This window comes from Miniopterus natalensis, chromosome 12 (genome assembly GCF_054644295.1).
Source record: "Miniopterus natalensis isolate mMinNat1 chromosome 12, mMinNat1.hap1, whole genome shotgun sequence".
Lineage (NCBI taxonomy): Eukaryota > Metazoa > Chordata > Mammalia > Chiroptera > Miniopteridae > Miniopterus > Miniopterus natalensis.
In genome coordinates, this window is record NC_142092.1 from 50,744,179 (window position 1) to 51,032,536 (window position 288,358).

Sequence of the window (288,358 nt, forward strand, 5' to 3'; positions counted from 1 at the left end):
CTCTCCATTTATTTTGGTCTTGTTTAATTTCTCTCTGCAATGTTTTATAGTTTTCAATAGAGGTCTTTCATATCTTTTGCCAGATTTATACCTAAGCATGCCATATTTTTTATGCTATTGTAAATGGCATTGTTTTAAAATTTCTAAGTTTTTGTTGCTAGTGTAAAGAAAGAAAACTGATTTTTGTATATTGATCTGTTATCCTACAACCTTGCTAAACTCACTTACCAGTTCTGGTAGCTTATGCGGTAGATCCCATTTGTTTTCTCCACAGACAATCACGTTATTGGAGCATAAAGTCAGTTTTGCTTCTTCTCCCCAGTCTAGATGCCTTTTATTTCTTCTTCTTGCCTTAATGAACTAACTAGAACCTCTGGTACAGCACAGAGTAGCAGTGAGAGTGGACATTCCTATCCAATCTTTTACCATTAGCAAAATGTTAGCAGCGGCTGCCCTTTGACAGACAGAGGAAGGCCCCTTCTAGTCTCTTTCTATTCTTAGTATGCTGAGGCTTTTAATCAGAAATGGATGTTGGATTGTGTTAAATGCTTTTTTGGTATCTACTGATACAGAAAATACATTGGTCATGGAGGAAAGAGCTCAAACTCAAGAGCGGCCTCTGCTTCCTCTCAGAAAAAAGGAAAAGGGAGTCAAAAGTGCTCTCTGTCCAGTAAAGGAGCCTGTCTTGGGGAGGCGGGTTTGCCCTGCCTCTGCTCTGTGCCTCTCTCCTTGTCTGGCATTCCTAGAGCTCAGATCCTGGCAGGTGCCCTCTAAAGCCAGTGCTCTTTCCTCTATACCAAACCATCTGAAGGCTTTGACTTCAGACTTTTGCCTGGGTAAGGCCCCAAAGATGGATGAAATCTCAGCTCCCTCAATAATACAAAATAGCAGCAGCCATTTATTGAGCACTTTGGGAATATCTAGAACCAGGGCCGGGACTAGGGTGAAGTGAGTGAACCATCTATGGATGCAGAATTTAGCGAGGTACCCGCTGGACTCTAGGCACCTCACTTGTCTTAACCTCATCTTAGCCCTGCAAAGAACAGTGCTAAATACTCTCTTAATCCTCCAACAACCCTGGAGTGGCAAGTACTGTGATCATTCTTATTTTAAAGATGAGAAAACAGGATCAGAAAGGTAAAGTGACTTACTCAAGGAATAGTGGCAGAGCTAGCGTTTGAAACAAAGTCTGTTCATGTCTGGCCTGTGCTCTTAATCAGTGGTTCTCAACTCTAGTGGGTCAGAATCTCCTGGAATGTTGTTTAAAACACCCATGGTTGGGCCCCACCCCAGAATTTCTGATTCTGTAGGTCTGCTGTGTGGGCAGGAGAATTTGCATTTCTAACACCTTTCCAGGTGACGCTGATGCTGCTGGTTCGAGGACCACACTTTGAGAACCACTGCACTATGTCATACTTCCTCCTCTGTACCGCTTGCTCGTCACATCTCAGAGACACGGAGAGTCCAAGAGTAAAAGAGAGAAGTTTGAGAAAACACTGCCAGATTCCCCTGACTTGTGAAAGGAAAGAATCAACTTTCCAAGACTGGGCTGAGAGTTTCCATGTCATCCCTGCGTGTGTTGGAGCCCAAGGCCATTCCAGAGCGCCTCATGCAAAATCCATGAGCAGTTATGAGTCGAACGGGGGGGTGAACTGACTAGTTGTGATGGGACCTCTATGGGGACTTATTCATCTGAAAAGAATGCTTGACATTTATTCTGAAAGGCATCTTTCTATAGACCCTCAATCCTTGTAGTACAAAATCGCATTTTTTTCTAAATATATTTCAATGTATTTCAAATGTTTTCTAATTTATTCTTAGACATCTGTATCAGAGGGACACGGTGCATCAAATTTTTTAAGCCTTTGGGAGGAGAAACAAGATGGTGGCGTAGGTAACAGCTGCACCCGCCGCCTCCCGCAACCACATCAAAATTACAACTGAAATGCAGAACCACCATCGCTCAGAGCCTCCTGAAATCTGGCTGAACAGAAGCCCTACAACCAGGGAACTGAGGAAGCACCGAGACTGGGAGGCGGGGCTCAGACGAGGGCGGATCGGGGCTGAATCGAGGAGACGCGGCCACGGGCCCACACCCGGTGCCGAGGTTGAAACCCCGGAGGGAATCTCGGTGGTGGGGGTTTCCCAGAGGAGTGAGGGGTCCCAGCCCCACAGCAGGCCCCCAGCCCAGGGCTCCAGGCCGGGGAGAGACGTCCCCACAACTCCGGGCTGTGAAATCAGCAGGGACTGTCCCTGAGGGTCACAGAGGCTGCGGGGGCCCCAGCAGCTCCTCTAAAGGGCCCGGCACGGACTCACTCGGACGCTCCCTCTGAGCCCAGTGCCGGGCAGCAGCTTGAAAGGACCTGGGACACTTGGGGAGGAACTAACCTGCCTGAAATCCGGGCGAGAGCTGGAGGGGCGGCTTCCTCCCAGGCAGAAGAGCGGGCAGAGGCCATGGCTCCTGTGGCCAGTCATCCCCGCTCACAGCCGGCAGGCAGGCGCCATATTTGAATCCCCAGCACCTGACTCGCACCTTTGGCCCCGCCCCGTGATTCCCAGAGGCCCCGCCCCTCCCCACCTGCAGGCTCATCCAGGCCATTTCCAGTGGCTTTTCTGTGCAAGTGGCCTCTCCAGCTTCATGCTCAGGACTTTCCTAAAATGTCTCAAACAAGCAGCGCATGCCCCATATGGCTTGATAAGTGGTCCCAGGCTTGGCACTAGCGGCAGCCTGCATTGGCTCATAGCTTGGCCTCTCCTGGACATCTCCAAGCCCAGCACAAGTAGCAGCAGCCAACTACGGTTTGCTGTGTAGCTCATGCTGGGTGGCCCTGGACAAGGCACTGGCACAGGCTGACTTTGCACCTCCTGGGAGGCCCTAGAGATAGTGGACTTTGTGGTCAGACTCAACCACGCTGGATTACAACCCTACCACATCCACGAGTGACACACTCAAGGGGCACACTTGGTGAACACCAAAGCTCCACTGAAGTAAATCCTGATCCATAGGGTGTCTTCAGTACAGCAGCTCTTTGGCTGTAGTTGCAGTTGGTCCTCACAGCTGATTGATCTGGGGGTCAATTCCTCCCAGTGATGCCAACAGCAACCAAGGCTCAACTACAACAGGACAGTGCACACAGCCCACACAAGGGAGCACCTAGAAGGCCCAGCTCAGGTGACTGGGGAGGCTGAGCCACTGGACCCTACATGACACCTACTACACAAAGCCACTTTACAAATTCCAGGAGACATAGCAGCTCTACCTAATATATAGAAACAAACATCAGGAAGCAGCCAAAATGCGGAGGCAAAGAAACATGTCATAAAGGAAAGAACAGAAGAAATCTCTAGAAAAGGAACTAAATGAAATAGAGCCAAGCAAGCTAACAGATACAGAGTTCAGAATAATGTTTATAAGGATGCTGAAGGATATTAGTAAGAGTATGACAAAAATAATTGAGAAAATCGATGACAAAATAAAGTACCAATTTGAAATGAAGGCTACATGAACTGAAATGAAGAATAATTTACATGGAATCAACAGTAGAGTAGAGGAGGCTGAGAATCAAATCAGCAATTTGGAACATGAAGGAACAAAAAACACCCAACCAGAAGAGCAAAAAGAAAAAAGATTCCAGAAATATGAAGATAGTATAAGGAGCCTCTGGGAAAACTTCAAGAAGCCCATCATTCATATTATTGGGGTGCCAGAAGGAGAAGAAAGAGAGCAAGAAATTGAAAACCTATTTGAAAAAATAATTACAGAAAACTTCCCCTACCTGGGGAAAGAAATAGACTTACAAGTCCAGGAAGCACAGAGCATCCCAAACAAGAGGAACCCAAAGAGGCCCACAGCAAGACACATCATAATTAAAATGCCAAAGAGAGAATCTTAAAAGCAGCAAGAGAAAAGTAGTTAAGGGAGCATCCATACGACTGTCAGCTGATTTCTCAACAGAAACTTTGCAGGTCAGAAGGGAGTGGCAAGAAATATTCAAAGTGATGAAAAACATGGAACTACAACCAAGATTACTCTACCCAGCAAAGCTATCATTTAGAATTGAAGGTCAGATAAGGAACTTTTCAGACAAGGAAGAGCTAAAGGAGTTCATCACCACCAAACCAGCACTACAGGAAATGTTGAAGGGTCTTCTTTAAGAAGAAGCTAATGAACAAAAGAATCTGATGAACTAAATAGATCCAGAGACATTGACACATGTAACAGACGGTCATATTTCAGAGGGAAGAGGGAATGGGGGTGGAGGGTGGGAAGAGAGTAACCAAAGAAGTTGTATGCATATATGCATAACCCATGGACACAGACAACCACAGGGTGAAGGCCTGGGGAGGGGGTGGGAGCGAGGTGGAGGGTGTCAATTGGGGGGGAAAAATGGGACACCTGTATTACTTACAACAATAAAGATAAATTTTTAAAAATTCTTTTTTCAAGCCTTTGAACAAAGGTCATTGCAAAATAACAGAAGGGGGTAAAGAAACCCAACACAGAGCTATTTACCATGTTATTAAAAAAAAGCAAACTATTTTCTAATGTTGTCTACAATTGACTTATTAATTATAGCTATTGCTAATTTTCTGTCTCTTCTCCCCTACTAGAGTGCAAACTCTGTGAAGATAGGAACTTTTTATGTCCTTTTTACTAATGTATTTCATGCACTATGCCTGGGATATTATAGGTACATCATAGATATTTGTTGAATGAATGAATGAATGAATTTGAAATTCTCACCATTAATTTAATAAAATATTCTCACAAAACAAAACAACAAAGCAAACTTAAATTAGGCTTGGCAATTTCTCCAAGCTCTGAACATGTGACAACATTCCAGAATTGACTAGTGTCTGAAGGGTTCAATGTTTTTTAATCTCCAAATCTGTGGACCCTAAAACACCCCTCCACCCCATCCAGCTGCACTTGTGCTAGAGTGCAATAAGGACAAAGCTGATTTTACTTGATCTTTATTGGGAGTCTCATAAGCCTCGTGGCAGAAATTCTCAGCCCTCGTTGCATGTTGCAGTTACTGGGAAGCTTTTAAAAATCCCTTTGCCTCTGGCAACACCCAAGCACATCAGAATCTCTTGGGCTGGGATCAGGCATGAGCGTTTTTGAAAGACCCCAGGTGATGTCAGTGGCAGGCAGGACTGAGAAACCCCAGCTTTAGGGAGAGTGAATTCTGGGTGTATGTCCACTGCCTCCTCCTAACCACCCCCCAATAATGATGTTTCTGAATCCTGATTATCTACTTTGGAATGAGACCTTTTCTTAGAATATAGAGACGGCTGCAGCCTGAGGTTCTCATTGGAGGGGGGCTAAATGGTCTCTACCCTCAGCGCCAAAGCAGGGATTACCCAACTGCTTTTGTTGCTTTTCTAGGCCTGAAGCTGAAATACAACTGAAATTTAAATGTTATCTTTAGGGAGGAAAGGTCAGGGGGTCTAAACTGCATGACCACTTATAGGTCAAGGGAGAAAAGGCCACCCCAGAGGCGAAGTCTGGGCCAGTTTTGCCCATTGCTAGGCACGGGGCTTTCCACCCTGGTGACCTTCCGTATCTAGCTGTAAATTGCTCTGTCAGTTTGTTCAGCTCTCTGTCTCAGTTTCCCCATTCCTCTTGCCAAAGAATTTTCCTAGCTTCTTACTATCCTACCTTGTAGCCTTCTTGGAACCTGGGATTGAACTTTTTAAAAAAAGTAGAAATATAGAGATATAGAACCTGCCCGGTAGCTTAGTTGGTTAGAGTGTTGTCCCGATTCACCAAGGTTGCAGGTTTGATCCCCGGTGAGGGCACACACAAGAAACAACCAACAAATGCATAAATAAGTGGAACAATAAATCAGTGTTTCTCCCCACCACCCCTCTCAAATAGATCAATAAATTTAAAAAGTAGAAATATAATATTAGAGAAATTTGAAAACAAGGTAAAAATCCATAAGCCTGCCACTTTGACAATGTGACGACTATATTTTTATGTTCCTTTCCTGTTTTTACAAATTGTGTTTGTGCAAATATTTTTCCAGACTTTTTTCACCCAATACTTTATCACAACTATCTTCTGTGCTCCTACATAAACTTCATACCCATCATTTTAAATGGTTATAGCATATTTCTGTAAGGCTCATACTTTAATTTATCTTACCATCCTCCCTCCCCTTTTGGAATATTTGGGCTGTGTCCAGTTTTTCACTGAGAAACTCTTTGATGACTATTTTTCTACATATGGCTTTTTCCATATTTCAGGGTATTTGCTTAGGCTAGCTTCCCAGAAGCGGATTATTAAGTCAAAGTGTATGAACACTTTTATGGCCTCAAAGTATCTTTTGAAGAAGGTAGGTGTTCCATTTCATGAGGTTCACAAACATAAAAGGAAATTTGGCTTCAATAAAATCCCTTGTAACACATGTATGTAACAATTTGGGCAAAGAGCTGTTCTGATAATTTTCAGTCATTAAAGCTTGACCTTTTGAATTAAAAAAAATAAAGTTACTTTTTATTTGATTTTGATGAGAGTCTTTTCTGAGATCCTTTACACCTCTGAGCTTTTCTAAAGAGAATCCAGAAAGCACAATTTAGGCTTGTCTCGGTGGCTCATGCAATCAGTATAGCCATCAGTCATTTCCCTGGGCTTAATACTTGCCTGTTTCGGGAATTTCTGACATGGAGAGGATACCTGCTCCTTCACAGAACAGCCACAGGCCAGGAGCTCTTATGGAGGCCTACGCTGCCTCTAGTTTCAGGTCTCTTTGTCCGAGTTGCTGGCTACTTCTAGAATGCTGCTCCTTCTTGGGCACAGCCTTGTCTGCCAATGCCAGGTCTTCCTTCTTTATTCACGGACCACAGGCAGCTATTGGAATTGGGGGTTTGAACGGCTGCCCCAACCAAACAGCAAGGCACCCACATCAACAATAGTCCTTCTTGGCAAATATTATTTGTGAATTACAAATGTTGAGGTAGTGAAACAAGCTTGTTAGGATTTCCCTGGACTCACCTTAAACTTGCACCTCCCACAGAAGTCCCATAATATTCCTGTGGCTTCTCATGTGAAGGTGAAAACTCTTGGGTGTTATTTCATGTATCACCTGGATATCGAGGCAGGTGGGAAAGTCCTGAACGCCGCCGGGGGGCCTTACAGAGGTGGTGGACCGAAGCGGAATGTGAGTGGAATATGACTGTGAGAGCGGAAGACCCGGGTGCAAGTTCCAGCTCTGCCCTTTATTAACCTATTGCCCTTGAGAAAGTTAGCTGCTTGACCCCTCTGAGTTTCAGTTTTCTCATCTCTGAAATATGGATAATAAGACGTGTCCTAAAACCTCTAAGATTGCCCTGATGATCCTGTGAGACAAGTGGTGAGGAAACCATGTTTGGGTTGTCACAGTATTGTTTACATTGGATGAGCATAGACCCTCTCAGAGGCCAGTGCAGGTCAACATTTTATTTTGTCAGTTTTTTGGTGGGGAAACATCTGAAATCTCATGGGAGCCCTGACCTGGCTGGAGTGGTTCAGTTGGTTAAGCATTGTCTTGTGCACTGAAAGGTTGCCAGTTCGATTTCAGGTCAGGGCACATACCCAGGTTGCAGGTTCAATCCCCAGTCAACCGGTCAACCAACTGGAGGCAACCAATCAATGTTTCTCTCTCACATTGATGTTCCTCTCTCTCTCCTTCCTCTCTCTATAATCATTTTTTAAAAAAGAGAGCCCTGGCCAAGCTGGAGTGTTCGGGGGGGGGGGGTGTCTGTATCATGGTGGCCCTGAGGTCCGGCAGAGGGAGTGTGTGGTGCTTTCCTCGAGGGCTCTGCCTGTGAGATCACTGAGTCACAAAACCCAGGAAGCGGGAAAAGCATAAAGCAAGATAGGGAGGCACTGTCCATGGTGGGGCAGGAGTAGGTCACATTTTCTGAAAGTGATGTCTTTTCAACCATTTAAAGTAATATGTTGACGTGATGATTGTTAAAAGTCTACTAGAAATCTTAGAGGAAGAAGGGGTCAGATCACTCAGTTTGTGACTGACTTTAGTGGTCAGGAGGTGGTCAAAGCATGGCTGGTTGTCCCACCAACCAGTGTCACTGATCCCTCCCCTCAAACCTGGCCCTGCCCTTGGACTCCTGGGTGTCATCTATTATTGTACTTCTGCCACATTAGAACCTGGCCTGCTCACACACGGTGGCAGGGAAGTTTGCCTCCATTTGGAGAACCAAGCTGCCCATCTGACATAGGTGCCAGGCTGTTTCAGAGAAGGAGAAATGTTTGCTTAAGGCCTTTTGGCTTAATTCAAAGTCCTCAGCCCACCCACACCCCACTCCCAGTGTGGCTAGTTCCATTGTCCACTGTGATGTAAGAGCCTTTAAATGGATCACATCTATCCGTTCCCACTGTGGAGAAACACAAAGCACATGACCAGCCTGCCCCAGAGCAGGACCCTGTAAAAACTATGGGCTTCAGCAATGGAAAATTGTTTGTCTCTCTCTGAGAATCTGGTTTTGGAAGACAGAGAAAGGCTAGTGTAGCTCATCAGAGTCACTGGGGCTTTCACTTTAGCTCTGAGATCTTTTAAGTCAAGTAGTGTGGGTGAGAGCAGACAAGTGATTCTTACAGTGAGATTCACTCCATAGTCCCACCCACTGGTGCCGATTAAGAGTTTTTAAATTATCACACCCTAATATAGGTTGTAGCCCATTTGTAGGTAATGAAATCTATTTAATAGATTTTGACCAGCCTGTCCTTTTTAAAAAATCCAATTAAACAAAACAGAATAGAGTAGAAAATAGCTGAGTTCATTGCATATAAGAAGGACGAATATTGAACACATGAAACTTTTGTTTTAGTAGTGTGTGTTTATGGAATTGTGAGACCAAGATTCTTAGTCCATAAAGGTTGAAAGCCACAATCTGCTAGCATTTCTCAGTGGGGCACACTCACATTTTTGCTGAGATATCTCTTTGTTGCGCAGACTGCCTCTTGCATTGCAGAAGTTAGCATCCGTGGCCTTTGCCTGCCAAATGCCAGGAGCATCTCCATTCATTAGCACAAAAGAAACTTTCCTACCTAGATACTTCCATACACCTCCTGGGGGTCCCATTGACCATATTGATGAATTAAGCATTCTACAGGCTTCTAAATGGTGGTACTGGAAAAGGCACTTGGTCAAGGAAGGCAAACTCATATCCAGATAGGTACTGATGCTGGTGAGGAAGAATTAAATTGCTCAGGAAGGGTTCTGGAGAAATCAAATTGTCCCCAAGTGGCTGGCTGGTCTCTACAAGAAATGGTGCCATATCGAGGGCTCAGTGTCAGTCTCCGCAGCTGGCAGGTTGGATATGGCAAATGTCAGCTAGATCTGCTTTAGAGGGATGGGCCCATGCTGCTGGCCTTTCCTTACCATTTACCCCTGCCATCACTGCCACTCTCTTTAAGGCTCCACCATGTCAGCTCTGGGGTAGCCAAGGAGAGAGGCTGGCTGATCCTCACAGGTTGAATCACTCTATCCACCTGGTTATTGAATGTCTCCTCTGTGATGGACGGTCTCTGGTGAGTATTATGAGCTACAAAGACCAACACCTTTTGTGCTTATTCTCGTAGGTCAATAAGCATAACACTTCCCTAGGTCTCCTGTCCTCCATCATCCATCCTTGTCTTTCAGGTCCCTGGCCAGCATCCAAGACAAATAACTGGAAACTTCCCAGGAGGCATCTAAAGCTTGAATCCTCATCTTATTTCAAGAGCAGGGAAAGCAGGACAGACTTAACCAGCTGCACTAAACAGGTTCAGAAAGACGTGCACCATATGCCTGGTAACTTGTTCCCCAACCAAAATTTGGAATGCTTCTCACTGATTTCTGTGCTCCTTCCAGCTCCTTGAAACAGTCTGGAGAATGCTTTTGGAGACTGAGTTTTCTGGGACACTGGATGGGTTATAGGAAATGGAACAGACCATTAATTTAGCTGAATTCTGGAACAGGACAGAAGATCCGCATGTCTCCAAACGTGCCCATCTCACAAACTGTACTGAAGCCACAGTAAACAATTTAGACTGGCTCGGGTATGACATGAAGCTTCCTCTTGGCTATTTCTACAGCTTCATATTGAATGGAAGGAAATCGCTTAAACTGTCAAAACATGTCTGGTTGAAGGCAAAATGCCTGGTTTGGCATCTTGCCCCCATCCCTCCCACACCTGCGCTGGGCCACTTGGATACCCTCCAGCTTACAGGCGGGACGCCCTCCCTGGCCTCCATCAGTCTGAGGTCACAGTTGCCACCTCCAGGCCCAACTCCAAAATGAGACCCCTATTTCCTGTGTACATGGCCTTACTGCCGCGGTGAAGTAGGTACAAAATTAACAATATTAATGTGCATCTATTTCCAGTTATTTGTAGGGGAGAAATGTACTTTGGGGATTTTCATCTTTAGATCTCAGTGAATTGGATATTATTGGATACTTACAGAGAACCAACAAAATATGAAATGTGCACATAGGATCTCCCTGCCGAAGTAGTAAAGGAACCTGCTGCCTTATGCATATGTATCTTGGTCTAATGAACTAGACCACAATTAAGCCCACCAATCATAATAAAGCTACGCTTTCATCCTTCAGGTAACGTATATAACTAGGGGGGCCAGGCTTGTTGCATAATGGCAAGTGAGTTTCATTTTTTTCAAGATAGATATGCGTTATTTGTATATTCAACATGTAGAGATATGTTCTACTCTTTTTTTAAAAAAAAAATATCTTTACTGATTTCAGAGAGAGGAAGGGAGAGGGAGAGGGAGAGAGAAAGATAGAAACATCAATGATGAGAGAGTCATTGATCGGCTGCCTAGCCCACAACCCGGGCATGTGCCCTGACCAGGAATCGAACCCCGATCGCCTGGATCCTAGGTCGACGCTTAACCGCTGAGCCACGCCCGGCTGGGCTACTCTTTCTTGAAACATGGCTCGCCCGCTCATCCATCTATCTATCATCTATCTATCTATCATCTATCTATCTATCATCTATCTATCTATCTATCTATCTATCTATCTATCTATCTATCTATCATCTATCTATCTATCTATCTATCTATCTATCTATCTATCTATCTATCATCTATCTATCATCTATCTATCTATCATCATCTGTCTATCATCTATCATCTATCTATCTATCATCTATCATCTATCATCTATCATCTATCTATATATCTCTATCTATCTATTATCTATCTTTTTACCCATTTTTAACAGAGACATGAGCACTCAACCTATCCCACTTTTCTCTTCTTTTGTAAAAGAAGGCAGAATGCATGTGTGATGATAGATGACAAATGCTTCTTAGTCTTGGTGTTGGGGAACAATAAGGAGTGGTGGGGATAATGGCAAATTGGAGACCATTGCCTTAACTGAAGGCAGCAGCCCCTTTTCAATGCCAATCAATTGTTGTGGCAGGGAATATAGGTCCCATGTTGTCAGGTTTTCCAAAAATTTAAAAAGAATCCAGAAATCTAAATTTTATCAAATATTGCTAACTAATTTAGTTTAGAGGCTGTTACCAGGCAAGCTGAACAAAACATATCTGCAGGCCAAAGTGAACCCCTGGCTACCAGTTCACAATCTCTGGTTTTAACTGTCAAACACGATTATAGAACTATTATATAATTGTGGTGGATATGGCTCTTTTTAAGCAATATAGAAATATAGTTCTAAGAAGTCAATTATATTCCCAGTTGATAAGGTACTTTATAAGCAACAGGTAAATATAGAACTAAGAACGTAAATTCCCTATGGTTAGTAATTTATAATAAAATTAGGTATGTCCAGCACAGAATGGCTGCAAGTGGGAGAGAATTCATATTCATAGAGAGTATGAACAGATTAACAAACACACCTGAAGAGGCCAATTTTGTTAGAATGTCTTTTGCCTGTGTGTTAGTTCCACACGAGGCCATCCCAGCTCTATGGCTGCTTTGGCTGCTGGTGCCTCAATCCCCCTGCAGGGCTGGGGCTGGGGTCTTGACTCCCTCTTGCCAGTCACATTCCCTAATAGAATATCACCACTGCCAATAACAAAAGCGAACATCCATTGAGCGTTGTCTTGTACCAGACACTCTGATAAATGCTTTATATCTCAGTAACACCTTGCTTCCTCCCAACAACTTGGGAAGAAGGAACCATTGTCGCCCTCATTTTACAGATTTTCCTACATTTTATATAGCTCATAAGGATTCACCAGGCAGTGTGACCCCAGAGCCCACACTCATAATTCCTACCTTCTCTACAACCTCTTGTTTGTTAAAGGGCCTGTCTCTGCAATGATAAGGAATTCATCACCTTGAGGATCTTCTGACTATATGAACTCTACAACACCTGAAGACCTTGCCCATTCCCTCCTTCTCTTGCTTGTCTCCCTCTGGAATTTGTCAATCTGTCACTCACTGGGTAGGTGACTTGGTAAAATGTTCCCTCTGGGTCTGTTTTTTTATCAATAAAATGGGGACAGAAGAGAGATGGCTGGATCAGGTTTCTTGGGGCTTCAGGACTTTGTCCACAGTAAATGCTCTGGGATTCCAAAATGCTCAGGGAACACCAGTGATTCCACATGGACTTCATGGCCTCATGCATGCTCATCAATCAGCCTGCCTTTCAAGGGCTTAGCACTCCAGCGCCGCCCTGCCCACTGGTCCCCTCTCCAGCCCAAGGAGTTCTTTTCCACTTACTATTTGCATGTGTGTTACTCTGAGTAGTGCCTTCCCCTTCCCCTCTTTGCCCCCAAACTCTCGGCAGACCCCAGAACCTGGATTAACTTCACTCCCATCTCGAAGCCTATTCTGCCTTCTCCAAGCCACACCAATTTCTTCCTTTTCCAAACACTGCTTGCATTAATCCCAGTCCCGATCCTCGGTCTGCACAAAGGTTTATGGGGACAGAGCACAGTGACATGCAAGTTACTTCACAGAGACTCACAACCACCGGCCAGGTCAGGATGCAGATGAAGAAAGAAAAGTCTAGACAAGGGCAGCATTTGCCCAACTTCTCTCTACAGCCAGGGCCAGAACTGAACTGGAATGCAGACCCCTGACCCCTAGGCCAGAGCTCCCTTCCAGTCCTCACTGCCTGGGTTGGTGTTAACCATTTCATGCCTGAGCGTTCTTCGTCTCCAGTGCAATTTTGTCCTTGGTGGTAGGGAGTGGGTCTAATCTTTTGTTCATGGACAGGTAGTATGAGTGGCAAAGAGCATGTGTGTTGACACCTGTTGTGCACTAGCCTGAGCACATTTTAAACCTCAGCTTCCTCATCTGTAAAATGAAGATCACTACAGTACCAGCTTTCCAGGGCTGTTGGGATTAAATGAGATAACACAGGCAAAGCATCTTGCACTTGCGTAGGACACAATCAGCGCTCAATACATGTTATGCCCATCCCATCTCCTCTGTGGGGCTAATTCAAATTATCTTTCACTTGGCAGGTAGTGACTCTCCCTCCAGGATGGGGTACCAAATGAAAGCCAGGAACTGACCACAGAGCCCTCCATGGCTACTTGGTGCATTCAGGAAGAAAGGCCCCTGGGGCTTGCCTGACTTCAGAACTGTCCAGGTCTCAGCCGACTTCTGTGGTGCTTCCTCTCCGCGGAAGATCTTACACTACTGTGCCTGGTGGTAATCACCACAATAAAAGCTACCATTTGAGGGGTTCACCAGTGCCAGGCCTTGAGCTAAGCTTTGTACAAGTGGGATAGTCTGCCCTGTGCCCTCCCTCCTGGCCACACACCATGGAGGGCTTTGGGAGGTTGAGACTGGTTCATTTCTTCATCTCATCACAGAGCCTGGAGTGATGTCTTACCTAAGACTGTGTCTCTTTGTTTACCCAATGTATTGGCATCTTCTACTATCAGGGACTATTTAGGCAGAGAAGAAAACAAATATAAACCCTTGCCCTCCTGTGAGGTTATACTTGCGGGTGTGGGTACAGGCAAGGTCCAGAGAGGGAAATCCTGGAATATTAGACACATTTACAACTTTTATTAGGATTAGCTTCGCTGCGTGTAGTTATGCGTATCCATTATACCGCCCACCCTGGGTCACTCCGGGGCCTTCAGGTAGGTCCCCGGGTCCCGCGAGCAGGGCGGGGGCACAGCAGCCAAGAGCTCGGTCCAGCTGTGTGATCTTGGGACATCGGCGCCACCTCTCTGAGCCTGTTTCCTTGGCCAAAATTACAGTGGTTCGCGAGGATTCCACTGACTGGCGAACGGAGAGCGCTTTGTCGGTGGTGCAGCCGGGACGCGGACAGACGGGAGGCGCGGGAGGGAGGCCGTCCGCTTTTCCGGGCGAGCGCGGGCTCGGGGCTTTTCTGGAAGGTTACTTAAGGCCGCTCGGGGTGGAAGCGGAGGCTGGGGAGCGCGAGTCGGTCGGGGGAAAGGGGCGTGGGGAGCTCCCGGGGTGGGAGCGTGCCGCCGCTGCCCGAGGTGGGCGCGGCGGAGTCGGGTTTCAGGGCGCGGTGACTCAGGCGCGGCCCAGCCGGCCGCTGCCAGCCGCCTTTGTTCCCGCAGGCGGGCGCGGGCGCGGCGCTCGGCGGCTCGGCGCTCGGGCTCGGCGGACCCTCGAGATGGCGCCCAGGTAAGGCTCGCGTCGCGGTGCCCGGCTCTCCGGCCCCTCGCGCCCCCTCGCCTCCTCTCACCGGCCGCGTCTTGCAGGGGCAGCGGGCGGCGCTGGTGCCTGCTGCGGCTGCTGAGGCTCTCCGCGCTGCTCTCCGCCGTGCTCCGGACCCGCGCCGGGACAGGTGAGCCACGCGGCCCGGGGGCGCTGCTGCTCCGCCCGGGGGCTGGGGCGGGCGGCGGGCGCGGCTGCAGCGCGGGCCTCATTCCTGGACATAAAAGGGAGTCGCGGGCGCTCCGCGCGCGGGGCCGTGCCGGGGGTGCCGGGGGTTCCCGGGGCGGGCGGGCGGAGCGCTCTCTGGACACCAGGGCATCTAAGCTAGGCGGGGGCCCTCCCGTCTGCGCAGAGAGGGGCTTTGGCAGCACCGCCACGGCCCCGGGGTCTCCAGGGGGCGGTGAGCGGCACGCAGCGCCCGCGCCCAGCTCGCGCCCGCGGCCCGGCGCGTGGGGAGCGCAGGTGCGGGGCCCTCCCGGTGCACAGGTGCGGAGGCGCTGCCGCCGGCAGAGGCGCCTGGCGCCTTTCCCGGGAAAGAAGTAACGGGACCGAATTGCCCTGACGCCTAACTTAGCGCTGAGTTACCCGGGAGTCGCATCCTTGGGGCAGCGGCTCCTGAGTGACGGGAAAGAGCTAAGGGCTGGGTGCCGGGGGATCTGGTCCCTTCTGTTCCTCAAGGCTCTCTCTCCCCACCTGGACCCAGGGGCGGTGGGATGAACAGTGGGGTATTAGTTAAAATAGATCTGTTAAGTTGTTTCAGGCAGCTTGGGTTTGAATTGTGCCCGGGTTGGGTGACCTTGGGCAATGGATTTCACCTCTCTGGGCCTCAGTTTCTTCATTCGAAAAAGGGGACTAATTAAACCATCTTATCTCCTACGGACGCTGTGAAGATTAAGAGATGTTAGAAACAGCATGCTTTCCACACGCTGGCGCGTACTAGGCAGAAAAGCGATAGGAACTGTGGCTTGAGCTTTGCAATAGCCGTGTTAGAGAGCCGTCGGGCGCTTTCACAGAAGAGGACGCCGGGGGTGAGAGAGGCTTAGGAAGTGGCCAGTCCGAAGGCAGACTCGAGCCCAGATCTGCAGGCTCCGGTCCCTCGGTGCCCCACCCTTCCTCCCTGCAGCTTGGTGAGAGAGCTGTGCGCTCCAACAGCAGCCTTCGGCCCCTTTTGGATTTAGGAGACTAGTACACAGCCTCAGTAGAGGTGTGGGGGGTGGGACAGGTCTCCATGTAGGAAACTGGGGACTGAATGGGTGGCCTTGGTTAACTCTCTGCGTGCCGGAGGAAGCCTGGGACAGCCCAGACCATTGTCTCCTTGGGAGGGAGGCCCAAACGTGATGACAGCTTTTCCTGCCAGAGTGTCCAGCCTGGCATTTCTTGCAGATCAAAGGGCAGCTGCAGCACAGTTTTGGCCTCTCGGCACCATGGCCCATGCTGGAACGTTGCAGTTTTGCCTGTGATATAGGTTACCGCCAACGCAGCAGCAGGGGCAGCTTCAGGTTCTGTGGTCTTTGGTGAACTTTGCTGCTACCCTCGCCCCCAAAAGGAAGAAGGTTCTAGGGAGAGACACTGGTGTTCTCTTCCCTCCTCCTGCGCTTGTAGGCTGGATCCCTGGAAGTCAGGTCAGGGCCGTGGTTTCTAACACAGAGGTAAGTCCTGGTCTCATCCATAATGTAAAAAGGGAGTGCCAGGAAACCTCAGGAGCGGAAAGCGCCTGGGTAGGGCCGTTTGCAATGATGGATATTCAGTGTCCCTTTGGGACTCTGAAGAGAATCTTCCTAGAAACGTGAAATATCCTCCTGCAAAACAAATTTTGCGTGCAGTTCCATTCAGCTCACACTTATAACCGTGAACACATCCTTACTTCATTCATCCAGTCCTCACGATTACTCCAGGAGGTGGGGTCAGGGACTGTTACTGTCTCTGTTCCTCAGATAAGGAAAGTGAGCCCCTAAGTCCCAAGGCTTCTCAGCCCCTCAGGGTTTCCTGGGCCACCCTGTTTAAAGAGACCCTTGTCAAAGGGGCCTTTGCCCTCTCGCATTCATCCTTGTGTCCCTAAGGGGATCCTGGCTGAAAGTAAAGTCACAGTGTCATTGGAATACGTGCTAATTTAGAAGATGAGGTTGTTGTGGGGACAGGGACTATAGTGTCACAAGTAATTTGTTCCAGAAAATAAAATGCTGATATATGCAAATTATATACTTTCCTTTAAAGTATTTGATTGTGAACTATAATATCCATTCAGAAAAGTACACACAAAAAGTACAGTCTGCTCTGGCTGGGTGACTCGGTTGGAACATTGGCCTGTACACCAAAAGGTTGTGGATTCGATTCCTGGTCAGGGCCCATACCTAGGCTGTGGATTTGATCCCTGGTCAAGGTGCGAACAGGAGGCAACCCATCGATGTTTCTCTTTCACATCGGTGCTTCTCTCTCTCTCCCCCTTCTCCTCTCTCTAAAATCATTACACATATCCTTGGGTGAGGATTTAAAAAAAGTACAGCCCAATGGTTTCTCACAGTATAAACATCCACATAACCCCAGTGAAGAAATAGCATAGCCTCCAGAAGCTCCTTTGTGCCCTTTGACTGTGATTCCCTCCTCACCTCAGAGGCAACCATCGCTTTGATTTCATACTGAGCACTTCCTTACTTTTTAAAAAGAACTTTAGTACCCAAGTATGTATCCCCCAAATTCTAAAGTTCCATTTTACTTGATTTTGAATTTTATACATGTAAGATATCTTCCTTGGTGTCTGGCTTTTTTCACTGAATATTAAGTTTTTAAGATTCATTTTTGCCGTTGCATGTGGCTGTAGTTAATCCATCGTCATTGCTGTATAATATTCCACTGTATTAATATCATGTGTATTGCTTATCCATTTTTTTCAACAATATTTTTTTCCATTTTGGGCTGATATAGTAGTGTGTCTGTGAACATTCTTGTACATGTCTCTTGGTGCACATGCACACACATTTCTGTTGGTTCTATGTCTAAGAGTAAAGTGCTGGCTAACAGGGTATGCAAATCCTCCAACCAAACAGACAATGCACGAATGAACAGCATGTCTTCCACTGTGGTTGCTCAAAGGTACACAGCCACCAACTTGGTATGAGAGTCCCCATTTTTCAGCATCCTCCCCAGCACTTGGTCTTGTCACTGGGCTTAATTTCAGCCTTTGTAATGAGCACCTAATAGAATCTTACTGTTGTCTGAATTAATATTTTCCTGATTATTAAGTTGATTAACTTTTCATATGTTCATTGGACATTTGGATACCCTGATTTACTTTTTTGAGGTAAAATTCACATAACATAGAACTAGCCATCTTCATGTGTGCAATTCAATGGCATTTAGTACATTTACAATCTTTTGCAGCCATTGCTTTTATCTACTTCTCAAACATTTTCGTCACTCTAAAAGAAAACCTTAATTCCATTAAGCAGTCACTCCCAATTCCCCCCATTCGTACCTCACCCACCCCTGGCAACCACTAAATTGCTTTCTGTCTCTATGGATTTGCCTATTCTGGAAATTTCACATACATGGATTTATACCTTGTGTCTGGCTTCTTTTACTTAGCATGAGGTTCATCATGTTGTAGCATGTGTCAGTACTTCATTCTTTTTTATGGTTGAATAATATTCCTTTGTATGGATATACCACATTGTTGTGTTCATTCTAACACTCATGGGGATATTTGGGTTGTTTTTACCCTTTGGCTCTTATGAATAGTGTTATTACAAATACCTGTATGCAAGGATTTGAATACTTGTTTTTAATTATTTTGCGTATGTAGCTAGAAGGGGAATTGCTGAGTCATAAGGTAATGCCATGCTTAACTTTTTGAGGAATTCCCAAACTATTTTCCACAGTAGCTGCACCACTTTACAGTCTTACCAGCAGTGTACAAGGGTTCTGATTTTTCCATATTCTTGCCAACACTTGTAATTTTTCATTTTTTAAATTACAGCAATCTTAGTGGGTGTGAAATGGTATCTCGTGGTTTGGATTTGCATTTCCCTAACTACTAATAACATTGAGCATCATTTCATGTGCTTGTCGGTCATCTGTAGATCTTCTTTGGAGAAATTCTGAAAACACATCAGAGCAGGTTCAGGTTTTCCCTCTAAATATCTCACTCTTGCTCACTGGCAGTCTTATGTGCTTTCCTGAGTAAGAAAGAAGTAAGAGTCACACCTGAGATTTTGCAGCATTGGCCCCCTACCTTGCCTATACCCAGGCCTATAATGAGTTACTGTTGCTCACATACCATTAGAAGTTGTGATGAATATAAATGATTACAGTGTTTTAATTACTGGCTGAATTTTTTGGTTTAGTCTGAAGTTGGGGATTCCTGTGGTAGCCTTAGGCCCCACTTGTGTGTTTTACAGCAGAGTGAAGGCTGAAAATCCCTGATGCACTGAACCACTCCCAGCTCCTCATGTATAGCTGGAATTTTGCGGTCTCCTTGACTTTGCACAGATGTGAACTAATCTCCTTGTCTAGAGTGCACTTTCTCACATTCCCTTTCTCCTTAAGGTCTAATCCTACCTACAAGCTTAAATGGCACCTCTTCCAGGATGCCTTCCTTGGATCTCTCCAGTGGAGCTTTCTCATCACTGCACACCTACAGCCCTTCATCTCTCTCTTCAGTTCCCAGCCACTGTTCCGCTCTATACTATCAATATGCTTATTCATCTTTATTTCCCATGGGAGCACCTTGAGGGTGTAGGTCATGCCTCATTTGTCTAGAGTTGGTCACTTGGACTTCGGCCATTTTGTTATTATGATAAACCACACTGTTGGGAACATCTTCAGATAAATGGCCTTTGTTTTCTTTTTGGTTATAACCAAAATAACCTCTTGGTTATTTCCTTTGACTAGATTCTCCCAAACAGACTCGCCCATCACAAACAGAACTAAGTGGGTAATTCTTGTGTATTTAGATGGATTTTTCTTAGAAACACATTTAATTGTACCACTAGTTTAATTGCTCTTGTTGTGTTCTCACTGTATCTAGGATGGAGTCATGCTCCTTACCCCAGCAGGCCCTTTGTGGTCTGGCCTCTCTCTGCCTGACTCCTGGTCTCCACTCACACGGAGCACCTCTTGACTCGAGCTCACACTGAACCACTGGTAGATTTCTGAATGAGGTATGCCATGCCCCACCCCTGTGTCTTTGCACAGGCTGGTCCCTTTAGGAGAATGCCTTTCCCCTTGTCCACCTGGCAAACCCTATTCATCCTTTAAGGTTCCTTTCTGGGAAGCCCTCCTGGTCTGCCAAGCATGTTGGGTCTCTCCTCTGGGCTCATCTCTTAGTCACAGGGCTTTGCAGACTAGACTGTGACCTTTGATTACTTGTCTGTCTCCCCTACTACATGGGAAGTTCTATGAGGCAGGGACTGGGTCTTGTCCAACTCTGAATCCCAGGACCTAGCACAGGGCCTGGCAGAGTGGGTGCCCAACAAACTCTCAGTGAATCAAAGGAGTGAATGGGCAGGTCTAGCCTGTGGTCTAGAGAGAGTCATCAACTTACCACGTCCTCTGTGGCATGTAAGTAATCCTGATTCTTCTACAGCTCTGCCAGCTGTGGGTGACCATGACTGAACAATCAAGTACATTACTGAGTTTTTAGTATATCTTTTCTTCAATAACCTTCATAACTAGTTAGGTTCAAGTTTGCACTGCTGTTATTTTACTCTTTTTTTCCCATTCCATCTAATTATATAAACAATTTTTCTAGCTTATCTCCACTTATTACTGATAGCCTCTGTTTTGCCAAAGTTGTATATTTATTTATTTATTTTATTTATTTATTTTTTAAACATATCTTTATTGATTTCAGAGAGAGGAAAGGAGGGGGAGAGAGAGAGGTAGAAACATCAACGATGAGAGAGTCATTGATTGGCTGCCTAGCCCATAACCCAGGCATGTGCCCTGACCGGGAATCAAACTGCAATCTCCTGGATCCTAGGTCGATGCTGAACCGCTGAGCTATGCTCGGTCAGGCCCAAAGTTGTGTATTTATATTTTCTCTGCTAGCTAAATGGATGAGCTTGTTTTCCCATTTTCTTTTAATGCCTGCAGCTTGACCCATTTAGAATGGACCATAGATGAGGGTGTAGTTTGAAGGCAGCTCTTTTCCAAAGCAGCACACTGGATTCCCCCAAATACTAATTAAAGTGTGAGACGTTTCTCCATCTTTTTTTTTTTTTCTGGTTATCATGTAAATTTTTTTTCTTTTAATGATAGATTTTTTTTTTTTCCTGGAAACTATGCTACTGTCCGCTTTCTCGTGCATATGCATGTGTTGTGTTTTTTAAATCCACATGGTCTGACCATTGTTGCTTTGTAATGCTTTAAGATCTGGCAAGGAAATTCAACCCTGCCTTCTTCATTAAGCTATAAATTCTTCATTATAGATTGATTTATCGCCTAATCGCCTCCTGATATGCTTGGATACTGGGAGTGTCGTCGCAGTGGTAGTGGGCAGGTGAAGGTTATAAAATGGGAGGCAATCTTACAATAAGATTCAGTCAAAGACATTAATGTGCAGTGAAGAGAGCAAGTGAGCAACTAAGGCTTCAAAGTCAGAGCAGCAGGTTTGGGTGTCTGAGCTATTGCTGTACACACAGAGCAGCTGAGATGAGTCAGAGGTGTTGGGAGGAGGCAGGTTTGCCTGTGCTCCACTCCAGCTTGAGACAGAAAAGGTGTTGGGTTAGAGCAGAACCTGGGAGAAGGTCCAGACCTCTTCCCGGGCAAGATCTAATGAGGGAGACATGAGACTTGGGTCACCTAGCCAGTGCAACCCTATCCTTATCCTCAACAGAATTCAACTCAACTCAACCCAAACTAACCCAATTTAATCCAATCCATATCATTTCACACTTGTTGCATGCCATGAGTAACTTAAAGGACTGGACAGGGCAGAAAACTGTTCTGAGGGTCCTTGTCACTTGAGAGAGACATCAGGACCCTTGACTTCAGGTACTGGGGGAGTCCCTTCCAGGGTTTGGGGAGCTTGGCTCGAGTCTGGCTTGCAGGGAGGAGCCCTGTCTTAGGTCTCTCCAGGAGTCACTCATCCCATAACCGAGAGACTCAAGTGGGTCCCAGCTCAAAAGCCCCTTCCACCACTAGGAGGTCTTATGCAACTAGATTCCTCCCAAAGTGAACATCTGCTGAAATCTTCAAAACTGTCTGCCATGTGTGTTTTGGCTACTGTTATAGATTTTTGTCTTCTTCCTGTATTTCCCAGCTGCCTACACTCTCTGAGGCCCCCTGGGATGGGTGGTAGAGTGGCTTAAGGGCTGCATTGGACACAGTGCCCATCCTGGAGACACTCAGCACCAGTAGCCAAGACCAGTGTGTGGCAGCTGGCTTGAATGCTAAGGAGCTTATCTTGAGTGTCCTAATACAGGTGCAGGCAAGCCTCTGCACTACCAAAGTAGGGATGCCCATTTCCACTGGCAGATGGGCGTAGCAGAGGGAAGTAAGCAAACTTTGAAAGAGATTTATTTTTTCAACAATATTAATAATAGTCATTGTAAAAACCTGGGGGGGGGGGTGGATATGGAGTTTATAAAGATCACATGTTATCTCAAGACTCAGAGATAAACTCTGCTTACATTTGGTGGGCTATCTTTCAAGTTTCTTTTCCATGCCTAAATATGCATGTATATTATGATATGAATAGGTCATTCTGTACATTGTATTTTGTGGCTTGACTTTTCCCCTTTTAACAACCATCTAGGCACTTCCCCTGGAACATTAAACAGTCTTCCCTAAGATCTTTTGTACTTGAAATAGTATTTCATTATGTGGACATCGCATAATTAAACTAGTTCCCTTTTAGGCCTTTAGGGTGTTTCCAGTTGTAGACTATTATAAAAACACTACTGTGATGATCCTTTTCTTGTAGCTCTGTATTTGACCACTTCTGTGATTATTTCCTAGCCCAAATTCCTAAAACAAATTGTTGGGTCTCATTCATGCCCAGGTTGAAGGCTTTTGCTGCATTCTTTGGAAAGGCGGTGGTAAGTCACACTCCCCGCAACAGCACATGAGAGTGTGCCTCGCTCACCTGGTCTCTGTCCACTGTTGCCATGTCTCTAATTTGAAAGGAGGAAATAACAGCTGGAGAGATGTGCCAACAATACTGCTCCTTAGTGAGTGGAGCTGGGGTTTCCTTCCTCCCTTCTCTCCCCCGACCCCAATTTATTCATCCATTTTGCATGTGCCTTGTGGTAAGGGCAATGAGAGGAGAAGGTTTCTCAGGAAATTAGAAGGTAAAGCTCAGGTCACGAGGACCTCGGTGGTTCTCAACCCTGTCTGCACTGTAGAGTCACCTTGGGTTCAAAAGGATCCTGATGCTCAGTCGTCCCTCACTTCCAGGATTCTTAATCAATCCACCTGGGGTGACGACAGGCTTTTAAAGCTCCTACTGTGCTTCTCAAGGCGCAGCCATGGTTGCGGGCAACTGATGCAGGCCAATAGCTTCCTTTCAAAGGTAGCAGTCCTGGATCCCAAAGAGAAAAGTCCCTGCTCATGGCTGCCACACAGGTGCGTGGCAGAGCTAGCACTGGACCCAAGGGAGCTTCAGGGGGCATAGCTCATGCGCATGAGCTCTGGGATCCCAGGTCTCCTGGGTCCAAATCTCAGCTCTGCTCCTTCCTGTTGAGTGACCTGGGGCCATTACCTCTCCTTCCCTATCTCCCTTATCTGTAGCAAGGCATAACCATTCCTCCCGTGAGGAGTAATGGGATAAGCATCAGGCCTGTACTCGGTGACCAGTTCAATAGCTCCTTCCTCCCCTGCTCCCACATCACTGTGGGTTCCTTGTGGGCAGGAACCCTATTATATTTATCCATGCTCCCTTAACATCTGACATGGCATTACACGGACACAATGAGCATTTGAATACATTAATGAATGAATCATTCAAAGCTGGAGACTGTGGAGATCTTAGTGAAAACCCAGCATTATGAACCCTTGACCACAGCAAAGTCTGTGTGCCTCCAGCCCTGCTGGAAGACCACCCGCAGCCATCACTGCACGGGCTGGTGGAGAGGTCAGAGCGGGGCTGGATGTAACATATACGTTGGGGATAGAGTACGTGTCATGGAAGAACAACGGACATATGCTTTCCCGGTGTTGGAAAGTTATATCCATTCCAATCCATAGAACAGAGGCGCGGAGAGGTCAAAAGTTGGACAAACGGAACCTAAATTACTGTGGTTTCAACAGTGTCACACACAGAACTCCATCTGAAGTTGGATCAGCCAGCTGCTTCTCCCCTTCCAGCCACACAGTCTTAATGGCAGCGAGTTGTGTCTTTATTTTCAGCACACAGGTTGGTCTGTCTCCCGGACTCCATTCTCACCACCCTATACCCCATCCCCCACATTGCAGCCATGGTAATCATCTATATTCTTGCCACTCAAATGTGGTCCACCAACCAGCAGCATCAGCACCATCTGGCAACTTAGTAGAAATGCAGAATCTCTAGTCCCACCCACAGACCCAATACATTAGAATCTGCATTTTAACAAGATCCCTGGTGGTTCACGTGCACATTAAAGTTTGAACAGCACTGCAAAACCAACCCTGATGATGTCATTCCTTCTTAGAGCTCTGTCATCTTCCCACACTTACCACCTATAGTAAGCAGAGCAGTAGACCTCCAAAGGTGTCTACAGCTTAATCCCCAGAACCTGTGACTATGTTAGCTTACATGGCAAAAGGGAATTAGGGCTGCAGATAGAATTAATATTGATAATCTGCTCAAGTTAAAAGAGGGTGAAGATCCCAGATTACCCAGGTAGGCCCAGTGTAATCACAAAAATCCTTAACAGTGGAAGAGGGAAATAGGAGAGGAAGCCAGCGTGATGCAGCGTGAGAGCACTTGAGCATCCTTCTTTGCTGGTGTTGAAGATGGAGGAAGGGACCCTAAGCCAAGGAATGTGGGTGGCCTCTAGAAGCTGGAAAAAGCAAGCTTTAAGGGAAGCTTTCCCTTAAAGCTTCCAGGAAGGAGCACAATAAGACCTGTGCTGGACCTCTAACCTGCAGAACCATAAGGTAATAAATTTATGTTGATAGCAGCCATACAAAAGGATTATAATACTCCTTAGCATGACATTCGGGACCCTCTGAAGACCACCAATGTGCTATGCTGGCCTCATCTCCCAGAATATCCTTCCTCACAGCCTGATCTCAAACCACTCAGCTCAGAGTGGCTGGAATGCGTGGAGGGCCTCCTCCGCCAAGAATCCAGAGTGGGGTTGTTTTTCCATGTATCCCCAGCACCTAGCACCGTGCCTGGCCCTGGCAGGTACTCTAGCAATGCTTGTTGAATGAATAATCCAGTGGAGGCGCAGCTTTGACATTCCTCTGTTCTTCTTTTGTCTTGGGCAAATCTCTGTCTTTCTTTGGTCCTCAGTTTCCTCATCTGAGAAATGAAGAGGTTGGACAGGTAAACTCTAAAAGCACTGTCAGCATGAACATTCTAAGACACCTGAGTTCAGTTTGGCCAAACTTGGTGGCAGTTGGGAGAAGCGATTCAGTTTAGCAGTGTTCAGCCCTGTTCAGATCCTGCACTGACATCCCATTGCACCGGTCAGGATTCAAAACTGTGTCCAACAACTGTGTGTATTTGGTACAAAACAGAGACCACAGATGCTCTCTCCCTCTGTCTAGTTAAAATGCCAAATTGTTCATTCTCCCACAGAAATAAAAAGGGGGGGGGGACCCATTTCTCACTGCAGAGTTTTTCCATGTGACACATTTTCTAATTTTACTTCAGGCTAAACTGTCTGGAGTAGATGGCTCCTTTTTAGGGGCTACCCCTCCTCTTTTAGGATATGAGCTTCTAGTTTAAGAAATAGAATGGTTTTGCTTGCTTAGTATTTGCAGGTGTGGGCTGATATCAGATTACAGCTGATGTCTTTATTTTCTCTTCTGGGGGGTGTTCTCTAAAATGCACAGCACTAACCTACGTCACTATACCGTAGATAGGATTCCTCGGTTGTGGGCTCGGCCATGGGAGCTTGACAAAGTCACTTCCACTCTTGGACTCACATACTTAATCCCCAAAGAGGAAATGCGGGCTCACCATGGAGACTGGCTGGACTGGGAGAAGTGGTGGGTGGACCCCCTTTCTAAGAGTCCATAATTCTATTTGAGCTGTCACTGGAATTGTATGCACCCAAGTTTCTCTGCCATTAGCTTTTGTAATCTCTGCGCTGTTGCTCTACTGCATGAGTGGCTGGGAAATGTTTAGCACCTGGAAAGCGAACTGTAGCTGTTACAAAGGCATCGATTCTGCTGCTGCTGTGTCTTTGGCGTCCTGTCTGTCCCTCCCATCCTTTTGCCCAGCCCTGTGTCATGCTCACTAATGGATTGTCACAGCAACTCCCTTGGGATAGGGCTTCCCCTCTCTCTGACTGTAGCATATCTTCTCCCTGCAGGACACTCATCAAAACGCAGGTCCCAACATGTTACGTCTTCTCTTAAAACCCGCTTACGTGTCTCTTTATAGCGGACAAACCCCGCCCTGGGCTGGAGCTCGAGGCCCCTTCTCCCCTCACACTGCTCCCTGTGCTCTGGCTCTAGCCAGGCTGACTCCTTGCTGGTCTCCGACTTTAACAAGCACGTTCTCTCCCCCAGCCTTTGCTAGTGCCGCCCCACAGTCTGGAATACTCTCCCTGCGCTCTTGAAGTCCTCTTTCACCTTTTCTCCTTTAGAGACTTGCTGCTTAAAGTGTGGTCCCCGCACCAGCAGCACCTGTGTCACCCAGGAGCTTGTTAGAAGCGCAGGTCCCAGGTCCTGCCCAGAACTGCTGCGGCAGAATCTGCATGTTGCCCAGGTCCCCGAGGACACACGTGCATGCCGAACAGGGAAACACATGCAGGCTTTGTGGCATGGTGGCGAAGGGTCAGGGCTTTGGGTCAGACAGAGCTGGTTCAGTTCCAGGCTTTGCACCTATTAGCTGGTGACCTTGAACGATTTACTAATCCATCTCAGAGTTCTTGTGATGAGTACTTGAAATCATGCCCCCAGAGCACATGGGGAACCCTCAGTAAAGGTTAATGGCCATGGTAACCTCAGCGCTAACAGATGTGGTCCCTGAACCCTCCTATGGCCCCCCTCAGCATTGCTGTACCTGGTTCACTCCATCAGGGCTCAGAATTCATTTGCAAGTCCACCTTGCCGCGGACAGGCAGGGCGGCACATGCCATTCGTTTGCAGAGTTTAGAATCATTGCCCTTTCAGTCAGTAACTGCTATGGATCTGCTTCATCAGAATCTGAACCTTACCCAGCCCCCGGGGCTGTGTGTACATGTGGAAGCAAGAAATGCAGGCACGTGGCTAAGTGCTGGGGCCATCGGGTCAGACAGAGCTGGAGGGAGATAGGAGGCTTATAGTCTGATGTGGGAAAAGTGAAATATGGCTAAGCGAGGATTTTGCAAGTGTGGGTGGGTAGGACAAGATTAATCCCAAAGTTTCTGGCTTGCAAACGTGGCCATCCTGCCTGTCATGGTCTGGTACATTTTTCATGTGTCTATTTGTTCACTCGCTTTCACTTAAATGTTTATTTAATTCCTACTGTGTACATGGCAATTTGGTATGTGCTGGGCATAAAGTGATGAATGGATGGGCATGGTTCCCACCCTTGTGGAGCCTACAGTCTAATGGGGACATAGCCACTCAATAAAGGATTGTACAGAAACTTTAAAATTTATAAATGGTAGAAAAAGTGTTATGCAGAAGTACAAGGAGCTAGGAAAGCACATATCTGGTCACCTTGTGTTGAGGTGTCAGGAAAGTCTCCCTGAGAAGTGACATTTAAGATGAGATGTGGAGGGTGAACAGATTTAGCCAGGAAAGGGGGTGGGGCTGGTGGGTTGGAAGGGGAGTGGAATGTCCCAGATAGAGGGAGCAGAATGAGAGGGTGGAAGCAACAGCCTGTGTATGGGCTGAGCATGGTGAGGGAAGGGGGCTGGGGAGCTGGGGTCTCCAGGATGGAAGTGAACCTTTGTTCAGTAGCTGCTTTCCTGATCCTGGCCCTGGGCGAGCATCTTGGCTTCCACTGTCCCTTGGGTCCAGTGCTGTGCTCATAGCTCTGGCTAAGGGCCTGTGGGTCTTGCTTCCTGCCTTGTTCCTGCCTCTACTTATCTGAGAGTAAACTGCTTCAGAGTGGGGCACAGGGTCTCCAGCTTTGTGTTTCACAGAGAGGTGTATTTCAGAGACTTGCAGCAAAATGTTAGGGAAGCAGACTGGAATGAGAGCCCTGAGCCAACACAGTTTCTGGTCCTACCTCGGCCACCCAGAGCCTCCCAGGCCATCACAGCTGCCTGGCTGGGAAGTCATGAAGGCCACATGGGGAAAGGATTCTAAGAATTGCCCTCTGCAGTTAGACTACAGTTAGCCTTGGCTTTGAAAAGCTTCTTCCTGTCTGTGCGGCGAAGAGGTTGGACCAGCTCTAAGGCTTGTCCAGATCTGATGTTATCTCTTTAGATATTTGTCTCTCTGTGTCTCTGTATTCCAGGGAGCATGTATATCCATAAACACTGCAAAATTCTCTCACCAAGGGACAGGAATGAGGTCTTGGGAGGAATAACTCAGCTGGGAAGTTTTTAGATGTCTTTACATAAGGGAGCAATTCCTTAGAAATGGTGGGGTATGCGTGTTGCATCACCCCTGTACTCGATGAGGCATGCAAAGCCACGTTGTTTATTTCATGTATCCATTTTAACTTGGGGTTGGGACATGGGGAGTCCAGTAACAACTGGGGAATAATTTAGAACATTTTTATATTAAAAAAAAACACCCATATATTATAGTGCGGAGTCCATGACTTAAGTGCTTTTAAAGATAAAGCAGGAGGCTTTAATTACATTTCCAAGCTTTGGGGGCTCTTTGGCTAGATTCAGACCCTCAGGTATAGGGCACTCTCTCTCAGATGGTAGGATGCTTTAGTGGAGGTGATGTAATATATAAATTTGAGGTCCCTAACTTGTAGGGGAGGCTCAGAATTATTGCAACTGTTGCCAGAACCCATTTTTTTTTTAATCCTCATGAGGATATTTTTTCCATTGCTTTTCAGAGAGAATAGAAGGGTGAGAGAGAAACATTGATGTGAGAGAGACACATCGATTGGTTGCCTCCCACACGCACCCTGACAGGGGCTGGGGATGGAGCCTGCAACCAAAGTATGTGCCCTTTGCCCAAATTGAACCCAAGACCCTTCAGTCCGAGGGCCAACACTCCAACCACTAAGCTAAACTGGCTAGGTCCAGAACCCGTTCTTGTATAAGCATTTTCTCTGTCTACAGATACCTAGTGCACTTGTGTGTGAAAGGGGCTATTAATGTTTGTTGTTGTTTTGTTTTTGCCTTTGAAAGATGAAGATTGCTCTCCAAAGCTCTTGTACTAGAACTGTCCACTTCATGAGGGAAAAAACTCATCTGTCACTGCGGGGTCCCTAGCACCTAGAACAGTGCCTTCCATACAGCAGGTGCTCAATAAATGCCGGTTGAATGAACAAATGTGTGTGTGCTCATGACTATAAGAAGCTTTCCTTTCTCAGTCTGCATTTACCTTTTCAGGAATAAGTGTGTGGCTGCATTAGCATAGGAAGGTTGGGTGGAATGTGAAAAATGCTGCTCATGCATATGCATGTGGGAGACTGGCTGTTCCCAGTCAAGTTCAAGATTTCTAAGAATCGCCCTTTGGAGGCAGCCTCCTACCCAGTGTGGTCCCAGCTGCATAGTGGCTCCTTGTGGGAGAAGGCACAGTTCACCATTCATGCACCTTGAACAGCTAGGGCTTAGGGCTCTCTTGTGACAAGGCCCAGAGGTCCCCAAACACCTCAGTTGCATCAAAGCCCCTGGAAACCTTGAGGACCCAGAAAATGCTGGACTTTCAGGAGCATCTATTCTATCTCTCTTAAATGACAGATGGGAAGATTGAGGCTCAGAGAGAACAGAGACATGATAAGAGTCACACAGCTAAAATATAGAAGAACTGGGTCTAGAACTGCGTCTTCCAATGTCCAGGTGGGTGGCATCGCACCACCTTGAAGTTCCCGAGTGCTGCTTGACCATAGACTTGTTGCCAGTCTTTTCCATCCTCTGGGATGTGGGAGGAAGGACAGGGGAAGAAATTCACCTATGCTGAAGGTTTCTTATATGTAGCTTTAGAGCTGAGCTTTGGAAACATTAGATGGACTTCAAATTCCAATTCTGTTTATTGGCTATGTATCTTGGGAAAATTGCCCTAAAAGAGCAATTTGGTCTTCTCTTCTGGATGGGGGTAGTAGAGGTCCTCCTTCCTGGGCTGGGTGAGGCATTTAGCAGGTAATGCTGGAGGAGTGCTTAGAGCGGAATGGAGACAGCAGGCATTCAGGGTCTGAGAGTTCTCCCCTAGACCACGAGCCCCACCCTGCTGCACAGCAGCATCACTGGGAGCTTTTAAAACATGCTGGGGCCTGGGCCTCATGCTCAGAGACTCTGATTGGGCTGGCATCAGTGAGGCATCAGTATTGAAAAGTCCTCAGGTGATTCTTCAGCTCAGCCAGGGACCAGGAGCTCAGCATTAGACCATACATGCCATGAAGGCAGGGGACACATCTGTCCTGTTCTCCCATGAATCTCCAACACTAACAGTGCCAAGCACGTGGTGGTTGGTGCTCGATAATATTTGTGAATGAATTACGAACAAGATGCCCATGGCACCTGACATTACCCTGCACCACCAGCCTGAGAGCTAGGTATTGTAATCTCTGTGTCCAGATAAGGAAACTAAGGCTCAGAGAAGTTAAAGAACTGGCCCAGGGTCACTAGCTAGTAAGTGGTGGAGCAATGACTTGCATGCAGGCCTCTCTGACACTGAATCTTGCATCCTTCCCCTGCACCTTCTGGGCAAGGCTTGTCCTCCTCAGGTCCCCCCAAAGTCACCCCCAGTTTCAGGTCTCCAGTTAGGGGTGTCTTCTGGTATTCATTATGGAAGGCCTGACTCCCCCTCCATAACTCCAGAGGTGCATGGACTCTTCCTCCAACAAACATTTGGAGACCATCAAGTACTTTCATCTAGATTAAACAAGAGTTAGTCTGTTTCAAAATATGACTTCAGGGTCACCATCTGTCCTGGCTGTTCCTTAAACTCAAATCCCATTTCAAAGCCAAATGGGGCTCCAGCATCCTGCAGAGAGCAGGTCTCTGCACATTTGAGTAGGAAACTTGGTAGAAAGCAGCAGTGTGTTTGGTAACAGCTGTGGGACACATTTTTTATGCCATCTGTTCCCCCTGCTCCTCAGCATTCAAGTCATTATACAGTTGTGAGTACGTGAAATACAGAGTTTTTCTTATGTTATTACTTATTAATTATTGTATTATTTTCCATATGACAACTGGAAACCTACTTTTGCCCAGCCTATATGTGTGGAACACAGGCCCCCACTAAAGACTCAAATGCATTCATTTCCATGTTGGGGACCTGCTGGTACCAAGCACTTTCCCACACCTCAGATTCTGTAGGGTAATGGGTGAGAGTGGTCTGGATAGCAGATAGCTGTGGGAACATGACATAATGTAGGCACTTGAGAGAGTCACATCGTCAGACTGGGCCTCAGTTTTCTCATCTTGGGGACATTGGACTGGGTACTGAGGTCCTTTCTCCAGGCGTCCATCAGCCTTGGCCAGTGTAGGTGAGATTTCACGGTGCCTGCTGAAGCCATGAGCTCATTCTGTCCCTTGGCTGCTTCTCTGCCCTGACTGAAGTCACAGGAGCTCATCTGTTGGGACGCCCCAGGCTGTTCCCAGGGCAGCTTGATTCTGCTCAGGGCATAACATGCCAAGTGCTGAGAAGGCTGCAGGAAAGTACGTCTCCCACTGTTGCCAGACTGCTGCCTGCGCTTCACATTCCAGATCGCCCAGTGCCACCCTCTCCTTGGCAAGGGAAGGGAGGGGCCCAACTGGCAGGGGCAGCAGCTTGAGGTGAAGTGGTGATGCCTCCTAAAATGGTCCGCTGTAGCCTTCCTCAGAAACCTGCCGGGGCGCCTGTTGTCTGTTGGATAAATTTTAGTTTCCTTGGCTTAACATTTGAGGCTCTCCACAACCTGACTCCAGTCTCTTAAGTGAAAAAGTGATTAAGAGTAGAAAGAGCTGGGCAGGACCTCAAATGACCCACATGTGAGTCCCAACCATCCCAGTTACCAGCCCTGTGGCCTTGATCTCCTTCAGCATTAGTCTACTCACTTGCAAAAAGGGATAGCAATAGTCTCCACCTTAGCAAGTTGAGATTAAATGAGCTAATGCCTGTTGGTTTAACATTTTTAAATCTGTATTTGTCTAGATTCATACTTCTTTCTGCTCCAATTCTGGAGGTTATCTAAGGTTCCCATCCCTGGAACCACTCACCTCCCCTCAGTTTTCCTACCTCCTCTCCTACAGCCCTGTGAGTTTGCTTGTGCTCTGCCGGCTCCATGTTCACCTGTGCAAAGCCTTCCAGGCCCATCTTAAGTTGAGGCCACTTGTATCAGGGCTCTATGTGTTGGTGTCCTATCCCATCTACTACTCTGAGAGCTACTCAGGGACCAGAGTCTGAGTCCTCTTGACCTTCCAGAGTCCATCACAGGGCCAAGTCCAGACAAGTTTGGCCACCGGACTCTGGTTGTTGGCAAGGCCAGATCCTTCGCTGGAACCAGGATAGAGTGAAAGACGGAGAGGCCCACCCTGCCTCTCCTTCAGGGATTCTCTCTCCGAGCCCTTGTGGCTGCATTCTCTTGGGCTGGGATAATGTAAATTATGAGTGAATTGAGGCGTGTGGTTAGCAACTCTTTAAGAGATTTTATTGACCATGTGTGGTTGTCAACCATGCCAAAGAATTCAAGAAACACCCAAGGACATGCCTCACTTAGAGAGACTTAAAAATTACCAGAATTACTCTTCCATGCTCCTTCTACCATGATGGCCCTCCCACCCTATGGGGCTGGGGTGAGGATGCATCAGGAGCAGGATTTTTTTTTTTTACTTTAAAAAAAAAATCTATGTTTAATTGATTTTTTAAGAGAGAGAGAGGGAATAGAAACATTGATGAGAGAGAAACATCATCGATCGGCTTCCTCCTGCATGCTCTCTACTGGGAATTAAGTCAGCAACCCTGGCATGTGCCCTGACCTCTTGGTCATTGGTCAATACTCAACCACTGAGACACACTGGCCAGGCAAGAGCAGGAATTTTATTGTTCTGCTTCTGGAACCTCAAAGACTGGCCTGTCCCATCCTATCCTATCTTGCCCAGTGGCCTCAGCTCAACTCTAACACCAAGATAGGTTATGAGCAGCCTCCCCAGGGCTTCCAGCCAAATCTCAAGAACCCTAACAGTAGATAATCGAGAAGAGGAAGCATATGTTGTTCACATTCCCCACCCAGATCCTTGTTTCAGGGAGGGGGAAGGTGGACACAGCTGGAATTTAGTCTGAAGTCGAAGAGGCCCATGTGTTTACGAGCAGCACTCCTAACACAGTCAGTGGGTGAGAGCCAAGGCCAGGCATTTTGCAGAAAGCTGATCATTCAAAGCCCTTCTGCTTAAGGGTCAGCCAGAAGGATGGAGAAAGATCTCAGCCTCAGGAAAGTTATCATCGAGTGTCTGTGAGGTTGTAAATACAGGTTTCCCCTGCTGTCTGAAGCTAGAGCATTCCTATGAAACCTTTCAGAAGCCAAAATGGTGTAAAGTGAAGAAGCAATTACTTAGGACACATCTTTTAAAAAAATTTTTTTAAATATGTCTTTATTGATTTTTAGAGAGAGAGGAAGGGAGACTGGGGCGTGTGCCCTGACCAGGAATCTCACTGTGACCTCCTGGTTCCTGGGTTGACACTCCAACACTGAGCCACACCAGCCAGGCCTTAGGACACGTTTTGCTAACAGGTGCACAGGATAAATTGAGATAATGCACAAATGCTCACAGACGCAGTTCAAAGCCATGGAGGCTTGATGCTGAGATGCTGAGTATAGGTGCTGGGGGAAGGAGCTTGGTGATGCCACTCTTGTGCTTGGGTACACACCGTTCCTATAACGCTTGCTGCAAAACAAATGTTGGGTGCTATTTTCGCTTTTGCCTGTTTTGGTAAAAGCAAATCCTTTTTGAATTTCTTTCAGTTAGTGTAAGCTGGTGCTAATATATGTCTTTCATAGCAGCGAAGTGGTGTAAAGCAAACTTTCAAAAAGCAGGGGATAACTGTCTCCTGTTATACCTTAATGAGAGCAAGGCTATTAAGTGCATATTGAGCTAAATGGTGCTGGTGGGATTACTATGACAATAGCTGGCATTCATTAGAATTCTTTGTGATTGATGATAATAAATACTATATACTAAGACAAGCATATGACCACTCTTGTCCAGAATCCATTAAGCTCATTCATTCATTCACATGTGCATTATTCATTCATTCATTCATCCATCCATCAATGCTCAATTTTTGTTCACCCCAGCAAGGCCTTGTGCTAGATGGTGATGCTAGAAGTTGGGAGAAATAGAGATGAAATAGAAGATGATGCATCCTCACCTGGAGGGCTCACAGGCCGGTGGGAGACAAGCAAGTAAACAGATAACAGAGTAGGAGGAATTGGAACTTCCTGGGAAACTTAGCCAGGGAGGGTTCCTTGGGCAAGTGACTCATTTGTAGGCAACTAGAAGGAGTTTCCCTGAGGCCCAGCTTGCCAGTGTGGCTGAAATGGACTTCCCTGGAAGTCTTCAGGCACCTTAAGCCCAGTACAGGGCAGGGGAGCTGGGGAGATAAGGGCAGTCGCTGTCATCATCCTCCTGGAAGGTGTGGGCTCCTCCTGGTTAGGACAGGTTTTCCCTGGGGGCCAGCTCTCTTGAGACCACAAGCTTCCTCTGGCTTCAGAACCCTTGCCCAACACTCCCAGACTGTGGGCTGGAGCTCCTAAGCCTCTCTGCATCGTCCAGCCTGGGGTTACTTGGCTGCCTCACCCCAGACCCTATGGCCCTCCTGTTGTCAGCCAGTGGAATCCACTAACTAGGGGATTCAGCCTCCCATCAGCCTGGCTGGAATGCCACTCATTTGCTGTGCTATGACCAGAAGGAAGCCCCATTTCCACTGGGACCCTGCCTAGGTCTGTCCCCTGGCAGAGGCATCTGGAGTCCTACCAGTCCTGCGCCAGAGTCTCGGCCCTGCTGTTCTCTGCCTGTTTGTGTCTCCTGCTCCATGATTCCCCATAGCTGGCCTCCATTTCAGCTGGCCACCTTACCCTCAGCAGCACGATATAAGGCAGTCACCTGGAGGGTTGGTTAAAGCACAGGGTGCTGGGCCTCAAAGCATAGTTTCTGTCTCAGTAGGTCTGGAGTAAAGCCCATGAATTTGTATCTCTACTCACTTCCCGGGTGATACTGATGCTGCTGGTCCAGGAACCATACTTGGAGAACCATTGGTGTCCTGGTTAAACAGATGGGGTATGGAGTTTGAACCCAGGCTGTCTGGGTCCAAATCTTGAGTCTGTCACTTACTAGCTGTGTGACCTAATCTCTCTGCAGCTCAATCTCTTTGTTTGTAAAACAGAGATAAGAGCACCTTCCTCATTGGGTGATTGTGAGTGTCAAATGACCCAATCTAGGTCACACTTGGCAGATAATAAACATTCAGTGAATGTATTAGATTTTTGGCTGCTGTAACAAATTACCACAAACTAAAACAGCAGAAATGTATTCCTATAAAGTTCTGGAGGCCAGAAGTCCAAAGTCAAGGTGTCGGCAGATTCAAGGGGAGAATCCTCTTTGCCTTGTCCAGGTCCTGGGAGCTGTCGGCATTCCTTGACTCAGAGCTGTCTTACTCCATTCTCTGCCTCCATGGTCACAGGATCTCCTCCTCCTCTGTCAAATCTCTGCGTGTCTCTCACAAGGACACTTGCCATTGGATTACCCACCTGGATAATCCAGGATGATCTCTTCTCCACAAGATCCTTAATTTAATTATATCAGCAGAAGATTCCTCTTCCAAACAAGTCACATTAACAGGTTCCAAGGATTAGGACATGGACATATTTTTTGGAAGGTCATCATTCAACCCACTGTAGTCATCATGGACCATTGTTATTGTTTAGCTGTTGTTTCTTCCAGCAGCTGCAGTTAATGGATGGAGTTCTCCAGGTTTTAGCTCCTCTGGATTGGCCCCATTTTACTAAAGCCATTGCCAGGCTGGGGCAGGAAATTCCGCTTATAAAGTTATTTTGGCCACATTATAGGACTTCAGTCTGTTCAAATTTCACTAATGTGAGAATAGAAGCACTCTCAGCCCCCCAGACACCTATTTGGAGCCCTCTGCCCATGTTGTTTCTTACACCTGAGCAGACTACACTTGAAGAAGCATTTTCACACGAAGAACAACATTTGACCTTCACTGCAACCTAGTGAAGGAGGTTGTATCACCCCATTTTGCAGGTGAAAAGACAGACCCAGAGGGAAAATTGCCCAAAGCTACCTTTCATGGAAATTATAGATAAAACTTTAAGGCAAAGAAAAGAAATTTTATGTCTTTGATAATCAAAATAAACAATCAGTATGCATTATTAAATGTCTGCTTTGGCTAGGCCCTCTGCTCAGTATTTTATGTCCACTGTCTCAGGTCATTTTCAAAACTCTCTCCTGAAGTAGGTGGCATTATTCCTATGTTACTAATGCAGAAACTGAGACTCAGAGAGGTGAAGTGTCTTGTCCAAAGTTGCACAGCTTTTCAATGCTGAGCTGGAATTTGAAACCAGAGCTGGCTGAGTCTTTCTCCCCAACACCATGCTATTTGGAGATCCTTTTCCCAGCTCTAAAAATATGTCAGGACGTCCAAAATGAGAGCAGTGGCTGCCTGGTGACCAGCACAACCAGAGCCTCCAGCCCTGCTCAGACCTGCTCATGAGAGACTATCTCTTGCTTCCAGGAACAGTAGAGCCCTGTTCCTGAGAGCTAAAGAGCGCTGCTGAGTGTTGGTGCTCAGAGCGATGGGGAGGGGTGGTAAAGGCAATGGGAAGAGAGGCAGATATGCCCAAGGTCATTGAGGGCTGGGACAATCAGGATGTGTTCCCTGGAGAGGGTCAGCCTTGGGTTGAAGTGACATTCTTAGAGAGGAGCAGAGGACGACTCAACTTTTTGCATGGGACAGATGAGAGTTTGAATCACTTCTGGAACCCAATAGCTGTGTTCCTATGGGCAAGCTATTCAACTGTGCCTCTGTTCCCTCATCTGTAGATTGGGACAGTAAGGTTAGGTTTGTCATAAAGAACCCGGCTGTGAATTAGCATCACCTAGGAACTGTGCAAACTTGCCATACCCAGGCCTCCCTTGGACCAGCTGAATCAGCATCTCTCAGGGTGGAGGTGGGCATTGGAATGTTTAAAAATCTCCTGGTTCTGTTGAGAACCACTGCTCTGCAGGTAAAGTACTTGGTGCCCCAGACACAGTGAGGTCTTAATACACAGGAACTATTGTTATGTGTTCACTCGCACATTCATAAAACTAACATTTATTGGACCCCTACTTGTGCCAGCCTCTGTGCCAAGCTCCAGGCATCACCTGTGCAGGCCAGCTGTTCATATTTATTGACCAGCCATTTCTAGGATTGCTTCCAAGAAAATGAGTGAATTGGATTCAACACTTGGTGAAGACATGACCCAAATTTGATATTCTGAGAAGGTTTCACTGACAAGGGGAAAATATAGAAAATGTGCCCACATCAGAGAGACCGAAACCCTGTGTGTAGGAAGTGCAATCGAAGCTCCCCAGGCCATTAAAGAGGTAGCTGGGGAAGAAGGGGTGGGCTGCAGACTCCCCATGGGCCTGGGCAAGTATCTTCCCCGTAAGGCCTCAGGTTCAGCAGCAGTTTCGTGGAGGGGTTTCAATGGCCGCGCTTTTGTTGGTTGGTTTGTCTTAACTGCAGGTTTGCTTCTTTACATGAGGCTGTAATTGGAACCCAACATAATAAACGAGTTAAGTCTGAGTCGTTTGGTGTGAGTGTGTATATGAGGGTAGGTAAGTGTGTGTGAACATGCGAGAGCATGAGAAAGTATCCGTGAAGCAATGTGCGTGTGTGTGTGAGCGTGTGGCGGTGTCGGTGTGCATGAGTGTGGGATGAGTGTGAGTGAATGTGTGGGTGTGACTACATGTATCAGTGGGTGTGAGTGTGCAAGGGGGTGTGCTGTGAACGGGCGAATGTATGGTATGAGTGTGAAGCTGTGTGTGAGTGTACATGTGTGTTGGGGCTGAGGGGCAGCCCTTCTCCTCAGCCTCCCCTCCTCTTGCCTGTGGTCCCCTCTCTGCCTGCCTCCCGGGCCTAAGGAATGCATTTCAAAACCCTCTGGGCCAGCGTCTACACTGACCCTGCCTGCCCCCCAGCTGTTGGTTCCCTGTCCCCTGCCAGTGCCGAGCCTGGCAGTTTTCAGGAGCTGGGGGTTGTCGGGTGCTCCTTCCAGCAGGTCGTCAAATGTTCCTGATTGGTGCCCCTCATGTGCCCCCGACAGGCCCGTTTGCCATGCATTTTCCTTGCTGAGCCCTGGTGAGTCCTCCAGAGCTGCCTGCCGGGATGATGACTCATTCCAACTGATGTCATCCTCAGGATTCAAGGCCCTAGTCACACTCAAAGAGTCTTTGTTTCCAGATGGAAAAGGAAGGTCCATAAACCCAGAGCAGTTGACTACAAAGTTCTTCCCAGACACTCGAGGCTGCTCATGCCTGCCACACCTGCTGGCTTTAACCATGCCACATGGTGCATGTGGCCCTGGGTTCCCAGAACAGAGATTTGGGCTGGGGGCAAAGGAGGGCTCTGAAGACCCTCACCACAGCAGGACAGCAAGACCCACCTGTGCTTCCTGAGGCTCGTGTGACTTGCACTGGAGCCAAGGGTTAATATATGTGTGTGTGTGTGTGTGTGTGTGTGTGTGTCTGTGTGTGTGTGTGTAGAGGTGGTGGTGAGCAGACCTGGGTCTCAGAATAAGGGGGTCACACTCTCTCCAGGTCAAACTCTTCAGTTCCCTAGTCACTGGAACTCCTTATCCAATGATATTATTACTTCTTTCAAGGCTAGGAGTTGGAGGGTGACTGTGAGGGGAACTGACAAGAGTGTGCGAGTGCCTGGCCCAGAGCCAGCCTGGTCCAGTTAGCCGGGGTTCACACTGGGTCCTGAGTGTCCACGATGCACAGGGCCCCGTGTTGACGCAGCCCTCGCTGTGTTGTCCATTCTCACAATGATACTGTGAGTCCACTGTACAGAGCAATGATGTGTCCAAGGTCACACACCAGTTAATGACACACCTAAGACACAAGCCCAAGGTCTTAGGCCTGACACCAAAGCCCAAGGGGTTAAACCTTACCTGTCGTTGCCAACTGGGAGAGGGGATCAGACTCACGCAGGCCAGGCCCTGGAAGACTCTGAGTCCATAGGGCCAGGCGGGAGGGGCAGACCTCTGTCTTTTTAGAAGTTCCCTGGGTGACTGATGTGTGGCCAAGGCTGGAATGTTCACATCATGCTATATCACCTATTGAGATTTGAATGCTGACTCCAGTTGCTTATCCTCATGGCCTTGGAATAGTAATTAATTTCTCCAAGCCTCAATTTTCTAACGTGTGAAATGGGGATAATAAAATTATCTACCCCATAGAGAATCAGTAGTGAAGAAGAAATGATTGGCAGAAAGCCCTTTGAATGGTGCCTGTCACACCGCAAGCCCACAGTAAATCTTAGCTGCTAATGTTATTATTTCTTGTCATTCACTATAGGTTACCCTTGGCTGGGGACTGAGAGATGAGTCTGCAAGGTCCATGCCCAGGAGCCTGTATCTAATCATATCAGACAAGAAAGGAAACTAACCACCAGAATGAAGTGAGGGTGTTTGGGTGGAGGGATGGACAGAGCCTGTGGGGACCCAGAAATGTGCAGCCTCTTCCCTCCCTGGTCACAAGGGAAGCCTGGGAGGCAGTGGGCTGTAGCAGGCAGAGCTCAGTGTTGGGTCTTCATGTTGGCTCCTGCCCTGGAGCCTCGAGTGAGTTATTTTTCCTCTCTGGGGCTTGATTCTGTCCTCTGCGAAATAAGAAAGTGATCCCTGCCTTGCCTTCCTCCTAGAGGAGGAACAGGTGAAAGGATGCTTTGGAACCAGAGAGGGTGCTGGGTGGGTGCCTTCCTGCTGGGGCTCTCAGCTGGGTTCAGCTCCTTCCAGCTGCTGAGCAGGGCAGCCAAGCTGCAGGGCCCACACCTTGCCAGTCTCTGCCCACCTACAGCTCCCTTCAAAACCATCCTTACTCAATTTAGGCCAGAGGCCTAAGAGAGTGAGAGAGACAGGGGGCGGGGAGGGGAGCTCACACAGTACGTTCATTGAGCAGGAAAATTCCTATGCTATATATGAAAACCGGAAAAGGGAAGGAGGCGGTCTAAGTTTACATGTAGAAAAATGCTCCTCTGTAGTTCAGAAAAATGAGGTCTTTCATTGTTGGCAAGCCCAGGTCTCCCTTCTAGGTTGATCCAGGATTTTTTCCCTGGCAGGGAAATAGTCCTTTTTCTAAGAAATGCATTGGTGGTAGGTTTTTCTAAGAACCTCATGCAGCTTTGCTGGATGCAGACGGATCCCATGCAGCATGAATTCTGTTTCGTTCATTTTCTTCGGGAAGGGAGTCAGGTAGAGCCCAGAGCCTCTGGGGACTCCAGCCTGGGTGGGGTGATGTTTCCTCCTAGGCAGAGCTGTGACATTTTCCTGGGCACATTACTCCCTGCCTCTGGCCAGGCTGCTGTGTCCAAAGACGAGTGGGAGGCCTGGGTTTGTCCTGATCCTGTTGGAGTCATTCCTTCCAGGCCTGAGGCTGTGGGCTGAAGGAACCACAGTTAAGGGTGGTTAGAGAAATTGGAAAACAGAAGGGAGCTGAGGAAGATGCAGAATTGGAGACTCTTAGACCTGGCAAGGGCCTTTGGAAACCATCTAGTCTAAGCCTCTCGTTTCACAGATGAGGAACCTGAGGCTCAGAGAGGAGAGGGACTACTCAAGATCATACACTCAGCTGGTGTCAGAGTGTGCCTCCAGGCCTGGCCCTTCCCACCTCTCTGTGCAATGTCTGAGCGACCATGATGTGGAAGTTGAGGCCGACTTGTGTACGGCCCCAGAGGGCAGGGCTAGGTCCAGCCAGTTACGTGGGAGCTACAGGGAGATATGTCTGAGCTCACCAGGAGAAAGCTCCAAAGACTTAGAAAAGTCCATCAGTGGTCAGGGTTGCTGTGGTAGAGATGTGCAAGCATAAACCAGATGGCCTTTTGGTGGGTATGTGGCAAAGGAAACTCCTTTTCCAGATGCTGAACTGCTCTTTGTGTATAGAGTCTGTGGTCTGCTCAACTCCCAGCTTCCTGTCTCTCCAGGGAGGTGGGAGGAAGGGAAGACACAGGCCAGGAGGTTTGATTTTGGTACACCCAGAATTTCAGGGGCCACCTCCCTAAAGGGGCATCCAAAGGGAAGGAAAAGAACAGTCCTGAAAAGATGCAGCAGTGTCCCTCTCCCAGGCAGGACAGCCTGAAGGGGAGCAAAGAGGAAGGACTCTTGGGTTTTCTGAGGCTCCCTAGCTCATGCTGCAGGCAGAAAAGGAGATTGTGGGGACCTCCTCTCTCCCCAGGGGCTGACTGCAGGGAAACCCAGGCCAGAGGGGCCATGCTGGGGTCCCCAGGGCAGCCACCCCAACTTTACGTGTAAACCCTTGGCCTGCTGGCTCCAACCCCTGCCATAGCAGCATGGGGCCCCCTGGACCTCCTGAGCCCTGCCCCCCGTGGAATACAGCAGCCAGTTTGAAGCAGTCAACACGTCCCAGTTAAAGCTGACTGAAGTATCCTGCAGGTCTTCACAGCCACAGGTGGGAAGGAGAGATGTGGGGAGGGGCACCTTTTCTTTTCCCGGGAGCTGGTATAGGAAAAAGACAGAGGCCTGACTTGGCACAGCTCCCTGAACGACCTCAGGCCTGCACTCCTGGGTCCCTTCCAGACCTATGTCTCTGATCCTGTGCTAGGGAGCCCTGTCTCCCAGTTCCCCAGCCACAGGCAGTGTCCCTCCCTGGCAGCTGCAACCAGAAAAGTCTTCCTTGGGTTTCGTGGAGGTGCAGTTCTCCGTTTGGCCGCCAGGGGCCACTGCCGCGCGCAGTCCTGGGTGTCCTCAGCCTCACTGGCTCTGCCTGGCTGGCCTCTCCTTGCTGGCCCAGAGCCAGAGGGATGCTTCTTAGCCCCGTCTGGCCTTAAATGCTAACAAGCAGGAGCAATGGGCTTAGGTCCAAGATGTCGTCTGTGAGGTGGAGCTTTGCAAAGCCAGATACAGTTCCCTAGGGAGGGAAGCCTCCAAAGCCCAGGCTGGCCCCTGTACTCCTCAGGATCCCGCAGATGGAAGGGCTGAACCCGCCCATCACACAGAAGGAGAAACTGATGCTCAGCTGGAGCCCATAGCTGAGAGGAGGGAACGAGGGAGGTGCTCCCACCAGCTGTTCACCTCCTCTGGTCAGGTTGCCATCATCTCTGTGGAAGGAAAACCTGAACCCTGCCTTGTTTGCTTCTTTATTGCTAGGATTCTGTCCTAGTTTCTATGGAAACTGGCTTTGGACCCCTGGGAGGAAAGTCGCACCCTGCGGTGACTGCTCATATTTTCCCTTTCCCGGTCCATCTCTGAAGCAGTCTGATTCTTTCCCTGTGCCCTTGGGAGGGGCCGCCCCAGAGATGTGCTCTGGAACCAAAGAGTTTAGGGGAGTGAAGCCCAGTGGCATCTGCCTGTCCCCATTCCTTAGGCCGCATTGCTGAGTGCCTGCTCTGTGCCAAGCCCTGATGGGGGTGATGGGGAGACTCTGTGTGTGGGGCAAGGGTGGGGCTCTGGTGTCTTGGGGTACAGCTGAGTGAGCTTGGAAAGAACCAGCTGTGAGAATACGGGGAAGGCCCTTCCTAACAGAAGACCAGGGAAAGGGGGAGGAGGAGACGGAGCGGAGGGTGTCCTGAGGGGATTCCGACTTCCTCCACGAAGGCTTTGGAACTTGTGAGTAGCGTGAACAGATGACTGCTGGCTGAGACGCCTGGCTCGCGAGCTTCCTCAGAACCTGCGTCCTAGGTTCCGCTCCATACCCCAGCACCACACAAGGCATGATGCGAGGGCTTCATAAATGTTGTCAAATTCGTGAATTGGAAAAGTGTGTTGAAGAACTCCACTGTAAACGAAGTTGTCCCTATGCATTAATGGCATGAGAGATTGAGACTGAAGTCAGAGCCAGCCCCAGGGAGTGTTTTGAAGGCAGTGAAGACACACAGACTATGTCAGATGGATAAAGCTCTGAGGGTCTGTCTTGTCTAATTCCTTGGTACACAGATGGGGAAACTAAGGCCAGGGAGGGGTTTGCCCAAGAGCACAGATAGAGTCAGTGGGCCTCCCTTGAAGAGCCCTGCCTCCTCTGCCCGGGCCCCCTTGCTGCCCCATGGCTGTGTGCATGGGCTGTGGGCCCAATGGACCCAGCATCCTGGAGATGGCAGGGAGCCTGGATCTCTAGGTGATGGATGAGCATGCAGTGAGGTCCTGTTGGATGTGGGACCTTGAGCCTGACCTCACTAACCTTTATCAGGGCTTCAGTCTCTGTGCCTGGCACTTCCTGTGTGCTATGCATTTTAGAAATACTATTTTCTCAAGTTATACAGTTCCTGTGAGGTAGGTACTATTATCTGGGGAGAAGTGTGGTGCCCTCCCATGCAGGGCATGAGGTCCTGAGGCCAGGGTTCCATGATCAGCCCCCCTCAGCATGCCCCCTCCAGTATGCCCCTCCAGAATAGTAGGAGTCTTCCCATCAACTGTGATCTTCACCCCCCACCCCTTCCAGCCCAGCACGGAGCCATTCCAGGACAAGCCTATGAACGAAATTGCCAGGCCTGTTTGTCTTGGCTCCAGCTTTTCGCCCCTCCCCTCCCTGGTGGCCGCCTGAGCAGGTGGCCCTCCTGCCAGAGGCCAAGGGTAAATGAGCCAGCAGGCCCAGGTGCGGCCCTGAGCATGGGTCGCTCCAGGCCAGGGGTCCCTCGCTCCCCACCAAGCTACACCCTGCGATGGGACAATGTGTGTGGAGGGCAGTGGGGACTGTTGAGAGCAGGGCTGGGCTGATTCGGGCTTCCTCTAGATTTGTGGCTTGGCTGCCTTTGTGGCCGACCCAGCGGAAACCAGGCCTTGCAGCTGGTGTCTGCACACTTGTCCTCCCTTGCATGTCTGAGGCCGGGGCAGCAGAGGCTGTGGGAAGGGGCACCAGCTGGGGAGACCTGTGATTCCAAGTCCCCCCGGGGCAGAATCTCACCTCCCTCTGTTCATTCTTGTTTAGATGCTCCATCTGCTGCTTCCTGGCTATGTGTCCTGGTGATGCAACTCTCTTCCTGACCATTCATCTCCCTGTCTATTAAACAAGGGTAGATTTGTGATTTTTTTTTTTTTTTTTAAGCAGAATCTGTCTGGGACTAAGAATTCCCAGAATTGCCACATGGAAGCCTGGGCTGTACTGCTTAAGCAGGCGTCCCGGTGGGAATGTTTCAGCCCCTGCCCCCAGATCCCCTGAACCCCCACCTGTCCTGGGAACCCCCTGAACACCACGTGGAAACAAGTCACTGGATGAGAGGCTCTGGCCTATTTACTCCCTGAGGAATCACACCTCCTCCAAGTCGGGAGCATCCACTGCAAAGGGGCTCCCCCCCTGTTCTCAGTAGGAGAGAGAGGAACTGGAGGAAAAGCTTTCACTGGATTAAAGCAACAAAAAAGCCCGGCTGTCAGCAGGGTGCTCACAGTTCTGTTTTGTTTTTATCTTTAAACTGTGGAGAGGAGAAAAGAAATCTCAGTGGGGTGTTTGCTTTTATTCTATTTCTTTTCACTTTTTTTTTCTTATACAAAGATGTGGGCTATATCTGAGTGAGGAAAAGCAAGAAGAAATGGTGTTGTAATGTCTAAAGGGAGGTGGAAGGAGTGAATGTCTTGAATAATATGTCAGTGTCTTTACTTTTCACACCATGTACTTGGGGTAAAATTTAAAAAGTAGGAAAGAGTGTCCAGTGAAAAGAAAGTCTCTTGTTGTCTCCCCTCCCTGGAGACAGTCTCTGCTCCCAGTTTCTTGTGTCTTCTAAAGGTATGCTAACCTATATTTAAAAATACCTTGTATGTATTTATGTTATTAATATGTGTTAATATATGTATTTCCAACTAATAATGATTCTATTCTGTACCTTTTTAAATTACCTAATACATCTTGTGGATTGTTGCATTTTACTAACTAAGAAATCACACCTTTTTTTCAAATGCTCATCTGGGGATATGTTTCTTGATTTTAGAGAGAGAGGAAGGGAGAGAGAGAGAGAAACATCGATGTGAGGGAGAAACATCAGTTAAGTCCCTACCCTCCGTAACCGGGAGTCGAACCTGCATCCTGTCAGTGTATGGAACGACACTCCAACCAACTGAGCCACCCCGCCAGGGCTGGAATAACATCTTTTTAAAGGCTGCCTTGTATTTAACTGTACAGAGAAATCAAAAATGTATTATTTACGTAATCATTCCCAAAGGCGGGCGTCTGGATGCAGGTAAACCATGCCTGCGTGAACATTCCCGAGCAGGCTTTGCCTTTCGCATCGCGGAGGTGCGGCTCCCGGGTGGGAGAGCACCTGCCCGCGTGCGGGTGGGGTAAATGGCCACGTGCCTCCGCAGATGCTACACCAGTTTCGCTGCCCTGCCCCGGCGCGCATGAGGTGGCCTGTTTCCTCAAACCCTCGCCAGCACCGCATATTATCCAATATCCTGACCCCTACCAAGCCGACAGGGAAATGATATACCTTTGTAGTCTTAACTCCTATTTGTCTTATTCCGGGTGAGACTGTCTTTTCCTGTGTTTAAGAACCATTTTTATTTCTTTTGCTGTGGAAAGAATTTCCTATTCTTTGCCCATTTTTTTCTCGTGGGTTGTTGCCCTCCTGCTTACGCATTGGCGTTGTGTATCTGGATAATTACTTTGTGGTTTGTAATATATGAAGCAAACATTTTGGCCCAGTTTGGGGATTTTATTTGACACTGTGGGGATTTTTATTTTGCTATTCAGAACTTTCAGAATTTCCATGTGGTTAAATTTAACCAGATTCATCAATCATTTTATTTATGCATTCTGGTGTCTGTCAAACTTAAATTAATTTCTGTTTTAATACATGTTGCAAACTGGAGAAAAAGCATTAGGTTGAGAATCAGATCCAAGTTCATGGCCAGCAGACCTTCCTTCTTCGAACCTCACCCATGCCTTCCGTGAAATGAGCGGGTTGGACTTCGCTCTCTAAGTCGTCAGCACCGGGCTGGGTGCTGGGGACACAGAGGATGAACGGCGCGGCCCTTGTTTTCATGGCCAAGTGGGGAGAGACACGTCACCCAGGAGTGAGGGGCAGTGGCTGGGGGCTACGGTGGAGGACCCGGTGTGTATTGAGGGGCCACCTAATGCAGCCTCGGGAAGGGGAAGAGGAGGGTGGGTGCCGGAGGTGAAACAAGGGATTTCAAGGAAGGTGAGACGCGGGCACAGTTTTGATGAAAAGGAGTTATTCTGGCAATACCTGGGTGGCATGGGGTCGGGCAGAGTGGGTGACAGAGGGGAAAGCTTTCAAGGTAGAGGGGAGGACCTGCAACAGCATGAGGCACCGGAGGGGCTGTGTTGGGCATGTAGGGGGTGGGAATAAGAAATAAATATTACGGCTGTCGTCGGACCTCTCCCCAGTCACGCCTCTCTGCCTCCCCTGAATGTTGGCAAGAACACACTGCTGCTGGGTATGTCAGATGGCGCAGTTGGTCTTAAATGTTCTCGCCACAAAAAGGGAATGACGATCCCCTGACCTGATGCAGGTGTCAGCGAAAGCTGAGGTGGGAATCATATTGCACTGTGTGACTATCAAAGCAGCACGTTGTATACCTTAAAGATGCACGATGTTACATGTCCATTACGTCTCAGTTAAAAAAATGGCACAGTTGCTTCGGGGAACATGTTAGCAACATTCAGTGAAGCTTTGGTGTATATCCCCATATCATCCAGTAATTCTACCCCCAGGTGGTGGAATTACCTGCACAGGTAACCACGAGGAGGTACGTATGAGAAAGTCCATGGCGGCAGTGTTTGTAATATGATGGAAACTTCACTTTCCATCAACAGAAAGGTGAACCAATCTGTTATAGCTATTTGCACCGTAGAGTACTGTCATGAAAACGTAAGTCACAGAGCCACGTGCATAACAAAGATAAATCTCAAAAATACAGTGTCACCCTAGCCAGCTTGACTCAGTGGTTAGTGTGTCGGCCTGTGGACCGAAGGGTCCTAGGTTCAATTCCGGCCAAGGGCCAAGGGCAGGTACCTTGGTTGCGGGCTTGATCCCTGGCTGGTCAGAGCACGTGCAGGAGGCAACCAATTGATGTGTCTCTCTCGATCAGTGTTTCTCTCTCTCTCCCTTCTACTCCCTCTGAAAAGCAATGGAAAAAAATATCCTAGGGAGAGTTGAAAAACAATACCCGAAGAATACATGCGGCTTGCCCACATTTATCTGGGGTTCAGAGACATGCACACTAGGCCCACATTGTGTTAGAGACACATCCCCACGCAGTAAACACACAGAGACAGGCATGGGAGTGGTGCACGCCACACCCCCTGTGGCTGCCCTGGGGCGTGGGCAGGGAAATGCACCTCAGCTGACTTGGTATTTTCCTTCTTAAGCAGAGTGGGGGCGTGGGGCACATGCTTGTTTCTCAAAATATTCTTTTAAAAAATTTTAATAATGTATCTGCTTTACCCAATATTTTCCCAAATTATCATTTCAGCATGTAATCAATGTAAAAATTATTAATGACCTATTTCACATTCCTTTTCCCAAACTAAGTACTGTATTGGACATTTGTAATTTACACTTAGACACATCTCAGTGGGGACAACCACATTTCACGAGCTCACTAGCCACACTTGGCTAATGGCTACTGGACTGTACAGCGCAGGTTGACACATCTCAAGCAGAGGCTGAATCAGGTGACCTCTGAGATTTCCTTTCTCATTTCCAAGCAGAGTAGAACATATGTGTGAAATGTGGCCTCTCTCTCTCTCTCTCTCTCTGTCCCTGCAGAACCGGCTTCCCAGGGCCACCTGGACCTCATGGAGATCATTGGTCTCCCTCTGTCCCCCTCCGTGTCCTTCGTCACAGGCTATGGTGGCGTCCCAGCCTACAACTTCGGGCCTGGCGCCAACGTGGGCCGCCCGGCCAGTGTTCTCATCCCGCCCACCTTCTTCCGGGACTTTGCCATCAGTGTCATCGCGAAGCCCAGCAGTGACCAGGGTGGCGTGCTCTTCGCCATCACAGATACCTACCAGACGGTCATCCACCTGGGCCTGCAGCTCTCGGGCGTGGAGGATGGGCACCAGCGGATCACCCTCTACTACACGGAGCCCGGCTCCTCCGTGTCCCATGAGGCTGCTGCCTTCTTGGTGCCTGTGATGACCCACAGGTGGAACCGTTTCTCTGTGACCGTCGAGGGCGAGGAAGTGACCCTCCTGGTGGACTGTGAGGAGCACAGCCGCGTCCCCTTCCAGCGGTCCTCCCGGGCCTTGGTTTTCGAGCCCAGAGCAGGGCTCTTCGTGGGTAGTGCAGGAGCCAGGAAGCTGCAGAAATTCATCGTGAGTCTAAGCCCTGCAGACTGGGGAGGCCACTGGACACCGTGTAGCAAACATGAGTGACTACGCTTGCTATTAGTTTATCCTTATGTCCTCGAAGAGGCATGCACACATGGTGGGAAAAACACTGGGCTGGAACCCAATACCTAGGTCCCAGCCCTGAGTTTTCAGCATAGCCTGATGGATCAGAGTACCTGGGTCCTCTGATCCTCTCTGTATTTTCTTATCTGGTAGAGAGGAAAAGAAAACCTGCTCCATGGGGTTGCAGAGTCAGTGAGAGAGCCTGTGTGAAGGCACTTTGTTCGTTTATAAAGAGGAGGGTTTGCTAGATCCTTCAGTGACTTTTGTCTTTGGAGAGGGGTGCAGATGCAGTCGTTTCTGCAGAGGAGCAATAAGCTAGAATGCCCGAGGGAGAGAGTTTCTCTCTCTCCTTTTGGACAGTGTGTCCTGAAAAAATATCAGAAAACTGATTTTACCATCAGAATGGGCTTTTACAAACAAGCCATTATAAAGAAAACCCCTACGTTATTGTGGTTATTAGTTTAGGCAGCACATGTACTGACTTTGGGCTCCCTGATTCGAGACAGTACTGTGGGGCGGAGTTTAGGTTTATTTGTAGTATGACTGGAAGACTGAGAATTTTAAGAAGTTAAAATCTAATGAACAATTTTTAAACACCACTCTGGGTGGGTGTGGAGAATGAGTTGTCAGGTGTGAGAAGAGGAGGAAAGAATGGAGGGAGGGAGGCTGGCTGGCAGCTCTTCATGGGACAAGGCCTTGCAGCCGAGAAGCTTTCAGCTACAGGGGACAGACACGTTCTGGGAGTGGGGAGACGTGCACTTTAGGGCCTGCCCTTGACAAGCTGGAGGCCTGGGGAGCAGTTAGGAGGCTGCCATGTTAGTCTGTGCTTTGAACACTACTCCCTGAGGGGCTCTCCAGATAGTGGGGCTCAAGTTACATTGGCTCAAGCAGAGTCCCCACTACATGAGAGAAGGCCAAGAGGTAGTTTGGTTTACTTGTCATAGCCAGCACCACCCTGCCACTGGTTCTGCTCCATTATAAAAACAGTCATGTTTCCACTGGTAGGTGTGCTGTATATGTGCAAGCAGTGGCTTCTGACCCCTCTGCTTTTCCCCAGGGCTCCATACAGCAGCTCACCATCCACTCGGACCCCAGGGCCCCTGAGAAGCAATGCGAAGCCGAAGAATCCTCGGTGAGTCTCCTTGTCCCCATCCCAGCCCCTGCCCCCACATTGGGCCCTGTAGCCCGGACTGCCAGTCTGCAAGGGAAGGGCTGGGTGCCCAGCAATTCTTCATCCCCAACGTCACGGCGCCTCTAAAGTCTCTCATCTTGGCAAGTGCCGCCTCAAGTCCTATTTTGGGCTTTTGGGCTTTATTTTATTATTTTTAAGAGTTTCAGCCATCAATTTGGTGTGTGTGGGAGGGGAGGGAGGGAGAGGTGCTTGTTCTAAGGTGTTAGGTTTTTCCGCAGCTGGGGCAGTCAATGGCCTGGTTTCCAGACCTCCTGCCAAGCAAGGGTGCCAGGGTTCTAAAATCGAAGCTAAAACTCTAAGACACCCTGGGTGTAAATTCCTATAAAAAGGAACCTAAATTTAGCTCTTATGATTGGCAAATGAATCAGTTCCTGAGTTGGAAGTGGGGTGGTGGGCCAGGGAAAAAAGGATAGGTCCTTTCCCCCTCCCTCCCTCTGTCCCTTCTTCCTGCCTTCGGTTTTCCAAGCCCCCGCCAGGTGACAGACCTGGGGAGAAGCTAGAGGTAAGGGGATAAACTGGGACTGTGTCCACCCTCTGGCTGCTCAGGCCACACCTGCACACGCAACTCCAGTGACAGCGCCGAGAGTGCTGGCCCAGGGCAGGAGGCGGGAGAGGAGGCCCCAGAGCAGGTCAAGGGGAGTCAGTGCCTGAGCAGCGATGCTCAGCTGGGGGGAAAGGAAAGGCCTTCGGGGCGCAGGGCATCAGAGGCAGGCGGAGCATGGCATAGCCTAGAACGTCTGTTCCTCTTTGGATGCTGTCAACCCCCAAAATTAAGCCCATTTCACTCATTTAGTAAAGACTGGGGCCGCCTTAGCCGGAGAGCCTCTCCGGGTGGGACTCGGCTCTGTGAATGTTTGCGCTTCTCGAGGCCGTGGTCCAGGCCTGGCACGCATGTGGGGCGGAGAGGAGGGACACCGTGCGTGTTCGGGTTCCTTCATCTCTGCGTTGCTGTGAACATTGAAAAGCAGACGCTACCCAGGAGCCCACGAATAAGGGGTTGTTTAGAAAAGCACAGGCCACAGGCTCCTGATTGCCATTAGATGGCTAGTTATGAAGATTAGGCAGCAATGAGATGACAAGCTTCCAACGTAACTGTTCCCAACGTAAAATTCTGGTGACAGCCACGCAGATATTGTGAGGGCCTTTTGACGGAGATGAAAGGGAACCTGGACGAAATGCAAGTAAGTAGGTCAGAGAGACTGTAAGTTGACTGTAGTGTTGTTGCTTCTATTTTGAGCAATAAACATGGAAGGAAACAAAAAATAACTAAGTGTGTGCGCCGTACAGTGCTCCCCTCAGTTTCACTCTGTCTCTGTCCATCTGTCTCCTACACACACACGTTCCTCCATCAGAGGCCGTTTCCCTGACTCCCCAGCTGTGAACTGCTCCCCCTCAACTTGGCGCCATTTGCCTCCACACAGGCATCAGGAGAGACCAGCGGGCTTCAGGAGACAGACGGAATGGCTGAGATCTTAGATGCCGACACCTACACTCAAGCCCCGGTGAGTTCCGGGGTGCCACGGCAGGTCATCTCGGTCAGCTTTTAGGGGCCTGAGAGTTCCTGGAGACTGCCCAGAGCCCAGGTCTCACATCTCTGTTCTCTGATCTGTGACTTCCATCATCAGCTCATCTGGGGAGGGCAGGAAAGTACTGGCCAAAAGGCATTTTGCAAAATCCTCAGTGCACGGGAACACCAGTTACCGGAGTGCCACCCTGTGCTGTACCTATGAGAAGACTGTCCAGAGGTAAACATTGTGCTCTGTTGCCTCTCTGCTCTGTGGCCTTGAGTAACTTGCTCAGCCTCTCTGAGCCTCAGTTCCTCGTCTATAAAACAATAATCAGAGTCCTATCTCGTGCGGTTGTTGAGAGGGTTAGATGAGACAGCGCAGAGCCAAGTCTCAGCCTTGTGCTTGGGATGAAGGATGTGTCCCTCAACGGTGGCTATTGTAACATTTGTTCAGGACTCTGGCTATGAGAAGGAAGTCAGGGCCCCTACTCCTGCAAGTTGGTAAGTACTCCCAGGAGTTCCTTTCTGACCCCTTGGGAAAGTCGGCCATCCTCCCAATGGCCCAGGCCTCCTCCCTCCTGGGAATGGGCCCCTGTGTCCCAGACAAGGAAGTGGTGTCAAAAGCACTGAGTCAGACTGGAGACACCAAGAAGCACATTTTAATGAGGACAGCCAGCAGTGTCTGACTCACTGAACACAGAGGCCCCAGCAATCTCCTCAACTGGCCTGGCTCACTATACAAACACATCTCTGATAGAAGAGCAGAGAGATGGAAACATGGCAGAGGCTGTAAATTATAGACCTCTGGTGACTGAGATGTGGATGGGGAAGGACAGGACCATAATCTGTTAGTGCTTTTCTGTGCAAAGGTGTGCAAAGGTGCCCTTTCTACAGATGGGCAAACTGAGGCCCAGTGAGGGGAAGAAACTTGCTCTAAGGAACATGGGAAGAGCTGGGGCTAGAGCACAGGTCCCCTGATGTCCCATCTGGGGTTCAGGCCATGACTCTGAGCTGCTGGCCTGGGTGGTGCTGTAGAAGCCCATCCCCAGGCCTACAGCCAGTTCTTAGGCAACTTACATATAAGAAGTCAAGGGTTCCAAGTGGCTGCCTTGGCAGTGACTGCTCTGAGCAGTGTTGCAATCCTGTGTGCCCATCAACCCTTGGCCACTCCATCAACATGTCCAGGGCACAGAGTGGTAGCCACTTGGGCCTTCTAGCCTGACGTTGCCCCCCGCTGCGCCAGTTCACAACTACAAGTGAGGTCGACTCAGGCAGAGATTCCAGTAACCCACAGTGGCCCTGGGAGAGGGCAGTGGGATTTGAGAGCATGAGATGATCACGGGCGTGGAGCTGGTCATGGAGGGCTTTCTGATGGAGGGGGCATTGCAGATGGGCAGCTTTGGACAGAAGTAGAGAAATGGTAGGGAAAGGAAGAGAACCGGCTTTTTTCGACACCCATTGTGTAGCTGGTGCTTTGTATGTATGACTTAATTTAATTCTTGCAACAACCCTGCAAGGGAGATGGATGCTCAGGACAGAGTGGCTTTGCCAGGGTCACATGTGTGTTAGTGGAGTCAGGATAGTAGCTGGGCCTCCTCTCCTGGGCCAGAGTATGCAGGGCAGAGCCGATGGGAATGAGCATGGAATAAATCCCCTAAGTGTCTGGAGAGGTGAAAAAGATATTTGATGAACTCGGTGGCCTCTGGGACACCCCAAATACTTTCCTTCCTAGATTCCCCAACCCCACTGTCCTCAGTGGTTTTAAGACAACTGGTGTAGCGCAGAGTCCCGCCAAGTATGAGTTCTGCTCTGCCACTTACTGGTTGTTGACTTGGAGCCAGTAACTTCACCTCCTGGAGTGTCAGTTTCCTCTTCAGTTAGATGGAGCAGACCAGTGTCAGTGGGAGAGTAGGATGCATTGACCCCTGGGAAACTCATGGGCTGGTCTATTGTGAGGATTGAGGTGATGCGTTACAGTGTCCGTTCCTCCTGGGAAACTCTTGTGGCTGCCCTTAGTCCTTAAGAGCCCCCCCCCCCCCCCGCATCTCATCCCCAGGGCTGTGGCTCTGGCCTGGAGGTCCTGGAGCTGCGGGTCCTGAGGCTGCAGAGCGCTCACTCTCTCTAGCCTCCTTTGCAGGGCTGTGTTTTTCCCTTCATTCCCCAGAGGGTGCACTGAGGCAAAGAGGCGTCTGAGGCTGTCAGCGAGGAGGGAGCAGGGCCAGGTCCCCCAGGGAGGGACCAGAGTGGCCCTAGTCATGTCACCCAGAGCTGGGACTTCCCCTTTCACCATCTCCTGCAGGGTCTCCATGGCTGCCCTTCCTGGCCACCCCTCCAAGTGGAGGGAATTTCCCTCTTACTCTCAGACATTCCCCTCCCTCTCTGTCTGGCTTCTCTCTTGGAATGAATATTACTTCCCTGCCCTCACCCTTTCCAACTGCCACCCTTCAAGACAAAAGCCATGACCTGCAAACTGAATCATGGACTTAAGAGCCAGCCCCTCCTCACCTCCTTCCCCATTTAGGGTAAGAGTCCCTTCTCCCCCACTCTGCCCCCTACTAAGTCAGCTTCTGCTGACACGCCTTTCCATTTCTGGAAAGTTCTATCTTATGCTGTGTTAGAATTCATATCCCTATACTTCTCAGCCTGGCTGTGCATCAGATTTGGGGGGGGGCGGACAGTGAGAACGGGGAGGTCTTTTAAAAAAGGCTCTTGCCTGGGCTGATATTCAGACTCAGTAGATCTAGAGCAAGGTTCAAGAATCTGTACTTACAAAAAAAAGCTTTGCAGGTGATTCTGACCCATAGCCAGGATCTCTCTTCCAGCCACACCCAAATTCTCACAGATCCCCAGACACACCCAGCACTTTCCCCACTAGTGGAAACCTTCGTTCCTGGGTTCTGTTTGCAAAAAGGGCCCTTTCTGCCCCCCTCTCTGCCTGGCCAATTCCTATTTATCCTTCAGGATCCCGTCCCAGCCCCTAGCTGGAGGCCATTGCCAACTTCCCTCCTTGCACTTGGCTCTCACTTCTCCTATTCCATGTGTCACAGAAATCACAGTTAGTTGTGTCTGGGTCTGGGTCTGAGTCTCCCCATAGTTCAACAGTTTGAGGACAGCCACTCTGTCTTATTTATTCATTTCCTTATCCCCAGGGATTAGCCAAATTCCTGACACACAGTAGGGCTTCAGGAAATATGTGTTGAATATGAGTGAGGACTCAGCAAATCACCATACTTTTAATAAAAAAGTCTTAAGACTCAACATTCCTATTTTTGTCACAGGCCACACTGGTTCTCCATCCACATTAACCCCTGAAAACCAGCAGCTGCTTGTTGGGGGCAGGACCCCTGACCCTGACCACCAAGGGTCAGCTCACCAGATTCACCCTCTGCCCTTGAACAAGGACTTGTGGCTGCCTTGTTTTTTGGTTGATAGACTGGAATCAGTGATTTCATGTAATTCAATCATTGCCACCTTGAGTTACAGAGCTCAGCCCATCCTCACCTTGCTGTCCTGCATCTCAAAGCCCAAGTCCCTTGTAAAGCAACTTCACTTCCATCCACCAGCAGCTTTGCTCCAGGCTAGAGATGGGATTTCTTGAGACCATCAGGGGGCCCTGGCAGGAAGAGGAGAGGAACTGCCTACGATCCACCCTTCAGAACTTATTCCCCTATTAGGTGGCCAAACAGCTGGGGAGAAATGGGGAATCCTAATGGTTTTCACATCTTCTCCTGGGCTGGTCCCTGCTCTCTGCTCCCTCAATACCACTCTGGTTCCTGCCTCACTGGCTTCTTCAGTGCAGTCTCCTGGTCTCTTGGCTTAACCTCAACTCCCTGAACCCATGCTCTCATTGGCACTAGGGTGAACTCCCCAAAGTATATACCTGCCCAGGCCACCCCCAGCCTAACACCCCACAGATGCCCCAGGTCCAAGGCCAGACTTCTCACCAAAGAACTGGCCCCACTCCCTCTCTCTGCCTCCTGGCTCTGTCCCCCACTTTTATTATTTAAAAAGCTACCACTGCAGATAAGTAAAGGGATTAAAAAAACAATTATCTTTGATACCAGAGAAAATCACTATCGAGGTGTTGTTCTTTCTCAAACTTTAGAATTCTAGTGATGTTGACGACAGCTGCCATTGGTGAGCTCATACCATGGCCTGTGCTGAGCACCTCCATGCTCTTTATACCCTGTAAGTAGTTATTATTGGCCCCATTTTACAGAGGAAGCTAAGGCTTAGTGAGGTTATATGACTTGCCCAACATAACAACACTAATAAGTAGAGAGCTGGGATTTGATCCAAGATTGATTGTAAGAACTGAACCATTAAATCCTAAGTTATGAGGCCCATAAGAACCCTCCTTGTTCTGATGGACCAGAGATTCATTGTTTATACACTAGTTTCTGACATTAAGGAAATAATTTTCTACTATTAGTCAAGATAGGTAAGTGATGGCTATAGTCACAAATTAACCCGGAAATCTTTTTCTTTTTAAAATATGTTTTTACTGATTTGATTTTATTATTATTATTTTTTAAATATATCTTTATTGATTTCAGAGAGAGAAAAAGAGAGGGAGAGAGAGATAGAAACACCAATGATGAGAAAGTCATTGGGGATCGAGCCCTCAACCTGGGTATGTGCCCCGACTGGGAACTGAACCTTGATCTCCTGGATCCTAGGTCGATGCTCAACCGCTGAGCCATGCCCGGCCAGGCCTTTTTACTGATTTTAGAGAGAGGGAGAGAGAGAGACAAACATCCATGTGATAGTAAAACAGCGATTGGCTGCCTCCCGCATACACCCCGACAAGGGATGGAACCCACAACCTGGGCATGTGCCCTGACTGGGAGTCGAACCAGCAACTCCTTGGTGCATGGGAAGGTGCTTAACCAACTGAGCCACAGCGGCCAGGGCCAACCCTGAAATCTTAATGTCGTAGTTGTTTCTCGTTCACATCACAGGTCCAATACTGGTCAGCAGGGTCCTTTCATTCACCCTCTAGCCCCTTGAGCTCAGAAAGGGATAACACTGAACGCTGGGTCTCCGGAGCTGCCACCTGAGCCTGGGCCTGGGGGTGATGTCATGACCTTTGCTGCGCCCACTGCCTCCCCTACCCCCACCCCAGCCAATCAAGATTTCTACCTAGATCTCTGAACTGCTCTGTGTTTCCCACTGTTAGGGGGGTTCGTTTGTTTCCTCTTTCCTAGTTGGTAAAGTCGGTTGAGATATTGACTGACTTTGGAAAAACTACGCAGAAGCTGAAGTGTCCTAGAAAGGGAACCACACCCATCTTTTAATTTCAGAGGCATTCCTGACCAGCACGCATCTGGGATTGGATTTACACAGTGTTCACTGAGTGCAGCCTGCTTCATTCATTCCCTAATCTAGCAGATCTTTGTGGAGCAGCTCCTCCATCCTGGCCTGGGACATGGACTCGTGGTCTCTGTGCTCAGAGGGCGTCAGGCAGGTTTAGCAGAGTTTTGCTATAAATGGAATAGAACTAAATGACCCCTCCATGTACCTTTTACGGGCCCTGGCGGGTTCAGTGATGGCCCAGGGGCACCATAGCTTTCTTCTCGGTTTATTCAGCACTTTAGGGGTATGTTCTTTTCTCCAGTGATATTCACTGCCATTGTTTTCTGCTTTCCTGTTAAGTAAATCCTTTGAATCTCATTTTTTCTCCCCTCAGCCTAAAGAAACAAAAGTTGAACCCATAAACACGCCTCCAACTACATCCCCTCCCTCTGAGGATGAGGAGCTTTCTGGTGAGCCTATACCTGAGGGGACCCCGGAAACCGCCAACCTGAGCGCCATCCTGTACAGCAGCACTGAGCAAGGCAAGTCCTGGGTGTGCCTTCCCACACCGTGGTTTTTTATCAGGTGATGACTGTGTGCCCAAAGTCACCCAGCCGAAGCTCTATGGCTTGTAAACGGCAGAGCTGGCTTTTCATCTTGGATAGCTGAACTTTCAATCCCCAGGCTCCAGCCCCCCAGAAGGACCTGAGGTTTAACAGAAAAGCTTGTAATAATTGTTGCTGCTTATTAAATGCCTACTGTGTGCCAAGTGTTTACATCATCCCCAAGCCCAACCACACATCTCCTAGTTGCTGTTATTAGCCAGTATTATACAGATGGAAAAAACAATGTTTGGAGAGGTAAGTGATGTGCCCACAGTCACACAGCTAGTGAGTGGTGGGACAGGGCCAGTGCCCAGGCCTGACTCCAGAATCCCCACCCTTCCCACCCTGGGCCACAAACTCCCCGATTCTCAGGGGATCAGGCCATCTAAACTCCTGTGTGGCACATGTGGAAAAACTAATTAATAGCCAGAAAGGGGCAGGCACCCAGGAAGTCAGTAGCAGGCCCTGGGGCAGTCTGGCCTCTTGGCTCCCTATCCAGGGCTCTGGTCCCTGCCCAGCTATACAGAGGAGCACTGGCAAAAACCCAAGATCTGACGTGATCCCCCAGGCAGCAGCTTGACATGTGCCTCAGGCCTGAGATCTGCCTGCATTTTCTGCTCTTTATCAGAGGGATAACTGTTTCAGACCAAAGTTATAGCCAATGCCAGAGCAGCGAGATTTAGGTACAAGGTCTAAAAACAACCCAAATGCCCACAGTAGGGACTGGTTAAACAAATTGTATTTCATTCATATATACAGCCCTGAAATTGGTGTTGCAGAAGACTGAATGGCCCAAGGACATGCTCAGAGTATACTCCATGAAAAAGCACCTTTCAAAACTATATGTGTGCTATGACCCTAATTTTGAATGTTATTTATATTTATATCTAGCCACATAGAACAATGTGAGTGTATGTGCCTTTGTGTGTGCTAGGATAATATACAACAAAATGCCATGAGTAATATTCTGTGGGCGGTAGGATTGTGGGTGGTTTTAATTTTCTTTTTATGTAGTTCTGTAGTTTACATGCCTTTTTATAATCCTACATATCATTGTTCTTTATACTTCTGCCATCAGTAAATGAAAGTTATTTTAGTAATGAAACTAAGGAAGTCTGTGGGTGAGAGAAGGTATGCAGCACTGAGTAGAAAAAAATTGTATGATAATTTCATAGAGTCACAGCACAGCCAAGGAGTCAGGGTGTTGCTGTGGAAAGACTGTGGGGCTGGCCGGGAGCAGACAGCTTGGCCGGAGGCCCAGCTCAGCCACCTATTGCCTGTCGGGGCTGGGGCAAGCTGCTTAACTTTTCCAAGCTTCAGATTTTTAACTGTCCAACGTGCGCGCTCACAGTCCCCATGGATGAGAGGATGTGGAGGTAGTTTATGAACTGCAGTGCGCTTCTCCTGGGCCGAACTGGGATTTCTGAGGAGGGGAAGGACGGGCCAGAGGCCGCGGGGTCAGGATGAGGGCTTCTCCTAAACTGAGGGGTGAGTTCAGAGGAGGAGGGAGCCAAATGCAGACTGGGACCCAGATCCAAGCACAACTTGCCTGTTCCCTGGGATCGGCCAGATTCCTTCTCTGGCAAACAAAAGGCCAAACGAAAACAACAAAACCAGCTGAAATGTTCCTGTTCTTCTTGTTGGGTAGAATGTCCAGATGGTGAGGGAAATGGGCCCGAGAGCCCCACCTACAGTTTTATTCCAGTGTCCCTGACACCTTCTTGCCCCAGGGCATGGGCTGCTCTCTCCTCCAGCCTCCAAGGGGTGGGGACTCAGAGGCCCAGAGTTGGGCCAGCTGCTTGCACAGCACCCCCTGGTGGTAACAACTGGGAAGATGCAAGAGAGTGATGGGGATGCCGGTGTGCAATGGATCCTGTGAATAATAGAGCACCCCCCCTCACCCACCAACACACACACTGTTCATACCATGGGACATGCATAAAGACAGCATGTGTACAAATGTCTGGGCATGGGGACAGACTGACCTGGCTTCAAGGGCCTCTCTCAGCCACTTGCTCTCTGTGGGGCCTGTTTCTTCTCTTGGGAATGGGGTTAATAAATAATAAGGTATTGATGTGCAGATCAGAACAAGACACACACTGCATGCAGCGATAGCGGGGAGACTGAGAATGCAGGGTTCTGTCCTGGCTCTGCCCACGAGCTGCAAGGTGGTAGGAAGGTCCTTGTAGGCAGGTCAGATGGGTTAGCGGGAAGGTTGAGAGAAGGCATGAGTCACGCTTAACCTGGAGTCCAGCCTGTAACAGACATGTATTCTTGTTAGTATAATTTCTTTTCCTTTGCTTTAGGACTCCATGTGTTTTTTAAATTGCAGAAGAAGTAGGTCTTTGTGGTAACAGTTTAATCAACGCAGAGTTATATGAACTAAAAAAATAGTAGTTTCCTCCCCTATCCTCAGGTCAGGAGGAAACCAATATTAAGTATTGTGGTTTAGCCAATGTGTATTGTATATCAGCACACACACACATATCCATATATATCCATATATTATGTGTTACATAATAACTATATTAATTATATAATGTTGATAAAACATGTATACTCATAGTTTTTTTCCCTTTACAAATATAGAACCACACTGACAATGAACATTTATTGATGTCTAACTCTATGCCAGGGGCTGTCCTTGATGCTTTCCTTGTATTAATTTATTTAATCCTTGTAGTACATAATACTCAAAACAACTGGGGAATTATCCCCAGTTCACAGGTGAGGAACCTGAGACACAGTTAAATGACTTGCCAAAGCGGGGTTCCAGCCTTGCAGTTGGTAGCAGAAACTGATTGAAACCATATGTATATTGCCTTCAGTTTGCTCAGCCAGCCCCTACTGTGAGCATCTGGGCCGTTTTTTGTTTGTTTGTTTGTTTGTTTTTGTTTTTTAAATCTCATCGGTCCTATTTATTTATTTATTTTAAATATGTCTTTATTGATTTCAGAGAGAGGAAAGGAGAAGAAGAGAGAGAGATAGAAACACCAATGATGAGAGAGACATTGATCGGCTGCCTCCTGCACGCCCCAGACTGGGGATCGAGCCCACAACCGGGGCATGTGCCCTGACCGGGAATCGAACCTCGATCACCTAGATCCCAGGTCGATGCTCAACCGCTGAGCCACGCCCGGCCGCGCTGCGCTGTTTTTTGACCTTGTACCTAAATCTCAGTGCTCTGGCATTGGCTGTAACTTCAGTCCGAAATGGTTATCCTTCTGCAAAAGAGCAGAAAATGCAGGCCTTGGGCACATGCAATACTGCCTTGTTGTTTTGTGTTTTCTTTTAATCTTGTATTCTGGGCATCTTTTCAAGTCAGTTGGTGAAGATGTACCTCTCCCTTTTCAAGATGCAAAATGCAGTTATTAATTGCAGAATGCCTGCCTCCTTAGGGTCTGGTGAGAGCCTGAATGACACGCTGGAGGGGGTTCCTACTGTGAACAGTGCCTCCGTTACAGACTCTGGCTCAGGGGATGGGGCCTTCCTTCATGTCACTGAAGAGGTGAGTGAATGGTAAATGTCATTTGGTTTGTCAGTGGTAAATTTGTTTGCTTATTTCAGACTTGATGGCAACTTGTATTGGGCACCATAGAGGACAACAAGGGTTTTAGTTAAACGTGGTGGAGACTGCCTCCCTCCTGCTGAGACGGAGGCAGCAGGAGTCCCAGGGCTCCAGAGGCTCTCCAGGGATGCACCAGGACAGGGGGAGGAGATGCAGCTGGTCCTCACACCTGCCCCAGGACGAATGCTGGGTCCTCACCATGCTACTCGCCTCCCTCCCACTCAATTGTGAAGATGCACAGCCTCTTCCGCTCTTTGAGCTCCTTCAAGACAGAATGAGATTAACTGCAGGAGTGTCCACTGTGTGGTTGCATAATTGGTTTTTGTACCTGCAAAGTCAATTTTTAAAATGCCGGACACATTTGGGTACCAAAGTAAAACAAATGTATTTTTCTCACAATGGCCTCTGCTAACCCCCACAGGGTCAGGTCATTCTTTCCACCATCCTGAGATGAAATTCAGGTATTCTCATACTCTCCCAGTCCCTATCTGATAACAGCCTATTTGTACAGGTATTTTCAAAGTCCAGTCCAGCATAACATAAAAAATTCAGTCCCTTTGTCTCCCAAATTCCAAGGAATACATATCCAGCTCACCAAATGGTTTATAGGGAACAGAAGGGAGGGGAGAGCCATGGAAACTTAACATTCTCTCTAAAGGGATTCTTACTCTCCCCAGAAGAGTTCTGTTCTCTTTCCTGCATGGCCTGGAGGCAGGGCATTATCTCTCAGCACACCCCACATAAGTGGCTTGGTTCCTCCTTTTAGCACGTGGAAGTTACCTGATGACAGTGGAATTGTACTTACCTTGTACAATTAATTAGTTAATTATAATTAGAAAACCTTTTTGGGACTTTAGCTGAAGTTACATCAGAAAGAGTTTCATTTTAAATTCTGTGACATTATCTTCTCCCTGGTTGTTTAGGACAATAATTCTGCAAGGATTTAATATGTTATATGAAAAAAAAGTTCTGTTGTCAAATAAATTTAGGAAATACACCACTTATATCTTCCTTATAGGCTCTGAAAAGTCCTTCAGCAAGGAAACCTGTCTGACTTTGCTCAGCTTTCAGTATCGAAAGAACTGTTTTTTTGCAAACCAAACCAAAACAACCCCAAATTTACACACACACACACACACACACACACACACACACACACAAACCCCTTGGGAAACTGAGATAAAACATAGTCACTGGGGGGACACCAGCAGCCAAGGCTGCTCTGTTTCCACTTCCTGCATCTGGAAGGTAAGTCAGAGAGAAAGGGAGGAAGCAGGTGTCTAGCCTAAGGCTGAGCAGGACGGAGCTGCTGCCTGCATGTCTCAAGCATCGTCATGGGCAGAGACCTTCCACTTGTTCTTATGGCTTCTGGATGGGTACATAAGGGAAGTCACAGGAAGCAGACACCTCTAGGCAGAGGTGTTGGAGCTGGAATGGGCTGACTCGGGGCAGTGAACTCTCAGCACTGGCGCATGCAAACAGGTGCCATGCAGTCTCTCCTGTTCCTGGGATGCTGTGATTCTGGGACCGTCGTGGGGCTGGGGTGAAGTCCAGATAAGAAGGCACTTCAAGGGAAAGAAGCTACAGAAATGCATGTTGAAGGAGGGGTACCGACAGTCTGTTCTCTCCAGCGACAGGCATGTTGATCAGGACTATGGGCCCAGTGACGTGGTCCCTTGCAATGCCTTTGTTTCAGGGCCCACGTACTGAAGAAGGTTTGGCAGCAACAGCAGCAGCTGGAGGCACTGAGATAACCACCAGCACTGCAGGCGAAGCAGAGGCCGGCAGTGTGCCTACCGGGGGGCCAGCTCTCTCCATGTCCACCCAGGATCCTGGGGAAGGGGCCACTGAAGTAAGTAGCTTGGAGTGCATGCTCTGCTTCACCTCTTTCTGGGGGATGGTGAGCATCTCAGGTGGGAGCAGTCACTGGCCTTCTTCATCTGTCTGCAAAATGCAGAATTACAGCCTTGTGGGGCCAAGTTCAAGGAGGGAGTGAGCTGTCTGTTGACTCACTCAGCAGACGTTGGGGTGCTGCTGTGCTGGGCACCAGGTAAACAGGGTAGACTGCTTCCTGGGGACAGAGAGTAAGAGGTGCAATAGGAGAAGCACACGGGGCTCTGGCAGCACCAAAATGGGAGCCAGAACCCAGACTTGTGGGCACAGGAAGCCCTCCTGGGAAAGGATGTTGAAGGTGAGACCAAGGAGATGTATAGAAGTGGCCTAGCAGATAGGAGACAGGTGTTCCAGGAGGTGGAGCAGTAGGAGCGAGGGCCTGGAGGCATCACCATGAGCACACCAAGACCTAAGGAGGTATGGTCTGCCAGCATTCGGGGTCAAGAGTGAGCGAGAGGAGGCAGGGAGATGTGGTTGAAGGGGGCCTCGGAGTCCAAGGAAGCCAGGAGAAGGAACCTGAGAGTGCTCAGCAGAAATGGGGAGTTGCTAAGGGTATTAGAGAAGGAAGTCATGTAGTCAGAGTAGGTTTTAGAAAGATCGCCTGGCCCTTAGTCGAGAAAGGATGGAGGAAACAAGCCTGGAGGTGGGCTATGGTTCAGAGGCTGTGTCTTATTCCAGGCGAGGGTGGTGGTGGCTTGTTCTGGGTTTGGGTAACAATGTCAGATCCTGCCAGGATTCCCACTGAGTAAAAGCTTGAAGAGCAGGGCATGAGTTGCATCTGTCACAGTGATAATTGGTGACCTTGGGGAGGGCAGTGAGGGGTGTGAAGGATGGAAGGCAGAGGGCACTGAGCTAAGAGAGAAAGGCGAGGAGGTGGTCAGTGAGGGTATCCAACCGCTCCCCCTAGAAAGTTGTGCATCCAAGACCTGGGTTTGGTCCCAGCACCACGATTTGGGCCCTCAGTAGAAGCTTCACTCTCAGGAACAGTGGCAGGTAGATGGCAGGAACTGGTGAGCATCAGCCACTGAGTTGGCAGGGAGGAGTGGGATGAACACACAGGCACCGTGCTGGCCAGGGTGCTCACACCTCGGGCGGTGGGTACTGTCAGGGTTTCTATGTGGGTGCCGCAGCCAGGGCAGTGGTGTAAGGTGAGGTCTTGGATGCGCAAATGCTTTGAAGAGGAAGCAACAGACTCAGGTGTGGGCTGGCTGCTCTCTCCAGCCACAGGGCCGTGGATCACTGACGTGGTCCCCATGATGTCTTCCTGTTCAGGGTCCAGATACTGAAGAAGGCTCTGCTGAGATACCATCCAGGGAGGCCGAGATGCCCACCAGCACTGATGGGGAAGCAGAGGCCGGCACTGTGCTCAGCAGGGGACTGGCCCTCTTCATGTCCACTCAGGGGCCTGGGGAAGGGGTCACTCTGGTAAGGTGCTGGAAGGTTAAAGTCATGGCTGGGAGCAGACCCTGCCTTCTGTTCAGCAAATCCAGAGGAGCCTCAATGGGTTGGGGGCACCTCCTTGACAGATGCTCCCTTTTGAGGGAGGGTGTGGTGAAGCCCCTGCAGGTCCATGGGGAGCCAGCTAAGGGGTGGGTGAGTCAGGGAGGTGGGGGTGAGTCCCAGGGCTGGTGTAAAGACCACCACCTCCTCGAGCAGAGGTCAGGTCCAGGGAGAGGGTGTGCTGGGCTGTTGAGTAGGAGAAGTGACGAGGGCTGAGCCATGGCATGTTTCTGAGCATGAGCACAGGCTGTCAGAGGTCCCCCACAGGTCAAAGAGCACAGCCAGGACTTCTCAGCCTTCTCCTTAGGGGTCCTGGAGACACTGTTCCCAGCTCCAGGACACTTGGCAAGTCTGTCCCTGTAATGTCACTGTAATGGGTATCCTGCAAGTTTTTCAAGCTCAGCAGATTTAAACCTAGACTCCTCATCTTTGCTCCTCCTGCGTTCTCACCTCAAATGAATGTGCCCATCATATCCAATCCTAATTCAGGATTCTCTTCCCTCTTCCTTTCTCCCCATATCCTATCAACCACCAAGTCTTATTGATTTTTCTACCTAAACATATGGTGGACCCACCCCCTTCTACCCTTCTCCACTGCCAGCACCTTGCCCTGGGCTGAGCCGTCCGTCCCCAGCCCAGGCGATGGTTGAGGCTCCTGCCTGGCCGACTTCGTGATCCCCCCAACTTCTCTTGGTGGGGACACCCATCCTGCAGGCCCTGCTGCCCCACCTGGCCTACAAGGCTTGCAGGGTCTGGCCTGGCCAGGCCTTGGGCCCCTCTCTCCCAGCGCCCAACCTTTCAGCCTCCCTGACCTTGCAGTTTTCCAGCGTGCCTCTTCCTGCGTCAGAATCTTCCCACACCACCTCCTCCCTGCCCAGAACCTTTCCTCCCTCCTCCCCTCCTTAGTTCCTGCTTATCCGTCAGAGTTCAGCTCAAACACCACTGTGTCCAGGAGACGCCAGCCCAGATTGTGCAGTCTCCCCACAGACACACTCAGGTGCCCGCGCCTCCCCTGGGAAGGTCGCATCGTCACTGTCATGAACAGTAAACGTGGTGAACAGTTCAGCTCCGGCTCCCTCCCAGACGGCACACTCTGCGAGACGGGGATTATTTACATCTTGGTCATCGACCTTCCTTCATCCCTGCATGTGGTGGGGCCTCCCTGAGAACTTGCTGAGTGAACAGCTGGAGGGAGGTGTCAGGCCATCGCACACCAACAGCTCTGGCCTTTGAAGTAACTCCACACAGTTGCTCCCAGCCTTCGCCTGTGGCCTGACGTCAACCCAGTGAAACTCGGGGGAGGGTCTGCCCTCCTCAGCAGGCGGCTCTCCAGGCCTCTGGGCTTAATGAACCCAAGGGTCACCACCTCCTTCTTTGCCTTCTTCTCCTTTATCTCTCATCCCTCACCCCTCATTTCCCTCGGCCCCCCACTTCTTTAAAGGAAAAGCCCTTGTCATAGGGTGAGAAAACTAGGCACCAGGTCCCTCCTCTGCCAAGTCTTGACTCAGTAGAAACTAGAACTTAACCAGCAGAGCTGTCTGGAAACAGGAAGGCCCCCTGTGGAGGGGGGTGGCTGTCCTGTTAGTGGGGCTGTGCACACTCACTTGTGCTGGAGGGGACCCTGGGAGATGGAAGGGACAATTTGAGAGGTCTTAGATGAGCAAAGGAAGGGGCGCTAGGGCCACGCCAGTTATCTGATGGCCCCTCACGCCCATTTTGTTTCAGGGTCCAGTCAGTGAAGGGGGTCCGACAACAGCAGAAATGTCTCTCAGCACTTGCGACGATGAGGATGAGGAGCCCAGCAAGGTTCCCACGGGCAGCCCGCCTCCTGTGACACCCACAGGGGCCCCTGAGCAAGTGGTCACTTTTGTAAGTGCTTCCCAGCCTTCTCCTTGGCTCCCAGGAGGCAGAGAGGTCAGCATCCCGAGAAAGGAGCAGATGCACCTTCTCAGAGGGCTCTTAGAGCCCTTGTTTGGGACGGAGGGGGTGGGGCACTAACTGTAGGAAGGCAGGAGACAATGACAGGGGGTCAGGGAAGCAGATATTTGTCCCGACCCTGCCACCTCCTAGCTTTGTCCAGGAAGAACTTTCTCAGAGAGCACGGCCTATGTAGGAAGGGTTGCTGGGAGGAGGGGCAGTGAACGCCCCGTCACTGGGCACGGGGGCTTAGAGGAGATGCGTATTTCAGAAGGGGGTCACGAGTCTGAGCTTCTGTGAATGTGTTGGGGGTACTGACAGTGGTAGGTAAGAAAGTGTTTTGAAATTGGGCCAGTGCCATAGAAATGACAGTCACCAAAACTCCCAGGCAGGCTGCAATGTGCACATTATGTCTCGGGTTAGGTGACATGACTCATCCTGTGGGTTTTGCTCTAGGGTCCTGGTGATGATGAAGACTTAGCAGCAGCCACAACGGAGGAGCCCCTTTCCTGGGCTGACCCAGAGGAGTCAGGGTCGGGCAGTGCTCCCCCTGAGGGGCCCTTACTCCCTGTACCCCCAGTGACTCCTGAAGCTATAATCCCTCCAGTCACTTCGGTAAGTGGTGTAGAGGCATGAAGACTTGACTTGGCCAGTTTTGCAGAGGAGAGAAGGAAAGGCTGAAATCCTGGGAGGAGCCTGTGTCTGGCTTTCTCACAGGTGGGTTTTCCTTTTGGTTTGCAAACTGCTCAGTTTGGGCTCCCTAGGGGCCCCCAGCTTGGGACACACAAGGAAGCTGAAGTCTGTAGAGGCAAAAGCAAGAGGTAAAAATCTAGGGCACCTGCTCTGTGTCCCATGTGGCCCTCACATTGAACTGAGAACTTTTGGACAGGCAGAGCTCCCCAAAGATGCAAAGGCCCATCTCAAATGTCAGGAGATTCCCATCCTGGAAGTGGGGAGCCTGAGAGGTGGGCGGGACTGCAGAGGGAATGGAAGCATCAAAGGCGTGCACGTGGGAGGCGATCAAGCTCCTCCCAACAGGAGCTTCGGTGACCCTGCTGCACCTGTGCAACTTCACGCACATCCTTTCTTTCCTTTGGGCCTCATTTGCTGTCTGTAAAAGAGGGTGGCTGGGAGGTCAAGTCATCATTCCAATTGTGCTTCATATGTTCCACCTCCTACCACCATCTTTTTGGATAAAACAAATCCCAAACATGGTATCATTTAACTCATAAATACTTTATTGTTAACTCATAAATACTGTATTGTTAATAGGTTGATCTGGACCTTTTTGGTTTTCCTTACCCACAATGTCATTATCCATCTAACAAAATTAACAATGGCTTTTTCCTATTGTTTAATACTGGAGTTTAAAAAATCTTTTTACTAATGTTTGTTTGAATCTGGATCCATACAAGGTCTACATGTGACATTTGGTTGATGTGTCTTTTAAGTCTCTTTTAGTCTATGGTTGTCTCCCACTTTTTTCTCTTAGCCATTGATTTGTTGAAGAAGCTGGATCAGTTGTCCTTAGGTCCTTCTTGTTTTCTGCTTTGAAAAGTTGGGGCTTGTTGAGGGTGTAGGGAGATCAGCTATGCTGGTGGGAGTACTGATGATTTATTACTTCTGGAAAGTTGTTTGTCAGCATATATTAACAGCCATAAAACTGCATAGTGTTGACCCAGAAACTTCTGTTCTAAGAATCCATCATGAAGAAGAGTCTGATGTGTAAAAAGGCTTGGTGTACAAGGATTTTAATCTGTGTTGTCCATAGTAGAAAAAAATCGGACATGGTTTAACTAGCCAACAGGGGTTAGTTGAATTCAAGTATAATCAAATAATGGAACATATGCAGTTTAAAATTATGCTTATTCAGAGTATTTTGTGATGGGGGGAAAAATACCATACAATGTTAAGTGAAAAAAGCTGTTTATAAATTTGAGCATATTGTGTGGTCTTAACTATTTAAAAATAGACACATGCAAAAACCCTGGAAGGAAGTACCTTCCCTAAGAATGTTAGCAGTTGTTGCCTCAAAGTGGTAGAACTGTGAGGGTGGTTAGGTTCCTAACACATTTTGATGTTTCTACCATCCCCTTATGACTTTTTATAGTGGGATTTTTTTTTAAAGCTCTAAGAAGAGAAGAATGGGGGCGGGGGGAGTTAGGTGGTTGTGAAGGTGAGAGAGAAAGGAGAAAAGGAGACACAAGCACCCAGTACTTTATCCTGGCACATTACTAATGAAGATAGGTTACTGTTGAGTGTCAGAGATCTGTGATGAATGGAAATGGACGCCCTGACTCCTGAGGAAATGGTTTAAAAGCACAATAAGGACAGTCAAGAGAGCATCCACTCTGGAAAGTCTTTAGGATCATTTTAATTCTCAGAGTTACCCACGGTAGTGGGTGAGAGGGGCATCCAAGCCTGGCTGTGCAACATATCTGGCTTCATGAAGGAGGTGACCATGGGCCTTGAAGGATGAGTAGGGATTTGCAAAACAGGAAAGGAGGCTGAGGCGAAGATGTGAAAGCATGTATTGTGTCTGAGGACAGCTGAGTGTCAGCTGCACAGCTGGGAGGTAGTGAGGAAGGAGAGTAGCTGTAGAGCGGGAGAAAGGGCCAGAAGGAAAGGTGGCAGCAGAAGTTAACAGAGCTACAGAATGTGGGAAAACTTTCAGTGATGTGGCTGTCCTTGGGGAGAGACTGGCAATTGAAACCAAGTTATGAGAATTTTTTTCTCTGCAGGTAGGAGCGGAGGTTGAGGGCTCCGGCCTGGTGTGGGGCTCAGACATCGGCTCTGGCTCTGATGACCTGGGGCACAGTGAGGAGCTGCTAAGGGTGAGTGTGAGGGATGACATGGCCTGGTGTCTGGGTGGCCTTCACAGTGATGCGGGAGGGAGGGACTAGAGGGCGGACACCAGATGAAACCAGATTGGCCGCCATCACTAATTGTGGAGGCAGATGGTGGGCCCCTGGGAGTTCCTTTTATTTTTCCCTCTGTGTTTATCTGTGTATGTATTTCTCCATGTCAGTAGTTTTGCTTTGTTTTAGCTGAGTATGAGCCTAAGTTTATATTCAGAACCTCCACTTTGCCACTCTCCTCCTCTCCCTGGCAGCAGGTGTGTCCATGACCTTCACCTCTACAGACTGCCTCTGTCCCCACCCCTCACCCATCCCAGAGACCTACTGGCCTTTTCTCTAGGCCGAATTTCACACTTCAGCTTCCAGACTCTTCTTGCCGTGACCCCATACCTTGAGGTGACCCCTGCCTTACTCTCCACACCACTGCTCCCTCTGATGTTCCTTGCTTCTCTGGCTTCCTGCCCAAGGATAAGCCCCCACTAGTATGTCTCTAAGTTGCCCCTCAGGGAGCACCTCCCTTCTCCAGCCACAGCTAGCACCACTGCCCCCGGCCACCAACTTCACCTCCATTTCGTCCTCTGAGCCCCTGTTCTGAGTCTCCACATAGATGGTGCTACTGAGTTGCCCTCTGCCCACTCATCATGGCAGGGTTGGAAGGGTTTAGGATTCACTGCATGGGTCTTCCAGGCTGGTGGGATCCGCAGACCCAGACAGAGGCTGAAGAAGCCGTTTTTGACTGACCTGTCAATCAGAAAAGAAACTAACCAGAGCATCTCTGAGGATTCCAGTGAAATGGATTTTTATTGTGTACATACAACTAAGGAGAAAACATGATCTAATGGGCCCAGAAAGACCTGGATTCAAATCCCAGCTCTTCCATGAATTAGCTGTGTGTGTGTGACCCCTTTAGCAAGTTATATCATCTCACTGAGCCTCAGTTTCCCTATCTGCTAAGTGGGAGCACCAGTATCTACTCGTAGGGTTGCTGTAAACAATGGAGAGAGTGGATAGAACATATATGCTCGGGATATATTTATCCCCTCCCCTGCTGTTTCTTAACAGACTGTTTATTTTTTAGGGTCCTCCAGGCCCCCCAGGCCCACCTGGCTTACCTGGGATTCCAGGAAAACCAGGAACTGATGTTTTCATGGGACCCACTGGATCTCCTGGACAGGATGGAGCTGCTGGTGAACCTGGGCCCCCGGTGAGCCACTGAGGTCATCTCTCCTCTCTATGGCCACAGGTTTTCCTTTAGCCAGGGAGTGGGATGCAGACTGCAGGCCCCAGCACTGTCTAAGCTCACCACAAGGAGCGAGCAGCTAGCTAATGTTTGTAAACAAAAATCCTCAGCCAAGTCATTGCTGAGACTCATAAGAAGCAGCAGGCAAGAAAAACATCATCTTACATGTCGTTTTGCTGCTTTATCTTAGGATAGGAAACGCAGACTCCCGTGGAATCTTGGAGTCATAAGACGTCAGTACTGGGCCTGGGGTGGGAGCCCCTCAGAGACCATCTAGTCCACCCTGCCCCTGATCCCCCCACGGAAGAGAAAACTCCACCCTCGCCCACTGGTGCCCAGCCTCTGCTGGCCCAGGACAAGCATTCCACCGCGGACCTGGCACAGGGCCCTGGGCCCACCAGCCTCGCCTGCTGGGTCCTCCTGGCCCTGGCCTCCTTTTCCAGGAAGGGTTTGTATTTGAATCTTATCAAGGATGTTGTGGGCTGATTGTCATTGATGTTCCCCAGGGCCCCAAGGGACAGCCTGGACTTGATGGAGCCTCCGGCCTTCCTGGGATGAAAGGGGAGAAGGTACGAGGAAAGTGGGAGGGCTCTAACACATGTGAGCCACCAGGCCCACACAGAGAGGGCTCTGACCTCTAAGGCTGACCTTGTCTCTTCTGTGAGTGACCCTCTCTAATCCCATCTTGGTCCTCTGCTGATGTCTCCATCCGAGGCTCTTTATGCCACACCTGAACTCAGCATCTTCCCTGCCCACTCCTGCATGTCCCCAGCTTCAGGGAAGGGTGCTACCATCTACCTGGACTCAGACAGTCTACTCTAACTTCTCGCTCCTCTCCCTTTCCTGCCATGATCTGTCCGCTGCCAGGACTGGCCAGTGTGACGTCCACACTTCTCACCTCTCCGTCCATCCTGGGCTGACATTCATCTCTCCTAACACACACTGTGGCATCAGGCTCCTCACCGGTGCCCCTCACTCCCACCCACAATCCAGCCTCCACCCACCTGCCCAGGCCACTTCCTACAGCAGGTTCTCATCAGTCACTGCCCTCTCCGGACTTCTGTCTACCCTACCTGGATGAAATGGTGGAAAATTCCCAGATACCACCCTTCTCACTGACCTGAATTTCCAGTTGCTGTCAGCTTTCAAGTGTGTTTATTTTTATTGAACCAGTAACTGGATTTTCGTGGAAAGCTCATTTCTCAGAAAAAGAAGAAACAATTGCCAAGCTTTATAGAACTCATTTCACATGTACCAACTATTTCATAAGAAATTAAATTTTGCAGGAAACATCACAGACCTACACTCATCTTCCCTGTTCTTACCAGCTTCCCCCCACCCGCCCCCACACACTCGTCTGGCACTTAAAAATACCCACACCTATATCCGCACACACACACCCGCACGGGCGTGCTCTGCAGCTGCTCAGAGAAGCAGCCATGCCCAGAGCGGCAGGCTTGCCCAGGATAATTGTTGAAGACAAATCACATGTTTCCCCCTGAAGTTTGCTGAGTCCTAATTTGTTGCACTATTTATGTATATGATGCTTTCTGGTGAAGTAGAAGCAGAAGCAAACTCTAGAAGAACTTGGAAATTTGCATCTGGAGAGCTCAAGGGGAACCTTGCACATGACATATACCTAAAACACACACACACACACACACACACACAATAAAACAAAAGGTAAACCATGGAGCATGGTCTAGATGTAAAAGAATAAAATAATGCTAAAGAAAAGGAACAATCTGCCCTGGCCGGTTTGGCTCAGTGGTTACAGCATCAGCCTGGGGACTGAAGGGTCCCAGTTCGATTTCAGCCAAGGACATGTACCTCGGTTATAGGCTCAATCCCCGCCCTGGTCCGGGCTCATGCAGGAGGCAAACAATTGATGTGTCTCTCTCACATCGATGTTCCCCTCTCTCTCTCTCCCGCCTTCCACCCTCTCTGACAAGCAATGGAAAAAATATCCTCAGGTGAGGATTAAAAAAAAAAAATGACAATCTCAGGGATACAACACAACAAAAGATCCAATGATAGGTTTGATCCTTAACTCCCCTTCACAATATCTGTTCTTCAGCTTGCATACCTCCAGTGACAAGGGACTCACTTCCTGCTCTGGCAGTGCCTTCCATGGACATGTGTAGGGAGGCCTTTTCTCATTCTGTGAGGAAATAACCTTGTGTTGTCACTTGTAGGGCAAGTTGTCTGAAATAGGGTTTTCCCCCAAAGAATAAGATCCAATTTATTGGGCTGGAAGAAAATATTATATATAATCATTATTTTCAGATGTAGGCTTGTCATTAAAATGTGAATGGTTATTAAGAATTTATCAGCTAGGTAATTCTATGTTGAGTTCCATGATAGGGGTATTCCTTAATTCATTTTCCCCAAATTAAGATGAGCAACTAAATCTGAGATCTTTAGCCCCTGAAGGAAGAGGTGAGGAACAGCCTGCTTTCTCAGATACAGATGCTTCTGGAAAGAATGCTGAAGAGCTTACTGGAGATGGGCTCCTGGAAAATCCCTCTCTGCTTTTTGCACTGCTGATTCTGCTGTCCGGGTCTTCAGCATTTACCTACAATTAACAGTGTCATTCTTTTCCTTCTTTCATAATCTGAATCATTCATTGTCTTCTTCAGTCTCAAAAGGTACCCGGACATCCATATAGAAAAAAGTTTGTACTTTGAAACTTTTTTCATTGCCCAGAATTGCTGAGGAGCGTTAAGCTCTTTGTAACTGGCTTTGAATAATCTCACTGAGCTGTTGAAGTGTCATTGTTTGCATTGTAAAGTTATTCTGTCTTTCCATGATATGTAAGAGAAATGCAAATAAATCATCATTACTGTCCCTTTCTCCATCTAATCCCAACTTGGGTCTGAGCAGTTCTCTCAGTCTTGTGTAATAAAGAGCAGGGTGCGGAACCTGAGCAGCCCACTGCTAGGGTCGTCATGGGGTTAGAGTTTGTAACAACGTATTTCAATTAAACATTCTAACTTTGGCCTGATTTCCCATTTTATATCTTATTTCATCATCAGATATGTTTGGTACAAAATCGGGATTATAGGCCTCCATAAAATTAAATAAACTGCAGTCCTTTGTAACTGTAACATGTTGAAGTCATCAGTATAACAAACACCATGAACAAAACCAACAGGCAGCCGCAGGCAACAAGCTGTGCTGTCTCAGAAACCACAACAGGGGGGGAAATCCATGTATTTATTAGGGTTTTTTTGATGTTCCTATATGAGGAAGTCTAATAATGACCTTAGCAAATCCAGTTACTGTAACGCGCTGAAATGCCTAATGAACTCTAAACCAGGACTTTGCAGCAAGCAGCACTCCTTCCCGCTCCCGGACAGTGTTTCTGTTGTGTAACGGTCTCTCCGCACTTCATCGTCACCACCGGACTTGCAGCTGTGCGGCCGGATTCCAAGACAGTGCTTAGCCTCGCCGCACAGCTCTCTCGGGGAGGGACGGAGTACGGCTCTCCCCTCGCCATTTGGGGAGAGGGGGGCTCTTTGCTGACGCTTTTCATTGGGGCTCCCACTTTTCACTCTGCCTGTTCATGTAAATTCCAGTAAGAAGAGCTCATCCACCCCCAAACTGATCTGCTCATATTCCAAAGTGGTGGCCACCGAATCTGTGAGCCAGTGAAATGGGCCCAAACACTGTCTCTTACACACAGGGCCTCTCTAACCCGGTTCTTTCTGAGTTCTCTCTTCAGGTGTGTCTCTTCTGTCATTCAGCCCTTCTGTTGAGGTCTTTCTTCCAACACTTATGTATTTTTATTTCTAAGATCTCTACTTGATTCTCTCCCGTAACCACTGTTCTTATTTCATAGTAGTTTGTTTCACGATTGTAAAGTCCTCCCTTTTCTCACTGAGAATATCTATTGTGTTCTCGACGCACTGATTGGATTGTGTTCTTAACTCTGTTCCCTTGGGCATGTGTTCCGTTGTTGACGTTGTGTCCTGTCTTTCACGGTGTTGCCTGCCCTCAGGTGTGTGGTGCTTCTTGCTTGTGCATTTGCTTTCAAAATTGGACTCCCAGAGCTCACAACTGGCTCCTTTCTGTGGGCTCCACATCTAACCCCCCAGGAAACCTGTACTGTGGCCCCCACTGGGAGTAGACATGCAGCCTGTTTAGTGCAGCACCTCACCCGCATCTAAAGACCAAAACATGGCCACTCCAGCCAGCTTTTGGTCTTTAGATTTTTTTTTTCCAGAGAAAGCCAGTCATCCTTCTATCTCCAAAAGTTTAATGAATGCATATCAAGTTCTTGAAGCCCCTTCATTCGACGTTGAGTAGGGGAAGTGCCCCTTTACCTCTGTCCTGGGAGGGGTGGGGAAAGGGACTGGCAGCTCTCCAAGGGAATTCCTCTACGATCTCGCCCTGGTTAACCTTCGACTCCTTTTTACTCCTGAGGTAGGTGATGAGCTAATCGTTGAAAAACGGGTCTCACAAGCCTTCAGCATGACTTGCCTGCCAACTGCCAACCCTCGCGATGCACTCAGCTTTGAGGCATCAGCCGAAACCGAGGCAGGAAGAGTCCCATTTTGATATCCTGTTGCTTAAGAGTTCATGCTTCTAGATTTTCTTCTGAACATGCCCAATGAGAGATATATAAACTGACCCACTGACCCCTTTTTGTTTGTTTTCCAGGGAGCAAGAGGGCCTAATGGCTCAGCTGGTGAAAAGGTAAAGAGAAGAGCTTTTCCCTCCTTCTCTTTCTCTGGGTTTACTATAATCGGACTGGCGGGCGGAGTATTGAAGGTGTCAGTGCGTGGAGCAGGGAGAAACGCATCTCAAAGGAACTGCTATGGGGGGGCGGGCAGAACAGCTGGAGAGGGAGGGAGCGAATGGCCTGCCAAGTGTTCTCCTTGCTCACCCTTCCACACACGCACTCCAATGCGTGCTGCAGCCTATCAGGTGCCACGTCAATTAGCCGGACAGCTGTTTCTGTACCACTAAGCAGGAAGGATCAGAGAACTCATCGATCTAATGAAGCTCAAAGAATGGTTTTCTGACAGGGTGTATGTCATTCCTTCCGTGAGTGAACCCAGGGTAGTCAGCCTGTCCTTTCCCCCCTACAGGGTGACCCCGGCAGCAGAGGCTCACCAGGACCCCGAGGGAAAGATGGACAAGTTGGCACTCCTGGGGTCATGGGACCCCCAGGGCCTCCCGGGCCCCCTGGGCGCCCAGGCCCTGACTGTGGGATGGGACTTGAATTTGAGGTACTTTCACCCTTTCTGTGGTTGAAGAGCAACGTGCCCTAAGGGTTCCTGGGAAAACTGGGAGATTGAATGCCGGTCTGAGGGCAGGAGCTGTGCTGGAACCCACTAAGCTCCAGCTCCCAAAACCACACCTGGCGCTAGTACGAGCTCAGGAATTGGATCTGAAATTCTCGTTCTTCTTCCTTCCCTAGGATACAGAAGGCTCTGGGAGCATCAGGGTACAGCATGAACCCAGAATCTCTGGACCAAAGACTTCAAATGTAGGTTGGCTTTTGAAACCTTTATTTTGAGGAGTGTGGCGCTGTCAGGCTGGAGTGAGGAGACTGGGGCGCCGTCCTGGCTCTGCTACTTTCAGTAACTCACCCTCTCTGTGCCTCCAGCTCCCGGCTGTGCAGTGAGAGCCTAGGCGCTCTTTGCAGAGTGTTTCTTTGAGGAGTGGTACAGATATTTTGCACAAAACATCCTGTGGGAAAACCTGAAGATCATCCATCTTTCTCTTTCTGCAGTCCCTTGCCATCCAGCATCTCTGCTCCATTCCCTCCTTCTTGCTGTCCATTCAATACACTTTGACCATTTCAGAGCCCATGCTCCTGACAGGTGCCCCTCCTGCTGCATCTACCCCAGGGAGGTCAGAGGTGTCCATCGTCTGCTTCTGATACCTGCTGTTTAGAGGGCCAAGCCCTGGGAGCTTATTATCTTTGTCATGTGCGACCCAGAGCTGAGCACTCAGTCCGGGAGGAGCCTCACCTTGCAGAAGGGAGCACCCCCCATGGTTGGACAGGAAGACCTTCCCTATCCTCCAGATGCAGAGGGCTCTGGGACTCAGGGTCAAGAGGACACTCTCCCTGTGCCGGGAGAGGAGCTCTGGTCTCCTCGCTGTCTGCAGGGTGTTCCTTCTGACTCTGGGAGGGCAATTTGCCCCCTCACCTGGGACAAAATCCATGCTAGAGTGTATGGAAAGATGGCAAGATACAAGGATAGGTAGATAAGAGAGTGAGTGAAGTGAATAGAAAAAACTGAAGATATTTGTGTCTTTGTTTGCCAGGGTCTCAAAGGAGAAAAAGGAGACCCGGGACTCAAGGTGAGGTCACGGGTCTGAGGTGGGGCGAAGACTGTCCAGCCTGGTTTTGGGAGCGTTATCCACGTACAATGAACTGTTTCTCTGCTCTCATTGTCGTATCCAGGGTGAAAGAGGGATGGATGGAACCAGCATTGTGGGACCCCCTGGCCCCAGGGGACCACCGGGGCGCATCGAGGTCTTGCCTAGCGTGAGTATCGTCCAGGTCAAAACATGGATATTTATTTTCTACCTTTGCTAGAGGGGAAAAAAGATTATTCACAACTTTAGGGCTGCTGGTTATGCAGGGGGCACATAGCCAGCATCTGACCCTGGAGTTTCCACCTGCGGGCATGTCCCACCTGCCTGTTTCTACCCTGGTACCAGTCGTCTCTCACATGGTGCTTCCAGAACACTCTCTTCTGGTTGGCAGAAGGATGTCACAGAGAAGCAAAGGAACATAAGTGGGGACACGAGGAAGGAAAGATGGTTTGGGATATGAGTTATCAAGGAAGACTTTCTAGAGGAAGTGTCTTTGAGCAGGGATTTAAAAGCTAAGAATGATTTTACTACATAAGCATGGAGAATGGGACTTCCAGAATTCAGGTGGCAGGTGCACTCTGAGGCAAAACACAGAACAGGAAAACGTGTGTATGTCCAAGGCACAGGGAGCTAATGGGCATGGGGATGGGTAGAGAGTGACAGAAATTTGTAGAGAAGACTGGGCTGTGGGCTGGGACCAGATCATGGCCCACTTAATATTAGGACATCACATTTGTGAAAAATTGTGGCCCTTCAGAGAGAAATGATGTTATATGGTAGACAACAGAAAGTCAAAACATCCCAATAATTAGAAAAAAGATGACTAGAGTTAACAAATATTATATATATATGATTTAACTATTTAAATATCAAGTGTGGGCAAGGGTGTGGTGAAATAGATAATCTCACATGCTTTGGTGGAAATATAAATTGTATGACCCCTTTAGACAGCTCTTTGGCAATCTGTTAAAACTAAGAATGTCTATACCCCCAAATTCTACATGGAAGGAAAGATTCCTATGCTATAGGGTTGAGTGAAAAAAGCAAGATGAAGAATAATACATGCAGCCTGATGCCATTTATATAAAATAACTACGTGGCAGTACAGCATAGGTAACACAGACAATAATATTGTAATAACATGTCTGGTGTCAGATGGGTACTTGACTTATTGGGATGATCACTTTGTAAGTTACATAAATGTCTAATCATTATGTTGTACACCTGAAACTAATATAATATTGTATATCAACTATAATTGAAAAATAAAAAATAAAAATAAAATAACTACATGGACACACACGTGTCTGCACACACACCCCAACAACACTACAAGCTTTCTGTGAACATTTACATATATATATATATATATATATATTTATTTTATTTTTTTTTAATTTTAAAAGAGAGAAGGCATTCATGTATTGTGCAATTTTATGATTGAAAGAGGAAAGTGATAAGGCAGCTCCCAGTTGTTTTGTAAGCAGTGGGAGGGATGGGTGTGTTGGCAGTGGGTTTAGGGCTCCATCAGTCTGCCCAGGTTCTGCCATGGTGGCAGACTTTAGTTAAAGCCTCATTACCAGGAGCATGGTGGAACATGTGCCACCCTCTGTCTCATTGTTTGGTTTTTCTCTTTTTAGTCTTTGATCAACATCACCCATGGATCCATGAATCTCTCGGACATTCCTGAGCTCATTGGGCCTCCGGTATGTACCCACAGCGGCCCTGAAGGGAGGTTCCTACCCAGATGTCCCTGTTGAAGTTAGGTTGGGTTGGTTTGCAATCCTTTTAGCTGCTGAAGCGTAGAGCTAGACTATATCAAAGTAAAGTGAGTGGAAAGAGAACTTTGCATTTCTGAAAAGTTGCTATCGCATTAATTTGATTATGCAGGGAGTTTTGTCCAGTTCTATGCATCAGAAACGTGTGCAATGGAAATCAGAGGATTGTAGGTAATGAACCAGTTGACGTCTATGCGGTGCTTTTGGCCTGCTTTTATTTACACCACCTCATTTCACAGAATGGGAAGAGCCTAGAAAGGCCTATTCTTGTGCTAATGGGCAAACTGGCACGTGAGGAGGGAACGTGACTTGCCTCAGTCTTTCTAGCCCCATTTTAGACATCAGGAACACACAAAGAAGCTACACTATTTCTGCAAGTCTACAGAGTCGTCCATGGCACAATAGGACCCCAGGGGAAGGAAGTTTCCTCCCGCAGCTTGTGCAGTGAATCCCAGTGCAGCTTCCAGCATCTGCCCATGACCGCTGGAAAGAGAGGGAGAAGCTCTAGCCATAGGAGCCTTGGGGTTCCAGTCCCATCTCTGCTACACACTACTCCGAGCCTCTGAGCCTTTCTCTGATAACACCTCACCAGTTTAGGGGGCAGTTTATAAGAGGCTGTGGGCATGAACTGTGGCAAAGCTGACATGGAGATTGAGGCTTATACTTCCACAGCTGCGCAGCCCAGATGTCTGCTGGGCCACCCAGTCCTGTAGTCCCCATTGAGGTTGGCCTGAACCCCCACCATTCGGTGCCCTCCCCGGGGCTTCTGCAAACATCTGGGAGGTTCCTCTGCAGCTGGTTTCTCCTGCTCCCGAGTGACCTCCTTTGGCAGGTCATTGCACTGTCTCCTCTGTACTATATCCAATGGGGTCCCCTCTCCTTGATTTCTGCTAAAATCATCCAAAACACCCCAATAATCAAACCCTAAAGCAAACCAGCTAACAAGCAACAGTCAGTTCACAGAGGGTCTTGGTTTTCCCCAGACTATTGGAGGTTTAGGGTGTTAGTGGGTTGGTACTAAAGCAAAACACAGCCTAAAGTTGAATATTCAGCATCTCCATTCGAAGAGGCCCTGGGCCTTGCCTGCCTGCATTGCCACGCCCCCGCCCCTAGAACCTTCCTTCCTCCCGAACCCCTGTCCTCTTCAGCAAATCCTGGCCCTCAGGGGGTCCCTTCATTCCTAATGCAGGGTCAGGATTTTCCTACCCAGAGGCAGTTCCCTCCCTGGGAGGACTCATCTCCCAGCCATCGCCCTCATGCTTTTCTACCTGCTGTGTATACAGTATATTGATAAACTTTGTTGCCATCCGGTTATCTCTCTGTGCATATATATATCCTGCCAAACTCATATGCCTTTAATAGCTATGTGGGTATCTGGGCTGGCAGGAAGAAGAGTCCTGGCACCATGTGGAGCGCACCTCAAGCTCACTGTGTCCCAGGGCCTTTAAAATGACTGGTCCTTTAAAATTTTCACCCCTACCTAGGGAAAAAACCTGAGTCTCACCCACATGCTCCTACTTCCACCTCCAAACGTCCCAGAACACCCTTTGGCTCCTCAGAGTTTAGGAACCTGTTTTCTGCAAGTACTTGTGGAAGTCAAGTGAGATTTCGGATGCTGAGTGATTTCTCAAAGGAGGAGGCAGCCACTTACAGGGCGGGGCCTCTGGGCTCCTGGGTGCAGTTCCTGGCTTTGCCACTGACCAGCTGCATGACTCTGCCCGGTCCCGGGCCTCAGCATCCTTCTGCAAAATGGACCATGAGCCCCACTGTGCGGGAACTTGCTTAAGCCTTTGGAAGGTGCTGGGCCCCGGAGGTGCAGTGCTCCTGCTGGTTCTGGAAATGCTGCCCCTAAACCACCTGCTTTGTCTTTGTCATGTCACAGGGCCCGGACGGTGTGCCTGGGCCGCCAGGGTTTCCAGTAAGTACCACAGTAGCATCTTCCTTCCCCCTGTGCCCCAGAGCTCTGCTCTTCTTTTCCTTCCACCTAGAATGCTCTTCTCCATCTGCATGACCAAGCTCTAAAGCCACCTTGTTCATGTAACCTTTCCTCATTGCCCACCCCCCCGGAGTGAGCCTTCCCTCCGTTCAGTCCCATAGAGCTTCACTTTCACTTCTGCTGTTGTCCTTTCTTGCCCCGAGTAACAGTTATTTGTGTTCTTGTCTTTTTTCCTCAACTGCACTGTGGCCATCTTATGGAGGGTTAGGTCTTGCTCGTCTCTCTCTACCCAAGGGCCAGCCAGTGGTTGGCTTCCTGTGAATGTGAGTGGAGAAGTCAAGCATTTCAAATAGATACAGTAGATAAAGTTCCTACAGAGAGAGGGTGGTGGCAGTGAGGCTGGGGGAGGGGAAGCATAGACCAGGCATCCAATAATTAATAGTCTGTGTGCCCCACCCTCTGGGGTTTCCACCACAGAAGGTGAAAGTGCATTTCTGTGTAGAAAGTGCTCTAATGGGTGTCGCACCCTTTAACACAGAAGACAAGACAGGAACTTGTGAGAAGCCAAATAGCAATAGTGTTTGTCTGGCTATGTGAGTCATTGTCACAGACAGTAAGCATCTGATGGCGTTGAGAAAAAGTTACCTTTGATGGGGTGTGCAGAGTGTGCCCTGCAAAGGGGTAGGTGGGCATTCATGCAGGAGGAATGGCGTGGGCAGAAGTGCAAAGGCAGCGGGGAGAGCAGGGAGGGTAAGGGGTGAGGCTCGCTCCCAGGGGTTGGTGGGGAGTGGGAGCCAGGTGACGAGGCTGGCTGGGATGTCTGGATACCGTCCCACAGGTGATGGGGGCCAAAGCAGGGGTGGCAGTCATGGAAAGTGAACAGTGGGGAGAGGCAGGCTACAGGAGGACCCAGGGAGAGGCAGAGGCGGCAGGACCAGGCTGTTCCCAGAGTGCCCACTGGAGGAAACCAAAGTTCAAAGAGACATGGGGCCCCTAGGCCTCCTGACATCCAGCGCTGCCTTCTTTCCACCAGACCGCAGTTTCTAAACCACTTAAAATCAGGAAAATATGATTCTTCGTGACTTCTACCTTCCACTCTCTATTCTTCTAATTTTTGAAAAAAAATACTTCTGTTTAGGTAAGGCACCTAAATCTTAACAAACAACAAAATACCCTTTAATGATTCCTTCTAGGGCCCGAGAGGACCAAAAGGTGACACTGGTGTGCCTGGATTTCCAGGACTCAAAGGGGAACAGGTAAGAGGGGCCCAGATGTCTGGGTGGGGTCATGCTCCAGAATTTACTAAACATTTCAAATTGGTTGAAAGTAGCTGTTAACTTTTTTAAAATTTGAGGTATAATTCACATGCCATAAAATCCACCCCTTTACATTGTAAAATTCATTGATTTTTTTTTAGTATATTCATATGGTTGTGCAGCCATCGCCACTCCCTACTTTGAGAACATTTTCATCTTGCCTAAAAGAAACTCCATATCTATTAGCAATCACTCTTCAGCTGTCAACTTTCATAATCTCAAGGTTTCCCCAGGGTGAAGGTGGGTTGTGGGTGGAGAAATTGATTTTCATCAGAGTTTGCAAAAGAACTCAACCAACACTCCCTTGAACGCTGTTACCACATGAGCTCTGCTTTGTCTAACTGCCCGTTGGGCACCCCCATGAGAGTGTGCATTCCCTAAGGGGAGAACTCAGCCAGTTCCTTTTCTGTAGCTCCAGTACTTAGCACAGAGCCCGGTACACAAATGGCACTCAAAAGATTTTTTTGGATCAAAGAATGTATAATTAATGGCGGTCTTGGTACAGAATCTTTGGGATAAATATTTGGCATGCAGAGCGTGTCCTGGGAACTTTCAGAGCACTGAACTGACCTCTGAACCCTGCACATGTGCCTCAGAGGATTAACTTCCCAGTTGGTGTTTATAGATAAGGGGAGAAGTGACATCCATAAACAGACTACAAAGACTCTGGAGTGGATGCATTTATTCATCCATCCATTTATGGACTCATCCATCTTCTATCCATTCCCTAAGGTGTGCCAGTCAGATTCCTGTGCTGGGAACGAGGGATATAGAAATAAGATAAAAGGACTAGACATGCAAAAAGCAAACAGAAAAAGTGGCCATTGCAGTAATGGAAATCTGTGCAAAGCCAGTGAGAGCAACCCCTGAGCCTGCCTTGGGGAGTCAAGGAGGGTGGGGTGTCTCTAAGAGGAGGGATGGTTAGGAACTGTCAGGTTTCTCTTTCCTCCTTCCCCCTACCATTCCACACCAGCCCCAAGGAGGAGCCTCCAGTGTCTGTTGGACACAATCCCAAGAGGTGGAGGGTTCAGTGTGCAGAGCAAAGGGGCCTAAGTTTGGCACCACAAGGGGTGATGTGTTGGGATATTTTTGCTGCCAGGGACCTATGGAGGTGGGATGGATCCAGGGCAGCTCTGGCTTGGGAAGGGGCCTGGTCAAGCAAGAGCGGCTCTTGCTTCAAACACTCTGTTACCTATGTGATGAGGTCAGAAGGATATAGAGGGACCTTCATGGCATCCCTCCCATCCCCAACCCCCCGCCACTTTGAAAACTGGGTTGGGCACCCAGGCAGCTCTGCTCCAGTCCTAACAGAAAACTCACTTTCTCCTGCTCTGCCTCTAATGCTTTTGTACTTGCTTTCCTGCTGCTGGCGTGCTCAGGACTGCCTTTCCTCACCAGCGGAGTGGTAAGATCCTAATATCAGGTGTGGGCTTAGGGGGACAGAGAGAAGAGGCTGCTCTGCTTGCTTTGGCTGCTTCTGGCCCCACTGAAGGGAGACTTGAACATGGTCCTACTCAGCTCCCCAGGAGCCAGCATGGAAATCTGGGGCCAAAACCTCAGAGTGATATAGAACGTTCCTCTATCTGGCCTTTTCTTGGGACACGTATCTTCTTGGAAGCCTTTGGTTTAGTCGATGGCTCTGCTGAGGACAAGATCCTGTGTCCCTGTGACCCATCGGCCCATCTCCCCTGTTTCCCAACAACTGAGAAGCTTTGCCTGGTCCAGTTTGCATAGGAGCCTGGAGTTTGGAGGCAAAGTTCCAGATGGAGACACAGGGGCCTTTGCTGAGAGAGGCCTCTAGTGTTTATACCTTCATCTCTCTCCCAATTTCAGACTTTTAACAAGAATAAAGATTCTTGGTGGGAACAGATCTCAAGTCGAGTTGTTAGGAAAGCAAGCCACAAAATACATTAGGAACCAGAGGTTCCCGGGGGATGCTGTGCAGCAAGAGGTGGGAAGGACCTTGTGGGGCTGATTCCTAGAGAGTGAGGATGCCGATCTGTCAGCAGTGGGAGCCCTGGAGCGGCTGGCAGTACCCCGGCCTGTCACAGTGCAGGGAGGGAAGAGCTCAGAGAATGGAATACCCTTAGGAGGGTATTGCAGTACTGTAGCAAAAGTCATGTCTGAGCCAAGCAGTGGGGTTGGAGGGGTGGGATGAAGGCAACAGGAATCATGGCAGTGGGACTGAGAGTCTTGGTGAGCCTCTGGCGGCGAGGAGGAGCCCAGCTTCATTGAAAGGTTCTCTGAATTGCAGGGCGAGAAGGGAGAGCCGGGCGCCATCCTGACGGGGGACATTCCTCTGGAAAGGCTGAGGGGGGAGAAGGTAATTATGTCACCAGACCCTGAAGGCACACACCCTCTTTGGTATCTCATCCCTGTTTCTGCCACAAACTGTGTTCTTCTGAGTGACCAGTCCGTATCTCCCTGTTTTAGGGTGAACCTGGAATGCACGGAGCCCCAGGACCGATGGTAAGCCAGAGCATCTCTCAGCTGGGCCTGGACTGGGGCTTGAAGCATTTCTCATACTTTAGCTCAATTAGACCGAGTTGGCCCAGTTGTGAAAGTAAGAAGGACATGGCAAAATGTGCGTGTTAGAGTAGACTAACTGCAATTAAATAAAAATCTCAGTTGCTTCACACAACAGCAGCTTGGTGCTCACTCATAAAGTCCACTGTAGTTGTTCCTAGTTGGGCGTGTTCCCTCCAAGAAGTGACTCAGGGATCCAGGATGCTTACAACCTGTGGCTCTGCCATCTTGTGGATTCAGGGCCACGCTGGCATCTTCTAGCTGGTAGGCCAACGTTGAGGAGAGGGAATAGATCATGGAAGATAATGAACATCACTTCTAGCACATTCTTCTGGCCAGAACTCAGATGCCTAGGGGTGGGTGGGGCTTAGCTGTGTGACCAGAAAGGAGAGGAGAACTGGATAGTGGTGAACACTCATGGTTATATCACAGGTCTTGCCAGCTAAAGATTGTCACTGCCCAGGGAACCCCTCAAAGGAACCCCAGAAGATAGCTTTTGGGCTTTGTGGATTCTGGGTGTAAATCTGCTGCTCATTTGCTGTGAGGCCTAGTCCTATTCTCTGTCTGGGCTTCTGTTTTCCCGTCTGTAAGTGAGGGTGTGCGTTAGTACCAGATGACATGGTAGTGCCCTTATTGCTTTACTTCTCTAGGAATCTATAACCCATTTAGGCTGCTGAACAGTTTTTAAGCTACGAGTTCTCCCCAGGATGAACCCTAAACTTCCCTTTTTTCTCTCCCCAAAGAACAAAGAAAGTTCAGGTGCAGAACATTCCCTATGTGTCAGGCTCTGTACTGATACTTCACACAGCTCATTCATTGCATCCTCACCACCCTCAGAGAGGAATATCAGAACCCCCATTTTATAGACCAGGAAACTGAGGTCAAAGAGATTAGGTAACTTGCCCATTGTCACTCAGCTTATAAGTGGCACAGCAGGGATTTAAACCCAGCCTGTCAGACTGATTGTCCAGATTTTTCCCATCACACCCCACTGCCTCCAATAAGCACCTTCATTCCTCTGCAACCTTTTAGGCTGGAGAATTGCACATAGGGTTTGTTTGGTCAAAGCTGGATCTCAGGCCTGGGGAGAAAGAAACTCACATTGTTCTAACAGGCATGTGTCCTTGATGAATGGCCCATAACATCCATGGTGAATTTTTTTATAGGACCTTCTGAGGCCTTTCGTCCCTTACATCAGGCAGAATGGATGCCCTGGAGAGGAGTAGCTGAGAGCTAAGGCACACTGGGAGAGTCTTGTGTTACTGGTTAACCACTTAACTAAACATCCAATACCATGGGAAACACCAGTAGTTAGCAGGGCTGGCCACAGTCTGCTGCAGATGACCATGGAAGTTGTTGCCACCACAGCCCAGCTTGTGCACAGCTTGCCAAGCAAGGCAGTTCAGGGGGCACTTTCTAATTTGCATAAAGGTGCCATGTGGGCCAGCTGTGGCCCTGATGACTAGTGTAGCTTATACTTCCCTTACAAACTCACTAGAGCCCTGTTACTCATGCCCATGAATCAGCAGCACCAGCACCAGCTGGGAGCTTGTTAGAAATGCAGAGCTTCTAATAAGGCCCCACCCAGGACCTACAGGATCTGTGTTTGACAAGATCCCAGGTGACACCAATGCACACTGATGATTGAGGAACTCTGCACTAGAACATGCCACCTGGTATCCTGTGTCCTGTTAATTCCTTCTGTCCTTGCTTTTCTTTCCCTAAGAGTAACATGGGCTCGGTCCTTTACACACAGGGCCTGTTTCAACTGAGTCTTTAATTGCCATTTTCCAGGGCATGACTATCTATGTTAATGGCAGAAGGAAGAAGGGCCCCAGATGTAAGCCAGTCATTCCCCTGGGAGACAGGGCAGACTGCAGGAGTGGGAAAATATGGCCTGGAGGTAGAGCTTGTTCTGGAAAGAGGTGGTGCATTGCATGCATCCTGGATGCCAGGAGGCAAGAGGGTTCCTGCAGGAGGTTGTTGGAACAGGGCAGTGGACATAGAAAGCCAGCCCTTGAATAAAAAGGGCCCAGGAGAACTGGGGTACCAAGACTCTGTTTCTTGGGGACAGGTAGGGACATGGCAGACACCAGATCCTGGAACAGGTTATCGGGACGGGCTAGCATGAGGGGTGAGGCAGGGTTGCATTATTCCAGTGGGGGCTATGGAGAGCCCTGGGACATAAGACCCCGGGCAAATGTCCACGTTCTAAGCATCTGGCTACCTGGGTTCCTTCATTAGCCTGACTGTCTGCGAGGGTTGGGTACAAAGTCTGGGATGGTGTAGAGCTTACAGGAGGTGGTGGGGGTGGGTGTGGGTTGAGCAAATGGTTCCACCAGACCACAGAGAGGCCAGGAGGCAAGGAGCCAGGCAGGTGGATACTTCATACTTGCTCCTTGCCCTCCTTCCTCCGGTTGGTGGTTCACCACAATGGCAGGGGGTGCTCCCCCATCTCCTTGGCCCTTGAGTTTCTGTTCTTTTCTGATCTGGTTGATATTTGTTTTGCTTCTAGGGGCCCAAAGGACCGCCAGGACACAAAGGAGAATTTGGCCTCCCTGGACGACCTGTAGGTGTCGGTGTTCCTTGGACTGGAAGTGAGAGAGGACACGTGGGCCAGGCTGGCCTGTGGGCAGTGGGTTTACTAAGGCGTCTTCTGTGGGTTTCAGGGTCGCCCAGGACTGAATGGCTTCAAGGGCGCCAAAGGAGATAGAGGGATCATGATGTCGGTGAGTGCCACAGCCCCTGCCCCACACCACCCTGGGGACAGAGCCCCCAGGCCAGTGTCCAGAGGATGGGTGAGAGAGTGCTGGGTCCAGTGAGCAAGGCTTATGGACAGGGTATTCAGGAATGTTTTCCTTCTTCCCCCATTGCCACTTCCAAATGTCCTCCAGCCCAACTCTGCCCTCCAGCTCACTCTCAGGAGGGTTTCTGCCACCAAAGCACTTGAGTGGAATAGAGCATAAGCTTCCTTGTCTGGACCCCAGAGAGAGGGTGGGAGACTGCCAGGTGCGCATACTCTGGACACCTGGTTTCAAATCCCAGGTCTTCTGACTTGGGTGATACCCGGTCTTCCCTCCATTACACAGTCTTGGGGATTTTGCGGGTCACTGGGGGCTCAGTAAATCCTTGTGAGTGATTAGCAAAGGTAGATCAGCTACTTAAGTGGGGCCTCACAGGATGGCAAATACTGGGGGCATCAGCAGGGTCCAGGGTCTAGAATAAGGAAGCCAATGTTATTGAGCACCTGCTATATGTCAAGCACTGTACAAAGTGCTTTTAAGGACAATAGTCTTGATAATAACTACCCTGAGAGATATTCAGTGAGGTCCTTGTTTTGTACACAAGGAAACTCTGGCCTAGATGAGTTAAGGGACTCACTGAAAGTCACTGAGCTAAGAGGCAAATGCAGCTCTAAGTCCATTGCTGCTTCTATTTGCACCACACTGCCTCTGCTCCGTATGTCCAGAAACCCAGAAAAGCCGTTTTACTGAAGCATTGGGGAACTAACTCACCGTCATCAGGTCTGCTGGAGCTACTAGGAGAAGCAGACACTGATGCCTTCCCTTAGGATATCAGTGTAACTTCAGGATGGGCTGGGCTCCTCATGCCTGCGGCCAGAGCCACACCCTCCTGCTGCAACATCCTGCTTGGGATCCAGGCTTAGAGGAGAAAACATTGCATGGTATTAAGGCCAGGCTGACCTGGCTTTGAAAATGACTCTGCTACCTAGCAAGAGTTTTGCCTTGAGTTTTGCATTTATGAGCCACTCTCCGAGGTACCATGTAGCATGAAGGACCCCCCACCTCATGTGTCGCTCCATACTAGAGATGTGCTAATAGAAAAGTGGTGGACTCACCATCAGCCGAGCACTGCTCTTGGAGTCAGAATCTGGGTTCCAATCTCAGTTCTGCCATAAGTTGCTTGAGCAGGTCTCTTCCCCTCTCTGGCCTCATTATCTCCATTTGTAAACCAGAGACAGTACTTGTTGCTCTGCTATCTTCCCCATGGGTAGTTGTGAAGATGCAATGAGGTCACATATGTAGATGTGCTCTGTAGAAGGGACTGGCTAACTCATGGGAGGAATTAGTCAGCTTTAGAGGACACTCCTTTCCTCGTTGTGTCCCTAAAACTTGGGGACAGGATCCTGAACTCAGGAATGGCCTTTCTTCCTTCAGGGCCCACCTGGCTTACCTGGTCCTCCAGGCCCCCCTGGCCCACCTGGAGCTGTGATTAACATCAAAGGAGTAAGTGCAGGGAGAAACCTTCATTGGGGAGCGGGCACCAAACTGACGTAAGCCTGAGTCAGATGTCCTGATGGCCTCACTTGTCTGTTCTCAATTTCCACAGGCTGTCTTCCCCATACCGCCCCGGCCACACTGCAAGACACCGGTAAGTAGCATATGGTCACTGCCATAAAGAGCAGGTTTCGGCATAGAAAGCAACTCAGAGAAGATGATCAGTCTTTGTCTTGAGCCTTTTCTATCCATCAGTGTCCTCTTTGATGTCTTGTATCACTTACATATAGACCCTTAAGTGACTAGAAGCTTCTAGATAACAGACTGTGACAATGAAACAGCTGGATCTTCTAAGGGTGCAAACACAATCAAAAAGCAGTGTCTTTTATTATCGTAACTATATTAGATTCATGCTTGGAGCAGTATAATAAGGGAAAATAGACATCTTAAAAATAGAGATGGGGAAAAATATCAATTCCAGCAGTGATTTTTGCATTGGCAACTTTGGGCTAAAATCTCTAACTGACCATGTGCTGTCCTTTTCAGTTATATTACCGCACAGCACACAGTCTGAGAGGCAGGGTTCTCTCTCCTTATAACGAGGCAGCAAACTGTGACTCAGACAAGCTCACTGACTTTTCCAAGGTCATGGAACTGACAGTACTGGGACTATTACTTAGGTCCCCTGACCACCAGGCAGCAGGAACAGGCATTGTGACCTTGAGGGGTCAGGCACATGACTGGTCACCCAGCTAGTCAGTGGCACCGTCCCTGAGGTCTCAGCAGCGTTAGGAGAATCCTGTTTCTGTGGGGAAACCCAGGAAGGTGGGCCTCTCCCTGTGCACAAGCATTAGTCATGGGACTGTGCATAATCATTCTCTTATTCATTCAACAATATTAACTGAGTACTTACCGAATGCCAAGTACTCCACTAGGCCCTGGGGACACAGAGTGAACTAGACAGGGGTTGCCTCTGTTCTCAGGAGCTTACAAATTACAATTTAGAAGGATTCTTTTAAAAATAAATTCATTAATTTTTTAAAAGATTCCTTGAAGTGGGTTCATAATTGATTCCTGTTGGGATGGGGTTGAGGCTTGGGTCAGAGGCTCTAAAATGATGTAGTTTGGCTGTGTGTTTGCCTAGACACTGTCCATATCTAATCCATGAGGCACCCAAGTCTGCAGCCCAGGACTTGGGAACTCTGGCCTAGAAGGCGGAGGACAGGACCTCCCTGTATAAGGTGACCAGGGGGCCTGCTGGCTCCCAGATCTACGTGAGGAAAAGAGCAACCCAGGTCATGTTTATGTCGATGACCTGAAGGGAAACATAAAATATCACTCTGGACCCCCCCAGAGTGATGGCTGCATCCCACCTGCCGTGGTACAGAAAGGGAGACTGCGGCCCAGAGAGGCAAAGGCCTACTCCAGGTCCCGCCGTGAGTTAGTGCCGAGGGGGCCTCCTAGATAACATGATTCCAGGCTTCTAATGGACCGATCATGGGATAGTACTCGACACACTTGAGAGTACTATAAAAAATGCAACTGCAGTGACCATGACCTGGACTAGGACCCTTTGCAGTAACCATGGTCTTTGGTTACTTAACAGAAGCCAAAGATGAGAGCTGAGCACGTTTGCTGAGTTTTTTATTTCATGCTGCTGGACACCATGGGGGCTGGGCCATCGACATTTCTTGACCAGCTCTCAAAATGGACACTTGAAAAAGAAATGCTTCCTTTCACTTCGAGCATTTCAGAAGCCCTTTCGAAATGCAGCCCCTTTCCAACCATCATGATTTACAGCTCACTCCTGGAGTAGAGGGACTTTGTCAGCAGAGCTGCAAGGTATCAGCTTGGTGCTGCTGCCTTCAGCCTCAACCCAGAAACATTTTTCCCGGAAGATTCCCCTCCCCTCCCCTATCTTCTGTCAGCGACCCCTGAGCAGCCTGTGACCCTCCACCCAAAAGTGTAGGGGAATCCTGGCTCCAGAGGGATCTTTCTGACGCCACATATCAACTGGGGAAAGGATGAAGGTGGATTATTAAAAGGCATGGTTGCAGGTGGCTCTGTTTCAATAGGTAAAGAAATGCAGGAATCTGGGAGCAAACTGGGAGAGGACATGATCTAGGATAGCTTGGATTCCAGACCTCAGGCACTTAATATGGAGTCCAGAATAGCCCTCCCAACATAATGACTACCCTCCCCTTGTTAATTACCACTACCCTCCGTCAAACTAATGGCAGCCCAGCTTTGCAGCTGGGCACATCACTAGCTTGAATACTTGACCTCTCACGTGAATGAAGACCCTGGACACAGACAATGGACAGGCGGGGGCCTGGGGAGGGGTGGGAGATGGGTGGAAGGGGGTAAGAAGGGAAATGGGGGACATCTGTAATAGTTCAACAATAAAAAAGAAAGCAAAAAATAACTAATTAAATAAAAGAAAGGTCAAGAATACTCATGGTTGGCCAAACCAACACTGCCACCATTTATTATCTTAAAGCTTTGTGCTTCCCCTTTGCAGAGTTTGGCCAGGAGGCCTGACTCCATGACATTGCTCCTCCTGCCCCCCACAGCCACCCCTGGGACAGGGGACAGTGGCTACCTGTGCATGCAAACATGGGGACAGGGTTTACAGTGTATGACTTGCCTTTTTCTCTCTCCAGGTTGGTACCGCTCATCCTGGGAATTCAGAACTCATCACCTTTCACGGTACACACTGCCTTCTTCACCCTACGTTTCTCTGGGATATTCCCAGACCCTCGTGTCTCTGTTGGGGAGGTTTGTTTGCCCACGGGCTTAGACTAGGTAGTCAGGAAGACCTGGCTGCATGTGTTAGGAGGGGGGCTCACAGCTGAGCAAAGGCTGTGGGACTGGGCATTTCTGTTTGGTTTTGTCACCCACCTATCTGTTCTACACATCTTGGCTGAGACTCCCAGTTAGCAGGAAGCACTCCGTTTCTCCATTTGTTTGTTAGTTTGTTCATAAAGCATGCACTGATACTTTGTCCTTGCTTGGTGCTGTCCCGCACACTGGGCTGAGGCAGGTGAATCCTCCACCGTTCCTGCCACCCAGGCCCTTAGGCTCTGTTATGTGAAAGTATTTTCAAAATCACTATAATGCAGTATACTAAGAGCTAGTACAGGGCAGGGTCATGGGAGCTCAGAAGATCTTTGCTGCAAAGTGTTCTTGGACCAGCAGCCTCTTCACCCCCTAGAAGCTTGTTAGAAATGCAGAACCCTGGGCCTCACCGCATACCTGCTGAATCCGAGCTGCATTTAACAAGCTCCCTGCTGAGCTGCATGCACAGTAGAGAATGAGAAGCCCTGGCTCTGAGCATTTGATTAGCAAATGCCCACACATCAGAGAGTGGGATCGGCCAGGAAACTGGGCATGCAGGTGAGCACTCAGTCTGGTCCTCTGTCCCCACACACCCTGTTGTCCCCCTTCTGATTGAGAAGTCTGAACACTTGCAGTTTAAACAAGGGAAGGCTTTTTTTCTCTCTTTCCAATACTGACCTCTGGCTGGGATCTGTCACCCCGGCCTACCAGGTGGTGGTCTCCCTGGTGATATCTGGCCCCATGATTTTTCTGTCACTTTGGTTACAAAGTCCAGGCTGTTTTCAAACTCCATGCTCAGACCCAGTTGAAGGCTTTCCCTTCCTCCTGCTGCAAGGTGGGCCTTGGGGAGAAGGGGTGGATGTGGATTTGCTTTCTCAGATCCCCAGTGGTTCCCTTCCTCATGGGGTTCCTCTGGGAAGAGGGGGAAGGAACAGACCTTTCTGGATGCAGGCCCTAGTGAGCTGGTTGTCCTCCTATTTACTTGTGGGTCTACTCCAGCTCCCTCGGATGAGCAGCCACGTGGGCAGTCGTGAGCTCGCTGTCCTCTTCTCGGGCAGTGCCGCTGTCTGTGGTCTCACTGTGGGCGGGTAGAGGCCCCAAGAGGCACAGTCTCCAGATCCTGGCTCCAGCAGCTCCCCCAGTCAGTGAGGCCTCGCCAGGTGTGATTGCCTCTCCCACTGACCCCAAGCTGGCAGCATCATGCCTCTGACACAGTCCTTCCCCTGCTCTGGGAAGCTGAGCCCCAAACTTCATCTACACTGTGTGCCCCATCTCTAGGCTCGAGAGCATTGGTCAGTTGATCTCTCGTACCTCTTGGGAAGCAGAAATTCAAAGATCTAGTGTCCACCACTCATGGAGGTGGAGGGAGGGATCACTTCTCTTCCTAAATGCTGGACTCCCAGAAGGAGCTCATGCCTCTCTTCCTTATAAAGAGTTGCGGGCAAGGGATTGCCTGTGGTGCTGCTTCTGCAGAAAGGGTGCTTCTCACAAGCCCTGTGGGGAGCGGGGCGTCACACAGCCGGCATTCTCCCAACTTTGTCAGTGGAATGCTTAGCACCCGTCATTTCCTCTGCGGGCACTCCTGGGAGATCCTCTCCTCCCCTGACACCGCCCTGCTGAACAGGGACTGCAAGCCTGACTTGGTGTGGAGCCGCAGGCACGTGCGTGAAGCCGTGGGAGTTGACTGCAGCTTCTGCCGAGCTCCCACGACGCACTGCTGTTATCTTTGCGATCTGCTTGTCCCATCCTCCTCCCATTACCCTTCACTGTGTCTGTCTCCCGGAGACCCAGCCATTCAAGGTCGGGAATGTGTCTGCTGTGCCTACCGCTCTCTCTTCTGTCCCCATCAGTTAGCAAAGGACTTTCCACCCTCAGTGGGCAGTTGTTTGTCGAGTGCATTTTGCTAAAGGAGCTCAGTTTGAGAAACTTACTCAAAAATGTTTTGTATGAGATGCAAGTGATTTTCCACTGCTTTTTTTTTAATGCATGTGTATTTGGTGGCAGGTGTTAAAGGTGAAAAGGGAACCTGGGGTCTTCCCGGCTCAAAGGGAGAAAAAGGCGACCAGGGGGCCCAGGGACCACCAGGTATGTCAGCCCTTGGGCCAGATCTTGCCTTAGATAGTTGTCCCTGAGAAATCCAGCTGAGCCAGAAAGTGAGACTAATTATATAACGACCCCGACCGAAAGCTCCACAGGGACCTAGTCGTGGGTGACGTGTGTCCAATATGGGACATTGTCAAGAGACAACGGAAGTTCCAGTTACTCAGGCTTCCTATGAAAAACAGCCCCAAAGGGGGTCATGGATGTGCCAGGACCCCAGTGTCCAAGTGGACGTTCGGACCAGGACTGGTCTCTGCCTCCAAGCCCAGTGCCCACTCTGTTAGTTAAACCAACGCAGAGTCTCTTCCATGAGGAAGCCATCATGGTTGCGGAGGTGGAGACTTTTATGTTTAAATTTCTGAGACTGTGATTGTGAATTTTATAAAGCATTTCTTCTCCAGGCCCTCCAGTGGACCCAGCTTACCTGAGACATTTTCTGAACAGCTTGAAGGTGAGTGCTTCCCCTCGAAACTTGGGCCTGCATTGCCAAGTTCCTGAGCTTATGCCAGAGGCCACTTCATCCTTCTGACTAAATGTTCTTCGAATGCCCTCTGCTTCCAGGGGGAGCACGGAGACGGAGGAGGCCGTCCAGGCGAGCTCTCTGTGTCGGGGCCTCCAGGCCGACCGGGAAGCCCAGGCCTGGTTGTGAGTAGTGACCCCTCCCTGTCACCTTCCTTTTGAACCCCCACTTTCCTGAAACCCCCCATGTGACTGGGCAGTTGGGGAGCTGAGGGTCAATCCTTAGCCACAACTTGAGACTGGACCTAGGAGTCGGCCTCCTGTTGACTGAAGAGGGGCTTGGCTGAGGTCCATAGAGGAAAGGGGGCTGGCTAAGGCCAAATGCATTCAGGTAATTTTCAGGTCACTAACTGTGCTGCCTTGTTCATGTTAATGGTGGAAAATCGCTGAACATGAAGAGTTATTAATAGCGAATAAATACATCAGACAAGGGAGGCAGAATGGAAGGGGAGGGAGATATATTCAGAGGAGCTATTTGGTTCTTTTGATATTTCATCAAAGAGGGAGCTCTTAGATAGGCTTGGTCTTCTTAGGCTGACAAGTTCCTCCAGGCCACAAAAGAGAAAATCAAGTTATGCCTCTAATAAGAGTATGACGAGTCTGACCACAGGCAAACCCTGGTCCCAGAGCTTGCCGTGAGGGCAGACCCAGCAAAGCCAGGAGATGAGGGTTCCACTTCCAGCTCCGCTGGTAACTTGCTTTGAGGCCTTGGTCAAGTCCTGTCCTCAATCTAGGTCTCAGCTGCTTTATCTGTGAACTGCAAAGGCTAGACTAGATGATCTCTAGGGGCTCATCTGATTTTGGGGCTCTCTGGGGTTCTCTGGAGTGTCATTCAACATAAGGACTGGCATCCATCACTTGAGTTGTGCCCAAGATTGAGGATAATGATGACAATAGCTGGTATTTATTGACTTCTTACAAATGTTCTCTTAAAAAGAATAGGTGGGACTTCTAGTGACAATGGTGCTTTCTCTCTTCTGTTCCTGTGCCCTTGTCTTGACAGGGTCAGAAAGGGGATACTGTCGTTGGGCCCCAGGGACCCCCTGGTGTTCCTGGCCTGCCTGGGCCACCTGGCTTTGGAAGACCTGGTTCTCCTGGGCCACCAGGACCTCCAGGGCCACCGGGACCTCCGGCTATCCTGGGAGCAGGTTAGTACTGTGAGTGGTGCCCTCATTTATGGTGCTGCTGTGCTCAGGGTCACCCTATCCGGTGGCATGTAAGCCACACTGACAAAGGGCTGTTTCCTGGGTAGAGCTTGCCTACCTGCCTGCCTGACTGCCTTCCTTCCTTCCTCCCTCCCTCCCTTTTTGTAAAATTGAGATAATTCACATGCCATAAAATTCACCCATTTAAAGTGTACAATTTAGTGGTTTTTAATATATTCACAAGGTTGTGCAGCCATCACCACTCTAATTCCAGAATTTTTCGTTACCTCAAAAAGAAACCCTGTACCAATTAGCAGACACTCCTCTTTTCCTCCTCCCCTCAGACCCTGGCCACCAATAATCTACTTTCTACATCTACAGATTTGCCTATTCTGGACATTTCATATGAATGGAAGCATACGTTATGTGGCCTTTTGTGTTTGGCTTCTTTCACTTAGCACCGTGTTTTCAAGGGCCATTATATAGTGTGTATCAGAACTTTATTCCTTTTTATGGCTGCTTAATATTCCATTGTTACGTTTGTTTATCCATTCATCAGTTGATGGACATTTGAGTTATTTATACTCTTTGGCTATTATGAATAATAATGCTATGAACATTCATGTACAAGTTTTTATGTGGATGTGTGTTTTCAGTTTCCTAGGGTATATACCTAGGAGCAGAATTGCTGCGTCATACATGTTTAACTTCTTGAGGAACCTTATCAAACTGTTTTCCAAAAAGACTGCAACATTTTGCATTCCCACTAGCAGTGTACAAAAGTTTCAGTTTCAGCCCTGGCCAGTGGCTCAGTTAATTGGAGTATTGTCCCTTACACCAAAATGTTGCGAGTTTGATTCTGGTTAGGGCACATACCTGGGTTGTGAGTTTGATCTCTGGTCAGGGTTCGTATAGGAGGCAACTGATTTGTGTTTTTCACATCTTTCTCTCCCTCCCTTCCTTCCACTCTCTCTAAAATCAATAAACCTATCCTCAGGTTAGGATTAAAAAAAAGTTTCAATTTCTCCTCATCTTCATTAACGCTTGTTATTATTATATCTTTTCTAGTCATCCTAGTGTGTGTAAAGTGATATCTCATTGTGGTTTTGATTTGCATTTCCCTAAAAACTAATGATGTGGACTATCTTTTCATGTGTGGATGGAAACTTCTTGACCGCTTTGCCTATGCCTGGGACTTAAGAAACTTGAGGACCAGCATTGATTTTAACTCTCTATGCAAAAATTCTTTCACCCATTGGTACCTCACTTCCTCAAATGAGGGAAGCAGAGGAAAATCTCCATTTACCAAGTGTCAGGAACTCAGCTGGTCATTCTACTTCATTATTCTATTGCAATCTCACAAAGCCCTTCAAGGAAAGTATTAACATCCCCATTTTGCAGATGAGGAAAGTAAGATCCAAAGACAAGGAACCTTTCCAAGATCACACAGCTAATAAGTGACACCAACAGGTTTAGGACCCAGGTCAGTGTAGCTCTGAAGCTTGCGTTCTTCCCACTGTGCCCATGGTGGAAAATAACACTAGCAGCAATAATAGAACGATGACATCCTTTTTTGTTGCTTGGGGTGGCATGAGCCAGGTGTGGTGGAAGCACACCTGGAAAGATATCTGCAATGCCTGGAGAACTTTACACAGCCCCTTTGGGCCTGGGGCTTTGACTCAGTCTTGGATTTTTTGGCTGCAAGGTGACAGAAATGTTACTCAGACTAGATCAAGCAAAGGGAAACGTATTGGACATGAAGGAAGGGGTGAGCAATCAGTTTATGAAAGGAGCAGACATGCAGCAGGACCTCAGTTACAGCCAGAACCAGAGATTCAGCCCCTGTGAAGGATCTCTGGCCGACTCTTGTCTCAGCTTCTCTCTGTACACTAGCTTCATGTCTCTTCACCACAGACCACATCCTCTGCGTGGTCTGAAAGAAGGTTACTGACAACTTACAGCTTCTGTTGTCAGCTTGAAATCTTGGCCTTTCTTCTCAGTTTTAGTCTGAAAAGTCTTGGGATGGGGCAAGTCTTGGGAAAGGACTTTGATTGGCCTGACTTGGGCCAGGTACCCAGCCTTGAACCAGTCACCTATTGCCAGGAGGTGAGAACCAAATAGTTGTAGAGGTGAAGGGATAAATCCCAAGAGAAGGTGAAGATACTGGTCTACAAAGAAAGAAGGTGCTGGGTGGATAAAACCATAGGTGTGCACTCAACCTTGAGGGTTGAACAGGAAATACAGGGGGGGGGGGGGCATTACAGGGAGAGCACAGGGTGCAGAGAAGCTGCTGTCCATAGTAGCCCTCCACTAGGGGTCCCCAAGACTCTTTGCTCAATAGAACGAGGATTACCCTCACATAGTGTACGGCAGTTCACAACTTACAAAACACTCTCATATTTGTTATCCCATTTAATCTTCACAGCAACCTTGGGAGGGAAATGAAACAGAAACTACTGTAAAACTCATTTCATGCATGAACACACTGAAGCTCAGAGAAGGTGAGACTTGTTCAAGGTCACAAATACTAATAAGAGGCATGGCTGGGTTCCAAATTTGAGTCCTCTGACCTGCTCCCCATTGGACATTCACCACCTATGTGTGGATTGTCAAGTCCTATGTCAAAAATGCAGACTTACTTGCAATGACCTGAAAAATCTGATGCAGCAATTTTACCAGGACTTGTAAAAACATTCTTAACTCTGCAAGAGCCTTGCAGATTTGGGAGGTACAGGGGATTAGAGAGGTAGAAGGAGAGGGAAAGAATAGCTGTAATAATATTTCTTTATGCTTGCCTAAAGTCAGAGCTTTTTGTTGGGGAGCTATAAACTCCTTGAGAATTCAAAGATTGCCCTGGGGAGCTACCACCCCACTAACATTTTATGTAGAATTGTGTGCGTGCTAATGCATTTTCTAGGAAAGAGGGCAGTAGCCTTGATCTGAGTATTAGGGCACTGTGACTCTTCAAAAGCTAAGAACCTCTGGCTGAATGCTGTACAGTTTGCAAAGCACATGCCTATTTTGTATTTTTCTCAGTTCTCACCACAGCCGTGAAGAAGAAATGCCTGTTTACATTTCACAGATGAGGAAACTAGGGTTCAGAGAGCTTGCTGATTCCCTGAGGTCACACAGCTGAGAAGTGACAAATCGGGGACCTGAGGCCATGTCTCCTGGCCCCAAGGATAGGGCTCCTGTCATTTCACTGCTTTGCCCTCCTTCTGCAGCCTGGCACCTTCCTTCCTCTTTCTGAGCCTGCTTCCTCTGTTCAGTAGTTATCTGCTTGTCTCCTGGATGGACTAAGTTGTAGGAGTCAGGATGTTTTTGGATGTGAGGGACAGAAAACTCAACTTACACTGACTTATACAAACAACAGCAACAAGGGGAATATATTCACTTATAAAACAGAAAAGTCCTGGGCAGGGCTTCATCCAGTGCTGTAATCAAGAAGCCCAGCTCTTCCCTGAACCAGTCCACATGGCTGAGTCTTATGTTGGATCCAGAGTGCCCAAGATTCAGACCCAAGCATCCACGTTTTGCAGCACTGCTAGTGGGGTTGCACATGCTCCCCTCAGTGACCAGTGGACACCCAAGTCGTTGTCTAGAGAGTGTGACTTTTTCTAACTTCTTTTTTCTGCTTTGTCGTAGCTGTGGCCCTACCAGGCCCGCCCGGCCCTCCAGGACAGCCAGGGCTCCCCGGATCCAGAAACCTGGTCAGTATAGTGGCCAGTGTGTATTCATCTTCTGCTTTAGAAGGGTTTACTTAGCACTTCGGCTACAGTGTTTAGGGGCTGGGACACCTTTCTGCTGGAATTAGGCCTCCATGACAATCGCATTGGTGCAGTCCCACAAACAGAGGGTATTTATTATCTCTTTGGATGATTTCTTAAGGAAAAAGATACAGAATACAAAATCATTTAGGATTTCAGTTGTATCCTTTAATCCTTAATTCACTAAACTGTAACTAGAACCAATCATATGACATCAAAGATCAGAAGCACGAGTGTAAACAGTTTCACAACAGGCCCCTTGCTGGTAATTCAGCCAAAGGATGTTCTGCGAAAGGCTATCTCCTGTACGCTCATTACCCTGCAGGTCACTGGAGCAGGTAGAGAGCTCAGAGTTTATTGTGACACATCAGCAGAGGGACAAATACCTCACGGGGATGTCAGGAGACCTAGGAACACTCTGTGGTCTCCACAGCTTGTAGTGGGAAAATGAGCCTGCCAAACAAAAGAACCGTCCAGTGGATAATGGAATTTTGATATTTGGTGGCCTGGGGGCATTTCTGAGCCATTTGGATGCCCAGTCATTGTCTTCAAGGCTAGGTGAAAATTAACGTTTTATAATCTTTCTCAGTTGAAACAAAACATAAAAGCTCTCTTGGCTGATATTTCTTTGAGACCTGGTGCTCTTCGATGGACTTTTGCAGCTTTTCTGTCTGCTCCTGGATATGCCGAGATGACTGCCTAACCTTTGGCAGCTTTCTAGACAGAGGAATGACAGAGCCTCATTTCCTACCGCACATTTAATGTTGTAACTACCCAGCGAGGCAAGAAAGATTCAGGGCCTAGGGAGAATTGTTCGCTTGCTTTATTTCTTATTCCAAATGAAAACACATTTGAAGCTCTTCAAGGAGCAGCATGCGATAGCACATTTATCCATGTCAGTGCCACTGAGCAGCTCCCAGAAATGGAAGTGGCAGAACTTGCCCATCACTCTGCTGATAGCAGCACCCAACAAAGACCACTCTGTCTACAGTTTTTAAACATCTTTATACTCACAGAATATTGTCTTCCTGTTTTAACATCTCTATTATAACTTAGAGTTGTGTTCCAAAGTAATTCATGCTTTTGTTTTATCAAAAAGATTGTCCTTTGGTTACTGATGAAGTTATATATCGCTCTATGGCACATTAAGCCTTTTCATGGACTAAGGGGGCGGGCTTATATTGGACTTTACAAGGAAGCCAGTTTCTTGAGTGTGCCACTGCAGTGTTTGAATTTTAAATGACTGACAGGTGACAGCCCTGAGAAGCATGGACGACATGCTGCAGAATGCGCATTTGGTGATAGAAGGGACGTTCATCTACTTGCGGGACAGCACTGAGTTTTTCATTCGTGTCAGAGATGGCTGGAAAAAATTACAGGTAATCCTTCAACTTTCTTGTACAAACTGCCTCCAGTTACCCTTGAGAAGTAACATCTACTCCTGTAAATGCAATTTTTCTGTTTTGAAAATAGGTGGACATTTTCTAGTTGTTTCATTTTCAATGTGCTCTTTTTTCTTAAAGCTGGGAGAACTGATCCCCATTCCCGCCGACAGTCCTCCACCCCCTGCGCTTTCCAGCAGCAATGTGAGTAGCTTTCCTGTCTTGCATCTTACTTTTTCTTGCATCAGCAGTGACTGAGTGCCCCTGGGTACCCGACAGCAAGCTCTCCAAACTCTGGACAGCCAGCTTTGCATGGTTCGGTATCTGGCAGAAGGCCTGCCTGGAGTGACCAGTTGCCGACAGAATGTTCTCACTATGTAGTGGAGTTCATCTGGACCCCGAGGCTGGAGAGCTGTTCCCATGTCGTAGCTGACTCCTCCTGGGCAACGGGCTTTCCCTCTCTTGGCCTCAGTTTATTCATCTGTGGCATCATGGTTGGTGTAAGGGATCTAAAAGAACCCTTTAATATTTGACACTCATCGGCAACTGACATTGTCCATTTCTTAACCCTACAGCAACCTTTGAGGCAGGTACTATCATCCCATTTTGCAGATGAGGAAACAGGCTCTGAAGAGGTGACTTGCTCTATTAAGGGGGTGAATTGGCTGTAAAACATGGGTCTTCTGCTTCGCTGACTCAGTGTTCTTTCTAAAAGGTCTGAGAATATTCCTTCCCTTCTAAGGATTATTTTTTCACTTGAGCATGTAACCCTTCCCAGTTAAGAGTGGCCCAAAGACCATGACAAACTATTTAAAGTATCTTTTCCAGAAACACTGCATTTGTACCTCAGTGTGCTCTGAAGAACAGATTGAATGAAATGAAAATAGTCAGAACTGTTTGTTTTCTTTTTTTACATAATAGCCACATCCGCTTCAGCCTCCACTGATGTCTGTTTCAAATGTCAATTATGGGAGGCCTGCAGTAAGTACAATTCATGCATTTACTCTGCAAATGCTGAATGCGTGTCTACTATGTGCTAGGTTCCATGCTGGGCACAATTCCCACTCTCAAGATGCATATAGACTAGCAAGAGAGGCAAACAAACAAATAGGTAATTACAATACACTATGTAAGTCTTTCTGGTGAGGCAAACACAGGAAGCTGGCAGGTACGAGGAAGATCAGAGAAGTCTGCATTCTTTAGAGGAGGTGACCTCAAAACTAAGATCTATAAGGCAGTTGAGAGCAGGAGAGATCCAGGTGGGCAGAAGAGAGTAGGAATTCCAGGCAGAGGGCGTATGGAACAGAGGGAGGCAAGGCATTTCTGTAATTCTGAGTATTTCAATCTTGCTGGAGGAGTAGAGGGCAGAAGGGAGATAGATGTTGAGTCTGTGAATGGCACAGACTAGTCCTCAAGGGCCTGTAAACCAAGCTAAGGACTTTGACCCTCTCCAGTGGGCAATGGGAACCATGGAGGGTCTTAAGCAAGAAAAGGGTATTATAGGGTTGGCATTTCAGAAATTATCTTGGGTACAGTATACAAATGGATTGGAGGGGACAAGACCAGGGGCTCAAAGACCAGGTAGGTAGCTACTATACTATGTGGATAATGGTCACAGCAGTGAACAAGTAGATAAGTGGGCAGATTGGAGAGAAATTAAGGAGACAGGAGGGACAAATCTGGCTATATACTGGATATGGGGAGGTGTGGATGAGGGAGTTCAAGAATGATGTCCAGGTTTCTGCCTGAGTAACTGAGTGGTGATAGTTTCCTTTCCAGGGTCATTTGTAGGAAGTACAACTCTTGTCCCTGCTATTAGTTTGCTCCACTATCTCTACAGGCCAGCTTCTGCAAAGGTCTTTCTTCCTGCCTCCCCTCCACCCCCACCCCAACACACAGTCATAGGTTATATCTACAAAGCTTACACACAACTTTGGGTTGCCATGGCACTGATCCTGGCTGCAGATCAATGTGATCTTCAGCTGCAGAGCCCAATACTACCTGACTCAGTTCTCAAATCTTGAAAGAGATGTTCTATATGGGTCATCTTGGGTCAGTCACCCACTCCTAGACAAATCAATACTGGCCAAGATTTCATGGCCTAAGACCACTCTTTTTAACAAGAGTTGTGGAAACATTTTAGCAAAGAACAAGGCATGGGCTTGGCAGATACCAGAAGCATGTTTCCTGTAGTGCTTTCCTCCACCATGCAGGGGCTCATGAGGGGCCTAGTAAGTCTGAGGCACCTGTAGAGTATCTGAGTGGAGACTTCCAGGAGGGAATAGGCTATGAAGATCTGAAATCCTGCGGTGGGTCTGGTCTAGAGGTATAGACTTAGAGTTTTCAGCTGAGCCATGAAAGTGATGACAGGGTGGTAGGATTCCTGAAAGAGAATATGTACAGTGAGAAGAGATTGGACCATGAGGAGCTCCTCCTCTCCCCGCAAAGAAAGGAACTGATGAAGAAATGTAAGAACGGGAAGGAAACTGAGATGCCGTAGTCAGAGAGGAAGAATGCCCAGTGAGGTAGAGGCCAACAGTGTCAAATGCTGCCAAAGGGTCCATCAATAGAACTAAAAGGTGTCCTTCAAATTTAGAAACTAGAGAAAAGCATTCCTGTAGCATGAAGAGATGCCAACAAGATTCTAGTTGGTTGAGGAGGTGAGGTGAGGAAAGAGAGAAGCGATTATAGGTAACCCTTCAAAAAGGTTAGCTGTGAAGGGGAGAAAAGTTAAGGCAGTAACTACAGGAATTTAAAAATAATATTTTATAAATTCTAAAGTAATACCTATTCATTGTAGGAAGTTTGGACAATCAATACAAGGCTGAAGAAGAAACCAGTGAATCACCTGTAATTTTACCAAAACTATAGCCATTCATAGAATCACCATTTTAACATTTTATTTTAACATTGTCGTCTTCATAAAAATGATACATATTCATTTTAAAAGTGTCCTAGCCTTTAGAGAAATACAAACATGAGTGCACAAAAGCCCCTGACCCCCCCGTTCAGAAACAGCCACCATTCCAGACATTTGTCTGTGTATCTCCTTAACGAAAGAGATGTGGAGATGAGAGGCATGGCAGGGAAGCCCTGAACCATTGCGCCTTTCCTACATGTCCCCTAGTATCGGGGAAGCCAAATGCCATCAAGGCTTCTTGTGACTTCCCTTTGGTGTAGGCACCAGAAGGACACTGGTGGAGAGTGATGAGGCCATAGGGTCTTTCCCTTTGGGAGCCATAGTCTGCAAATACATGAGAGGGAGGAAGATGGATAGGGACAGTATAGCCAGCTGGCAAGGGCTCAGAGGACCAGGGTTTATGGGGCTGGAAGTCTGGTGGCCTGGAAGTGGTCATGGTGAGCGAGCATCATGCTGAAGCCCTCTCCTCCTCCTAAGGACTGGGAATGTAGGTGCATAAAATGCTGCTACCTGAGGGCTGCAGGGAAAGCCTCATGTCAGCGGGGAGTGGGGCTAAGGTGGTGGTGCTGGACTTCTTCCCAGTATGGTCATAAAGGCAGAACCAGGGTAGATAACAGAAAGAAATTAGGGAAGTAGTAGACTTAGAGTCTGTCCTTTTTGAAATGGAGAAGAACAGGGGTGGTGAAATGGAGAGAAATGCCAAAGAAGTGCAAGGATGCATGGGGCAGTCTAGACATTGTGTAGTTCATGGCCAGCTGTGGGCAACTGGTTGCACACTTGATAAGCAGAACACAGATATGGCGACACTTGATACAGCAGAAAGGGCTGGTAGAGAAGGCTGGGTTTGGGGAGCAAGAGTGTGGGAGGAAACAGACCATGGAATGGTTTTTATTTGGGCTGCTGACCAAGGTGGCAGGGACGTGAGGCTAGAATTCTGGTATGACCCCATGTTTCCAAAAGGGTCTCTCCCAGCAGTCTTAGTAATAACTATCATGACTTTCTCCTTTCAATGCCTTTTCCCTCTGGCCCCTCAGAATCAGCCCCAGGCCTACTCAGGAGGTAGAAGAAAAGGCAGGAGGCAGGTAGCTTGGTGTAGTTCTGGGCTCCAGGACCAAAGACGGCTTAAAACTCTCCTGGAAACTGAACTGCACCCAGGAGTCTCCAACAAATGGTGGGGGCCTGATTCAGATCTCTGAAGTGGTTTATTTTGTATTGTTTTTCTCAGATATGGGAGAATTTCCCACCACTTAGAGCTGTTCAGAGAGCTGACACAGGCTGCTTTGGGAGACCTGAGCTCTCCTTCACTGGAGATGGTCAAGCCAGGGTGGGAATTCCATCCGCAGGTAGAGATTGAATAAGGTGCTCTTGGGTGTGCCTTCCATCCTAAGAAGTCTGGGATCTCATTAGGAATGTGAAAGCTTATGGGACTTGGTCTTTGCCTTTAATTCTTTAACTGTACTCTCTTCTCTCACTTTTTTTCAGCTGCACTTGGTTGCTCTGAACATGCCATTTTCTGGGGACATTCGAGCTGATTTTCAGTGCTTCCAGCAGGCCAGGGCTGCAGGACTGTTGTCCACCTACCGAGCATTCTTGTCCTCCCATCTCCAAGATCTCTCCACAGTTGTGAGGAAAGCAGAGAGATACAGTCTTCCAATAGTGAACCTCAAGGTAAAAATAAATGTTGTCCCCGTTGCTTCCTGGATACACTGGTCTCCACAGGGACTAGAGACAGTTGCCACTTTCTTACATCATCTGAAGTTTGCTGGTTCTAGGCCCAGACTGTCCCTGATTGGCTGTGTGACTTTGGGTGGGTCACTTTGTTTCTCAGGAACTTAGTTTTCTAATATTTACAGCAGCCCCTCCTGCTTGGATGGTATGACTCATGGAGCAGACAGGAGGAAGGAATAATAAATAACCTCTTTCACTTAGCTTTTCTAATGTTTACAAAGTACTCTACATTCATTATCTTAACAGATACTTCCAATAAAAACAGGGAGTTATTCTTTTGTCAGATGAGGAAACTGAGGCTCAGAAGGAGAAAGAAGTTTGCTCAAAGTCACTACAATGTAAAATTAGTTTCCTTGACCCCCATATCTGGGCCTCTTGGTTCCACCTGGGATGCCTTCTGTAGGGCATCGGCTGAGTGGCATCAGAGAACAGCTGGTGAGCAGTGGGCCCAGGGCTGCACCCTGGTTTGGTGTCCTCAGCACATCTAAGCTGCCAAAGCCTGGAAGATATTTCTCTGCCCCCATTTTGGAGCAAGGCAGAGCCTCATAGGATCCCTCAATGGTATAAGTATACCATGGAAGTAGCTGACTCCTTTAAAGCTACAGAAGTACAGCTCTGTTACTGCTCACACACATCCTGGGTGCTGACCTCCCACTAGATCTCAAAGGTATTTGGAGGCCCTCTGGCCCCTGGGACCCCAGAACTCCAATTTGGGACCTTGGGGCTGGCACGATCCATCTGAGCCTATGCTCAGCACTTTCCATCTCTGCCAAGGTTCTGTTCCACCACATTCAGCCATCAAATTATTTGTATGGTTCGGATACAAATAACTGAAGGAAACAGGGCTCCTTCAGAGAAAGGAGTAAGAGATTTAGCACCGTAATGTGGACTGGCACAAATTTGAAGCTCAGTATATACATATAAAATTTTTAAAACAATAAAAATAAGGACCTAAAGCACACTTTTGATGAGGGTGAAACTTGGTTTACATGTCATAAGGGAAATTACCTCAAGAAATAAGCCAGTAAAACTGAAAGGGTTCAGGAATGGATGATAAAATCAAACTACAGACATTTCCTGAGTCCTCACTCTGCCTCTACGATTGGGGTTGGTGACTTCAGTATGAGGTGGCACCTGGTCTTAAAGAATGAGTGAATAGCCCTGGCCCGTGTGACTCAGTTGTTTGGTGGTGTCCGATGCACTGAAAGGTTGCCAGTTCAATTCCATCAGGGCATATGCCTGGGTTGTAGGCTCGATCCCTGTAGGGGGTGTGCAGGAGGAAGCCTATCGATGTTTCGCTCTCACATGGATGTTTCTCTCTCTCCCTCGCCCTTCCTCTCTCTCTAAAGTCAATAAAAAATCTTGAAATAAGTTTTGAAAAGTATGAGTAAATAGTCCATTTGCAGGCTGATGGTATAATGATTTTAATATGGCATTTTTGTTTTCATAGGGACAAGTACTTTTTAATAATTGGGACTCAATTTTCTCTGGCCATGGAGGTCAGTTCAGTACACATGTTCCAATATATTCTTTTGATGGCCGAGACGTGATGACAGATCCTTCTTGGTAAGTAGGAGTGGAAGCCTCAAAGTATATGGTATGATAGACAGTTTTAGGAGACATTCTAATCATGGGATGCTTTTGTCAGCTGCCCCTCTGGGGTGGTGCCAGCATAAAGCCTCAGGGAGGCAGCTGAGGGCCATGGAGAGAGCCCTGGCTTTGGAGCCAAGAGACCTGGGTCCAGGACCTTAATTGGGATCTTCAAAAAGGCACTTCTGCTCTCTGAGCCTCAGCTGCCTCAGCTGCCTCAGCTGTCAAATGGGCAAGATAATTATATCTATAGAGTAATTGTGCAAATAGAATGATAATTGTGAGAACATCTAGAGTATAGTAGGCACAATACGTGGTAAGTAATGTTACTCTTGGTGATCTTTTAACCCTATGCTGTGAGCCGCACTCATATCCTTTGAAAACTGTGTATGCTATTAAAAATAGAACAACTCAGCAAACCTTTCCTCAGCATCTACTCTATGCCACACCTGATGCCAGATCTGGAAGGGACAGTATCTACAGGGCTCCCAGCCTACAGGGGAAGACAGACGTAGACAGGCTGTGATTCTAGACAGAACATTGTAATTGTAAAATGAAGAAGCAGATCAGATGATAGGAGCAAGAGAAAATACTCACTATTCTTGGGGGTGAGAATCATGAAGTCTTTCTGTAAGAGGAAGTATTTAATGGACTTTGAAAGATGAGGAAGTATCTATCACTGGTCTGAAAATGAAAGAGAGGCTGCTCCAGACTCAGGGACCTCATGAGCAAAGGTTCAGATTCACATAGCACAGGGTATCACTTAAGAACAAGTACAAGCTGGATGTGGCTCGAACACAGTGTGTTCAGCTAATTGGAAAGAGCACTGAGGATGGAGAGATGATGTGGGATCAAACCATGAGGGGCTCAGGGGCCTGATTTGATTCACTAGGCTTCTGCCAATTTGTTCACTGAGATATGCCATGAAAAAGAAAAAATAACCTGACAAAATTGCTTTTTAGGCCCCAGAAGGTCGTTTGGCATGGCTCCAGTCTCCATGGAGTGCGTCTTGAGGATAAGTACTGTGAAGCATGGCGAACTGCCGACATGGCAGTCACGGGATTGGCCTCCCCACTGAGCTCGGGGAAGATTCTGGACCAGAAAGCGTATAGCTGCGCTAGTAGGCTAATTGTTCTCTGTATTGAAAACAGTTTCATGACCGATGCTAGGAAGTAATGACCTTCCTATGATCCTTAAGAGTTTCCCAATTTTTCTTATGTGAAGAGTTGACACTGAAATCTAAAATGTTTAAATGTTGTAAATATTAATTTTTTATTATACATTCATCACAACAGCAACCAAAGAAAACATACCTCAGTACACTCAAAACTGAAGACATCAAGAACTCAGATCAAAGATAAACATCTGATCCATATATTGGTGCTAGATTCTGCAGGAGACCCCATGCAGTGTGAGCACATCCCAACACGGCCAAGGGCACCTTGCAAACAAAGGCCTTGGCATTCTGCCGACTGCATCCTTCAGAAAGTCATTTCCTCCTTTTAACCATTGTTGTTGAGTGTAAGATGTCCTTCATGTTTTCTTACAAAAGTCGGTGTTTAGAAATGTTACCCCTTTTTAAGTTATGTGCAGACCAAATGCTTTATTCTTTAATATACATCCGTCATTTGCAACTGCTGTTCATACAGAGATACAGAACTGCTCAAATGATCCTAACTGTAGTTTCTGGTAATATCAGACTTCAATGTTTTTATTTTCTAAAATATTATCATCATGCTTTAGGAGTTTTATATTTTTGCTACAATCATATTTTAGTATGGCATCTGTTTATATCACTCTGACTTGCTGGAAAAGTTTAAACTCCAAGTTATCTGAAACTAGAAAAGAAACAACACATAATTACTACCTTTCCCTTTCTCCCCCCCCCCCCGATTTTATGATTTCCATTTGGCAACTCTTGAATTATAACTGCGATTGAACAAACGGGTTTGTGAGGATGACTCTCCTGAGATTCCTATATCTTCATGCAGTATATGTTGATTTTTTTTTCCCATTTAAGTGAACATAAAAGCATCTTTTCCAGGCGCTGTCTTTGGTTTGACTTTCCCCCTTGGTTCCTTTACCCTCTGCCACTGATGAGGAAGTGGCCCTGGGGTGATGTACTCCCCCATCACTGCCACTTGTGTAGTCCTCAGGGATGACAGGAAACAGGAAACTTTTCCCGTCATGCTCAACTGCTCCTGCTGCTTCTCTCCCACGTGGAGGGGGCAGAGTGGGGTGGGCAGAAGAACCCCAGTGTGGGAAATGGGGAACCGACTGTCTCAGCATCGGACTTTGGACAAGCCTGCTTTTTTCTCTCAAGAAGGTTGGGATAAAATAAGCATAATACCAGCTCCCAGCTATTACACATCAGACTTGTTATAAGCCCCATTTACCTTTCCTCATAACTCTGCAAGGTAGGTATTTCTACCTCTACTTCACAAATGAAAAAACAAAGTTGAGGGTCAGGAGGTCACTTGTTCCAGGTCGCACAGCTGGTGAGTGAGGGGCTGGTTTCAGACTCAGGGCCTGTCTCATTCCAGTGCCAGGGTCTTTGAACGGAACCACCGCTCAAGGCTGCCCATCCCCTCCCTCTCGGCTCTGAATCTGCCTCTGGGCTCGGCCCTGAGGGAGAAACAGTGTCACCAGGCAAAGGGCAGGCTGGGATGTTTCCTCCCATTCCGCTGGGCTGGCTCAGAAGCTCGGCCAAGGGAATCCACATGAACAGTCCTTGAGGTAGGAAGGAAACTGACCCCCCAAAATCCAGAACCTCCACTTAGGGACTTCCTAACTGCAGGAATGATAAGAATCTCTCTAATGAGTCACGGAATGAAGACAGTTATAGATTGGAAAGCCCCAGAGGTGGGTTGTTGAGGACTGGGGAGTAACTGGGGGCTGGGGTGCCTGGCATGGACAGGAACTGTGGAGGGAGGGGAATGTGAGGCTCCTGAAGCCATGAAGTGAAGACACTGTCCATTTCAATCAGAGCCCACCGTGGCTCTGGGTCACACAGGGGCACAGTGAGATTGGGGGGGCGGGGTTCCAGGAGAGCCAAGAGTAGGGAAGACTTCTTTTGCTAACCCCAGGAAGTGGTGTTGAGGTTCATGTCTTCTTCTCAGTCCTCTTTGTGCATCAGAGGAGGGCATAAATAATGGCTCTCCCAGAAGAGACCCTATAACAATCCCAGCCCCATTCGGACTCTGAGAATGATAGTTAATTAAAATCCTGGGCCCGGCATTCAAGACCCTTCACTGAACATCTGTTTTCCTGTCACTTGCCAAGCCACATGGGTCCCTCTGCTGAGCTGTTCATGCCCTGCCCCATCTTGGGAAAGCCTTAACCCCTTTGGTCTAGCCTGGCTCTCTTGCTAATAGCCAGTGCAGACTCTGCTTCCTCGGTGACATCACTCCTTCCCCTGAACCTGTCTAGCTTTAGTCATGCTTCCCCTCTGAACACCTGGTGTGTTTAATACCATACCAGGATCTTGTCACACAACTGAAACACAATGGCTGAAAGGTCTCTAAGCCCTCATTCTACTCCTGAATGGATCTCTAGGCTGGGAAATAGACTAATGCTTTCAGACATAATAAGGGAGGGAAGATATGCCACAAGGAGTTAATCTTCACAGTGCGAAAGGTCTTTGGGTCCTTGCTGAGTCCACGTTGTAGATGCTCAAGATCTGAAGCCCGCAGCGTCCAAGGTCCCCTGTCCAGAAGCAGAACCAGGAGGATAGAAGCAGCTGTCCCATATTAGGGCCAGACCCCATGAGGAGGCTGACTTTGAAAGACACAAAGGAGCAAAGGGACTGAGGAGAGATGGGGGTAGGGAGACAGAACAGCCAGGCTGGATATGGCCACGTGGTGGTGCCTAAAGAAAAATGACAAGAGTCACCCTCAGATTTCTTGCACCCTCTGGACTATACATGGTTTGCACTGTGTTGCTTGAACCTGTAGGGAGTGCAAGTAGGGAGTGAATTCAGGGAACTGTCGGCAGTCCAGTACAGCTGCCTACTAGTCAGTAAGGGAAACACAAGTCAAATTCATAAGAAAGAAAAAAAAGGAATGTTTTGGTTCATGAAACTAAGTAGAAGGACAGAGGATGCAAGAGACTCAAGTAATGTCACTTTGTGTGTTCTTTCTGTGTGTGTATGTGTGAGTGTGTCTTTGCTTCTGCTTTTCTCTGTATATGGCTTCCTTCCCTCCAACAGAGGACAAGATGCCTTCACGTGGCAGGGTCTGTTCCCAGACAGTTGCAGGCTCACATCACTCCCCTCCCCGGAGAGTGGCCACAAAGGAGAGAAGACCTCCTCCCCCCTCTGGGGCTACCTTAATTCCTGGGAAGGACCCTCACACGTGTTGTGTGCCCATGACAGTGACTGGCAGCCCCTCCCAAGATAAGTTGTGCAGAAGGAATAATTCCTCCACCCAAAATACAAGAAGTTTTGCAACGACCAGAAAATGGGGGCTGAGGAGGTTGAGAAGAAAAAAGAAAGAAGAAGAAAGAAAGAAAGAAAGAAAGAAAGAAAGAAAGAAAGAAAGAAAGAAAGAAAGAAAGAAAGAAAGAAAGAAAGAAAGAAAGAAAGAAAGAAAGGCAAAGGGGAGGGGAGGGGAGGGGAGGGGAGGGGAGGGGAGGGGAGGGGAGGGGAGGGGAGGGGAGGGGAGGGGAGGGGAGGGGAGGGGAGGGGAGGGGAGGGGAGGGGAGGGGAGGGGAGGGGAGGGGAGAGAAGAGAAAAGAAAAAAGAAAAGAAAGGAGGAGGATTCCAGCACATACAGCAGTGGGAGGGGGCTGAGTGGGGTGGGGGTGGATCAGCACACAGAGGTGGGAGCACACTGACCTTGAATTCTAGGGTAAGGTGTTTGGACTTTACCCTGCAACTGGTGTGGCACCTGGAAGATTTTAAAAGGTAAGAGATGAGATCAGATCGCCTGCAACCCACATGACTGTGCCGGCAGGGACTGGGAGCTGCCCCCCGGGGGGGGGGGGTCAGTAAGCTCGAGGTGACTTATGCAGTTGCTGACAGCACTCTACAGAGCTATCAATCCTTTTCAGCATAAACATTCATATTTATAAGTATCAACAAATATTTGACTTGCCAAACCGCCTCTGTCATCTGAGGAGATTAAGCAGTCTCAAAAAGGGTACCAGCAGGTCAAATCAGAGACAATGGTTTTTATTAAAAAGAATTATTACAGAAAACAGGAGCTAACTTTTAAAAAATTCAAATTTGTAATTTTGTGAAATGTCAGAGAGTAAAAGAAGCATTAAATGGAATACTAGGAGGACAAGAAATAGTTCTTGAAAATAAAATATGCAGTGGTATGCACTTCAAAATAAAACTGAACTACCCATATATACTATCGAAAACTGAAAACTGATTTAGTGAATGATCAGGTAAACTCATAAGAATTCATATGATCCTCTCAGAACACAGACAAAAAGATAGGTTTATGAGATAAAAAAAGAGAGGGTGATAGGTACAGTGCCTTGATATTTATATAACAGAAATCATAGAATAAGAAAAAAGAATGAATAGAATTGAACAATTAAAAAGAAAATTTCCTGAGCTGAAAGAGTATTACCTATGGATTCAAGTGGTTCATTGAGACCTGGGAAGAATTGTTGTAAAAAATCCACTCAAGGACATGTCTGGTAAAATTTCTGCATTTCAAAGGATAATGTTAGAATCCTATAAATTTTCATATAGGAGATTCAGGCTGGCATTGGAGTTCACATTTGTAGTATTAAAAATCAGAAGATAATGTAGCAATGTGGGACTAATCCTATAGGTTAAGGATTATGATTTTAGCCCAGCCAGCATGGCTCAGTGTCAACCTATGAACCAGGAGGTCATGGTTCGATTCCAGGTCAGGGCACATTCCCCGGGTGGGAACTTGATCCCCAGTAGGGGGCGTGCAGGAGGCAGCCAATCAATGACTCTCATCACTGATGTTTCTATCTCTCCCTCTCCCTTCCTCTCTTTGAAATCGATAAAAACATATTAAAAAAAGAAAGAATTATGATCTTAAAAGTTTGCAGCCAGTCAGACTGAGAACACAAGAGAATTGCTTTCAGAAATATCAAGACTCGAAATTACAGCATCAGGTAACCTTTCTGAGAAACAAACTTTGTGGAATAATTATAACCAAATAAAAGTGAACAGAGAAATATGATCTCTCAGAGTAGAGGGCATTGTAATACATTAAAAAACTCATGAGAAATAAAGTCAGGATAATTCATGGTTATGTCTAATCAGTGTTTCCTAACGTGTAGTACATGTACCACATCTAGACTGGGGTAAGTTTTTAATAGTTATATACTTAATTTCATTTGTGTTAGAAATATATAGGTATAGGGAGCACCAAATCCACAACTTCACGTTTATTTTTATTTGGTCTGAAGCTTAAGTAGGTATTTAAGTTTTAAAAAGTATGTTGGTTTAAAGAATATTAGGTAACTCATTGTACAAATGGCATGTGGTTAAGATAGTAGGCAAATGCAAGAGTTTGGGAAACCATTTGACTAAGTAATTGTTAATTATGTGGCTGTAAAATACGTTCCAGATTTTACCAACTTGTGGTGATAAAATAGGTTCATGTTTCTTTTAAAGCCTAAAGCACAAGCCCAATGTCCTAGATGGGAAAATAGCACAAAGTCCAGTCCTTTTCTTCCTCAAATATTCTTCAGTAATTCTACCTTGACATAGTCCAGGGTTGCTTATATTTTCCCAGAAATCAGATCCTACTCATTTAACTCACATACAATAAAAAGTGCACTCATCCCCCTTTTTTCTTAATCCTCATCTGAGGATATTTTTCCACTGCTTTTCAGAGAGAGTGGAGGGGAGAGAGAGAGAAACATCAGTGTGAAAGAGACACATTGATTGGTTGCCTCCCGCAAGCGCCCCTCCCAGTGTTGGGGATTGAGCCTGCAACCGAGGTCCACGCCCTTGGCTGAAATCGAACCCTGCAGTCCAGGGGCCTACACTCTAAACACTGAGCCAAACTGGACAGAGTGCACTCATCCCTTTTTAATTTTTTTATTTTTACTTATTTTTTAATTTATCTTTGTTGTTGAGAGTATTACAGATGTCCCATTCCCCCCCACCACCCAATTCACCCCCTCCACCTCGCTCTGACCCCCTCCGCAGACCTTCATCCCGTCATTGTCTGTGTCCATGGGTTATGCATATACGCATATAACTTCTTTGGTTAATCTCTTCCCACCCTCCACCCCCCTTCCCTCTTTCTTCTGAAATATGATCATCTGTTGCATGCGTCAATGTATCTGGATCTATTTAGTTCATCAGATATTTTGTTCATTAGCTTCTTCTTAAAGAAGACCCTTCAACATTTCCTGTAGTGCTGGTTTGGTGGTGATGAACTCCTTTAGCTTTTTCATATCTGTGAAGCTCTTTATCTGATCTTCAGTTCTAAATGATAGCTTTGCTGGGTAGAACAATCTTGGCTGTAGTTCCATGTTTTTCATCACTTTGAATATTTCTCGCCATTCCCTTCTGACCTGCAAAGTTTCTGTTGAGAAATCAGCTGTCAGTCGTATGGGTACTCCCTTGTAGGCAACTAACTGCTTTTCTCTTGCTGCTTTTAAGATTCTCTCTCTGTCTTCAACATTTGGCATTTTAATTATGATGTGTCTTGCTGTGGGCCTCTTTGGGTTCCTCTTGTTTGGGACTCTCTGTGCTTCCTGGACTTTTAAGTCTATTTCTTTTCCCAGGTAGGGGAAGTTTTCTGTAATTATTTTTTCAAATAGGTTTTCAATTTCTTGCTCTCTTTCTTCTCCTTCTAGTACCCCAATAATACAAATGTTGGGCTTCTTGAAGTTTTCCCAGAGGCTCCTTATACTATCTTCATATTTCTGGGTTCTTTTTTCTTTTTGCTCTTCTGGTTGGTTTTTTTTTGTTTCTTCATGTTCCAAATTGCTGATTTGATTCTCAGCGTCCTCTACTGTTGATTCCATGTAAATTATTCTTCATTTCAGTTCATGTAGCCTTCATTTCAAATTGGTACTTTATTATGTCATCGATTTTCTCAGTTATTTTCATAATACTCTTACTAATATGGTTGACAGCATTCTTATAAACAAAATTCTGAACTCTGTATCTGTTAGCTTGCTTGGATCTATTTCATTTAGTTCCTTTTCTAGAGATTTCTTCTGTTCTATCCTTGGTGACATGTTTCTTTGCCTCCACATTTTGGCTGCTTCCAGGTGTTTGTTTCTGTGTATTAGGTAGAGCTGCTATGTCTCCTGGAATTTGTAGAGTGGCTTTGTGTAGTAGGTGTCATGTAGGGTCCAGTGGCTCAGCCTCCCCAGTCACCTGAGCTGGGCCTTCTAGGTGCTCCCCTGTGTGGGCTGTGTGTACTGTCTTGTTGTAGTTGAGCCTTTGTTGCTGTTGGCGTCACTGAGAGGAATTGACCCCCAGGCCAATCAGCTGTGAGGACCAGCTACAACTACAGCCAGAGAGCTACTGTACTGGAGACACCCCTATGGAGCAGGATTTACTTCAGTGGAGCTTTGGTGTTCACCAAGTGTGCCCCTGGAGTGTGTCACTTGTGGATGTGGTAGGGTTGTAATTCAATGTGGTCAAGTCAGACCACCGGGTGCACTATCTCTGGGGCCTCCTGGGAGGTGCAAAGTCAGCCTCTGCCAGAGCCTTGCCCAGGGCCACCCAGCATGGGCTACACAGCAAACCGTAGTTGGCTGCTACTTGTGCTGGGCTTGGCATTGTCCAGGAGAGGCCAAGCTATGAGCCAGTGCAGGCTGCCGCTAGTACCAGGCCTGGGGCCACTTATCAAGCTGTATGGGGCCCGCTGCTGCTTGTTTGAGAGATTTTAGGAAATTCCTAAGCCTGAGACTCGAGAGGCCACTTGCACAGAAAAGTCCCTGGAAATGGCTTGAATGAGCTGCAGGTAGGGAGGGGCGGGGCCCCTGGGAATCTCGAGGCGGGGCCAAAGGTGTGGGTCAGGTGCTGGCGATTCAAACATGGCGCCTGCCCACTGGCTGTGTGCGGGGAGGACTCGCCAAAGGAGCCATGGCCTCCGCCAGCCCTTCTGCCTGGGAGGAAGCTGCCCCTCCAGCTCTCACCCCGATTGCAGGCAGGTTAGTTCCTCCCCGAGTGTCCCAGGTCCTTTCAGGCTGCTGCCCGGCACTGGGCTCAGCGGGAGCATGTCTCAGTGAGTCCGTGCCAGGCCCTTTAAGAGGAAAGCCCAGGACTCCCGCAGCCTCCGCGACCCTCAGGGACAGTCCCCGCTGGTTTCACAGCCCAGAGTTGTGGGGACATCTCTTTTCGGCCCTGGAACCCTGGGCCGGGGGCCTGGTGTGGGGCTGGGACCCCTCACTCCTCTGGCGAACCTCCGCCACCCAGATTCCCTCCCAGGTTTCATCCTCGGCTGGGTGTGGGCCCGCGGCCGCGTCTCTGCAATTCAGCCCCAATCTGCCCGAGTCTCCGCCCCTCCTTCCGGTCTCGGTGCTTCTTCAGCTCCCTGGTTGTGGGGCTTCTGTTGAGCCAGATCTCAGGAGGTTCTGAGTGATGGTGGTTCTGCATTTAGTTGTAATTTTGCTGTGGTTGCGGAGGCGGCGGGTGCAGCTGTTACCTACGCCGCCATCTTGTTTCCTCACTCATCCCCTTTTTAAAATTTGACAACCAAAGTGACATCTAGCTGCTGAAGTTGAAGGTCTCTGGATGCTGTACATTCAATTCCCCAAGGTCCTGATGCTGGTCAGCCAGTCATTAATTATTTATCGAGCAGATAGGGGTACCAAAAAAAGAGAGTAAATGCTCTCAAGGATTTTATATTCCAGTGGAATATAAATAATGAACATGAGATAAATAATAAACATGCAAACAAATAAATAGATAAATGAATTCGGGTACTGAAAGTTGCTAAAAGAAGACAAAAATAAAGTACGGGGTTTGAACGGGGGAGGGGATGCCGAGATACCCTTCTGAGGGTATCATTTTGGTTGAGATGCTTGAAACTGTTGTATGGCGATGTCTTGATTAATATAAATATATTAATATTAACATAAAACAATTTGATTTCTTACAAATGCTATCCCCCACTATGCTATATTATTTATAACATAGTCTCTTAGAGCGTAGGCCCTTATGATCCTGTGGGGAAGTGTATTAGTTAAGGTGCATGCAAAAGACAAAAAGCTTTAGCTGGAATTCCTGGGCAACAGGAAGAATCCCATTGACCATCCTGCTACCCATGAACAATGAAAATCAGCAGGCTTGCGAAGGTCAGGCGAAGACTGTCCCAAGCAGGAGGAGCCCCAAATGTAAAAGCCTCAATATGCAGACCTGCTTGGTGTGTCTTGGTGGCAGAGAGGAGCTGGAGCAAGAGGAAATGGGGGTGAAGAGAGCAAAACCAGGAAGGCCAGGCAGAGCTGCTTAGCTCCAGGCTCATGTAGGCCAAGGTAAAGGGGTGGGATTTTATGTCTGGTTGTTCTGAGAAGCTACTGGGGGATTTTAAACAGGAGAGGAACATGAACTCTTTTGGGTTTTGTTTTATTTTCAAGGCAGCAAATTATAGAATTGGGTGTATCATTCTGACATTTTTCACTGTCAGAAAGCAGAAAATCAGCTTTAACTCTTTTTAAAAATATATATTTATTTATTCTTCACCAGAGGATATTTTTCAGAGAGAGTGGAAGGGGGAGAGAGATAAAAACATCGATGTGAGAGAGACACATCGATTGGTTGCCTCCCACATGCATCCCAACTGGGGCCAGGGATTGAGCTTGCAACCAAGGTACGGACGCTTGGCTGAAATCGAACCTGGGACCCTTCAGTTTGGAGGCCGATGCTCTAACCACTGAGCCAAACTGGCTAGGGCCAGCTTTAACTCTTTATATACACATCGAGCCTCACAAACACACACTCAACTCCTGCTGCAAGCATTCATTTTATTATTGGGATAGATACAACTATTATATCTACAGTTTTGTCATTGTCAGATCTGTTAGGATAAAAAGTATATGAACTAATTATGTTTTGGAAAGAACATTGTGACTTCTGTGTACTGAATGGGGGGCATGCTGGCAGCAAATGGACCAGCTAGTGAAGTATCGTGCTGATTTAGTTGAGAAGGGCCGATGTCCTGGGCTATGACTGAAGCCCAGGCGATGGTGAGAAGTGGGCATATTTGTGATGAATTTAGCAGGAGCCCTCCTGAAAGCACTTAGTTGTGAGAGAATGATTCCTGGGATTTTGGCCTGGCCAGTTGCCTGGATGGCTGTCCTATTTCCTGGTGTGGGGATGACTCCATAAGTCGTAAGTCATTTTTGATTGTTGGGGTTTTTTTTTATTATTGTATCCCCAGGATCTAGAAGAGTATGTGCCACTCCGTAGGTGCTCAATAAATATGTGGTGTATAATTGAAAAGGCAGTAGTGTGGTCAGGCTATAGTTGAGATGCCTAATGAATATTCTCATGCTCTTGCCACGTATACTGGACAAACAGCAAAAACTCACTTCTCTGGCAGAGCAGCACATCCCTCAGTCCTCCTAGTGGCCCTCGTAAGGCAGGGCCACCAGAGGCTCCTGCCTTATATTATTTAGCTCAGCTGTGCAAAGCTATGAGAAGGCTTCTCTCTCCTTCTCCTGCTTTACTGGATTTCAGTCTCAGCTGATTGGCCCAGCTTTTATCAGTCTTTTCATTCAGTGTTGAAGGCTGGCGGATGGGGTTCTCTGATTGGGCAGCTCTAGGCATCATCTTTGTGGTCAGGGGTCAGGAATCTGTGATTGGCAGCCCCTCGGGAATCAACCCCTAGAGAAGGGGAGGAGCAGATCTGTAAAGGAAGAAGGGGACTGTCCCAGTTGAGAAAGGCTGGACAGGCAAACAAAACAGATTCCTTTTACAAGAAGTCAGATTTAATGCCAGGAACCAAAGAAGGCGTGTGCGTTCAGAGGCTGGTTTTGTTTTCTCTTCTAACCTAAACAAGAAATGAACTTTGTGGGCGAGAGTTGTAATGAGGAAGTGAGCTCGTCGCCTTCCCCTGGAGCAATGTGCTGAAGGGAAATGTGAGAGGAGGCCCTGCGTCCCACCCGCCTGCAGGGCGCTCCTGGAGAAGGTGGCCTTCTCAGGTGGTGACTCAGTGCCCTGTAGCACACCTTCCTCAGCTCTGCTCTGTCCAGTTCTCCAAAGCCAAATAAATAGGAAGTGTGGCAGACTGGATTATTTCAGCAGCAGTACACTTGGGTTTGTTTTCATGGGCATGAGTCCACTGAAAAGCAATTCTTTTTCTCTTGCCTCTTTGCTGCATCAGAGAAATAGAGCCATTTGAAAAAGAATTCAAAGAAACAATTTTGTGGCTTACAAAACGGAATCACAGAGTGACTGCCAAGTTGGCTGTACTATTACGTCATGACTGGTTATTTTTGAACATAAAAATTGTATATATTTAAGGTGTACTACATGTTTTGATATACATAGTGAAATGATTACTGCAGTCAAGCTAATTGACATCCTCTCTCTACATAGTTGCCATTTGTGTGTGTGTGTGTGCATGTGTGTGGTGAGCACACCTGAGATCTACTCTCTTAGCAAATTTCCAGTGCACAAGATTTCCAGTATACAGTATTATTAACTATAGTCCCCATGCTGTACATTAGATCTCTAGAACTTATTTCATGCTACATACCTGCAACTTTGTATCCTTGACCAGCATCTCCATATTTCCCCCTCCTGTCTGCCCCCATAACCATCATTCTACTCTATGATTTTTATGAATTCAAACTCTTTAGATTCCCCATATGAATGAGATCACACAGTATTTTTCTTTCTATGTTTGGCTTTTTCCACTTAGCATAATGTTCTTCAGGTTCATCTATGTGGTTGCAAATGGCAGGATCGCCTTCTTTTTAAGATTGAATAATATTCCATTGTGTAACCATAACTTCTTTATCCATTCATCCATCAACAGACACTTAGGTTGTTTCCATGTCTTGGCTATTGTGAATAATGCTGCAATAAACATAGGAGAGCAGCTCTCTCTTGAAGGTACTGATTTCATTTATTTTGGATATAGACCCAGAAGAGGAATTACTGGATCACATGGTAGTTCTGTTTTTAATTTTTAAGGAACCTCCATACTATTTTCCATAATGACTGAACCAATTTATATTCCCACCAACAGCATACAAGGGTTCCCTTTTCTTTACTTCCTCTCCAATGCTAGTTATCTTTTGTCTTTTCTATAATAGCCATTCTAATAAGTATCAGATGATATCTCATTGTGGTTTTAATTTGCATTTCCCTGATTATTAGTGATGTTGAACATCTTTTTATGTACCTGTTGGCCATTTGTATGTCTTCTTTGGAAAAACAGCTATTCAGGTCCTTTGCCCATTTTTAAATTTGTTTTTTTGTTGTAGTTTTTGCAATTGAATTGTTTGAGTTCTTTATATATTGTAGGTGTTAACCCCTTATCAGATATGTGGTTTGCAAATATTTTCTCCCATTCTGTAGGTTGCCTTTTCATTTTTTTAAAAAAAATTTTTGACAACTTTTTATTTATTTTATTTTATTTATTTTATTTTATTATTTTATTTTATTTTATTTTATTATTTTATTTATTTAAAATATTACAGATGTCCCTTTTTCTCCCCAATGTCCCATTCCACCCATCCCAGCCCCCTCCCCGGTCCCTCTCCCCACCATTGTTCGTGTACTTAGGTTGTGCATATAGCCTTTTCATGCTGTTGTTTCCTGGGCGGTGCAGACATTTTTTAGTTTGATGTTGTCCCACTTGTTTATTTTTGCTTTTGTTGCCTGGTTTCCTATCCAAAAAAAATCATTGCCAAGACCAATGTGTCAAAACTTGTTCTGATAGCATAGTTTATACGAAAATCAGCATGCCAGAATCAGAAGGAGTCTAAGAGATCAGGGCCAACCCTCTCATCCTACAGAGAAGGAAATCAAGGCCCAGAGAAGGGAAGGGAGTGATTCAAGGGACCCAAGGAATTAGAGGCAGAGTGAGGTCTAACACTGAGGTCTTCTGATTGTTGCACATGGATCTTTCCATTAAATCACTCAAAGATGCTCAATAAAGTAAATAATGGAGTGTCTGCTACAAATTTACTTCTAAATGTCCTTGCAAGTAGTTGATGTGAAATTTCAACCTGCTGCTGCAAGTGAAATTGCTAAATGAATTTGATTCTTGCATGCCAAAAGTATCTCTGCAAAGATGTGACTTTGTCCTGGTTTAAGCACAGGATATTTGAATTCAGCACCAGGGACATGATCTCACCTCCCAATGGCTGTCTCTGAATTTCTGTGGTCAAAGGTTGTCTTCCTGAATTGACTGCTTGACTGTGTCTTTATCATGTCTGGTACCTCTGGGTTTCCCCAGTGACTGTTAGGCTGTGCTGCTCAAGACTGGCCCCCACGACTTTTTCCTTGCTTTCACAGTGAGACTGTTGGCTCAATTGCTCCTTCAGATGCCCCTGCCTCTGTGCCCTGCCTCCTGATCAGCCTGGATACAGCAGCGATTTTCCTTGTTCTTCGGCTCCTTATTAGGTTAGGCCACCTGGCTGGAGATGGGAGGGAGGGAGGAAAGGGAGGGCAGGGTACCAATTTGCTGTGGGATCTCCAAGGTCTGGCTACATCCCTCCATTGAAAAGCTCACTTCCTGCCAATCAGCTCCCGTCACAGAACTCTCTCTCCTGTTACCAGTAGCTCTTCCTCCCCACAGTTCAGGCCTGGGCTGGTAACAGCAGGAACCCTTCGGGGTTCTGCATTGTCTCTTGTGGTTTCTCCTTACCCTTCATCCATTTAAAAATAATCCATTTATTAAAGGCTCCTCAAATGACCCCATTTCAGTCTTCAGCTGGCACTCTGATGAACTACCTGGCTCCAACCTGTCTCAATCTCCCCTCGTCTCAGGGACATACTCCATCCCAAGAGAGATCATGTTTAGAACCTAAGTTCAGGAGTCGGTTTATGTGCAGGGCCCTTGAACCTGGACTCCTAACAGCGAATTCTCCTAACCTGGAGCTTTAACAGGGAATTGTCGCCTTATTCCAAAGAATAAACCTCCAAGACCTTAAGGCGAACTCTTCCCATGGAGATGGCAAGGAGCCAGAGACCAGGACCTTGAGCAAGGAGCCCGCAGAGCTGGGCTGGCTGTCACGGCTGGGGTCAGGTGTCTCACAGGGAATGGTAATCCTGAAGGAGAGCCTACTCTGGCAGCATCAGAAGCCAGCGCGTTCCTGTGGCTAAGAGCTGGGGGAAGGGATTCATGTCCACTTAGGTCAGAACACTAGGGAGGGGCAGCCCCTGCCTGGGCCCAGGGTGACAGTGGCAGTGGTAGTCCTGCCCCAGGGAAGGGGCTCTCAGCACCAATGACCCCCTACCCCATCCCCACCCCCACCAATAGCCCATTAGTTCAAGGTCCTTGTGCCTCCCACCACCTTCAGCTAGTCACAAGCTATTCCGTAGTAGCCAGTGTCATCTTCATTTCTATCCTTCACTGTGCTAGACACAAAATATATTAGACTGAAAATAATTTACAGTCACTTACAACCTACTTCCTTCAGGCCCCCACTTGAGCACAAAACTCTGTGGGACAGCAGTTTCTCAGGAGAAACAGACAGTTGCAAAGATACCCAAAGTGATAATATTATCTCACATTTTTTACAGTGTTTCACAGTTGGTCTGACATTTTCTCATGCATATCATATCTATCGATTCTCACAATAAACCTATGATATATATGTCTATCTATCTATCTATCTATCTATCTATCTATCTATCTATCTATCTATCTATCTATCTATCATCTATCTTATCTATCTATCTATCTATCTATCTATCTATCTATCTATCTATCATCTATCTATCATCTTTCTGTCATCTAAAATGTTATCTGAAGAGCCTCAGGCTTCAAGAAATAAAATGACTTATCCAAGGTCATATAACTAGCAAATAAATTGCTTCTTTATATTTCTTATGATCTCATTGTATAATATATTTGTTGTAATTATGTCTGTCTTCCACTTGAGTCTGTGAGCTCATTAAGCATAGAGTCCACGGCTTATATTTTTGTCATACATACCAATAGGTGTGTGTCTACCCATATGTGTGCATACACTGAACCTTTAACGTTTAATGAATAATAAAACAGCCATGTGTCCACCACTTAGATTAGGAAATAAAATGTTCCCGTAACTGTGTCTCTTCCCTGTATCTTTCTCTCTCTCACTCCCCTAACCACTACTCTGAATTTTGTCTTTATTGTATGATTGTTTCCTTAAAAATATATTATTTACTTGTGTATGTCATTTAGCTTTATATAAATGGGCACATGGGCTATTCATCCTCACTCCTCCCACACACACCTTCCACAGACACTGTCCTGCACACAGTAGGTGCTTGGGCTAGCCTGGCCCTGGCATGACCAAAAGCATCTTTCTGCTCCCTGTGATTGACAAGGCATTCAAAAAGTCTGGCCAAAGGCTGCAGTTGGGTTCTGGGTAACAAAAATCACAGAACAAAGCACCTCAGGGTGCCCAGCTGTATCACATGCCCATATTGACACTCCAGGGGAATCCTTGGTAGCCACAAATCTGATCTATTTAAGGGGCAAGTCCCTGTAGATTGCCTTACTACTTGAAGCTGGAGTCCCACATTGGAGCTCAAAAATCTCTTCTCTCAAGGCCTTCCTTCTAAGTGACAAGTGGCAAACACCACCCCTGTGTGCTTAACTACGCTGTGCTCTCCACTAACCCAATTTCACTTCCTTCTACACTTCCCTCTTAAATTCCTAGAGAATTTATGAAACATTTTAACAACTATTTAAACAATGCAAGCAGTTTATGCAAGCCTTAAGAATGGCATTTTTCTAACTGTGAGCCATGACCCATTAGTGAGTTGTGAAGTCGATCTAGTGGATTCCGATCGAGATTTTAAAACATTAAAATTGAGCATCGCCCAGTCAAGGAGCCAAGATTACAAAATATTAGAGTTTGTTCCCAGTAGCAAAAGGTAAATATTATTTTGTGAAAGTTTTCCTCCAGCTGTGTGTGTGTGTGTTTCTGTGTGTGTACTAGTCACAATGTAAAATTCATTTCCTCCTATGGATCATGTCCCAAAAATGTGTGCAAACCACTGCTCAAGAGAAACTTTGCAGAGGACTTTAGCTGCTTACTCACCTACCACCTATTCTCTCTGTCCCCTATAGTGGGAGAGCCTCATGGTTTGGATGGGCTCTAAGAGTGTCCATGATTGACCTAAGTTAATTAGCATAATTCCAGTTAACACTATTATTGGTTCAGGAATGGGCAGTAATCCTAGGCCTAGCCAACCAGGACATGTGGGGGGAACTTGACCCAATTAATCTAGAAATCTGTCTCTTAGAAAATTCAACCAAATCCTTTAATAGGTCTGCAAACCTTACAAAGTAAATGTAAGATTTGGACAGAGCCCCATGCTTGCTCGTATGAAACACAAAAGGACCATTCATTGTCCACCCCACCCCCACCCCAGACCGGAACTTGCTGATGAGAGAGAGGGAAAGACCAAAAAGAACAAACAAATAAGACACAGGGTAATTTCCAAATTACATCATCAATAACCTACTTATAAAAGTCATGGTTTTGCTGCCCTAAAGAGAGCTTTGTAGGTGACCACAGGTCGCTCTCAAGCTCTAGGTTCCCCAGGGAGTGGTTTACATATTGGAAGACCTGGGCACTTAGGAGACTGCATTCCTGGGGAAACGGGGACTTGGAAGTCCTCAGCATGTCCGTGGCAGGGGAAGGCAGAGGGCATTTGAGGTTGTCCAGGAAGAGTTATAAATTGCTCAGAGTGAGACGATCTGGGACAGACCCCGAGGAGCAATAGTGCTCGGGATGGACAGAGGAAAAAGTGGTAGCGAGAAGACCACCACCACCTCGCTTGCTCTGTTGCATCGTGATGACACAGGCAGGAGCGGCTGACCCTCTGCTGCTGCCTCTGACAACTTGCGGAGACCTGGCCCACATTCTCCCACCAGACTCGCAGGGCTTCAGGGATAGAGATTTGGGTCGTGGGAGGAGTGGATGGAGAAGGCTAGCTGGATGTGTGTGAAAATGGACAGGGGGCCCCTCGGTAGGATGGAAGAGGACCCTTAAAATGCGATTCTTGTGGCACCATTAAAAATTTTCTTTGCAATAAAAACTTTTAAGACTTTTGTTTTCTTGGGGAAGTCAGACCGTAGTTTGTTTTGATGAGACATTATAATGGGGATTAGGAGGTGGTCCAGCTGTATTAGCGTCACAATACTATGAGAGGTACTTCATTATGTGCAGTCACCTCCCTCACTAAACTGTGAGCAACCAGAAGAAAAAGGAGCTGAGCTGAGACAGAATGGCCTACCCGTGTTTGAGGAAGAAAAGAACAGTTGAGTGGAAAGATCTCCTACTGTAGTCTTTTCCCGCCAGGGCACCTGCCCTTCCCCACTCAACCCAGCCCGTCAGGGCGAGGAGAGGGAAAGCAGCATATCCCGGGGACCTGACTGCACACTGGCTTTTCATTGGAATTGGAAGCAAGGGACCCACCTCAGAATTAATATGGAGTCGTGCGTAAATGGAACTCTCCTATAGAGTGTGGGGCAGAATCTTCCAGAAGCTGAGACACACAGATTCTATAAGTTTGGTAGACTTTCAGCATTTTTTTTCTTTAATTTTCCTTAGCTTCACAGTTAAATTTCTTTGAAAAGTACCTAATTGTCTCAATTATCTTACTGGAAGTGAAAAAGGAGTTTGGATTACATTCTGGGGCCTGAAGGAGGAATCTAGAACTGTCCTCTGGGGAGCTGGGTGCAATGACTCAGGGGGCAGCTCTGTCCCTATGTGAGCAGTGCTCACCCAATGCTCAGGTGCTCTGAAATCTTTCTCAAAACGTGCCCTGGCCTCTGCTTTTGATTCACATGAGATGCTTTGCAGAACTTCACTCTTGCAGCTTCATCAGCCTCGTCAGCTCAGCTCAGCCCAGCAAATAGAGCTATGAAAGTACCAAGGTTCTTCAAGAAATAGCTCTACCTTCCCTTTTTCTCAGAACTCCAAAGATGGCTGGGCTCTGGGCCTCTCTGCTATTTCCTGGAAGTACCATGCATCCTAGTTCTGAAGAGCTCATGAGTGGGAAACGCTACTTGCCTTGGGTGTAATTAGTTCACAGAACCTCTCTCTCCAGCTTTTGTTTGGTCTAGTAAATTTAGTCCAGCTGACTATTGGTGCTGAATGGGAACATGGGGAGCCTTGGCCTTCTTGGTAGTTAAAGTTCAGGGTGCATGTGGAGAGGTCAAAAACACAAGGCATCAGGAGGGTTGTTTTTTGAGCTGAAGTCCTGAGATTTAGGATGCTGAGTGGCTGAGGCCTGGAGATTGATTGGGAGAAGGGTAGTAATCCTTCCCCTTGGGAGCACTCACTGTTCTGCTCAGGGATTGAAGGTAGAGGCTTGTAATCAACAGCTGTTGGTCATTGTCTGCACGGCATCCTGTCTGGTAATAGGAACCTGGTGATAATTCCTCTGGGAAATGACTCCCCTTCAACCACTGGTGCCATATGGGTGTGGTGGGGTTACCAGACACCTGCCCTATCCATCCTGATCTGCACCACAGAACACAGGTGACCAAGGGTTAGCTGGTCACAGTGCCCCAGGACACTGGCTTCAGCAACTGATACAAGGCAGTGGCTCTCCACAAAAGGTGGTATTTATTGTTCCCTACACTCCTGTGCTGGAAATGGGAGTCAGGTGCAGTTTTGTTGTTATCACAATGATTGGGTAGCCCTTCTGGCATTTAATGTCCAGGGATCTCAAACATCGGCAATGCCCTGGACAATGCCCCATAACATAGAATTGTCCTCCTCAAAATGCCAGTAGCTTCTCTGTTGAGAAACCCTGACCCAAAGGATGGGCACCTGACCCCAGCTGGCCTATTAGAGTCTGTCCCTAGGATTTTGTTTAAGAATGTCTGGCAGGAGAAGGTATGGGCCATCCTCTCTACCCCCTAATATATGCAAGAAGATGTCTGAAGGAGAGAACAGGACTACACAGAGAAGAGGCTGAGAGAGAGAAATGAGAGCTAATGACAGCGTTTGCCCTGTTCTCTGTTATGACAGCCAATCTCCTCCCTCCCTCTCTCCCTGCCTCCCTTCCTCCCCCTCCCTTCCTTTTTTTCTTTTCTTCCTCCTTTTCTGTTTTGCTTAAGCCCCTTTGAGTTGGGTTCCTTCCACTTGTAACCCAAAGAATTCCAAGCCCCCTGAGGCTTCAAGAGACAATGTTTCTCCTCCCTGGCCACTGACATAGGGGATCAGATTTTAGAAAGCAGCTTTAACTCTCTCTCTATTCTCAAACATCCCTCCACATTTTCTACAAATAAGGAGATAGGTCCAGAGAAGGGCCACAGAGCAACTTAGTGACAGAGACCAGACTAGAAGTCAGGTCTCCTGCCTTGGAACTAAGAATGAACAGCCTACTCTCACTTAATAAGATCAAAGGTAAGTTCTTGTCCTGGGGGTGGAGGTGCAATTATGTCCTTAATATGATATTGGGCTCTCAGGGGAATGCTGAGATACACAAAGGGGCGGTTCAGGCCCTCTGGGAACTTTCAAGCTGGTTGGGGCCACCCTGGGTCCTGTTGGTTTGGTTTAAAAAGTGGGATATTCAGGTGGAACTGGGGCACAGGCACCCAAGATAAGGGTCAGAGAATGTCAGGCCTGCTAAGGCTCATTCTCCTTCTCCCTAGTTTTTCCAGTTTAGGTAACATAACGGCTCTCTAGGATCTCCCATTTCTTCTGCAAAAGACCATCAGGAGACAGTTGGCATCTCTCTTTGGCCCAGAGAATTTTTAGAGGCTCCTTGTGGCCAAGACACTATAATTAGGTGGAGATGGGATCCTTTGTCTTTCCCCTGTAGGCAGGAAGGGTTTATGCAAGGCTGGTGCTTGACTGACTTAGGTGGGTGGAGGCTGCACAGGGGGCAGTGGGGAGCCTGCTTGCTTTAGTGCTATACTGGATCCGGAGCTGCTGGGAGATCTGATCCCCCGGACCACCCACTATTCACCCTGTCCTGCACCCCCACCTTCCCGCTCTCCACCTCCACACCAGCTACACAGACAAACTGAAAAGTCACTCTGGTTTTGCTTGCAGTAGAATGCAGTCTTAATTGCTATAGATATCAAAGAGAATTCAAACAAAAGCTATTGGCAATAGAGTACAAGAGAAATTCAGCTGCTGGTGCTATCTCAGTTTCTCCAGCTGTGAGAATATGCTCACAGCCTGTCTCTCTCCCTCCCTCTTTCAAGCTGATTTTTCCAAATGCTTGGGTTGCTTTACGAAAACTTAGAAGTGTTTTTGAGTATTTTCTTTTGTTTGGTTTTCACTTGAACTTTTGTTAGGAATGTCCAACTTTAAACACACCAGGAGCACAGGATTTATCCTCTGCTGTTTCTGCTTTGGAGAAATTTCTTTAGGTTCCTTAATTTATGATCAATTTTGTAAATGCCTCGTGGATACCAGGAAACAGAAGTGGGCTCTGCTGTTTGTGCGTGTGAACCTGTGTGTGTGTGTGTGTGTATGTGTGTGTGAGTGTGTGTGTGCATGTGTGCATGCTTAATCTTGGTAGTTATCCTCACTTGTTCTTTGACTGCTGGATCTGCCAAGTAGAGTTGTATTATGCTCTCCCCAGTATTGCTGCTGTGTTTCATTTTAATTCTCTCATCAACTGTTGTTTTGCATGTGAATTTGTGTGTGGTTGTGTGTGTCTATAAAATTAAACTTGTGCAGGTCTCCTACAAAGAGGCCACGTGGGCATGCGCTTCATGTCTTCTGGCCTTTTTTTCCTTTGTGCTTTTTCAAAACGTGATTAAAGGGAAATTTGAGCCAAGGGGAAGGGGTAGTGGCAACCTATTGAATATCATCAATTTGTTTTGACCACAGGGAATCTTCCTGGCTGACTAGGGGGAAAGCTAGCCTCCCCCTGAGACAATGCAACTGGATAGGGCAGACCAATAGGAGGAAGGGTATAGGACCATAGTGAGACCATGAGACTGACTAGTCAGGCCACAACCAAAGAAAGAGTGACAGATGACACGCAGTCAGCTCCAGAGATTCTAGCGAGGAACTAGAAATTTAGACAGACAGAGAACAGCAAAGGGTGCTGCAAAGGCAGAGAAAACTACATCAGGAGGTTGGTCCGCACAGAGCAAACACTCAACCATGGTGCTCGATTTGGGCCAGCGATTCCAGTCTTACAAGGGGGAGTGATAAAAAGGAGGCTGGGCCAGATGGAGGGGTTGTGGACAACACAGGGGACAAGTGCCACAGCCCAGACATGGGAACACAGCAGAAACCTAGTTGTCAGCCCACTGGAGGGTGAGTCCCAGAGAGCAAGGCTGGGACGAGTCAAGGTCAGCTGTCTGAGGGCAGGACTGGTGCAAACAGAGCCACAGTCCAGTCCGTAGCTGTATGACTGCTTCTCGGGGTCAGACAGAAGGTGGCTCAAGCCTGCTAGCCCTCAACCCTAACGGACAGGGCCAGGGAGTCGGCGATACGTTTTAGTTCTGTGATGATGAGGAGGTTGGTGGAGGCCGCAAGATGTGTCTCCAGGGAAACGGGACACAGTGGGGAGAGCTTAATGCATTTCTAGCTGTCTTTGTGATCAAGCAGTCAAAATTAAGCAAAGATTAACTACCAGGATTAAATATGCACACACTCACAAGTTTGCATGCACAGAAAGGAGTCCACTTCTGTTTTCCAGTATCCATGGGACAGTTATAAAATTAATCAAAATTAGTAAATAAATAAAGTCCCCAAAGCAGAGAAAATATTTATCCACAGTGTGTTTAAAATTAGACATTCATAACAAAAGTCTAAGAGAAAACAAAAACAAGACAAAACAAAAACATTTTTTTAAAGCAACCCAAGCATTTGGGGAAACCAGCTTGACAGAGGCAAGTGGGGATAGACAGCCTGTGAGCTGTTTTTGATGTTTGAAAAGGAGCAGAGACAATGCCAGAAGCTGAATTTCCCTTGTACTGTCTTGGCAAAATAGCTTTTGTTTTAATTCCCTTTGGTACCATAACCGTTACAACAGTATTCTGCTGTCACAGAAAATTTGATAGTGATTTTTTAAATGTTTGTGGATGGAGGAGGTTAGGTAATAGGAGTTGCATTCCTCATAATTGGTAGATTGACCCTTCCATGGAAAAACACTAAAATTCCTGGGGAAATATGTCTTTCTAAATGCACTTATATGTTGGCAAGAAAGTAAGAGATTCTCAGGCCAAAATAGTAAGTGAAAGAAGGAACTCAGCAGGGTAACTGGAGCACTGCAGCTGGCTGTGGCTCTGGGCACATTTATTGAACCAGATGAATTTGAGCTTCTCTTGTCCGGCCTCACAGAGTACAGAGAATCACAGGGTACAAAGATCAGGGGCCACCCACGGCCCCTGGACACCTCCCCCATAAAGATGAGACTCCAAAGGTCTACATTCCCAGTAAAAGGATGAACAAGATAAGTACTGACCCCATCACCCACCAGGGGGTTGCAAGAACCTAGGTGCTGAGTAAGAAAAACAAAACGAAACATCATCATTGGGAATCCAGAACCACAAGCTGTCCCTCATATGGTTTGAAGCCCAAATTCATGATACCTGTGTGTTCTAAACAATCAACAAATTAAAAAAACAAAAACAAAACTCAAGCCAATAATTTAAGTTAGAGCAATCCGAGACTGGCAGTGGTACAAGTTACAAGAACAAATGCAAATCCTCGATAGAGAACCCTACCTTTATCTCAGACCTTAAAAATTTTCCACAAATAAAATCTCAAGGAAAATGAACAGCTTTCAATAAGAAGTAACTGTACGCACACAGAGGTACTATAAATGAGAAACAATAGACAGCAGAAATAGACCCACAGGAATTCAAGTGCTGGAATTTTTATATACAAACATGACTATGAAATAACTGATTGCTATGTTGTTTTTTAAAAAGGATCCATTAAAATATGCAGGTTGGAAACAAGGAAAACCAAGCAGACTTGGAAACTATCCAAATAGAACTTCTACAAATGAGAAATAAAATAACTGAAATTAAAACATAATGTTAACAACAAACAGTTAGAAAATGAAATTTAAAAATTAATCCCAATTCCAATAACATAAAAATTTACCCAGAAATAAATTAACAGATGTTATGAAAGCCTTCTACCGATGAAAACTACATTGTTGAGAGGAATTAAAGACCTGACTAGATGGAGAAATATATCATGCTCATGGATTAGAATAATCAATATTATAAAGTTTTCAATTTCCCCAAAATTCTTCTAGATATTGACAAACTATCAGTAAAATTTACTGAAAACTTTAAGGGTCGTATAGTAGGCAAGACAGTGTTATAGAAGGACACAATTGGAGGGTTCACTCTACCTGATTCTGAGAACTACCATAAAGGACAGCAATCAGGACAGTGATATTGGCATTAAGATAAATAGACCAATATAGAGGAGAAGAGAGTACAGAAATAAACCTACAAGTATACTGTCAACCATTTTTGACAAAGTTACCAATGTAGTTTAATGGAGAAAGAAATTTTTTTTTAACAAATCATGCTAGATCAATTGAATGTCAGTATGGGGAAAAACTGAACCCTGACTCATACCTCACATCTTACACAAGAACTAATTCAAGATTACTTTAAGAATTAAATGTAAAAGCTAAAACTATAGAGCAGCTAGAAGACCACATTGGAAAATATCTTTGTGATTGAGGGTAAGCAAATATTTTCTGGACAGAACACAAAAAGAACTAACTATAAAATAAAACATGAAACTACTTTAAAAATAACATAATAAAATAACAGAACAAAAATATTTACCATACACACATCTGCAAAGGACTCATATCCAGATTATATAGATAACTCCTAGTAAATCTTTAATAAAAGACTAGAGCAAAAGACCTGGGTGGACACTCACAAAAGATGCTATGCAAATGAATAGTAATGTTCAATATTTCTTCTGAGTTGTGGAGATAGAGGTTAGTGCTCAGGGAGCGGGAAGCTGCTAGAATTTGCAAGGCAGAGTTCTGGAGAAAAAGGAGCTATGCAGAGTTTTAGAAATCTATGCAGGAGTCCCTTTGAGTCTTTGGCTGAATACTAATCTATGCACGCATAGAGTGAAATCCCATAAGGCCGACAAGAACAACTCTGGAGGGAAGGAAAATGACTGAGAAGCTAGCAAATAAACAATTCTCAGAGTTCAGACTAGGTAGGGAAACATTTGCATTCTCTCCAGCCAGAGTAGAGAGACCTTGTTGAATATATGGAGCTTTTAACAGAGATGCCAGAAAGGCCATACCTTACAAGTGAGGCAAAATTAGTGTTAGAATAACAGCTACTTTAAAGGATTTTCAAAATAAGCCTCAAAAGAATTGAACTAATTTGAAGTGCCTAACTCACTGCCAGAACAAATTCAAGACTCTTTAAAGGAATACAACAAAATCAAGCATTGCACACCTTAAAATTTACAGTGTCTGGCCTCCAATAAAAAATCACCAGGCATGAAAAGCAGCAGGAAAATGAAAGCCTGAAATATCAGTGACTGGAAGCATACCCAGAAATCACAAAGATAATGGAATTACCTAACAATTACATTAAAACAGCTATTATAAATATGCTTCATGTGATTAGGGGTGTAAAGAAAAATGTGGGCCTAATGGGAAGAGAGAGAGAAACATTTTCAAAAAACAAATGGAACTTCTGAGATGAAAAACTGAATAAATAAAAGCAGCCAGATATGGAATAACAGGTAATCTTATTTTTTGCTAGTGGGAATATAAAATGATTCAACCACTTTGGAGGGTAGTTTGGTAGTTTCTTACAAAACTAAACATACTCTTATCAGATGATCCAGCAATCAGGCTCCTTGGCATTTACCCGAATGAGTTAAAAACTTATGTGCACAGGAATGCTTATGGCAGTTTTATCCATAATGAAAACTTGGAAGCAACCAAGATACCCTACAATAAGTGAGTGAATAAACTGTAATAAGTCTACACAATGAAATATTATTCAGTGCTAAACAGACATAAACTATCAAGCCAAGAAAATACATCGAGGAAACTTAAATGTTTATTGCTAAGTGAAATAAGCCAATCTTAGAAGGCTATATATTGTGTGATTCTGACTATACGACATTCTGGAAAAGGCAAAACTACAGAGACAGTAAAAAGTCAGTGGTTTCTAAGGGTTAGGGGAGGGAGGGATGAATAGGCTGAGCACAAAGAATTTTTAGGGCAGTGAAACTACTCTGTACGATACTGTAGATGTAGATACGTGTCATTGTACACTTGTCCAAACTCATAGAATGTGCAACACCAAGAGTGAATTCTAATGTAAACTGTGGACTTTGGGTGATGATGTGTCAATATAGGTTCGTCAGTTGTAACAAATGTACTATTCTGGTCGGGATTTTTTAAAAAATATATATCTTTATTGATTTTAGAGAGAGGAAAGGAGAGGAAGAGAGAGAGATGGAAACATCAATGATGAGAGAGTCATTGATCGAGCCTGCAACCGGGGCATGTGCCCTGACCAGAATTGAACCCCGATCGCCTGGATCCTAGGTCGACGCTCAACCCCTGAGCCATGCCTGGCCGGGCTGGTCAGGGATATTGATGGGGGGAGGGGAGCTGTGCATAGGAGGGGGCAGGGGCTGTACGGGAACTCTGTGGAATTTCTGTTCAATTTTGCTGTGAACCTAAAAAATAAATATTTTTATTTATTATTTATAATTGTAATGTATTTATATTTTATTTCTAAAAAAAATTAAGTCTATTTAAAAAAAGGAGAGGAAAGACATATTACCTACAAAGAAGAAATAGATTAATATCTGATTTCACATAAATAACAATGGAAGCCAGAGATGGTGGAATGACATCTTCAATGTTTGAGAGAAAACAATTATCAACCCAGAATTTTATTTCCAATGAAAACACTGTCCAAAAATAAGCACTAAATATAAAAACAAAGATTGTTTGCCACTAGTTGACTCTCACTAAAGGGAACTTAAAAGGGTATACTTCAGGCAGAATGTAAGTGATTTAAGATGGAAAATCTAGAGGTAAAGAAAAAAAGAGAGCAGAAAAAGTGGTAAAAATTGTTTGCAAAAAAGGCCGCACTTACTAACACTCTTGCTCTCCATGCCCCTTTGCAATGTGCTTTTGACAAGAGATAGAGTCTATTTCCCCATCCTTTGAATTTGGCCTTGACCCAGTTCATGTCCAAAGCAATGGGATGTGGCAGAAATGATGCTGTGCCAGTTGTAAACTTCTGTTCACTACCTCGGCCCCCTGAACTATCACATTAGCAAGCCCAGGTTAGCCTGCTGGAGGATGGGAAACCATGTAGCGGAAATGCTCTAGACCGTTAGAGATCTGTTCAGCTCCCAGTAGGCCTGCCACCTGATTGCAGACTCGTGAGCTCAGCTGAGATCAACTTAAATTGCCCTAGATCAGAAAAACTGCCTAGCCTACCTACAGTCTCATGAGCAATAATACATGGCTATTATTGTAAGCCACTAAATTTTGAGGTGATTTGTCATTCAGTTAGGAGCACCAAGAGTTAGCAATAGATAATAATGGTATAAATCAATAATATCTTGTGGGTTAAGAAATAAGATAGGAATAAAATATACAACAATAGTCAGCATATGACTAGAATTGAATTGTCTAAAGTTAAATAAAACATCTATTTTTCTCAGATAAAAAGAACACCAGGTGTAAGCATTTTAGAGCTGGTACAGTTGCTCAAGAAATTTATCAAGAACCCATACTCTCTCCATTTTTATCCCTGCTGTTTCTAGTTATGGTCATCATTGTCCTTAAGTTCACAAGATAGCTGATGTATCTCCAAGCATTACAATTGTGTTCCAGGCAGAAAGAAGGTGAGAAGTTGTGAGTCTCTCTTTTTATGGGGAAAACAGTATCTTTCCCATAAGCTCTACCTGATAAATTTCTACTTATATTTCACTAACCAGAACTCTGTCACATGGCCATATCTAGGTGCCTGGAGCCTGGGAAATTGAGATTTTTAGCTAGATGAACTGCTTTTCCAAATGAAATGAGGATTCTGTTATAAAGTGACTATAAGAATGGATATAGGTTAGGCAACTAGCAGTCAGTCTCTGCTCTCTATTTGGAAGAAACACCTTACTTAATGGAATAACCCAAAAGGAAAAGGAATCAGTGTACTCCACATAAAGACTGAGAAGTAGTTTTGTGCAGGGAGCAAGGCACTGATGAGAGCCTCCTAATCATGGCTCTGCAGCTGATGAGCTGGGGACAAGTTCTCAGTTTTTCCCCCTTTAAATCAAGATGTTGGAGTAAACACCTGTACGTCTTTTTGAGCGCCTGTAGAGACTAGGAAGGGAATTAACATTTATGATAGATTCTTCAGGTGCAATAAATAGTTCATTTAGTTCTTACAACAAATATATGAGCCATTATCCTGCTGCACACCAGTGGATGTGAAATTTCAGAAAGATCAAGTAGTGTGCACAGATCCCAGATCTAGTAAATGGAAGAATTCCAACTGGGGTCTGCAGGCCTCTGAAGCCAAAAGCTTCTTCCATTGCCCACCCTTTCTCAAAAGGTGAAATAAGCCATGCATTTTTACTTATTGAATCTTAAGGTCACACTTTCTAAACTGTGCCTTTCAAAGTGTGGCCTGGTAACACATGCAACAGAATCACCTGGGGTATTTATTATAAATGCAGACTCCTGGACCTGCTTCAGATGAACTGAAGCAGACTCTCTAGGGCTGACACCCAGGAATCTGCATTTTTAAAAGCTCCCCAGGTAATGTGAAGACATTGTAAAGTTTGAGGACCACAATTTTAAACTTATAATTTATTGTTCCAATTTATTGTAGTTTATTTATGGATCTGTGGTTCATGGAAATTTCCTCCTAATATCAGGAAAATAAAATTTAAAAATAGTTTGTTTCTTTTTCCTATTCCTCAGTTTCTTAATGAACACACTTAATTCCATGGAAAATGTTAAGGAACTGGAAGTGTGTCATAGAAGATATCCTAACACTGATTGATTGAGGCTCTATAAGGCAAAGGCACAGATTACCATGAACATGAACGCTGATTGGAATCATACAGAACTGGAAGGGGATGGGCAAAGGAAATTACATTAACTAAATATTTGCTATGTTCCAGATACTGATCCAGACACATTATGTCACTTAAGTGGCCCAAGACATGTGATTCAATCCCTTTTATTTATAAATGGGGTAGGTACTATTATATTTCCATTTTAGAGATGAAGAATCTAATGATGAGAGAAAAACTCACTTGCCTGAGCTGAATCATTCATTCATTCATTCAATATCTCTTATGTAAGGTGCTGAGAATAGAGCATCGAAAAAGCAGTCTAGAGACCTCAGGTGTCACAAGGCCCTGACTTACCCACCAAGTCTCCATTGAAGAAACTGGAAATGAGAGAGCAGATTGGGACTGGAGTGTGCCAGAAGCAGTCTCTCCAGGTTTGGTCTGCCTGCTGCAGGGAGCAAGAGGAGAGCTTGCTGCTGAAGGTCTCCAGCAGCCCCAGAGAGCAGGAGCTGCTGGAGATTAGAGCAGGCGCTGCTGGAGATTTTAGCAGTAGCTGCCATCCCTTGTTAGATTGTTTCGTGTGTACCAGGCCCTTGCCTGTCCAGGGGAGAGGAGCAGATGAAGGGTCTGGAGAGAGGGCCTAGAACTAGAACTTGAAAGAGTAGAACCCCCATATCTTATATCCTCTCACTAATCTTGGGAGGTAGATATTTCCATTTTATAGATGAAGAAATAGAGACACAGAAAGGTTAACTGACTTGCTCAAGTAAGTGTCCCAGCCAAGAAGGGAATAGGGCAGGTCTCAGACCCCAGCTCCGACACCCTGCCCTGCCCCTCTACAGCTCAGGAGGGAAGTCTTTGCAGGCAGGTCAAAGTAATTTACAGGCCAGTACTGGGGGCTGGTTCTGATTCCTGCTACCACGGTTTATTTCATTTCATGTTCGACTCATACAGAAAATGAAGTTTTCTCCTTAAAAGGTTCTGTGGAAAGATGTTCTCTGTTCTCTGTTGCAGCCTCCTAGGCTGTTGTTTGTGTCTGAAGAGAGGACTAGTCTGACAGGAAGAATTACAAATCTGGAGCTCATTTTGGCGTCCAAGAGGGAAGGTGGGTGGAGCGTCTCACAGCCTCACAGTAAATTAGAATTTCAGAATGAAAACGTAGCCGAGTTTATTTGGGTTTCTAGTGACACCTCAGAATTATTGTGCAGGCTTGTCAGAGACAGCTCAAAGTAATGACTGCTCCCCCACCGCCTGCGGGGTGCTTCATGCTAAGCAGGGGAATCCTCCCATTTCGGGGTGGAGGTGGAGGCCTCCGACTTCTAACCTGAATCAGAAAGGGGTGAGAGGGAAGGAGTGGGGCTTGGAGTCCCGTTCTGGGTCTGAGCTCCGGAGGGAGGTGGGAGGCTATTCAGGGGTATGTCTGAGCTCAGGATCTGAAGTCTGAGGCTGGGATACGAGGCCAACATTTGGGGACTTGCTGGGCCTGACATTTGGAGGGGGGAGGGTGCCTAGGTGGTGGATAGACGCTGACAGCGGGAGGAAGCAGGAGACTGAATCGTATCTAAAGGACACTGAGGAAAGATCTTGGGAGGGATGTTGACAGCTGAAGCTTGGATGTGGGGAGGGGAAGTTGGAGCCTGCCTAACGCTGCGGGTCTGGGTGCATGCGCTGGGGATTGGGGGTGTAGGGCCACGAGCGGGGCCTGGGTGGTGCTGGGGCAGTACCAGGTCTCAGGTACCTAGAGGAGGCTGGGCGTACGGAACGCCCAGTGGCCGCGGCCTTTTTCTTTTTCCGAAAGCTACTCACGCCCAGCCACACCCGTCGTGCAGCCCGGGCCCTCCGGGACTGGGGGTTGCGAGGCCCTCGCTAGTTTGGACCCTGCCCCTAGGTCTCCAGCGAGCGCCGAGCAACTCCGACTGTTGCAGGGTCTGGACGCCCGGCCCCCGGGGATCTGGGGGCGTGGCCAGCGGACCAGCGGCCGCGGCCCCGGATTGGCTGCCCCTAGGGCCCGCGGGCGGGGCCCCGGGCTGGGTCCCGCTCGGCGGCTCGCAGACGGCCGGGGGGCGGGGCCGGCGGGAGCCCCGCAGCCAATGGCCGCGCGGCCCCGAGCAGCTACAAAGGGCCGGAGCGAGGCCGCGGCGGCGGCGGGGGAGGTGGGGCGAGGCGAGGCTTGCTGAAGCAAGGCGGCGGCCGGGCCGGGCCGGGCCACAGGCGGTGGCGGCGGGACCATGGAAGCGGCGACCGCTGCTGCGCGTCCCCGGCTGTTCCTCCTCGTGCTGGCGGCGGCGGCGGCGGCGACGCTGCTCCCGGGGGCGACGGGTGAGCGGCCGGGCGGCGGGGCTGGCGGGCGGCGGCGGGGCTGGCGGGCGGCGGCGGGCGCGCGGGCCGGGCCCGGCCTCTGGCTCGCTCCTGCTCTTTCTCAAACATGGCGCGGGGCCGGGGGCGCAGGTGGCGGCGCTCGGGCCGGGGCCGGGCTTTCTTGGCGGGGCCGCTGCCACGCGACCCGCGGGCGGGGCGGGCGCGTGTGTCCGAGCGCGGGTGGACGTGCCTGGCGGCCGGCGGCCGACCCCGCAGTCGGCTCCCCGGGGGCGGGGGCGTCGCGCTGGGGAGCGAGTGGGCGCGGGCCGACGCGCGTGAGGCCGGCCGGGTCTGGCCTCCGCCGGAGGGCGGCGGCGTCCCGGGCACCCCACGCGGAGCAGGTTGGTGCGCGGGGCTCCCGCGGCCCGGGCGGGATTGGGGTCCGAGTGGGAGGAGGCGTCCCGCGCGGCGCTGAGCGCGGAGCCTGCACGGCTCCCCCGGCCTGCGGCGGAGACCCGGGCCCGCGGGCCGCCCGGCCGAGGGCCGCCCCAGCCCCAGCCCGCGGTGGCCTTCAGGAGGGCCTGCGACGCTTTGTGCGGAGGGGAGGCGCGCAGACGGGCGCAGCGTCTGGGACTTGCTGAAGCGGATCCAGCCGCCAGAAGGCTGCAGATTGTTTTCGTAGTAGGAACTTGAACTTTTGTTCACTCTGCGGGGTTGGGAACGTTTGAATGGGAACGACTCTGTGAGTTGATCAAACGCTTTTATTTCCTCGAAGGAACATCGCCAGTGACGTTCCTTTTCTTGAGTGACAGTTTGAATCAGTCATCTGCGTAGCTGGTTTTTAAGGGAGCATGTTTGCTCCGTTTTCCAAAATATTAAATCAGGATGGGGTGTGTGGCCATCGCCTACCACTGAGGAGCGAAAAACTTTTGTTAGCATCCAAACTAAAATGCTAAAAACTAAACCACAGTGCCTTAGTGATAGCAACCAAAATACAGTGAAAGTACATTTCTGTTTCTGAAATTGAATACCAGATGTTTTCAAGAGCAAAAACTCAGGACCGAGGGTGCCAATTATTTGTCTTTACTGTTTACCAAGAGCTTACTGTGATGTAGATACATAAAAAGTACACCGAAGTACATTATCCGATCTTCATAACTGAATCCTCAGGGCTGGTAGCATTTGCCCCATTTTATACACGAAAAACAGGCCTGGAGAGTTTGGGATTTTTTTGTTTTGTTTTTTTACTCAGTTCCTGAAAGCTGGGGTTAAGATTTGCACCCAGGGTTCAGTGTTTCCAAAGCCTGTACATGTTAATATATGTGCCTAACTGTCTGGCTTAGTCCATTTGTCTTTTTCAGCCCTCTAATGAGCAACTGATCTTTACTATTTATTCACTTTTAGATTTTGCCCTCACAGTTTGAAAATCAGATTGGCTTTCTGACTCCTAGTACATTCTTGGAGTCCCCTCACACTGGGCCTACATTTGGGGAAACAATAGATTTTTTGACAATGGCCTAAGGAGGAGGGCAAGATAAATGTGTGGGCAGGTGGGAGAATCAATATGGTTATGCCTTAAGCATAAGTTATGTTTCCATATCACTACTAACTTGCGTAACAACAGTTCGTTCTTCTCCACCTAGCTAGCACACAGAAGTGTTGGTACATTTAGGCAATAGCATTGGAGTAACTGACGTACAGAACATTGCTTAGTCCAGGCTCTGGAGGAGTTTACTGACTACAGTGGCATGCATTATAACACAAAGCTGATTCTGGTGCTAACACACTTAATAAGACTACCTCAGCTGGTCTGCCTCCTGCCCTTGTTGGTTGTGTTGATGTTTCAGACCATCCTTACATACATTCTGAAGAAGCTTATCGCTTTTTCTAAGTTTATAATTTGGCTTCCTTTTTAAGAGCTCGCAGTTCCTTATTGTCTGGGTATCGGTTTTGTATTTCTCTGCCCAGCTGCTGCTATCTCCAACATAGATTTCTCTAGGGAAATTGCTCCCTGTCCCTAGTACACAGTTTAGTACCACTGTGTCTGCATGTATATGTCATGTGAGAATGCTTTTTGCTTCCTTTCTGCCATTTCATAACTTTTTTCTTTGAAAACATGCCTAAAACCCAACTCTTCTTTATATTAATACCTCTCAGATGTCTCTTCCTTTCTTTGTATGCACCCACCGATTTAGTACTGTGTGTGTTATTCTTCAGATCTAGTAGCTTTCCAGTATTTCTCTCTTCTAGGCTTTTCTATAGGCTACTGCTGAGCTAATCTTCCTCAGTCATCCCTACAAAGATTTTATAAAATTTTCCCATTTATATTCAGCACTTAGAGCTTCACTTGAGGCTTATGATTAGGGCCGTCTCTGATTATCCAACGCTTCTCACTATTGCAAACCCTCAGTTCCAGTGATGTCTTGTTTTTCCACTGACTCCTGACTTTTCAGCCTTTTCACTACTTACTTAATTTTGCCCCTTTTGGGAGTGTGAGAAGTTCTCAGTCCTGACTTCCTGTACTCTATTCCCCTGCATTGTATAGCATTTCAGTTTTTGTTGCCTATTTCTACCATCACGCACTGTTATTTGATTATACTTTTAAACATCTTATAGGTAACCAGAGGGCCAGGGTTATGCCTTTTATTTTCTTTATGCTGTTAGAACTTAGCACTGTGTTTTATATTCTGTTCCACTTAAATGCTTGTTGATTAACTGAATTCCATTTGACTGAGCATTCATGTAATACACTGTTATATTAAGAGGTATATAATACTAGTTTACAACTCTGTATATTCAGAATGAGTTATATAATGTGGTGAAAGAAGCATGGTTACTAGATTTGGTTATTAGCCCCTACTCCACCTCCAGTTAAGCAGAAAATGGGGAAGATACCTACTTTTCCTAATTTGTGAGATGGTGAAGATCAAATGAGAAAGTTGTGTTAGAGTTTGTGGTTGCTATTTGGTATTGGTAGTAATAGATTGGACTGATCTTCAACCAGCACTTCCCATTGGCCGTGCGTGTTTTGATTGGTCAGATATCCTTTCTGATTGGTTGGTACCATTGTGGTGCCCGTTGTTAAATATTTTTAATATCACTCCTGTAGAGAGGCATCAGTATTCAAAGAGGGAAATGATTAATGTAGGCTGAAGTGATTGTGAAGGTTTTCTGGACGCTTTAAACTGACTTTGAAGAGTGGCTATGATTTGGGATGGGCAGAAAGGGGGATTTGGTGAGTGTTAAGCCCTCTTTGCAAACTGTGACCCTCAACTTTCTCAGGGCCTACTCCAGTGCAGAAACCAAAGTATAAGTTTCTTATTCTGTACTGTGATTTGGATGTATTAGCCACTATTATTTTTTTTGCAATTCTAAAACCTCTGTAATATGTGATTGGAAACAAATCAGAAAGGTATTGTAAGTGGGATAAGTGAGGGAGAATAATATTATGGGATGCCCATCAGGACTAGGCATTCTCATGGTGAAAGTCATTAATTCACTTCAGTTTACAGGTGGAAAACATGACTGTATATATCCGGGCCAGGCTCTATATGGCACTTTAAAATATGAAGAACTTGGGGTGTGGGAGGAACAGGGTTAATGGAGTTGTTGGCAACAAAAACGGCACCAGGTGTTAGACCAGAGGAGTCAGACTGGACCTAGGTTCAGAAACCTCAGTACTTGAGTTCTGGCTAAGAAAGAATTTAGAGCCAAGACTCAAACTATAAGAGAAAGTTTATTTAGAATATCACAGAGGTAGAAGTGAGCTGTAGAAGAAATGGGCTCAGAAAACAAGTTACCAAGGCAAAAGAAGGGGCTCTTGGAGCTTTGGAGGGAGAAGGGCAAAGATAATGTGCCTGGGGGGGAGAAGGGGTGTGAGGAAAGGTGAGAGGGAGGGGGCTCACTGGGTCCTCTGCCCTAAGGGCTTTTAAGGGTAAAGATTTTAGGGAAGGTCCCAGGAGAGGATCTCAATAGAATATTGAGGTGTGTCCTTTCAGGGTCCTGGTCTCCCCTGACTGGTCAGTGCCAGTGCAGGGGGTCATTAATCCATGCATCTGGTCCTGAGATCAGCTGTGGCTTTGCTTGTCTGGTTTTGCTGCTTTTCTGGGCCTGGAGCTGAAACAGGCCTAGATGTATTTGATGCTGGTCAGAACCTCATTGTCCTGGAGGGCTTAATGATTAAGGGCTATTCTCCAGCCCCCTGTTCATTCCCTCTCTAAGGGATCTAACCCACATGACTAGTGACATGCCAGGGGAGGAAAGGTGCTGGGGGGGGGGAGGCCCAAACCGCATAACCAGTGATATGAAAGGTCAGGAGGTCTAAACTGAATGACCAGCAATATGCTAGGAGAGGAAAAGTTACCCTGTGGGTAGTCCTTGTTTTCCCAGTTTTGTCTGTTGCTAGGCACCCCGGGCTTTCAGCCCTGGTGACCTTCTGTACCTGGCCTATTGTCCTTGCTCTGCTCATGTCTGTCTAACTGCCTCCCACAGAGTGAGTGACTTAACCTAAGTGCAATTATCTTGAATTTCAGAGAACTTAAGTGACTTCTACAGGTGGGAGAGAGGGGAAATGATTACAGGTTATAAAGTCCTCAAGAGAAGGTCAGTATCTTTTTTATATTGCTGGTAATAGGACCTGGTATAGTGGTTATTGGTTGAGAAAGTAGGCTTCTCATACATTGGAAGATGGTGAAACAGTTTTGAGGTTAATTGAAATGGGATGTAATTGAAAGGCTTTGCAGTACATGGTTAGGTTTAGAATTTTAGATGATACACTTTGTTATTGAAATTAAATGGGGAACTGACTTGATCAAAATAATCAAGAGGAAGACAAATTTTGTTCCTGTGGGGAAAGCCTTTTTGAAAGGTTCTTCTAGGCCTCATTAAAACAGTTACCTGAACTCGATACCATTCTTGAACCGTTATTATGCATCAGATATGTTCATGTCTAATGAAGTGGGTTTTGAAAATGCCATTGTCCTGTGGATGGCCTTTTTGATGTGAGAAAGAATGTTTATCTTCAAACCACAGAGCCCCCTGCACATGTTGACAAACCGCGTGCATTTTGCTGTTTCTTTCTTGATCGTGTCTTACATAATACACGTTCTCAGAACAGATGGACTGTGGTTTGATATCATGTGATTGGGTCACATCTTTGCTTCCTGCTTCTGGAATTGAGGGCAGATGCTTGCATGTTTCTCGGGGATTTTCATGCTTTGACCTACAGAACTGGCTCAAGAAAGCTTTTGGAATCTTCTCAAAATTTATGGTCTATCTTGACCCTGCCTGACTCTAATACATAGTATAACATTTACTGCCATTCCTTACTGAATTTTCTCAATATCAAATCCAAGCAGTCTCCATAAACATTAAGATTTGCTGCTGCTCTGAATTAAATCCAATATGGTTTTGGCCCAGATAATGTAGGTAGGTTTCTGATGGTTACCCCTTTTTGATATGAACTTATAACTGGTTGACTTACAGGTTTTTGCCTTAGATAAACACTTTCTCAAACACTAGTGAGTGAAGTAAGTTTGATTGGTTTTATGAGTCTAATTTTATAGGTCAGATCTGGCCTTTTGTAAAGCTGCTTTCTCACTTTGGCAGTCTGAAAGCATTACACATATAAAGAGTGACTTCTAACTTAAAAAAACTTTTTTGACTTGCAGGGTATACCCACAGGTTGCTTTGACATTTCTTGAAGGTTCAGTGGTCCTTGCACCACTTTATCAATCTGAAAGGAATGTATTATAAGAATGTACCAGGCATTCTACCTACTTGTCTCATTTAATTCTCATAACCAATCCTGCATGGTAGCTGTATAACAGTACAAAAGCTTCTTTTTTTTGTACCAGTTAATTTCTGAGACTCTTTTTAAGTCTGTTTGTTCCTAGGTTCAGGTGACCCATGTTTAGGAGGTAGCTGTAGATTTTGATGACATTGGTTTCTTACCCAGGATTCTTTTCAACTCTTTTACATTATCCAAAGATGTTAAATTTTGTCTTTCATCTTTTAATTAGGAATACATTTCTAAAAGGAGGTCACTGCTTCAGAATTAACAGATGGCTAGACTAACCACTGAGATTCAAGTGGTTGTGCATTACCATTAACTCCATCTACTTGGGTAAACAGAGTTTGCAGGATTCTGCTCAGATTGGAACATAGTTTGTGTCTGTGAATGTTTGTAAATAGAAGAGCTTCTGTTTCCATTTTACAGACCAGAAAACTGAGGTCATGGTGTTAGTGAATGGTGGGGCCTGTATTTGAGCATTCCAGAGTGTGTACTATCCTGTACATCTTGTTGCTTTCATATACGGTAAATACCTTGTTATGGTTACTTCTCAATTAGGAAAATTTTATTTTTTCTTTATTTTTTAAAACCATGAGAATTTGCTTTAATTTGTCTTAATTACAGTTTGCCTCTTTGCAGCTTCAAGTTACTCAGATGCTTGCAGCTTTTGATATTATATTTTTTTGGTAATTTGAGTCTGTCCGATGAGTCTAATAATAGTTGCTCAGTCACTGTTTGTATTGATTTATGTAGATTCATAGCAAGCTCCTTGCTTCTCAAAGTAATATAAGCACAAACCTGAACATTTGAATTAGAGAAAAGAAAAAAGCTGTCACTATCCATAATTAACATTTTGGCCTATTCCATCCCCCATGCATTTTTTTATTAGTATAATAAAACCATTCTTTAATTATTGTCTCTTTCAGTAGTTTATCAAAGCTAATAAAAGTGCTTTTAAGTTGGTGAAGAGCTTCAGTTTATAGAAGAAATAGTTCATTTAATCTCAGCAAATATTTAGTAGTGAGCAACACATGGGAAGTATAGAAAACGAAGCTGACTTGCTTTCAAGAAATATGATGCTGGGGAAATATGAACACAGATTCAATAATAGCAACCACAGGCCCTACTTTATAGAGGTGGTAGGACTTCATCTCCATGCCTTGCATGGATGACATGTGTGAAGAAGGAGCATGCTAAGTTTCAAGAATTTTAGGAAGTTCAGGATGTAAAGGGTGGGTTCAGAGAATTATGGGTCTTGATAATCAGGAGGATGGTTTTAATGGGAAAAAAGAACTCTAACTACCACAGGAAAAAAAAAAAAGGAGGGCATTTACCTAGGAGATTTGAAGGTTGGTATGATGGCATTGGGAATGGAGTGGAGGGTGGCTTTATCACATTTCAAAAAGGAAATTGGAAGAGCTGGTAGTAGTTCCTTTGCGTGGCTGCTCCCTTGCCTGAGTGCCCTTTCTCCACATACCTGCATGGCCTCATCCATCACCTCTTTCACCTCTTTGCTCAAATGTCACCTTTTTCTCAATGAGGTTTACCCTGACCACTCTTTTTAAAATTTTCATTATCTCACTTTGTCTTTTCTTTTTTATAACATTTATGATCTTCTGAAATCTTGTATTTACTTACCATATCTACTATGTTTATTGTCTTCTTCCTACTAGAGTATAAGCTTCATGAAAAGGGATATTTTTATTTTGTTCACCAGTGTATCTCAAGTGCATGGAAAGCACCTGGTATATGATAGGCACGCAGTAAGTATTTGTTGAATGGCAGTAGCTCTTAGCTATAAAAGTGGGGTACAAAAACTAAGGACTCCATGAAATAAAAAATAGAATGACTCCAGGATTTTTACTCCTGGGTAATAATGCCTTTAAGTAGTAAGGAATCTGGCAAGAGGAAGATCAAGGGGAAATTCATGAGGAGGCTGCCATCTTCTTTAATTAACAATATGGAGCCCCAGACAGGAAGATGGCAATGCAGGGAGAATCTCCAAGTGGTAAGGGTTCCCAGACCTGGCAGCCCTGATTCTTGTTTTCTCAGGTTCGTCTTTAACATGTAGTGAGGGTTCAGTTTAGTACTGCTGCTACCATTTTTCTTCTCCATTCTAAGGCTGTGGTCCAAGTATGAACACACTAGTTTTAACCTAATGCCAACAGAACAGCTGATGGAAGGCTGGAACATTTAAATCAAGCTTTGCTAAAAGCTGGAGGATAATTAACAGAGAGCAAGTTTCATGTTGATGGCTTACAAAGCCATTTTCCTCATGTCTTATCTTTTGGCCTGTCTCCATTCGGCAGACATCATCTGGGTAGTGCAGCCAGAGGTGAGCAGAGCCAGGCACATACCTTTCAGCAAACTGGCACAAGACAGCTAGGTCCAGAGAGTGTCTCTGCTTGGGTTTCCTGTGTGGGTATGGATGTTGGGAATGATGACTTCCTTTACTCAGAGAGAGTGGCTCTACATATGTATACCATAGTAACCCCAGTATTTATATAAAAGATACCCTCATATGTTACCATGAAGGACATTCTTTGGTTAGGGGTAGGCTGATTTCATTGTGAAAATCAGTTTTCTCCCTGCTGTTGAGCAGAATCTATTGTAGAAGTCTTTGTATGGGGGCATTGGGAAATAAGTAAAGAATTCGGGTTTATTGCTCTCCCTGACTTGTGTGGATTCATTTTCCTTTCTTATTCTGCAGTTACTGAGCTACTTTAGGCCTTTCCTATGTTTCCTTGTTCTAACCAACAGGGCTGAACCTTCTTATTTTTTGTTCATTTGCTTCAGGATAACCGTTCCATCTAGATTTCCTAGGTGCGAACCTCACTGATTACATAATAGTGTATATTTATAGTTCTAGGACACCTTGTGCTGGCATCCTGTTACATTTCTACAATATAAGATCTTTATGCATTGAAATACAAATAGCTCCTATGGGAAAAAGCAAAAACAATAAATGGGTTTTTCTACTAGAGGTGAGGACCAATACATGTATTTGGGAGCATTGAATATGGAGGAGAGTTAAACCTGAAGAGGATATGGAGATAGAAAAGCAGTAACTGTGGCTTTTCATCTGTATGCACGCACACATGCACGCATGCACACACACGATACACGTATGGAGATGTTTTGTTTGTGTTTTTGCTTGGTGTATTCATTTCCAAATTGAACCATAATTGCTCTAATTGAGTCTCTTTGTTTAGCATACGGCTGTTGATTTGAGTACTTTCTTCAGTTGAAAAACTGATGTTTTAATTTTGTTACTTAATCTGCAACAGATTTAAATAAAAACACCAAGATTGTGTATTGTAGATTTCCTTCAACAATAATTATGTGTAATTATTTTGCCAAAATAAACAAATTAAAGTAGTTTTAGCTCTTTTATCTCATTCAACATTTGGAAAAAATTACAAACCAGGGGCCAGAGTTTGCTCATGTTTCTCAATGAGGAAAGATAATTTCTGATTGTTAGTTCCATCGAGTTCCACCAAAGCAGTTGAAAAACTGATGCTAGTGGAGAGCCGAAAATGTAGAGAGGAAGTGCAACTGGAGAGTGGCTACATGCTACTAAAAACAGTTGATAGTTTTAATGTGGTATCTCAGAAATTTTAAGGGATCTCTGAAGATTAAATGAGATTGCACATAAAACTTGTGACATACTTCTGGCACATAGAAAACATGAAGTAAGTGATAGTTGTTATGAAGAAAACCATTTTTCGTAGAACCATAGAATTTTTAGACTAGAAAGAGCCATAACTAAGAGAACTGTGGTTCTAATTTCATCTGGCTTGATTTTATAGGTGAGGAAATTGGGGCTCAGAAGTTATGTGGTGTTTCAGGAAAATAGTTCATCTAGTGACTGAATAGGAATCTGGCTTCCTCCTCACTTTAGAACTTCATTTAGCATCCTTGTTCTGACTCAGGTCTCTTTTTGGGAGAATGATTTTTTAAAAATCACCTAAATTCATGGAAGAATACTGTCAAGTCAGACCCCTAACAGATGGATGCATAGATGGATAGTGATATTGTTGATGTAGCAAAATAGTAACGATTACAGAATTGAGGTGTTAGGTATATAGGTGTTTACAGTTCTGTCAGTTTTTCTGAATGTTTGAAGTGTTCATAATAAAATGTTGGAGTGGGGGAATTGAAAATAATCTCCTTTCCCCAGAGTGTATCTGTTACTGATCTAAACACAGACAAACCAGCAGTACTTGCTACAGCCAAAGGAAGTAAAACCACGCGGGGGCCCGAGCCTTTGGGAGGGCACGTTCTAGGGCCTTGCCTTGACATTCTCCAGGGAGTGAGAACCAGATGTCTGCCTGGACTTTTTCTTGTCCTTTTATTTCTTTTTGCTCGCCTTTAAAAAAAAATTACAAATGATAGTTGTGCATTGCAGATTTGAAATTCCCTAACCCACCAACAAGCAAGCCAATTAGCACAATTAGCACTTAGATCACGTTCCTTTGAATAAATGCTCTGTTTTTTGTTTTGCTTTCTATTTCTTTACTTTTTTTCTCTTCCTTCTTATTTTTAATGCATTTCTAAGCTTGAGTCTGTCCTCACAAAGTCTTTCTCCCTAATATCACAGTTGTTTCTTCTACCTAATGGTGGGAGAAGGGGAAGGAGGGAGGTGTTTTAATAAATTGGCTTTTAGAAGTCAAGCAGGGGATAGTCTTTAAGGACCATCAGACTCAGAATTAGCTGTGCGTTGCCAGCAGATGGTGTGCCCTAAGGAAATGGCTGCTCTGAGTGAGTGGGTGTTTGCATCTAATTTAGCTTAGAGATCCTGAAACTGGGGAAAAAAGTCTCATGGAGCAAATGGGTATAATCACCTATGAAACATTCTAAACCATAGCTTGGGCCTAGTAATTATTGACTTGTGTGTAGATGTCATAATTCCATGCTGCACATACGTATACTGCATAATTCTGTGCTGTATTTTCAATTCTCTGAAGGATAAGTAATGTCAAGCCCTGGCAGGTCTTATCTTTTAATAACCCCTCATCCCCCCCCCCTCCACTAGAGGCCACAATTTGGAACTCATATTCCTAATGCTGTCTCAATACATCTAGATATTGAGGTCTGAAAACTTTATTAGGTTGGTTACAGAGCATCTCAAGCTCCAGTTTTTATATACACAGTTTAGTCTTAAAGGGTAAATGTTCTTTAGAAAGGAGTTCAGACAACACTAGATGCTTATGTACTTATGCCCCAAGGGAGTTCATGGATTCAATGGTTTGAAATTTCATAAAATAGTATTAATTCCCCTCTCTTTTGGCTGGGCTTTAATATCCTTGCTTGGTTTAATTCAGCTATGTTCCTCTAGGTGACTGCAACCAGAACTGAACTGTTTGCTTTGACGTTTTGTTTGACAAGGAACATGAACATTTCAGACTAGGGAAGGCAAGAAAATTAAAGCTTGTGTAACTCTATGTGTTGTTCACCAAGTCTCTGAGATTTCTGACAATATCTATCATCTCTTTTTTGGCTAAATTCAGTAATTTTTTCTTTGTTCTGCAAAGGAGCGGGAATGACAGAGCTAAACACCAAGAGACTCAGTTAAGAGTAGGAAGTGTGATTGCTTCTGTGGAGCAGGAAACAGCAGTGTTGAGTAATGCTTTGAAACTTTTCTGTGCAGGTCTTACATGTCTTGTTAGATTTATTCCTAGGTATTTGATTTTTTGATGCTTTTGTAAATGATGTATTTTTGAATTTTGTTTTCTATTTATTGCTGGTTTAAGAAAAGCCAATGACTTTTTGGTATAATGACTTTTTCATTTTATCATGAATAGGTGTTGAGTTTTGTCAGTTTTGTGGGTTTCTTTGTTTACATCACGATGATATGATCTATTTATATTTTCCTAAACTGCCTGATTATCTTATTTCTGAATCTGTGTACAGTATCTTTGTTATCATCTCCCTGGAATGAACTTCATTCTTCTTTAGCCTTCCTTAAGCCTCAGTGTAGGATTAATCTTTGAGAGAAGTCTGCCTTTTCTGTGCTCTCTCTGCATTTTGTCTGCATTTCCCTTTATCAGTGGCATGTTTGTTCTCTGCATTACATTGGGAACTCCTTGAGAGTAGGAATCTCCTCCTAAACATCTTTGTCTTCCAAAAGGTGCATTCTTTCTTTCCACACAGGGTACACACACTGTTCTTTTCTGGTAAAAAGTGTTAAGGCCTTGCTTTCTGCTTCTCAAAGTACTGACAGCACAGTACCATCAGCTGATTTCTTCAACTGTGGCTCGGGTAGTTCTTTTGCTGTTTGCTGGCCCAGGTGTAACTCTCCTCTGCCCTTAATTCAAAAGCAGCTGGTGGGTGGTTACTACTTCCTTCTCTTACCGCATTTTTTACTTCATTTCCCTAGCCAGAATGATCTGCTTGCTACTTTTCATTTAAGGTTCATCAGTAGACCTCAGTATCTATGCAACCAAATCACAACATCTATAGTCACTCTTGCTTTCCCAAAGGGAAAGTGTTGAGTCCTTTTGTCTTTAATTACTTGGGGGAGATCAGCAGAGATTATCTAATGATGCTTTTTTTTCTTTCTGTGTGTTTAGAATAAATCTAGATTATGTTGATGTAACTCTTAGAGAACTGTTTTCTCATCTATAAAATAAGGGGTTAGGATCAGGTAATTATTAGTTTCCTTCCAGCAGGAATGTTTTATGGTTAATGAGTTATGATTCTATATTAGTTAGGGTTATTACCTATGAATGTACACACTGGATGTGTTCCAACACTTTGTTAATTTGAGTTGGAACTAAAAATTTTCCCTGTGGATACCTGTCATGCTTCTACAGTCAAGTTCTTGGGCTAACCCCATTCAGTCATATTGCCAAACAGCTCTGTACGGATTTTTCTGTGAATGGAGAAAGAGAACAGTCACTGCTGTGAGTGTTCACTGCTTTCTGTGCACCCTGTTTACCTTGTATTCTGTGTCTACGTTGCCTCCTAGAGCTGTATAAAGATTTACTCTGATTCTCTGTCCAGTGCTAGAACAAGGATTGGTACATAGTGGGTGTAAATAAATACTTGTTGAATGAATGCATAAATGAATATTTGAGCATTTTGTTATGTGCCAGGCACTGTGCTAAGTGTTCTGTCTATATTATTTAACCCTCAAACCTTCTGAGATTGCTATTGTTATAAATTTAGAAAACTGACCCCAAAAAGTTAAGCAACTTCCTCAGGATTACTTAGAAGCCAGCTGGCAGAGATAGGATTCGAACTTAAGTCTTTTTATCTGTGAATTACATGAGATTATTATACAAGTGGTACCTCGGTTTTCGAATGTGATGCGTTCCAGGAGACCCAAGTTCTGAAACGTTCAAAAACTGAGGGATCAACAGCCGACAGCTAGGCCTCAGGATCTCGCATTCAGCAGAAGCCGTGTGGCATGTTCCACTTCGAGGTGTGTTCGAAAACTGAAGCATTTACTTTTGGGTTTACAGCATTCGTAGTTGAAATGATCGCCAACAGAGACGTTTGAAAACCGAGGCACCACTGTATTCTTGTAATATCTATTAGTCAACATAAAATCTAATAAGAAACTGTGTACAAGTGTGTTTAGATTGAGGAAAAATAAAACTCAGTTATTGTTTTAGCACTCACCATCAAAAATAAAATTTCTCCATTTATTTTCAGAGGCTAGGGTAAGTCGGAGTACACACATACGCGCAGTATGTTAACATACCCTCCTCAACTCAATGAAGTGGAACAGTAACGAGATCACTTGATAGGAATGGAATTGTAATCACATTATATACAGCTTGTATAGTATGACCATTTTCCTGACCTTAAACAGTCTTCTAAAATATCACTTTTATGGCTGTGTAGTATTACACTTATGATTGTATTATAATTTATTTGGTCATTGCCCTATTGTCATTCATATAGGTTGTTTTTCAACTATAAAATACCCTAATGAATATCCATGTGCATATATGTTTGATCTCATCTCTTATCGTTTCCTTAGACAAAATTCTAATAAGTAGAATTAATGGATTGAAAGGTACAGACTTTCTAAAGGCTCTCACTGTACCTTGGCAAATTATTTGCCAGAAAGAATATTAAAATTTTGAAATCAGCATGAGGTGGCTGTACTCCATAGGGTAAAAATCCTGAGTTGTAGTACTGAAGACAGTATAGGGAAAAGGGGTAGGGAGCATAAAGAGGCATTTAATTTAAATTTTTTTTTTGGAACTTTGAATAGATACAATGCACTCACATTTTTCAAATTTAAAAATGTATAAATGAGTGTATAGTAAAAAGTCTCCCATTCCTATCCTCTGGGTACTCAGTTCCCTTCCTTGGAAGCTAGTGTTACCTATTTCTTTTGTATCCTTCCAGGAGATACTTTGTAATATGTACAAGCCAATATGTGTGCATTTTCCTTCCTTCCCTCCCTTCATCCCTTCCTTTCTTCCTTCCTTAGCTCCTATGTTACTATATTAAATACACTATTCTGCACTATGCAGTTTGGTTTAATACATCTCTGGGGGCTAAGTCTACATTGTTACATAGAAAACATCATATTTTTGGTAGCTGTATGGTCTTCCATTTTATAGTGGTACATCAAATTATTTTATCAGTTCTACTGATATATTAGTTGCACAGGAAAGATTAGAAAAAATCTAGTATAAACCATTAGAAAATTAATAACCATGTATGTAAGCCACTTTATCCATGTACAAGTATGTCTAGGCTATATTCCTTCTGGGTCAGAGGGTATGTTTATTTGTAATTTTGAAAATGTCGGGTTGCCCTCCATTTATATAGAGAGAGCTAGGCTATTCTGGACAGTGGGATATTTTATATTAAATGGGCTTGAAGGACGTACCTAAATATGATTTTGGAAAGTTGAAAGGTGAGCACTGAGAGATGGAAAAAGGACTTAAAAAATGAAGGTAGTAAAGGGTAAAAGAAAAAATGTGCTTGCTTGGTCATTTTATAGAGGACCCTGGTGGCAGCAACCACTCACATGCTAAAAAGATATATTTCTTGGATGTTTATTCAAGAAACACATACCTACAGATACAGAAATGCAGAAAGCATTAATCCAGTCCCTGACCTGAAGTTCACAGTTTGTTTAATGCAGGAAATAGATATTAAACAATTAGAAAATAAAGTGTTTTGCTGTAATTGTTGTACCTTGAAGATGTTAAGTTGAATTTGTCAAAAAATGAAAACATGAGTGGGTTAATATTTGATGTAATTCGTAAAATAATAGAATCCTACTATTTAAAGGATTTGTAGAGTTTTAGACCAACCTTTCATTTAGTGCAGGACATCGCTATTTCATGAATTCTGACTATTGGTCATTAAGCTTCTGTTTAAATATCTCTAATGACACAGAAGTCATAACCTTCCAAGGCAACCAGTTCCATTGTAGGGAGGAGCTGTAGTTAGGAAATGATTTTTTATGAAACAAAATTTACCACATCCTGACCTCATGATTTGATTTAGTATGGGGTTAAGATAATTGACTCCGTGGCAACATCTGTAAAATGAGCTGATTGTCTTCTCGGCTAAGAGACCTTTCAGATCAGCCTTTGTTGAGTTAATTCTTTGAATCTCTGATTCATATTTACATGGCAGATTGATTTTCAAGTAACACTTACTGATTACTTATTATATTGGACATTTGTGGGATTTTGTGCCCAGTTCTCCCTCTGTCTCCCCCATCACCATGGCTACAATTAACAGTAAATGCTGTTGACTTTTTAAAAAATCTGTTGTTAAACAGATTCCCCAAATCTGCTCAGCAAATCTTTATCCTGTACTTGTGTAGTTTACTTGATACTGAACCTAAATGAAGGCCTTTGTATTAATTGCCCCTATTAAATCTCATCTTGCCATTTAGGCAGCCTATTCTTAGTGTGCTTTACTCTGATAACAGTTAACATTCTATCAGCTAATTCATGGAGCTTAGGAGACTAGAAAATGGAGGTATTGTGGAAAAAGAAGTGATTGAGAATTTAGGAGTATCCCCCATTATTCCAAGATGGAGGTGTGTGTTGAATTATAAATGATGCTTCTTAAGTGATTTAAAGGTAGCAGAAATAAATGAAATTTAACTGGAGAAATGTCTGGATAAATCCTATTTTTGTTTGAAGCCCTACATTTGGGAGTGAAATGTTATCTAAACTGCTGGAGAATTTACTTCTACATTGTATGGTGCAGGGTATATTGACAAGCTCCCTTTGATATTGCTGCTGTAGGATAACGGGCAGGAGACTGGGAGGAGTTGGTCATCAGGGTTTTAGCCTTGTTTGCAAAGATATGCCGCATATTTTTTCTTTTTTCTCTATTTTTTACCCCATCACCATTTATCCTCTCTGTACCCTCTTCCACCTCCCCCCTGTAGTCACCACATTGTTGTCAATGGTCATGAATTCTCTTTTGTTTTCTTTTTTGCTCAATCCCTCCACCAGCCCCCCCCACACACACACTCTAGAACTGTCTGCCTACTCTCTGTCTATGAGTCTGTCTCTATTTTGCTTGTTAGTTCAGTTCATTAAATTTCACATTTAAGTGAAATCATATGGAACTGGTCTTTCTCTGATTGGCTTATTTCACTTAGCATAATGTTCTCCAGGCCCATCCATGTCGCTGGAAAGGGTAAAATTTTCTTCCTTTTTATGGCTGAGTAGTATTCCATTGTGTAAATGTACCATAGCTGTTTATCGACTCACCTACTGATGGACACTTGGGCTGCTCCCAAATCTTGGCTATTGTAAATAATGCTGCAATGAACATAGAGGTGTATATATACTTTCAAATTAGTGCTTTGGATTTCTTCAGATAATATGCAGCATAATTTATATATATATATATATCTTTATTGATTTCAGAGAGAGGAAAGGAGAGGGAGAGAGAGAGATAGAAAGTCAATGATGAGTCATTGATCGAGCCCACAACCCGGGCATGTGCCCTGACCTGGAACCGAACCCCAGTGGCCTGGATCCCAGGTCGACTCTCAACTCCTGAGCCACGCCTGGCCGGGCGCAGCATAACTTTTAAAAAGAAGAGGACCCTAGCCCTGGCCAGTGCACTGAAGGGTTGTGGGTTTGATTCCAAGTCAAGGGCACATACCTGGGTTGCAGATTCTATCCCCAGCCCCAGTTGGGACATATGCAGGAGGCAAATAATTAATGTCTCTCTTTCACATTGATGTTTCTCTCTCTCTCCCCCTCTCTCTCCCTCCCTTGTACTCTCTAAACAATGGAAAAAATATCCTCGGGTGAGGATTAACAAAAAAAAGAAAAGGACCTATGTGGTATACTTTCCCCAGAGGTAAAAGAGGGAGAAGAGAAGAGAGGACTGGCCTCCTTGGGATGGGGCTTGGTGTTGGTAGTAGAAGAGGGGAAGGCAGACTGCTCAGAAGAGCGGGAGTGGAGGAATAGACTAAATGGTAACAAGGGTTGACATTAGTACCTGAAAGGATTTGTTATAACTTCTAACATTTGCCTTCGCCTTTGCCAGCAGTGGTGTGATCTGCTTTTAACTGTAGCTAAGCAGACTGTAGCTAGGGCATTGTGCATGTTAGGTTCTTTACCTGCCTGCTGGCACATATTTGGAATATTTGGAAATACTCTCACTGTAGATAGTCAAGTGTAATTGTGCTGTAATAGGCAGGGTAAGGGAAAAAAGAGTCATCACCAGCCAAGTCAGACTGGTGAAAAGATTGGAATTTAGTCTCTGGTGAGAAAAATCTTCTTTCCCTTCTTCTTTTTTAACTATTGCGCTCTCTCATCAAGAAGGAATCTAGAAGTCCTTTCAGGGGCTTCCCTCCACCCTTAAATTAAATATATCACTATTAAAGGAGTAATGCTCTATTTGACTTTGAAAATGTTGACTTGCACTAAAAGGCAAGCCAAGCAGAGTGTTTCCTGGAAGGCAGTGTGGAGCACACGTACAAGGTCAGAAGTTTAGAGATGTAAATCTGAGATGTTGCAAAGAACTGAGTATGGTGGAAGTTAGGGAATGGTAGTGTCATGTAAACTAATAAGGAAAAGTGTGTCAAAAACATTAGAACATTGACTTGAACAGAAGGGCATCACTAGTGAATTTCAATGAGATGTTTCAGTTAAGGTCTTGATGGGGAAGATGGGTGATGGAGGGATAGAGAGACCAAATAACAAGAATTGAAAAAGGAAAGAGTATTGAAGTGTATGCATAAAAACAGGGATGAGTTGTACAGACACTGTCACTCTAGGCCTGGGAAGACAAGGTTTTTTCTACTAATTTTTTTTAAGCAACAAGGCTCATAGAAATGTCTGTTCCAGATACTGTTCACAGGCTGTCTACCTCTCCATTTCTCCAGCAAAGTATATGGGCTTGTGAATCAACCCTTGGTAGCCCTGGCATTAGGTAGAAGTAATAGTGTTTTGATGTGTGACCCTCAGACACACTGAAATGAGGCAACGATGGAAATTTCCTTTATAGTTGGGACCAAGAGCCAGAATCTCAACTTGGGGGCTATTACTCTGATACTATAATACAATGAAGATAACCCCAAGGGTCCTGTTGTTTTTTATTGTTGTCACTTCCTTTGACAGCTAAATGTTTGGTTTATGATAGTCCTCAACATCACAGCAGCATATTCAAACTTTGAAAATTCTGTGATTTATTCTGCAATCTTTGGAAATTTGTACAGCTAGTAATTGTATTTCCTAGCATGAGACTGACGCTTCTCTGTGAACACTGTAGCTTTTCATTGCAGTGTTGAATCATAATGAAATCTTGTGAAGGCATTTTAAAAGGGATCAAACTTAAGTTAAATTTTAGTTGCAGGAGAGGTACCAATGCAAATAAAGTGATGATTAAATGAATAATACCTTTCTTGAATGACCAAGTTGGCACATACACATACATAGGTTGCAACAACTACATCATGTCTTACTTACCTTTTTGTCCAGAAGCTGGAGTTTTCTTTTGATCTTGATTGTGAAGTGTGTGCAGACCGTAGAAATACTGAAGTGTGGGGAGATGTGCATCTTAGAATTGAAGAAGCTATGGCTACTGGTAGAGATTGTGACACAGAAGCAAAAGGTGGCCAAGGTAGGAGAAATGCACTAAACAGGGAGTTTGGTTCTTTGCTATTAAGCAGAAAAGTGAAAAAACTCTAGGGGACCATTAAAGAAGCTGTACTATTGAACCACCAGGGACTCTTGAAAGGCTTGCGTTAGTTAACGTGTTTGGTTACCAGTACAGAAAAGTGCCACATATGTTTTATTCCTGTTTATGATGATAATATAGTGAAAATTCACATCTACCTGTAACCTGGGTAGGATATTATTGTAAATCATTTTGGTACTCTTAAGTTTTGGCTTCTTCATTAATAAAATAATAGAACTGAACTAGAACTAGGTAATCTTCAAGGTTTCATGTGGTTCTATCAGTCTAGGGTTCTACAGTGGAATTTCAGGCACTACTTTGGTGGCCTACAAATAAAGACCGTGTTTCGAACAATGCTGTTTATTATCTGCAATAATTCTGTATGTTCACATAATAATTTATATTAGTGGTTTCAAAATGTGTTAATGTACAATATCTCATTTGACGATCTCAATGAGAAGATGAAATAGGTCAGGAAGGTAGTGTGTTTATTTTGCTGATGAAGTAAAACCATTGTCGTTAGCGTCTTAAGTAGTGACTTAAATTTGATGGTCTTATTAACACTTGCGGTGCTTGCCACCAAGGGTGAAGTCTTGCTACTGAGAAATAAGTTCCGTCAAGATTGCTTTCTCACCCTCATCTGTCCAGCAGACCTGCATATTTTTCAAGTTTCTGACTCCCAGACTCTGACTTGAATGTCCTGTGAAGCTGCTCTTGATGCCTTCTACCTCAGGGGGTGGAACACTTTGATCAGCCTCCTCAGGACTGTGGATCTTAATGATCTGTTTAATGCCTCACTCATCTACCTTAGTGAACTGCTACGTCCAGGTACCTTGTCTTATTTGTCCCTACTCCCCATAGTCCTAGTAGGACCTGGCATATAGAGATGCTCAATGAAAAATTGCAGAATTAAATGAAAGAGCTAGATTGATGGGCTGGCGTTAAAGTGGTACAGAGTAGGGAGTGATACTTCAGCTCTGGGGTAGGAAGAAGACGTCATTGTCTGCCTTTTTAGACATAAGTTTTGCCCTGTAACATGCATTAAAACAAAATAAAACCCTGATTTAATAAAAGGGAATTAGGTAGTAGTCAGATCTATTAATAAAATAAGTATGAATTTTTTAAAAACTAGGAATTAAATCTCATGAATTTATTGAGAATTTTAAAATTTCTGTTTCATTTTTTTCTACAGTGTATTTCTATACCATGTACATTTAACAGGAGTCTTGTATTCAATCAAGGTTCTGATTTAGAGTGGCAATATAGAATTTTAAAATTCCTTCAAGAAATAAACCCTTACCTGGTTAAGGTTTGAGTTATGTGGTGTTTATAGTGATCTGTTATTGGAAGACTTGTTAAAACACCTTACTGATGTGTTCCAAGTATACATATGTTTCCATGTCCAAACGTTGCTGACTGGTCATGAGATAACACGTGTTCTGCACTTACATTCATCTAAGTAATTTTAAACACCTTGCTGACCTGTCATGACAGAAAAGTAGCCAGCTGCATGGGCGAGTTCTGGCTCGAAATAGCCGGTCCGCAAGAGGTTTAAGAAAAGCCCTTTAGCATTGACTTCCTCAAATTTGCCATAATATAATGACCCCTTTGAAAGGAAAAGAACAGAATGTATCATCATGTTACTTAAATTGTATAGACATGGAACTAGATAGAAAACCTTTATGTTTTTGGCTCATTTACAACAAAGTCAACTACAAAACCAACAAAATTCCAATTAATACAATTATTCATTATGACAGATGATGTTTAGGTTTCACAGTAGAAAAAAATAGCCTTAGGTGTGATTCCATTTGAAATCTGTTTCTGTATTTTGACTTGAGTGATACTAAGAGCTGCAAGTGCCCATTCTCATAAGTTATGTTGTGCAAGGTGGTATGGATGACTTCAAGGCTTTGTAAGTTCAGGATAATGAGACCACATACCTAAGCAAAGCACATGACAGCAAGCATTCCCCAAATACCAGTTTTAATGAGCTGTCTGCTGTCTTGAAGATGAGGGTAACATTATGACGTTACTGAAATCTTTATTAAATGGTTCTCTAAACCAATTAATGCTGGAGCGAGAATGGGAAAATGTCATTTCATACTTACAACCATGTTCACGAAGCTAATGAACTTTTCTAAATTCTGCTACAAAGATGAGATCCATGTAATGCGTGTAGCATGTATATAGTATTGGCTGTTAGCGGTTGGTTTTTGAATATAACATGCCTGTATCGCCATATACTCTGATTTTACAGTCTTTCAATTACAATTACTATGAAACCTTTGCTCAGACAGTGTGCTTATAAGGATATTTGGCCGGAAGGACACCTTAACACAGCGGAAGCAGCAGCAGGGAAAGCCTACTGGCAGTGCTTGTTTGGATGATAGTTACTCGTGATCCAGAATGTTTATCATTCACTTTAGATTATCTTTTAAATTAAATATTAAAAAAAGTTTGTGCACAATTCTTAGACTCCCTTTTTCTCTTGACATATTTGCGACCTCTTGTTTGGGAAACACTGCTTTAGCAAATATTTTTCTGATCACTATCTAAGAATCCAGGATTCAAAGATGAGAAAACAAACAAAGAACAACAGCAGAACTTGGCCATTCTTTTTTTATCCTCACCGGAGACATGTTTATTGATATTTATTTATTTATTTATTTATTTATTTTAAGAGAGAGAGGAAGAGAAAGAGAGAGAAACTTCAATGTGATAAACATCAGTCGGCTGCCTTCCGCAAGCGCCCCTACCAGGGTTTGAACCTGCAACTCAGGTATGTGCCCTGACCGGGAATTGAACCTGCAGCTTTTTGGTGCACGGAGGATGCTCCAACCAATCGATCCACCTGGCCAGGGCAACTTGCCATTCTTAATTAATGAGAGACACTTTAACCACAAACTGTAAATAGTTTGATTTGTGCTATCCTAAAGGTATGCTAAGAGGGCTATGGGAACTTATTGAAAGGAGCTGCCCAGTTTTCTTGAGAGGAGGGGAGAGGTTTAGAGTACATCAGGGAGAAGATCTTGTTTGAACAGGGTCTTAAAGGTTCAGAGGGTGGGTTTAAACTAGGCAGAAAGATAGTATGTAATGTGAGTGGTAAGTTGGAACCCAAAAGTAAAAGTTTTAATTGTTAGACCAAGTGTTTAACTGTTACTTCATGTATGCTAAGGGAGCTGTGAAGTACCTTAGAGCTGGGAGAGTATTCATGGCAGAATTTTTATATATAGCAATTACCACATATATTGTAATGTTCTCCTTCACTAGTCTTTGGAGCTCTTCAAGGGCTATCACAATGAACTATTAATCTTTGTATACTAAGCTTTTGGTAGAGTAACTGATAAAAAAGCTAATACTTAGAAAACCTTGGTTGAATGACTACTTATGGGTAAAGACTTGTGGGTGACAGACCCCTTTGTAGTTCTGTTGAAAGCTATAAACCTTCTCCTTGAAAATGCAAGTACACACAACATTTCTCTTACAGTTTTATGGGATTCATGTTTCTCTGAAGCCAGTCCATGGATTCCTGGTTCAGAATCCCTCCTTAGGAAAACATACCCAAGGAACCTGTAATCACCACCAAACCTCACCATGAGTAACTACTGTACTTTAAGTCTTTAATGTCAGATTATGATATTGTCTCTTATACTTTTCTTGAGTTCTTTTCATTTTGGGAAAGAGATAATTGAAATAGCTGAACTGCCTAAGAAGAAAGAACAATATTTTTTTAATAATGGTTAAGGTAAAACTTTTCTGATCTAGAAAGATAATAGGCAAGTATGCTAATTAAGCCAGTAACCAAGAAGCAGCTGCTTGAGGAGATCCTGACATTCCTGAATTTGGTTTTAGCAAGTGAGTTGGGGGTCTCCAAGACTACCCTCAGGCTTGATGATTTGCTAGGACTCATAGGACTGAGAAAAGCTGTTATGCTAATTTTTAAGATTTATTACAGTAGAAAGATACATATTAAAATCATCAAAAGGAAAAGGCACGTGGGTGACGTCCAGGAGAAACTAAGTGCAAGCTTCTAAGTGTCTCTCAGTGGCGTAGCATAGGTGCACTCCATAGCTCAGCAATGATGTGACAACATTTGCCAACCAGGGACACTCACCAGGGCCTTGGTATTTAGGGTTTTGTTGGGGCCCAGTCACCCAGGCTTGCAGCATTCTTATCAAGGAGAATATTTCCAGGATTCAGAGCTCACTTCCTAGGAACTGGCCAAGGACCAGTCATGAACGAAGATGGGCCTTTCTTGGGAATGTGCAGGGTTTGAGTAACTCAGACCTGCTGAGTTAACCCTTTCCTACACAGCAAGTTAGCTGTTGAGAGACTTAGCTTCCTTCTGTCTTCCTAGCCACTCTTTCTAGATACAGTAGACTTCCTTGGTCTCATCATAGATGGCCACTCCACATACCTGGGCTCTTCCTTTTTTCTTGCCAACAAGTAATTGGAAAGTTCGATTGGACTTAAGTAAGTAAATGTGCTTTGCAGTTTCATGAGATCATAGTGAACTATAAGTGCCTATTCTGTCATTCATTCAATGAGTACTTTTTGAATGCTGCTATATACTAGACTTAATGCTAGATGTGGATTTACAGAAATGATTAATATGGGTCCCTGCCCTCAAGGAGCTTAGAGCTTCATAGGGGAGAAGAACAGGAGTAGCGGTTCGGGTGAGCAGTGTGTGATTGGGGACCACCTAACCAGTGGAGAGCATGGCGGAAGGTATATCTGCTGTGAATGGAGAGGTACTGGGGATAATTAGGGGAAGACTCCCCTAAAGGGGTCATTCCTTGAGTTGAGCCATAAAGATCAAATAGATACAAGTGGGCATGGAGCTGGTGTTTCTCCGGTCATTTCTGTAGCCAGATTGCCCATGTCATTAGAGCATATTTGTATTGTTACCTGTGCAGTTTCCTTGACTTACTGAGAAAGCACCCAAATCCTGCCTAGAAAATAAATGTCTTTCTCAGGGTTTGTACAAGAGAATAGAGTGGCACAATACAAACCTATTTCCGTTACTTCGTTACCATAAACCCCCCCAAATGACATTTCCAACCTCCAGTGGAAGGTGGTAGTATTTTTACACATTGCTCCCCAATGAGGGAGTATGTGAATGCATAGTGTTGGACTAATAAGAATAAGTATATAAAAATTTCAATGTACTTTGTTTCAGACGGGAGGGCAAATTCTTGCCTGACCTCGATGAAATTGCACGTTACAATTTCTCTATACTGGGAAGCAAAAAAGTTTTAGAAAAAACCTTGGTCCAGATTTTATCATATTTGGTTCCTACATATATGTGCTTCTCAAGTCTTCTAAGAGTAACAAAGAATTTTGTTTTTTGAACAGTGCAAAGAAATTATTGTAATAGGATCAGGACTCTTGTAGTGAATAGTGAGATAACTTCAAAGTGTTAGCCTTGAATTTTTTCTAATAAAATCTTATTCTCTTTTTCTAGCATTACAGTGTTTCTGCCACCTTTGCACAAAAGACAACTTTACTTGTGTCACAGATGGGCTCTGCTTTGTCTCTGTCACAGAGACCACAGACAAAATTATACACAATAGCATGTGTATAGCTGAAATTGACCTAATTCCTCGAGACAGGCCATTTGTATGTGCACCATCTTCAAAAACCGGGTCTGTTACTACAACGTACTGCTGCAACCAGGACCACTGCAATAAAATAGAACTCCCAACTGTTGGTAAGTTGTTGCGTAAGATGTTTTTTTCTTGATACTACAAAGAAAAGCCTTAGACTCTGACTGTGATTTTAGAACTGAAAGGGATCTTAAAAATTGTCTACCCCAACTTGTTCAGTTTAGAGACAAGAACAAACTTGTCTCTAGTGGCAGAGTTATAAGAATAGCCAAGATCCTGGCTCCTGCATGTTTGTTGTTTGAGAAGGTGATTCCATGATAGACTTTCTCTACAGTCTGTTGTGCCTGAAATGGTAGCCTCTTAAAAACAAATTCTGATAAATCCCATCACAGCAGTATGTCCTCAGAATATCATACATTGTCCTCTGAGTGAATTTCTTCTTCCTTGTTTAATGCTCTAGCCTTTTAAAGCAATCAGTGATGGGTGAGAATTGAAAGCAGCACTAAACAGTCCAGATGCCTTCGTTTGTAATTTCACCTTGCCTTATGATTTCTGTGTTTAGATTATTATATATGATATCTAAGTTTTCAGTCCTTCACCATAGGTTACATTTTAAAATGTCTTGGCAAAGCCAAGAATTTCAAGGATAAACTATTAGGATTAGATTAATTTTAAGGTTCTGGTTTAAGATGTCATTCTGAGCACATTATTTAACTCTTTTGTCACTGTCCTCAAATTCCACATTTCTACTGTAATAATCAAAGGAATATTAAAATTCGGGGACCCATATTAATGGGTATTTAAAAATACCCACCAAATATAATCCCACCAATACCATAAGCTGAGGGGATAGGGTTAGGCTTTGGGGTCAAAATCTCAGTTCTCCTTTAGGAAGCACCTGGTTTCAGTGCTCAGAACGGGGCAGACCACAGTGCTCACTTTCCACTCAAAGGTGGTCCAGGCATCATGCTAATGAAAGCTGGAAGCACTGTTGCAGCTCAGAAGAAAAGGGCCAGTCCTACCAGTTAGAGAAGGGAGGCAGTCCTCCTCTACCTGGTGTGTGTGATAACAGCAAAGTCCAGCTGAGTTTGTAGCATGATCGGGAAGCTCTCTGTGGCCAGGGTCTGTCAGACTCTAACTTTTCTCGCTTTTTTGTAAGCATCTGCAATTCTAATATGACAAAATGGTAATTCCAGAATTTTCCATTTCCATTGTTCGGGCTTGAAATATTTGAATGGAAACTCACAGAATCTTGTGAAGAACTCATTTCATTTCTAATGCTAACAGCAAAAAAATTATCAAATGAAAAGCTTCTGTGGTTTAAAAGAAGTGAACTGAACTGGATAAATCAGAGTAGATGTCACCCTTTGAAATAGACTTACCACATGATGGGGAAGAACTTTCAGACAGACCAAGGTCTATTTTCAGTTGTTCACTGAAAAATGAGGACATTTCACAGTTGTTAAAGATTGCTTTCAGATGAAAAGCTTGATTGATGAATTATTTTTGAAAATGCAATATTGTAAGTGAGTAGCAGACTGGATACTGTAATTTTATAGTCAAGTGTGAGACAAGCTTAAGGCAAGACGAGCTTGAGAAACTGTTGCAATTCGGAGAAAAAGACAGTTGGTGAGCAAATTAAGAGATACAGAGGACAGATCTAGGTGATCAATATGCTCTAGTATAAAAAATTCCAGAAAAAGACATAAGAGCAGACAGAAGAGAGAAGAATACTATGCAAAATTAATAAAAAAACACACCCAAATACATATAATGTAAGACATACCAATTTCAAGAATAAAGAAAAAATGTATATGTATTCAGCACAAGTGAACACTGATTCACTATAAAAGGGGAAAAATTTCAGATTTTCTAATTTTTTTTAAATACTGGAGGGCAGTGGAACATCATATAGTGATTGTTTACTCAAAATTCTTTAGACAAGCCCAGCTGGTATGTCTAAGTGGTTGAGCTTTGACCGATGAACCAGGTGATCAGGTTTGACTTCTGGTCAGGGTACATGCCCAGGTTTCGGGCTCAGTCCTATCAGGGGGCATGCAGAAGGCAGCCGATCAATAACTCATCATTGATGTTTCTATTTCTCTCCCCCTCTCCCTTTCTTTCTCTGAAATAAAAAAAAAAATTCTTTAGACAAGCCAAGATTTTTCATATATAAAGGCAACAGATATCTTCAGATAATTAAGTATTCAGTGTATAAGGACATATGTACTCTTCCTGAAAGAAATTACTAGAATTAGAATTCTATGTCATAAGAAATCAGTCCAAATAAGGATATCAAGAGTGGGAAAGATGTGCTTTTAAAGAAATTGTGGTGCGCCATGAACCAGCAAGGCTCAAGATGAATGCCAAAATAATTATAATTAATGTCTTTCTGAAACAGTGTAAAACTGTAATTAATAAAAGAGATTATAAGAAAATAAATGCTCTTGAATTAAAAACCCAAGTGATTAAAATAGACTAGAAAGTATACACATGCAGACTTTATTGTAAAAAACAATATATTTTGCCTGAACAAAATTGGTGGAGATACACACACACACACTAAAATGTGAATTGTTTTGGGGTGGTGAGGCTGTATATAATTTTTTTTTTTTTTTTACTTTTGCTCATCTGTATTTATATCCCCCCATACTAGCATATGTATATTGGCCTTGGAATAGAACACAAGAGTTGTTCCAGATTATTGGGGTTTTTTATTAGTGACCCTGAGAGTAATAAATAGGGAGGTCCTAAAATACTGGTGTTAGCTGGCCTTGTTATTTATTTAGATGGCTGAAAAATGCAGGAAGAGTAAGTGAATGTTGACTGAGTTGGTAATTATAAAAGGAGGGCCAATGGGAGAAGACTGAATGACTCACTTGTTCTGGTTTCCAGCTCTGTGAGCTGCTATAATGAGGCTCTATGACTAATGGCAGTAGTGGCCAGCTACAGGAAATGTGGAGAATTAGGAAATTGTGGATGCCACCTACAGTGTTTTTGTTGTTGTTGATGTTTATTTCACTTGCCCTTTTTCAGGAAAGCCGTCACCTGGCCTTGGTCCTGTTGAACTGGCAGCTGTCATTGCTGGACCAGTCTGCTTTGTCTGTATCTCACTCATGTTGATGGTGTATATCTGCCATAACCGCACTGTCATTCACCATCGAGTGCCAAATGAAGAGGACCCTTCATTAGATCGCCCTTTTATTTCAGAGGGTACTACGTTAAAAGATTTAATTTATGATATGACAACATCGGGGTCTGGATCAGGTAATGCAGTTGTTTTTCCTTTCTCCTAAGAAATCTTTAAAAGTTAACTATTATTTAATTAGTTGGCTAAGCCACTTGGCTTAGTTTGTTAAAATTTGGTATAGCGTGACTACTGTTCGAGCTTTGAGCCTAATGAAGGTCTTTAAACTTGGTCTATATCTGACTGTGGCTAGTTTAGTGTAGACAGATTAGAACTTTTACTGAAATAAAGTCAGTATGTCAGCTTCATGTTTGTGTAAATTTCAAAGCATTCTCTACCTTCTCATGACTCCATGAGGTAGTAGTAAGAATAAGAATTATTCTCATATCGGTGATGCTGAAGTTCAGAGATGTTCAAATGATATACAGCTACCTATTCTATTAGGAGTGTTTAACAGCTTTATTTTTGTCTTTGAAGGCAGGCATGACAGAAAATGTGTTTTGAATTGTGAAGGTTATTTGCTTTTTTTAACGTAGGACATTGGTGTCCTTCACTCAGGCTTAATTTTTTATTAAAATTATAAATGTTATTTTCCTCACTTCAGAAAAAAAGTCTACCTACCTCATTATTTAATATAGCTTAATGTGGTGTTTGCTTTTCTCAGCTCTGGTGATTTTTTTGGGATCAGAAATAGACTGGGGAATTGCCAGAATTATCCCCAGAAGTGGAATTTGACATAGCAATGCTTTATGTTTAAACCAAAGGGGATTTATTTTTTACTTTTTCTTGCTTTGGAAGGATACCAAGAGAGGAAGACCCCTATCCTCTACAGTATTGTAATTTGACACTCAGGTAGGAATCAAGAGATCTAGATTCCAGTGCAAGCTTTGTCACTGATTTGGATCCCTGACTTTGGTTAAACCATGTTTTCTCTTTGGGCTTCTATTTCTTCATCAGAAATATGGGACAGATATATTGATAACACTACTAAAAATGGTTTGTTAGGATTTTTAAATGAGATATCCTATCCAGCCTTTGCAAAGTATAAATCAACTTCAAATAAGGGCTACATTTATGGATAAAATGAAGATTTGAAAATAATGAAAATTTCACTAATTATATCATCAAATGACTAAAGGAATGTTAAAGCAGAAATTGTGACTGGGGGAAGAATATGACTTTGAAGCTCAAAATCACATCTGATAATAAAGTTCACATAATGACAAATGCCTATTTAAGGAAATTAACATGTATTGATGTATATACATAACTGTTCATTTATTTAAGTATGAAGACATTGATTTCATAACCTGAAGTCATCTTCAGTAGAATTTGGCTATATATATTCAGTAAGTGAGTTCTGTCCATGACATGTAGGACACATGTGGGCTTGCAGTGGAACCCAGGTCTCTTAGGGCAGCCTTTAGGGACCCCTGGGACCATTGTGAGGAAGGAGGCACTGAGAGGTTGAATTGAGATGGAGCAACCTTAGTACTGAAGATGTGACAGTCTTTGGGCAGGAGTGGTAGAGGAGTGGAGATTGTTTTAGGGCTTCCCTAGGATTTCCCATTGATTCTGAATTAGTTCAAAGAGTTCCGATGGAAGATCTGTCCCATTTTAGAAGTTATTCTGGAGTAAAATACTATGATAAGCAAGGGCCAAAAGTCACAGGAAATCACTGTGGCTACAGATCATTTGGAATTAATCCCTTGGACCTGTTCTCTTGTTGCCAAAGTTCACTCAGGGATATTAAAGCAGCTCATGCCGCTTGGTGCAGTGGTGTGTGTCAGTCCTCCAGGGGAATAAGCCTACCTAAAAGATCAAAAGGAATTGCTCTCTGAATGGCAGTTGATTTTCCAATAAGAATACATTTATTTACCTTAAAGATATAGATGTGAAGTAAAGAGTTGAATTGTTCTTTTTCCATTTCATCTCTATTTCTGTATCCATCAGGGGTCATGGCTCTGTTATCTGAAAGCTGCTCTCCTTTTATACCTTATCCTGCAAAAACTTGTTTACATTGTTTGTCAGCTCTGTGGTTTGGGGCAGTTAGCTGATGTCTCATGTCTGAGTTATTTCATCTTTAAATAAATGAAAGTAATTGGGTTATTGTGAGGTTCAAATGAGAGAAAGGTGTTTGTGTAAAAGCATGTGACAAATGGTAAAGGTATGTCTCAGTGACAAGTGCTACTCTTAATGAAAAGATATTTGGAAGAAAAATCTGACATATAGTATCTTATTTGCTGCATTGTACAAAAAAGCTTAGTTTAAGGCCTCCTCTCTCTGTCATAGTTCATTGGTTGCTGAATGGCCTCCAGATTAATCCAGACAGAAGCTATCATCTGTTGAATTATAACAGAAAATGCCATCTCTTTCCCTTCTGTTCATTATGCAGCCTTAATTAATGCCCGCTATCTCCTGCATGGGACTCATGTAAATAAAATGTGTGTACATAATACCCTTTTTAGTTCTTTCAGTCGTTGAGGAAAAGGTAAAACTAAACATTTCATGTTATGAATTTACATGTTTATTACTCAGTACCATGACCATAATTGAGGAAAGGCCCTATCTCTCGCTCACTCTCAAAGACTGCTTTTAAGTGGGAACTGCAGGGAATTCAGTGGAGAGCTGGGTTCTGCAGCTCTAACCTTAAAGCTAACCTAATCCCTGTTGTATTAACTTGAATCTCAGGTTGTGCATGTGCCATACTTAAATTGTCATTGGACTGTAAAGTGTATGTGTTCATGCATATGTGTGCCATTGTTTGAAAGAGAGGGAGTCTCATACCATTGTCCCTTACGTCTTGTTCGTGCTTATGATCTCTTATAATATATGCATGCTATTCAGGTCTTATTTCTATTCACTGATGTGAGGCTTTTTTCCTGTTGAAGTTTACTTTTCTCAGGGTACAGAAGAGTAAAGCAGAGAACATAGAGATCTAAATTAGCTCTCTAACTTTTTTTGTCTTTTAAAATTTTTTCATCTTGTTTATTTTTGTCTTTAGAAGAAACATTACTTTTAAAAAATGCTCAGGTACCCATGTGGGTTATAGTAACCAAATATAGATAATACGATGAATCTAGATGTGGTTTTTAATTTTAGGTCTACATCTAGAACCAAAGGGTGATGGGGATGACAAAAACTTGCCTTGTTTCATTAGCCTATCCTGACCATACCATTTACATGAGTCCTGAATTGTCAGGCATTTAGGTGAACTGGAATAGTCCCAAATACAGTGTTATTTAAATGTGGTAGGTAGTTAGTAAAGCCTTCTCTGTAAATGAAATATGTGCGGCAGTATTTTAAAATACATGTTTTAGAGTAAGGAAAGTTCAGTTGGTGAAAAAGATTACCGAAGTAAATTACTAGACACGTGTTTAAGATACTAGTGTTGTGTAGGCAGCCAGTTCCTAGCAAGTAAATTGCCTATCTTGAAATGGTTTCTCTGATAATTTTTACTGATTTATTAAACATTAGGCCAGAATTTACTTTTATGTGTCTTGTATTCACGTACTTTTCTCCTCCCACAATTAAAACTGTTACCAGATTCATCTTTCTAAAATCAGATTTTTACATTATTTCTCCCCATACATGGCCTCTTTTCAGAAATCTTTAATAGTTCTTTGTTTACCCACAGCTCTCATTGGTCCTGTTGAGCTTGGCATCTAGTACCCGTCGTATTCTGGTGACCACTTACCTTCTCTTCCACTGCTTTACGACGTGCATCTCCTTTCTGTTTATCTAAGCTGGTTCCCAAACATGAATCATTCATTTCCTCTGCCTCTGCTTGCATATTCCTCTTACCTGCCTCCTTTTCTTCTCCTTTGGGCCTCTCCCTCTGTAAAGGCCAGTCTAAATTCAACTTACTTTACAAAGCCTGCCTTGACCCTCTAGGCAGGAGTTTCTGGATTCTTTTATTGTACTTATTATTTGCCTTTTATTATTTGTTTCAAGCGTGGTCTTTATTTCATTGAGATTGGCAGTTCCTTAAACATAGAGCTTAAAAGAGTTACACCTTTCCTGTGGTGTTGAAACCCAAACTGTTGTTGGTTGTTTGTATTGAATACTATTTATTTTTATCTTTAGGTTTACCATTGCTTGTTCAGAGAACAATTGCGAGAACTATTGTGTTGCAAGAAAGTATTGGTAAAGGTCGATTTGGAGAAGTTTGGCGAGGAAAGTGGAGAGGAGAAGAGGTTGCTGTTAAAATCTTCTCCTCTCGAGAAGAACGCTCGTGGTTCCGCGAGGCAGAGATTTACCAGACTGTCATGTTACGTCATGAAAACATCTTGGGATTTATTGCAGCAGACAATAAAGGTCAGTAACATTTCCTTCTCCTTTGAGTGTTACAAAATCTATTTCATTTAGCCTTTTTACAGATATGGTTACTAAGCATTGTCAAGTTTAATGAGAAAAATAGATGTGTCCTATGGATTAGACCCATTAGGGCAAATGGAATATATTAGAAACCTTTAGAACCAGGAACTTCTTAAAAATTTTCTTGACTCTTGACAACATGTTCCTAAATCTCTAATTGTTTTATAAAACGTAAACGGCTATTTTTTTTTAAAAGCCATGTGCTTTGTTATTTTGCTTCTGGACAGTCAGTTATTGAGTACAGTCATAATACAGAAAAAGTTAAAAACCTTTGCTCAAAATTTTGAGGTAGGATAGAGCCCAGATTTCTGTTTCCATTTAATCTCTCCCTGACCATTAGGGCATCCTGATATATACTAATGACCTCATTTATAGGGAGAGTAAAAATAACTTCCCGATGTACTCTATGTCTTAAGTTGCCTGGGGTTAAATAGATTAATCTTTTAAGTAAACTCAGTTAAATAGAGACGTGGTTTCTCCAAAACCACCTGGACACTTCCTTGCTTGTGGCTCCAGTGCTTACAGTGCAGGGTCAGATCCGATGCTGAGGAAGTAAGAAAGCCTGTCAGTGGAGAGTCAGAATACATGTGACTGCGAGTGGTGACTTCAGACTGTACTTCATCTACTTTCTTGGCTGCAGGTACTACCTTTTCCCACAGTTCCTGCTTTTATAGCTTCTGTCAGAGACTTATGTTACAACTTAACGCTCATCTTCCCCACTCTGAATCAGATGTTTCCCAGCTTTCCTGTTTTTTAAAAAATGTTCTTATTATCTTTTTGAGATTGTCCAGAACCATAGTCATCATTTTTCTTCTCTCTCTTCCCATTTTTCTCAACAATGTTTATTGCTTCAAACTGTTAACAGTATTTAAACTTGGTAATTATGGATGATTTTATGATTTTTCTTTTTCCTTCTCTGTATTTTCAAATTTATATAAAACAAGCATATATTACTTGTTTATTTTTCTAACTTTTATTTAGAGAAAATTTCCAATATATAAAAAAGAATAGTATAATGAACCTCCATCATTCACCTTTAATAATTATTAGCTCACTGCCAATCATATTTGATCTCTGATTTCACCTATACTGCCCCTAACTAAATTATTTAAAGCCAGTCCCAGATAAGATATCTTTTCATCCATAAACATTCTCAATTTGTATCTATAGGTTAAAAAGAAGTTTTAATGAAACATAACCACACTACCATTGTCATTTTTTATTTTTTATTATTTTTTTAAATATATCTTTATTGATTTCAGAGAGAGGAAAGGAGAGGGAGAGAGATAGAAACATCAATGATGAGAGAGTCATTGATTGGCTGCAGCCCGCAACCCAGGCATTTGCCCTGACCGGGAATCAAACCCCGATCGCCTGGATCCTAGGTCGACGCTCAACCCACTGAGCCACGCCCGGCCGGGCACCATTGTCATTTTTTAAAATGTCATGAAATATCTAGTCAGTTTCAAATTTCTGCAGTTGTGTCTTATTTTTAAACAATTGGTTATTCACTTTAGGACCCACAGTCCACATGTTGCGTTTGGTTGGTATTTATCTTAAGTCCCTTAAAATCTCTAGGCTTCTTCTCCATCTTTTTCTTCTTTTTTCTTCTTCTTGCAGTTTATTTGTTGAAGAAACTAGATTGTTTGTCCTATAGGGCTTATCACATTTTGGATTTTACTAATTTAATCCCTATACTGTTTCTGAACTTGCTGCTTGTAGTATTTGAAAACTGGTAGAATTAGAGACTGACTGATTACATTTTATTGGTTTCCTGAAAATATTTTCTCTGTATTGTATATTTTCTGTTGTATCACATCAGGAGACATGTAATGTTTGATTATCTCTTTTTTGTGAGTTAAGAGTCAGTGATGGATATACGCTGCATTTATCAGTGGCTACTAACAGTTCAATATTATGTAATTTAAAAACAAAACATAAACAAAAGCAGTGATTATAGTCTGACCAAGTCCTTAGTTTCCATTTTCTTCTGTCTTTGACACCATTTAGCTTCTCCCCCAATCCTTAGTACAACCTTTATTATGTTCTGTGACTCTAGGCTTTATTTATGTCTTAATATAGTTATCTTTGTTTTCTGAAACTCTTCTTACTGATTTCTATGAAGGGTCTAATTCAACAAGTAGTAATTGCTCCCTTAAAGAACTTACCCACGTTCATGGCTTCAAACTCTATTGTGGTGGCGACTTCCAAATCTGCATTGTGGGCCTCAAACCTCACCCAAGCCCAGTATGTTTTAGGCATGTTCCAAGTTGCAAACACTGGCACAGAATGCTCCTGCTGCTGTGCCCGGAGCCTTCTCTTTGCATTTGCTCAAGAGCAGCCAAGCTGGTGCTGTCATCTGGTGGCCACCGTGGGAGCTAACTGACCTTGCCGGCTCTTCCCTTGCCTCTTCACCCCAGTTCCCTTCTGCATCTGCATCCTCCTGAGTTAGCTGATCCTACCTGGACAACCCTTTATATATGCACAGCCTCTTATGTATCCTTCTGCCTTCTGCCTTTCTGGTCAGTTACCTCAGAAAAATCTCTCTCTCTTCCATCTGCCTGTGCTCCTATTTATTTCTTGTATTTGTGAGCCTTTCAGAATTCAGTCATGGTTAATAAGCTGGTAGAAAAGCTAGTGATGAATCTGTACCAAGGAAAAGAAAAGGTACAAGTTTGAACAGAATCAGTTTATGAAGAACAAGTTCATAAAGAACTAGTATCATGAATCTCTAAATCCTTTTGAAAGTACTCAGAAATTCTCTCCAGAATCTTCTGAAAACCTCTTTCTTAATCTCTTCTCATTAGAGTTGCTTTCCTTCAGATAACTACCTTCAAACTATAGAAGTTGTTTTATGTCAATTTGGGGGTTTTCTTTCATTTTATAACTAATGAGGAAAGAAACAGCACATTTTAAGTTCTAATGTTCCATGCACTGTACTAAATGCTTTAAAAAAATCTGTTATCCTATTTTTAAAATCTTCTTAATAGTCTTGCAAAGTAAGATATTCTTGTTGTGTAAAAGGAGACACCGAGGCTCATTGGTTAAGAAACTTTGTCTGAGGTCACTTAAGTCATTAGCGGCCCCTGGATTTCAATTGAGGTCACAGTGACTTCAGGTGTATATCTTTTACTGAATTGTGCTGCCTCCTAGTATTGTAATACTGTTTTTGCCTCCCACAATTTCATGAAACATGGTTTTTCATATATTTTTAGCTACTTCTAGGTTAAATAGGCTTTTGTGCACCAGCCTAGCCAGAACCTTTACTTTGATTCCCATGGGAAAACATATTGCAAATTCATGTAGCAGCTTACAAATGAACTTTTGGCACATACATTCCTAGTTCTTGAGGTTCAGAATCACCTTGTGTATGTAAAACTGGGTTTAGTCCCAGCTTTTTCTCCTCCTGACATTTCAGTTCCTGTCTCAGCTTCCCCATGTGTCAGTGGTACTACTATTTTTATGAAACCTTGGAGTCATAATCATCTTGTCTGGTTTCTTTGTGAACTATATTCAGAGTCTCTCATTAAAACTTCCATTTCTTCATTTAATCTCACTTTGAGTTTTATTCCATACAACTCCATCCCCACTGTGGCCACATTAGCGTCCTGATACTTCTCATTTTCTTGCCTCCATCCTTCATTGTTTCGCTCCCTCCTTCCAGAAACAGCCATCGGGCACCTAACCTGAATACAGCATTTTTCTAGGCACTAAAGAGTTCCCAGCTCTGTCACTGTCTATGTAGACTCAAGATTACAACCTTTGAACTAACTGTAATTTCTCGTCTCTTACATGGGATTAGTCATCCAGCCTTATTTCAAGAATAGGGGGCTTACCCTGAGGATCTAAAGGATACATATGTAAAAGTATAAGACAAGTTGAAAATACAAGGAAATATGAAGGAAATATTTACACACTTAAGGTACCATCATAATGCAGTTGTGGGATTTGGGATAGAGAGTAAAGTGATAACTTTCGAACAAATAAATTGTAAATGTTCTACTGCCCATATGAAATATTCTTGTTATACTTTGCAGACAATGGTACGTGGACTCAGCTCTGGTTGGTGTCAGATTATCATGAGCATGGATCCCTTTTTGATTATTTGAACAGATACACCGTTACTGTGGAAGGAATGATAAAACTTGCTCTGTCCACAGCAAGTGGACTTGCCCATCTTCATATGGAGATTGTTGGTACCCAAGGTAAGTTGAAGGAATCCTGTTATTTATGCTTTCAATTCCCGTGGGTCTATTTCTGTTGCGGAAATTTTTGCAAGAAGTCAACCTAATTGGAAATGTTACCTTTCTGTTGAAAATCTCAAATGGAGTCCAGAATCTGGGAATTTGTTTAGAGATCCTGTAGTCATTGTAACAAGACTGATATTTCTTAATCAGAACTCAAGATTGTGAGTTCTTAAAAGTAGTATTCAGTTTCCTAGTTGTGATTTTTGAGGATCTTGATTTTAGAATTCAGATCTAAGAGAATGTATTTTTTATATGTAGTGTCAAATGAAATGGGAAAATGCTTTGTAAATATCAACATGCTATATAAATGTTATCTTGCAATCTAAATTATATTTGACTTTGAGATAAGGACACTGCATGAGACCCTTTTACAGTTGAGAAATTAAATACTACATTTTAGTTATTAAATTTTTTTAAAAAGTGTATCTTTATTGATTTCAGAGAGAGGAAGGGAGAGAGAGAGATAGAAACATCAATGATGAGAGAGTCATTGATCGGCTGCCTCCTGCATGCCCCCGACTGGGGATCAAGCCAACAACTTGGGCATGTGCCTTGACCGTGAATTGAACCCCAATCGCCGGGATCCTAGGTTGACGCTCAACCACTGAGCCACGCCCAGCCGGGCTAGTTATGAAATTTTTTATGCTACGATTTTTGTGCTGTGTAGGATATCAGATACCATCCTGTCTCTATGCTCTAGTGATTATCCATTTGCCACCTGATTCATTTGAGTTGTTAAGTCATGGCCCAGGTGTTGCAGTTGATATGGGCTGAAATGCTTTTACACTGGGATGGAAGAGAGACTTTTGAATCTAAAGGTAAAAATTGTGATTGGCATTACCTTTTAAGCAGTTATGTTTAATTTTTTTTCTTTAGGGAAACCAGCCATTGCTCACAGAGATTTGAAATCAAAAAATATCTTGGTAAAGAAGAATGGGACTTGCTGTATTGCAGACTTGGGCCTGGCAGTAAGGCATGATTCAGCCACAGATACAATTGACATTGCTCCAAACCACAGAGTGGGAACAAAAAGGTACACTTTGTGAACAAATAGAATTTAATATGTTCTGAAAGCAATTTCATTTCCTTTTCTTCCTCATCTGTATATACATTTCTTCTATGAAACTCAAACTTTATTAGATTGGCCACAGGTAGAAGATCTTATGGTTTTGCTTGCTGTGAAACCAAGGTTACCTGACTTAAAAAGATGCCTGCTGCCCGGCCAGGCATGGCTCAGCGGTTGAGCGTCAACCTAGGATCCAGGTGATCAGGGTTCGATTCCCGGTCAGGGCACATGCCTGGGTTACAGGCTTGATCCCTAGTTGGGGGCATGCAGGAGGCAGCCGATCAGTGACTCTCTCATCATTGATGTTTCTATCTCTCTCCCTCTCCTTTCCTCTCTTCTGAAATCAATAAAGATATATTTAAAAAAAAAAAAAAAAAAAAAGATGCCTACTGATAAAAGAAGGTTTTTCCAGACGATATTATCATTAGTTATGTTCATTTTAATTGCGATAGGAGCTAATGTTTATAGGTACTTACTGTGTGCCAGTCATTTTAATGAGTCTTTTTTATATATTACCTCATTCGATGCCTTCCTCAAATGCTGTACTATAACTATCCCAGCTATTTTCAGTTCCTCAAAATATGCCTGCCTTTCTTCTTTAGAACTTTTGCTTGTGCTGTACCTAGAGCCTACTTTCCCCTACTGTTTCCCTAATTTGTACTCACCCTTTTTCATAGGAAGCCTTTTTGGACTGTTAGGTGTTCTTGCCAAGAGTTCCTAGAGCATGCTGAAATTGGACCATTGAGGCACTTAGTGCATTGTGGTGTAACTGTCCATTTATTTGTCTGTGTATTCTGTTGGATTACAGGCTGCTTGGAAGCAGTCTGTATTCCCAGCATCCGTCACAGTGCCTAATATGTAGTAGGTCCTCAGTAAATATTTGTTGAATACATGTGTCCTCAAAAGAATCTAACTAGGTAGGTGTCATTACTCTCAATTCACAGATGAGGAATGCGCCTCGTGGAGGTTACATAACATGGCCAACCTCTCATATAGATGGTAAGCTGAAGAGCTGAGATTTGAACGTGTGAAGACAAGCTTGCTCTGTATCATAGTATGTTGCCACAACATATCTTCAAACTACCACCTTGGCCTTGGATAGAGCCAAGGCTTTATTCTGTCTAAGTTATATTTATGATTTCTGGATTCAATAGGTACTCTCAGAACTTTCAACTCTGGTTCCAGGACAGTGGTTGCCACAGGTCTTCGCGGGTCCTGATCTGTAACCTTAGTAGGGTTTTTGAAACCTCAGGACTCCACAGTGTGGCATCAATAGGAGGACTGGCATTCACTTTAATCTATTATTTTCTTCCCTGGAGAAGAAAATTTCCCTGCCTTGTCTTCCATCCCATTTTATTGAGGAGGCTTCTAGATTAGAGTATGTATAGTCCCTGCAAAGTATATGACAAAGTAGGTGGCATGTGTTAGGACATTTGTGAACAGTCACAATTGTTACGTTACCTGTGGCTTTCATTGTAAACTAAGGTCATAAGGCAGATAGCAATTAGGATTTAGTTGACATTAATTTGGAAACCAGTATGGTTATATAATATTTTTCTTGAGTCTAAAATGATCTCAGTTATGTAATATTGTATCTATGTAAATAGATGTCTGAAAGCATATTCATCAAATGTTAACACTGTGTGGTAGTAATGGGATACTTTTGCACTTTGCACTTTGTGTACTTTGGGAAAATCTCTATAAGAAGTATGAGTTATTTAAAAAACACACAAACCCAGCAGAGCCATGCTGAAAGAGGGGGAAAGTCTTAAAATTAACATTTTGTTGTTGTTGTTGTTTTTTAATTCTCAGGGGTAAAAAAAAAAAATTATGAAACAGTTCAAAAGTAATATGGCCACTATTCAATAAAATAAAATGCCTACTTCTTTTTTAGGTACATGGCCCCTGAAGTTCTAGATGATTCCATAAATATGAAACACTTTGAATCCTTCAAGCGTGCGGACATCTATGCCATGGGCTTAGTGTTCTGGGAAATAGCTCGAAGATGTTCCATTGGTGGTAAATTTCTCCCCCTTTCCTCAGCAGTCTGTCATGAACAGAAGTTGTTTAAGAATTGCCTTCTCTTTTATTGAATGAAATTATACACATCAGCAGTCTGAGATCATGTGCACCAGGAGAGTGCCAAGAAAATAAAGGAGCCTTGAACCTGTCCTGAGGGGAAAGCAATGTGATGTGCTTTATCTAATGCACAGCTTTATCCTAGTGTCTTCTTTTTCTATTTCCTCTTGAATCTTGGAAAACATCAGAAACTAACCCTTTATTATCTTGAAATAGAGTTATGTAGAATGGATGGCTGCTTCAGTGGCCACCCAGGAAGCTGTTCTAGCATGCACCTGGGTCAAACTAATTTTCCCCCTGGCATTGTGGTTATTTTATCCAACTTGGAAATTAGATATACAGAGCACAGTACAATTACATAGCCATTACATTACTTTTTAAAGTAAATTTGTTTTAACTTTTAAATTTAGTTTCAGATTGAACACTTTTGATGTTTTCCTTGAGAAAGGCTCTTATCTGGGTCCCGCACTTGGCTGAAACTAGGGTCTCAGGTTGTTGAGGCAGTGAGGGACAGAGAGTGTCTCTTCATTTTAGCAAAGAGGACAGGTTATTGAGAGATGCAAGTAGAGGAACGGATCTGCACCTCAAGCTTGTGTTGTCGGATTCACATCTCAGTGATAGAGGGTATGTCTCCCATACCAAGAGAGGCTGTGCACTCACAGAATAAAAACTCATTTCTTGCACATTAGAGTTTTAGGGGAAAATGTCAATTTGGTCCCCAAGGCTCATAGTTCATCATCATTCAAATGGCCTTTATGCTTCTACAGTAATATTTAGTTTCAAGATATGGGCCCAGTACTGACTTAGGGAGGTGGGTTATTGTTACAGATGTGGATGAGACAGAGCAAGCTGTGAGCCCTGTCCCACTTCCCTATTTAGTAATGGGACCCTGTAATAGTACACACAGGTGTTTAAATAGATTTCTCCTTTTTTAACCAACATAGGAATTCATGAGGATTACCAGCTGCCTTATTATGATCTTGTACCTTCTGATCCATCAGTTGAAGAAATGAGAAAGGTTGTTTGCGAACAGAAGTTGAGGCCAAATATTCCAAACAGATGGCAGAGCTGTGAAGTGAGTATTTCTTTTTGATACTATGCAGTTTTCTAAACTGCTTCTGCTTAGTAAGTGGAAATTTGCTACTTTCCTTTAAGGAAAGTGGACATAAGAATTCTCTCTTTGCCTGGCCAGCGTGGCTCAGAGGTTGAGCATCAACCTATGATTGGTTCGATTCCCTATCAGGGCACATGCCCAGGTTGCGGGCTTGATCCCCAGTAGGGGTGCTGCAGGAGGCAGCCAATCAATGACTCTCTCTTCATTGATGTTTTTCTCGCCATCTCTCTCTCCCTCTCCCTTTCTCTGAAATCAATAAAAGACATACTAAAAAAAAATTCTCTTTTTTCTTTTTCATGGCAATTAAACTAATGAGTAAAAACAGAATAATTTGTTTTTCATGTTCAATTTTAAGCAGATTGAAAGGGCATGGAGTATTTCCAGTGGCCATGAGAATAGTGTTTAGATCTGCCGATAACCAAAGCACGTGCATTTTAAATGAATGCTTGCCTTCAGTCAGGGCAGCCCAGATAGTGGAATGAATGCTAAGGGGAATTGGGAGACCTGTGTTCTAGATCAAGCCTGGAGACTACTTCAGAGTGATGTTGGGCAGATCAGTTCTCTGACATTAACATGGCTTTCTGTAAAGTGATGAACTTGGGTAAGGTGATTACGAAGTTGGCTCAGATGACTTTGTATCTTACTCATCTGATTGCCACTATGGTCATTCACCAGGCATTGAGGGAAATGCTTCCCAGCAGTATCTGAGCTTCTCAACTCTAGATCTTACAAAAAGTTGTAGAAATATTTTTGTAGTTGCAAATTTAAAGAGCTCGTAAGACAAATTTTATGTAATCTTTTATTATTGGCTGTTATTAATTATGATGTTGATGAGGCAGAGCATTTCCCTCCAGATTTGAAGTTTTGTACTTTAAGAGGAATTAAAAGCTGGCCACTAAGTAGTTGATTTTACATCTTAAAGTAACGTAGGACTCAGAACCTTTGACATCAAGAGAGCTCCTTAGCTACCTCCAACAGAATCACATACTTAGGCCCAGATACATCTCATGTGTGCAAAGAATTGGCATGTTTAACAGATAAAGTTGGGCTAGATTTTGTCTCTTAAAAGTTTGATCTTAATACTGCGAGTACAAACTTGAGTATTTGTGTATTCACTCAATAATTAGAGCAGATTATCCCTGAACAGACAGACAGCTTTTTAAGCATGAAGAAAGGCTAGCAGTTAAGAGTGTACATGAACTTTCAGTTACTATATCACATCATGCTGAATTAATGCCATCACAGCTTTGTATTTCTCCACTTAGTTTTTATGTACTTATCACTAATTCCAATTTTCACTTTTCTAGGGTTTTATAAATCTCCTCTCAATAGTTGAAACACATTTTAAAAAGACACAAAAAGAATATGAAACTGACTAAAGAAATGCCTTTCAGAGCTTCTGACCTTATCTACTCTGGACTGGTTGCTCTCTAGCCTGGCTGTATGGCTTTCTTCTTGGGATGTCCCTCACCTTTCATCCTGGGGATTCCCTTTGCCTCTTTGTGGCAAATCCTCCTTCCTGGATCTCACGTCCTCCTGTTTCTGGGTTTGCTCGTTCCTCCTTCTGGTCTCTGCTTAAATGTTACCTTGTCAATGAGACGTTACCTCTCTATCTTTTTAAAATAGCATCCTCGTTGCCTAGCATATTTTTTCTCTCTCCCTAAATGATGTTTCTCCTTAGCACTTACCGCTGACAGTCCCCATATTTTGCTTGCTTATTAATTTTATGCTTTAGCCCTCTAGAATGTAAGGTTTCTGAGGGCAGGGATTTTGTCTGTCTGTCCACTGCTGTATCCCCAGTACCGGGGATGGTATCTGGTACATGGGATGCACTCAGTAAATATTTGTTGAGTGAATATATGTATGTGATGGGCACTTGGTCCTTTTTAACCTGGAAACAAGTGTTCACTTCTAGGAAATGTTCCTGAAATATTTCTTTGATTTGTTCTCTTTATTTCGTCTCTTCTTTTCAGTCCTGATTATGAATGTTAGGCCTCCAAAACAAAAACCTATCAATGGTAAATCCAGTATCGTATTTCTTTAACTCCTTGAGGATGTTAATGATAGATGGTTGATGTTTTTCTCTCTATGTACAGCTTCTGTCTTCTCCAAGTTCCTTTTTTTCTGTTTGTGTCAGCTTCTGCATTTTACATACTTTTCTCAAATGTTTGGTTAAACTCATGCTCTCTGTTTAAAAACAGGGCACTGAACGCTTACAGGAAGCTTTGAGCACACAAATGGAGGTTTTTGACTGATCTTTAAGCTGATCTGACAGGGGCGCTTCCTTAGTGAACCACTGATGTCCCTTCAGGTCTCTCCTCTTGGGCTGCTCATATGCCCCAGTCTCTTGCCTGGAGGAGTATGTACATGTTGCTGCCTGCGTTTTGGGGACAAAGCCTGCTGTCTTAGCATTTAGTGTGCTGTCAGTATGGAACTTTCTTGTCTGTGTTCCCCAAGTCCGAAATTTCTGTTTTACTCTCTCAGATACAAACCTCTAGTCTATTACTAGGGTAGGGGAGAGGCAGGTACCTGGGGTTCCATCTTTTTTGACTGTTGCTTGTTTTTCACCTAAACTTCACTCTAATTTAAGGTGGGGTTTAATGTGAGTCAGGTTCCCTCTTTGCCTTGCATAGCTCTGGTTTAGGATTCAGCCTTTTCTGGTCTGCTGAGTATTACCCCCGTCTCTCTGCTTTCCAGCTGCTGCCACATTCCTTTTCAATGGGAATTTAGGTTATTTCTATTCATGTGGTATGACAACTAATGCTCAAACAAAAAAACTTGTACATACATCATTTAGAAAGAAAACTCACTGGTAAAGTTTCTTACCCAGATGGGTGGAAAAGGGTGCATGCATTAATTATTTTTCTTGTATTTTCTTGCAGGCCTTGAGAGTAATGGCTAAAATTATGAGAGAATGTTGGTATGCCAATGGAGCAGCTAGGCTTACAGCTTTGCGGATTAAGAAAACTTTGTCACAACTCAGTCAACAGGAAGGCATCAAAATGTAATTCTGCGGCTTTGCCTGAACCTTTCTTTTCTTCAGATCTGCTCCTGGGTTCTAATTTGGGAGGTTAATTGTTCTACCTCACTGAGAGGGAACAGAAGGATATTGCTTCCTTTTGCAACAGTGTAATAAGGTCTATTTAAAACTTCCCAGGATTTCGTTGGACCCAGGAAACAGCCACGTGGGTCCTTTCTGTGCACTATGAACTCTTCTTTCCCAGGACAGTTACAAAATGTGTAGTCTACCTTTATTTTTTATTAATACAAAACTTTTTTTTTTTAAAGATAATTGCTGGTCTTAACTTTAGGTAACTCTGCTGTGCTGAAGATCATCTTTAAGGGTAAAGGAGATGGATTGCTGAGTTTTATGAAGCATTTCTTATTTTTAAAGAAGTGATTTACTCCTGGTTAGTACATTCTCAGAGGATTCTGAACCACTAAAGAGTTTCCTTGATTCAGACGTTGAATGTACTGTGCTATAAATTTCAGGATCTTATAAACTAACACTTATAAAACTCTTACCTTGAGTCTAAAACTGACCTCATCTAGCAGTGAAGAACATAATTTGTGCAGTTTTATTTTGTATACTCTTGTCGTTCTTTCGCAGATTCAGAGTATTACATGCCTTCACAGTGGGATTGTACTCCACCAGAAGTGCCACTTCTGTGTCTTTCTAATGGGAATGAGTGGCATTGCTTAGTATGTGCGTGTTAAAACATGTAGTTTTTCAAATTCAGAAAGTTTATTTATCTGGGTAACCCAGACATTTTCTGTTTTGTTTTTTGAAGAGTTTTTGTGGTGTGTCATTTGGTATTCCATTTGAAAATGCCTTTCTCCTACCAGAATGTGCTTGAACCACTAAAGAAATGAAGTGGCATTAATTGGTAAATTGTTATCATGGTCATGTTTGAATAGTCTCTCATCCAGTTTTTGCATTTTAGTTGTGTCGTCTAAGTATACTTTAAAAAACACCGAGTGGCATTCTAGATGCTTTATAGTACTTTAAAATTTGTAGCACACAGACTAATTTTTCTAAAAGGGAAAATTTGTCTAGCTACTTGTGGAAAGTTTTGTGGCGTTCTTTAAGCCATTTTGTTCTTTATCTGATGAAAGACAGTGTTATTTTTTTAAAAAATGAATTATGTTTAAAGTTAGAATATGGTTAATGTTAAATGGTAGGCCTTTTTCTAGGAAGGTAAAAGTAGTTAATAATTTGACTAGATAACAGTTGTACAAGAGAATCACATTTGTTAAGTAGGAGTCATTGGTGGATTTTCTGTCTGTAACTGAGGTTAGAGTTAGTGTGGTTTTGAGGTCTCACTACATTTTGAGGAAGGCAGCTTTTAATTCAGTCTTTCCTTCTGTGTGCAGATATTTTAACTGCTTAATTTACATGGTTATGTAATAGACTCAGCACACTCTTGATATTTAGGAGAGTGGTAGCTAAAGCATGTTCTGAGTATAGGTCCTCCATTTACAGATGTTTTTGGTCAAATTGAATGTTTAAAATAAGTTGGTCATGGTCTTCTCACCTTAAGTTGAAGTTAGTTTATAATAACTGGTTTTACTTCCAGTGCTGAAAGTCTTTGCAGGGCTTTTACAATTTTCAGAGTTTTTTTTTATCACTGTGATCTTATTCTGTGGGGGCAAAACAATCTTAGCTGTGAGCAAGACACTGACTTTATAGTGCCGTTGATTTCCCAGTGAAAGGGTTAGAATAACCTTCACAGTATTCAGGTCAGTGAGAAGTAGTGGCTGTTGACACTGACTGAGCTGCATTCTGATGATGTCTTATCTCTTATACATAGGATAAATTTGAAAGACTATTTGGTCTTAAAACCAAAGTAATTTTAGAAAGAATGACATTACATAGGAGTTTAGTGTCAATTTCATGTGTTTAAAAACGTCATGGGGAAAATGTGCTTAGAGGTTAATATTTTGACTCCAAATTTGAGGTTTTTTTGTAGTTACTGTGATTTCATCAAAGCAAATATATGAGTTTGAGAGGTTTGTTTTTATAATTGTGTTACATTTCCTGTTTAATACTCTCTAGCTCTGTGATTAGGTACTCCTTTTTTTTTTTTTTTTCTTTTCTGCCATTTCTAAGCCTACCAGATCTGCTTTATGAAATCCAGGGGACCAATGCATTTTATCACTAACACTATTTTTATATAATTTTAAGAACATACCAAAAGTTCTTATCTGATTTAAAGCTGCGATATATGATTTCTCACTTTCATATAAGGTAATCAATTTTTGCTGAAGATATTCTTTATTAAGTCAAAGATTGAATTACAGTTTTATTTTCTTAAGTGGATAAAATGTACTTTGATGAATCAGGGTATTTTTTTAAGGTTGGAATTTAGTTCTAAATTGGGTCTACATATTACTGCAGCTAATGATGGTTTGATAAACCTCAGTTGGCTAATATTGAAAGTGAACGTAATTTAAAAGATGAAATCAACCACAGTTATGTTTGACTAGAGTATCAGTTTGTCATTTAGAAACCCAAGCCTTTGTTTATACTGCCTGTCTTCAGATGCTCACCTTCCAAGATTCAGCTTGGCTAAAATATACCTTCAGGCAAATTACCTGTCCACATCCATTTTGTCAATACACCAGAGGAATGGGCATGGGGGAGGTATGACCTAGTGGGGCACAGACACCCCTGGTCCTTCCTTTAATAACTTCAGCTCTGTTTCTCCCAACCTGCCTTCCTGCTGATCCCTGACTCAGAGACTATAGCCTGCCAACCTTCCCCTGCCCACTTCCCTCAGCAGCCTTTCCACTGCCTTTGATATCTATAGCAAAATGGTTGATGGAAGTTATGGGACATACTTTCATTTTTCATTTCCTTGAATCATTGGATGTTGCTGGGAGGGGTCTCTAAGTTTGAAGAGTGGGCTGATGAGGCCCTGCTGGCTGCCCTGCCAAGGAATGGCAGCTGTGGCAGTGGGAGATGTGCCAGACGCAGTGGCCAGTTGTATCCCCTTTCGGACAAGGTGAGGCCCAAAGAGCTGAGCCTGTAATTCTGCTGTAATGATAGTGCTCAAGAAGTGCCTTGAGTCGGTGTTCAGTGCCATGATCGTCAAGGATTCCAAATTTTAGTTCTTATTACAAAATGGAAGTGGTCACTTGGCCACTTTGTGGCTTATGCATACGTTACCTTTTTTTTACTCTACATCTGAGAACTGTCACATATAGAATATTTTGTAAAATAAGGTGGCAAAGTGCTAATTAAAATGCACAACAAAATCAGTATCCCATAGACATGTCACATCATATTTTATCCTTGCACTGAAAGAGTGATTGTAAGTCACCTGTTTCTTTTGTTTCTTGACCGTGGCAGTGTTCTGGCTCCAGATAATGGAGATTCCAAATTATGATTCTGTTACAACTTGGCAAAAAATGCCAATTCACATAGTTTTGAGATCCTTAAGAATAACTCTGGACATGTATTGCAGCTTCTGTGTCTGTTTTGGAATGCTGGAATACCCACGGGCCGTCTGTCTAGGAATGCTGGATTTCTAGGATGTTCTGAGGATTGTCAGTACTTTTAAACTTTTCAGCCCTTTTATGCAATCTTATTTGTAATTGTAAACTTTAACAATGTGGTTAATAACATTCAGTCTTTTTCTTAAAGCTTAAAGAGAACTTCAGTGAATTTGTTTTTATTTTTTTAACAAGATTTGTGAGTGAATATCATGAACTGTGTTTTGATATCCCTTTTTCACATTGTGCCAATGGAATGGGGTGTTTGCTATTTCTTTATATGTCAAGGAGATGCTTCAAAATGTCAATTGCTTTAAACTTAAATTACCTCTCAAGAGACCAAGGTACACTTACCTCATTGTATATATATGTTTAATATTTGTCAGAGCATTCTCCTGGTTTGCAGTTTTATTTCTAAAAGTGTGAGTATTACGTTGCTACATTACTCAAATGGTACTGTATTGTTCATATTTGTACCCCAAATAACATCATCTATACTTTCTGTTTTCTGTATTTTATTGTATTTGTGTAAAATCCTTTTGGCTTTATCAGTGTAATCTCTGCCCTTTCAGATGTGTACAGAAAATGTCCATATAAATTTTCTTTAAGTTGAATGATTTTGAGAAACCTGTAAAGTGGAGAGAAAGACAAAAACTGCAGTTCCTCATAAGTTTTTAAAATATATATATTGTATTTGTAGTAATATTCTGAATGAACTGTAAATAGGAAGTAGAAGAGTGATACTTATGTGAAGTTTTAACACTACAGTAGAAAAATGGAAGCAATCCAAATAAATTACTTTCCCCCCCAAGTGCCTGTGGCATAATTTAAAATAAAGTGTATCTGTCAGAGTGAGCCATGCTGTTATGAAATGTAGTTGCTGTGGTTAGAGACTAGAATCTTTGGATTCCTACCCAGGACAGATTACAGTAACAAAGCATGGAGAGGTGCTCGCCTGCCCAGCGGTGCACCTCTGTGTGCTTGCTTCCCGCCTGCTGGTGGCTGTTGAGCTGCCAGTGGTCAGGATGGGACCCATCTGCGTGTGAACTGCTGTGCTTCTGGCTCAGCAAATTTGCTAAGTTTGTGTTACAGTGGTGTAATTTTAATTCTTAAAGTTTTTCCGTGGCTTTCCAAGGAAAGAGTATTTTCATCTTCTTTCCTAATTTAAGGATTTGTGAGAATGGGCTTATTTGTAGAAATCATCATTTTGTTGATTCTGTTGTTAATCCTCACATGAGGATATTTTTTCCATTGTTTTTTCAGAGAGTAGAAGGGGGATGGGGGAGAAATATCAATGTGAGAGACACATTGACTGTTGCCTCCTGCATGTGCCTCAGCCAGGGGCAGGGAGCGAACCGCAACCCAGCTATGTGCCCTTGCCTGGGAATTGAACCCAAGACCCTTCGTTGCAAGAGCCGATGCTCTAACTACTGAGCCACAACCATCAGGGCAGCTTTTTTTTTTTTAAAAGTACGTTTAACAGTTAGTATCCTGGTGTGAGAACCTGGCTGATGTGAGAACTGAGGAAGTGCTACTGGAGGAGATGTGGCCCAAACCTGCATGGCTCGGACAGGGGGTTTGCAGGTTAGATTGCTCTTGCAGCAAAGACTAGTCACTTCAGCTCCATGACTGGACTTAGGGATTTGTTTTCTTTCTTCATAATAAAGAAGACATCTCTGTAGGGCCTTCATTGGAAAAAGTAAAATTATTTTTAAAACATCATAGATTCAGAGAAACAGCTTGACTAACTTTATATAGGTCTCTTCTGCCTCTGGTGTTGCCTGATTTGGAAAAAGTGTTTTTACATATATGGCCTGCTAGACATATCTGGCAACTGCACTTTTTTGGCTTCATAATTGAGGATTTACAAAACAGTGAGTCTTTTTTGAGAAATGAGTAGAAAAACTTGATGTTACAAAAGTGAGGGCCCATTTGTTTGTGGGTCAGCCATGTATGATTTTTAAGGATTAGGAAAGATACAATTAAATAATATTAAATCATCATGGAAATAAAGGATTTTTGTGTGTGAACTATAGAGAAATAGAAAAGGGAAGAAACTTGGCGCTGTCCCTCTCCAGAGCGTGCCCACGCTTCCCTTCCCTCTTGGGCAAACATCTTTACTTTTCTCTCCTAAACTCTAAGGATCCCCACGAGACTTGCAACCAGAGAGCAGTGGGCAGTGGCAGCTGGTTCCCAGGCTTACCCCCTAACCCTGTCTCCAACGCCCTTTTGTCTGACTTCTCAGTGAGCCAGAGCAGCCCAGCCTGGCCTCTCCTGTTGCTGCTTCTATCATAAGCTCTTCCTTATTTCACTGTCGCCAGCTTTAATAAACACTCTCAAAGTCAAAAGGAAAAAGGGAAGAAATTTGATACAGTTATTTTCTTTCCTATCGTGAAAGAATAGAATTATAAAAAGAGGATTAATAGCTTACGTATTTCAAAGAGGGGAAAGGGGAAAACAGTTGAAAGAAGAAACAGGAGGTAAAAGGGAGTGTTCGTGCGCATTAAAAGGAAAAGCAGTGGGAAAGGTTATGGACATCAACATAAAATACAATTAGAACTGCTGCTTGGCACTCCTGGTGCCCTCAAGAAATCAAGTGGTCATTGGACTCCCAAGCTGGAATAGATGAGGGTGCCCAAGGGGTTGGGGGTTAAATGCACTTCTGAGACTTCAGTCCAGATGTGAGAGATGATTGTCCTTGTCATTACTTAGCATTTGAACTTTGTCTAAGTGCTTTGACTTGCACACCTCACCTGACGTTTGCAACTAAGATGGTGGTGACCCGTTGAAGGTGTCCTAAGGAGGGTACAAAGGACTGAGAGGAACCTGGCAGTCCTTCCTTTAGGGAATGCCTGGAGATGAACTTGGTGTGGATTTGCTAGAGGGGTAAGACCAGAAAGGACAGGGTTTGCATGGGAGGCTCAGGAGGAGCCTCCCCTCCCTCACTGACCGTTCTACCTGTGAGCTTTCAGCCAGAGGATGGAGCTCAGCATGTCCACCTGGGAATTCCAGTTTGGGAGGCTGTATAGCTTGGGAGACCAGTGGCAGCTGGCCAAGCCGCAGAGCCAGCCTTAGTGTTCACCTCCGTCTCAAAAGATAGACCTCTCAAGCATCTCTCTTCTTGTAGCGGGGGGGGGGGGGGGGGGGGGGGTTGCCTAGGAAGCTGAACACTAGGTGCTCATTATGTAGCAGACCTACCTAGATCTGAAATGGGCTAGAGCAGTTATAAGCAATACAGGTAGAATACACTATGGATGACCTGCAGGTGCACTCCTTTCTGGTTCCTGCATAGGGAGGCACAGGGAGGGCACCTGGGTGCAACTGTAGCAGGTTTTTCTGGGCCAAATTCAGATCTTTCCTTCCTTTTCCAACCTTTGGTCTCACAAGAGTGTAGGGAAGGTGACTCCTGCTGTAGGAAGGGCTGAGCAACCTGGGGTGTGACTCAGACTTAGGACCTGCAAATTCTGGAGTCAATTTCCACTCTCCCCAGTAGGCCTCAGAATGTCTGATATTCCTATGTCTACCTTAACGCCTGCTTGGGATCTCTTAAGACCAATGGAGAGACTGGGTGCTTAAGGGCTCCAGAGACTAGGTTGGAAGCATTTAAAGATTTGGATACAACTAGCTTTCACAAATGAAGGCAAAAAAGGAGGTGGCAAAGGAGAAAATATTCATGACCTTGGGTTAGGCAGACTTCAATGTGACACCAAAAGCAAAATCCATTTTAAAAATTGATAAATTCGACTTCATCAAAATTAAAATCTTTTGGGCTTTAAAAATCACTGTTCGGAGAATGAGAAGGTGAGTTGAAGACAACTTGCAAATCATATCTGATAAAGGGAGGATGCATAAAGAATGTACAAGACTGCAACTTTAAGATGGCCAAAAGATTTAGTAGACATTTTTTCAAGGTACATATGAATGGCTAATAAAAAGTTTTTAAAGATAATTGGTGAAATTAAAACCACAATGAGAAATCACATCCACTAGAATGGCTATAATAATACCGAGTGTTGGTTGAAGATGAGAAAAACACTGGAATCTTATATTGCTGTATGTAAAGTGGTGCAGTTCCTTTGGAAAACAGATGGGCAGTTTCTTAAAAGTTGAATATAAGCCTACCATGTGACCCAGCAATGCCATTTCTAGATACCTACACACAATAGGGTTGCCAGGTAAAATACGCAGGGCCCAGGTAAATTTGATTTCAGATTAGTAATTTTTTAGTATAAGTGTCTCAAATATTGCATGAGATATGCTAGGGAAGTTTTATCTGAAATTCACATTCAGCTGTATTTTAACTTGCTGAATACGGCGACCCTAATACAAGAGAAAGAAAAACATGCGTCCCAGCAGAGAGCTGGAGGTGAGTGTTCACAGCGGCATCGTGATGAATCATGGCCCAAAGTGGAAGCAACCGAAATGCCCACCGGCTGGTGAACTGATTTTTAAAAAATGTTCTATTTATTCGTTGGTTTGCTATTCAGCAATAAAAAGGGACAAACCAGTACATGTTGCAACACGGATGAACTTCCTTTAGCATGACAGAAAAACTGAACAGGTACAGGGAACTTTGGGGGATGATGAAAAATTCCTAAAACTGGATTTTTGGTGATGGATACACAACTATCAATTTACTAAATCATCAATTTACACACACAATGGGTGAATTATATCGTGTGTAAGTCATACATCCATCAATCTGTTAAACGCCTCCCTGCTGCCACTCCTCCCACCCAGCACACTCGCTGTGCCAGTCCTGAATCACTCGTTCCTGTTTCCCAAAGCACCACGCACCCCTTGGCTGAGGCTCTGCTGGGCCCGGGGCCGCGCTTTCCACTCTGCCTGGCTGGCTGAATCATCCCCAAGGATCCGCTCCGACGTCGTTTCCTCCCCGCTCACTCATCCTGCCTCCCCCGCAGTGTCTCCAAATCACTTTAGCGAAGCCTCTGATTATGCGTCATTCCCATTTCAACCCCTCCCTGTTCACCCTGAAGGAAGCAGGGTTTCACACCTTTCTCTTTCCAACCCCTCCGGTGAGAACTGACAGCAGAGGCCCAAGCTTATTCGGATACTAACCCTGCGGGACCCTTGTCTTCCAGGGACCAGGCGTGTCAGGCGCGCCCTGTCAGAAACTGCCACGTCTTGGTGGGACCTCGCTGTGTAGCTCTGTGAAGCCATGTCACAGCTTATGCATGCTTCCCTTTAAGCTCTTCTGTAATTCTGTCTTTGAATGGTTCCGAGGCCTGCCTCTGCAGCTGGAAATGAAGACCCCAAGAGTAGAGGCCACCTGTCATTCATTTCTGGGAACCCCTAGCCTAGCCCAGGGTTTGGCTCAGAGCAAGCCCCAAGGAGAGTTTGCTGAACGAATGATCACCTGGTTAAAGGAATTGTAAATGAACGTGAACTGATCTGACAGCACAGCTAGGGAGCTGGATGTTTAAAGAAGCAAAGTCTCGCCCTGGGGCCCTCCACATGGAGGCCCTGCAAGCTTTTTATGAAGCAGTGCAGCCCCAGCTTCCCTTTGGGGCCTCTTAGAGAAGAACTTCCTTTGTCTTTAGTCACTGACCCCAATCTCTCTCTTCCCTCTTGATAATCTTTTTACTTATTTCACCTACTAATTCGAATGTCCTTTTATTGGTTTGTATTTTTCTCATACTTGGTGTCGTTTTCTTTAAAACCATGGCTCTCGGAACCCAGCACTCTTTAGTAACATGGAAGTTTGGAGCTTGAGGATTGAAATTATTTAATGTGAAAGAACATTTTGACATTCTCAATACATATTTATTGAGCATCGACTAGATAACAAATCCTGTACATATCACCCCCCTCTTCCTACTTCCTGTACTATCCCTCCAAGTTAAAAAACACTGAGAGTCCTTCTGTACAGCATTCCAACCACAGCCCCGTCTATGAGCTCAGTGAGCCAGATGATTCGGGGAGGCTTTTCAGTTCTACTTTTCTAATTCTAATGTTTTGTGGGGTTTTTTGCTTTGTGTTCCTTTTTTAAACCAATAAGTGAATGAAGTTTGCTTTGATCTTATTGGGATATTGGTATTTTCAACCTTTACTTTTAAAAGGAACAAGAGTTGGTTTATTAGATTTCAGGGCCTGGGTTTTTAGGGAACAACACGGGTCCTAAGGTCGGTAAGTAAGTGTGAGATGCAAATCCAGTGCTTGCTAACAGCAGGTTGGGTCTGGCAGGAAGGCTTGCCAGATGTAGCTTGGTTCCTCTTGGACTCCGGCGCCTTGGAATATCTGAGTCACTCCAAAACATTAGCTGATGCCACGGCACGTAATCTAACTCAGGAGCGCAGACACCCTTTCTGTAACTTCCAGGACGGAGATTTACGTTGCCTGTTTACCCATTTCCAGAGACCAGGGATGCGTTCATTATCACAGGGCAAGTGGTTTTTGGAAAGCAATACTTATTAAAAGGTTCTTTCTGGTACCCTATCTGTCCTCTTCACCGGTCCCAGACCCCAAGGCTCTGCCCCACTTCAGCCGTGTCAGAAACATGAGGGTCGGCTCTTTGCTGGGTGAACAAACTCCATGTCTTCAACTGTGCCCGTGCTTTGCCAAGCATCTTTCCGCACCACCCTGATTTCGTATGTTTATGTATATTGCTAGTAATCCCTGCTCCTGGTAGAAGATAAACCAGACTGCAGGTCTGCAGATCTCAAAAGGCAGTAATTTATAAAACAAAACAAAAAGCCTTCCCAACTCAGCCGATTCACCAGGAGATTCTCAGTAGATGGCAGTGTTGATCTGTCACTGATTTTTTGGGGTGTGTGTGGGAGTTTGTTTTTGTTTTGTTGTTTGTTTTGTTATGTTTTTATCAGATTTGGAACAAATGAGGTTTATGTCTAGCCTTAGATTGTGGGTTTCACAAAACACAGTTCTTTTAACTCAATCATTCTTCGTTGTTTCGGGGCCTTATCAAAAACCCTCAGTGCCCTCGGCAAGCTAATAGGTAAATCTATAAACTAGTATTGTAGTTAAAGTTTTTGAATTGCAAAAGTTATAATGCTTGTAAAAATTTAAAATATATGGAAGTGTAGAAAGGAAAAGTGATTGAAATTTTTTCAGCTGTTTTACTATGCATATAAAATACACATATGACATATAAACAGGGTCGTATTACTTATGTTACTCTGCAGCTTCTCTGTCTTCTTTCCGTCATGGGCACTCCTCACATTAATAGTACGATCTCCAATCTCCTCACTTTCATGGCTAATGATACCTATGTTCTGTTCCGGAACTATAGTCAAGTCTTCTAGGCAGACTTCTGAATACTTAAACCTAATAAAAATAGCATTCACCATGTCGTGGTTATGTAAATACCAATCACTGTGGGACAAAACGTGGTCAGCTCTATAGAGAGATAAAGACAGTCCCATGTGCTTAACCTCTACCTCTCAATTGTCAAAGTTCAGAGATGTCCTTTAATTTTATTCTTATTTTCTTCACTTTTCCTCAGCTATCACTGTTTTTCATTGGTTTGTTTTCATCTCATGTTTCTTGAAATCTCATTCTTAGATGCCTTTGGCTTTGCTCAAGTCCGTTTGTAAATTTTGGGGCATCGCTTTCCCTGCACAGCTGAAAATATCTTCCCCTCGCTGATTGCTGGTTTGGCCTGGAGTATAATGTAGGCCCAAGTTCCTGTTCCAGATTAGATGGTTGGAATTTTAAAGGCATGGTTTAAAAGTATTTCTGCTGAGAAGTCATGTCAGTCAGACTCTCATTCCTTTGTAGCTGACCTATTTTCTTCTTTCTAGAAGTGTTTTAAGACTCATCGTTCCTGGGGTGTCTAGATATGGGTCTTGTTTTTATTTATCCTGCCTGGTACCTGGTGGGCTTATCTGAAGATTTGTGTCTCTCTCTAGCTCAGAAAAAGTTTCTATTATGTCTGATCCCTTCACCTCTCTTTTTGTTCTTTCTCAAACTCCAGAATGAATAGGTGTTGACCTCTTGGATCTTCTGTTTCTAGGTTTTAATTTTTCACTGCTCTGTGCTTTTCCTGTGTTTTAGGAGATTTCATTGACTTATGGATAACCAGTCTGGTTTTAGTCTTGGCCGTTCTATGATTCCTTCTGTTTGCTGAATTTTTTTTAATAATAATTAATAATTTTAAATTTCCAGAAATGATTGCTTGTTCTCTGATGGTTCTCTTTTTTAATGACAGCTAGCTCTTGTTTTAGAGCCTTAAGTTTCTCTCAAATCTCTCCAAAGATAGAGTTTTCTTGAATATTCCCTACTGCGTCTTGTTTTTCCAGGACGGCTCCTTTTGTCTGTTCATCTTTGTTTGGCCCTTTCATGCTATTGTTTGGCCACCCAGGGCCGTTCATCCACTTTCATAAATGAGGGACTAGATTACTGTATCTAGATAGCTGGTAAAGCCTGTTTCTGGGGAGGCCTCCCCCTTGAAGGGGAGGGCTGGCTACAGGCTCTACCTATAGGTTGCTGAGCCATGTTGTCAGCTGGCTCACCTCTAAATTGCAGCCTGGGGATGCCCACACTTGCTGATGTACAGAGAGGCTTAAATAATGGATCACAGCACTTACTAGGCCTTCTTTCCTCTTGGGTAGAGCCATCCCCCTTCCCCTTGTCATGTGTGTCTGCCATGAATTGTCTAGAGCAATTTTAAGCTCTATTCTACTTCTCTCTTGAGTTTCAACACCCATACTAGGATCCTTTCCTACATAGATCACCTATATTTTTTGGAGAATAATTTTTGGGTCCTAGGCAAAGTTGCTCCTTATGGGTTGAGGGTATGTTAGAGCACAAGGGGAAGAAAAAGTTGGGAGCACCACTGGCCCAGCACAGTGAATACAGTTCTTTGCTCAGTTATTTTGATGATTGCCCTGTGGTTACTCTTGCTTTCTGTTTCTTGGCTCTGAGTTTGGAGCATTTCTAAAGTTACCTTGGGAAGGGAAGTTCTTGGTCCTGGTATTTGGGGCTGTGGTTTACCTGTGGTCTTTCTCAATCTGATCTCACATCTATTTTCTAGTTTCCTCTATTTTCTCAGACTTTCTGATCTCCTGGCAAATTCTCTTGCTTTCTAGCACTACTATGATTTAGCTCTTTTAAAAATACCTTAGATTTTATTCTAATGGGTCCATGGTATAGTGGAAAGGTGGATGTGTGTGCTCAATTTGTAACTTCCAGTATAGTATATTTTTAAACTTAAAATATTTTCTTAAGTTATGTGGCTCAAAAGGTATAAGACAGATCTATAAAGTGAAAATATCCATTTCATCCTATTCCCAATAAAGATTACTAGTTGTCCCCTTATATTTATTTTCCCCTCCTTCCTTTAAAAATAAAGCCCCACGTTTTAACTGGGCTCATGACTTCTCAGCTAAGAAGGGCCCTTCCTAGGTGTGGCCAAGTGATTGAGTTCTGACCAATAGCAGGTGAGCAGAAGCAGCCTGCTCAGCATCTAAAGGGCAAGGATGTGCCATCCTCTGCTTCCTGGATTTCCCCTTTCCTATTGGCTGGAATGCAGTTGTGGGGGTGGGGGGGTGGGGAGCCATCCTTGTCTGTCCTGAGGAGGGCAACACTGTAGGGATGGCTGAGCAACAAAACAGAAGGGGCCTGGGTATCTACACTTCATCGCCATTATACAAGCCCTGGTATCTGGGAGAGAAATGAAACGCTATCTTGTTTAAGTGTTGTATTCTGGGGTCATTTCTTACAGCAGCCTATCCTGCCTCCACCTGATACAACCTCTGGGCTACTCAGTTGTCTTCCTTGGAGCTAACCAATGAGAACATACTACTGGATCCTTCCAGAGATATTTCATGCACAGATGAACAAATACATATGTACACGCCTGAATGCATGCATACACACACACACATACATACATGCATACAGGCCCCTCTTCATTTTTACCTAAATGGTGCTATACCAGACAGCTATTCTCTAAAGAAGAGGCTAGGCTCTGTTTGAGAAGGAGGGTTGTTGGCAACAGCCCTCAACTTAGCTTCTCTTCTGTTCTGACAAATCGAGCTGTCTCCAAATGTGCACACTGCTCACTAATAAAAAACAAACTCAACCCACTCCGCTTTGAGACACAGTTTCTTACTCAAGCAAGTCCCTCAGAGAATCCAATTATCCTTCCCCCCAAAAAAGAGATTTATTGAAATGTGACGGCCACACAGCATAATCTCTTAAAAGAAGTTCCAGTAAAGTCATTCTTTTCCCATCTTGTATTTTCTGGGTTCTTTGCATGACAGAGGTTGGTATTGGGGTGGATGCCCAGTGGGCCAGCCTGTTTCCCAGCCCTGAGTGTAGATACCTAAGCTGAAGAATGCAGCCTGGTGGTTGGAGGCCTTCTTGAATGGTCTCCGTTCTCTGCCTGTCTTCCCCATGCTGGTTTCCAGGGCCCTGACTGATCTTGTGAGAGAAAGCACTGGAGATTGGACAGTTTCTCCTGTGAACTTTCTGCTCCTCCTAAAAGGAAGGGAGAAGCCAGGAATCCACTTACATTGGTGGGGGAAGGGGAAAGGTTTGTGTGCATGTGACAGAGATGGACAAGCAGAGGGGGTTTCAGAGGCTGCTTCCTGAGTGGCCTTGGCCACCATCGTTTTGTGAACTTTTCATCTTCCCAATTTTCCTTACTGTGGAATTTTTTCTTTTTCAGGGAACCCTCAACTCTGCTCTTAAACCCTGGGCAGGTAGCTCAGTTGGTTGGAGCATTGTCTCAGTACACCAAGGTTGTAAATTCAAACCCCAGTCAAGGCACAGACAGGAGTCAACTAGTGAATGCATAAATAAGTAGAACAAATCCACCCCCCTCTCAAATCAATAAATTAAAAAAAAAAAGCAACTCCACTCTTAAAGCCCCACCCAGGTTACCTAGGATAATCTCCCTTACTCAGAGTCAACTGATTATAAACTTTAATCACATCTGCAAAATACCTGCACAGCAATACTTAGATTAGCACTTGAATAATGGGGGACTGTAGCTTGGCCAAGTTGACATATCCAACTGACCAGCACAGGTTGACTCAGTCGAAAGTGATTGACAGAGCAGATAACCACAGGTCCATTTAGGTGTTCTTTGTATCAGTGGAATGAAGTGTTTTTGCCAACATTATCTTGACAGATACCTGACTCTCATAACATAGGGGCAGAGATCCCACTGGACTGTTTCACAGTCTTGCTCATAAGCCCAGGAAGACCCACTGTGATTTTCTCAGTCACTGAGGGGTTAAGCCTGCCGCAGCCTCTGCCAACTCTCAGGGGTTTCAGCCTGGACTCCAAGGCCATTAATCATCGGGAACTAGGGCTGCAGGAACAATACTTACTAGCAATTAACCTACAGTGGAGGGATCATTGTTTTCCCCTGCCTGCACTCCCCTCTTCTGCACGCCCAATTACTCTAAATTAACATTTACCAAGCAAAGTGCCTGTTAATTGGAAGGGCAGTAGAAAGAAAGGCCACACACCTACCCAGTCTAACTTAATAACCTCAAAAGAAGCCATTAATTAACAGGAAACATGGTACATTCAGATCTTGTTGAGATGTTGGCTGTTAACTGCGTGTTTGTATTTCCGGGCTCCGCACCCCTGCCCCAGCACTTCAGGTTATAGAAAACAACAGCAATAACAACAACGAAACGCACTCATAAGTAAGACTGCGCTTTGAAGAAGTCCTCGCTGACTGGAGTCCTTAGAGATTCCAGGAAAGAATCTTAATGTCTATATGGGGAAACTGAGGCTGAGAGAAAGGAAGAGCGATGCCCAGGGTCACAGGGTCAGACGGCAGCTGGCTGCCTCCCGGGCCTGGTCCTTGCTCCGCTCTGCCAGGTGCATTTGGGGCAGTTTGAAATGCTGAGGCAGCAACCTCCCTGGTCCCCAGACGGCAGACAGTCAGGTTTGTCAACTCCTGCCACTGAAAGGTGACAAGCAAGAAGCTTCTAAGAAGCTGATGAGAAGGGGTGGGAACCTGCTCACAAGTTGAGAACAGCTGTCTCCAGGCTGCCAGTCCTAAAAATGCCTCCAACTTATTCCCTTCAGCCCTGCCCATGTGTGCAGCTGGATTGAGTGACACCCAAATCCCCCAGCCCAGCAATCTGAGTAAACCCTCCCCTTCACCCCCACCTACCATCAGTTCCCAGGTCCCACCCATTTGAATCCTTGGCATCACTCAGACCCAGCTCTTCTCCTCCTACACACATCCACCCCCACCCCAACCCCACTCTATGGTCCTTCTATGTGGCCCAGGTCAGCTATCTCTCTTCCATTCCCCACAGCGACTGTTTCACAACTTCCTGACTTCCCTTAAGGCCCTAACTCGTCCATTCTTGTCCTGATCAGACAACCTCACCTCCCTCCACAAGAAAACAAAGACCATCAGTGGGTTCCTCCCTGCTGAGGCTCAGCCTCCCTGTCCTGTGGAGGTGCCCTGAGTCCCCCACCTGGGCTCTGGTCCGTGCCTCCTTAGGGATCTTGCTCCTCTCTCTCCTTTCTGCCTCCACCCTCTCACTCTCCTGGATTCTTCCCGGGTTGGAATACTCTCAAGCGACTCCCATCCTAAAACGGCCCTGCCCTCCCCTGGAGCTCTCCAGTTGCAGCGCCTCCCCCGTTTGGTGACCAGCTTCTCCACTTACACTCCACTTGGCCACTTCCACTCATTGCATAGCCTCACCTCCCACCTACTCTCAAATGCTCCTAAGTTCAAAATCACCTCTTTGTTACTAAATCCAGGAATTATGTTTTTGGTTTGAGGCTTTTAAAATATAAACTTTTTATAGAATTTTCCATTGATCACTCCCTCCCTCCTTCCTGAGACTCACTTTCCCCTGGCTCGCATGAAACCACTCCTCCCCTTACAGGCATCTCTTTCGGCCTGTTCCCTCCGGCCCCTTCTTTGGTCCTCATGCATTCTCAGGGACAGCCCCATCCACTCTGGTGGCCTCCATTACCAACTAGATGATGATGATGATGATGAAGATGACTCCTGAGTCTCTGTACTGAGTCCACATCTGACTGTTGAGCACCAGGTTCCTATCCAGCCCCCAGGTTGGCATCTCACTTGGGAGTTTTACAGGCATCTCTCACCTACCACGTTCAAAGTGAGCTCATTATCATTTCCTGTCTGCTTCTCCCCTAGGCTTCCATCTCATTGAAAGTATTTCCATGCTCATAGGAGTCATTACCCCCCACCTCTCATGTCCAATCAAATCAATCAATTAATCATCCAGCCCTATACATTCAATCTCCAAGGAGCCTCTGTCTTCCCACTGCCATTACTTTCTGTGGCAAATTGCCGTCTTACCTCCCTACAGCCAGAGTGACCTTGCTGAACTCATATTTTATCAAATCACACCCTTCAGTGGCTCAGCATTGCCCACATGTCAAAGGTCACGCTCTTTAAAACATCCTGCAAGCCAGATTCCTCAAGACCACCAACTGGCATTATGCCTCGGAAAAGTTCCTGGACTAGGATAAGAGTTCTCATCTTGGCCTCAACTTTCTTTCTTTCTTTTTTTTTTTTTTAAAATATATCTTTATTGATTTCAGAAAGAGGAAAGGAGAGGAGAGGGAGAGAGAGATAGAAACATCAATGATGAGAGAGCCATTGATCGAGCCCACAACCCGGGCATGTGCCCTGACTGGTAATCGAACCCCGATCCCCTGGATCCTAGGTTGATGCTCAACCGCTGAGCCACGCCCGGCCAGGCTTGGCCTCAATTTTCTCATTAAAAAAAAAAAAAAATCAAACAAATATTCCTTCGACAACGTTCCTTCTTAGAACTTTGATACCCATTTCCTGATTTGTCTTGAAACACTTCCGTGAAGTAGGTATTACTATCTGCATTTTATAGATGAGAATCACTGAGTCTCCCAGAATCCGAGGTCACAAAATAATAAAGGCAGGATTTGAACTTCGGTCTGATATTTCTTTTGCTCATTTCATGATTCACAGCTGTTATCCATAGAGCAGAGGCGGGGGCTTCCAGGGACTCAGGGGCCACTGGGACCACAGCACAGACCTCTCTTCCTGCAGGCCTGAGTTCTGGGTGGGAGGGAACCTGCTCCCACACCTTGTCTCAGTTGGAATAGGGATGACAGGCAGCAGAGGATCAATAGCCACCTGTCCAGGCTTCACTGACAAGCTAATCTTTTCAGTAAACATTTCATTAGCTCCTGCCAGGCTGCTCACACCCGCTGTTAGCAGAGGCAGACGGGCAGGGGAGGGGGCCCTCTGCCTTAGAAGGGGCTCAGGTGTCACCAGGGGTCTCTGGGCCCCTGAGACGCAGCTCAGCTCAGCTTAAGCAGTGCCATGCACTGGCAGAATCCAAATCATCCCCAAGATTTCTGTAAATTCCTGGAAACTTACGTTCTTTGTGTCTCTTCCAGCTCTTCTCCGAAGAAACTTTCACGATCCGCCATCTCATGGGGCCCCCCACCCCCACCCCATTGTGAGTTCTTATAACTTTTGTTTCCCTTCATCATACTCTTACTCCTATTGCTGCTGCTATTGATGATGCCGGTTGTATTAATAGCAACAGTAGCAAACGTCTACGAGCACTTACTTTGTGCTGGGCACTGTGCAGGCGGTACCTTGGGTCAAGCCCAGGTCCGCTCCACAGGCAGTGCTATGCTGCTTCGGCCTCTGGCAGGTGAGCAAACCGTCTCCCGATCAGCAGGTGCCTGATCCTGGGTTTACCTGCCTCCAAAGTCCGAGCTCTTACCCACCATGTTGCATTTGCAGTGTGTGGAATTATTTGACTATCTTCTGGCTCCCCCATCAGATTGTGTGGGCTCTGCAAAGGCAGGACCCATGTCCGATTGCTCCACCACTATGTCCCCAGCACAATTTCTTTCAAAAATAATACAAGGTATTGTACGTGAGTTTGTTTAGCCTTTGTTGCTCCCAAGCCAGTGGAGGTAAGAAACTGGTTTTTATTTGGCCCGGCCGGACATGGCTCAGCAGTTGAGCGTCGACCTAGGATCCAGGCGATCGGGGTTCGATTCCCAGTCAGGGAACATGTCCTGGTTGTGGGCTCGATCAATGACTCTCTCATCATTGATGTTTCTCTCTCTCTCTCTCCCTCTCTTTTCCTCTCTCTGAAATCAATAATGCTATATTTTTTAAATAAAAAAAAAGAAACTGGTTTTTATTTTATTTTTGCCTCTGGGGTGTGGGGGGAGCGGTGTTTGTTTTTGCCATTTGAATTCACTCTCCTCTTAGGGGCCTCAGAGGAAGACGGCTTCCTGCAAATGATTGGTTGGGGTGATCTCTCATTCAGCCCCACCTCCCCTTGCTTCTTAAAACCAAGCCATGTCCAGACAATGTCCTCACGCTAGCCCATGACCCCTGCTTTCCCACGGCTGTAAACAAGCTGCTCCAGTTTTGCACGACAGGGGGTGGCCCTCATTTTCAGAGCTCTGTTTGCTGGCTTAGCCTCTCCACTCCCTCTCCCATGTCCCCTGCTCAGGATCCTGCTTTATTCCACTGCTTGGGGCAGCCTTTCCAAATAATGTTGGCTCTGGAATTTTAATTGTCCCAGCTTCAATAAAAATTGTTACTCTGGGGTGATTTCCAGGAAGAGAAAAGGGAACTATTGATATTGTGCCATTAGGTGACTTTATGGGGTTTGGAATTAACCTACGGGGCAGCCCCAGCTGCTTGGTGACACGTGGGAACACAGGCTCCCTGGTCCCGGAGCCTTCTGCTGGAAAAGGTCCGAGCAGGAACACTCGGTGTCTGACCTAATCTTAAACAGTAATGTTACCAGGTCCCCATTAGCTGTGTGGTTGGAAGGAAAATAGAAAACACTGCTAAGCTAAAATAAACAATTAAAATCACCTGACACATTTCTACCTAAAGAAAATCACTGTCAAATATGTGATATGGTAGTTAAAAGTGTTCAGACGTTTTTTATGCATATATGCATCCAAAAATCTTACCATGCTGGGCGTGTGATTCTGAGGCCAGATCCTCTCGCTTAGCTCTACATGATGAATGTATTTCCATGTCAGGAAACACGGATTTAAGTAATTTTCAGTGGCTTGATGGTATACTAGTGTATTGGGGTGTGATTTATTTCACTGGCCCGCTATTGATGTGCAATGTTTTCTTTTTACCCTTTCATGCAATGCTACATTGAATATCCTTGCATCTGTATCCCTGTGCACTTACCTGACTTTCTCCCCTAAGGCAGGGTTTCTCAACAGTGACACTATTGATGTCTTTGACCATTAATTCTTATTCTGGAGGCTGTCCTGTGCATTGGAGGACGTTTAGCAGCACCCCTGGCCTTTGCTCAAGGGATGCCCGCAGCACACCCCTCCCCCAATACCCTGACAGTCAATATCTCCAAATTGCCTAAGGTCCCCTCGATGGCAAAGTGGCCTATGCTCTGAACCACTGCCCCGAGGATAAAGTCCTTAAGTCAAAAGGTCAAAGGATATGCATATTGTAAGACTTTTGTTGTCTTTTGCCAGTTGCCTTCCAAAAAGCTGCATTACTTACTCCCAGCAACAGTGTATAAAAGTGCCCCATTCACCACTCTTATGAACATGAGTATTGCCGTGGACAAAAGAAACGACACAGCTCATAAGACAAAAAGTTCTCGCATTGATTTTATTTATTTATTTATTTATTTATTTATTTATTTATTTATTTTACTCGAGTGGGGTTGAACATTTAAAGAGCCATGTTGATTGTATTGACTGGCTGTTGTTTCTGTGGCAAACTGTCTTTTCCCTCTTATTTTTCCTTGTCATTTTTTAAAATCCTCACCCAAGGATATGTTTTTATTGATTTGAGATAGAGAGGAAGGGAGAAGGGAAGAGAGAGAAAGAGAAACATCAATCCATTGCCTCCCGTTCATGCCCTAACTGGGGATTGACCCCGCGACCTGGGTATGTGGCCTGACCGGTAATCGAACTGGCAGGCTTTTGGCGTATGGCACGACAGTCCAACCAACTGAGCCACCCCTCCAGGGCTGTTATCTTTTAATATATTAAATAAAACATAACTTCCGTAGCTTGCTGTTTGTCTTCGTTGATATCTGTGGTTGTATTTGTTCGAAAGTCCTTAAGAATCGTGTAGCTGGTGCCCGGGAAAGCATCCCTGCGTGTACACTGTACTGGGGCTGCAGCTGTGAACCCCCCGACAGTGGAGCTCCATCCAGCAGGTTCCACCTTTGCCTGGTAGAGCATGCTATTTGGGTCGGGCTCTTTTATGTTAAAATCTGCTGAATGTTCCTTTAGTGTTTGAGTGGAAAGTTCTTCCTCTGAACACCGGCCTGTCAGGAGCAGCCTTAATCTGGGAAGGCTGACCTGGGGCTTGCCCATAATTAGTTCAGGTTAATTATCGCCCATCTGCAGATTTGCAACACTGGGGCCTCTCTTCCCCTAAGCAGGGGCCTCTGGAGGTTTCTTTTATGAGCTCTGAACCCTGAGGGGGGACTTCAAGTAATGAATTTTCCTGTAATCAGATTTGAGGGTGTGCTCCCTGAGCCATCCAGTCAATTGGAGAATTGAGCACCGGCTGGTGTATTTGGCCAAAGGATGCAGAAGATGAAGCACAAGGCATCCAGTCAGCAGCCCAGTGAGTATATTGAAAAAATGACTTGACATTTTACAGACACCCACCTCTTCTATTTCAGGGGAACAACTTTCTTGACGAGGAGAGGATATCATCTGGGATCTATTCAGGAAAGAATAGTTTAGTTTTCTTTTGGAGTATGAGGGTGTAAGAGTCCAATTATTCTCCAGTGAAACCCTGTGAGTCTGTACATGTTTATAAATATTTAATATGTTCAATATTTATTCAGCATTCATTCATTTGTTCATTCATTCATTCAATCACCAGGAGGCACTGGGGATGGAGGGTGCATGACATGTGGCTTCTGCCCATTTTAAGGCACATACATGCCACCTGTATTGTTGGGAGAAAATAGACGCTTTGTGAAGGTTTGCATTACGTACATCAGTAAAAACCTACAGAGATCTTGCACGCAAGTTAGTGAGGCCTGTTCAGGGATCAGGAAGGTGAAGAGAAGGGGTGGAGCTGAAGATAATGGTGACAAGTGTGCACCAGTCAGGGGATAGGCATTCAGTGGACACTGGTTCCTTCTCCCCAGAGAGTCTCCCATTTGAATCTCTCAGAAAATGCAATGGCCTCACTAGGTTTGAACTTGCAAAAAACTTCCTTGCAAAAAAAGCTCCCAGTCAAAGAACAGGAGAGGAAAGTTCAAAGACCTTTGTGTTGCTTTTGAGACCACAGGGCAGCAGCAGACACTCCAGTGGATCCCCACTTCTCCTTTGTCAGGCACCTCAGTGGCAAAACGAGGGCCTGCTCAGGGCCAGGTGGGACCTCTAACAGAGCAGAGCATTGCAGACCAGATCTCCCCGGGGCTGGAGGCGGCCATGTGGAGGGAGGACAGCTACAGAGGGGTTCTTCTGCCCTCTGATCCATCTCTGGAGTGAGTCACACATATCCTCCAACTCTTGATTATGCTCATTTCTTGCCTTTCACTGCAACTACATGATTTTTCTTTCCCTTCCAGCAAGTCTCATCAGTGATATAACTGGAGTTCTTGAGTTTCCATTCACCCCACTTTTCAGGAGTCTCCTCACTGGTTTCGAACAAAAATGAAGATCACAGAGCTTTAGAAAAAAATGTTCTAAGGACGGAGATTCCGAAATGTAAGTTCTTTCTAAGAGGGATGTATGGCTCTCAAAAACGTCATTGTGAGGTAATTCCAATAACAGGGAAAATAGAAAGAGGCAGGCAGAGACATAGGCATGGCTGCTCGGGAACTGTGCTGGGCTCAAGCAACATCACTGCCTTATGCCAAAGAGGGGATCAGAGCACACTCGTGCTCACACACACACCCCACAGACACCCCCCCACACAAGGTACAGCAAGGACATGTAGAGACACAGGATGGTAGCTCAGTATGGCTGAGATTGTGGAATATAACACAAAGGCTTTCTGGTTCTGCTCTGGAGCAAAGGCTTTCTGGAGTTCAAAATTGTATTTAATGACTGATAACAGAGACTTGGAAAAACAATGTCTTAAACAAAATAAGGGTCCACCTTTTCTCTTAGGCAGTTCAGGGTTGCTCTGGTGGCTTCACAGTGCCATCAAATCTGTCTTTCTGCTCTGCCATCCTCAATGAATGCCTCCCATCTGCAGGTTCACCTCATGGCCCAGGATGGCTGTCAGCACTCCTACGAGGAAGAGGAAGGACATGGGGAAGAGCAAAAAGTGTGTCACTTTAAAGTAGTTACTCAGAAATCCCCCCAGTGACTCACTTTAAAGTGCCCCCTTTAAAGTAGTTACCCAGAAATCCCCCCAGTGACTCCTGTGTACTTCTGACTAACCACCTCGCCTGCAAAGGAGGCTGAGAGATGAGGTTTTGTAAGGGGGCCCAGGGCCACACTCAACAGTATAGAGATCCTGTTAGACACAAGATCGAGGAAGACAATGAACAAAGAAGGAAAAACACTCTCCCTCTCCTCCCCAACTCGGAATACGTGGGACACTGTGACCAGGCAAGAGAAAACCTAAGACTGGAAGCTCAAGCTAATTTGCTTCCATCTTCTATTTAAATGTTAGAGGGAAGTTCTGACGCTGGGAAGTCGAGGAGATGGAGCGGCATTTAGGCTCATTTCAAGTTCCAGCCCCCCTCCCCCAACCCAGGTAAGTGAAACACAGGTCAGTGAAGGGACTGAGACACCCCGGAGCATTTGCTGAGGGAGCGGGCGGGGTGGGAATCACAGTTTCTGGATGTTACATGAAGAAACAGCTCCCTGCTCAACAAGTTTGGGATTCAACTAAGTTAAGACATTTGTTTCATCACAGAAAATGTTGGAGTTATGAATATGCTCACTTACCTTATGATTTTTTCCTTGTTTTTCTGAAAGGGAGCATTCCTGAGCTTATTTGACTGTAGAAGTTAATTCTTGCACAGCATTCCATGGAATAAGTGTCCTAGAGTAAGCATTTGGGAAACAGTGGTGTGGTCAGAGGCTGCTTCCTTACCTGCTGGGCACTTAGCTTTCTCAAAGCACTGCCCTTTCCAGACCAGCCGAGTCACGATCTTGGACCTGTGGCCTGGAAATCTGCATTTCTCCAAGCTCTCTGGGTTAGTCTTATACTCACTGAAGTTTGAGATCCACCAGGTGACAGAACTGAGCCTCCACTTTACAAATCCTTGATGAATTTGCATCCAGGTAGCTCCTCCCGGCCCCCTCAAAACTCATTTCTTTCATCACCATTTGGAACCTGGGTAATTTGCTCAGCCCTGCTCAGAGCAGCTTGCATTTATCTTTATTGCCACTCTCTTTATTGATTTAGGTCCATCTCTGCAATTCGTCAAGCTTGGATTGTATTTTAATCTTGGCCTCCAAAGTAGCTAAGATCCCTTCCAGCTTCGTATCATGCAGAGATCTGATTAGCTGGGTCTCGATTCCATCCTTCAAGTCATTAATGGAAATATTAAATGGTCCTGGGTTGGCACGAAGGCCTTCGGGGATCTCAGTAGATGTATGGCTCCCGTATCTGCCACTGGCCTCTGCCTGGTGCAGTGATGGGTAGGAGATCACACCCAGCGTTTCCATTGTATGTTACTGCTTCCTCACTTACAAATCCATGCATGCAGTGCAAATCCATGTTGAAAAAATAGAACCTATTAATTAATTCAATAAACATTAGAGCAACAGATGTTTTTAAGGCATATACTGTTTCTCTCTCACATCAATGGCATGCTGTGAAAAAGTTGATGCCAAGTGTGTACATTAGGAAGATCAATTTTTATGGAAAAGGTAGCTCAGTTCCATCTTTGAGATACATCCTTCCAGGCCAAGCCAACCTCATGGCAAGCAGCTCCTATGTAATAATGCAGGACGAGCTTGCTTTTCTGAGCATTTCCTAAGAGCTAGTCACTCTTCTCCTGCCTTTATATGTGTTCAATTATTCAACACTCACAATACTCCTATAATGTGAGTGCCGCCATCATTCCCTTTTCTAGATAGGCTGTGCAGACCCAGAGAAATTAGATAAGATGCATAAGGTGCCAGAGTTGGTTAAGTGTGGGAGCAAGAGCGCAAACCCAGGAAGTCTGGATCCGGCACCAGTCTCTGGACCACTATCCTGCATTGTTGCAGCAGTGACTGAATGAAAGATCTGGTGGGAAATGCCTACCTAGGGCTCAGTACCCAGAAATTTCTAGAAAGACTGACCATGATGTAAAGAGGTTTTTTATCAATTGTCTCGTTTTATGTTTGAAAACTGTTACTCAATATTATTTGCATCTACAGCCATATAACCCTGACTGTGCCCAATCTCATCAATATTATTTGCTCCTATTGTATAGATGAGAGAATTGAGGCACCAAGATACCTCCCCAGATGTATCCCAAGTCTGCTGACTTGCTTCTCCCAGAGGCCTGCCTGGAGGAGTTGTCCCAAACAGGCGTCACCCTGAGGACTCCTGGGAGACACAGAGGCTGCAAAAGCGGGTGAGGAGTCCAGCACTGCAGGTCGATGTTCACCCCACTCCACCCAGAAACTCTTTCTCTGGCCTCATCCTAGAACCTGCAGCAAAACACTGACGGGTATGCCACCGGCAAAGCCCAAGCTTCTCCAGAGTAGCGTCTCTCTTCTGTTGGGCCCAGTGCGGGCCTGTGAGACAATAGCTGAGCTGAAGTTTTCTCTGATCCAACAAACTCACTCACTCAGTGGATTTGGGCTGGGCCTGGGACTGACCCCTGCCTTGAGAAATTTAAAAGTTGAGCAGATATCACCCACAGTCTGGCTCATTTTGACAGGGGGCCACAAGCCAGGGCATACAGCTGTCACCTGCTTCAGGAGAGCGGGAGGGAGCGGGCAAGGCTTTCTGCAGGAGGGGGGGAGAGTTGGGCCTTGAGGTTGGAGTGCAGTGACAGCAGGGGGTGGGCGGGGTGAGCTCTGAGAGGGAGCCAATGCTCATGCATCACCTTGGAGCACCGGAGCAGTTCTCAGACAAATGCCTGCCAACGCAACTGACAAAGCTAAATTTTCACCTCAGACCCAGCCCCTCAGCCAGGCTCTCAATTGCCCTTTCCTGAGATGATGTACATCTCATTAGTCAGTGGAGCCAGTCAGTTGGGTCCCCAGAATGAAAACTGTCACTATCTTACTTGACCAGGGAGAGGAGGCTGGAAGACTGCAGGGTCTTTGTTCTGGGAGTTAAGACTGTAACACACTTTGCCCATCGGCCACCAGAGGGCGATGCTCGTCCACACATGGGATATTCCTGCAGAGAGGGGGGGCAGGCATCTGCCTGGGAGATCTAGGAAGCTGAAAAAAGATTACTTCGTTAAAGAAATACGACGAGGATTCCCCTCCGCCCTCAGAGCTTTTAAAGCCTTTAAAGTGGCATCTTCAACCCTAGTGAGCAGTCTAGTTTAAGGATGTCTCCTTAGGCACACGGACACTTGATCTGGGAAGTCAAAATAACTGGGTTTAGGCTCCAGCTCTGATGCTCAGGGGCTGTTTACCCCCAGCCTTAGTGACCTCACCTGTAAAGTGGGAAAATACTGCTTTCAGTCCTATCTCGCCATGGTCATGAGGTTTAAATGAGACAAGGAAGTGAGGGGAGCTCTCAAGGACATGGTGTATAAAGACAAGAGATTTTGATCAAAGCTGCTTCCACTGGTGTCTGTTAAAAAGCATCCTTACTGTCGTGGAGAGGGAGGCAGAGACTGAGGAGCCCACAGTGCCCTGGGGTGGACCTGCCTTCTTGTCATGGGGGTGGCTGCACTGTGGTCAGAGGAGCAGAGCCGCATCCCTACATCTGAGGCCTCAAGGACCGTGGGAGGGGAGGTGGGGAAGCTGGGAGAGGGCTGGTCCTGTCCGGCTCTGAGGTCCCCATCTCCAGCAGCCCAGGCTGGCTCAGCTCCGTGATGGCACACACTCCTTTTGTGGCTCCTGTAGCCAGTGGAACATTGACACATTGTGCAGCCTATATTTCTTCAGTTTTATCTTCCAATGCTCCCATTGATCTTTAAATTTTAGTGCAAATTTAAAACTGAAGTTTATAGAGTGTAGGAAAGGGGAATCCATCTAAAAATTCCCCACTCAGAACCATGATTACCCCTCACCCTCCCTTCTCTCCCGAGATCTCCATTCCACTCCCTGCGCTGCTTTATTCAGGTACAGTTCTTACACTTTCAGATAAGCCTGCCTGCTGTGCTCACACCTGGATGTGGCCCTGCTGCCCTGTCCCAGCTGTGACACCAGCACTACCTGCCTGCAGGCTCCTTTCTAAAATAAGGACCTGATCCCATCACTCCCTTTCCTAATGCTATGGATGGCTCCTCTTTGCCTTTGAACAAATCCTGGCATTGCTGCCCTTGGGCGATTACACTTAGAATAATAGCAAAGACGAACATTTGTGGAGCTTTCACCCAGTGCCAGGCTCTTCGCTAAGTGCGGTGCGTTTATTATTTCATGTCATCCTCTTAAGAGATGGGTCATATTAGCACCTGCATTTTGCAGATGGGAGAACTGAGGCACTGAGAAGAGACCCGGGCCTGAGGTCACCTAGTTAGGGAGGGAGCTGCTGGGATTCCTGTTTTCAAAGACTGTGCCTAATCACAGTACACACAATACCGCCTTCCCATTTTGGGACGCTTTCTGAGATTTTCCCCAGGGGACAGAATACAAGGTTTCTTCACGTTCGCCTCCAGGTTTCCTTCCTAAGGTCCTCCGTGAAAGACTCCTTGCGGTGCGTCTCTGCTCTGCTACCAGACTGGGAGCAACTGGAGCCCAGGACCAAGGTAGGAACCCTGAGAAAAGGTTGGTTCAGTGGAGTCACCCTCCACTCTGGGTTTCCCTGCACCGCAGGCCTCTTTTTCCTACCCCCTCCTCACCTCTCTGCATGGGGGCTCTGCACATGCCTCTGCGGCCACATCCAGCGTCAGCCCTGGGCGCTGCTGTCCCCTCTTCCTCTGGCCAGAGCCCTCTCCCCTCTGGTCTCCTGCACACCGCCCATGACCTGTGATTTTGCCTCTGACAACTTCGTCTCTTCTTTCTCCATCCACAACCCTCTTCCCTCAAGCCAGGCAGCTGTCCACAGCTTTGTCCTCGCTGGTCCCTGTCGCTAATACATAGGCCACCCACAGCCCACCCTGGGGCATAGGAGGCTTTCTATAAACAGGAGCCGGGTGAATATGTGAGGGAAGCTGTGAGTAGTATATTAACAACTTAGGGGATGTTGTAATGAACCTCCGTGAAATATTCTGTCACCTCTTTGCAAAATTATCATTCCAAACCACGGAATACATTAGGTTTTATGATCTCCTCGCTTCTTTGGGGAAATGTAAATCTTGAAATATCATCTTCATGTGACAGGGCAAAGAGTCTCCTGGGACGCAAGATGTTTAAGAGTGTTAACCAAGAATCAGAAACAGTTTGTGATTAATATCAGGGTTTTGTTTATGGGCACAAATAAATCCATGGTCCAGGGCTGACCTGTAAAGATCTGTCCGAGGTGAAAACTCTGATTGCAAATGATGGAATGAGAAAACAATGTGAATTTAAAGAGGTGGTTTGGGGGCAGGGTTGCAGTGTTCAGGAGCTAATATTTTCTGACCGTAAATTTGTATGCTGTTCAAACATTCCTAGTCACCCTAGTCCCCCTAGAGACTAGGCATTTATGTCGAAGGTCTGTGCCCATCCAAGCTTTGTAAGTAGGCCATGGGAAATGGAGCGGTTCCTTTCTGTAGGGTCATTGAAAGTAGCCTCTTCACCCTCATTTTTTCACCATTAAGGTGAGAAACTGGTTGTGACACTCGACATGAAGGGGCCGAGGAAGATGTGTTGGTATTTGGAGCCTCACATGACGGGAAGTCGGGTGGGGGACCCTTCTGGGAAGAGCATTGCTTTAGGAGAGAGAAGACCCACGTTGGCCTCCTGCTTGTCAGCCCCATGAAAAAGTGGTGAGGTCTCTTCCTGGTTAAAACCCAGCATGGACTCTCCATGGCTTCTAGAACCAAATCCAACCCTCAGAATCCATAGCCTGGCTTATCAAATCCTCCGTGATTTGGCTAAGCCCCTCTCTCCAGGCTCATTTCCTATCGCCCCAGGCTTCCCTGACTCAGCACATGCTCTCCACTCCTTGTTCCCTTAACCTGCAACCTCTGGCTGGAACGTCCCTCCTCTTTGAGCCATTTGGTAAATAACTGTTGTTTTCTAAATAACAGCAATGAAAGCCATTTCATCTATGAAGCCTTACCAAGTCTCCCCGGAGGAAAATTTCTCTCTCCTCTGATTTTTCTCGTACACCCTGAACATCACTTTCTCCCTCTGACCTCGAAGAACATAGAAGGATGGAACTTATTTCCTGCCTCACTGGTTGGAGTTGGCCAAGAGGCTTGTTTAGACCAGTGGGATGTGAATGGGAAAGCCAAGGCCTTCAGAGGCGAAGTGTTTTTTATATTCTCTGGTGCTTCTTTGATGTTCCAGAGAAGAATGTGTCTCAGACAGCTGCCATTTCAGGGAGAATACGGAGTCATGTGGAGAAAATCGAATCCAACCCACCCCTGGAGCCAACCCCAGCGGCCCTTCAGCGGGAAGCAGAGCTGGCTCAGCCAAAGCACAGGCCTGGAAGTGAAAAAAATAGGTGCTGTCAGTGGAAGCCACCAAGTGTTGAAGTGGTTTGTTACGCAGCATTAGTGTGGCAAAGCTGACAAATACACCATTCCATTTAGGGCTTAAACCTCAGAGAGGAGTGTATGTTCCTTAGCAAGGAAACCACTCGCTAAGTTTGGAGGAATGAAAGACTGCCAGGGCTGGTGCTCTAAGCCTCTCAGATAAGTCCCCTCTTGGTGTGGTTCCATGTCTCCTAAGGCATAGCAGTGGTAAGACGGCACCAGACCGACGAGAGGGCTAGAGAGACAGGGAGATGGTGCTCCTGGATGCATTTCCGATTCTTGGAGAGAGATCTAGAACTTCTCACAAGCCTGGAGTGGGGCGAGGAAGCTCTGGGAGAACTACTTGGTTTCTGTAGGTTAGAGATCAGTCAGCGCAGGGAAGCTACAAAGTGCAGGACCTTGGGATCTCAGGTTGTGGAAGACCTTCGGTTATCCGCCTGATATTCAAACAAGATAGGACCAGTCACCCTGCCCCATGAAGACCCCAACCCGGGATGCCCTACAGTATGAGGATATAGTACTAGAGAGTAAACGCATGTGGCTTTAAGCCACTACTTTGGTGATCATTTGTTTGGCTCAGCAGCAATAGAAAATGAACACGAGCTGAAAGCAATATAATGATACAGCAATAGGGGACTGTGTGTTAGACTCTTGTTTTTGTAAAAAATGACAGAAATTTATGGGACAGAGTATAGTGGTGATAAGTTTGGGCTTTGGAGGTAAACAGACGTAGGGGTCTGACTCTGGCTTGACACTTAGTAGCTGTGTGATTCTAGGCAAGTGCCATACCCTCTCTGAGCCTCAGTTCTTCATCTGTGTCTCATATTCTTGTCGTGAGGACTAAATGTGCCTGGTACGTAGGACCCACTGAATGGTAATACCTATTACTTTTAAATTATTATTATTACTATTACTATTATTATTATTATTATACAAAAGGATCTACAACAATGTGGCAGTCATCTCAGGGTGGGGATGATTTCATTTTCTTGTCTCCATTCTACAATGGACAAAATTTCCTTTGGAATAAGAAAAGTCTTTTAAAAGTGTCTGATTCATTCTCAAACAGTGAACTAGAGTTCATTGCTTCTTGGGCAATGTTTTTACTACTTTAATTTTTACAAGCTAGTTGGAAATAAATGTTTTCCATTTCCAGTTCTTTGAAACCACTTTAAAAAAATGTACAACATAGGTACCGTTTTCCATCAAATTGCCTCTGTCCACATGGTTTGCTTCCAACGTCTTGCTGTGGAAGGGACTCCGAGTGGCAGCAGCAGGAACATGCCCCAGGAAAAGGTGTGTTGGGTGCAGGGTTCTGACCTCCTGAGAATGGAGGGTCAGGCTTGAGCTTCTTGGGACAGAGGACAAGTAGGCTCTCGCCTGATGCTAAACTCTGGGAGGAAAAAAAAAATCAATGGCCAATTATGATTTTAAGTGGATTATGTTTACTTAAGAAAGTGATTAGTAGTGGGTATTTCTTTGCAAATGGCTTGAAACCATGTCTTTACTTAGTTATGTAAATGCTAGCCTGTAAAGAGAATTTTACTTTTAATATTAATTCACTGAATGCGTTGAATGTCCACCGTGTGCCGGGCAGACTTGAGAATGGATGTGTGGCGAGTAGTGTGTGGGTGACGAGAAACACAAAACTGAATACATTGAGGTCGCCAGTTTCAATAGGCTCAGTGTCTACTTTAACATGTTCCCATATTCGCTTTCCATTTATTTAAAGATTATCTTGCAAAACCATTTGAAAGTAATTTCGAGACATTCTGAATCTCTACCCCTGTATATTTCGGCACAAATCTCCTAGGAATAACACATACCCTTACATCACCACATACTATCATTACCAAGAAAACAAACAAAAATGATATAATGTCTAATACTGTTTGTATTATTTTAAAGCTGTTTTGCTTTAAGCTACTCTGATTTTGTTGCTGTTGTTTAATTACCAAGAGTAAAACTGACCTTTGATCAGTGTAGGCATTTCTGTTCCTCGCACGGTGTTTGCTCCAACGGCAGAGCCCTGTTTGAAAGAAAGTCGCCAGGCTCTGCAGGGCCTGCCCTGCGCCTTCGTATTAAGTGACAACAAGCACCATATCTTGTAAGGAAAGCTGGCCCTTCTGCAGCCTCCTTCCAACAAGGGGAGCTTAGGCTCTCGTCTCAGGGGCCATGTTCACTCAGGTAGGATGAAATGGGCCGCCACTGATTAGGTTCTTGCGACCCTTCTGCAGTTGCCAGTTTCAAACTGATACCATTGGGCAGCCATCTAACGGAGTCTGCTTCCTTATCGGCCCCCCGTTACAGAAGGACACTGAGACTCTGCACAGTCAGTGCTTGCACAGGGGTCACCCTGCTGACAAGTGGCAGAAGGACTGGAATCCATCTCTCTTTGGCTTCAAGTTCACAGAAGTTTTTCAGTAAGCAATTCTTACTAACCGAGGGCACTCGCTAAGGCACGTGGCTCTGTCACCATCACTATGCTTCCATCTATTCAAACATCTCTCTTTGCCCCCTGTGTGCCCACCAGAGGTGACCGAGGACACAGTCCCGTGGGCTCATGGACACATCAGCAGATGGGTGGTCCTACCACAGAGTGGTGAGTGCTCTGTAGAGCTGATGTGAAAGCAAAAGAGAAGCACTAGCCACTAAGGCTCCGGAACGTCACCTTGCCCAATGTCGCCACCAAGAGAGTGGCAGAGCAGAGACCCAGAATCTGGGTTGTCTGATTACAAAGCCAGGAAGGCAAGGAAATGTGCGCGCGCGCACTAACCAGTGTCTACACACGTATCTATAACTATTTCTACGTGAAACCATCCACGTCTGTATTAAGTTCAACATGAATTCACACTGCTCTCTCCAACTTCATCCATCACTCTAAGCCTTGTCCCCTTGCTCACCCGTAAACTCCCACTCCAACAACCAGAAACCTGGCTTCCACTGCCTGGCGTCAGCTTACATTTAATTGTTCAGTCCCAGGACCCATGTGTAGCGGTTTCAGAATTGTTAACCCCCACCCCCATGGGAAACAACTTGTCAAGCAGAATGAAGTGCTTATGTGCCATTCCTTTGCCTTTAGCTTTACAGACACTAATTTCCATAATTACTCAGGGCAGCCCCTTTTTCTCCCACCCTTTTCTGTGAGGTTGTTTCATAGATTTGTGCAAAATTCCTTCCTTCCCCCTGTTAGGTGGATCTCAGCCCATACAGAGTCAGCCTCGAGCAGTCTCTGGGACCTCTTCTTTCTCCTGACCCCCCTTCCTCTTTTCTTCCCTTCTGCCCTCTTCCTGAAACCCTGGTTCCATCCTGCTCCCCTTCACCTGGTGGAGGCCGAGTACACGTGTTTGGTCTCTATCCTGAAGGAGCAAAGGGGAGTCCTTACAATCAGGGGGTGATGCTCCACAGACCTCTGGGGATGAGGTCCAGGCTCCCAGGTGCTATGGAGGAGAGAAACTCTGAGACAAAAGAACCTTTGTCTTTCTAGTTCTATGGCCTCAGCATCACCTCAGTATGTTGTTATGCTAACTTAACCGCCACCCACAGACATGGGGTGGAAAGGAAGACGGGGTGAATGGGCCAGAGAACGGCTGGCTGCAAGCCTGGGTGGGACTCAGTCGTGCCACATTCTACAGGATGTAGATTTTCCCACATCGAATCATCTACGGAAACAAAATGTCATTTTCCTTTAAACATTATGTTCTTCCAATTTCTCTATTAAGTTTATTTTTTTAAAAATCATCAGCGTATTTGAATACTTTGACAATTCATTCACTCTTCCCCGAAAGTGATCTAAATATCGTTCTCATAGTTGTAATAATCCTCGTGGCTCTGGGGTGGGAAGGGGTCTGAAGTTTGAAGTGACATCCCCCATCAGTTCTGTCCCCGGGGGAGAGGAGGCAGCCTGACAGCTGATCGCTTCTTGCCTTTGATAAGCACCTTTCTTATTCTAATTACACCTTTCCCTAAAGTAACTTTTCCAGCTCCCCCCTCTCACCCCACCCCTTACATCCCTGTTTGAAAGGAGCCTATTCAGACAGCTTACAACAATGACGCTTAGGGATGGTTTTCATCGGGGAAAGGAAACCTGTAGAGGGTCTTATCTGGGGTGAGCGTCTCAGGCATCCAAGATTATCTTCCTGTCACCTCGTGACCCATCTCCTTCATGCCACCTTTTAATTTTGGTAGCAATTACGGTGTATATGGATAATGCCCATTAGCATATTCATGGTCATCTCATCATATTTATTGTCCGCACAACTCATTAATCTTCATCTACTTTGTGTGCTTGACAGCTCAATCTATTTTGCAATCTCTGGGAAGCAGCCATAGCTCCCCAAAGCCTTTGTTTTCCTGTAAATAAACTGTGTTGGGGACCCGAGGACAATGGTGCATCTCGTGGTGATTGACACCAGCCAGGGCTACTAATCAGGATGGGACTTCATTGCCAGCTGAGTCGAGTGCATTACGGGGCCATTGTTCCAGCGCTGCCAGGGCAAGAACACACACAGCCAGTCACCTTCGAAAGATGGGCTGATTGTTTTTCAAGATTAGACCCAGTTGCCTTATTATCCGTCCCAGACAACGAGGCATCTCACCCAAACAGACACATTTTCAGAAACTGCCGGCACACGGACCAGATTTGAATTGCTAATGTATAATCTGCCTGGCACAGATGTGCAATGAATATTTGGATGTTGTTTTGCCCGTCAGTCCAGGAGGCTGCACTGATGAGGTGATGAGTGGCCAGTGATGGGTCCTGGACCTTGGCCAGCAGCAGAGTTTGAGCTCTCGAGCTGACGACAATCAGATTACCCCCAAAGTGCCTTTGCCACAGGGACGGTGGGGTGGAAAGTTCCCTTTTCTTTTTGGTGCAGAGAGATGTGTTGTTATGTTTTCCAGACTTGGGAAAGGTATAGAAGTTGCCCTTGTCTTGCCCTCACCTGCCAGCGCCTAAGGCTGGGAGTCATGTGGAGCTGGCTCCTTGGGTTCGAATTTGCCATTTTCTAGCTTATTTTCTTAAACTCTTGGTGCCTCAGTTTTCTCATGTGTTAAAAATGGGTTGAAAAATTCTATCAACGATATAGAGCTGCTGTGAGGATCCAAAGAGTTGATATAAAAGAGTAAGTCCCAGAAGAGTGCCTGCCTCATATAAAGGCTCAGCTAAGGTTAACTATTACCGTATTACTGGTCATTTGCTCTCTTTCAATATTACTGTGGTCAAATAGCTTGGATACTCTGGAAATAAGGTTAAAGCATCTTCATTACCTCAGGACATCTCATGGCCTTTACTGTGCTACTTTGCCTGGCCTTTTCTGGTTGTAGGGTTTCCTGTACTTGTAAGACCATGGGAGCCTTTTTCCTGGAGCATCTTTCAGAGCTTATTTTCTCCAGAACGTACTTGAGGAAAAGCTGCCCTGGAAGGTGATACACAACATTTGCAAAGCTTTGAAAGAAAAACAAGGGATTCAAGAATTTCACGTACATAGAGTCATGTTTTTTATATGTAAAGGCAATGGGGATAATTATGCAAATACAGATATTCTCTCTGAAGGAAATGTTACTCAAAGGTGTGTTCAGCACGAAGGGGACAATGATTCTAAAATACGAACAAATGGTTGATAAGAACTTGAGACCAGTTGATTGTACTGAAATCAGTCTAAACAACTGCAGCAAGGATATTGTCTAAGCGGACATCAAAAGATTAGAGTGTTTGAAGGAAGTTATTTACATTGAAACAATGGGATAACAGAATGCATCAATGCAGAGCAAAAGTATAAAGAGGGAAGAAATGGTGTCTTTTTTAAGGAAAAAAGGGAAGGTAGAAAGGATATATATCTATCTGTAAAAAGGTGTAATAAGAGCAACCCCAGTAGTCTTTATTAATGTCTAATAAAGCATTAAAGGCCAATACTCATGGTATGAAGAAAAAACTCCTAAACCCAAGGTTTCTCTGCTTATTAGACAACCCCCCACAAAGGACTATTAAAAATTTAAACATGGGTGAAATATGATTATTCAAATGTGAACAAAAAGAAAGGTCTGGGAATCTTAATATCAAGCAATGTAGAATTATGCAAGTCAAAGAGTATTAGACTTAACAATTGTATTTCTTTATCCCCAAATGCACAAGGTAGGTCCTAAATAGGTACTGCAAGGTTTATTGTGGAAAGGGAAGCAATGGGCAAAAGGTATGTGGGAAGGGATGGCTTGTCTGCCAGGGCCCCTTGGGTGCAAGTTTTTAAGGGGTCTCTACTTTGAATACTGGAGAGGACACCTTCTTTATCTGCCTAACTCACCTTCTGGGAACTGCTTCCTATTCTCTTCTCTGTGCGCCAGGGGATCCTTTCTCCCAGCTACAGGATTGCTGCTGCCATGTGACCCTGGATCCTGGCCACAGTTGGTGGGAGCCGACTTGAGCCAGGGGAGCCACAGTACCTTGCCCCTTGGCTTGCTTCATTAACTTAAGGGAAGACATCTGAATCTTCACTTTTGTCTTTTCAGACTCTGAAAAAGAGGGCCCGTTCCTCGGACAAACGGTAAGATGGAGGTCTTGGTTGTTATTGGAGGTCACATTCCCTGGCAAGAGTTAGGAACTGGTCTACAAAGAAGTCTTTTATAAAAACATGCTGTTCTGGTGGCTTTCAAGTTCCAGGTTCCATTGGAACCTCAAGATTAGCCATATCCCTCCACTTCCCTGGGTCAGGTAGGAAGATTTTCCTTGAATGACATGATCTCCTCCTGCAGCTTCCTAAGAATTTTCTTTTCTTGCTTTTTCCCCTTTTTACAGTTATAAACTGTATTAGTCAGAAACCCAACCAAAAGAGTCCTAATAGTCACCTTGTTAAAAAATTTAAATAATGGTACATACGTCCTGACATATGATACTGTGTTTGTTAAATTGAAGTGTTAAGTCAGGTTTCCCAGTTTCACATGCAAAGGGAGCATACAATTTGGCTGAAAGCAAGCTGATCAACACAGTAAGTTGGTTTGAAAAGAAACATCATCAGTTAGTAATTTTTTTAATCGCTTTTTTTTTCTTGTACTGCTAGGCAATTTTGTCATGTCATATGTCTACTTTCTTATTTTTTCTATGTTTTTTTAAAATTTACTTTTTAAAATGTTAAATATTTGCTTTTAGAATATAAAGTCAATTATTTTTCCTCTAGGCTGTTTGTAGTAGCAAAAAGAGTAATCTAAACATATAATAATAAGGGATTAATTAGAACAAACTATACATCACAAACAGGGAAATAGTTGGAAAAACAAATGTGCAAAACTGTGCTGTAAAAACGTACATGACCAATAGGATTACTTTATTCTTTCTTTTATGTTCAATTTTTTTTTCTTATGAGAAAACCAACTACTGGAATATAAAAATAATACAAGCAAACGAAAGAAAAATGTAATCCATACTGATCATCACACTCATCTTTTAAGACTGAAAAGACTTTTACAAACTTTTATAATCAATGTTACCACCTGGGTATATATTCTCACAAACTTTTATAATTATATAGTCATATATACATTGACACTCATTTAGAAAACCTTTTATTTCCTATAAAAATGGAACTAGAGCACATGTGCTTTTTTTTTTTTTTTTAAAAAAAAACACCTTAACTTTATGAGGTATAATTTACATACAATAATGCACACTCATTTAAAACATACATTTTATTAGTTCTGACAAATTTTACACCATTATAACCACCACCATGATAAAGATACAAAACATTTCCATAATCCAAAAAAATTCCTTTGTGTTCTTCCCTAGTCAACCTCGCTCTCACCCTGGGCCTGGCAAACAATGATCTGCTTTCTGTCACTATAGATTAGGTATTTTTTCTCTAAAGTTTCATATTAATGGGACCACACAATATGAACTCCTTTGTGTCTGATTTCTGTCGCTCAGCGTGTTTTCGAGAGTCATCCATGTCATTGTGCTTGTGAGTAGTTCATTCCTTTTCGTTGCGGGGTGTTCCATTGTATGAACACACCATACTGTGTTTATCATTTGCGCATTGATGGATGCTTGGGGTGTTTTAATTTTTGACTATTAATGAGTAAAGCTGCTATGAATATGTGAATAAAAGTCTTTGTTTAGATAGGTTTTCCTTATTTTAAGCAAAACACCTAGAAGTAGACTTGCTGGGTTGTAGGGTAGGTGTTGCGTTTAACCTTACAAGGAGCAGTCAAACTGCTTTCCATTTCGGAACGTATGAGGGTTCCAACCGCTCCACATGCTCACCGACATTTTTACTGAGTCATTCACTTTATGGGTGCGTATTGGTATCTCATTGTAGGTTTAATTTGCATTTCCTTGATCACCACCGATGTTGAGCATCTTAACATGTTAACTGGCCATTCAGATATCTTCTGTGAAGTGGCCATTCATGTACAGGGTGTCCCCAAAAACTGTATACACACCTTAACAGCTGATAGCTCAATTTTGAAATTGAAATGTATTTTAATATACACTGCCTTTATAATTATTCAGTGTGTGTATACATTTTTGGGGGATATCCTATATTTTGCCCAGCAAAAAATTTGGGTTGTTTGTCCTCTTACTTTGGAATTGTAAGAATTCTTTACATATCTTGGATGCAGGTCTTTATCACATATACTGATAATGAATATTTTCTCCAAGTCTGTGGCTTGTGTTTTCATTAAAAAACAACAGCAGTGTCCTTTGAAGAGCAGTTTTTAATTTTTATAAATTTCATCCTATCAGGTTTTTCCTCCCTTTATGCTTTGTGCTTTTTGGGTACCAAGAAATCTTTGCCTACCCCAAGTTTCTGGAGATTTTCTGTTTTCTTCTCTAAGTTCTGCAGTCTAGCTTTTATGTTTAGGCTTATGATCCACTTCATGTTCATTTTTGTATGTAGTTGAGGTTAAAGGTTCATTATTTTCCATACAGATATCCAAGTGTTCCAGGCCGTTTCTTGAAAACATTCTGTCTTCCCCATTGAGTTATCTCAGTACCTTTGGCAGTAATCAGTTGACTACATATGTGTGGATCTATTTTAGGCCTCTATTCTGTTGGGTTGGTCTATTGGTTTATCCTTACTTCAGTCTCACTGCCTTGACAGATGGGAAACCTCCTGATACTGTGTTAAGCACTGAGAGGGAAATAGTCCTTGTTGGGGTTGTTTGTACCCCATTTCTGCACGGTGTGACTTTCCCTGGCTTAGATTTGCACTGCTATATACTCACTGGGGTGGCAAAAAACCGGGGCAATTCATCCTGGCCTGTGAAAGGCTGCCTTTGTCCCTCACAAGTTCACGATACTCTGAGTTTACAAATCAGCTTCACATCCTTTGTCTCAGTCATTCATATACTGACTCAGTGCCTCTCATGCACTCTTTTATTTGTCCATTCCTCACAAACACCCTGTGAGGTGGGCTAGACCTGATTATACCCATTTAACAGATAAGGAAACTTAAAGATTATCACCATCAGGACACCTTCTCAAAAGTTGGAATTCTAGGTCCAGTAACACAGAAAACAAAAGGCCAATCTGTTCTAATTCTGCCTAACTTCTTTGGAGAGTAACCGGCCACAGAAATGTCACATCTATGCTACATTGGTGCCCCCTGTAAGACCTCAACATACACACACACACATACACACACACCCTGAGCAGATCTTTTAGACTATATTTGTCTCAAATGTCATCTGTGATTGGACTAGTGATAATGCTTCCTGCAAGATATTTCAGCATTTGCTTGTGGTCATATTGCTGGGTAACAAGGCCAAGTGGTCAGTCACCCTTACTGTGAGCCCCACCCAAACTCCAGTCCTTCTGACAAGCATAGAGTGTTGGAGTTTGACTCTATATTCTGGCTTGGATTCTTTCAAACACCCAACTCAAAATCTTTGGTGTTAAGCTAGCTTGAATTTCTGCTTCCTGTAAGAAAATGACCTTGATAACGCTACTAGGACTTTGAAAGACCCAATGTCTGCTACAGGGAGGGCAGGCAGTGTGGCCTCAATAGTGATTCTCATAGGGGTTGGTATAGAGCAATGGGGTGGGTGCAGGACATTAGCATCTTTTAGGATCTGAGGACTAATTTGAAGACAGAAGAGCATCTTGTCCCCTCACTTTGATATGACTCAAGGCTGTATTTATCTTTAATTTCATAAGGCAATTAAAGGGCATTTATGGTATTAAAGGTGTGCAGGCTGAGAAATTCTGGTATGTGTGGTGCTGGACGGAAGAGGTAACCATGGGTTGAATCCTGGCTCACTCACTTTTAAGTTACGTGTTCTTGGGCAAGTCTTTCATCTCTGAGCTTCTTTGTGTGTAAAATGGGGGATAATCATATCCACCTCACAAGATTGCTCTGAAGATGAAAAGGGAAAATGAATAGCAAAGCCTTTCTAAACCCGAGGACCTGAATGATGCAACTGCAGTGCTGCGGACGGGGTTTCACTAAAGACACACCGCACAAGAGACTGAGCCCATGCACACTGAAGAAAGGTGAAGTGGATGGACTTTGGAGTCAGAGAGCCTTGAGACTCTGCCCACCCAAGGCTGTGTGTGACAGAGGCAAGTTGCTTAACTATGTCCATAAAGGGATGACCACCTACCCTCATGCAACTTCTAGGATTCAATGGGTTGTCTGCTGTGCATCTCATATGCCCAGCATGCAGTAAGTGCTAGAGTTACTATTCAAGTCAGTGTCTCATACTCCATTTCCCCTAACTTCTGCTTAGTTTTGGAAGCTGTAAACACCTCCTGTGGACAAAGTGCCATCCTAGATCCAGAAGCCCAGGGATCAATGCATCAGAGGCTGGAAGCTCCTGGCAGGCAGGGCTCTGCATCTCTCCCAAATCTATGCTCTTATTGTCACCGGTTAGGGCTTCAGACAATGAAGGTAAGTTAAACTGAAGGCCCACGAACCCATGTTGCCCATTTTGGAGGATCTGCCAAAAAAATGGTGAAACAGGCAAAAGTTTTAGTGCTTGGAATGGGTAAGCACAGGTTATGGATCAGAGCATGATCTGTTATGAATCAAAGCTGAGTCTGTCTGTCCTAAACCCAGCAGTCAGAGTCACCAGGCTTTTCTGAGGTTGTGGTTCCCTGAGAAACACACGCACCACGCCACAGAACAGGGATGACCTACTTTACTGGACCTAAGGTTTCCCAATACCAAAGGAAAAACAACAGAACTTTTCATTCCATAGAAGGCAATATACCTGACATTCCTTTTAAAGAACTCCTTTTGGTATTGTAATCCATCATAAACACCCCATAAGAAAAGCATAATAGTACAGTTACCCCACTTTACAGCCGAAGAAGCTGAGACACAGAGATTAAGCAATTTGCCCAAGGCTCTCAGGTCTGTGCTTAGTGGATTAATGTGCAGCCTTTGGCTAGTGACCTGTGCTATTTTTAAAAAATTTAGCTTTAAAGGTTGGTGGAAAAGTGCTTTATGTTTATTTGTATTTAGACCAATAGGTAAATAATGAACTGACTGGTTGATGCCATGAAAAGGGTAGACTGCATGGGAGGGGAAGTCACTCCCACTTTGGGAAGTGGGTAGAGGGTCAAAGAAAGCTCCACAGCAGGGGCCTTGAAGGGGAAAAAGCATTTGTGCCTTATATTTAGGAGGATCTTACTTAATACCACACAAATATTAACAAAGCTGATGAATCAGATGACACTAGGAAATAAACCCTAAGCAATATGCACCTTACATGAGTGACATTTCCTTCTTTTCTTAATCGTCACCTGAGGATATTTTTTCCATTGTTTTTTCAGAGAGTGGGAGACAGAAACATCAATGGGAGAGAGACACATTGATTGGCTGCCTCCTGCATGTGCCCCGACTGACCAGGGCTGAACCTGCAACCAAAGTATGTGCCCTTGGCCAGAATTGAACCCGAGACCCTTCAGTCCGTGGGCTGATGCTCTAACCACTGAGCAAAACCAGCCAGGGCGACATTCCTTCTTCACTTCAACATCCAGTTTACTCTTAGTTTCTGACTTCAGGCTTGGCTGTCATATCTACATGTGGATCATGGAAGCCAAAATTTAATATTTTATGTCTTTTCCTCTGATAAACATCTTTTACTGGCTTGTCTCAGTGTGCAAAAATACAATAAAATTGTCTTTGTAAAAAAATACAGAGCATTCTTGCTATGGATCCAGGCAAAGGTATGACTAACCAAAATTTCCCAACAGAGGGCAGGGAACACTTAGGTGCATTGATTCTGGGAACTAGAGTGACCCTGTTCTGTTATGAAGCCAAATTCTTCAACTTTGATGATGAACTATCAAAACCAATTATGGCACAGTGTGACTCAAAATTTGTAGGCAGAGCAGCAATAGTCTAGAGAAAATAGAATTAACACATGGAATTATATCTTAATCAACACTGGTAAGACTCATAATTATTTTAACGTAAAATATATTGTTTTTCTGAAAAAGGAGTTGGGAAGGTGTGGTATATAGGAAGGTGGCTCAGATTCAAGCGTATTTTTTTTCTTTTAAACTCTTCAACACTAGATTCTAGGTTTCTTTTATGGTTTCAAAACTGGGTCTACAATCTATAAAATGACATTAACGAATATAGCATAAAGACCTTAAAAACATCTGACTATACCAGCAGTTTAGTGACATATTGGTAGAGCTGTTCTGTAAATGCTTCAGAGGAAAACTTTTCCTTCACCCTGGCTCTGCCTGCCAGTCCCATTGTGGTTTTTAAGGAAGGTTCATGGATGAACTTTTCTATTGCTTCTGAGAAGTGCACTGGGTCAGGCTCACATAGAAACCCTGTAACACTGTGGACAATGGACTCTAAAGGCCCGCCTGAATTGACAGCAATGACTGGGCACTGCATGTACATGGCCTCCAAAGGGACAATGCCAAAGTGTTCATTGCTTGGTGTGTATATCACACACGTGCAGCCATGGAGGAGTGAGATTTTCTGTTTGTCCGAGAAAGATCGCAAGAAGGTCACAGACTGGTCAAGGTCAAACTGCTGGGCCATTTTCTTCAGTTCCTGATAGTGTTCCACGTTCTCCAGGACTCTCTCATCATAACCACCAGCCATGATCAGATAAACCTTGTCCCAATCTTGGGATGTCAATCTTCCACGCAGCTTTACTAGGGCTTCCAGTGCCAGAGTCAGGTTTTTCTTCCTTTCGTACCTGTTGATGGAGAGGAACAGGAATTTTTTCCCCTTGGGGACTAGATCATCAAGTTTTTCAGGGACAGCTGAGTCAAAGCTGGTGACATTCAGAGATGGGTAGAGGACATCGGGGTCTATATGAGATAGGGACGTAAACGTTTTCTTAAATATGGCAGCTGTGAACTGGCTGTTGACCAAGATGCAGTCAGCCATGCCTGTGGTGTATTCTTCTATCCAGTCAATTGGGGCCCTATATAGACGTTTAAGAAAAGAATCTCTCTTGGTAAGAAGCAGATCTGGGAAGTGACAATAAAACAAGATCTTCTTACGCCGTCTGGCCAGCTTGAAGACTGGGATACAGGCAGACACCTAACCAAAGCAAAAATAAACAGATAAAGTGGCTGGTGAACTAAACTTCAACTAAATCAAAAGTACAGACACCCACCCTCCCTACTAGTCTGTGGGCTCCTCATGGGCAATGTCTCATTCTGCTTTGTGTTCTTATAGATTCTCACCCAGTCCAATGCCTGGTGTATTAAAGGCTGGTAGATATTTTCTGGATGTGTGCTAAATATTTCAAGCTGCAAGTCCAGTGTTTCCTCTAGAATAGCACTGTCCAATGGGAATGAAAATCTAGTAACAACATTAAAATTTTTAAAGGGTTAATATATTTTATTTTCCTAAAATATTACCACTGAAAAACGTAATCAATGCTAAAAAAGTTAGAGATACTTTACACTATTTTTCACATTTATTCTTTAAAATCAGGCAAGTATTTTACACTTACAGAACATCTCAGTTCAGACTAGCAACATTTCAAGTGCTCAATAGCCATCTGTGGCTAATGGCTACCATACTGGACAGAGCAGATCTAGTATATTTCTCCTCCTAAGGAACTGAATGAACTATAGTAGTTTAGAATGCAAGCTCTGGAATCAAGATGGCCAGAGTCTGAATCTCAGTTCTACTAGCTAGTTGTGTGACCATGATCAAGTTCTACCTCTCTCTGGGCCTCAGTTTCCTCTTCTGTAACATGGTGACAATTATAGTACCAAAAAACCCATGTTTTTTTGTGATTATTAAATACAATGGGATATGTAAAACACTTAAGAATTTAGTGTAGTATGTGCTCAATAAATATTAACTATAATCATTACTGAGCATGAACTACATGCTGGCATTACTAAACTTTCCTGTTGGATAATCTTACAAATCACTCAATCTCCAGCTCACTTAATACCTGAAGGTGAGCTTTCCAAAGCTACTTAAAGTCATAAAATAGCAGATAAATGGAACTTATATTCAGGTCTCCTGCTTCTGAGCTCAGTTTTTTCTCTATATCATGCTGTCTCATGCTTATGAACTCGTTAGAAATGCAGGGTGTTTGGAACATGTCCACATTTCTCAAAAATATCTTCCACACAAGCAAAGAAGATCAAAAGTAACTCATGAGTTATAATTAAAGAAACACAAATACAAATGTGATGCCATTTCCCCCATTAGTGTGGCAAAGATTAAAATGGTTGATAACATCCAATGTGCACCAAAGCAAAATGCTCTATTGTACATGTGGCTGTCTTTAGGGAGAGGAACTGGGATGTGACTTTTATATTATACATATATATATTTATTGATTTTAGAGAGAGAGGAAGGGAGAGGGAGAGAGAAACATCAATGATGAGAGTCATTGATCAGCTGCCTCCTGCACGCCCCGAATGCGGATCGAACCCACAACCCGGGCATGTGCCCTGACTGGGAATCGAACCTCCATCTCTTGGATCCTAGGTCGATGCTCAATCGCTGAGCCACGCAGGTCAGGCATATTATACTCTTTTAAACTATCTGACTTTTTAGACCTAGTAAATGTTACTTGATAAAATAAAAATTTGGGGGGGTGTGAGGGCGAGGGACAGAGGAGTTTAGAATAATTAGAGCCCAGACTCAGGTGGGCATTCTTTACCAAGCAAAATAATTTGGACTTTTCTACAAAGACTAATGGAGAGCCACGTTTAAGTTTTATGGGGACATGGCATGTTTAGCTTGGTGTTTTAACACAGGACACTGCTGAGGAGTAGGGTAACCTGGCTGCAAAGGCTACAGTGTGATGCACATGGCCTAGAAAGTGTCAACAGGAATAATGCAAAGAGGGAAGGCATACGAGTTACTCAGAAGTAAAAGGTGACTGAATGCTGACTTCTAACGTTAGTGTTTCTTAGAGAGAGACCCAAGGCCCATCTGCTGCAGAATCGCGAGACGTGACAGTGAAAAATGCAGGTTTTGGGGCCCCACCTCAGGGCTTCTGGATGAAGCTCCTCGGGGTGGGGCACTGTAATGTGCAACTTAAATGTGTCCACACTAAAGATCGAGAACCACAGTCACTCCGAGCTCCGAGCTCTCCAGATCAGTTCCAACCTTTTCGACCCGCAGCCCGGGAGAGGTCCTCGGCGGTCACGCACCGCGCGCCACAGTGCAGCAGGGAGCGCGGCGCGGTCACCTCACCTGGTCGCACACGACCACGTCGAATTCCTCGTCGCCGAGGAACAGCACGTAGAGCGCCAGGAAGACCATGCGCACGTAGGCGCAGACCGCGGCGCCGCGGCCGCCCCAGCCCAGGCCGCGCGGCAGCCAGTCCCCCGCGCAGCGGACCGGCAGCTGGCGGCTTTCGGCGAAGCAGTGGCCCGGGTCGTAGTGCGCGGTCCAGATCTTCACGCTACACCCGCGCGCCTGCAGGGCCAGCGCCGCATCCAGCACCAGCCGCTCGGCGCCACCCACGCCCAGGTCTGGGTGCAGGAACAGCACGGATGGCGTGGGACCCACTTCGTCCTGGGCCCGCTTCCCCGCCATGGGCCTGGTGTCCAGCCGGCGCCCGACGCCTGTAGGCACTTGCGCGCTGGTTCCCTCCCCCGCTTCCCGCTGGCCGGGCGGGGCCGCGCATGCCCCGCGGCGCCTGCGTCGGTTAGGCCACGTCGGCGCAGACCTGCGGGCGCCTAGCAACTGCCGGGGAAAAGTTCTCTTCCTACCATGGCTGTATCCCCCCTTTGGTAGGAACTGGGCTCTACGAAGGACGCTGTGATCTAAAGGAAGAAGTCGGAAGGTCAGTACTTCCCACACAGCAGCTGACCGAGTCGCCTGTAGCACAATTTCTACAGGCATATAGTAGGACAACCCAAGCGTCCTTGGAGTCAGGGGCCCTGCCAGCAGGTCTGGGGCGGGGACTGGACCAGTGTCTCCAGCGGCTGGTCTACTGAAGGCTCCGCTGCTTCCCTGCCGTCTGCTTCTCCCCCCCGCCACCCTCCAGTTTCCAGCATGGTATGGCGACCTCGGCAGTCCCCGCTGAGTCCCCGTCTCTCTCAGGCGCCCCGACTTCTGCCTCACGCCTCGCCCTCCTCCCGCGGCTCCCTTGCCTTCCCCACCCTCCTGGGCGAGCGCGGGTCTGGGCTGCCGGGGCCTGGGGGCTGGGGACTGGGGGTGGGCGGGCGGTGCTCACCCGTCTGTCTCCTTGCCTCCCCCACAGCCTGGTCCAACCCCAAGTGGCACCAACGTGGGCTCCTCGGGACGCTCCCCCAGTAAAGCGGTGGCCGCCCGGGCGGCGGGTTCCACGGTCCGGCAGAGGTAAGGAGCCCTGCGAACCTCTTGGCTGTGGCCTGGGAGAGGGGGCCCGAGAATCCGCCGGTCCCGAGGAGGAGACCCCAGGATATTAAGATTCACAAAGACGGAGTGAGCCTCAGGCGACGTGGCCGTGGGAGTAAAGGGCCTTCTGTGTCGAGAGAGGGAGGCGATATTTTCTTCTCCTTGTACAGTTTTGGCTGCCACTTAAAAAAAGGAAAGTTAAGTTGGAATTGGATCGGAGACAACTTTGAAAAAACTGGTGTCGTTGAACTGGTGTCTCTGAACCAGGCCCCATACCACCCAGTTTAACCAGACTTGTGGGACGCAAACTCAGCGTCCCCATCATCCCCGCCCCGCCCCCGGTTACATTTCTCCGCTTCCATATGGCGCTCGACCCAAAGCCAGAACTTTCAGCGTCGTCTTGGATTTTTCTTACCTCTGTCTCTATCCAGTCGTTTGTCAGACTTTAAATTATACACAGTAAACTGCTCATCATTTCTGTTCGTCTGCATTTCTACTGCCCCAATGTAGCCGTCAGCTTCTGTCATCTAGGCTTTCACGTTTCTACATCACTCTTCTCTCCAGGCCGTTTCCACTCCAGTCCATCCTGTTCTACAGTTCTGTTAACTCTTCTGCTTATTTTCTCTGTTAGTTTCTTTTTGCTGAATTAAAAAAAAAAAAAAAAAGGGGGGGGAGGAATAGCAAGGTTTTTGGTGGTTTTTCAGCCTGTCAGCCTCTCTTCTCCCTCTCTCCTGTGATCCAGCAGTCTAGCAGTAGTGAACTTACTACTATTTTCTGAACCTCACCCCACCTCCCCCACACTTACACAATTTTTATTTATTCTCCTAAAACTAAGTTCAGAGGTTATTTTGTCTTGAGGCCTTCCCTGACTCCCAAAGTAGCAGTAGCTACTTGTCTTGCCTTTTGCTCTCAAAGCATTTCATTCGAATGGTGGTAATAGCATTTGTTTCTTAGACTTTGAAAGAAACTGCCCAACTTAGTCTCTTCTACTGTGAGGTCTTAATAAAGGAAGGATGAGTGAAGGAAGGAACCCTGTTGTCTTGGGAGTTTTGAAGGAACTAGTGGGATTTTATCTAGAAGAGGGTAGGACCTTGAAGGGATACATGAAAACTGTTCATAAGGATGTGAAGAGTGATGAGATTTTTCTTGTTGGCTACAGTTGCTAAATATAAAACTAATAATTTGAATTTACACGAGACACTTTTCAGCGTAGAGGAAAGTGATTCGGATACAACTGTGAGGACATGGTAAGATTGTCCTGAACAATTGAGAGTTCCTTGTCACTGTGTTCAAGGGAAGGCTGGGTTGGACCATCTAGAAAGTATGTCAAGCTGTGGTTTAAGTTACATGGGTTTGGATTGCTGTCCCCTGTCCACCCTGTATTTCAGAGATTCTTTGTGCTGGAATGGAAAACATGTCCTGTAGGTAGTGGGCCTGGTTAATAAGAATTGGTAGTACGGTGGCAGGGAAGTTTGGCCATCTGAGAATTCTTAAAGAAAAAAAAAGAGAAATCACATATTTATCAAATGTAAATAAGATAATAAAATAACGTACTTAATAAAAATGAAATAACTGATGCACAGGTGAAATGGAAAAACGTAAACATTTGAGGACAGGTACAGCTTCTCAACGTGTGGGTGTTGATGTCATGTAGGGTTCAGCATGGCTGGGGCTAGAATAACTAGAAAGATCATGGTTATATGTATTGAGAAGAGACTACAGTGTTCCTTTTAGAATTTTGGTACTTTTTTAAGTGTTACTTAATGCGTGTAATGCCATAGGTGTTGGCTGCCTAAGAATATATCCCTGCTTTGTAAGTCTGTATAAAAAAGTTGAAGCTAATGGTTTAAAAAGTTGAAGATAATGCTTTGGATTATGTAGAGTGCAGATTTGCATTCTCTCTCCAGGCTCAGTGAGGTGGTAGAGGTAGTACTTTGGAGAAGAAATGGTAAGGGATTGATTTATTGAGGGAACATGCCAGGCACTGTACCAACTCTTTGGGTATATTTGTGTATAAGATAGTCAGGGTTTAGCCTTATGAATCTTATATTCCAGTGTGGGAGACTGTAAGCAAGACAAATAAATAAGGTAATTTCAGGCAAGAAGGGCTATGAAGAAAAGTAAGGCTGGGTGGGGGAGAGAGAGTGGTGGGGTTAGGGTGTAGGTGGATAGCTGTTTTAGATAGGGTGTTCAGAGTAGGTGACCTTTAAGTGGAGACCTGAAAGAAGCAAGGGAGGAGATCCTGCAATGGCCTGTGGAGGAATAGGTTTTCTACACAAAAGGAATGATTAAGTGTAAAGACTTTGAGGTGGGAATGAGGTTGACTTTGAGGAGTAGCCAGAAGGCGATCATGCTAGAACAAAGTACATAAAAGGTCAGTTATGAAAACCATTGTGTTAAGGTATAGGAAGAGGGAGGCAGTTACACAGTGGCCAGATAAAAAGGGTAAAATAGACCCCAGATAGAGGTTAAAATGGGCTCTATGAACCTCTGCCTACTTTCCAGGGGCAGGGATGGGAGGTATTTTGAGTATTTTTGGTATTTCTAGGGGTCCTGACTTTCAAATCCTCTTCAGTATTCCATGTGTCAGTAGATGTAAGAAATCTTAAAAGAGGCCTGGACTGATCCTTTCAAACTCCTGGAATTATAGGAGACTTTTGAAGACAGGACCTGGAGTAGGGAGATTGTGAGAACAGGAGAAAGCATGTGGGTCCTAGTCCTGGCTCAGCCCATGACTTAACATATCCATACTGGATTTACTCTCTAGCTCAAGTTCCCTTTTACAAACAGGAGGAAAATATCATGCACCTACCCCACAGGTTAAATGATGTCTGTATCTCTGTGTTAAAGCTCTTCTAGTCGAATGGATTACTCTGTAAATCCCTGCGCAGTATGTTTGCTGTTTACAATCAGTTTTCGCATTTTAGCACTGAAACAGTCATACAAATGGAGTTCTGAGTTCCCAGGCCACCATATAACCTAGAATTAATGGGTCTGAAATATAATCTTTTCAGTATAGTAGACCCAAATGATTGACACTAATTGCTCTCAAGTTTCTAACATGGACACAGCTCTTTTGCTGGAACCCAGACTGGAACCAGGACCCCACTTTTCCATTCCATGCAGCAGGGCAAGCTCCCTGCTTCTTGTGCTAGAGTGTGTGCTAAAGGCCATGGCAGGGTGAGATGGGGATCAGGATCAGATTTTGGAGGGTAGTGAGAAGAGATGGTAGGGAAAAGGTTTTCATTTCTGTTTTCTCCCTCTATGCCCTTCTCTTTTCAAAAAATCTAGAATCAGTAGCCCACAGATATCTGGAATGGGATTTTAAGGGAGGGTGTACTGGCAGTGATGGGATAGGGCTTTCCCTCTCTCCTTTTCCTTTCCCCTTACCTAGGATTTATTATAAACGGGCTGAAGAAGATTTTTTCTGACTTCTCTCACATTTACTACTTACTCCCATATTGTAGTACTCTAGCACTGGGGCAAGATGAGAAGTGGGATTGGAGTAGTGCTTCTTGGAAGAATAGTTGGGTGGGCCTCTCAGTGACTGAGGAGAGGAGGGAAAGGGCTCCCTTGGCCTGTGCTTGGCCAATGGTGTAAGTGCTGTCCGGCTACTTTTGTATGCCAGGACTGCTGGTCTTAGGTAGGCACTTTGATTAACCCTTTCCAGCGTAACCACTTTCCAGGGTTAGTGTAGTGTATGCATTAGCATACGGCAGGCACTCAGTTCATGGTGGTTATCATGATATCATGACCAGTGGAGTGAAAACAAGAATTTGGGGTTTACTAACAAAAGGAAAAGTTTTTTCTTGTTTTGGTTCTTTAACAATGTAATGGTAGCATATGTTATAATGCCATTAAAAAGGTTTCCAAAGAAAGGCCGTTTGTAACATTTTTTTCTCTTAACAGGAAAAATGCCAGCTGCGGAACAAGGAGTGCAGGCCGCACGACCTCAGCAGGCACTGGGGGGATGTGGCGATTCTACACAGAAGATTCTCCTGGCCTCAAAGTGTAAGTCGTGGGAGCAGATCTTGTGTTTCTGTCCAGTATCACAGAGCTGTTTGGCGATACTCTCTCTCTTCCATTGGTGGTGCTGGCTTTGATGAAATTTATAGTATGCAACAGTTTTATTTGTGCCAGGTGGGCTGGGTTTGGTTTGTCCATATATCAACCAATTAGTTTAGGGCCTGGAATGATATCTCTTCATGGATTGAGTGAAAGCAAGGGAAGATCTTCATGTAGCTGTGCCAAAATAAATGATGGGAACAGAGAGAACTAGAGGGAAAAGTGCTTAATTAGATGAAATTGCTCTTTACTTGGTGTTCTGGCCCATACTGAGAATGATTAGTAACCATTTGAATAGGAGTTGGGTGGTTTTTCAATGCTCTTGTGGAAGCATAAGCTGATATTATGGATGTTTCTACATTAGGCTGTGTTACCAAAAGTTCTTTGGCCTTCTTGCCTTTTGTGGGTGGTGAGTAGATCTTAAAGGGTCACATATCACTTTCCAAGTTCTTAGGCCTCAGAGTGCTTGTTAGGTGATGGGAAATGGGAATATGGGGGACCCCTGTCCCCATGCCTTGCTCACCTCACTTTTCCAGAGTTTCTGGTACTATGTGGCAGGTTTCTCATCAAGTAAGCTCCAGGACACCACTGTTTACAGCTGTTTCCTGACTCAACCCAGTGGATGAAGAATTGTAATAATGACTACTCTTATTTGCATAACACTGCAGGTTCAGAAGCTCAGGTTTAGAGAGGCAAAGTTATGTTCTAGCAAGAGCTGGAACCAGACATCCTGACTGTTCAGTCCTGTGCTCCATATGTCTGTCTGCTAGAAAAGAGACAAAATTAGATTTATTTGCATTAGTTTAATTAATTTGACCAATAGCTTGTCTTGGGTCACAAATTTAAAGACTTGTGTGTTAAGGTGAGAATGTATTCAGGAAGTAACTCTTGGGGTCGGGAATATATGAGTTGGCAGCATTCAGACAACCTTTTGGTCTTTGTTAAAGGTAATTTTTCTGAGTATTTCAGAGAGAAATTTTGAAGCCCCTTGCTCTTTAAGGGATCCAGGGGACTCCTTTTAAACCCTTTTTAAGAAGGTGGTAAAAGCTGTTCTCCTGTGGGTGAGTCTGGCTTGTGCTGGCTCTGGGCTTTCTGCTGTTGTGCAGCCAGGCTTGCTCATTGCTACTGCTTGAGTACTCCCAGGAATCTAGAAACTGTTCCTTGAAGTGTCCTAAAGCACAGTTTCATCATACCACAGAGACAGTAAAAGGACACAGTTGGGAATTTGTATCCACAAATCCACATCTTGGAGCAGTCAAGTAACATCTTAGAGTTTGTTGTTGGCTCTTTGTAGGAGTTTGGAATTTTTTTCAGGTTGATAATAGTAACATTTCCTGCAAGTTTATTATAAACCTGCATTGGTTATGTATTAATTTATTTAATGCCTCAGTAACCCAATGAGAGAGGTACTGTGATTATCCCTACTTTACAGATGAGGAAACTGAGGCTTGGAGAAGGTAAGTAATGGGGCCACAGTCACAGCTCATAAGCGACAGAGTTGTTTTGCAAACTCTGGCACTTGGACCCTGAGAGCTGCACTCTCAGCTTTATGCACTATGGCTGTTACTCTAACGTTGCTTTAAAGTAGGGGCTCTGGTTGAGTGCAACGTGATAAAAATCTCTTCCCATGTATTTTAAAATTTGTTGACTCCTGTAATTGTACAAATTTTGGAAGAACAAAATAGTGTAGCAAGAATATCAATCTCTGTGCATTGTTTATTGTCTACCGGAGGACTCTGTTACTCCACTGTGCCACTGGGTTACTCCACTGCCTTAATAAAGGTTTCTGGGGTCTTTTACACTTGTATCCAGTTGTATCTGGGAGGTGATGTGACATCTTGAATTCTTCTAAACTGGTGTTGGCAGGAAGAGTAAAAAAGGCAGAGCCCATAACATTTCACTAAAGTTAATGGTTTAGGGAAGGGCTGAAGTGTAAAATCTATTTCCTTCCTACAGTAAACTCATAAGTATGAATCACACTTAACACATGTTACCTAGAATGTTTTGTCCTTAAAATGGGAATCTTAAAGCAGTAAAATGAGCAGTATGTGTAGAATCAGAAAACCTGAGTTCAGATCTCTCCTTTCATCTGTCTGCGTGTTCCGAGGCAAGTAATAATCTCTCTGGCCTCAGTTTTAGTTGTTTATAAAATGAGATTAGTATCTGTTTTGCCTGAGTCATGAGTTTGTTAATCAGTGGGATCATATATTTGAAAACACTTTGTAACTTATGATTTTCATCTTTGTAGACCTAATATATTATAAACAATGAAGGTTGTCTAAATAAATCTTACTTTGAAATAATAGTTTTATAATTGGATCATTTGCACTTATAGAATTTGTGAAAGTTTTTCTTATTTTTATTATGGAAAATGTCAAATATGTGAAATTAGAGAGAGTAGTATCTCCAAGACATCAGATCATTTTATTTGTATAATTTCAGTATGTTTTACTAGAAGATAAGGATTCCTCCTATCTAAATAATGGCAATGCTGACTGCACACCTTCAAAATATCCACAATAACAATTTTGGGAATATTTGTAAATGCTGTAAATAATATTCTTGGATGACTCTTAGGTGCTCTTCTCCCCTCCCCTCCATGCCTAAGCAATCTTTAGTATTAGAAATATAGTAATATATTATTACTGAAAATAACATGCTTTTCTTCTTCTTTTCAGTGGCCCTGTTCCAGTATTGGTTATGAGTCTTCTGTTCATCGCTTCTGTATTTATGTTGCACATTTGGGGCAAGTACACTCGTTCATAGATTTGGCTACATCCGTCATCTGAAGGAGGAGACAAAAAACCAATATATCTTGGACCAAAAGCATAGTGATTTTCTGTTCATGAGAAAGAAATTTTCTGTAAGCTTACTGTTTTACAGGGAACTTAAGAATTGATTTTAAGGAATCAATTTTTTTCTATGGCTAATAAACTTTTTAATTCATTTATACCAAGTCTGATTGTTGATGCCTGGCTGTTAGGGCCCTTAATCTCTGCCTTTCGATTACAAGTAAATACATAGAAAACATGTCTTGTGGAACTTGTTTTCTTTGTTGAATTGATAGTTCCTTATATGACCATGTAGTCATTCAAATCCAAGGTACTGTAATTGATCTTGGCTTGTTTTCTTCTAGGTATTTCTCTTTTCGTGATTGTCATTTTGAGCGTTCTGTGGTTTTCAAGGAGTGTACCTATGACTCCATCAGGCAGATCTGTATTCAAAGGCAGCTGGTACCTAGGGGAATAGTCATGGAAGTCATAAATCAGAAATCTTGGATGAAATGTTTGCTTATTCTGTTCTTTGTCTCTAACACCATAGATTTTAGAGACAAAGAATGAACTCTCCCAGTTCTTAACTCTGTGAGTGTAGACCAGGAGTTTCCATCTATTTATCACTTGTTAAACCTATTTTGAAGAACTCATTTGATAAGTTGGATTTTTCAAATAAAATTTTGTTTTCATTTTGAAAATTACTTTTATTTTTTTATTTTTATTTTTTAAATATATCTTTACTGATTTCAGAGATAGGAAAGGAGAGGGAGAGAGAGAGAGATAGAAACATCAGTGATGAAAGAGTCATTGTTTGGCTGCCTCCTGCATGCCCCAGACTGGGGATCGAGCCCGCAACCCGGGCATGTGCCCTGACCTAGAATTGAACCCCAGTCGCCTGGATCCTAGGTCGACGCTCAACTGCTGAGCCACGCCCGGCCGGGTGAAAATGAAAGACTTTTAAATCAGAGTGAGATATCAGCATTCTAAACTGAGTTGATATAATTCCAAACAAAAAATAAAAAAATTTGAGGTTTCACTTAGCTTATGTTGCCATTCTGGGCATAAGCATTCAGTTTCTGGTATACCCTAGGAAATACCAAAAATAGCTTAAAGGTACATAGTTCAGGAGTCTAGGACTCTAAACCAGATTTTCTAAGGAGTAAGTGGTCTATGTGATGTCCCCTTAGTTGTCCAGCAGAATCACAACATTATGGAAATGTGTATTAGTTAAAAAAAAAACATAATTTTAACAACTTTCTTTAAAAAAAAAAAAAAAATCCCTAGAACAGTTAAGCAGTTTCAGAAATGTTTTTCTTAAGTCCTGGCTGTAAAGTAAATTTAAATTTAGGGCCAGAGCACCAAATATAATGTTGAAAGTATGTACCTTTATAATATATGGGTGAGTGTGCTCTTGTAAATCCTAACAAATGGGAAATTATTGGGAGAAAATGATGAAAAATTTGTTCCCTTGGATCCTAGGAATTGCTTATTGAATGAAATAGGTATCTTCATTTTGAAATTCAGGGGAAAATATCTCAATTTCATTTGGAAGAAATTAAAGATTTCTCTTACCATGGATTTTTCCCCCCTAATATTCAGGTTGGTGATACCAATAACAGCTAAAAGTTATACTTTTAACTTGGAAAAGAAATCTGTTCCTTTGTCCAGAGGGGTCTGTTTTTCTTTGGGGGAGTTGCTAAAACCACTTGGGGGAGCTGTTGTGTTGTCTGGGAGTGCATTTTCTTCACTGCATAGTGCGGCTTATTAGCCCTGTCTGCCTAGCAGTGGTCTCTAGTGGATGGATAGTGGGAAGTCACTGACTTTTCTGAGCTAGGGATTTAAAAGAAAATGATATTTGTAGTGCCAGAGCAAGGAGATGATTCATTCAGCGGAAGGAAAACAGGGTTGGGCATAGAGATGTACAACATCTATTATGTAGCTACTTTTGGCTCTGAGGATACAGTGCTAATACAATCTTAGTGTTCAAGTTGTTCCTTTCTCTTTCTTTTAAAAATTGTGAAATATCTTAACCATTTTTAAGTGTTCACAACAATGGGATTAAGTACCTGTTGCTCAACCATCACCACTATCCATCTCCAGTACTCTTTTTTCATCTTAAAAACAGAAACTAAACCCACCAAATAATAGCCTCCCCACCTTCCCCTCAGCCCCTGGCACCACCATTCTACTTTGTGTCTATAAATTTGACTCTAAGTACTTAATGTAAGTGGAATCATACAGTATTTTGTCCTTTTGTAACTGACTTATTCAGCTTAGCGTAATGTCCTCAAGGTTCATGTTGTAGCATGTGTCAGAATTTCCTACCTTTTTAAGGCTGAATAATATCCAACTGTAAGTATATACCACATTTTGTGCTCTTTTTAAATAGGGATTTCTGGACTGTTGTTTCTTGAGCCATTTATAGTAATTCTGAAAGCCTAACAAATTAGATCTTTACCTTCATTAAGGCTACCTTACTTAGCCCAAAGGATCCTCAAGCTGTTTTGACTATGGGCTATAATTCTAGCCACCTCTGAGTGATGGACACAAGCCAGCACATGCTGAGCAGAAGCTCTAAGTGGTTAAAATTGGGAAAATGAATTACGTACATTATAATGTAGCTCAGGCTGAGCCTTTTAAGTCATTGGGGAACAACCAACAAAGGGAAGGGTGAGTCCCTGTGACTGCTGGGGGATGGAAATACTAGAATCTCTGGGCACAATAGTGCCCTGAACACATTTTGGTAAAACAGTAGTTGAGAGATCTGTTCATGGGAGAGGCAAAATACGCCACAGCTTCTTTTCACCCCTGTTCTAGTCTAGATTCCAGTATTTTTCCAGGTTGCTAATGTCCTCATAGGAAGAACTGAAAAAGACATTCTGAAATCACACAGTATTGGCATCAAGTTAAAATGGATGAAAAGGTCTGTAAAGCTGGCGTCATTCAACAGGAAATACAGTGTTTGGAGTTCTATGCACATGGTGCCAATCTCTTGATTCCCTTACAGCTGCCCTTGGGAAACTTCAGAGCTGCACCGCTCCTCCCCCCGGATGCTGCAGGACGTGGGAAAGGCCAGGGCTAAGTTTGTTTGACTCTTCTGGTGCACTACTGGGACTTCCAAACTTACCACACTTACTACCCGTCTTCAGGCTGGGAGGTGTGCCTCACCTGGGTTCAACTGCTGGCTGTGCAATTTACCAGTTGTGAGAATGTGGGCGACTCAGTTTTTGTGGGTCTTGTTTTCCTTATGTGTAAATGATAATTCCCACCAAATATGTGGATTAGATGAGAAGAATGATCCAACAGTGCTTTGTTAATTAGCTAACTGCAAGTGCTTATTCTCAATAATTTTAGAGATGTAGTTTTCTTATTTAATCAACAATCTACTAAGGAATTTACTCTTTGCCCCAATTTCCACAAGAGGAGACTGAAGCTTAAACCACTTAGCTTGTAAGTGAAGGAGCTGGGATTTAACTCCGGTCTCTGACTTGCTCACTATAGTCACATAGATGGACTATTGAGTATTTAGTGTGAGGGCAAGGGAAGGGTGTCACAACATTAGAGGTTCCACAACAGAGCTTTTAAAAATGAAACAATTCCAAGAGAGTGCCACTCAATCATTTGGTGTACTTCAGGCATTACACAGCTAGTTTGAGGTTTGAGGTTCTGCAGAAGGAATTGGTTTCTCTATTTCAGTCCTGAGCTTTGTTCATTGTGTGGAACTCCTGTGGTTGTAGAGAAAGTACTATATTTATTCACTCCACAAACATTTACTAACCACCGTGTGCCTTGCCCTTCTGTTGGGGTTTTACAAATGGCCTGGCTTGGTCTCTTACAGCTTAAAAGGGCTGGGCATTTGGATGCTAGGATCCTAGTCCTACCTGGGGCTGCACGTTCTAAATGGCCATGTGATTATGAAGAAACCAGACAGGAAACCCTCTCAAGGCTCCCTCAACTATTAGTGAAATTGATAGTTGGGACCATAGTTTAAGAACTGGTATGCTCATGGTGTGTGGGCAGTGGTGCCAGGCATTACAAAACTGGCACCACCCCCAAGTGATCGTACTGAATGATCACTTGTCCAACGGGAAAGCCAGTAAACCCTGGGATGCCTCAGCTGGAACAGCTGAGAGTTCACCGTGCTCTCCCCTTATACAACAGAGGAGACTGGGGCCCAGAGAAGGGATGTGCCCAAGATTGTCTTCTTAGCAGAGGAGAGTTCAGAACAAGGCTTCCTGTTTCCAGGCCAGGGCTGCTTTCCAGAACTGCACTGTGAACCGTATTTTGGGCCTGTGTATAAGCCAGCCCACCTCTCTCTAGAGGCAAAGCTCTGGACTTAGATAAACCAAGTGGTGGGCTTTGATTAGTGGGCAGTGTTAATCAAAGGGGTAGGAATAAAGGCAGCAAGATTAGCTAGTAAAAATACAGTGAATTAATGTTAGTAAATCTAGAAGGTTAACAGGTTCATGAGACTTAATAATGGAGACACAAAATAGGGAAAAGCAACCAGCAGAACGGCACTGTTTTGCATTCTTGTGATCACAAGTGGGAGGTGAACAAAAAACACAGTGAGATTCACCAAGTAGGGTGAAGGTAAAGGCTAAACTGTTTAAATACTTTTCCTGGTCACTGGCAACTGGGTCTGTTTGCCATGCTAAAGAAATTAAAACAAAATCAAACATGCAAATTAAATAGGAATCAAAGGTGTAGTCATACATAGCTTAGATCGCTTCATTTTGGGGAATGATCTAGAAGTTTGTACTCAGAAAGCAAATGAAGACACAAGGGGAAGAACTTGAATTACACATAACAGTTACATTGGTCCTGCAAACACACTTGCCTTCCTTTCCATGAACTGTCATAGGCAATATAGAGGACAAATCCAGTGGATGTGTGTCCCCATTGTCTCACCTGTTCTACTCGGTGATATGGTTTCTGGGAAGAAAGCAAACTCGTTCTCCCGGGACCCTGTCTAGTTTGGGTTGGGTTGTAGAATTTTAATCACTGGTTCTCAGTCTTTGGTGTGCACCCTAAAGGGACTATGCCTCTGCTACCTAGCACATTTGGCCAGCGCCAGGCTGGGAGTCCCGGCTCTAAGCAGTCACAACATGGGGCTGAGGTTCCTGGGCCTGTGGTTTATTTCAGGCCTGTGCAGTGTGTTCATCTCGCCCACCTTGCTCTGCTTGGAAGCTTTCGCCTTGGTGCTGTCTGTTTTGCAGTCTCTGCACTGCTTCTGGGGAAATTCACCTGCCTTCTGTGATCTTGCGTTTTGCATATTCATAACCTGGCGGTGTGCTTGGTCAGCTCTCCGTGGAGCCAGTGGCCCTGCGAGGCCCCAGAGCCCAGATCCTCCCTTCGGTTCTCTCCCTCTGACTCAGCAGTGCCTCTTTACAGAGGATGTGCTGCCTGAATGAACATAGCGAACTCTTGTCAGATTTCCTTTTATAGCAGGCTGACTGCCCTGAGACCTTCAGTCTGCTCCAGGAGGCAATGAGAAGTGAAAGACGCAAGTGTGTAATGATTGTGCCAGGCCAGGATTTCCTTACCAGGTGGACCGGTGTGGCACCCCCACACTCGTCCCAGTGGTGTAAAAGGCAGGGAGCCATGGCTCCTGTGCCCAGAAGATGCCTCACTGCAGAAGACCTGCTGAGGGTGTACCACTCTGTGAGACGCCAGGGACGGTATCGGGCAGCCATGAGCATTTGTGTTAAGGCCGTGTACATCTTTTGCACTGCTTGTTGGTGGGTTTAGTAGTAACCCAAAGTTTAAGCAAACTTAGGTGAAGCTGGTGCAGGCTTGGTGGTCCGACATAGCTCACTGCTCTTCCTCTTTCTTTTCCTCCTTCCCCTTCTCCTCTCCTTTTCTTCCAGCTCCTCTTCCTCCCATGCCTCCCCTCCTCCCACCCTCCCATTACTCTCTTCTGTCCTGTATAACCCAAATATATCTGGGCTATCGTGTGTGCAAATAGAGCATGCAAAGAAACACAACCCTCCAGTAAAAGTTATTAGAAAGTAATTCTGATTTTCACATATATTTTCCCAAGTTGTGGGTTGAATTGTGTCCCCCAAAATTTGTATGTGAAGTCCTAGCTCCTGTTACCTCAGAATGTGACGGTATTTGGAGATAGGGTCTTTACAGAGGTAATCAAGTTAAATTGAGGTCATTAGCATGGTCCCTCACCTGATATGACTTAATGTCCTTATGAGAAGGGAAAATTTGGACACAGAACACCGTGTGAACTTGAAGACATCCATCTACAAACCAAGGAGAGAGGAGGCCTGGAACAGCTCTTTCTCTCACAAGGAACCAAACTTGCTAGCACTTTGACTTTGGACTTACAGTCTCCAGAACTGTGAGACAAAGCAGTTCTGTTGTTTAAGCCACCCAGTTTGTGGTACTTTGTCATGGCAGCCCTAGCAAGACAATATGCAAATACATCAAAGGGGGAGCCAATCCCTAATTCTCAGCAATGCTCTTAGAAAGCCCCCTTTCCTTCTAGTTCTTCCGTATGTATGTAGCTCTGGAACTTCTTGATCTCTAAACTCCAAAGAACCCTCCCCCAATACTAGCCTGAATGTTTTTTTTACTTTTTATCATCTCTCCCTGGGGAGTGAAAAATCAGCAGGCTCTGATTCATTGCTCTGGTATCTTAACCTTGAGAAAGGTGGTGTATAGTGGCAGAGCTGGGAGCCAGGGCCATCTGCCTCCATGAGAGGGTGACCGACCAACCCCGCTGGCCCTTGACTGAGGGCTTTCCTGGGACATGGTACTCTGAGTGCTAAAACCAGGATGGTCCAGGGCAAACCAGGACAGTTGGTCCCTCTACTTCAAATCTATGGCTTTTTTATACTTCATCTGACTGGATACTTCTATTTTCCTAATGGAGAGATTGTCCCTATTAGGAGTTGGGCATATTTAGGCCCAAACTGGAAGAGCCCAGACGCCTGGTCTCTCAAGGAGCGCAGTTTGCAGCCGCCTTCCCTTAGTGGTGAGCACTGCGACTCCCAGCCCACTTTGCTGCCTGCCCTCCTTCTCCCCCAAGCGCCCTCCCCCAGTTCTGCTCACCACATTTTTCAGCATTACTGGTTTTAATTTCCTTTACCATCCCCTTTGCAAAAACTTCTTTCCTGATTTAATTACTATTTCTCTTAATTCAATTTCATTCTCTTGATTGTCGTTAAACTCCTAAAGTTGTTTCTCCAAAGAATTTAACGGCCAGGCCCTGTGCTTAGAGATTAATTGTCGTCATTTTGCCTTCAAACACAGGTACTTTTCTTACTTCTCTTTAATTATCTCTGGAAGAATGGAAAGTAACCATCCTTCTTCCCAGGGCCTCTCTGAGAACGAACACCGCTGGGGGCTGCCTTTTGAGACAGAGACAAAGCCAAGTGTCTTAAATTTTTCTTCTGCCTTCTCCTGACTTTAATCTCAGAATCTGAGAGTAGCCAGGCAACCCCAGGCTCCTCAGGAGGGCTCAGGCCATGAACAGGGTCAAGGCTCGAGGGGCAGCAGCCCAGGCTTGAGAGAGGGTGGTTCTCTGCCAGGAGGGGCTTGGGATGGTGAGAAGGGGGAACAGGGGGCTGGCTCTGGCCTCAAGCATCCCCCCCAGCCAAGGTCTCTCAGAGGAACTAAGACTAGCTCACAGGAACAGAAATGGTTTGGGCTAGAATTTCCCTTCCCTGGATTGTCCATTTCAGGAAACCAAAGCTTAAGTGTCCTACCTACTCACTATCCTTGTCCAGTTCTCAGTACAGCAGCCCTTTGACCTTTAAGAGACCCCCCACTCCACCCGGGAGTCTCACACTCTGTTTTCCCCAGCTCTGTTATCCCTGAATCTGTTTTTGCATACAAACCTTGAGAAATGAATGGTTGCCAGAGAAGGTGGGAGAGTCCCCGGTGGGGCTCTGGCCAGGTTCCTGTAGGGTCCAGTTGCTGCAGCCCCTGTCTCTGGGTGAATGATGCACCTTGAGAGCAGAGAGCACAGGCTCTGGGGTCTAAGACCGAGCCTGGCACTTAGGAGTTAGGTGATATCGTTGCTCAGCTGCCCCTGAGTCTTGGTTCTGCAAACACTTGGATAAGGTACCATGTGAAAGGGGCATGAAGCTGACTTTTATTTTTTGTCAGTGTTAAATGAAAGACCAAGTAAAGTAGTCAGCACAGAGCCTGGCACGTAATCAGCCTTAAATGACAAGTGGTAGTATTCGTGACTAATAAATGAAGTGTTTGGTCCCATATGTCATAGGATCCCCAACTTTAAGGACTGAAAAGAAAAATTAAGTCCTTTAGGCCACCCTCCCTGCCCCTTCCCCATCTGAATAAGAAAGACTTTCTCCAGTCTCTGACTCTACTCGGATACCTCCTGTAATGGAGAGCTCACTGCTCTCTGGAAATCTCTGCCTTCTTTGGGCCACTCTATAGATGTCCAGTGGGAGCTCTGTTTATAGGCCTGAGGTATTTAAACTGCTTTCCACTTGCAAGGAACAGGAAACCTTTCCCTATTCAACTACAATAACGTAGGCTGCCAGAGAACAGGACCAAATGATCTTTTGGAGGGTAATTCGGCAAATAACTCAATGACACACAGGTGAGGGTTCCAGACTCTAGACTCTCTCCTTACCCAGTTCCTGGGAGTCTAGTCCAGCTGAAGACAAGGTCCTGAGGATGAGGAGGAGCTCAGCTAATCCAGGTGTATTTTATAAACAAGGCCTCCATGATCCCAAAAGAATCTTTGAAATCACCCTTTTCCTGGGTTCATGGGGACTTGTAAATGATCCCATCCATCCCTGGTTATTTATGCTCATTAAATGCCAGAACAAAGAGCTTAGTGCTCACGAGGGGCTCCATCCCCATTGCTCCAGGGCTGCTTGGGTGCATTTATGATGAGAAGGCCCTGGGGTGTTTAACAAACAACCTGACTTGTCTAATAAAGTCCTCCCCTGGCCTGCCGAGGCTACCAGCTTCAGTCATACATTCTTGTGCTATTGGGACAATACCAGAATGTATTTTAAATTCCCACTGTGTCTGTTCCATTTTTATTTAAAGGAAATGATTTTCAAGGGTTAAAGCAGACTTGTTAATGTAAACATAATTTTGTACCTATGTGTGAGGAGCTAGAAATATGCTATCACATGTATCAAGACAGTAAGGCAATGACTTGAGGAGAGTTACAGGGTAGGGATGAGCAACTTTGCATTCATGGCTCATCTAACCGTAGATCTACACTGTGCTCCTAAGATCTGTGATTTATGAAATAGTGGATTCTCATTGTTACATTGCACACATTTATGTAAAGCTGAGTTTATTCCTATTTAGTGCTTAATAGATTTAATTTACTTTATTTTTAAAAAATATTTTTATTGATTTTTAGAGAGAGAAGAAGGGAGAGGAAGAGAGAAGCATTGATGTCAGAGCGAAACATCGATGGGCTGCCTCCTGCACACCCCCCATACAAGGAACTGAGCCCACAACCTGGGCATGTGCCTGACCAGGAGTGGAACCAGCACAGGAAGAAGCTCAAGCAACTGAGCCACACTGGCCAGGGCTAATCTTACTTTAATGATATATTTTATATAGGCTCACAGAAGTTGAGAGCAGGATTAGGCCTTAGAATTTACTGTGGCCAACCCCTCCTATTACAGATGAAAAAAATTGAGGCCCAGAGAGATTAAAAGATTTGTCCATGATCACACTGGTAGTAAGTGCAAGTCTGGGATTCAGTTTTATATTTTTAAAATTCAAATGTAGTGCTCTTTCTACCATAATAAGGATCCCTTAATATATAGCTATATGCACCTGGCTTTCATATACACACCTCCATGGGAATAGGCAATGCATGCACATAAATGTGTTTATGAAAAGGGCCTCTGGCTGTATTATTTGTCATCATTGGCTACTTGGATTTGCCCATCTGGTACTCAAGTGACTGTTCTCTTATTTCCTCGCTGCTCTTCCTGAATCCTGGGTCCAGTTTGGTATAATAAAAAACAGACAAACCCTGAATTGGAATAGCCATTCTCAAGCCAGCTGTCACTTTACCTCCATGGCACTCAGTTTTCTAATTTGTAAAATGGGTTACTTCTCCCTGTAACCCTAATACTAATGCAGTTCCTGTCCAATGGGATGCAAACATTATTAGTCAAAACTCACCCCACATGTAGTGAGATAACTTCTCCAGCAGGCTCTGTGTATAAAAGGGAAATGTTAATGTTTCCTCATTCTCTAGCTCCCAGAGCCTCTTTATTTTGAATTGATTTGGTGGCTGGATCAACCATCTATCTTACAAGTGCTGTCCCTGCCTCATGCCACATGGATGTGGAACCACACCCCCTTTCCTTGATTTCCCCTCATGTGCACACAAGGCATCTACATATGTGCAGACTTTACAGAAGACAGAGGAAACAGAGAGGTTTGCATCACCATGTGCTTGCTTCCCCTTCTTTTTTAGAGCATCTTCTGCAGGGTTCATCCCAGAAATTCTCTGTCTCTTCAAAACACAGGGTAACTTAGCTCATTAATTCTTCATTATTTAGAGACTATGTTTTCCTGCAACAGACTTGTAAAACAATGACTTAGGTAAGGTTTAAATTTTTTTCCCACGTAGAAGAAGCCTGGAGGTAGGCATTCTCGGCTGGCATGATCGTGCTGTAATCTCATCAATGTCCTTGCCTCCCCACGTCTTTCTGTTTTGCTATCCTTAGCACAAGCCTACTGTCTTCAGTCAAGATCGCCTGAGGACTGCATAATGGCTGCTGCAGCACCAGTCATTATATCATGTTTCAGGCAGAGAAAGAGAGAAGCCATCAGTGGGCCTTCCAACTGAGTTAATCTCCCCTATTCAGGGAGCACATTCAGAAATTGTATACTACAGTTTATTCCTTCATTCCATTGGCCAGAAGTTAGTCACTTGGGAGGGAGGCTGGGAAATGAAAATGTTCAGCTGGGCAGATTGCCACCTCCAACAAAATCAGGGCCCTTGTTAAGTAAGAAGAGAAGAGTAAGTTTTGGATAGGCAACTAGATGTCTGTCACAACCCCCAACTCAGCTCTGGACCTAACTTTGCTTAGCCAATGACTCAGTGCATTAAAACAGGCCGTCACACTGCTGAAGGGAGGGAGCTGGAATTAAAGAACTGGCCGAATCTTTCATCTGCTGTCTTCACTATCAGTGTCTGAAAGTGGAAGGGGCAGCAAAGATTGATTTTCCCACAGGTATGAAATTTACCACCCTTCTTAGGAGGCAGAAGCTGCTACAGTCGCCTTTTATTTTCTTATTTTACTACACCCAAGGATTGTGAGAATCAGGAGATGAGAAAGCATGTTATAAACTATAAAATGCTATTCAATGACAGAAATGATCGTTTATCATTATTATGAGTGTTGTCGTGTGCCCTAAAGCTGCCTGCTGAGAGAAAGAGTGAGAGCCAAAGAGAAAAAGGAAGGAGAGGGAGAAGGGGAGGGGGAGATAGAGTGAGAAGACAGAGGAATGGGGGTGGGGCAGAGGAGAAAAGAGGGGAGGGAGAAGAGTGGAGGCCCTTTTAACATCAAAGGCGGAATAAAATGATATTGACATAACTGAATGCCATGACTGACCGAAAGACACACACAGCCCTCTGGGAGGCAGCATCACAGTTCCTTACTCAGGCTTCTCTGACTTTGGAAACATCTCCCTTATTTCAAAGCAGTGTATGTATATTGAAGACTATGTGAAGCATGTAAAGGCACAAGGAAGTATTTTTTAAAAAAACTGCTTTATTGATGTATAATTGACATACAGTTAACTTCCAAATTTAAAGTATAAATTGATGCATTTTGACATAAGCACATGTGAACCATCAGTACAATCCACATAATGAACTTACCCGCCACTCCTGCTCCCTCCCTCGTACCCCTCCCTGCCCCACCCTCCAGAAATTGCTGATTTGCTTTCTGCCACTAGAGATTAGTTTGCATATTCTTGAATTCTATAAATAGGATATAAATATGAATTCTTCAAATAGAATATAAAATTTCACATATCATGCATGTTCTCTTTTTGCCTGGCTTTTTTCACTCAGCATATTAATTTTGGGGGGGAAAACCCAAATTACAGAAAAGTATAATTGATGATATAACATAGACCTGCCAGGATTGAGAATGGTTAATATTTGATCATATTTGCTTAAGCTTTCCTCCTGTGCTTTTTTTTTTTTTTTTGTAATGTGATTTATATAAAGAGAAATTTTTTTAAATTATACACTTTAACAAGTAATTATAAAGCAAACTCCTGTGTAACCACCACCCAGGTCAAGAAATGGAGCCTTGCAAGTGCCTGTAATCTCCTTGGGCCCCTCCCTGACCCACCCCTTCCTTCCCCATCCCAGGTCAGCACTGTCCTCACTTTGGTGAGAACCATTTTCTTGCTTTTTGTTTTGTTTTTATGACCTATATATTCATCCCACTATGGTAGAGTTAAGTCACCTGTGTGTGAATTTTACAGGAATGAAATATTATGTGTCTTCTGTGATCAGCATTTTTTACTGTTAAGTGCGTGAGATCAGCCATGTTGTGCCATGTGGCTATGGTTTGGTCCTTTTATCTGCTGAGTGGTATTTGATTGCACGAATATACTGCTGTGCGGCACAGCCCACACCTCTAGGGAGAAACCTCTTCAATGTGACCGGTACAGTTTGCCTGCGTTGGCACTCAGGCCTTGCAGCTATCAGACGGTTGTCACAGGATAGAAACAGCAAAATGCCACCCACCCTTACTGCCAGTTTCCTAACTCCCACCCTGGGTTCACAGAAAGTTAATCCCATAAATATTCACATGTGCAATCATAAATATTGACAACAGTATCATCTGCCCTCACATAGCATCCTTTCTCAAGAAGCAAAGCATAAAGCAGCTTTAAAAAAAAATCATGAACTTGATATCATTGTATTAGCTCTGCTACCATAACAAAGTACCACAGACTGGGTGGCTTAAAAAACAGAAATATAATTTTTTTCTCATAATTCTGGAGGCTGGACGTTCAAGACCAAGGTGTTGGCAGGTGTGGTTTCTTCTGAGGCTTCTCTGCTATTTATATACCTTCTTTTATTATATTCTTTATTTTTGCTTTCCATTGGATGTATTGAATTTTCATTTGTTGGTTTAAGAGTTACACTCTAATTTTGTACATCTGCTTTAAACTTAAGACTAACATTTTTGTTTTTTCCTCCTATTAATGTATTAAACTTATCAATATTATGACTTTCCCCTAAAATGTCAAGTACTTTAGTCTGTTCTCATGTCCTTCGATCTCTTCCCCACCCGTTCCTTTGCCATCATTATGTGAAAATGCCTTCTTCTTTTCTTTTCTTTTCTTTTTTAATCACTCCAGATTTTTTAAATTTCCTGGGTTTATGTCTCTTAAGTTTTGAGTACCTTTTCTAAAATTATTTTGTCTTTGTGTTGTAATCCTTTTGGTACCTTGTATGCCTGAGAATATTTTCATTACCCCTCATATTTTAATGCCAATTTCTGGATATAAAGTCCTAACTTCCAAATTATTTTCAAATAATTTTTACAAATATTACTCTTTTGTCTCTAGGTATTTCTCTGCTCTTTCTCTCTAGAAGTATTCTCTATTCTCTGGAGACTTCTAGAATACCACCTTTGTCTTTGGGACAATTTAAAAAACAGCACTATAATGTGTCTAGGTGTGGGTTTTTATTGTCTGTCTACTTTCAATGTGGGAGCTTTCATTCTTAATTCCAGGAAAATAATGTCCATTTATTTATCTAAATATTTTCTCTTTTTGTTTTCTCTCTCTTGTTAGAACTCCTATTATTCAGATGTTGGAACTTCTACTTCTAATCTCTCTATTTCTTAGTTGTCTTTTTCCTGTTGCCATCTGGGAGAATTCCTCAATCTGATCTTTTAGTTCACTAATATATTCTTTAGCTGAATCTGCCCTATCATTTTTCTGATCTAATGTGAATATTTCCACTTGGTTTTTATTATTTATTTATTTATTTATTTTTAAATTTATCTTTATTGTTGAGAGTATTACAGGTATATCATTTTCCCCCACAAATGACCCCCTCCACTTCGCTCCCACCCCCTCCCCAGGCCTTCACCCTGTTATTATTGACTGTGTCCATAGGTTATGCATATATACATATAACTTCTTTGGTTAATCTCTTCCCACCCTCCACCCCTCTTCCCTCTTTCTTCTGAAATATGATCGTCTGTTGCATGTGTCAATGTCTCTGGATCTATTTAGTTCATCAGATTCTTTTGTTCATTAACTTCTTCTTAAAGAAGACCCTTCAACATTTCCTGTAGTGCTGGTCTGGTGATGATGAACTCCTTCAGCTTTTTCTTATCTGTGAAGCTCTTTATTTGACCTTCAATTCTAAATGATAGCTTTGCTGGGTAGAGTAATCTTGGTTGTAGTTCCATGTTTTTCATCACTTTGAATATTTCTTGCCATTTCCTTCTGACCTGCAAGGTTTCTGTTGAGAAATCAGCTGACAGTTGTATGGGTGCTCCCTTGTAGGTAACTAATTGCTTTTCTCTTGCTGCTTTTAAGATTCTCTCTTTGTCTTTAACCTTTGGCATTTTAATGATGATGTGTCTTGCTGTGGGCCTCTTTGGGTTCCTCTTGTTTGGGACCCTCTGTGCTTCCTGCACTTGTAAGTCTATTTCTTTCCCTAGGTAGGGGAAGTTTTCTGTAATTATTTTTTCAAATAGGTTTTCAATTCCTTGGTCTCTTTCTGCCTCTTCTCTCACCCCAATGATACGAATGTTGGGCCTCTTGAAGTTGTCCCAGAGGCTCCTTATACTATTTTCATATTTCTGGATTCTTTTTTCTTTTTGCTTTTCTGGTTGGGTGTTTTTTGTTTCCTCATGTTCCAAATTGCTCATTTGATTCTCAGTGTCCTCTACTCTACTGTTGATTCCATGTAAATTATTCTTCATTTCAGTTCCTGTAGCCTTCATTTCAAATTGGTACTTTATTCTGTTATCAGTTTTCTCAGTTATTTCCCTAACCATCTGCTTAAACATCCTTATAACCAAAATTCTGAACTCTCTATCTGTTAGCTTGCTTAGATCTATTTCATTTAGTTCCTCTTCTAGAGATTTCTTCTGTTCTTTCCTTTATGACATGTTTCTTTGCCTCCACATTTTGGCTGCTTCCAGGTGTTTGTTTCTATGTATTAGGTAGAGCTGCTATGTCTCCTGGAGTTTGTAGAATGGCTTTGTGTAGTAGGTGTCCTGTAGGGTCCAGTGGCTCAGCCTCCCCAGTCACCTGAGCTTGGCCTTCTAGGTGCTCCCCTGTGTGGGCTGTGTGCACTGTCCTGTTGTAGTTGAGCCTTGGTTGCTGTTGGCATCCCTGGGAGGAACTGACCCCCAGGCCAATCAGCTGTGAGGACCAACTGCAACTACAGCCAAAGAGCTGCTGTGCTGGAGACACCCCTGTGGAGCAGGATTTACTTCAGTGGAGCTTTGGCTCACCAAGTGCGCCCCTTGAGTGTGTCACTCGTGGCTGTGGTAGGGTTGCAATTCAGCGTGGTCGAGTCTGAGCACCAGGTGCACTGGCTCTGGGGCCTCCAGGGTGGTGCAAAGGCAGCCTGTGCCAGTGCCTTGCCCAGGGCCCCCCAGCATGAGCTACACAGCAAACCGTAGTTGGCTGCTACTTGTGCTGGGCTTGGAGGTGTCCAGGAGAGGCCAAGCTATGAGCCAATGCAGGCTGCTGCTAGTGCCAGGCCTGGGGCCACTTATCAAGCTGTATGGGGCGGCTGCTGCTTGTTTGAGAGATTTTAGGAAAGTTGTAAGCATGAGGCTGGAGAGGCCACTTGCACAGAAAAGCCCCTGGAAATAGCCTGGATGAGCTGCAGGTGGGGAGGGGCGGGGCCTCCGGGAATCACGGGTCGGGGCCAAAGGTGGGAGTCAGGTGCTGGTGATTCAAACATGGCGCCTGCCCGCTGGCTGTGTGCGGGGAGGACGCGCCAAAGGAGCCATGGCCTCCGCCAGCCCTTCTGCCTGGGAGGAAGCCGCCCCTCCACCTCTCGGCTGGATTTCAGGCAGGTTAGTTCCTCCCTGAGTGTCCCAGGTCCTTTCCGGCTGCTGCCCGGCGCTGGGCTCAGAGGGAGCGTCCGACTGAGTCCGTGCCGGGCCCTTTAGAGGAGCTGCTGGGGCTCCCGCAGCCTCTGCGACCCTCAGGGACAGTCCCCACTGGTTTCATTGCCCGGAGTTGTGGGGACGTCTCTTCCCGGCCTGGAGCCATGGACTGGGGGCCTGATGTGGGCTGGGATCCCCTCTCTCCTCCAGGAAAACTCCGCCGCTGAGATTCCCTCCCGGGTTTCAACCGCGGCACCGGGTGTGGGCCCACGGCATGTCTTTGTGATTCAGCCCCGATCCGCCCGTGTCTCCGTCCCTCCGCCCGGTCTCGATGCTTCTTCAGCTCCCTGGTTGTGGGGCTTCTGTTCAGCCAGATTTCAGGAGGTTCTGAGCGATGGTGGTTCTGTATTTTAGTTGTAATGTTGATGTGGTTGCGGGAGGCGGTGGGTGCAGCTGTTACCTACGCCGCCATCTTGTTTTCCCTCTCTCCACTTGGTTTTTAAAATTAATTTGTTGACCTATCTCATAGTGCAAATATTTATTACATTTATTTTAAATTCTTTGTCTATTTTTCTGCTTCACATAGTACATAATGCTCCACTTGTATTTTTTTTGTAGTCTTACTTTTCATATGTGTGGCTTTGTTTCCCGGTGAGCTCATGCTACTCTGATAATGTATATTAGGGGATTTCCAATGGAGAACTCTAGTCTGTGTCTGTCTTTGTGGGTATAAAGTGTGGGTAGTGGCACCACATGGCCACTATTGATTGCTGCTGAGTGTTGACTCCCCATGAGGCAACTCTTGGGTTCACAGTTTCAACTTAAAAGCCTTTAAGCAATAGATACAGTGTGGTATCTTGGACTGGATCCTGGAATAGATAAGGACATTAATGGACAAAACTGCCAAAATCTGAATAAAGTTGGTAGTTTTATTAATAGTAATTTACCAGTTCATCTTTGACAAATACCTTGTAGTTGTGCAAGATGTTAATATGAAACCTCTGCATTATCTCTGCAACTTTTCTGCAAATCTAACATCATTTCAAAATAAAAATTTTTATAAATATTTTTGAAAAAGCTGTACACTTATGATATGTATACTTATACCCACATATTTACTTCACTTAAATAAAACATTGAAAATGTAACACACACACACACATACACAAACAAACACACACCCTAAAAAGCCCTTTAAGTAAGAGCCCTGCTGGGAGGGCCCTTAGAGGTGACCCACCAGCCCTTGGGGCTCTGAAAGGGGAAGGCTGGAGGAGTGAATGCGCAAGCGAAGCCCGTCCATCTTTATTTTCTTTTTCTTTTTAAAAGTTCTTTTTTCTCTCTGTATTTCAGTTTGCATAGATTCTACTGCTATGCCTTCAAGCTCACCAATCTTTTTTTTTCTTTTCTGTATTCTCTAACTTACCATTAATCCAATCAGTGTATTTTTCACCTCAGTATAGCTTTCATCTCTAGAAGTCTCATTTGGGTCTTTTGTGATTTTCCATGTCTACTTAACTGTTTGAACTTTGGGAATACAGTTATAATAACTGTTTAAGGTCCTTCTCTTGTGATTCTAATATCTGTAATGGTTTTGAGTTGGTTTTGTTGATTGGCCTCATTATGAGTCATGTTTTCCTGATTGTTTTGCATGCTTAGTGTTACTGGGATAGCAGACATGAATTTTATCTTGTTGGTGTTGGATGTTTTGTGTTCTTCTAAATCTTGAGTTTTGCTCCAGGATACAGTTAAGTACTTGAAAACAGTGTGGTTCCTTCAGGCCTCCCTTTTGTGATTAGCTTGGTGGGCCCAGAGTGGTGCAGCTCAGGACTGGGTCTCCCTCACCACTGAGTCAAGACCTTTCTGAGCTCTGCACCCCATGCCCCGTGAATTATGAGTTTTTTCCAGTCTGATTGGTGGCTGTGGGTACTGTTCTCAGCCCTATGTGAGCACTAGGCTCTGTTTCCTCTAATCCTTTCAGGTTCTTTCTTCCACCTCAACTAGTTTCTTCTTAGTGTGTGGTAGATGGGTGCCCTGAGGGTCCTGTGTAGATTTCTGAGTTTTTCTCTCCGTCCAGAGCTCTTCTCTCTGGTTGTCTCGGTATTTTGGTCCTCCTGGGCCCTCAGATTCATTTCCTCAACTCAGGAGTCTGCCAGGCTCTGCCTCAGTTCTCCCTCATGTGCCACAGCCAGAGAACTCTCATAAAGTAGTTGAGGCAACCATAGGGCTCACATCCTTTGCTTCTGGTCTCTCAGGCATGGCTTCCTCTGTTGTGTGACTACCAGTGTCTTGAAAACTATTGTTTTACTTCCCTTCCCTTCCCTTCCCTTCCCTTCCCTTCCCTTCCCTTCCCTTCCCTTCCCTTCCCTTCCCTTCCCTTCCCTTCCCTTCCCTTCCCTTCCCTTCCCTTCCCTTCCCTCCCCTCCCCTCCCCTCCCCTCCCCCTCCCCCTCCCCCTCCCCCTCCCCCTCCCCCTCCCCCTCCCCCTCCCCCTCCCCCTCCCCCTCCCCCTCCCCCTCCCCCTCCCCCTCCCCCTCCCCCTCCCCCTCCCCCTCCCCCTCCCCCTTCCTTCCTTCCTTCCTTCCTTCCTTCCTTCCTTCCTTCCTTCCTTCCTTCCTTCCTTCCTTCCTTCCTCCCTCCCTCCCTCCCTCCCTCCCTCCCTCCCTCCCTTCCTTCCTTCCTTCCTTCCTTCTTCTTTCTTTTGTTGTTGTCTCAGGCAGGAAGGTAAATCAATCCTTGGCTAGAAGCATAAGTCCTCACTTTCTTTGTTTGGTTCTAAATTTAAATGGTCTGTTTAGTGAGGTCTCTGTGGTGAGGGCAAAGAGGGATCCAGACGGCTTTCCTGCTTTCAAAACGTAAGGGCTCCCTCTTCCTTTGTTACCTAGAAGAACTCTAGGTAGTTACTTAGGCTCTTAGGCTAAGATTTCTGTCTCCAGTCTTTGTTTCCTAGAGCTCCACAGGCCTTCCCTTCCAAGGTGGTTGGGGCACGGCTCTTCAGAAATAGAGAAGACAGTAACCTGTGTTGAAGGGGAAGCCTATTTGTGAAATGACAGGGCCGAGGGAGATGCCAGGGCAGTTGCAGAGGTGGGGTGGAAACACAGGCTGAGGCCAAAGCTGGGATGAGCATAAGGCCATTGTGAGCCATGTTTAAGGAAAAGTCCACTCTTCACATGGTCCACGTCTGGGGCAGGGGCAGGTACACAGTGTAAACCTGTGAAAACAGAGGAGACAGCTGCGTATAAGAAAAGGCCCACACTTGGCTATGTGGGATGGAGCATTTGAGAAGCAGATGGTATCTAAAACACGTCTGTGGCAGAGACGGCTAGCTGCCCACTGAAGATAAGTGCTTCCTTTTCAGGGCTTGCCACTCCCCAGAGCTGTCATAGGGGAGAGGCTGCCTGTGCAGGGATTGCAGTTCCAGTCCCCACTGTAGGTAGACATGAGACTTAGAGCTGGGCCACGGAATGTGAGTGGCCATGATGTTCACCTCCAACACAGGCTAATCCATGCATTCTTCCCTTCCAGGTGGCTGAAATGGAGACACCCCGGGGGCAACCCTTGAAATCAGTTGATGACATGGGAGACCCTTTGTTATCTTGGGGGTAGCCCACCAAAAGAGGGCATGAACAATTGCTAACATAGTGGTGAAACTACAATGTCATGTGAGGGACTCTCAGCAGGGCGGCGAATTGATCACCTGGTAAATTGACTTGTAACAATCTGGCTTTCAGCAGATTCTGCTTGAGGATATATATATATATTTCACTTGGCTTGCTTCCTTTGGAAAGACCAAGTGGTGCTTGGAGTAGAATGACACTCCATTTTTAGTGAAGAGACAGCTGATTTTACTCATAGACTACTTTGTAGATTTCTTGCCCTGCGGTTAGGCAAGGAGGACTTGCCTTCATTTTTTTCCTTTCATCCATAGGATGTCAAGCCTTTCACTCATAAGAGGAAGAAAATTCAAGGGGGAAAAAACACAAAGGGAACTAGAGAGAGGGAAAGAGAGAAGGGAGATCACAGATGGGATACTCCCCTAAGCTGGACAGAACTAGACTAAACTTAGACCAAAAAGACTTAAGGGGAAAAGCCAAGAACATTGTGCCCCATCCATGGACCATGTGTGTATGCATAGACTAGGTCATCTAATTACTAAATGTGTCTGGCAATGGCAAACTGAGGCCCATATAGAGACACTGGGCAGCCCATGGTCACCATTTGTAAGTTGCAGAGTTGGGATTTCCCACACTGACCTGACTCAAAGGCTTCACAGAAGTCCCCGCCCACTCCTTATGCCTATTTGCATGTTCGAGTAGTTGAACTTGTCTTCCTGTGAGTTGGTGGAAACCACAGGGTGGGTCTGCAGGGAGACAAGCCTCCTCATCGCGGCTCAGGTGTCATCCAAACAGCCGGTGTAGTGGGTGCAGGGAGGACCACGTGGCAGAGTTGCTTCTTGCACAGAGGCCCCACCAACGCATCTGGTCCTGGTTTCATTTTCAGGGGAATCCCTCCCGCCTTCAGGTGGTGGCCCCATGAGGCAAATGGTTTGAGTCACTCTCACCCCAACCCTGGGGCGGTGACCACAGGGCTGGGAGCTGGGGTGGTCTGGAAAGCAGTTTCCCTTTTAACATCTGTCTGGATCTGGTGTTGCTCTTTACACATCTCCTCCGCCTGTCTGTTAGTCCTCCCCAGACTCTTCCTAGTGTCATTGTTCTAAGCCACGCTGTGACCCTGTCATTCCCCAGAGCCCTCAGAATGGATTGCACGCTCCCTTGCAGGGGACCTTGGGGACCTTGTCCAGCCCACTGTGGCTCCTGTGCCTCTGTGCCTCTTACACGTTGAGGACACCTTGGCTATTTCGGTTGCTTTTGTGCCTCTGTGCTTTTGTACAACTTTTTTTTTTTGGCTAGACTTCTCTCTGCCACCTGGATGGCTTGGAACACTCTCTCCTCATTCTTTTATTTTACAAAACTATTTCTTTTTAAAAGTTGTGGTAAAATACACGTAACATAAAATTTAACATTCTAACCATTTTTTAGTGTATGGTTCAGTGACATTAAGTACACTGTTGTGCTACTATCTCCTCCATCCATCTCCAGAACCTCTTCATCTTCGAGAACTGAAACTAAACCCATTAAACACTGACTGCCCGCCTCCCCGCCCCCAGCACCCGGCAGCCACCATTCTTCTTTCCGTCTCTGTGAATCTGGCTTCTCTAGGTGCCTCAGGGGGGTGGAATCAGACAGTGTCAGTCTGTCCTGGAGAACGTCCCCTGTGCACTTGAGAAGAACGCATAGCAGTGCTGTTGCTGTTGGGTAGGGTGTTCTGCAGCATGTCTGTCACGTTGGTTCCAGCTGGTTTCCTGTGTTGCTCAAGTCCTCTAGTTCCTTACTTATCTCCTGTCTGGTAGTTTCATTCATTATTGAGAGAGAATGTTGATGTCTCCAGCTATTATTTTACAATTGTCTATTTCTCCCTTCAGCCTGTCAATGTTTGCTTCATATATTTTGGTGGTCTGGCATTAGCTCCTCAGGCTTTAAGGCTATTCTAATGCTACCTCCTCACGTCCCTCACTCCTGCCTCCCCCGGCGCCGGCCGAGTTACTCTCCTCCGTGCTTTCACTGTAACTAGTGTACACGCTCACCACATGGTGCTGCAGCGAATAATTTATAGTCTGTCTTCCCAGTTAACCTGTCTTGGAGGACACAGGATTTTGTCTTATTTATGTTTGCCTTTCCAGAATCCGGCCCAGTAGGTACCCAGGGGAAGTTTGTTGAATGGAAGTTAATTATTGAGTGCAATTGTTTCACCCATGGTCTTCCTGGGATAAAAATACTTATAGCCAGAAATCCCCAGCACATCATTACTTTGTGTATATGTAACCTATAGCGTCCAAGGTCTTGCTCTTCTCTCTCATTTGATCCTTACACAACCCTATGATGGAAATAGGGCTCCATTGTTAAAAAACAAAACTGAGACTGGCTCAGAGAGACTGATGTCTTGCTAGAGGTTAAGATGGTAAGAAGCAGAGTTGAGACATGATCCCAGGAAGGTGTGGCTCCTGACCAGGGCTCCTTTCTTGGTGCCCACTGCCCTGGTAGGCGCTGCTCTTTGTGGCTGCCCTGGCTGGGATCACAGCCTCTGTGTGTGGGGGCCTGTGACCACTAAGCCTCTTTCCACTTGGGGAATTTCAAGTTTGTCTTTGGATGTGTTACAAGAGTTCCAAGTGAGTCTATGAGATATGCTTCACTAGATCCATTTTGGAGGTGATGACTACTGAGTACCTTGCTCCACGGGCCCTGGTAGGAGCCGGTGCTCCAATCTGGACTTTCTTGCCTCAAAGTGTAATGCGCTTGCCCTTTGATCTGAAGTACCCTGGGCTGTCTTAGGAGAGTCAAGGAGATTTTTCTTATCTTGAACAAAACATTCTCCTTGTGACTACCCTCCCACTCTGTCCGCTGGAGCCCTGCAGAGTGACCATGCTCTTTCTGCTCCTGACATTCTTCCAGGGACATGGTGACATTGACTATGCTACCCTTCTTCAGGGTGAATGGCTCCGGTGCCCGCAAGCTCCTACAAGGTTTTTCCAGAAACCTGAAGTCCAGCTCCCCATCTCTGGGCCCCCTTCTCCAGATGTGCTCCAGTTTGTCCACTGCTGGGTCTGAGGGACAGGGAGGCACACCCATGACAAGGCATCACCAGGCTGACAGGAGGAAAGACTGCAGAGGGCTCTAGTTGCCGCTTCCTCAAATGGACCGGCAGCTGACTGTGGGTGGAGGGCAGGAAGGGGGGGGGGGGGGAGGAGAGGAGGAGGGGCAGGAAGCAGAGCCCTGGCCTGTGTTATGGAACAAAAGCAGAGGTGCCGGGGTTACTGTGGGCCAAGCTTCCTCCCAGCATTGTGCTCTCCAGGAGGCTCCAGCTCAGGTGAGGCGACCTGGCCCTGCTGGTCACAGGCTGAGCCACCTACAGGGAGTGCTGGACATCCCCAGGCTGTGCCCTTCAGTGGCCTGAGAGGGGTTTCAGATGGTGTTTAGCAGAGTCCATACTGTGCTCCTGAAAGTCTAGTTACAGTCATTCCCTCCTGCTCCAGGTGTTCTCTAGATATGGCTGGCTTCACCACCCATTGACTGGCCTTGGCAGTGAGGGGAAACAAAGACAAGGGGTGACTAGAGAGGGTCCAGTGAGGGTGTCTGGGTTAATTTTCATGTAAATGATGATAATAATTGCATTTACAGGAATGGTGAAAATATTTTAAAAAGCTGCGTATCTAAGTGCTTTGTGCAACGCTGAGGCTGCAAAATGCAATGACTGTAACTGCACTTGATACCCTGCAAGGGCACAAGGTGGTGGCTCCTGGAGATGTTTCCCTCATGATGCTTTGGGGGCCTGAGTGAGGTCTGTCACCTCCACACTTTGAAAGCACTTGTGGGCTGAGAACTGGACTGGAGAGAGGGACCAGATTTCAGCCTGGCTCTAAGTTGTGTGACCCCTGACAATCTCCTTTCCGTCTCTGGGCTTCTGTTTTCTTTCCTGTACTGTGAAGAACTTGGGCTAGATCTTTGAGGTCTTTCAGTCCACAGAAGCTGGGGGATTTGGGCCACGGGCAGGGTGTTACTTTCTGATGCCCTTGGCTCTTTCTTTGGGGAAGGCATATCCCTCCACTCTACCCTTTGCTGAGCTGGTCTGCTGGTTTCCTAGACAGGCCCCATGAGAAGGCTGTGCTGGAGACTGGTCTGGAACTAGGGGTTCTGCGGCCAAGATTGTCCATTCCCTTTGCATGAAAGCAGAAGATGCGACCAGTGCCTTCCTTCTACATGCCCTGAAGACACCCCAGAAAAGGGGTACTGCCTGGATTACTTGGGAGTTCAGCATGTTCTGCTGTGACACATGGCTAGAAGGCAGTAAACCCAAGCTCTCTGGGTGGGCAGGTGATCCTCATGGAGCTAGCCAGGCCTGACTCAGAGCCTTAGCCTGCCAGCCCCGGAGCTAGCTGTTCCCTGGGCTACTACCCAAAAATCACACCGTTGGGGATCGCCTCAGGCTCTGAGAAAGCGTGTGCCTGGCTCTGGGACCAAGGGGAGAAACATAATATCAATCTGGCACCAAGTGACCTAAAAGAACAGCTGACTCTCTGTTGAGAAAGTTGAGATGAAGCCCCAAGTTGAAGACTGGCCAATAGCCTCAGGACAGAGATTGCTGATGGTCTGACCCACAGCCAAGGAAAGAACTGGACTGGACTGTCTGAGTCCAAGCCCTTCATCCCACCCTCCACTTGACTGTATGTGACCTTCACTTGTTCCCTGTCCCTTCTTGGGACCTCAGCTTCCCCATCTGGTCCTAATATGAAGGTGTTAGTTAAGAGAACAAATGTGGTGTCTTTACTTACAATGTGGGGGCCCTGTTCCTCAGCCTTTAATGAAAATGTTTCTCTGAAGGTTACATATATGATGCATAACTGTCTGCTGCACTGAACATTCTCCCCTTCCCCGCAGCCTCCCCTTTCCTCACCATGTCCTATGTCTGAGCCTGCACCATTCTCCCATTTTCTAGAAGGAAAACGACCTTCACTCTGGATTATGGGGTAATCTGGACATGTCAGTGTAGAGTTGAAGGAGTTTGGACTGACCAAAGTGGTCTTATTTCTAGTTCCAGATCTACGAGTGGGGTCGTGATCAATTCTCTTCCTCTTCTGGGCCTCAGTTTCCCTCTTTGTAGTGTGAAGTGTTTGGGCCAAGCGATCTCAAGATTTCTTTCTGGTTTTGCTTCAGGGTCTCTAATTTCTGCTTGGAAATTTAACCTACCCCCGCCCCCTTGGTCTCACAAATGGATTAAATGGAATGACTGAGAATGGGAACAAGTTGGCTATAGACCAGCTCAGAAGCACAATGAAACCTCGAACCTCTAAAGTGGAGGGTGGCTAGAAAAATGCTGTCTCCTCCCCTGCTTGCAAAAATGATGGACTGCTTCATGTTCATATCTCAGCCATGGTGGAGGATTTTCATGAGTGGCCCCACACACACACACACACACACACACACACACACACACACACACAGGCATACGCACATTCCAAGTCTTGGCGCGTGTGGCTTTTGGAAAATGTTTGCCCCTGAATGAAAGTCAGGCAGAAGTGTGCTTGGCACAAGGCCTCACTGGGGTTATCTTCAAAGCAGAGGTATAATTGCTTTTAAGTGGATTCCAGAAGTTTCATGTGAGTATCCAGTACACTGAGGCTCTGCCATCACCTGTTGATTGGGAACTGGCTGCGGCCACCCGGCCCTCATGGCATCCTGGTCATGTGAGAGACCAGCCAGGAAGCTGGTGCTCAGCTCTCTGGCATTTGGCTGGGAACCTGGGCCATAGAGCTGTCAGCATGCCTGTCAAATGGTTCACTGGCATGTGCCAATGGAAGGGCCACACTCTAGGCAGCCCTCCTGGCACTGCTGTCCCCGTGCTCTGTGGCTGACAGAGATACAGCCTTATCACTCACCCTGCTGCCAACAGCCTGGACACCTATCTGAGCAGCTGGGCCTGGAGGTTATTGCAGGAGGGAACCCTACACTCCTGCCCCTGATGAGCTGGGCTTTGAACAGTGAGCAGCAGAGAAGGGGGAGGCACTTTCCGGATGCAAAATTGCATGGGAAGATTCATAGCATATTCTGGTCATACAAAGTAAACCATTTTGCCTAGAGTCCTAGATGAATTTAATAGTTCCTAAGTGCCTGACCACACAACTATGATGATTTGCGAAGTGTTCATCATTCACAGCAAAATGGGAAAGTCAAGCCAATAGAATAAATTTCGTAGAGCTAATGTAGCTTGAGGATTTTTTTTTAATTTTTAGAGATATTCTTTTTAATGATAAAATGTCTTCCCCCGTATAAAATAACAGATATTAGATGGTAGTTGGTTTTTTAAAATGTGCCTACCTGACTACCGTATGTCAATCCTCTGTCATTAAAGAAATTGTTTTTACTGAGAGATTAATTCCAAACATCTAGGAACCTGTGTACTCTCACAGGACTCATGGACAGAGGGTGATGGGAAAAACGGAAATGTGGTAGGCAAGCGAGGGAGGTGGAGTACTTGGTTTCTCACAGCAAGGACCATGTCTATTTTGCTCACTGTAGTACTCTCAGCATCTAGCACATGGGTCAGTAAAGCGTTTTTGGTGTGTTTTTTTTCTTTTCTGTGAAGGGCTTGGTAGTGAATATTTGAGGTTTGGGGCCATATTGTCTCTTTCACAACTACTGGACTCTGCCTTCTAGCACAAAAGCTGCCATAGACAATGTGTAAATGAGTGCACTTGGATGAATACCAATAAAACTTTATTTACAAAGACAAGCAGTGGGCCTGATTTGGCCTAAGGATCTATATTTGGCTGACTCTAATCCAGCACAATGCCTAACATCTAGCGAATAAGTATTTATTGAGTTGATATAAGTTGTTTCTAGAGGGCCAAGAGGAGACTTTGAAGATACCTGAGGTAGAATTTCAGGAAGACCACTTGGTGGGCTGTGTGAGATGGACAGGTGGGGGATGGACAGACTGAGGTAGTCTGTGCTCAGGTCAGGCTTTGCTACAATGCCCCAGGCCTGGAGTGGGGAGGGCTCAGCAGGGAGCAGGGAGGCGGGAGAGAGTAGAGATGTGGGAGTGGCTGAGCTATGCGGAAAGGATGTGTTTAAAGGAATGGCTGAGATTAAAGTCCCGATTCCTTAGACTCTGCTTTTCATGCCCCACACTGTGCTTCTAGAACTCACAGCCCTATTCCATCTGAAAAAGCCTGGCTCTCCCACACCAGAATCTTGGCTCTCAGAACTCTTTTTGCAATGAATTTCAAAAGCCCACTTCAAAAGCCAAGAATTCGATTCTTTGCTTTCCTGTTACATTTCAACTACGCCAGCTTTGCTCGAAGGCAGTAAGTCCTGAGTGTCTTAGCCTCCTGACTTTGTTTAAACGGAAGAAGGGCTGTGAAAAATGAAAGAGAGAGAGAGTGAAAATGTTCTTGTTAACTTATCAAAATAATTTTCTGTCATATTTGGTACTAAGAAGAGGCAGGGGAGTCCAGGGAGGGTGCTGCTTTTGGTAAATGCACAATGAGTCGGTTTTAAACAGCTGCAGTGATAGGGAGACGTTCAACTGAAATATTCAGGGGCACTCAAAATTGCCACCCAAGTTTGCCCGAGTGACGAGTCTGGCTGGAGAGTCCTGGAGAGAGCAGAGAGTAGAGGAATTCTCTAAGAGTGGGGAGATCCAGAAAACCTGAAGTTTAATGTTCAAAAATACCATCATTCATGGGGCAGGTGACGGGTGAAGGCATCAAGATAAGTCATGTCACTGAAAGAGGAAAGAGAAACTCTCCAGAGGAAGTGCTCGGCTAGAAGCATCAAATCCTATGGTTTCTCTCTGGTTCACTCATTCCTTCGCCAGACATTCAGAACTTTCTTCTTTGTGTCTGGCCATATTTTAGGTGATAGGGATATGTATCAAACCCAGCCCCTGCCCTTAGAAACACTTGAGGTAGTGAGGGAAAGATGCAAACACAATTTCAGTTCCTTTTAAGGCCTCCCACGCAGCCCTGGCTGAAGTTTGCCCCTGAGGTCGCCCTTCATAAAGAGAAAGCTAAAGGGAGATTGGATCAGTTACCACAAGGCTGCTCAGAGACGGGAACATTTAGGAGGTATCGAGTTCCCCGTCATCAAGATGGTCAGACACTGCTGGATGACTATCTGGAGGCAATGCTACAAAGGGGATATAGTCCTCACTGTGGCCTTTCTCCCAACCCTGTGATCCGAAAAGAAGTCTTCTGATTCCGCTTCTCTTTCCCCATGTCTTCAGGTAGACTCTCTGGCAGTGTGGCCATGAATGCAGCCCCTTGTGTCTGTCTCCTGACCCCCAGGCTTTCAGCTTCGGACTGAAGTTATTCTGTGCCCACATCTTCTTACCTTCCTAGACTATACTCCTAGCTTCATCTAGACTCTGGTTTTTGGATTTACTTTAATGTTCCAAGTGCTTTGCTTACAGTAGACCCCGAGTAAATGTTTGAATAGTGAGTGTTCGATGTGTTCTGCTATATAATGATTTTAAGATGATACCCCTACACCCTCTGTGGCTATCAGGATTGCAAAGCCCTTCCCATCTTCTCAGAATGAAGACGTGTTCTCCAGGTGGTGCTTGGGGAACAAGACTGAGCTGCCTTCTGCCCCTCTGGCCCGTTCTGCTTGTCTCCAGTCAGACATGGCATCTCAGCCTCTTCCTCACATTTCCAGCTAAAATCTAATGAATTACTCTGAAAAACAAGGTTATGCATTGGGGGTCCTGACTTCTTTGAGCATTGCTCATGACTGTGAAATGTATAAGCAGACAGTTAGCTGCCCAGCTGACCGACTAAATCATATTGCCTTGGAAAGCAGAGCTCAATTAGATGTCTAAGGCATCAGATAGTGGAATGGACTAGATGACTTCCTGCCCTACGCAAGGTAAGATGCAGCCTGACAGTCATCTGGTCTTGGAGCGGACATTTCCAATAATAAGCAAATGCTTTCCCCCCAAGGCTGCCTGAAGGGTAGGGGAGTTCTTTATATTGGAGTAAAACCTGCAGCCACCCTACAGCTCTCAACCACTGTGCCTGGCATGGCTGCCTGGGGCCCTTCGGACCACCTCCATTCCTTCTGTTCCTGTGCATTTTGAAAACAGGACTGTGGCTTTTGTGTTTGTTCTTACTAGACAGAATAGCCCTGGTGGATTCAGCAAGTTCTCAATACTTAAGAAACAGTAAAACTAGTAAATCATAAATAATCAATGAATAATAATAAATAATTTGGAGTAAAAGAGATACTGATATTATAATAAAAATGATCATTTTTACCATTTTATGATTAAAACCATAGTCTTTAATATGTGATTATTGAGCATGTAGCATACACCGGGCATTGTGCCAAGCACTGAACATGGATTAACTCCGCTCTCACAACCGTGTGAGGGAAGTACGGTTATGATTCCCATCTGACAGATAAGGAAATTGAGACTTGGAGAGCATAACGACTTGAAAAAAGTCACCTACCTACTTGTAGAGGTGGGTTTTTTAACCCAACCCATCTTTCTGAATTCAAGGTCTAACTTCTAAGTGCACAGATTTGACATCAGGCCCTCCCAGGCAACAGTGACCTTTTCCAGAAAGTTGGTTGCAGGCCTTGTCCTCCGGTGGTTCAGTGGCAGAAACACGGGACCAAGAATCAGGAGACTTAGGTTCTAGTGTGGACACTTCCAACTTGTGGTGTGACTGTGCGAAGTCCCCTCCTTGCCTGGAAACAAAGAAGTTAAAGTAGCTGGTCTGTGAGGTTGCTACGGGCTTGCAATTTGAACGTTCCAACCTTCCCTGAACGCACTAAACCCTTTCACACCTCTGGGCCTTTGAGCTTCCCATCCCATGGAAGAGGTTTCTTCCATCTTTTACTGCTTGACAAATAATTACTCATCTTTTGAGACCTGACTTGGACATTTCTTCCTCTGTCTAGTCTTTCCCCTCAACCCAGTGAAGGTCAGCCTCGCTCCTCCCTGCTCCCTAAACGCTTGCATAAATATCCTCTAGAACCTGAGATTGTCTCCCCAGATGGACGGTGAACGTCTAGAGGACAGAGACTTGTTTGTTCATGGGGACCTCAGCACTTAGATGGGTGCTTGTCTTGAAGGCCTCCAGGATGGCCTGAATGGGCCTGGTGCCATTTCTCCGTCACACCTGCTAGATGGCGCTGCAGCCCACAGGAATATCGCTCCCAGGTCTGCAAAAGCCCAGGTCAGCCTGTGGGGCGGTAGCCTCAGGCCAAGCTGGGAGATCACTTGGCCAGAAACCCAGGAAAAGTACAAGTTTCTGTTCCTCCTCGTCCTCTGCTCAGTGTTGAATGCTGCTAGGATTGAGCTCTTTCTGTATATTTCCCATTCCCTGAGGTCTAGAAAGGCAGAGGCCTCTCCCTTTTTCCCTCCTCTGCTGCCTCATAGCAGGAGAATTTAAACCATTCCATTCCTCGGTCTTTAGGCTGTTCCAGGTTTATTGTCCAATGTATGTATGATCTGCTGATTTTTGCCACATGTCACCCTCATCTACACCAATGGAAGAAAAAAGGAGAGGAAAGATAACAGTTCAGCACCTCATGGTGGTATCTCTGACCCAAATGAACTCCTTCCATTTCTGATTCTTTTACTGCTTGTTTCATTCCATTTTATTTATGTATTTCTCTTTTCCTGTTTTCCACTCTTTTTCGTCTCAGCACACTCTGCACTTTTGTCCGCTAGCCAAAGGAAGGCAGCATGGCAGGTTTTAAGGGCAGTGGAGCTGGATTGCCCTGGGTTTGGATCTTGCCTTTCCTGCTTACTTGTTGTATGATCTTGGACAAGTTTCTGGACCTTTTGGTGACTCAGTTTCCACATCTGTAGAATGGTACCGTCCTGAAAGCATGTCGTGAGGATTAAATGAGTTCTTAGTGCTTTACTTTGAAAGGAGGTGCTAAACGCAAAGTGCTGCTAAGAGCTTATTATAGAACTTACAACTGGATTTATTCATGAGGTGCTGAGTGCACCTCTGATGTTAGGTTGCAAGTCCCAGGAAGGAAGGAGTTGGGTTTGTCTTGTTCACTGTCCTATTCTTGTTGCCCACAAGAGTGCCTGTCATATGAGAGACACTGAATTAAAAGTTTTGGAAGAATCCGTCTGTTTTTTTTGTTTCTCCTTTATGATAAAAATGAACTAAAATTATGATTTATAATTGTTTACCCATTTAAATTGGTTAGGATGTAAAATTAATAATAGTGTTGGTGAAGGCATAAAATGGGTGCTTTCATTTGTTGCTTGTGGTGTGTAAAATGGTAGAACCTTTCCGGAAGGCAATTTGACAATATGTAGAAAGAGCCCGAAAGTAAGTTGACTTGGCCCTGACAGGTGTGGCTCAGTAGGCTGAGCATCGTCCCACGCACCAAAAGGTCACCAGTTTGATTCGCAGTCAGGGCACATACTCAGGTTTCAGGTTTGGTCCCCGGTCAGGGTGCAACCAATCAATGTTTATCTCTCACATTGATGTTTCTCTCTCTTTCCCTCTCCCTTCTTCTCTCTAAAATCAATAAAAACATATAATAATAAAAAAAATTGACTCGGTAATTCCATTGTTATTTTTAAAAAATATATCTAGTGCTTAAATATGCACAAAGTTTTAAGTACAAGGGTGTTCCTAACAACGTGGGAGTAAGGGCCCCCAAACTGTCCTCTACTGTCATATAACATGTCAGAAGGACAAGACTGGAAGGAATTCAGCAGTGTAACGGTGGCTAATCTGAGGAACTGCGATTTTCTTCTTTATAGAATAAAATACATGTAAAGCAGCTAACGGAGTGCTGGGCCATAGTAGGTGCTCAGTAGAGGGAAGCTAGCATTGTTCTACTCTCTATTTCTCTTTTTAATAATGAACATGTGTAGCTGCCACACTACTTCTTTATATTTGTTTATTAAGCAGTGAACTGTGACCTAACTGCATTCTGTGCTAGGCTTTGTGACAGCCACTTAGACTGTATGTCAAGGGGACTGACTGTGGTCCTTTTTCCTTGAGCCGGGAGCCCGGTATAACCAATGCAATTCTGTTTGCATCATCATATATTTTCCTGAGGCCATCATTTTTTCTGATAACAAATTCCTTCTATGACTCAGTAGTTTTCTCTTTTGCCATTTCTTCCTCAGACTTTCTTTTTTCACAGCAAATTCCATGACTGCCTTAACTGCCTCCCCCTGATTTTAACCCACACCCCTCTCCTTTCCCATCCAAAACAAATAACAATTCATCTCGCCCCTGCAAATGAAGTCAAGATTGTTGATAATAATCACTTTCACTTCTTTTAAGTCCAAATAAAAAATATCTGAGTAAGTTGGAATTACAAACCAGAAAGGAAAGGATGACTAATTCAATGAAAGATACTGGAAAATTTGACCAACTGTTTTGGAAACAGAGAGTGAAATACCTCTCAACACAATAAATTCCAGGTGGATTAAAGAATCAAAGCTAGGTGCTAACTGTTATGAAAAAGTAAATATCTCATCGCATAGAGGGGAAAAGCTTTCTAAAGACTTATGATATGGAAAAGTATGTCTATCTAAGTAAACATAAAATCTCCTTTAACTCAACAAAAGTCCAAAGCAAAATGGAAAAAATGTATTTTCAAGATTTATGACCAAAGTAACTAGCCTTAAGATAGAAAAAGTCTTTACAAATCAATGGGAAAATTTGAGTAAGGCCACGGAAGATTGGATAAAGATAAGCAAAGTTAAAGGATAGTGACAGACCAGAAGAAAATTTTTATAAGGTATAAAATAGGTAAAGTATTAATAAAACATTAATTATATTAAAAGCTTCCCCAAATCAATATGAAAACGACATAACACCACAAGAAAAAAACATCAAAGGCTCTGAACAGGCAAATCACTGAAGAAGAAATTAAAAAATCAACAAAGATATAAAAAGATGCTCAACCTCAACAATAACCAGCAAAAAAGAATTTTTTTAAAAAGTCCCCTTTCTACCTAAAAAATTGGCAAAAATTAAAAAGTTTTTAAAAAGCTAAACATAAAGTGGGAAGCAGATTTTCTCATATTCTCACTGGTGAGAATATGTAAGTCAGTAAGTTCTTCAGGAGGGCAATTGGACAGCAAACTATGAAGTACTCATCCCCTTTGGTTCAGCAGTTCTACTTCAAGGGGTATATTCATATGCAGAGATATATGCAAAAAGTTGCTAATTGTTTATTATAGTAAAAAAGTAAAGGAAAAGCTATTCACATATTCTAGAAAATGCTAACAAAAATGCACACACATGTATGCATAAGAATTGTGACTGTGGTTTTGGAAGAACTTAGAAATATCTCAGATGTCCCATAAGAGCAGATCATGTAAATAAACTATGTGCATCCACTTAATGGAATACTACTGAGCCTGTAAAATGAGTGAAGTAGATCTCTATGTACACATATGGAAAGATGTTCATAATAATAAAAATGATTAATGTTCATAATCACTATTTAAATTAGCAGGTCAAAGGACTTTAGGTGAATTCTGATCCCATTTACATAAATAAGACCATGACCCCTGCACCTTTTCAAGCCGTGTTCCTCTGCTTGGGTGGGTGGGGGCCCTGTTGACGAAGGCTGAGCTGTGACTGCTGGCAAAGCTGAGAAGCAGCACCAGTTCCCAGCACCCTCTGCTGTTAACCAGTCACAGGGGAGGGCTCTTGCCTATGCATTCTTTCTCTCTTTAGTCTTCTGGGTAGACTTGAGCACCCATTCTCTTGGACCGCTCCTCCCTTCTGCTTGTGTAGGCACTGCTTCCTGAGGCCTGCAAAGCTCTTGGAGACCCTGAGGCCAACTTCTAACCAAAGTCCCTTTTAGTAAAGGCCTGAGTTCCTCTGAGCTGCTAGGTTTCCCAGGCAACATCCAGTTCAGACGGAAAAGCTGAGGCCCAGAAAGCAGGGCAGGGACTTGCTGCAAGTTAAACAGCGAGCTGGAGGCAGAGTGGAGCTGGGACCCAGCTTCCTGCCTTCCGATGCTTTATCTTCTCATTACTCTCTGCTGCCCCTGATCAGTCCACTCAGCCTCATTTAGGGCTGGTGAGTAATCATTTGCACCAGACACTGTCAGATGATAAATTGCACCTCTCAGGCAGGAAGGATGCTTCAGTGCTGCTCTGGGCTAGGGTGTCAAAAGACAGGAGCTATTTGTTTGAGACATAAACAGGGAGACTGGAGACAGAGTGACAATGTGGGGACAAGGTCCCTGTGGATGCTTTATTTCTCCACCCTCATACCTGAGGACCATAAGTCCAGGCCCATAACTGCTTTTTTAATTTTAGAGGCAAAATTAAACCAAAACAAAACCAAAGCAATTACTACCACCACGGACAAAAACCTGAGTTTGTCAGCTGGGATTCTGACTTGCATAACTGTTGATTTTAAGAGTTAATTATTAGGTTTGTTTGAAAAGGACTCAACGGCCTGCTTTATAATATTTGGTTCCATGGTAAAAAAAGAGAACCAGTGTAAGCCAAATGAATTGGTCGGAAATAGTTATGTGATAGGCCTTGGCTGATAGCCTTGGGATTCACCTGTCACCCAGTGTTCCAAAGTCCCTTTGATCTCTTCCGTAGTGTTTGCAAAAAATCTTTCATGATAGGAGATCATAAGAAAAAGTGTAGACACAGAAAACAAGGTGGTTGAAATACGAAGAAAATTCTCCCAGACTGAACTGGATCCAGAGGCTTCTCCATTAATTCATTTGTTTGCCTGAGCAAACTGTGAAACTCTATTTGTTGCTAAGTCTAAAGTGACCCTCGACCAGTTATTAATGTGTATTCACTGATGTAAAATTATGGGACATGAGAACTAAAAATATGTATGGCATTTTTTTACTTACCCCATACAGATCCAAGGTGAAACATTAATCATTTTCTATTTTCAAAATCATCTCTGATTTTATTTTCCTCATAACAACATGTAAAACAGTCATGTCCTGATGCTAATACCCTTAGGTGGTGGACAAAGGGGTTGTGAATTTAATCTGATGCATCCTTTTTAGCCACATTTAAAGAATGTCATTTATAGAGTATTTTTCCTTCTAAAGTTATGGAGATTTATGAAATCCTTTAGTTCTAGGACACGTCACTCTGAGGAGTTTCCCTGTTGGTCACTTCAGGGCCCCTGTAACATATCACCTACAGATTCTGCATTTTTTAGGTTTGTGCGATAGCTGATATAATTCTCCGAAAATAACTGGTGGGGAGAGGGGAAGATGTCTCTTGGGGGGAGGGCAATGCGAGAATATTAGAATCTATAGGGTGAGGGGCATATAGTTTGAAAAAGTATATTCAATATTACCACATCATTTTATGTCTGGAAAACACAAATAGCTAAAACTGTAAGAAGCAGTGCTCAATGAAATCTTTATGGATGACAGGGTTGCACAAAAGATGTAGTAAGAAAGCCTTTGAGATAGGTCCTAGAGACACCTGCTGATATGGCCACAAAACTCTGAATCTCTTAAAAACAAGACAGGCCAACAAGAAAGATAAATAAAGCGACACAAAATTCAGCTCTTTAGTATAATCAGAAGAGAGAAAAGAACGTATTTTTCTGTCTGTAGAAGTGTAAGTTTTCTACATCGGCATTCATTTGAATTGCTGATGTATATTGTTGATTGTAGTCATATCTGCTAGGTCTTGTCTTTTTTCGTTATGTTTTGTTACATTCACTCCTAAGTCTATCAATTCTGAAAATGACATTTAAAAATCTTCCACAGAAGTTGTATTTTTAAAATCAAATTCTCCTAGTGTTTCTTTGAGTTTTTGCCTTATATTTAGTGGCAACATTTTGTGGGGGCAGAGAGTTTCATTACTTCTAATCTTTTTTATCTTGTTTAATGTTTTGACTTTGAGTGCATTTTGTATGATATAACATTGCAGCTTTTGCTTTCGTTTTGTTTCAATTTGCCTAGTGTCTCTATTTTAACTCTTCCCCTGTCTCTTTGAGTGTGTTTTTTGTTTTTTAATCCAGCAAGTTGTACTGGAATTCTTTTGTTAGGAATTCAGCCCGTCTGCACTTAGGGTAATAAGAACTGCACTTCCGTGTAATTTTATGTTTTCTATATGTTTTACTCTGTTACTGTTTTCTCTTTTTTTCTTTCATTAATAAATTTTTTTGTTTGCCTGAGCAAGTTAATATTCACTTCGAGTAATTTTGATGTATTTCTCTGCTTTTCAATTCTGCAAGTGGTTACTGTTTTCATCTCATTGAACATATGTCCTATCTGAATATGATAGTAATGATCAATTTGCTCCTTACATACAGGTTATATTAAAAACATTTTACACACTAGCAGAATGAATGCCAGCCCTGAACAAGCATGGTTTCCAGCGTTGCTCACCAGTGTTTCACTCTGGTTCTTCTTCCTGCTTGAGCTGTCATTTGGTTGGCAGTTTCTCAAGTATGTTCCTCAGAGAGGGTTTGTGGGTGACATACCCTCAGCGTCCTTGCATATCTATGGTTATCTTTATTTACCCTGTAGGTGTGATTCTATAGCTTGTTATATTGCCATTGGAAAGTCCAAAGCTGGTCTGGTTCTGGTTTTAAATCTAATTTCTTCTGTTAACTTGCAAGGAAAAAAGCACTAGTTATACAGTGGAGAAGTTGGAACTCAGATTTTTTTTTTTTTTAACTAAGTTATATCCAGCTGGGGGCTGAGGGTGGGAGAAATGGGAAGATGTTGGTCAGAGGGTGCAAACTTTTAGTTTGTCAGGATGAATAAGTCCTGAAGATCTAATATATGGCAGGGTAACTACAGTTGATAATACTATATTGCATACTTGACATTGAGTAAGAGAGTAGGTCAAAAGTGTTCTCGCCACAAAAGAAATTGTAATGTGAGGTGATGGGCTGTTTGATTGCGGTACTCATTTCACAAGGTATATGTGTATCAAAACATCACACTTCAATTATACCTTAATAAAACAGGAAAAATTGTGTCTGAGACTTGAATGGCCCTTTTAATCCAGATATTTATGTTTCTTTACATGAAGCGTTCTTTATTATTTCTTTAGTTTTTCAGTGATTTCATTGCTCCTTGCTCTCCTTCTGGAACTCTTACTGCTTGCACAGTAGGCCTCCTGTATCTGTCCTCCAAGTGTCATATCTTTTCATGATTTTCATCTTTTTGAAGTTGTTGCTCGCTATGAGATATTTCTCACACAGGCTACTAAATCTGTTTTCAGAAACAACAATCTTTTCTTTCAGTTTGTGTATTAAAAGTTTCAACCAGAAAGCTATGTTGTTTAGACCCAGAAGGTCTTAATTCTTCTAAATCTCATGCAGGATGTTCCTGTGGCCAAAGCTAACCTGGGACTGAGCAGAGAAGGGAATTCTGGGAAACACATTCTAGCTCAACTAAACTGACAAATAAAGCCCCCACTCCCCTTGAGGCTCCAGTCTAGTTACGGACCCTGGGCCATGGTTGCCTGGCGGCCTCGGAGCTCACCTGTGGCTCCTCACATTCATGGCAACCTCATAGGTGCAGGCATTCCCAGCTTGGCCCTCTCTCAGGCCCTCTGCTCTCCCGGGTCTTGGCTTGGCTCTCGGAAACCAGACCTGCTTCTAGTTGGAAGTCAGGGGAGCTTGTGGAAAATCCCCGGTGGTATCTGGGCTCCTGGAGTGAGGCTTTCCTCCTCTGTGCCAGATGCTGGAGCAGCTTTAGGAAGCTGACACCACGTGTGAAGACACACACTTAACCTGTTTACCCTGATCTCCACATATGTAAAATGGGGAAAGCAACAGAACCTACCTCACTGGCCTGTTATGCAGATTAGCTGAAAGTTGTTAGGTGCCTGGCACCAACTAAGTGCTCAATAAAATGTATCATTGTATCTAGACAAGTTCCCCATGGCAGAGCCTTCCAACTGAAGGAAGCAGGCAATGGGGAACTTTCCCCAGGCCCAGGTTGTCCTTTGTCTGAGCCACCTCTACAAACTCGCAGCTGACTGCTGGTCACCTTCCTCCAACATTTGCAACATTTTGCCTTGTACTTGAGTTACTGGCCAGCTTGCCTGTCTTCTCACTGAGCTAGGATCTCACTGAGGATTACCAGGGGCTGGCTTTACTTCATCCCTCCCTAGCTCACAGCTTGGCACAGCCTGGCCCTTCAGAAGAATCTTGCAGAAACAGATGTTTTTAATCTTCTGAATTTCTGATTTGGAGGTTGTCTAACCCAATAGCCCACCCAATTGCAGGAATTCCTCTTTAGGCCATTCAGCAGGTACTCTTTCAGTCTGTTTACATACCTCCAGTGGTGGGAAGCTCACTATTTTTAAAAATATATCTTTATTAATTTCATAGAGGAAAGGAGAGGGACAAAAAGATAGAAACATCAATGATGAGAGAGTCATTGATCGGCTGCCTCCTGCACGCCCCTGACTGGGGATTGAGCCCGCAGCCTGGGCATGTGGCCTGACTAGGAATCGAACCCCGATCACCTGGATCCTAGGTCAATGCTCAACCACTGAGCCACACTGGGCTGGGTGGGAAGCTCACTATTGCTCAGAGGAGTCCATTCAATTTTTGAAAACAACTATATTTTTAGAACTCATAATTTTAGTCAACAGGATTAATTTTTTCACCATTTGCATCAAGTTTCGGTTGGAGACTAAAGAAACATGTAAGGAGAGAGCTGGCAAAAAAGAGTTGTCCTGGGCTTATCGCTGAGGTTACAAAACAGTAAAAAGGGTGACAGAATACACAGTATAACTTTTATAAGCTTCACTCAACTAGTCAGGAACAGGCTCTCAGAAATGTCTATACATTTCTGCTTCCACTGTTTACTGGAAAAAATCCTTATATGGCTGTTATTTACAAACCTGGACAGGCATTTATAGAGGGCTTAAAGATTCAAGTTTATAGAGGGTTTGAAGATATAAATTTATAAAGAGCTTGATGTATTTGTTTGCATGCTAATCTTCTGAAAGTTCTTTTTCTGCTCCACAATTTTAGGGAGCGGAGTTGTTTAAGTTCTGAGGGTGAAAGTCCCAGTAAGAAAGGAATTGGACCTTCACCTCCTGGGATAGTTTTTCTGTCTTCTGGAAGGGAAGCTGGGATGTTAGAATAGATGCCTCTCAGCCACCCAGAATGCCCCCTGGAGTTCAGCCAGAACATCAGCCCCCAAGGATTAATTTGGAATTCATTCACATAGTCATTACTACAGGCCTACTCTATGCAGGAACTGCCCTGAAGCCACTTCCTACTGCAGAGGGGTGGACAGACAGGTAGGTGCTGACTCTAGGTCCAGCCAGAAAGTTCTTTGAGCCTCCCTGTGGCCAAGCAGTCTCCAGTGGCTTGAGACTTTGCAGAAAACACCAGAACTGAAGAGAACTCTTCCCCTAAACCTGCACCTGGAGCAGGCAGGTGACACTGGGGAACAGTGTGGTATAACAGAAAGCACCAGAAAGGGGAGTAGGCTGCCTTGGGGAATAGAGACCCATTTGCTCCTAACTCAGTTTTTCTACTGAAACATGAAGAATCTAAGGTGCTTCCAGCTCTAACATGCTGAAAATTTAAAACTAACCAAGCAGCCAACATCCTCCCAACTGATAGAGCTTCATGGTTCCCATCCTGCCCTTATTTAAATAGAATCTTCCCAGTAATCCTGAGAATTACACAGGCTGAAGACATGATTCCCATTCTGTAGATGAAGAAACTGAGGCTCAGATTTGAAGACATGTCAAGGTCACACCAAGGAGTTTGGATGTCCCCCCACACAAGGATTATTACTAGCATTGACTGATAATCTGTAATTCTATTGTCAGCCTCAGTACTGCAAAACGTCTACTGGGGAAGCGAATAGTTAGATGGCAAATGTGGCTTTTATGTGAAAGATATCTCAATACAAAGTGTTCGTATAAAGGAGATGAGGAATAAGGGCTCAGGCTGTCTCTGGGATAGCGATCTTTTGTCAATTTATTAAATTCAGATTTATTGCTGATTCCCTGACCAAAACCATAGCTGTTAGCAGTCCGTAACTTGGAGCAGAAATATGAGTTCTTAGTGAATCCGAGAAAAAAATAAAGAGAAGAAACTTCAACGACCTGTCGCTTGGAATAAATCTTAGTGGTCACATAAACCAGGATGACAGGAATTTATATAGTTCCTCAGCACTTGAATGACTAATGTGGTCAGAGAGGGGAAACACAGAAATGATTTCTCTTAACAAGCCAGCACCTGTTTGCAGACTCTTGCACATCCCTCAGTCATGCTCTTGGTGGGTACTAACCTTTCCACACAGCTTGAGACAGAGGCAACATTTCTGTCTTGTCCCGAGACCCTTAACTTGGCTGCTGCCAGGGACTCTTGAAAGTTCTGAGTCGAAGGAGTACCCCTGAGAGCCTGGAGAAAATCATTGGAGAGACAATGATGCTGGCAGGGCAGGGGCAGCCAAAAAGGCCTCAGAGGGTCTCAGGGTGGCTGCACATCTGAACCAGTTCCAATCCTCCCATTCTGAGATTCTGGACTCTGCAGCCTCAGAATTACTATCTTAAAACAAAAAGAGTCCCTAGAGATCAGTTAGCTCCATTTTTCAGATGAGAAGACTGAGGTTTACAGGATGACGTCATCTAGCTCAAAGTCACAGGGCAAGAGAGTGGCAGATGCAGAATGAGAGCTCAGATTTCCAGACTCCCAGACATCATGTAGCTTCTGTTAGTGTGACAACAGTCCTTCCTTATTTGGGCCTAAGTTAATATAAACCTGCATGCCTTGGCTGTCTCCCAGATGATCCACGTTCAGTGCCGGGAATGAAATCCCCAACGTAGGCAGTCCCATTAAGATGCCCCCGATGAAATTCATTACTGACCTCTCATCTCAAATCCTGCACTGATATGGCGTGTTAGCATCTCCACTGCATTTTCACATCTTATGGGATCCTTATAGCCACGCTGAAAAGACAAACAGGATGGTTGCTTTTATTCTTATACACAGATGAAGAAACTGAGGTTCTTAGGTTAGGGCTAACGAGGCTGCACTTACATGATCTCAAAGGAGCAAGAATTTAAGGAACCAATGAAATCCTGAACGGGCTGTAATGAAGTGCTATTAATGGATCAAGTCAACAACGTTGCTGGGTATCAGTAAGGGGAAGGAGAGCTCCTGGCTCCGACCCTGTGCCCTGAGGCATTGCAGTCTGCTGGGGAAAGAAGAGGCCATTGAACCCCAGACCTCTCCCAGGGCTGGAGCTCTCAGGGTCTCCCAGAGCCCACACAACCAGTTCCTGGAGGTTCCAGTTAATTAAACTAAAGCCATTTGTGTGTTTTTTCTAAAAACAGTTCATCTAAGTTGTAATCTTTTAAAAGGGTTTCTGTATTTGAATTGGATGCCCTAGTCTCTCAGTCATAAAACAAATCTTAGCTATTTTAAAACCTCTTCATCTCAGAGTACTTCTGGCTAAATCTTAATGCTTCTGTTCATTTATCATATTTGCAGTGTTTTATGAAGGTGATATTCCTTATCTATGCAGGTGTCTTTTCTATTAAGAGGGATACCACTACCTTTCTTCAAAATGATATGTATCTGGCAATAAATAAAACTTGAGTTCCAGTCGATTATTATGCATAGACATACCTGATCCTGTCTTTGTAATTACGCATAATATGTACCAATGTTGGGTATTTTTTTTTATCTTGTGCTTCATAATGAGCTATTAATTTGTGAGCTAAAATATGGAGCCTGTATCCCAGGTAACCCAGAGCTGGCTGCTGCAGATTTGATTTATTGTGATCTGAGAATGGGCATTAGAGGTTATCCAAGAAACGCACCGAGAACACGGGGAAGCCACAGAAACAGGAGGGGGAGAGGCCTCTGAACTCTGGCTTGACAGGAGTTCTAGGGCCTGGCATTTGAGCCTATCTAAATCCTAAAAGGCTTTAGAGATGATGACTTTATCAATCACTTCATTCATCTACCATTTAGCACACATTTATAGAGCATCCGCAATTCTGGACACACAATTGTAGGTATAAACACACATGCTCTCTAACCTCTGGAGCCTATTCTCCAGCAAGGGAGCCACATCTTGAGTCACAGTCACACACTTGTGCCATTCTCCTTTTTCTTCTGTTAGTAGAACCCTGATATTGTTAGGGGTGGCAATGTGCCCAAATGACCAATGACATGTCCCAAGTTCCCTTACAGCCACGTGTAGCCACGTGGCACATTCTGGTCCTTGAAATGCTAAGTGGCAGCTGGTTGGGTATTGCAGGAAAGCTTTGCTTTCCTGAGGGAGGTGTTACCCCTTCCATCTTGTTGCCTCTTTTTCCCCCCTTTTCTCCTGGAATGTGAATGTGAGGCTAGAAGTGAGCAGCCATCCTGCGATTATGAGGTGGCCATGCAGCTTTGTTAAATGAGAAAGAAGTTAGCCCCTTCTATTTGGTTAAACACACAGTAACTGCATCTCTTTTACATGCAGCCCTTACTGATAAACTCATCGTATCTTGAATGTGAGATTATGAGGCCAGAATTCTCAGAAGGGGTGATAGCCTGGAAAAGTGATCAACTGCCAGGACTTCAGAATTATGTCTGCAAGGGCTGGCCAGATAAGCAAGGTCTAGTCTCTTATGTGTCACTGTAGACAGCATGTCCGAGGGGGTTGTAAATACTCTTCCCATCTACCATCTGATTGCATTGGTATCATCGTGCCTACTTCACAGAGCTGTCACATATCAGGAGTATGGGTGGCAACCTGTGAAACTAAGGTGCTGCCTGGAAGGTAATTCCCTTTCTCTTAATACCAGATAGTCTGAAATTAGAGGGAGCAGTTCAGGAAACACATCGAATGAAAGCCTAAAGAACAGGTGGATTTTGAATTGGCCCTGAAGGATGGTGCTGACGGCGATGGACAGAGAAGGCTGAATACAAAAGGTACAGAGCACGGGGACCCAGCAGGGCAAAGGCCGGGCAACAGGAAAGGCTGAGAGCCAGCTGCAAACCGGCTGAGGACCAGTGCAGAAGAGAGCCAGGCCAAGCCCCAAGGGCTTTCACATGCTAAACAATGGATTGGAAACCAGATCACTGCTCAGTGAGAATGGTATAAAGGTGTAAGGGGCGTGTGTGTGCGTGTGTGTGTGTGTGTGTGTGTGTGTGTGTGTGTGTTCATGTCCAGGGTGATGTGGGAGAGAGGGAGGCACCAGGTGGAGTTTTCTCCAACAATCAACTACACTGAAGGAATGTGGATCCTAAGTTGAATTTTCTGAAGCAGTATTTCAAAGGCCTGGGCGCCCAGAGCTAGAACTGACTCTGCAGCACAGGGTTAGAAGAAACCCAGGTCCAGGGAAGCCTCTGCCTTCCTTCCCCAAGCTGCCCGCTATTTGACATATACGAACTGAGGACTTCTTTCCACACGGTGCGGCAGAGCCATGGAAAAATCGCTCCTGGATAATGAAAAAATTAGCTCCTTGCATTCTTCCGGCAGGAACAAATCTGGGCCCCCATTTCATCTGTCCCCTCCTGTTCCTCCAGCTGGCCTCCTTGCCATGTGCACGCCCTCCCAGGAAGCAGGCCCCAGCTGCCTGCCTCTCTCCTGCCCATTTCCGCTTCCAAGGAGGGGTTTGGGAGAGGCTGGGGGAGCAGGGAAGGAAGTGGAGGCTGGCGGTGGGTGGAGTGATTGATGACAGTGCACGCGGGCCCCTGAACCCCTTGTCAAGTTCTCCTACAGGGTTGGCAGCCCCGTCTTGAAAGCTGCTCCGTAGCTGAGGCAGCATATGGACTGTTGACAGAGCAGCTGCTGGGGGAGAAGATGCTGAAAGGAAGCCTCGAGGGCTAAACAGAGAAACCTATGTCACCACGTGGCACCCAAGGCTCAGTGCTCAACGCTTCAGCTCGCTGACTGTCATCTCCTTCCGGGAGAGAAAACTGGTTCAGGGCTGCTGTGCTAGATCTTCTGCTCTGAAAATAATTATCACAATCATCACCCTACATTTGTTGAGCACTTACTATGTGCCAGCCAGTTCTGTGAACTACTTTAGGTGCATTTTTCCATTTTCTGCTTCAAGCAGCCCTCTGTGCAAAGAATGGTTATTGTTCCTGTTTTATAGATGGAAAAACAGACTAGAGAGCTGATCACCCAGCTGGTAAGTGGCCCAGGTCTAACAACAAAGGCTGAACAGCTAAACATTATGGTGGTTTCCTGTCACAAGCATTTTGAGTGTCAGGTCACTGGGCTAATGTTGGTAACTAAGACGCACAGTGGTGTAATTCACAGGGCAGTAAGGCACTGATTCTCTCATTGGACTTCCAGAGTTTAGGGGCACGTTACAGTCACCAGTGTACGCCCGGCTTCAGGAACAGGGTCTTGCACAGAGGCATACAGTGAATTAGAGGAAACATACAGGCATAAGTCAGTCCGCCCCAGGGGAAGGTGCTTTCACACCCATTTTGCAGGTGGGAAAGCAGGCTCCTCAGGGAGTCTTGCCAAGACCTCAAGGTAAACTTGGCAGAGAGGAGACTTGAACTCTGGTCTTCAGGCACAGTTCCTGACCTGGAGTGGGGAGAGGTTTGCCGGGCTAAAGTAGGGGAAGAGGAAGAGTGAGTGAGAACATAAGGCCCTGAGTGGTTTATTTCAGACTCAGATGCTGATATCTTAATAAATCCCTGGTCCAGAGAGCTTAGAGAATATTATTTCAAGAGCATCCAGCCTGAGTAGAAAGATGTTAATTTTTTTCTTGTCAGAGCTGTCTGCTGGCAGCTATGGATCAGTCTCGGTTCCTCATGTCTATCAAATGCCCCTTGCTTCAGGTGGATCGGTCACCCCAGTTGGGAATCTAGACCTTCTAGACATGAAGGCAGAAACCAAGAGCCCATTTATCACATTGAAAGCTCATACCTGACGGAGATTCAATCCCATCTTGAGGCTGGAAACTTGGAGAGGAATGGAGTGGACTAGTTTTCTCAGGCCCCATTGGGAAAAGTTGCCAAGTGTTAAAGCAGCACCATCGACCACACGGATGGAACTGCTAGATAGCTCTTCTTCGGGTGGCAAACCAGGGCTTGGCACTTGGCAGTCTCTTGCTTCCAGAATGTGATTCTAGAAGATTCTTCAGATGCATGTCGTATAGGAGTATTCTGAGCATGAACTGACTATGGTATTTGAGACAGGAAAAAGAATATATACAAACTCTTTGCTTCCTTTTAATTTGAGGACTGACCAGAGTCCTAGAGGAAGTCAACTTCCTCAGGACGGGCCTTCGCTAAACGGAGCAATAAGGTAAAGCTACAAGGTGGGCTAACCAAGAGAAAGCTAAATTGCTAACACTTCATGGAGTTAAACTCAAGAATTTCTGAGTCCTGCAGAGTCCATGGGCATGAGGACAGGAAAATAAGTCTGCCACATCTGGACAGCAAACATTTGTAAAGGTCCACTGAGACCGCAGGTACATCTTCAGCCCTCCTCTAACCTGACTGGGTCCTTGCAGCGGGAGGGAGAGGAACCAGATTCCTGGGCCCGCCTTAATTTACCCTTTCCCTACTTTTCCAGCCTCCCCCAACTCCTGTCTTCCCAAACTCATCTGATACCCTTTCACCTCTGGGTACTGTGCTATGCTTGGAGTGGGCATCCCTTCTTTCTGCCCACTGAACTTTTATTTATACCTAGAAGCCCAGCTGAAGTCACACTCCCTTGGACCCCTCTGGCAGAGTAGGTTCCTTTCTGCTGGAGATTCCCATAGCACTTTGCATATTCCCCTCCTTCTCACATTCTGTTGTCTTGTTTCCCCTCTAAGGGTCTGTTTCCAATGCTAGGCAGGGAGTTGCCAGCCCCTTTCCCTTCCAGAGGCCCAAGGACCCAGTAGATTCTGGTGCTTGACTGTTGCTCCCTTTTGAATGAACATCAAGGCATGGCCTCTAACTGTTGGCAACCTCAGGCTGATTTTCCTTTGTATTATTCATTTTGCACACACTCTCAAGGGACTTGGAGAGACCAGCAGGGAGCAGGTTGGCAGACTCCTGAGAGGCAGAGGCTCTCGGGAATTGCCCATGCTGACTTTTTGTCCAAGTAGAAATGTGTACCCCGAAAAGTCATCTTCCCAGGCTAAGCCTGGATCAGAGGGAGAGGGAGGCTGGTGGAGACAGATTTCAGCCCCACAGACCTCCATGGGACCAAGCCCAACTCATGTCATTGTCATCCCCACATCAAAGTGGGACCAGAGGAATTTGTGCCAGTCAATTCCATTTTCCCAGTCACTCCACTCACCAGCCCTGGATCTAGGGTGAGTTGCCCAGCCTCAGGTGCTTCCACTGTGGACAACAAAGATGCTGACTGCATAGGATGGTTACAAAGATGAAGTTAGATGCTATTTATTTATCCACTTAGGTATTTATGGTTTCTTACTGCCCTATAACTAACATAGAATGAAGTGCCGAATCTTAACTGTAAGCTTGATAATTTCTTTTTTTTACATACACACATATACTCAAGTCACCACTACCCAGATCAAGATACAGAACTAAGTGAGATGTTAAAAACTGACATAAGCTTATCATCTGTAAAGTGCTGGAGAACTGTTGGTTTTGAATATTACCAGGAGGTGGAGCCTCTTTCCCATTAAATTCCTCTCCTATAACTTCTAGGTTTCTAGAAATCATTAGCATCAGTTGCAACCACCCTAGCAACTTGTGGCAGGTGCAGGACTTAATGTCCCAGCTGTGCAGAGTGACCTTAGAAACCCAGACCCATGGCTCCTGAAACCAGAGCTCTGAGCGTGTAGCCCTTGTACCCACCCCCTTGGGCAATGGGATGTCCTGCAACTACTGTGTAGTTTTAATTCAATACAGCTTGATTCAAAAGATGTGCTTTGTAGGCCAGGCCCTGGGCAGAGAGGGGAGAAGAAGCTTCCTAGGCTGAGCAGTTGTCACAGGTAACTGTCACAGAATGCAGGCTGTGGACATTGTCATGCACATACCTGTGAGGTGAGGCCACAGAGGCAAGGGCTCTGTCACCCTTCTCTCCCATTGGGTTCTCTTCCCAAGGGTCCCATACCTCTGTCTCCAGTGCTGACCACCCCATGGGCTTTGGCCAGCTTCTCTACTTTATCTGCTAGGCGTGTCTCCACCTGGCTGCTCCATGACCCTTCAGACTCAGTGTCCCTAGGAAAGCCCATCTCCCTAATTCCTAAACCTGGCTTCTTTCTCCTGCCTGCCCACTTCTTTCATTCTGGCATCATGGACCCCCAATCATCCAGTCAGAGCCATGTCCCAGGGTCAGTGTTGCCCTTGTCATGGTTCTTCCCCTGGTTCTTCTGCACGGTCACCTCTGTCGTTACCTCTGGAAACTCTCCTTCTGCAGGGAACCTCCTCGATGGCTCCCTGCCAAAACTGTAATCCACTGCCCTGCTCCTTGCCAAGTCTTACTCATCCCTCAAGACCTAGAAAAATGTCTCTGCTCTGGAAGTCCTCCCCAAGAACTTCAGTTATGTGCCATTGACCCCTTCTACTTATTGACTGTGGCCACCCTTTATCTGAGCCTCTTTATAGGCCCTGGACAAGTTCTACCTTGTCTCACTCTTGTATCTCCCTGTCTCCTGGTGCCTAGTTTGGTGTCTGGCCCTTGGGGCTGGTGAAGGAACAATGAAAGCTGTGTTAATGACTAGACAGCAGAACTAAAGGCAAATGCACTGAGCTATTAATCATACTTTCAGAGACCTGAGCATTTTGGAAAAGGCCAGGATATGCTAATTCAAGTGGGGGCTTTGAGAGTCTTCCCTCAGCCTCTCCATCCCTGACCTCCCAGAAAAGGGCAGGTGCCTGACACCTCACAGTCCTCAGTGCTTGAAAATGCTGAATCTAGAGAAACTTGGTCATAATTACCTACCTACTTGAAAGTACGTAATTTGCCTTTGAGTGATCTTAAATTAATATAAATAATGAAGTATGCTCAGAATACTCAAGTACTGGTACATCCCATTGAACACAAATTAAGATGGATGTATTAGTATCGTGACTATTATTGATTAAAATGGTAATGATGAAAAAAGAGAAATGTTAAATACAACAGGAATCGGTAATATTTCTTCAAAGTAATCATTTTGCTGTGACTACCCAATTATTTGTACATTTAATGTGTTATTCAGTGCAATTAATTACCCACTTGGCTTCTGGGAAGGTACTAGGAAAAATTGCTTTCTGCCGGGAGCGGTGCTTGCTTGGGAGAGGGACCAGGAAAAGCCTCTGCTCCCTGGAGCCTCTGTGATGACCACGCTCTTTGGGGTTGTGGTTCCAGCAACTCTGATAGAAGCTGCAAGTGCCCTTGGGGAGAAAGAAGGGACACAACAGAGACCAGGTGCTCAGTCTCACAGTCAGGTGCTTTGGTAGCCGTGGAGGAGATGGTGAGCAGGCTGGGGAGGGGAATCAGAAAACCTGGCTGAGTCTTGGCTGTGGGACTTGAGTTTACGTGCAGCACCTCCCAGCGGCTCATTTATTTCATCTGTGAAATGGGACTAATCCAGCTTGCCTGCCAAGATTTGTGTGTGAAGGGGGTCTGTCAGTGGAGCAGATGTGCAGGGCCACAGTGACCCAGGATCCTCCATGCCCCCCAGGCTCTGTCTGACCTGTGGATTTGCTTCTAGTTTTTGTGGCTTTTAAAAAATATGTCTATTGACTTCAGAGAGAGGAAGGGGGAGGGAAAGAGAGAGAAACATCAATGATGAGAGTCATTGATCAGCTGCCTCCTGCACGCCCCCCTCTGGGGATCGAGCCCCCAACCAGGGCATGTGCCCTGACTGGGAATGGAACCATGATCACCTGGATCCTAGGTTGATGCTCAACCACTGAATCACTCCAGCTGGGTGCTTCTGGTTCTTATAAACCACCTCTAGGCATTGCCTTGGGCAACCTGTCATAGGTCCCCCACATCTTAATGCAAGAGGAATGTGGAGGGTTCTGCTCTTGCCCTCCAGCCCCACTTTGGCCCATATCCCCTGTCCCAGGTCACACTGTCCATGAATCACCTTTCCCCTCCTTGATGCAAAAGATATAAATGGGTGGGGTGGTGGAATAATAATTATTGAACACTCTTACAAAGCTCTTGCCTATTCATTTTGTTATATGTCTATACAACCATCCTACTAGGTAAAGTAGGTCTTATTAACCTCATTTAAAAAATGTGGACACTAGAGTCTAGAGAGGGAAAGTGACTTGCTTAAGGTCATAGAGCCAAGATCCGTGTGTGAAGGAGATCTGTCAATGGAGCAGATGTGCAGGGCCACGTGGTAGCTTGGGGACTTGAACTCCAATCCTCTGACACGAAGGAGCATGGTCCCCTGCCTCTTTAGCCTTCCTACCTTATCGCACATTCCCTCGTTCCTGTAGGCCTCTGGCTCCCACCCCTTCCCAATGCCAAGGATTCACTGTATTGTTTCATAAAGCTAACTGCTAGTTTTTACATAAAGTCTTTATTTTATGAGCTCCAAATTGCCCAAATTAGATTTTATTAAGCTCATGGGTATGATTTTCCTTGTTTTTATTAAAATTAAGTTCACTCATTTGCCATTTGCAAGGGAGTTTTAAATTAGGATCGTTTTGTATCCACGGAAACACAGGGAGATTCTTATATGTCATCAGACTTTCACCCACAGAATGGGGAAAAAGGCAGCTGGTAATTCGGTGCGTAATTCATAGGCAGCTCCTGCAGCACAGTGGCTCTGCTCTTCTGCCCTGTGGCTGACAGTTATGACAGCTCCTTCCGGCTTGGAGAAATGATGGGGAAGGGTGGGCAGCATGGTGGGGTGGTGGGAGGAGCTGGTACCAGTCCCAGCCCTGCCCCTCATTCATTCTGTGGCTTTGGGAAAGGCATGTCTCTTGTTCTGGGCCTCAGTTTTCCCATCTGTAAAATGGGGGATTAAGGAAGTTAGGCATAGCAAAAAGGTTTTATCCCATGTCCCAATTTGGATTTGTGGTAGCTAATGGCCATTATGTTGTCATAGGAAGGATTTTAATGCCATATCCAGACTCAGCAGAAAAAATGTTTCTTGATTAACTGGCTCATTCAGCAATTACTAACTGAGCAATTAGTAAGTACCAGGACTCTTCTAGGAACTGGGGATAGTGCCTAGGAGAGGCTTCTATTCTCAGGAAACAACAATGACAACATTAACAGACAAGTAAATAAATTAAATTTAAAAGATGATGATATGAAAGAAGATAAATCAGGGAAGATGATGCTACTTTAGCTTGGGGGGTGGGGGGTTGTCAGAAAAATCTTTTCAGAGGAAGTGATATTTGAACTGAAATCTGAATGGCAAGAAAGGCCCAGCCATGAGGGGATGTGGTTGCAGCAAATGTGCAGGTTAGAAGTAGGTTGGAAGTCTGCATGTCCAAGGAACAGAGGGAGGTGGGTGTGGCAGAGGAGGTGGAGATGGGCTCAGAGTGGTAGATAGTGATTGATTAGTTATATCTGCATTGGCACAGGATTGGAGAGCATCCCTAGTGTGTGCTCCCTACTTGCAATCCCCGCAATGATGTTCCAGGATTCTGTTGGCAAGAGTCCCTTCCTGGTAGAGGAGTGAGATTCCTCTTGGGTCAATAGGGTTGAGTCACTTGAGGAAGGGGGTGACATTTGACCTGGGCTTTGAAGGATGCTCGTTTCCATACCAAGGGGTGACTTGCCTTTCTCCACGGTGTCCAGTTTTGTCTGCAGGTCTGGGATATACTTCATGAGTAATTCAGGAAAGGGGTAGACTGGTTTGGGTAAGGAGGGCTGTGTAGAGACAGAGAACCTGGGCCCAAGTCCATGCTCTGCTGTTCACTAACCATGTGACTCAGGTGGGTCAATCCAGTTTTTCTGAGCCACAGTTTTCTCATCTTTAAAATGGAACAGTAAAAAATTTACCTCTCAGACTTTTATGAGAATTAAACAATAAATTAGCACAAAGCCTTTATAAAATGTGATATCAGCATTTTAAGATTTGTAATTTATGTAACAGTTATAATGTAATACTTATACTATAAAATATTTCCAGGATTTAAAAATTGTTATTATTATCAGGATGACCCCTCAAAATAATTCAATGTTTTTTCTTGAGTGTAAATTGTCACAGCTTTCATGCAAAGTAATCAGCAGTCTGCATCAACAGCCTAAAAAAAATGGTTCTCTTTGCCTAGGAATTCTACTTCTTAAAATTTAACAAAAAGAAGTAAGTGGACTTCTGCTTCTGGTATAACAGAGTAGATTATAACAGCCCAGCTAATGCTCCTGCTCAGAACTAGAAACGCTGAACAAAATACAAAAGAAAAGTTGTGTACAAAATTCATTCGATTGAATGAATAAATGGAAATGAATGAACTAATGCTACAAGCAAAAAATATGGATGAATCTCACAAACATAACGTTAGACAAAAGGAAACAGATGCAAGATACATACAATTTATATATAGGTGGTATATATAAGACATAATAAAATGTTCTAAGATAAATATACATAAGATATATAAGTATAAAATATAAGTGAATATATAAATACAGTATAAATAAGCAAATATATAAAATTATAGTATTTTATATAGTATATGTAATATTTTATCTGTATTTGAATTTATATAAAATTCAATCTATTGGTGTTGAAGGTTGGATAATGTTACCCTGGGGGAGGTGTAGTGGCTTGATGGGGACACAAGGGGGGCTGGGGTTCTGATAACAACCTGTTTCTTGATCTGGGTGTTGGTTCTATGGAGGGTACACTTTGTAAAAAGTCATTCAACTGTACATTTTTTATTTGTGCACTTTTTATATGTATGGTTCACTTTGATTTAAAAAAAACTTGCCTAAATAGAAAAGGAAATAATTGGGTATATAAATAAAGAGGTTTATCACAGCATTATGTAAAACATAGTGAGAAATAAAGAAATCTAACAGCCCCCAAATGGGAAATATTTAAATAAAACATGGTAATGATACTGTCTTTAAAATGATGTTTTCAAGGAATTTAATCATGTGGGAGAATTTTAATATTGTATTGTTAATTGAGTGAAGTACTACAAGCCTTGTGTGCAGTATGTAAGCCGGGGGTATAAGTTGGCCACCTCCCTAGCTCTGGAGGGTGGAAGGGGCGGAGGGGCCTAGTGGGGGGATGAACCCCCCTGCTCAGCGCCTACTTTTCCCATGTTCAAGGGAAGAGCAGCAGATCCTGTTTCTTGACCTTACCTCTTGATTCTCTCTAAACACTCCCATCCTTTGGCCACTCCCTTCAAATCTCCGCATCCTGGGAACCCCACCCAGGGGCCTGTTCACGTGTGGCCTCAGCAGCTGGCTCCACTGAGCTTCCCGGTGTGGAGGGCTCCCCAAGAACTCCTCGGACCACTTGTCTCCAGTTGCCAGTCAGCCCATCACGGGGAAGAGTCAAGCTTCTCCAGTGATATGCTATACTGTGCCCATGAACCACCTTGTGAAATGCAGCTTGTGATGCCGCAGGTGCGGGGGGTGCGGGGTTCTGCAGCCTGAGGCTCTCGCAGGTGACGCTGGTCCAGGAGACGCTTGAAGAGCAAGTGATGGAGGGCGCGTGGGTACAAGCTGCGAGTTGTCTCCCCGCTCCTCACCACCCCTGCAACCCGTGTTTCCCAGTCTTCACACTTGGCTGAACATTTTGCGCAATGATGACTATGTCAGAAGTTTTTCAGGCTGGCTGGGATCTACATCTGTGTCCCGGCTAATGGAAGTACTTTGGAGGTTACTTCTTCAGAGAACAGATTCCTCGATTTGCACCCGTGTACTCCCCAAGCTCGTTATAACAATTTGAATTCATGGAAAGGGACTTAGATAAAAGTAACGAGGCCAGGACATTCTCCAGCTATGCCAGCGACTTAGTTTTCCTCAATGTAACTGACAGGGGTAGGTATAAACTGTTGGTAAAGATAATCATTTTAATGGTCTTACGAAAGGGTTGTCAAGGAGTTAGGGAGTCCTCACTGGAGGCTGGATTGCAGCTTCTTGGTGATATTGTGAAAGGGGATTTGAACATGAGAGGGGAAGGTAGCTAAGAGACTTAAGCTATCCTGATTATAATGAGTCTCACCTAGCCTTCCAGTTCCACTATAAATAAAAAGTCTGTATTACGTCTTCTTGGAAAGTTGAGTAGGAAAATATTGAAGCTACATTTGTGAACTATTTTTTTTATTGTTAAAAATTGCAGAATTGAACAGTGCTAGGGTGGGAAGGACACTTAAAGTCCTCTAGTCCCACCTGCTCATATGAGATGCTATAGATCCTGAGCTGTGGTAAGAGAGAGTGCCCAAGTTCAGAGGGGACCAGAGCTTTGTGATGTGCTCTGGAGTGTGCAGGAGAGATGGCTGTGGTCACCTGGCCTCCAAAAAAACACTTCCAAGGGCAGGGGATGGGTTGCCTCTCTGGAAGCCTTTTCACCACTAGGTGGATCTGATTGTTCAGGAATTCTCTCAGTGGAAATCTAACTCCCCATTGTCTTTACCCACTGACCCAAGGTCTAAGCCAGGTGTTTTCAAACTTTTCTGATGTCAAGGATTTCCTGGGAGGTTTGTTTAAAATTAAACCCAACCCCAGCTCACATTAAACAGATTTCCAAGCCCTCCTGGAGATTTTGATAGCTATGTTTACTCCCTTTAGGCATATGAAATCAGTAAAAGACATATTTAGATACAAAGATTCATTCCTTTGACTCAAGAGAAAAATCTGTTATGGAAGGTGGCAGCTATAGGTTGACTTCTTGATTTGACATTTACCATAGGAACTGATAGGTGATATATTTTTTTTATCTGAACCTAAATATGAGATGTATATCTATACATTTCTTCTAAATGTTTTAAAATGCCCCTGTCGTTATGATTGTGAGAAAGATAAATGAGGCTGTTTTAAGGCAGGTAAAACTGAGCAAGGGATAGAAAAATAAAATATTAAAATAAAAAAGAACCCACTAATATAGTTGTGATTAATAGTAACAAAACTAAAGTCAATGTCCAATATTGAGGTTAGTGGATTAACTTTAATTTTAAATATATTTGTCAAAACTTAGTAAGAACTACCAAGAACTATCCTTCAATCTAATTTTTAGAGTAAACAAATCATTCAAGAGACAATAAAGGAGCCTTAGGCACCAAGATGCTCATAGAGGCATTATTTATAATTTCAATAAAATTATGAACAAGTTCAATATCCAACAATAGAGTATTAAGTAAACTAAGGCATAACCATGGAATGAAATATTAGATAATTTTTTTTATCAACATGCACAAATGCTATGACATTCAATGTAGTGTAGCAGAATAAAAATTTGATCCATTTACACTTTTTGGGGTATATGGCTCAGTATTAGAAGAGAACATGGTAAAAGTTCACTTTTGTTAACTAATTATTTGCTTAATAAATAATTTAAAATAGTGTCATTAATACAATATGACAATGAAGCCAATGGAAAATTCCATCTAGAAAAAGCAGAAGGTCAGGTCTTTGATATCATCCATTGAAACCAAGGCCTTCCCCTTTCACAGAACCATAAGACCTTTGAGGTGTTGAGGGAAGGCCCTTAGTGTCAGCTGGTTCAACTTCCTCAGCATTGTAAGAGATCCTGCAATCTCCTTGACTTCTGTAACTGGTAAACAGCCTGTGAAGTTTTTCTCAAAGTTTGTCTACCTTTGGGAGAAATCCAATGGGGGTGGTGGTGTTAGAGGCAGATGCTCAAAAGTGCAACTAGGAAAGCCAGAAAGCCAGACTTCCAAGCTCAAATTTTGTTTTCTTCAGACTAAAATTCTTTTGTTCAGAACAGATTGGCACTAGCTTCTCAAAATTTGCATCGTAGAACAAAGATTCCTGTTTGAGTAAA

General features: G+C 44.9%; 4 protein-coding genes across 4 annotated transcripts; 3 read left to right on the forward strand and 1 right to left on the reverse strand.

Annotated features, from left to right (window-relative positions):
- The first annotated feature begins 14,504 nt into the window (after nt 1-14,504).
- COL15A1 (collagen type XV alpha 1 chain) lies at nt 14,505-108,144 on the forward strand. Its single transcript, XM_087822784.1, has 41 exons — nt 14,505-14,596; nt 14,674-14,759; nt 47,783-48,330; nt 49,466-49,540; nt 51,022-51,102; nt 56,797-56,944; nt 60,406-60,515; nt 62,272-62,427; nt 63,741-63,893; nt 65,694-65,837; nt 66,342-66,500; nt 68,627-68,719; nt 69,822-69,947; nt 70,490-70,552; nt 74,646-74,681; nt 75,077-75,217; nt 75,409-75,477; nt 76,263-76,298; nt 76,402-76,485; nt 77,957-78,022; nt 79,977-80,012; nt 81,224-81,286; nt 83,601-83,669; nt 83,780-83,815; nt 86,388-86,441; nt 86,542-86,601; nt 88,051-88,119; nt 88,223-88,264; nt 90,774-90,819; nt 92,953-93,033; nt 93,450-93,499; nt 93,610-93,693; nt 94,571-94,715; nt 98,358-98,422; nt 99,730-99,858; nt 100,003-100,065; nt 100,437-100,496; nt 100,783-100,842; nt 104,264-104,449; nt 105,960-106,075; nt 107,062-108,144. Exons 1-41 carry the CDS (start codon nt 14,586-14,588, stop codon nt 107,273-107,275), a joined length of 4,113 nt encoding a protein of 1,370 aa, XP_087678910.1. The 5' UTR covers nt 14,505-14,585; the 3' UTR covers nt 107,276-108,144.
- Nucleotides 108,145-137,447: 29,303 nt separating this feature from the next.
- On the forward strand, nt 137,448-183,251 carry TGFBR1 (transforming growth factor beta receptor 1). The gene is made up of 9 exons (XM_087822785.1): nt 137,448-137,533; nt 161,905-162,150; nt 165,083-165,313; nt 169,320-169,550; nt 173,648-173,815; nt 174,734-174,890; nt 176,818-176,942; nt 177,947-178,077; nt 180,999-183,251. Exons 2-9 carry the CDS (start codon nt 162,015-162,017, stop codon nt 181,122-181,124), a joined length of 1,305 nt encoding a protein of 434 aa, XP_087678911.1. The 5' UTR covers nt 137,448-137,533; nt 161,905-162,014; the 3' UTR covers nt 181,125-183,251.
- Nucleotides 183,252-222,680: 39,429 nt separating this feature from the next.
- Nucleotides 222,681-226,264, reverse strand: ALG2 (ALG2 alpha-1,3/1,6-mannosyltransferase). The gene is made up of 2 exons (XM_016222799.2): nt 225,920-226,264; nt 222,681-223,789 (listed from the first exon to the last, which is right to left on the reverse strand). Exons 1-2 carry the CDS (start codon nt 226,262-226,264, stop codon nt 222,887-222,889), a joined length of 1,248 nt encoding a protein of 415 aa, XP_016078285.2. The 3' UTR covers nt 222,681-222,886.
- A 384-nt stretch (nt 226,265-226,648) lies between these two features.
- On the forward strand, nt 226,649-234,145 carry SEC61B (SEC61 translocon subunit beta). Its single transcript, XM_016223062.2, has 4 exons — nt 226,649-226,729; nt 226,935-227,032; nt 230,960-231,061; nt 233,794-234,145. The coding sequence occupies exons 1-4, from the start codon at nt 226,727-226,729 to the stop codon at nt 233,879-233,881; spliced, it is 291 nt and encodes a 96-aa protein (XP_016078548.1). The 5' UTR covers nt 226,649-226,726; the 3' UTR covers nt 233,882-234,145.
- The last annotated feature ends 54,213 nt before the right edge of the window (nt 234,146-288,358 follow it).

Bases quoted from the DNA above. Each gene is read 5' to 3' on its own strand.
- TGFBR1 (XM_087822785.1), top strand. From the start codon at position 162,015: ATGTGTATAGCTGAAATTGACCTAATTCCTCGAGACAGGCCATTTGTA. The intron at 165,314-169,319 runs GTAATGCAGTTG...TTTTATCTTTAG, and splicing joins AACATCGGGGTCTGGATCAG to GTTTACCATTGCTTGTTCAG. The intron at 178,078-180,998 runs GTGAGTATTTCT...ATTTTCTTGCAG, and splicing joins ACAGATGGCAGAGCTGTGAA to GCCTTGAGAGTAATGGCTAA.
- COL15A1 (XM_087822784.1), top strand. The intron at 69,948-70,489 runs GTGAGCCACTGA...GATGTTCCCCAG, and splicing joins CTGGTGAACCTGGGCCCCCG to GGCCCCAAGGGACAGCCTGG. The intron at 88,265-90,773 runs GTAAGTAGCATA...TTCTCTCTCCAG, and splicing joins GGCCACACTGCAAGACACCG to GTTGGTACCGCTCATCCTGG.
- SEC61B (XM_016223062.2), top strand. The intron at 227,033-230,959 runs GTAAGGAGCCCT...TTCTCTTAACAG, and splicing joins GGTTCCACGGTCCGGCAGAG to GAAAAATGCCAGCTGCGGAA. The intron at 231,062-233,793 runs GTAAGTCGTGGG...TCTTCTTTTCAG, and splicing joins GATTCTCCTGGCCTCAAAGT to TGGCCCTGTTCCAGTATTGG.
- ALG2 (XM_016222799.2), bottom strand. From the start codon at position 226,264: ATGGCGGGGAAGCGGGCCCAGGACGAAGTGGGTCCCACGCCATCCGTG. The intron at 223,790-225,919 runs GTGAGGTGACCG...TGCTTTGGTTAG, and splicing joins ACGTGGTCGTGTGCGACCAG to GTGTCTGCCTGTATCCCAGT.